The sequence below is a fragment of the Lissotriton vulgaris genome, chromosome 10 (genome assembly GCF_964263255.1).
Source record: "Lissotriton vulgaris chromosome 10, aLisVul1.2, whole genome shotgun sequence".
NCBI classification, from domain to species: domain Eukaryota; kingdom Metazoa; phylum Chordata; class Amphibia; order Caudata; family Salamandridae; genus Lissotriton; species Lissotriton vulgaris.
Genome location: NC_141698.1, coordinates 164,813,583 through 165,101,940, shown reverse-complemented (window position 1 = coordinate 165,101,940; position 288,358 = coordinate 164,813,583).

Genomic DNA, 288,358 nt, shown 5'->3' with positions numbered 1-288,358 from the left:
CTCATTGATGGCCAGCACCGACATACACTTTTAGACACACCTCCCGCCACAAGTTCTAGAATTGTGAACTTTAGAGCTGGGGAGCTACGTTCGAATCTCGGCATCAGCTCAACATCCTGTGATTCCAGGCAAATCGCTTTGTCTTCCTGTGCCTACCACAAATGAGTGTGTTCTTCTGTAATGTAAATTGTGCTCATGCCATGTTGTCGAGTTCGCTCTATATAATATTGCAAGGAAAATTAAAGGTGGGAAACTCGAGTTCACACACTACTGAACGCGCACTCTTAAGTGCATCAGCAGTGCACTGTGAATCGGAGCGTTTCATAGGCCTGTCACAGATAAGAAATGCTATCAAAACAAAATCCTACAAAACAATATACTACTGGCCGGCAGCAATTCATACCCGGACAACGTCAGGACGGGCTGCTAGTAAGGAACAAAAAAAGCAGACAAAGGTCTTCCAAAAAAATATAAATCCTCATTCCTTGTTATTAATTCACACCCATGGATATAATTTACTTTAAAAGGTCAAAATCTATATTTTTAGAACACGTGTCCTATCTTTTTAATGTTCCCCATCTTGAGAAATAAGTACTAAAATAATTTTTTTTAATAATAAAAAAATCCTGCAGTCTGTCACCACATTCTAATTTGTAATGCATTTGCCATCCTATTTTGTTGCAACCTGTTTATGACAGTCATTGTAAATGATTGTCGAAACGGCGTTTCGGCTACACATCAGTTCACATAGCCGTAATCGGGCTGGATCTCTTTTCAGTAATTATATTTCTTTAGGGTTTCTACCTACAGAAATTGCAAACGAGTACAATTAATCTACAATATATACATATTTAGCTTCAAATCACAAAGATTTTAATTGATCAGTATAAGAGACCTGTGAACTTCTTATTTTGATTTGATAAAAACGTACTATATTATTATATTACTGGTTTTGTCACATGTATAATTCTAGATGATCAGGAGTATTTAAATTGTATTTGAATGTGTCTTTCACACAGTAGCTAAGATGTCAGAAAAAAACAACATGGACGATTATTCCAAGAACACTTACCAGTTCAGAATAGGGATATGCATGCAAAATGACCTAATTTTACCATTTCCTTCCCTTTCATAGAGTTATTATAGTGGAGTTGTCAGTCTTGAGACCTATTATTTGAATATAAATCAAATAAATTAGGTTTAGCTCTCCTATTGTGCTTACTCTAAACAAATGCTAGGTTAAGGAGGGTAAATATCACTCATAGGTTTATCCGGTCTTTCCAATGCAACAATAAATCTTATTGTGCTTTGTGAGGAAATGGGTTGTTGGTTGACTGGGGTGTGAGTTCTGGTCAAGCAACAGCCACAATCCCTGGCAGGGTGAACCGCAGAAAGTCACTAAATTAACCTATGCTTCACCCTAGGTAGTTTGTCACAAAAATAAGCCAGGCATAACTTAGAGGTAATGTGTAAAGTATTCATGCAGCACACAAACAGTAATAAAGTGAAAACACAACACAAGAAAAATCGCACACTAATTTAGAAAAATAGAGCACATTTTTTTTTTTTTTTTTAATTATTTTTTATTTTGCAGTTACAAATAATCTTAACATCAGGAAGCCTTTCATTTTAGTTATCGCCCCCCCCCCCTCCCGCCCACCCCTGGGAGCCCAGCATTCCTTCGGTGCTAATTGTTCCCTGATTAATCAAAAAGTAAAAAGAATAAAAAAACAACAAAGAAAAACAACAAACATCGTGTTATGCATGTACAAGATAATGTATGAAAGTAATTATTGATAGCAGAAAAGAGGTGAAGGATTAGAGAATTAAGGAAAGAATAAGAGCCATACGAGACAAACAGCAAAGCCCCTGCACTATACAAGTACAATTCGATTTTTTAGTTAGTATTAGTCTCTGTCAAGCTGTAACGAGTAATTGAGCACATCAATATACAATCTCGGACTGAGAGTGGATAAGCACAAATTTGACATGCATCAGTACAAAAAACATTCTTTTGTTGATGTAGTGTTTCTGTTTATTGTTCCTTTGTAAGGGCCAACACGTGTTTCATCGCAGGGAACAGACTGCGAATCTTCAGGGCCTCTTGTGTGAAAGCTGGAAATGCAGTACGTGAGAGCCTCCGGTATGGGCAATTCTTGGAATCCAGTATTCAGAATTCCAAGGGGTATGGATTCAAAGTATACGCGATTCTGGTGAATCGAAATTTTGAGGTATTCGAGTAGTTACCGGGAGGAGAAATTAATAATGGTACTAATTCCCCGGCGGATACACCTAGCTGGTACCAGTCTCCCTCTTGTGATTCCCGGCGCCGTTTTCCAAAGACGGACTGGAACTTCTAAAAACCTCCCAGTTGTTTATCAAGAGCCATACGAGTTTCAAACAAATTTTACATGTAACATTCTCCTATAGATTTACTGAGCCTGATTGCCTCCGTTGCTCTGTCCAGGAGGAGAATCTTTCCCATATTTCCAACCCTATCTTCTTTTTCCTTCTTCCTTTCCTGGCATAGATTGCTTTTTCTAAGTGGAAAGTGGCAGCCAGCCTAGCCAGCCATTGCGCGTGGGAGGGTGAGTCTGTGTCTAACCAACTTGAGGAGATACATAGACTCCAAATTGCCATAGCGATAAATACCAGCCCTTCTTCTTTTATTCTTGGTGAGTCGGATTGTGTACCAAGGAGAATAATTGTGGGGTTTAAAGAGACTGGGTGTTTCACTATTTCGCTAAGTGTATTTTGTATTTTAAGTAGTGTCGGGGCTATAGTTAAACATGTCGCAAAGATGTGTACAGAGTCAGCCCCAATTTCAGAGCAGCGTGGGCATAATGTTCCTTTGCCAGTCCCCCATTTAATGATCCTACTGGGTGTCATGTATAAAAAGAAGATAGTTTTAAAGTGTTGTGCTTGCAGCTTGGCAGATATTAAAATCTGTTGTGATAATGCGAGGGAGTTGTAAAAGATACTTTCTGGTGAGTTAAGTTTGAGGTGCCATTTTGCAGCAATGGCCTCTAGGTCATCGGGGTTTGTCTATTGAGTATGTTATACAGAGAACCAATGCGGGGAGTGATAGTATTTCGAAGTGTGTTTAAAAATTCAACTTCTGAGAAGCCCGAGGTTCCTCCGACTTTATTGGAAAGAAAGGCATGGATAGACAGGTATTTAAAGGAGTCTTGGTTTCTCAGATTGAATTTGGCTTGAAGGTTTGCAAAAGGTTTGATTCCCTCGGTGGTAATCAGGTCCCCAAGTTTAACTATTCCGGCCCGATACCACTCTGAAAAGTATGATGTGTCAAAGATAGCGAAGATGGTGTCAGCATGAGCACCGCGCTGTCTGGCTGCGCACGCCAGTCACTCATGCAGATCTGATCGGCTAGCTGCCCTGCGTGAAAGATGCTCGGTAACGGTGCACGGCAACACTTTCCCCTGAGGCGAAGACAGCGACGGCCTGACTCGCGTTGTGTGGCAAAAGGGAGAGGACTACTCAGCATAACAACACCAGAGTGCGAGGGGGCAAGCACTCTTCAGGCACACTCGGAGCTTCTTTGCTTTCTCTCTTTGCCTACGCCGTTTGTATTCATCGGGGCGGAGCAGCAGCGGGAGCGAGCCCTGCAGGGTGCGCTCTTGTCTCTCCCTCGCAGACTTTAACCTGGAAAGAGGCACTCGGCGTTAACCTAATTATCCTGATATCAATCATCCTGACCTGCCGGTTCCTTGGGAGGCAGAAATCAGTGACAGGAAACAAAGAAACTTTAATCTACACGTTTTACCTTTCCCCGGTCATGAGTGTTCGAGGAGCAAGGAGGGGAATCAAGCAAAAGACTCCGGCTTTATTGAAGGACGCCCCCGCAGAAGAGGCTACCGGCAAGACAAATACAGACCAGGTCAGTGGTGCAAAGAAGAACGCTCTGGCTAAAAGTGGGGGGGTTGTTAACAAAGACTCTAACGTTAACAAAGACACCAAAGACCATAAAAATCCTATGTCTAACCAGCGTTCTGATCCTCCCCCCCCGCCAAAATATTCACTGTAGCCAAATCTCAGGCCGGATTAAAGAGTAAACAACCCGCTTCACCGCCTAAGATCTTACCACAGCCAGAGATTACTACTGACAGCGGGGGCTCCAAAAAACCCTGTCTCAATAACTTAGGTATAACAGAAAATCTGGTCACCTTTCCAAGTAATATCTCAGTACCTGCATCAGCATCCCCTGCCAGCAACCATATGCCCATTGGAAGCTCAGAGCCCAGCCTGTCTCAAACCACAGAGGCCCCCTGCTCCATTAGCCCTCACGCTCCATTGGGTGCCCCACTGTCTGTTTCATCCTCCGCCCAAGAGCAGCAGTCATTAAGTGAAGGAACTAACCACCAAGGGGCTGACACTCCTTTAGTCACCTTTGGCGCCGGCTTTAATTCTACAGGGGCTGAGTTTACTTTTCAAAATCTGTAGACTCCAGCTGGCGCCCACAGCCCCTGGACTCCAGAGGTTGGGCATGAGGACTTTTACACTGTTTCTGATAGCACTCCTAGTACATCCGGTGAGGGAGAAGAGGAGACGGACGATGACGACGAAGAGGCAGGGACCCCCAGCTTCAGCGAAGAAGAGAGCGGGGACTCGCACGTTAACCCTGATATAATCGTCCGGCCCAAGAAAATTAAGAATAAGAGCAAACGACGAAGTCAACTTAGATGGGACTACTCCGATACAAGGATGTCGTACCCTCTGGAGGAGGACAACTCAACCCAGCCGCAGTGGAACAGTCTGGGGAATCAGCAATCTAAGGCAACAGAACCAGGGGAACCATCATTGGCAGCCATACTAGCTTCCATCAAGGACTTCCCAGAAGAGGTGAGAGCCGATAGTCGGTCCGCCAAGAGCGCAGCCAAAAAACTCCAGGGAAGTTTAAGAAGGCTGAACAAGACCTGCATAGACATCTGTGACAGGGTAAGCATGGTGGAAGCACGGACAGAACATTTAGAAACTGAAGCAGTGGCTACCAAACAACTGAGTGAATCTCATTCCGCCTGCCTTACAGACATAATGGTAAAGATGGAGGAACAAGAAAATCGGCAACGAAGAAACAACCTCTGCTTACTAGGCATTCCAGAAGGGAAAGAAGGGGATGACCCCCAACAATTCATAGTTAACCTGCTATGTGAATCCTTCCCTGACCGCCCTGGGTGGGATTGGAACCGAGAGGTACAGCGAGCACACCGCTTCCCATTCTTTCAAAAGCGACAACAGAATGGCAGTAACTCGACTGGTGGCCAACCCAGAGTATTCCTGGTTTACTTTGGAAACTTTCTTTTAAGACAATTGATCTACGACCAAACCCGACCAAACTGCAAAAAAGGGGCTAACGGGATCTTGTTCTTCGCTAAACCAGACTTTTGTCATCAAACTGTGGAGCGCAGATGGCACCTGAGGCAACTTATTTCCCCTTTCCAGCAACAAGGCGCGGAAGTATATCTCATGAATCCAGCCAGACTGAAAGTTGTTCATAAAGGGTCTACCAGAGTCTTTCTATCAGAAATCAAGGCTAAAGAGTACCTTGACGAAATTAAAGCCAAAAAGGGACATAAAGACTAGATAACGCTCACAAATCTATAAATCTATCCCGTATTTGGATATGTCTTCACCCCTATCTGTCTCCTCTTCTATACATCCTGGTTACTTATATTGATTAAATGGGTTGACACATGTCCGCAAGTCACATATGCACCCACTCACTGTATTGCAATCTCACGCAGCAGCACCTTTTGCCGGTCACGGACCTAGACTCCTTCCTTTACAGGACTGACTGGCGGCTCCAGCAGCCGTGGCTTATGACTGATCACCATCACTCAGGCTCTGCCTGATTGCTCACACAAGGGGGAGGGTGGGGGGGACGGGAGGCTGGGGGGGGGGGGGGGCTCGGCAAGGACACTTAGGTGCAGAAGGGGAAAAAAAAATTTACTTTTTTTTAGGCAATACACTCACAACGACACAACCATATCTCTGAATTTAGATATCTCTTTCCAAAAGAAAAGTCAAACTTATAAAATGTTTAAAGCAAAAAAGGTACGTCCCGCAGCTCTCCAACCTTATGTTGTAAGATGGCTAGGGTAGATTATTTACGAATAATATCTATCAATGTATGTGGACTAAACGATCCGACTAAGAGACAAAAAGTGGCGCTAGGTCTACGGACACTGGGTGGGAATATCATATGTATGCAAGAAACGCATATAGAACACTCCCAAAAACATTTACTAGATACCCTAGGGTACAAACTGGTGGGCGCAACTTCACAAGGGGCTAAAACCTAGGGGGTAGGAATCATACTAGATAGAAAACTCGCCATTAACAGCCCCGCAGCAAATCCGACCCTTTAGAGAGGTGGGTTATCTCAGAGATTGTACTTCCCAATAATTCTTCTATCACTCTCTGCTCGATATATGGAAGTAACCTCGACGAACCCGGGGTTATCAATCTTGTATCTGGGGAGTTAGCACATTGGCCCACCCCGATAGTTCTCTGTGGGGATCTTAATGTCCACCTACCCAGCAATTGGGCTTCAGACTCAACACAAAAATACAAAGGCAGGAAACCCAAAGTCTTTCAAGCCCTGAACAACCTCATGCAGACCCACGGCCTAATTGATGGGTGGGCTAACAAAAATCCCACCCAACCCGGATACACGTTTTATTCAGCCCCACACAAAACCCTACCCAGACTAGACTACTTTTTTATCTCCGCTTCATTAATGAACAACTTCACAATTGACATAGCACCCCGCTTTCTATCCGACCACAATCCACTTATAGTCACGCTAAAAGGGGTATTACCACAGAAGGAACCCACAAAGTGGAGCTTTGAGAAAGCACTACTACAGGATAACAACTATGTAGTTCATATGCAGGGTTGGATCCAGGAATTCCTAGAAATCAACAACGGCACCGCCTCTCAAATGACAGTGTGGGACACTCTAAAGGCGGGGATCAGAGGCGAGACCCTGAGATTTTCTTTTCAGAAAAACTCTATGGAAAGAAAACGTATCAGCGAGCTACAGGATAAACTAAGGAACATTGAGATTAAACTAACGCAATCAATACATGCAGGATTGGACTGCCAATCTATTCAAGAGGAAGCAGTACTTGCCAAGGCAGAAATAGGCACTGTTTACATTGAAAAAATTGCAGCCAAGTGGGCTGCCACTAGGGCAAAAAGCTACGAGTGCAGTGATAGTATTGGGCACCACCTTGCTGTTAGGACAAGACAGCAGGTATCTAACAGCGAAATACACGCAATTAAACTCCCCTCTGGCGTTGAAACCACAGACCCTTCTCTTATCCGGAAGGGATTCCAGGAATATTATTCTAAACTATATACTGAGGAAATCTGCTCCGGGGGAGATACCCTAGACCGCGAAATTTCTAGTTACCTTAGTGAGTGCGAATTGAGGCAACTCAACCCCATGGATAGCGAGTCCTTAGACCGAACTCCTACCTGGGAGGAAATCCAGGAAGCTCTCACAAGGCTACCAGATGGGAAAGCCCCTGGCCCAGATGGCATCCCCACAGAATTTTTTAAAATCTTTGCTCCACAAATTAAAACAATTTTGTCGGACGTAATATCATCTATCTTCAATGGGGCTCTGCCACCGGATTCATGGGCTCAAGCCAGGATCTCTATCTTTTTAAAGAAAGACAAATCCCCTTTGGACATGAGTTCTTATAGGCCCATTACCCTCATCAATAGCGATTCCAAAATTTTTTCCAAAGTGATAGCCTCTAGGATCTCTCAAATAGTGGAATCTCTAGTATCTGACTGGCAACACGGGTTCATTCCCAAAAAAGGAACTACCGAACACGTTAGAAGAGTGATCACCTTATTTGACGCCGCACAGGTCGCTGGAGACCCAATGTCACTCATTTTACTCGACGCCGAAAAGGCATTCGATCGAGTGTCCTGGCGATATCTGTGGAAAGTTATGAGCAAGATGGGGTTCGGAAACAAAATTATTCGGGCAATACAGGCACTCTATAACAATGCAAGGGCTAGCGTCACCATAAACGGACTACTTACAGACCCTTTTACCATATCTCGAGGGACGAGACAGGGCTGTCCCTGCTCCCCCTTGCTGTTTGCTCTATACCTGGACCCCTTTATCAAACAGATAGAAAAAAACGAGAGCATATCCCCGGTATGCTATCACCAAAATTTCTGCAAAATTTTGGCATATGCCGACGATCTTGCCATCACCTCCACAGATCCCGCCAGCTCTATTCAGGCTTTAGAACTCGAGGCCCAGAAATTTGGCAAACTGGCAGGATATGCCCTCAATAAAAATAAAACACAGATTTTGGTAAACGCGAAAATTACATGGACTGATGAACGGGTGGTACCCAATGCTAAATACTTAGGGGTCCAAATCTCACCCAAATTGGAGAACATCGTAGCAGAGAATCTAATACCCCTCGCAGCCCAAACAAGGAAAGCGTTACAACAAATAGACAACTTGCATTTAACGCTAGTGGGTAGATGCAACGTTATCAAAATGACGTACTTCCCTAAACTACTGTACTTCTTCCGCAGTATACCCCTAGAATTCACCAAAAATTACCTACTTAAATTCCAACAAATTTTTACTCAATTCATCTGGGCATACGCTCAACCCAGACGCGCCCTTAAACATCTTACTTTGTCGAAAGAAAGAGATGGCTGGGCCCTTCCTAACATCATCCTCTATTACTGGGCATCAGTCGCGCAGTATAGCTCAGAGCTGGTTATGGAATCTACTCTCTCTACAGTCGGTCTGCCCTCACCCTTCCAGATCCTACTGGGGGATTAATATTGGGGATGCTTACTTCGAGAAATAACTTACGGCTACTACAACCGGGTCAAATTTAAGACCTTATTAAATTCCTTCAAAGTATTCCGTAACATCCGAAGAATATACGGGATAGGCAGATTTAATTTCTACTCACCCACACTTAACAATAATAATTTACCAGCTATCTTTGACACATCAAATAGAGCACATTTTAATACATTATTTGAAATGAAAATGTCAAAAATCCAATCAGTAGAAGCAGAGTTATGAATGTTTACAGTTCATCAAATGATTCTGCCAATGGCGACCATACTAGAGGTAAGATATTAAAAGTACTCATCCACACAATCACAAATATGCTGGATGTTAGACCTGGCATCCTTGGATTGGTGTCCCCTGACTTTTTGCCTTCAGATCTCCTATTTTTGCTGGCTTTAGGGCTCTGGGCACTTTATCACTGCCAACCAGTGCTAACTCGCATGTGTTCTCTGCTTCAAACATGGTAACATTGGCTTATCCACGAATGGCATATTTAATTTACCAATATGTCCCTGGTAAAGTACACTACGTGTGCCTAGGCCTGTAAATTAAATGCTTCTAATGTACCTGTAGCAATGTTTGTGCCACCCACTTAACTAGCTCTTTAAACATGTTTCAGGCCTGCCATGGCAGAGCCTGTGTATGCAATTTTAAACTGCCATGTCCACCTGGTAAGTTAACCATTTTGCCAGGCCCAAGCCTTCCATTTGATACATATAAGTCACCATTAAGGTAGGTCCTGAATAGCCCAAGGACAGGGTGCAGTGTATTTAAAAAGTTTAAAACTTTTTACATATCCTGATAGTGAAATCCTTTTACATTTGTTTTTCACTACTACAAGGCCTAGCTCTACCAGAAGATAACATTGCGATTACCTTATTACATTTTATAAAAGTAATTTCCAACTGGGAAGAAATGGGACTCCCAGATTTGGTGTCTCTGGAATCACAATTTAAAACTCAACTTATGAAGAAGTTAGATTTTAAAATGTAATGCTGAAAATGCCACTTATAGAAAGTTGTAACAATGCTACAAAGTCTCAACCAGTAATCATTTAGTAGACAAATACATAAAGAAAAAAATTGAATTTTAGTGAACAATTAAGAAAGGAAGGCCACAATAATTAAGAAGAAACAAGTAAATTGATCTGTATTGTAGTGATTGGTCTGTATTTAGGCAGTTATTGGAATATCATCACTAAATGACATTGTATGCAAGTGTAACCCAAACATTGGTGTACACAAACGATCTTGTGTAGAAGGTGAGCGGCACAAGTGGCATGTGAAAAAAGTAAAAATAACTGCGAAAAACAGCGCGATAAATAATAGTTTGTGGAATGGTTACAAAACAGTATATAGATAATTCTTGAAAAGTTTTAACTGTTTTTAAGAAACCAAGAGTACGCCAAAGGATGTGCTAAATGGTCGATGGTGTTTCAACCTGTAAAAGTTCAGGTCATCATCAGGACCAGGTTACAGAGAATCGGTCAGTGCAGTATAGAGGAATAAAGGGGAAAGAAAAAACGAATAGGGAAAACACAAGAACAAGAAGATGAAGCTAAGATAACATTATTGCTGCTACCTGTAGTGGTGGTAGCGGTAATCCTTGTAGACAGAGTAAAGTAGTCAATGATTGCAGTAGCTGGCATCTGGGTGAGGTCTGTGGAGGAATAAAAGTAATTAACCCCACTGTACAGTGAGGCGGAAGGACAGAGTTTGGACGGTGTCATAAGAGTCAGTCAAATATTCTAAAATTAAATCAAAGCGAAACTGGCAATTTAAAAAGGCTTACCGCGTCTAAATCGGAGTAATTGCACCAACAGAAGCATGTGTGGATGCCGGGGTCAACCAGACTGGGTTCCAGAGAGGAATCCAATGACAGGTACGGAAATTGCCAAAGCGAGGGAACTGTGCGAGACAGGACTGCATCTGGAAGTTAAAGGAGTAGATTGGGTGAGGCCACCCGGGATAAACGACTGGGGGATACAAAATAAAGTGACGGATTCATACCTTATTCCAGGAAATGCAACAATTATATTGAAGCTCCGAGAGAGGTTACTCGGTAATTCAGTAGCATATTTAAACTAAAACATAACTGTAACGTAACTTAAAAATATAAAATAGCAAATACATATTAAGACACTCTCCAACATTTTTTTTACACAGATCGCCTAAAAGAAAAATCTCCACTTGAAAACCAATACACTGTGAGAAAATACCAACTATGAAAAACCAGCTCAAATATATACGAAATTAAGTATACATAAATAATAAAAAATTATAAACTCACCCATATAGAAAACTAAAATAAACCTAACCACCTCAACCTTTACAAACTATGAACAAAGTACCCTTTAAAATGTAGCTTATGTTTTATTTTCATTCAAGAGAAAAGAAAGCACCTGCTCCACATTAAAACACTGTCACTGGAAAAGCTGCAAAACCGTGTAAAACATCTCAACAGAACATACATGTATGTATACAAATTAGAAGTACAATATTGTAATAGAAAGCCCTTTCTCCCAACAAAATGAAGACAAACTATGGACATATTTATGATCTTGGTGGAGGGGATACTCCACACAAACATGATGGACATCCCCTCCACCATATTACAATTCCATTATATCCTATGGAACTTGTAATACAGCAGATGGGATATCTATCATGTCTTTGATGGAGTATCCTATCCGTCAAGATTGAAATCAGGCCTTAGTCCCTTAATGGACTATTTCGAAGACACTTGGGTTGGCAGAATGCATCACTCTGGACACAGACGGCAATCCAGTTTCCAAATACCATGCTGGAATGTCTATTACAGCACCTTGGCACTGGAAGCCAAAACAAACAACACAATGGAAGAATGGCACAATGCCTTCCAATCCACAGTAGGCAGAACTGAACCTGCCCCATACAAATTTATAGAAGCATTACAAAAAGAGCAAAGCTACTGAGAACTACAAATGGAGCAATCTTTTAGCCAAACTGCCCCTAAACTCAGCAAACAAACCAAAATAATGTATATCACTCTACGATTTAATGTTATACTTTTCATAAAGAAAAAAGAACTACAATACTTAGAAATGATAAAAACCAAAAACATATTATAAAATAAATACCAAGCTACCAAAGTCCTTGAAAAGTTAGACAAACTCTAAATCAACATACCACATCAATTCTTTTAATAATAACTATAAGATTTTATTAGATCAGTCAAACAGCTATTTAAAATCACAATATTAATAAGGATTTATATAATAAAAATATATACCAATTATCAGAAAAAAAATTAGCTATCACCAACTAAAATAGATAAAATAAAACATGATCCATCACATAAAATATTTGCAAAATATAATTCAAACAATGCCAATTAGCAATCACATAAATTTAACATAAGCAATATAATGTCTCATTTCCCACCAAAAATAAATGAACAAATAAAAACATACTGTTCTGTAGCTGCAGTTCTCTCTCTGTCTCCGTGCAACAAAATATAGAAATCGAACCAAAATTAGATAAATGAATCCAAAAATCTCCCCCCATAAAAGCAAAAATATAACAAATCCAATTGCAATCCCTCCAAGCAATCCATAGTATCAAGGTTCCATGAAATAACAGAAATAAGTGTTTTAAAAAAGACCGCTCCAATAAAGAAATTTAAAAAATCCGCACACAAAACTCATCACATTTCCAAAAATATATATACATAACAGTTAATCATCTACATATAACTACCCACACAATTTAGCATAGCATAGTAATACATTATTAAAACAGTGTAGAATAAATCAAAACAACAAACTAATGTAAAACACGAATAACAATACATATAATACATCACAAACTCCCAAACAACACTATATCCAACTTTTAAACCTCCCTCCTACATCCCCCCTACCTTCAAAACCCTTAAAAAATCCATTAAAAAGGGCTTACCTGTTCCCAAAAACAGCAGCACCTTGCCGCGACCTGGTTCCGGGAAAATAGACTAGTAACAACACAACTAGATTACAAAGTTGAAGGCAGTAGTACAACAAAACAGATGGTTAATGAAACTAAAAAAAGACTATCTCCCCATAAAAACGAATTGGAAATATTGTAACAAAGTTGAATAAATGTTTGAACACTTAAAAGAAAATCCTAAAGATGTAAAACATATATAAAAGTTATAAATAATTATGAAAACATTGTAAAGTATAAATTAAATAATAATATAACATATAAGTAATCATCTAATACATACTAATAAAGCACATGTTAAAATGTTTAAATGTTTAAATCCCTCTGCATTGTCTTTAGGGCAGTACACGGAATGGGCCCCCGACCACTTCAAAAGAAATTCAAATGGTATATACCCACACGGTCCCTTCGTTCCTCATCTTCCAACCTGATAAGCATACCCAGGATCTGGAAAGCCACTTATGGTTGCAGAGCTTTCAGCATAGCCGCAGCTCATCTGTGGAACAAATTGCCTATCGACATCAGGAAAACAGACGAACTGATGGCTTTCCGTAAAAAGGTGAAAACATGGCTCTTCCCCAAAGTTTAATCTCACCAGAACTTTATACTACCCCCCTCCTCTGATGCACAGTATTTTCAGCAATATGTACACAGCGCCAGGATGCCCGTAGGGTTGCAGAAGCGCTCTACAAATGCTATAAATAAATAAAAATAAATAAAATAATGGTAAAAATATTTATCTATAAAAGTAAAATGTTAAAAAATTGTTAAAATTAGTTGAAGATGTATAACTTACAAATGTATGTAAATATGACTTACCTGATTTTTTTAAAATTAAAAAATACAGATTTTTTAAAATTTACTTAACTTTATATATATATATACTAGCAGCCCGTCCCGACGTTGTCCGGGTATGAATTGCTGCCGGCCAGTAGTATATTGTTTTGTAGGATTTCGTTTTGAAAGCATTTCTTATCTGTGATAGGCCTGTGAAGCGCTCCGATTCCCAGTGCACTGCTGATGCACTTAAGAGTGCGTGTTCAGTAGTGTGTGAACTCGAGTTTCCCTACTTTATTTTTCCTTGCAATATTATATAGCGCGAACTCGACAACACGGCATGAGCACAATTTACATTACAGAAGAACACATTCATTTGTGGTAGGCACGGGGGAGACAAAGCGATTTGCCTGGAATCACAGGATGTTGAGCTGATGCCGAGATTCGAACGTAGCTCCCCAGCTCTAAAGTTCGCAATTCTAGAACTTGTGGCGGGAGGTGTGTCTAAAAGTGCATGTCGGTGCTGGCCATCAATGAGAGAGACCTGTGCATTTTTCAAATGGGTGGTGAAAAAATATGAGTATGTTGCTGAAGATGTGGGCCGCCGTGCCACCAATGTACTTACCGGGGGAGGGTAAACACCCATTATTCTGCAACTTTCTTTCCGCATACCATCACTCCACATACTTTCATTACGAAAGTACCATGACTCCGCAATGCCATTATAACGCATGGCATTACATTTTATATGCTTTTACCACGCATACATTTACAACGCAATTCGTTGTAAATGCATGAATGGTAAAAGCATGTTTTTTTAAATGTTTGGATAAGGTAAGTATGGGTATAGGGGTATATGTTTTGGGGTACTGAGGTATATGTTTTGGGGTATTTGGGTATTTTAAGGGTTCAGATATAGTTTTGGGTTATGGGGTACAGGGGTAGTTTTAGGGTTTAGGGATAGGTATGGGTTTTGGGGTACAGGGGTATTTTTAGTGTTCAGGGCTTGGTTTGGGTTTTGGGGTATAGGGGTATTTTTAGGGTTCAGGGGTAGGTTTGGGTTTTGGGGTACAGTGGTATTTTTAGGGTTCAGGGCTAGGTTTGGGTTTTGGGGTACATGGGTATTTTTATGGTTCAGGGGTAGGTTTGGGTTTTGAGGTACAGGGGTATTTATAGGGTTCAGGGCTAGGTTTGGGTTTTGGGGTACAGGGTATATTTATAGGGTTAAGATGGGTTAGTGTTTAAGGGTGTTGGGGTATTTTAAGGAGTAAGGGTGGGTTATGATTATGGGGCGCAGGGGTATTTAAAGGGAGCAGGGTGGTATTAGCACACGATATGAGACGTGCCCCCAGCACACGCCCACAGCACAACGCAGACTTTGCTGGCACGGTTCTTTTACTTTTTTAATGTATATGGTGGGCGTCTGCATAGCCTATGTCCTTCTGCTGCAACTGCCCTTTCCAAAGCTGTATTGGGTGTTGTGATTGGTGCTGTGGTTCCTGAGATTACCCGCCCTGAAAGGTTTGGGCTCTCTATTATATTAGTATGGATGTATATATATATATATATATATATATATATATATATAATATATAATATAATATAACTACTATTATAAAGAGAGAACTTGCACCTTTTGGCCAGGTAAACTCGGGAACCACAGCGCCAATCCACACACCCGATACATCTTTGTAATCCTCAGGGTGTGCAGATGGACATAGGCTATATAAAGTAAAAAAATATGTTATATTTAAAAAAAATTACATTTAAAAAAAGTAGTCCCTGAGAAGAAGCGCCGGCCGTGACCTGCGTGCTGACGTCAGGACTTGCAGTCCTGCCAAGCGTCATGCATCACGTGTGACATTAGCGCATTTCAGTGTGGTGATCTGCATCACCGCACTGAAATGCTTTGTCACGCATTTTTAATCCCACTGAAACGATCTACCGTGCTGGTGCTATCGTGCCGGCTCTGCTGCTCCAGACTTGCCACCAGCAGGCCTCACAAACAGTTAAATTTGTGTGCCCCTGCCTCAGCTCTGGCTGAGTGAGTCACGAGGGTGCTGCTGGCTGCAGCGCTACGTTACATTGTGGCCTCAGCCGCCTGCCAGCCTGACGTCATACATTAATTAATTTCCGGGCAGCCCGCCGCGTGGTGCGCCAGGCTATCTTCCAGCCCACACTCTCTGCCCATTAAACAAAGGCGGACCGGATGTGACCTCACGCTGCTCTGCAGCAAGTGAGGTTGCCTGAGAAGAAGCGGCGGGGGATTTGTAGTGCAGACATGCCAATAGTAGACCCGATTCCAGTGTGCTGCCTCAGTTGCTGCTGGCTGCGCACACATTAATAATTATAGACCACTCAGCCGGCCACAGCAGACGAGGCATTTGTCGCACACTAGAGAAAAAGACAGCAATCTGGGTGATACATTGGGTTGGAGCAAAGCCGGTAGGTTGTTTCTTACCGTTTTATCTCATCTTTGGTGTTACTTGATTGCCCGTATATATGAGATTTACATAGTGTATGCACTGGCATCTATTACAGGTACTGGTAACTCGGAGACTACGAGTTACCAGTGCCACACGGTCCTAGCCAGCATTGGAAACTTAGCAAACAAAAGCGGAACTGTGGCTGAGTGCAGAGACTTACAAGTACGTTGTTTTTTTTTTGGGACTGTGAGCTTGGGCCCACAGCCACTGACGTGTGTGTTTATTTGGAAGGTTGTTCATGTCAAGGAGGGGCGCCATGGGAGTCTGTTCTTATTCATTTGAACTGTTGTGTTTCGGGTGAGCGAGCCATTTTATATTCAGTTCCAGCTGGGCCCATCTCAATTCCTCACACCAGCTATGCTTTTGTTCAGGTGTCCTCCTGGCTGCTGGATAGGTGCAGCTTAACATCCTAATGCCAGTGTCATAAAAAAAATCAGCTATTCACTTCACAAATATTTCAACTATGCTTTTTGAGTTTCCATAATCTATTTGTGACCTGAATGAGTGTCTCCTCTGTCAGCTTTACAGTGCAGCCATCCTTACTGCTCATGTCACCAGTGGCAGACTAAGTCTTTTCTTGTACGTTGCAGCAGTTAACTTTGAGTTTCTCTTTGTTCAAATGGATGTAAATTGGATATTTATATGTTTCCCATATCTTCATTGCTTGATTTTGCATGCGAAAAAGTGTCACTCATAGTCGTTGAAATGTCACTCATGATTACACTGAAATTATGAAAATGTCACACATAGCAATCTGAAACCTTGGCAGCTATGGACATGGCGCGGGGGAGGAGCGGTGGCGAGCGGCCGGTGAGGAGCAGCGGACCGGGCGGACATGGTTATTGATTAGGGCTTCATGTCGTAGTAAGTTCATCTTGCGTTACAAGTTTTAAAACGGGAAATGTCCAAAGACTGTTGGCAGGTTTGCGCTCCGTACCCGGTCCCAGGCAAGCCAAGCACTTCACGGCCTGCTGTTCGCCCGAGTTTGGTTTCGTCTCTGCTTTCCAGGGCGGGCGGAGGGGAGAGAGCGGGCGGAGGGGAGAGAGCGGGCGCTGGACGAGTGAATGGGGCTTTCAGCAGCAGAAGAGGGAGTGAAGAAATCTGCTGCTAAATGAACCCAGTTTGTTCATAATGCATAACGTCACCATCAGCTATGTCTCTGTTATTTCGGAAAAGTCAAGAAATAAACACTCTCTGTAACCTAAACACTGCATCTACAGTTAATTAACCCTGTCACTTGACATTTCTGCAGGGCCTGGAAAAATGTACATTACTATTTGTATATATATTTTTTTAAATCTCAGTAAGGTGTTTACATGTGTTGCATTGATGGGATCAAAGTTTTTCTCATTACATGTAAGAAACAACAATGGTTGGCATAGCACTCAGTGATATAATGTTATAGGAAAATGCGGAAGTAATATAGCAAAAATATAAGTAGTTGTTTTATATGGAATACAATCGATTTCTATGTTGAACCTTTTTTTGATGACAGCTATTTTAATGTGTTTTTAAAAATGTTTTATGTGATTTTATACTGCAGGTGATACTATTTGTATCACAATTTATTTTAAAAAGGACAGATATCGTTTCAATAAACATGTCTCACAGTTTGATTGGTAAAAAAAAAAAAAAGAGACATTTGAACGCATTGCATCGACCTGCAAAATAAAGCCATTGTGTCTGATGCATGCGCCAATGTTCCAGTCCAGTCCAGGCCAAGCAAAAGAAAGCAAACAGTGCTCATCTGAGCCCAGTCTCCCTTTCTGCCCTTGCAATCTCGGAGTCTGGGGGCCGCAGAGGGCAGGCCAGGGGTCGTAAGGGGCATGATGCCAACTGAATTCCAGGAACATGAGAGGTCGGGGGCTGCTGGGGGGAGCCGTTGTGTAGTGCCCCCTGCACACACACAACCCCTCACAGCATCAAACAAAAAAGTAGTCCCTTCGAAGTAGCGCCGGCAGCGACCTGCGTGCTGACGTCAGGAGCGCAGGGAGGAGCCGCGTCCAGGAACGCGAGGAGGAGCGGCAGACATGGCGCGGGGGAGGAGCGGTGGACATGGCGCGGGGGAGGAGCGGTGACGAACAGCGGAATGGCGGTGAGGACCGGCGGACAGGCGGGAGGAGCGGTAAGCGGCGAGGAGCGGCGGAGCGCTGAAATGAGGAGCGCGGGGGAGGAGCGGCGGCTGAGGTAAGGCTCCAGGCAGGCGGGGGTCAAGGCAGGCGGGGGTCGGGGCGGGCGGAGAACGGGACAGGGCGGGCGGGGGCCCAGGCTGCTTGACAATGTTGGGGCAGGCGGGGGACGGGTGGGCAGGGGACGGGACGGGGTGGGCGGGGGACCGGGCTGCTTGAAAATGTCGGGGCAGGCGGGGGGCCGGGCTGCTGCTGCACAATGTCGGAGCGGGTGGGGGTCCGGGAAGCCTGATTGCTCCCGGACAAGGTCGGGACGGGCTGCTAGTATATATATATATATATATATTATTGCTCACGCTTGGTGTCGAAGTCTTGAAAAGCACTCACACATCACCAAAGAGCTTCAAGCACAGCTCTTTATTAAACGGCAAGGAAAACATCCGCCTGCTACTTTCACAGCTTACACCACTTCTGCCGACGCGTTTCGAGTTTCATACTCTTCTTCATGGGCTGTGGTGAAAAGTAGGCACACTCCGGTCACTCCCTTTCTTAAAGAGCAACGAGGCACGCCCCCTGTTTGGCTGCTCCATGTGCGATAAGCTGGCATTTATGGGAAATGTAGTGCCGGTTTTGATAAAGGTGCAATGTCCTGCTGATACAAGGCCCCCAATGAGCCTCGGCAGATGGGCGCAGTCCTCAATTCCTATGATGGTGTGCCCCGTAGAGAAGCCAGCGAATGCGGACTTCAGGAGCCCCCAGGTTCTCGGGGTGGTGCTTTTCGGCGGCACGACCGCCGCCCATAAATTATTGCTCACGCTTGGTGTCGAAGTCTTGAAAAGCACTCACACATCACCAAAGAGCTTCAAGCACAGCTCTTTATTAAACGGCAAGGAAAACGTCCGCCTGCTACTTTCACAGCTTACACCACTTCTGCTGACGCGTTTCGAGTTTCATACTCTTCTTCATGGGCTGTGGTGAAAAGTAGGCACACTCCAGTCACTCCCTTTCTTAAAGCGCAACGAGGCATGCCGCCTGTTTGGCTGCTCCATGTGCGATAAGCTGGCATTTATGGGAAATGTAGTGCCGGTTTTGATAAAGATGCAATGTCCTGCTGATACAAGGCCCCCAATGAGCCTCGGCAGATGGGCGCAGTCCTCAATTCCTATGATGGTGTGCCCCGTAGAGAAGCCAGCGAATGCGGACTTCAGGAGCCCCCCAGGTTCTCGGGGTGGTGCTTTTCGGCGGCACGACCGCCGCCCATAAATTATTGCTCACGCTTGGTGTCGAAGTCTTGAAAAGCACTCACACATCACCAAAGAGCTTCAAGCACAGCTCTTTATTAAACGGCAAGGAAAACGTCCGCCTGCTACTTTCACAGCATACACCACTTCTGCCGACGCGTTTCGAGTTTCATACTCTTCTTCATGGGTTGTGGTGAAAAGTAGGCACACTCCGGTCACTCCCTTTCTTAAAGCGCAACGAGGCACGCCCCCTGTTTGGCTGCTCCATGTGCGATAAGCTGGCATTTATGGGAAATGTAGTGCCGTTTTTGATAAAGGTGCAATGTCCTGCTGATACAAGGCCCCCAATGAGCCTCGGCAGATGGGCGCAGTCCTCAATTCCTATGATGGTGTGCCCCGTAGAGAAGCCAGCGAATGCGGACTTCAGGAGACCCCAGGTTCTCGGGATGGTGCTTTTCGGCGGCACGACCGCCGCCCATAAATTATTGCTCACGCTTGGTGTTGAAGTCTTGAAAAGCACTCACACATCACCAAAGAGCTTCAAGCACAGCTCTTTATTAAACGACAAGGGAAACGTCCGCCTGCTACTTTCACAGCTTACACCACCTCTGCCGATGCGTTTCGAGTTTCATACTCTTCTTCATGGGCTGTGGTGAAAAGTAGGCACACTCCGGTCACTCCCTTTCTTAATAAAGAGCTGTGCTTGAAGCTCTTTGGTGATGTGTGAGTGCTTTTCAAGACTTCGACACCAAGCGTGAGCAATAATATATATATATATATATATATATATATATATATATATATATATTTATATATATATATATATATATATTTTTTTTTTTTATTTATTTATTTATTTATTCATTTTTTTACTTGAAGTATATATAATTCAAAATGTGAAACTATAGAGTAATTAAAAATTGGAAACAAGTAAAAACAGTAAAATGTCTGATATCCTTTTATTATACAAATTCTGGGGAAGGTGCTGGACACTAAAGAGGTAACATTTACTATTGCCACTCCAATGTAAGCATATTGGGGGAAGGTGTTAGACAGTTAAAGGATGACTTATACTATTCCCACTCCAATCTAACCATATTTGGGAAGGTGTTGGACTCTAAAGGGGTCACATTTACTATTACCGCGCCTATCTAAGCCAATTTGAGGAAGGTGTTGGACCCTAAACGGGTAACATTTATATACATTTCAAACATTTTTTTTTAAAGAAATGTAACTTAAAATAAAATAAAAATATTAAAACATTTACACAATTGCAAATAATGTATTTATAAAATGTATCAATTTGTTTTAACATAAAAAAATCTAAATATCCTTCCTCAAAAAAATGGCATACTTTTAAAATTTTATATTTTTTATTTAAAAACATATTTTATGCCATTACATATCCTCATTAAAATATATGTATATTTATTATGATAAAAATACATTTTAATATTCAAAATATTAATGTGCATATTTTAAAATAATTGCCTTACAATTAAAATTGCAAATATACTTTTTTAAATCTCTCCACCCTTATCTCCTGAAAACCCAATAGCCCTGTACTAAAAAAAATCACAATTAAATATATACATAACTAACAGAAGCCAGTCAGGCAAACCTTTACATTCCTTGGTACAAGCAGAAAGCAGGTCACACCTCAGTCCTCTCTTCGAGCAGATCGTCCAGCATATCTTCTGTTTCTTTGGCTAGTAGCTATATCCTGAGAGGGTTGGTGGTGGAAAGCAGTTTTATAATAAACACTAGTCAATGGATGGTGACAACTCCCAAACCAATTAATTAATTCTGACAGGCTAGCCTGCCAATTCTTTCAGAGGTTCCTGCAAACAATGCCAGTGTACCATGCTCTGAGCGTTCCAAGAGTGTGGCACTCCTGTTCAGTATCTGGAGTTCCTGAACTTCGCTCATTGAAATGAGGATCCACCCTCCTAAACCTTCACTGAATAGTACTGGAAGAAGGTTCCCCATAAACTCTGAGTAGACACACAAAGGCTGAGGAGAACCTTTGTTCAAAAGCCTTCCTCAAACAATGCCCTGTTTAGTATTATCATGTCAAAATGCCAGGCCCCAACCTGGTCATTGTAGCGTGTGTGTTCCCATCCATGACCCTCTCCCACAATCAAAGATAAGTAGCCAGAAACTACTCCTCTCAGTCTTCCTGCCAGCAGACCCAGATCTATTGTCTCTGGACAGGGAGGTATTTCTCACTCAAAGGACTAAACATTATCAGGGCAGAAGAACCCAGTAGAAGTGTTTTACGTACTGACTAAGCTTCAGACATCATACAATAGGTTTTGTATAAAGCATCTTTCACTATATTTAACAAAAATTGACCTTCTACACTGAAGTGCATTTTCAATTAAATTAAAAAGTGATTGAAGAATGTCTGTAGCATTTTCCTAGCATTGCCTGGGCAAGAGTGAACATAGGCAGGTATGTAGCCAATGTTTAAAAATACATTTTCTATGTTTCAAAATTGTTTCTTTTCATGTGTGTTTGATGCACCCCAGCAGACTACAATTGTAGATCTAAATCCGACCTTTTTTTTCATAACAGAGTATATTGGCATATTTTCAGTAATGCGTCAACCCTTATGGTGCAAATACAGACATCATCATAACGTATACTTTTAAAATAATTCAATTTTATAACTAAAACAATCCTAATGTATTAGCATATAACCTTTACATATTTAGTAGTTAGATAAGATCCATAATTTGAAAGTCTTGTCACTGCGCATACATCACTTCTGTGCATCATATGACTGAATTTCGGAGTCAATAGTGTCCGCCATCGTTACTTGCCTTTGTAAGATCAGTCCCAGGTACTCTGCCCATCTTTGCCAAATTTTAGGATGTTTTTGTGCGGACCCTCGTGCCTGGAAAACCGGGATCTCCGATCCCATACAGAAGTCCATTCCATTTCTCCAGGCTCTACAAATAGGGGGTGTTTCCAATTTCCATGATCTAGCAATGTCTCGCTTGGCGATGGTGAGGCCGAGCCAATTGAGGTATCTCTTGTGTTTGTTACCACCAAACAGGGCCGGACTGGCCGTAGAAGGTACCGGGCATTTTCCCGGTGGGCCGCCAGGGTAGGGGCCGGTTGTGGGCCCCTGGAAGCCGTTTTTGTTACTGGGGCCAATATTATCGGACCCATGTAACAAAATAGGCCAAAACAGGCCCTGGTACATGGCTCGGCCACATGCCCCTCTACCCCACTAGGGAGGCCGGCCGAGCAGTGTGCCTAGGCCAGTTTACGTTCCCAGTCCGGCCCTGCCACCAATTGTGTCTGTAATGTGTAGTAGCATGAACCTCTGGGATCTAGGTAATTCCCATCCAAGTACGTCGGCTAGGCATGTCAGTACCCTCGACCAGAACCCATCCAGTGCCATGCATGTCCAAACTGTGTGTATGAAAGAGCCTTCTTCAATGTGACATTGTAGATACATGGGGGAGCCAATCAGGCCTCTACAGTGTGTGCCTTGTATATGCCCTATGTAAATATTTAAGTTGAATGAGTCGTAATCGGGCCTGTATGGCTGCACCCCGGGGAGACTCCAGTGCCTCAGTCCAATTGTCTGTGTCCAAGGGGCCGACACCGACCTACCAAGTGTCTTTGAGTGTCTCGAGGGTTGTGACGCTGTGAGTTATGAGGTATTGATATATTTAGGATAATTTGTGTTTGCCTGATCTCCCATGAGGAGTTTGCCCTTTAACGGATTAAATTCTGAGAGTGACTCGAGTTTAACTATGTGGGGTGGTAGCATGGCATAATTGTAGATATTTGTAAAACTGGGAGTTATGCATAGAGAACTCATCTTTCAGGGCCTAGAACGATTTGAGGACCGTGCCTCGGATGATATTGCTGAGTGTAGAGATTCCCATGCCATCCCATCCCAACCACGAAACTCCTGGTGTCCAACTAGTTGGGATAGGAAGTGATTATGCCATAATGAGGTTTCGCTAATGAGACGTCCCCACTATCCCATTCGTCGAAGAGACTGCCACCAGGAAAGGACCATTGCTCTGGTAGCAGGCAACATGGAATGGAGATTCGATTCGCTATAGAGAAAGGTCGTTCATTATCCAGTGTTCTGTTGCGTATGCCGGATGATCACTGGGACCATAACGCCAGTCATTTATTACCTGGAGGTGCGATGCTGCATAATAGGCCTGCATATCTGCCGCTGCAGTACATTGATTAAAAACAAGTCTGAAGCGCTACCCGGGATGCACCTCCCCCCATAAGATTTGTCCCAATATGAGATAGGGTGTGGGTAGTTCTATATGTGATAGAGTAGCTGAGGAAGGTAAACAATCTCAAAGATGGTGGACCTCCTGTATAGAGACAAGGAGAGTCCCACCCACAGCCGCTTGTTGGATCACACCTTTCTGGTAACAGAGCCCAGAATCCGGTCCCATGAAGTTTGGGGGTTCTAGGATAGAAAACCCAGAGATACAACAATCTGTGCATTGCCAGTTTAAGATTGTCAGCCCAGTTGTTGCACCCCAAAGTGCCCCGCAGGGGCCAGATAGTGGACTTCTGCAGGTTCAGATATAAACCTGAAGTTTCCCCAAAGATCTGCATGATCTGCAGTATTCTAGGGTCAGTTTTATAGGGATCTGTGAGGAAGAAAAGTATATCAGCAGCATTCAATGCTATACGATCTGATATTTCTGCCGTCCATTCAAACCACTGAACCAAAGCATCTCTCCGGACCCACACGGCCAGTGGCTCAAAGGCCAGCGCAAAAAGAAGAGGGGATAGCGGGCAACCCTGTCGCGTTCCCCGTCCAATTGAGAAAGGGGCCGAAACGCCGTTTACGACGCAAACAGTAGTTGTCAAGTCAGTGAATAGGAGTTTGACATACGCTATAACCTGTGGGCCAACATTATAACGTGGTAGGAGTGCAAATAGATTAGTCTAACTAATAGAGTCAAAGTCTTTGTCCATATCTGCCAATAGTAGGGGTAACGGTCTATCCAGGCCATCCACTGTTGCGATTGCATTGTAGGCCCACCGAATGTTGTGACGGGTAGAACGATGGAGCCCGCCTGATATAAATGAACAATGTCTGATAGATGTGGTATTAGCCGATTCACTGCAATTTTGGCAAGGATTTTTGCTCTGATGTTTAGGAGAGATATTGGGCGATAAGAGGAGTGTTGTTCAGGTGGTCTACCCAGCTTGGGAAAAACCACAATTTCAGCAGGCCGCCAGTCTGGTGGTAGTTGCGTCGTCTTGGCCGCCTCTTGAACAACATTGAGAAGATGAGGGCCCAATTGGAATATGAATGCTTTGTAAAACTCACTAGGATATCCATTGGAACTGGGGGCATGGCTCGCCCGCAACTCGGACACAGCTGTCATTATTTCTTCAAGGGCAATGGGGGTATCTAAAGAGTCCCGTGCGTTGTCAGGGATGGTACATGGTGGTATATCATTGAGGAAACTCTCGATCAGTGAAACATGTATAACCTCTCTGGGGCGATAAAGGTCCCCAAGCAAGAGTGCAAAGATATAAGCGATTTCTATTGGATCTGTAAGGGTCCCTCCCGATATATCCCGTATGAGGGGAAGGAAAGTAGATACTGTGGTCTGGTTACATAATCAATATTATAACTTTCTAGATTTATCACCCCACTGATAGATTCAACTCTGAGATGCCAGCCAGGTATGTTTGGCTTCTTCCATTAGTTTGCTCTGGTACTGTTGTTGAGTGAGTCTTAGCTTTCTGCGAGCGGTATGAGCTTCCCCATTTTGACAGCGTCTTTCGAGCATTGTTATTTGGGCTTCTAACTGGGATATTTCATGCGTCCGGAGCTTCCGCTCCACTACAGTGTAGCTAATATCAACCCTCCTTATTGTGGGTTTCATAGCTTCCCACAGTATCTCTGAAGAGAAGGCGGTGTCAATATAAAGGGCAAAGTATTCTGCCACAGCTTTTTGCATGTGGTCTCTATATTTATGATAGTGCAGGTGCCATGGGGACATCCTCCATCTAAATGGGCATCTGTTTGGGCCAATGATAAGTGTTGTCATAAATGGGGAGTGATCAGATATATACACAACAAACAATGAGAGTAGGGTCTGAGGGCGAGTTTACCGACCAACCAGGTGCATGCCCCAAAATACAGTATTATCACAACAGAAAACACCTGGGGGTCACAAAAAGGGTGGATCACAAAAACCATGCAACACAAAAGACACCAGTAAGTAAGCTTTGATAGTGAAATGCAGGCCGGGCTAAGGCTCAAGAGCAAATGGAGAAATAGTTCCCATCAGAAGCCACACTGTACCGCCCTTTTTCTCATCATCTGGGTTCTCCTTACCCAGGAGACTGAACGGCCGGTCAGATGTTACCGTAACCGATATGTGTGAGATAAGGGAGGTATAAGGTACAAAGAGTTAAAGTGGCTACTGTAGAGGCAGTGTTGTGGTGGGAAGAGTGTTAAGTGAGGGAAAAATATAAAATTAGGTGATCGGGTGGACGAACAACATTTATTAGTGTCTCCCAATCCCTAAAGTAAGAGTGATCAGATAGCCAACCAGGCAGGATTAAGGCCTCAGCTAGTCTCTGGGTGTGGTTCCCTGAATGAATAGTCGAGCCGAGAGAAGGTGTTGTGTACAGTAGAGTAATAGGTATAGACTGTGTCGAGTGGGTGGAGCGTCCTTCATGTATCAGCCCATCCCCCCATGTGTTCAAGGAAAGCAGTTTGGGTTCTTTTGATCTCTCTGCTGCCCCGGGTGGGTGCCCTCTATCGGCAGAGACATGCATCACATTGTTCCACTCACCACCTACAATTGCGAGGCATTCCGGCAGGTGTACCCAAATGTCAAATAGGCACACTCTATCAATGTTTGCGACAGTCGTAGGGGGCATAAATACTACCTATTTCTATGTGCTCTCCATATAGTGCCTAACCAAAAACATTTGGGGAGCACTCATACACATATACTTGTTTACTGGTTCCATAATTTCAAGCAAGTCAATTCATTACCCATCAGGCTCAGAGCAGGAACTGCATATGAAGGCACAAAATTACACCTCAGCAGCACCTGAAGACATAGAAGCACAGGGTGATATTTATTAACTCAATCAAGCTTAGCAATCAGTGGCCTCTAGAGTGAGCACTTAGGGCCTTATTTAGTTCTTGGCAGACAGGTTACTCCATCACAACGGTGAAGGGTATCCCATCCACCAAAGTATAAATCCCATAATAACCTATGGGATTTATATTTCGGGGGCGGGATATCCGTCACCGTTGTGATGGAGTAACCCATCCACCGAAATCTAAATATGGCCCTTAGTGCCAGCAGGTACAATTGACAGCCTTTATATGCAAAAACCACAGTTGATGGACAGAATGGAGAACAATGTCAAACATTCACCCCAGTACAGAGTTCTGGGCCTAAATCCATCGTTTTTTTGCACTCCACACCACCCCACTTCAGACATGGCCATATGCAAATCAGCCTTGACCCTGTGCCTCATGGGAACAGTCCAGCCTGAACTGCCAAGCCATGTCTTTCCTTAGACTGGAAAAAAGCATCCTAGGACCCGTTTCTGGCTATCAGCCATCTTCAGCCAGGATAGCTTGACTCCAGTGGTGTGGAGAGCATGGGACTCACGTCTGAGCATTCCCATCCCACTCCGGGTGACAAATGCAAAAACCACAGTTGATGGACAGAATGCAGAACAATGTCATACATTCACCCCAGGGCAGAGATCTGGGCCTCAATCCATCATTTTTTTACACTCCACACCACCCCAGGTCAGACATGGCCATATGCAAATCAGCCTTGACCCTGTGCCTCATGGGAACAATCCAGCCCGAACTGCCAAGCCATGTCTTTCCTGGACTGGAATAAAGCATCCTAGGACCGGTTTCGGGCTATCAGCTGTCTTCAGCCATTTTTTTTAATCAACCCGGGTGCAGTACCAACGAAACTGACATATAAGAATAAGAAAGAGGAAAGCAAACAAAACTTCCTTAGGAGAACATAAGCGCAAAAGAGAACCTGCTCAAAAGACGGAGAAGGTAGTGCCAGGAAGAAAATACAAACCTGGATATGATTTAAATGAACAAGTCCTGAAGAAGGTGCAAGATTATTTGAGGTACCGAAACGCCGCTTCGACAGTTTGTTCCTTTTGTATAATAAATATGATTTATATGTAGACTTGTGTAACAATGCTTAAACAGCATTTTTTTTAAAAATTTGAGTTTTTTGAAAGCTGACTACCAGCAAAGTCGAATGTGCACAAGATTGGTTTTATGAAATAATGTGTTATTATTTTTAAATTATTTGAATAAATGAATGATACTTTAAATTTTTGTGTAATGTTAATGTTAATGTTATGAAGATTTGTATAGCGCGCGGCTGCCCCAGCAAAGGGGTGTCCCGGCGCTGCGAACAGACAGTTAACAGTGAGATGGAGGCTCAAAAGAGACTATTGTTGAAAGAGGTGAGTTTTAACAGCCTTTCTGAAGGCTAGGAGATCCTGTATCCCACGGATAGCTTCAGGTAGACTATTCCATAACTTGGCCGCCAGGAAGCTGAAAGAGCGGCCGCCTACTCTGGCCAGTCTGGTGCGGGGGATGATCGCAAGATGCTGCCCCTCTGACCGGAGCGATCTCCTGGGGATGTAGTCTGACAGAAGCGGGCGAAGCATTGGGGGGGAGGAGGTTTTAAGGATTTTGAAGGCGAGGCACAATGCTTTGAACTGGACCTTTTTGCCCACCGGGAGCCAATGCAGTTTCTTCAAGGTTCCAGATACCGAGGAATGGCGCGGGAGACCTACCAGAGCTCTGGCAGCCGCATTCTGAACTCTCTGCAATCTAGTGATTTCAGCTAGATTAGCCCCCAATAGAAGGGAGCTGGCATAGTCCAGTCTAGAAAGGATGGACGCTTGGACGATTACTTGACGAGTGCGGCAGTCAAAGAACTTCAGAATGGGCCTGATGTTACGTAGGACGCCAAAACACGTGGCGGCAACTTTTTTTGTATGGTGCGTGAACTTTAGAGCAGAGTCCACCCAGACTCCCAAGTTTTTGACACATTCCTTAGGCATAGGGGGTGGGCCTAGGGCATCCGGCCACCAGTTGTCACCCCAGGACGAAGTGTTTTTGCCCAAGAGGAGGATCTCCGTTTTCCCGGCGTTTAGTTGAAGAAAATTCGCCGTCATCCAGTTGGTGATGTCAGTGAGTGTCTGTTTAAAGTGATGTGCCTCCAGACCACTGTTGTCATTAAGTGCCACCACCAACTGGGTATCGTCCGCATAGGATACCAATGCAAGTCCATTTCTTCTGGCCACCTCACCCAGGGGGCGGACATAAACATTGAACAGGGTAGGGCTCAGGGAAGAGCCTTGCGGCACTCCCTGTCCAATGTTATGTTCCTCAGAGATATAAGGGGGGGTAGAGACTCTAAAAGACCTGTTAGAAAGGAAGTCTCTAAACCATCCCAGAGCTGACCCTGTGATTCCAATTTCCTCCAGTCTCGTCAAGAGGACCTCGTGTGACACCGTATCGAAGGCAGCACTAAGGTCCAACAGGACCAGTGCTGCCGTACCGCCAGTGTCAAGAATGGTACGGAGGTCCTCTGAAACACTGAGCAAGGCGGTCTCAGTGCTATGACCAGCTCTAAACCTGTGCTGGGAGTCATCCAAGATGTTATTGGTGAGGAGGAAGTCTGACAGGATGTTGTTGACGTGTGCCTCGATGATTTTGGCAGGCCAGGGAAGCAGGGAGATGGGTCTGAAGTTCTCAGGAAGCAAGGGGTCTAGAGTGGGTTTTTTTAGAATGGGAGAAACCCAGGCCTGCTTCCACTTGGAGGGAACTTTGGCGGTCAAAAGGGACTGATTGATGATTTCTAGGATGTGCTCAGTGATAGATTCGTGGGCTTCAAGAAAGGTGTCCGGTTTAAGGGGATCTGCCGGGGAGCCTGATTTAATCTTTTTGCAGATTTTTTTGAAACTCTCTTGCTCAAGCGTAGATGCGTGTATGCAATGTTTTCTTGCTATCTTGTGGTCTGATACATATTAAGTTGTAAATTTAGTAACCTAGGCAATATTTAAATCCCTCTCACTGATGCAAACGCCCCCCCATGGGAATCCAGCATCACTAATCATTTGCCAAACTCAGGAGAAGGAGTTTTTTGTTTTCATATCATTTATAAGAAAGTCACGCATTGCAGTGAAGCAAGTCACCTTGAGGCGCTGAATGACAGGAAAAGGACAGGAATATGCCAGAATATGGTGCTATGGTGCATTTCTGTCATTTTCCCTGCACTGGTGCCCTGTTGACTGCCTAGTGCCAACGCAGGCACCCTTGCACCACGGTGCAAGGGTGCCTGTGTTGCATACTGGACTGTTTTTGTGCAGTAAGGGGCTCTTTCCTGCCAAAAACAATCCTGGGAGGCATATTCCTCTTTCTATGTGTGCTACAGATTGCACCACACATAGAAAGAGGAATAAACAAGGAGACATTTAGATATTTCTCCTTGTAATGTTATGCCTTCCCTGGAAAGGTGGACAAATTTTACGCATTCCCAGGTTTACAAGTTCTTGTAAATCTGGGAATGCGTCAAAAACCATGGGAGTTGCATGGGAACACCCACGTAACACCCATGGAACGCCTACCCAGTGCAGAGTAACACAACATAGCGATTTGTGCTGCATTGCATTACTCCATATTTTTGGAGCCACTCACAGCCATGCAAAGTGGAATTACGTGCATCAAAAATCTGTCTTAGATGTTTGCTTCACACATGTTTCACGTTGCGTGGTGCAAACACGATGCAAGCCTCTGATAAATATGCTTCTTAGTGTCCATGGCTGCCTCCAAAGACATAACTAGGGCAGTAGTGGGAGAATCCCAGGTCCCTGTATGTTTAGGTATGTTGGTAGTATAGCGCAACCGAGCAGTAATGTGTTCTCCTCAGCTGTTCTGCCAATAGAAAATGGCAACTGCACCCCCACATGCAGACTCCTAAAACAGCTGCACCAAAAAATACCCCCAAAGAGGAACTACTCTGTACGTCCTTAAAGACATTTATATCACTGAATAGCTATATTGTGTATGTGTATGGCACAATGACTAAAGGGGCAGTTGGAGCCGAACCCCAATAATCACCTGAACCCCAATAATGGGTCACTCCAAAGTTTTACCAAATAATTCGGCTCCAGAGTCCCCAATTATTCTAGTGGTTAGAGACTACACCACTCATCAGAAAACCACAATTTAGCAGAGTTCCACATAATATAATATTAAACAATACAGTATATAGTACAAATCATTCAAAAACTTAAAATGGTGGACCTTGATCCGGGATACATTCAAAACTGTCTGTTCAAGAATGTTCCTACTCTCTGTTTCATGGAAAGTCACCTCAGCACCCAAATATCCACTCCATTTATCACCCCTAAATTGAAATATATGAGTTCTCCCCTTAGATTCAGCGGCAAGAATCATTTTATAGGCCAAACTCATGTTGCCCTTACAAGTCAGGGTAATGAGAAACTCAAGAAAGTTAATCTACACACAGTTAAACTGTTCCACCTTCAGCTTCTGGAGTGCATTGTAGGATAACAATTTCTGTCCTCATACCGTTGTCCTATTGTATAGAGTTCTAAATTCCTCCAGTAACTGAGGAAACTATGATAAAAGAGAAAACAGCAGGTTTGGATTATACCCCAATAATGTGTATTGGTCAAGTCAAAAAGCTTTATTTCGATAAAATTTCATTATCATGAAAGCAAGTTTAAAAGAATTAATGATTGATAAAATGGATGACATATATCCAGTTAATAGCAACAAATATAACATTTGCTAGAATAAGTATAAGAAAAAATTAAACAGAATTTTTAAGCTTTCTGGCTCGAATAGCCCAAGCCCAGAATAAAAATTTAGCTAAGGCACAGGCATAGGGTACATAGCTGTCCGAAACAAGTATCCTGATTGCCACATCATGGCTCCTGGTTCCCAGTTGTCGGCACAAATTCTTCAGCCACACCCTTCTTGGTTTGGCATATTCATTACAGACAAATAGAAAATGGGCTAATGTCTCTGGGTGGGCTAGACATGAAGTGCATAGGTCAGTTTTGTGTAGACAGGAATTCCATGTTTTGGTAAAAGTGTTCAATGGCAAGGTACCCGTTCTAAATTTAAAATACAAAGATCGGGCAAACGGTTTCCCAATTGTATCTAAGTAGGGTTCACGCCTGGGAATGTCTTTAAACTTCAAAAAATCCTCAGTGAGCCTTCCAATGGATACGCGGGAGTGCCTTTGGGAGCAAATCCAATCCCGATATAAGTTTTTAAGTACTTGCTTTGGAGGAGAGGTTCTGCTTAACCAAAAGTCCAATAGGCCCAGGTTCGACAATAAGGATTTCATGTCTGTTAGCCATTTGACTCTGGCCCAATGTGGTGACGCCATTATTTCTTCCAGTCTTCTGGCGTAGGCACTAAGTTCCTCTACTCGCCAAATACGGGCCCATAATAAAAGAGGGCGAAAATTCGCAATTTCGCCAATCTGAGTGCAGCCAAAGTCCATAAATAAGGGTAAAAGTGGGGTACTTTGAGGGAGGGACATTATTTGTCTGCAGAAGTTATTCTCGGATTTTTGAAGAGCTTTTGTAGATGCGAAGCCCCAAAGTTCAGCTCCATAAAGTGCAGAACTGACACCCTTGGCGGCATAGATCTCTAGGACTGTTCCTATTGGTTTGAACGAACTGGAACGTTGCTCCCTCAATAGGGCACCTGTGATCCTTTTATGATTCAGCAGCATCTTATCTAAATGGGGAGACCAATCCATTTTGTCTGAGATGCGTATCCCTAAATAGTCAAATACTTTCACCCTTTCCAGGGGCTCAGTGTTTAAAATAGGGGGACGCACTTGCTGTTTAGGGGGGTTAAGGACAAGGTATTTTGTTTTGTTGGTATTTATAACCAATCCCCGATCAGTACAAAAGGACTGGAAGTTATCCAAGAGTTTCTGTAGTCCCATGGGCGTTTTAGAGATTAGGAGCGTGTCATCCGCGAAGAGGAGGGTCGGTATACGAACCCCCGCCAGCGATGGTTCGTCAGATGGAAATTTGAGTAAGTGCTCAACCACCCCATTAATATACAAAGAGAAAAGGGTGGGAGCCAGAACACATCCCTGGCGGACCCCTCTCTCGACCGGAATACAGCCCGTTTTCTCCCCTCCAGAGCCCCACCTAATTTGGGCAAAGCTGTGCTGATGGAGCCTGACTAATAGGGATAGTAGATACTGTGGGAGCCCCATGTTGGCCAGGACCCTCCACAGTAAGTCCCGAGGGACAAGGTCAAAGGCAGTCTTTAAATCGATAAATGCGAGATAAAGACTGCCCTTGCCTATCACTACCACCTTATAGTAAATCATCATAAGCCTAAAGGCCTGTTCTATCGTTCCAGTGCCTGCTCTAAAACCGGCCTGGAAATCGGTAAGTATTTTATTTTCATCTACCCAGTTAAGGATCCTGAGTAGAATAACTTTACCGACAACTTTTTGGGTTACATCTAGCAGGCTGATCGGCCTATAATTGGACGGGTCATCCCTTGGGCCTTTCTTGTAAATGGGAACCACCTCTGCCCCCTTCCATGATGCGGGAATGGGGGCACCCTTACAGATGGCAAGAAGAAGGGAGTGGATTAATTTGCCCCAAGTAACACCATCAGATTTTAACAGGTCCCCCGGAATGCCATCAGGTCCTGCAGCTTTTAGTGGAGTGATGGAATTAGTAGCATATTCTACCTCCTTCTGTGTGAATTCAGGATCACTGGGTAGAAGAATATAATTAATGTACGGAGAGGATTGAACAGACCCTCTCCCATTCAAATCATTATGACAGGAATAAAGTTTGGCAAAGTGGTCCTCCCATACCTGCCCTGAAATATTGCAGGTTACGAGGTCGCTATCCGATCTGTTCCGTACCCTTATGGTGTCCCAGAAGGATTTAGAGTCTTTTTTCATACTGGCTTCCTTAAGGGTTAGCCAGTAGGCATCCTCCCACTCCCTTTTAGCTACCTGTAGGGTCTTTTTATGGTCTCTTCTAGCAATTTGGATTAGTGGAGGGGACTTCCCTTTAACTGCCTCTATTAGGCGGGATTTGGCCTTCCTGCACGTTGCCGAATACCAATCATGTTTACCTTTAGTTTTTAGTAGAGATTTTTGTTTCCCTGAAGGCAATTGGACCCAAAAAAGGTCGCCTATGATTTTTACAGCAGCTTCGAATATGGCAGTGGCCTTGTCTGCCGCTATAGTTAGATCAATTGAGCCAATTTCAGCTTGCATGCTCTTAGCCACTTCATCTATTGCAGATAGTTTATCGGTATTGAGCATTATCTTACTCCACTTTAGACGCCTGCCACAGGTGGCAACAGTAATCCCCTGTTGGCGACTTAGAGGGACTGGGAATACTTCAGTAGGCCAAGGATTTTTTAAAGATAAGGAGAGTGGATTATGGTCGCTCTCTATGGTATTGGTGATAACCATGTCATGGACATGGCTCCAGAGGCCCCTATCCAGCAGAATGTAGTCAATCCGTGTGCTTTGACCAACTCTGTTGAATGTGGGAGCACCCTGGAGGTCAGATCGAGTGCGGCCGTTTGCAGCTCTTAGGCCAAACTCCAGTGTGAGTGCATTAGGTGGATTGCACTGCGAGTCCAGCGTTTAATGGGTGGGATAGAGAGGGTGGGGATTCCCCATCTGTTATCCTCTTCTCCTAGATCTGAAACTCCTTCTAGGGGGAGTGGTTCGTATGTACAATTAAAATCCCCTGCTACTAGGATATGCCCAAGTCCACTCTGCTCTCCTAACTGAGCCTCAAGCTCCATCATTGTAGGTGAAATACACCCATTTTTTGTTCCCCTGATATACACATTATAGAGGTCAACAATCATGCTTCCCCGTAGGCCCAATAGAGAAACACTTAGAATGTCCGGTGTTCTTGGCTTCTTAGTGATTATCCTACAATTAAGGAGTACACTTATCCAAATAATAAGCCCCCCCGATGGCCGCCCCTTCCCTACCTTAGATTTTATTGCTGGTGTAAAGATAGTGACATACCCCACCCGGTGTAATGGTTCGATGGCCCATGTCTCTTGGAATATACAAATTGTATGGGCATCGACCAGGGCATTCCACTCCGGAAGACCTAATTTCCTTGAAATCCCAGCAAGGTTCCAACTAAGGATTTTTAAATTGCCATCTGCTAAGATTCCGTCTGAGGTCACAGTGCATTGGGGATTAAATGGTTCACCGCTGTCCCTAATTAGTGAGGGTGATAGCACCTCTGAGTTTATAGGGAGAGATGTGCCCAGCACTGGATCATTCGTACTGTTGTTATCACTAAGGAGGTTAGTATCTAAACCTCCCTTGGGAGAAAGTCAATCAACCTCGTCCAATACACAGTGCCTATTTGGGTGGGCAAACTGTGTATAGGAAGGGTTGAAAGATAGAGATGGGGACGGATCCTGCCATGGCTGCTGCCATTGCTGATTAGTAAGTGATGGCTGAGGAAGTTGTTGCCACTGCTGGGTAGGTTGAGAAAAAGGAGGAGGTAAGGAGTGGAGAGGTTGTTGCCACTGTGGACCAGCATGAAGCGGGACAAAAGATGGGAAGTTAGGCGGTTGCTGCCAATGGTTAGAGGCATAATGGGGGGGACGTGCAAACCCTTGATTGCTTGGCCGATGAAAGTTGGGTCTTGTCGAGTTGGGGAGGAAGTAGGATAAGGGGAGTGGTTTGATCTGGGTGGCAGGACCGCTGTTAGGTGCATTACAGATAAAGGTCGCAGCCCCCACATCTCTAAAGTTGACAGTAATTACATCCCCTGATATTGTTTTCTTACTCCTTCCCACCCAATCCCCTCTACGCACAGTAAGAATTTCCCCACTCATACTACTGGGTAGTGGTCTATGTAATTGAAGCCACTGGGCACATTTATTTCTTAACTCTACATGAGTCTCTCTAACTCCTTCCTTCAGCGGGGGGACAGCAGTCAACACCACCACAAAAGGAGAAACTTCTGGTGGCAGGCTAATAGACTTAAAACGAGTCTGCCTTGGCTTGGGGGCTTCAGAGTTATTAGTAGAGTGAGGGCCTGGGGTGTTCGTGGGTTTCCCCTTGGGGTCCGTGGCTTGGGAAGTTGTAGATTTCGATCCAGCAGCGGGTTGCTGGACCGGTGAGGGGTTGCTCACTGCTTTTGGTGATAGTTGGGGAAGGTTATTCCCTGAGTGGGGAGGATGTGACACAGATTGTTCTTTGGAAGGCTGAAGGATTTTCGCCTTGTCAATTGTAGACTTAGTAACCTTAACTGGCGGGTGGGGGTTAGGTGGTGGTTCTCTGTGCCCTTGTTTCTGGACAGGCCCAGGCTCATTGATCTTATTGGGCCATTTGGTGTTAATGAGCGATGTTAGTCTATCCAGTTTGGAGATCAAGGGTTTGATTTGGGCCACTATTGTGGTTTCAAGATCATGCTTGAGGTCCGTGACCATATTTTTGACCCAGCATGGGATGCCAGGCGTTGTTTGCGGAGTAGGTGTCACCAAATTGTGATTGCTAGCTTTGGCTTTGGTCTTCTCCTTGAGTTTAGGCTCCTTGGTTTTGGGCTTAGTTACTACTTTTGTAGGAATACAAGTAACCTTTCCCCTAGAATCACTGGGCACATAAGGGGTCGACTTGGAAGTTAGCCCATCCAGGCCTGTCTCCGCTTCTCCGGGTGTCCGACAGGCTTCTAGATCTGGGGTCGCCTCCAGATCCACGAAGGACGGGTCAGACTCTGAGCAGGTAACTGACAGGTCGACGGCACTCGGTACTGTAACAGTGCCCATAGTGGTCAGGGGCAAGGGCAAGGAGCAATTATTCGAAGCTTGCTGGGAGGGTGAATTTGCATTTACAAGGGAACCCAGGGAAGAGCGTTTGGCATGCATGAGGTCCAGGGAGACTCTTTTCTCTAGGAGTACAATGCTCTTGTCGATTGTCTCGGTTACTCGTGAGATAAAGAGGTCAATGGGGCCAGTCACTTGAGCTACCTCCGCAGCTTTTTTGGTACAGCTTCTTGTTTTATGCCGCATGGTTCGCTTTCACAATAAACAGGCTATACCAGGTGTTAGGTGTCTGTGGCTTCACGGAGGGCTGAGTAACAATCGTCCTACCTGATAGGTGGTCTCAGGGCGATGCGACAGGGTTTCAGGGCCTAGGCCGTCCTCTGCCGTCCTTGAACGGCCTTAAACGGCCCGCTCTTTGCCCGGTCTTTGCCCCGGTGGCCGCCCCGCGCGCGTCCCGCGTGCGCGTTGGGGCTGCACAAGTTTATAGGATGAGCAAGAGAGGTGGAGGGGGCGGGAAGAGGACCAGCTGCGGCCGATCAGCGCCGCGCTGCACGCTGGTCCTCGCAGTCCCGCCTCGAGGAGAAGGGTTGATTTTCACTCTCTCAAATCGCGTTGGTGCTCCTGTGCACTCCAAGGTGACTTTGGGCAATTTGGTCAGATAAAGTCTTGCCTTCGAGCGGCACCCGCGGAGCGGGGGCCGCGAGGCGTGGAGGTTTTGGCAGGCGCTGAACACAGGGATGAAAGGCGGAGCAAGAGGCAGGCAGCACTCACGATGTCCAAAAGGCAGAACCCACGCTCCTGTCACACCGCTTGGTCTTTATCGGTGGAGCGGGCGGGAAGAGGACCAGCTGCGGCCGATCAGCGCCGCGCTGCACGCTGGTCCTCGCAGTCCCGCCTCGAGGAGAAGGGTTGATTTTCACTCTCTCAAATCGCGTTGGTGCTCCTGTGCACTCCAAGGTGACTTTGGGCAATTTGGTCAGATAAAGTCTTGCCTTCGAGCGGCTCCCGCGGAGCGGGGGCCGCGAGGCGTGGAGGTTTTGGCAGGCGCTGAACACAGGGATGAAAGGCGGAGCAAGAGGCAGGCAGCACTCACGACGTCCAAAAGGCAGAACCCACGCTCCTGTCACACCGCTTGGTCTTTATCGGTGGAGCGGGCGGGAAGAGGACCAGCTGCGGCCGATCAGCGCCGCGCTGCACGCTGGTCCTCGCAGTCCCGCCTCGAGGAGAAGGGTTGATTTTCACTCTCTCAAATCGCGTTGGTGCTCCTGTGCACTCCAAGGTGACTTTGGGCAATTTGGTCAGATAAAGTCTTGCCTTCGAGCGGCACCCGCGGAGCGGGGGCCGCGAGGCGTGGAGGTTTTGGCAGGCGCTGAACACAGGGATGAAAGGCGGAGCAAGAGGCAGGCAGCACTCACGACGTCCAAAAGGCAGAACCCACGCTCCTGTCACACCGCTTGGTCTTTATTGGTGGAGGGGGCGGGAAGAGGACCAGCTGCGGCCGATCAGCGCCGCGCTGCACGCTGGTCCTCGCAGTCCCGCCTCGAGGAGAAGGGTTGATTTTCACTCTCTCAAATCGCGTTGGTGCTCCTGTGCACTCCAAGGTGACTTTGGGCAATTTGGTCAGATAAAGTCTTGCCTTCGAGCGGCTCCCGCGGAGCGGGGGCCGCGAGGCGCGGAGGTTTTGGCAGGCGCTGAACACAGGGATGAAAGGCGGAGCAAGAGGCAGGCAGCACTCACGACGTCCAAAAGGCAGAACTAAATGGCTGGTGGGCCAATGCGTCACTACCGTTACTTTATGCTGCAGGGCAGTATCTTACAATGTATGGACTACTTTGTTGTTGCCTGGTGCCTCCTCTCATGCCCGGACAGGACCAGGATGCACCTGGGCCCGCAGTACTTCTCTGTGGAGTCTGGAGTGTTCTTCGCTCCACGGACCAGGTCGAGCCGGCCTCAGCCAGAGTGTCTCAATACTGCAAGCAGTGCGCCGGCCCGCCTCTGCTCTTTCCTGGGCGTTAGCGCTTCCAGCTCAGAATTGCTCTCTTTTAAGCCAACTTTGGGGCAGTTTGTGGGTGCGGCGCTGAGAGGACGAAGCAAGAGCTAGCTGTCGTTCTGGGGCTTCTGAACCCGTAGTTGGGCGTTTGGTGCAGTCTTGCACTGAGTGCCGGGGTTAGGATCCCTCCCGCTGCTCGCACTGGTGCTGTTGGGAAGTTTGGGACTGAGTGCTGGGGACCGGAAGCACTCAGGTTATAAGGACCCATACCTTGAAATAGTTTTTATAGGAAGGTCCATATTTGATGATAGACCTATAGGGGGGTAACAGCCATCACAAAGCAACTTTTACTACGCGTTGCTACTACATCACATCATGTTACAACTCGTAGTAAAACCTACTAGGCATTCCATTACATCGCATGCGCTTTTACAATGCATGCGATGTAATGGCTATCTACGTTGTTGTGAGGAAACTGAGGCTGTTTCCTCACAATGACTACACCACTGTGAAGCAGGAAGCAGGAACCAGGAGCAGGGACGGCGACGCTGGTATCACGAGGAAAGAGGTAAGGCTGATTGGGTTAGAGGTAGTGTAGGGGTAGTGTAGGGGTGGGAGTAGTGTGGGAGAAGTGTTGGTAGTGTTGTAGTGTCGTAGTGTTTTAGGGTTTAGGGTAGTGTAGGGGTGTGAGTTGTGTGGGTAATGGTTTAGGGTAGTGTTGTAGTGTCATAGTGTTTTAGGGTTTAGGGTAGTGTAGGGGTGGGAGTAGTGTTGTGTTGTAGTGTTTGTTAGGGGTAGTCTAGGGGTGGGAGTAGTGTGGGTAGTGTTGTAGTGTCGTAGTGTTTTAGGGTTTAGGGTAGTGTAGAGGTGGGAGTAGTGTGGGTAGTGGTTTAGGGTAGTGTTGTAGTGTTGTAGTGTTTTAGGGTTTAGGGTAGTGTAGGGGTGGCTGTAGTGTTGTCGTGTTTGTATTGTGTAGTGTTTTAGGATTTAGGGTAGTGTAGTACTGTAGTGTTTTAGGGTTTAGGGTAGTGTTTTAGTGTAGTGTTTTAGGGTTTAGGGTAGTGTTGTAGTGTTTGTGTAGTTAAGTGTTTTAGGGTTAAGGGTAGTGTAGGGGTGGAAGTAGTGTGGGTAGGGGTTTAGGGTAGTGTAGTAGTGTTTGTGTAGTGTAGTGGATTAGGGTTTATTGTAGTATTGTAGCGTTTATATAGTGTAGTGTTTTAGGCATTAGGGTAGTGTAGTAGAGTAGTGTTTTTGGGTTTAGGGTAGTGTTGTAGTATTTGAGTAGTGTACTGCATTAGGGTTTAGGGTAGTGTTTGTGTAGTGTAGTGTTTTAGGGTTTTGCGTAGTGTTGTGTTTCAGTAGTGTTTTAGGGTAGGGTAGTGTTGTAGTGTTTGTGTAGTGTTGTGTTATAGGGTTTAGGGTAGTGCTGTAGTGTTTGTGTAGTGTAGTGTTTTACGATTTAGGGTAGTGTTGTAGTGTTTGTGTAGTGTAGTGTTTCAGGGTTTAGGGTAGTGTTGTAGTGTAGTGTTTTAGGGTAGTGCCGGGGGGGTTGTGCAGGGTAGTGTAGTGTTATTGCAAGGAGAGGACTGGTGGTCGGGAGGGTTGTGTAGGGGTAGGGTTGTCACTTACCTTGCAAACTTTAACCACGAGTATAGTTTTACCACGCATGCCTTTGCGTTGTAATGGCATGCGGGGTAAAGTCATACTCGTGGTAAAATTTTGCGTTGTAATGGCATGTCGTTGTCATTGACATCACGTAGTAATACCTGCGTTGTAATGTCACACGTAGTATTAGTATGCGATGTAATGACATACAACCCCGATAGGGACTTAAATGTTGCCCTTTCGAAATAAATCATATCTATAAAGCCAAAACATGGCTTAATGTCCACCCCCAAGGTAGGTAATCAAAGAAGATTGATCCCAATGGCCAAAATCCCCTACCTAATGCCATAGTAAGACAAAAGACAAAGCTGGGCAGGTAATAGACTCGTATTGCTGGTAAGGACCTTCCTTTCTATCCCAAGATAATTGAAGATAATGTATGCTGCATCGTGGTTTTTTGTAATTCCATAAAAACGTTTGCCAAAGGTCATTGATTTTATTTAAAAAAATCTTAGGAAGGTTTAGCCATATACACTGAAATAAGTACAAATTCAGAGGGAGAATGACAATTTTTATAATACTACACCTCCCAATAAGCCACAAATACAGTGTATTGCATTTGTTAAAAACCTCTATGGATTGACTGTAAACTCCGCCATAATTTAAATCAATTACCTCCTCTGGCCCCATAGTCAACTCAAACCATAGGTAAGTTGCAGAATGTATCTTCCTCTTATCAAGATCCAGCGTGGAAACATTTGAAGTAACTTGGGTCTTATCAGAGTTAAGCTTAAAAACAGAAACATAACCAAACTCTGTCACCAGTGAATCTACCGCACTCAACGCTGCAGCCAGGGAGGATGTCAGGATAGCAACATCATCAGCGTAGGCAAGAGCTTTAAGCTCTTTGTGATGCACAGGTGATGAGCTGATGGAGTCCGCAAGTTTCAAAGCCTACATATAGGGTTCATGCTACAGTGCAAAATGTTGTGGTAATAGGGGGCACCACTGCCAGGTGCCTCTAGTAATTTCAATAGGGCCAGTTGATTTTCCACCACATGAGAGCTATACAGTTAGACTCTGTTACAGTAGTGTAACCCTAGAGATAAAACCTGGGCCAAACCTTGAGGCAGTCATAATGGCCCAAAGGAACTGCCAGGAGAGTAGACCTGGTCAAATGCCTTTTCACCTTCCAACATGATCATCCCTATGGAGGCCACCACATGAGAGCCTTATAGTAAAACTCTGTTACAGTAGGGTAACCCTAGAGATACAACCTGGGCCAAACCTTAAGCCAGTCATATCGGCCTAGAGGAACTGCCAGGAGACCTGGTCAAATGCCTTTTCGCCTTCCAAAATGATCATCCCTATGAGGGCCTCTTACACAGACGCTACCTCCAAGGCGGTTATAGCAGTATTAACATGAAAAGTTGTATCACATCCCAGAATAAACTCATGTTGTGTAGGGTCAACCAGGTAAGAGAACACTGCAGATAATCCATTGGTCAATATCCTTGTGTAGATCTTCAAATCTGCATTAATCAGAGATATTGGCCATAGGCAGAGGGGAGATACTGATTGGCTGGGAGAGCAGGCTGTTTCCACTCCTACTCCCCCTGTCAGACGCCGCCAGCAGCGAGGAGCTGCCACCGAGGCTTCTCGGAGTTTGGAGTTTTTGGATATTTTTGGAGCCCTGGTGTGCTGTTTCTTCAATCCACAGATTTAAAGCAATATTGAGAAACATTTTCGCTCTGTAACATACAGAGCCTCTTATGAAATAGAAAAATCTCTTTTGAGGCACCTGAGACAGCGTGGAAGGCGGATTACAGCCAGCTGCCCGGGTTATTTATTTATTTTTTTACTCTGCCACAGGAGGGCTGCAAGAGGGGGTAAGTGGCATTTTTCTTGCTCACTTGTCTTTGTTGTCTTGGCTGAGGGTCGCTGGGAAGATCCCATTTAGCTGACGTTTAACTGTTTCACTGTTTTTGTCAAGAGTTCTGGGCAGCTTTTTCAGCAGCTATTGGTAGAGGGGCACTGCAAGAAAGACACTATGAGGAAATTGGCCAAGGGGGCAAAAGCAACAACCCCGATCGCATCACTGATTCTGGCACAAAAAGTCAAAAAGCGTGCAGCTCTAGCCACGGCGCGGATGAATCATGCAGCAGCATTCCGGCAGGACCTTCCTCCTTCATCTGAGCTTGTGGGGGAGGGGAGTGCTGATGCGGCCCAACAGGACCAATTTGAGGCAGAGATGGTTGACCTGGATTCCCCTATTAGCCCCAGTGAGATAGCTTCCTTAAGGGCGGATTTACAGGCTTCCGCCGCTTCCACCAAAGAGACTTTGACCCCCGTAAGGCAGCGGGCAAAAATCTCGGGCCAAAAAATACCCTATTTTTATCAAAGCCAAGCAAGAGGGACCTTTGATTGAGGCAAATGTAATGCAGGAGATGGAATGGGAGGATCTTTCAGTAGTAGATAACTTGCTGGTTACCGGCCCAGAATCTCTGGTCTCCAAGTCTGGTAGTCATCTCCCTCTTCCCCTAAATCCATCAGCTGAGATAGAGCCCATGCTGCTTTTATTGCTGGTGGTCGCAGATGTGTCTTTGTGGCCTCACCAGTTGTCCTTGACTCGATGGGTCCAGAGTGGTCCCAGGCAGAGGATAGGTCAAACACTATCCAGATGTTGCCCCCGCAAGGTGGTGGCTCCTTTACTATGCAATGGGACGCTAAGAGCCTCCTCAATTTAATTTTGGAAGAGATTTGTGAACTAAAGGATTCCCAATCTATTGAGATTGCTCCAATAAACGCCAGCTTGATGAAGATTGAGAAATTCATGGCGCAGGTCCCGGCACGGCTCCTTGAGGCTGAAACTCGGATCTCCCAATTAGAAGATCAAATGTCATCTCTAAATCCTAAAGTGACTACTTTCCAGTCCCAGAGAGCTTCATGGGAAATGAAGCTGGAGGAATTGGAGAACCACCCCAGATGCTCAAATCTACGAATCCTGGGCATTCCGGAGGGTTTAGAGGGACAGCTTATACTACAATGGGTTGACTCTTTCATAAAGAAAAATGTCCTTCCAGACTTCAAGGGGGATCTGACAATAATGAGAGCCCACCCGGTCCCCGTACATCTTCCTGCTAATGCAAAGTTCCCCCAGACGATTCTGGTTAACTTTGGCAATTTTAGGGTCAAGGAGCAGATCGTGTCTAGAGCAATCAGGCAAAGACAGTTTTCCTCGGCAGCCTCCGCTGCAAAAAGGCGGAAAGAATTTGTAAAAATGCTTCAATTGTTTAAAGCTCAAGGGGCACAAGCCTTGACAGCTCATCAGAGCAAGCTCAAAGTGTTAGTCAAGGGCAAATTTCATATTTTTTGTGATGTTGCAGAGGCACAGGGTTTACTAGAAGAGATTTCGGCAGAGAAACCCTAGGGGCTGGAAGCAAGTATTTGGTCGACATATTGGGTGGTATGCATTATTGGGTTAGGAATGGCTTATTCATCTCTTGAGGATTGTATTATTATATGACTTTTTACACAGGTGAAATGTTAAGGTGTCAGCATCTGGCATAGAAGTGAAATGATAGTAAAAGGCGGTTAAGAATTCAGGTTTTGTAAGGTAGGAAAGGGGAAGTGAGGGTAGGGGGAGGGCTTTATTCAGCTCCACTAGGCTCCAAGTCAGCGTGCCTGTAGAAGGGTGGGTGGGTGGGACAGGTTGTCAACCATGGGTCAGGGACGGCCATCTGCCCGGGCGACAATGGATCAAGGGCCAAGGGTTGGGTGGGGAGCATGGGGGAAAAAATGAAATCCATATTTTAGATTCATACTCATTTGTTGATGATTATGCTAATTGTTATGTAGAGCAAGAAAGATGAACCTGTCATCTCCGTTAGATCTGGGCGGGAGGCTTCTCTCAGTTTTGCCAAAAGGAATATTTTTTGATCATGGGGATATTCAGAAATTCACTCTTTTTTGCAATTGCTGATAATGAAATAGTTAAAGTAGTGTCATTCAATATCAATGGACTCAATAAGAAAGGGAAAATGTGGGCTATTGAAACTTGGATTAAAACAGAGAACCCCTCAGTTATTCTAATACAAGAAACCCACATACCAGCAGGGAAAATTTCTGAGTTTGCAATGTTCAGATCCTGGGCAGTTTATAGGGGTTACTCTTCATCCTCAGTAGCACATAGGGGGACGGTGATTTTTTCAACAAACAATTTCAGGCAGAGGTGGTTAACTCGGCAAGCGATCAAAGTGGTAGAGGGTGCTGGGTCACTTGAAACGTAGATCATCGCCCTCTGACATTTGCTAGTATATACGCCCCAGTCGAGGATAATCCCCTCCCCTATGAGGAACTTTTCCAATCTTTAATCCAAGTTCCGGGAGATTTAATCGTGGGTGGCGATTTTAATTTGTTATTGAATCCCAGGATCGATTCCTCAGCTAAATTAAAAAGTCAGTTAAAATAAAAAACCCTTAAAACTATACACAGCTATATCTCAATGCTGGATATTATTGACCCCTGGCGATCTGCATTTCCTAATGAAATTGCCTACACCTGTTTTTCCGGGAGATTCCATACTTTTTCACGCATTGACTTTTTTCTTATTTCCAGGAATTTGTTTTTTTTGAAGCAGAACATTTTTCAAAATGGATTCTCTGACCATGCATTGGTGGTTTTGGAGTTAACATTAGGTAAAAGTAGGGCAGTCAATAAAAGGTGGATGTTAAACCGTCAATATTTGCTGGAAAAGGACTGGGTATCTTCCAGTAAATCACAAATTTCAGAGTTTTTTGAGCGTAATCTTGGCTCCGCCCCATCCCATGTGGTTTGGGATTCATTCAAAGCCTTTTGCAGAAAATTCAAGAAAAAGGAAGGGTGAAAAACAGTTTATAGAGCAAAAAGTGCAAGAATCTTTTGATAGGTTTCTCTCTAATCCCTCTGTCCTGAATAAACACCAGTGGGTTCAGGCTAAGCGTAACCTGACTGAAGTACATAATGCCAAAAGCGACAGCCTTTTTCAGCAGGTTAGGCAAAAGACCTACAAAGAAAGCAATTATACCAGGAGATTTTTAGCTTGGCAGGTGAGGGAACGGGCCGCAAGCAATCAAATATTGGCTTTGAGATGCCCTACCTCAAGCACTCGTACGGAGGATTCGGAAGAAATAGGAGAGATAATGGCCCAGCATTATAGGAAGATCTATGGCCAGCAATCATCAGTTTATATCTCAGCATTGGAAGATTGCTTGCCGGAACACGAAGTACCGGGACTATCTGAGGAAGATAAAGGGTATATGATGGAGCCTTTTACAAAAGATAAGTTATGGGAGGTCATCAAAAATCTTCCAAATGGCAAAGCCTGTGGCCCAGATGGTTTACCAGGGGAATTTTTTAAAAACATTCTTTGGGGTAATTGGGGATTCTTTACTATTAGTTATAAACCCAATTTTTGAGGCTGGGCCCATCCCTTCGTCATTTCGCGAAGGAAGTGTAGTCAGTTTTAAAAAAAAGGTAAAACCAGCGAAGACCACAATTTATATCGTCCTATCATGCTCTTAAACTCTGATTGCAAAATAATCACTAAACTTTTAGCAAATCGTTTTAATGGTATTGCCTCTTATTTAATCCATCAGGATCAGAATGGTTTTATTGCTGGAAGGCAGCTTGGCATGAACACGCACTTTTTGGTGGAGGCACCTGACTATTTTGATACCCAGAAGATACCAGCCTTGGTGCTGCTTTTAGACGCCGAAAAGGCTTTTGATTTGGTGATTTGGTAGTCTTTATTTTATATCCTGGGTAAATTTGGCATCCCCTCTAAAATTACGGGGTTGGTCAAAAAGCTATATTTGAATGCCAAGGCTAATATTATTATTAATGCAGCCAGTGCCGGACAAGTAAAAGTTAAAAGAGGAACTAGACAGGGATTTCTGCTTTCCCCAGGTTTATTTGCCTTTTTTATTGAGCCGCTTGCGATAGCCATTAGGTACAACAGGGATATTTGCCCCCCACTTCCAAATCTGGATAAAATTAAATTATACGCGGACGACATCATGCTGATCATAAAACCAGAGAAGGATGTGCAGGCAGCGGCCTTCCAGATTTTTGCACGATATGAGGAATTCGGAGGGTATAAAATTAACAACAAAAGAACTGAAGTCTTACTTTGCGGTGGTGGGACATCTAGGGATTTACACCCCAATATTATCTCATGTTTGAATGCAAATCCGAAGAGGTATTTAGGGGTGTATTTCTCACCCTTAGTCTCGGATTTGTATGAGTTAAATTATATCCCACTACTTCCAAAAGTTCAAGATTTACTTACCCGTTTGCATCTTCTTCCATTATCCATTCTAGGCAGGGTGGCACTGATTAAAAGGTCAGTGCTGCCACTTTTTAACTTTCTCTTTTCAGCTATTCCTGTGTTTTAGTTAATTCCTTTTTTAAGAGACTAGAGTCCATGTTTACATAATTTCTCTGGGGCAAAAAGGTCGCCCGCATTGCACTTAGCACTTTAATTGAGGAGCGGGCAATCGGTGGGTTAGCTCTTCCCAATTTGAAGGATTATTATTACACATATTTTGCACAATGTATGTCTAGATTTAAGCAAGGTTCACATTCGGGTTTTTTTGTAAATTTTTTATAATTTTAATTCGTAAAGAGAATCAGATCCATTGCCCACTATCAATTTTCAGATCTCCTAAGTTAGTACGATATAAGTCTCTACATTGGTTTTACTTTAAACGGCAGGCTTTTTATAAAAGATATTCTATCCCAGTAATTAATAGTCCCACTCCCATAGCAGGTATTTTTTCCTCTACAGGAATTAAAGATTCATCCACCATCAGTCAAATTTGGATTAAGGCAGGGTTTTTGAAAGTCTCGGATTTCCTGCAGAATGACAGGTGGTTGAGTATCGAGGAAATATCTTGCTTAACCCATAGCAATGTTCTCCTCCTAGAGTCATATAATGCTTTAAAGAAGTTTTGTATCAGTCTGGACTTAGTCCAGATTAGCAATCAGAAAAACCTAGTCTATGACCTAGTCGAAGATATGGCTAAAAAAAAACGGGGGTTTGGAGAAAGCGTCTTGCCTCAGTTAAGGGGATGGATTTAAATCTAAAGCTATAACTAAATGGAGAAAATATGAGGAGTTTGAAATCAATGCAAATATGTGGTGTACAATAAATAAATACAATTTTAGCACGCTCAGGGGGGCCAATTGGCAATGGATGCTTTTTTTCAGTAAATGGCTACTGTATAGAACCCAAGCTTTATAGCTAAAGCCTATCCAAATCAATCAGGGCAGTGTTTTCGGTGCCACAATCATCCATCTGCCAAATTGGATACACATAATTTCACAGTGTCCCCGAGTCCAGAAATTTTGGACTGACATTTTCGACTATTTGACGTATATTAGTTAGTGGTCCCAATGCATTGCTTACAGTTCTTGGTTATGACCCAGATCTCTGCCAACCTGATAAAACAATTAAACTTCTCTATATTGGCATGGCAGTTGCCAGGTCACTTTTGCTTCAAAGGTGGCGATCAGATTTAGTACCATCTAAATATGAATGGATCTGGAAAATGGACCAGGTCAAAAAAAGCGAACAAGCATATGCCTTAAGAACGGGTGGGCTGAAGAAGTTTGACAAGATCTGGGCAGAGTTTTTTAATGGGGATGCCTAAATCGAATTTTGTATTCTTATAGGGTTTACGCTCTAAGAAGGAAAGATCTGAGAATATGTTTAAAATGGATGGGATTAGGGGGCATTTGACGATATTATAGGGCATAGGTGTTTTTAGCTATTGGATTTGATTCGCTGCTGCTGATTTAAGAGTTCGATGAACTCCTGTTTAAATGTTTATGTTATATTTTAATTCCTGCAAATCCGATGATATTGATGAATGTTGATGCATTTATGTCAACATTTGGATGTATGAATTTTAAGATGCTAATTTATGTGATATATGGATTTCAAAAAAATATATATATTTTTAAAAATCTGAGATATTGGCCGATAGGAAACACAGCATTGCAAAATGTATCTTCCTCCTATCAAGATCCAGCGTGGAAACATTTGAGGTAACTTGGGTCCTATCAGAGTTAAGCTTAAAACCAGAGACCCAACCAAACTCTGTCACCAGTGACGCTGCAGCCAGGGAGGATGTCAGGATAGCAACACCATCAGCATAGGCAAGGGCTTTAAGCTCTATGTGATGCAGATGTGATGAGCTGATGGAGTCCGCAAGTTTCAAAGCCTGTATATAGAGTTCATGATACAGTACAAAATGTTGTGGTAATAGAGGACACCACTACCAGGTGCCTTTAGTAATTTCAATAAGTCCAGTTGATTTGCCACCACATGAGAGCCTTATAGTTAAACTCTGTTAGGGTAACCCTAGATATAAAACCTGGGCCAAACCTTAAGCCAGTCATATCGGCCTAGAGGAACTGCCAGGAGACCTGGTCAAATGCCTTTTCACCTTCCAAAATGATCATCCCTATGGGGGCCTCTTCCACAGACGCTACCTCCAAGACAATTATATCAGTATTAACATGAAAAGTTGTCTCACTTCCCAGAATAAACCAATGTTGCGTAGAGTCAACCAGGTCAGATAACACTGCAGATAATCTATTGGTCAATATCCTTACGTAGATCTTCAAATCTGCATTAATCAGAGATATTGGCCGATAGGAAACACAGCACTTTTGAACCTTCCCTTTATCAGGAAGATGATTTTAGTTTCCCCCATGAATGGGGGGCCTGGCTATGAAGGACAGAGGAGTTAAAGAGATCTCGGAGGACCGGAAAAAGGTTTATAGAATTCCATAGGAATTTGATCCGGCCCAGATGCTTTTCCCTTCACCAGCTGGACAATAGCCATTTCTACTTTAACTAAAGTGACAAGCTCATCCAACCTTTCATGCTGTTGTTAATCAATTTACAATGATGGAATTTATTTATATGTTTGTTGACACCTTCTGAAGAAGCGGCACAATACTCCTTTTAAAGGCTTTGATTACATTTTCTGACCTCCTACCTTATTCTCATCTGCTCAACAATTGACTTGCCCTGTTCATTAACAATCTTATGAATAAGATTACTGCTTACTTTGTCCTTTACCCTAAAAACAAGAACACAGCCTGTCTCCTCCTTATTCTTAAAACATAGCATTTGCCTAGCCTAAAGCTTTTTAATAACCATATCCCAGGTATTTTTCTTTAAAATTGTTTGCAAGGCCAACAACTGTTCTGAGACTACTGAGTCTCCTTGACAATCTTGATCGATTATACTTAGGTCCAATCTAACCTCGATCTGGTTGAGAGAAAGCCACATTCGAGACTCTGAAATATATCAGGCTGTTGATGTTTTGAAGAAGTCAACATCTGGGCCCTACTGAAAGCCTTAAGTGCATCCCAGACAGCAATTTCAGAGGATGAGCTGACATTAGCATCTAGGTATTCTCTTAAACTATTGTTCATTACTCAGATGCATTCCTCATCCCACAGCAATTTCAGATCTAAAGTCCAATTGCATAAGGTTGAGGGCAGATGAAGCCTCTCTGAGTTAATAAACATCGACAGAGAATTATGATCCAGTATTATTTTCATGTTTAGTCGGATACTAATGTAAGATTGAAGTGAGTGACTCTGACCTCGTTGCCTGGATTATTGTGGCTGTACCCTGTTACTGCCTTATCTCCTGCTTGCCACCGTCATTCCATCACCGCTCGCCGGACCCGCTGCGCGGGTCCCGCAGCGCGCTTTCTTCAGCAGGAGTCGTCGTCAAGGAGCTATACTTCTGAAGAGGACCTTTGTGGGTAGAGTTGCTGTGGAGCAGGGCTGCGAGTGCCGAGTCAGGGACTCCATATCCCCGGAATCCCTGTGTGCCCAATTGGTTCCACCTGGGCCGCTCTCCCTGCTGGACACGCCCCCCGCTCACTGAACTAATAGTGGCTGCCTGCTCTCCCCCGTTGGGATTCTGACCTCGTTGCCTGGATTATTGTGGCTGGACCCTGTTGCTGCCTTATCTCCTGCTTGCCACCGTCATTCCATCACCGGTCGCCGGACCCGCTGCGCGGGTCCCGCAGCGCGCTTTCTTCAGCAGGAGTCGTCGTCAAGGGGCTATACTTCTGAAGAGGACCTTTGTGGGCAGAGTTGCTGTGGAGCAGGGCTGCGAGCGCCGAGTCAGGGACTCCATATCCCAGGAGTCCCTGGGTGCCCAATTGGTTCCACCTGGGCCGCTCTCCCTGCTGGACACACCCCCTGGATATCCCCATTACTATTTAAGTTAGATACTATCCCCTCTGCGCGGGAGCGTCCCGGGAATGCACTTCCATTGGAACTTAAGTCTTTATCTTCACTGCCCCTCTTTAAAAAGGCCCTGAAAACATGGTGTTTTAAGAAAGCCTACCAGTAATCAGCTCCTGGGACATGTAACTAATTTTGAGCTAGGCGCCTTGATGCCCATTGGGCTTAGTTTGCGCGTTACAAATTTGCTTTCATTTCATTTAATTTCGGGAGAAGCCTGGTACAAGGACGGGACCGTCTGTGGCCGTCAGGGGCTGTAGGAGGCTGGGCAGGGCCCGGTCCTTAACATTTATCTTTAGGGAACATCGCCCATTGCTGTTTAAAAGTTTGTTGTAATCAGGGGTGCTCAAAGTGTCTAGGATTCCTACAGATATGTCTAGCTCTCTACCTTCTAGTGTTGGGGTCTCTATTCTTGGTCCCCTTGACAAATAATTCGCAAGGGCGACCAAAGAAATAGACAAAGAACTTTTTTTAGCGGAGAGACGTGCAGAGCGCCGTCGCTCCATAGAATTACTCAAAAGAAACCACTGATTACTCCCCAAAACTCACCCACTACTCACGATCTGGGTAGCACTTGTAGGATGGAAACAGATGCTGAGTTATTTAGCACAGACCATATTCCCCTTATTTTTCAAGACCGTAGTATAACCCCTGTACAATCTGATATCATCATTGATGGTAACCTAAATTGCCCTCCTATTGATTCCAACAGTCTTATAGATTTAAACTCCCCAGTTGCTTTAAATCTTGGCTCGCAACTCCACTCAACTTTTTCCACTCACTCAATTGATATTGTTGCACTTACAGAGACACTTCCGCCAGCTACTGTTAGTGCGACTAAAGACAATTCTAAGAACCCACGGAGGGCACTTCATTCTCCTCCAAGGAAAAGAAGAAGAAAAGGCGGGGTAAAAAGAAAAGGGGAAAAATCTTTGAGTGTTACATCTCCTTTGGTAGGCCCTAAAACTAAACCATCTGGCCCACCAGTGAGGGATGTCTTAATAGGTACACAAGCACCACTAATCCCAGGAGAATTAACAATGACTGACAAAGAGTCAATAGAATTGTTTGAACGGCTTCTAAAATCCTATATGCCCCCACTCATAGAGAGAGTTAGAATCCTAGGGAAAAAAAGGATTACCTATTGTCAGCTGCTTGCCCGAGTACAAATCCTGACCCTGTGATATCCAAGGATCCGCCCCGTTTAAAACGTCAGTTAAGCACAAAAACACCGAATTTAAGGAGACTACAGAAAGAGAAAGAAAATGTAACTTCTAATAGTAAAATTGCACCCCAAATCACTACCAAGCCCTCGGCTGTACACGAACTACCTAAAGCGAAGCAAATGCCGGCCCCAAAAAAACCACCCCCTTCCACTAATGTGCCAACTATGATCCCGGGGCCAGCTAAAACCCAAAGAGCTAATTCTAACCATAGGAATACAGTGGATTTACCCCAGAGTCAGCTAACTACGTGATCCTTCTAACAGGCGTCCCAACTATTTCTAATGGAAATGTTGAATACAATGATAATCTTAAAAATAAAGTTATCTTTTGGTTGCGAAACAACAGACCCCGCCCCTCTCATTTAAACGGAGATATTATCTCCGTAAGACGATATAAATGGGTGGGTCCCAGACCGAAAGATATTGAGGGGGATGTTGTGATCGTAAACTTTAAGGACCACAGAGTAGTCACATATATTAGCGACTGGTTTCTAGGAAAAAGTGAAGGGGGAGTTTCAACCCAAAACCTGAGTTATTTTTATCCAGAGGCTTTGTTTATACCCCCTATGCACCGCAGAAATCCCAATTCTCTGAATTTGGCTTATTGCACACCACACTTTTCTGGTCCCGCCAAAAACTTAAATAACCTTTTTCCCCTTCCTATACGCCAACGCCACCCCCAGACATTTCCCTCCATCTAATATCTTTACAAATCATACTAATTGCAACGAGTATTGGAACATTCTGTTGTATAACCTATATGAACCCCTCTCGGGGCTGGACTCAAACGAATGACTTGACCTGCCACTTCTTGATACGGAGGCCACCCAAGATTGTCGGGGTATTTTTGCTACACTAGATATAGTACCCCCTTATGATGAAGAACAGAATGTAATGACATGCCAGATTGGGAATGTGAAGCCTGATCTTTTTAGAGGGAATCGAGGCATAACCCTGGAAGCAGATAAGGCTGAGGCCCAGGTTGTGATGGCATCTCAGGTTGGAAATGAGGAGTCTGGTATATATAGAGGGATTCAAGGCAGAAGCTTGGAACCTGAGATGGCTGCCTGTGGAGATGGCGAATCTATTAAAATCTATCCCCATCTTAGGAGGGATGATGCACCTCTAGAGGTTATTCTAAGCCAGATGGAGGGTGACTCTTTACCATCTAGCACGAATGCCCCCACAGGGGTGATTTTGGCTAATCACCCATTACCATTGAAACTTATTTCGTGGAATCTAGCTGGTCTACGTAGTAAGCTTCAAATCGAGGAGTGGGTGGAGCTGGTGAATAACCAGGACATCCTTATTTTTCAAGAGACCTGGGCAACTGACCCTATTTTCCACCATGGGTTTCTTAATTTTCACAAACCAGCTGGTAGGACAGGAGTGCGTAGACCGTCAGGGGGTCTATGTGTCTGGTTAAAACAGTCATTGGACTATCACATCACAGAGCTGCCCACTACAAATCTCGATATCCTTGTGATCAAGCTTTCAAACCCTGGCTCACAGGTGATAGTTATTATAAATGTCTATGTACGGGGAATTCCGGGAGGATGTAGTCCTTCTGGTATGTTTAATGATCTTGACCTTATTTTTAACCAAATTGGTAGGGAATCTTTTGTTATTCTGGCAGGTGACCTAAATTGCACCTTTGAGCCATATTTTAGAAGTGAGATGGACTTTCTGGCAGAAGAGGACAAACTTTGGAAGATTCCTTCCCTAGAATTATTACCTATTAAGAAAGGGACAGAAGCAGCACTCCACTGGTTGGGGTTCTGCCTTGAATGGGGATTGAGAGCTGTGAATGGGCGAACCCCCTCAGACAAACAAGGGAAACATACTTTTGATAACGGCCATAGGACGAGTAGGATTGACTACATTCTCATTAGGGCATAGTGCTGGTCCTCACTGGTTGATATGTTAGTGGTAGATCGCCCTGAGAGTGACCATAATCTTTTGGCACTCAGCCTAGCTCTTGATAGTAACCATCGGATGGGAGTTTCCCATAAATGTGCTACGGCTGATGTGTACTTGGAGAATGATAGAAGAAGGGTACACTGGTGTAGGGTAGTGGAGGAGCCCGCCACCCTAAGTCTAATCTCACGGAAAGTCGTGGAGGTTTCGCTTGCTATGGAGAAAACGACCGACCCTGTTGATATTTGTGGGCTACATAATATTCTTTTTAACTTTTTGAAATCACTTTTTTTCATTTCTAATAAAACTGGAAAAAAAACCCGACCATCACTGGGTCGGGGCAAATGGTATAATCGACTGTGTCGCCAAGCCCATATTGACCTACTTGTAGCACTTAAGTCGCGTGATAGTGTTGCTATACGAAAGGGTAGGCAGGAATATAAAAAGCGACAGAAAGAGGCCAAATCAGCTTGGGATGACAAATACTGGCAGGATCTCTATGAGGCGAGCTTATCCTCTAACCAATCGAGGTTCTGGCATGTTCTTAAGTGGGGGAATTCCTATGAGTCTCAACTCCCCTCTAACCATGTAGCTGAAGAAGGATGGGTTGCATTCTTTGGGGCACCGTTTAGCAATTCTGGTCCTCTAATAGTCCCCATAGCAAGTATGTGCGTGGCCCCCTTAAGAACTCCGGGCTTAGACGCCCTCTTTGATCACTTGGATGTAGAGCTGGCCCTAAGCCAGACTAAAGGGGGAAAAGCTCCCGGCATAGATTGCATTCCCTCAGATCTTTTTAAATCTGACCAAGCAGCCTGGGTCCCCTATATTCTGAAAGTTGCCAACGCTGTGGCTGATGGAGCCCCGATACCCGACTCTTGGCAGGGGGCAGAAATCCTTCCAATATTTAAGAAGGGAGATCGCTCCAGCAAACTATCGTCCAATTAGCCTTATTGACGCCATCCAAAAGATCATCTCTCGGATGGTGCTGTTTAAGATCTCAGCATGGATGGACGAAATGTCAATACTTTCACCTTTGCAGGCTGGCTTTAGGCCCGGTGTAAGTACAATAGATCAGATTCTAAGATTTTTACTAATCTATTGGAAAGTGGTGGTCTTAAGTGGAGGAGTGATCTATGCGGCCTTTGTGGACCTAAAGTCCGCCTTCGATTTGGTCCCAAGAGCCAAATTGTGGGAGGCCCCGATACAAATGGGATTGCTGAAGGACCTGTTGGACATTATCATAAGACTGCATGTAAAGAATTATGCCCAGGTTCGATGGGGTATGCAGGGCCAAGTCACCAAAAAGTTTCCAGTGACTCGGGGAGTCCGTCAAGGTTGTGTCCTTGCCCCGAACCTTTTTCTTCTATTTATCAATAGAGTTGTTGCATATTTTTCGGATACTCCGACTGATGCCCCTAGTTTGGGCAGTATGAAGGTTCCACTTCTCATCTTCGCTGATGATATGCTCATACTTTCAAAAACACAAAAGGGGCTACAACTGGCACTTAGTAAATTTGTAGAATTCTGTGATGCCAATGATTTGCAGGGCAACACAAGTAAAACCAAGTTAATGGTTTTTACTAAAAATAGATCAAGATCAGGCCAAGTTAGTCTTAATGGCATACATTTGGAACAGGTAAATGAGATGACTTACCTGGGGGTGGTTCTAGACCATATATTAAGATGGACTGCCCAGATGGATGTATTGTCATTAAAGTTTTCTCAGTTGAGTGGGACATTGGTCAAGGAGCAGAGATCCTCTCTAACTAAGAGAGTGAGCCCTGCCCTCAAAATATATAACATCAAGATTAGAATGGCCATTGTTTATGGAGCAGATCTCTGGGGCTATGTTGACCTGTCCCAACTTGAGAAAATACAAAATAAGTTTTTACGAAACTTGGTGGGTCTTCCTCAATCGACCCCTATGCTCCCTTTAATGTTGGACCTGGGTTGTTATCCAATAGAGGAATTGGCAAAACTGAGAATTATTCTACTATGGAGGAGAATTTGGGTAACCCCTGAATTGGCTATATTTGCTGTGGGAATAGAAGATCTTAGACGAATAGTGAGTAATGGTAATCTCCCTTGGTTCAAAGCTGTTAAATCTATACTGTCAGATATGGGGCTTATCCAGCTATGGTCCGACCCCAGGACTAGTGTGTTCCCTTCAAAAAAGGATCTTAAGGACCAGTTTTGGGCTGCATATAGAAACAAGTTGATTATGGAACATAGCTCGCTAAACTTTTCTGGTAGGTTTTTGAGCCATAAGGTGGACCCAGTTCTGGAAAGTTACTGGGACGCCATAACAATGAGCATTGATAGAAAACGTTCTCATCAATTTAGAATAGGATCGCTACCTTTGAGATCGTTCACTCATAAATGGAGGGGTGGGTCAGGGAATTCATGTCTATGGTGCAAAGATCAGGAGGAAACTGTGGGTCACTTCTTTTTTGTTTGTCCGGCATATGTCGCCCCACGGAAAAAATGGCTAAAACCAATTTGTCGAAAGCTTAACACTAGAGGGGCCAAAGAGGCCCTAAGGTTGTTAGGGATGGAAACATCACTCCCTGTGGTCATATCAGTAGCTACATTTTTAGGCTGGCCTTGGCTAATTAGAGTTAGATATCCACAGTGTTAGTCAGATTTTTATTGAATATCCTGAGTGAAGTCACATGTACTATGTTAACTATGTATTATGTTGGTTTTTAATGTTTTATTGTGCTGTATTTTGTGATGTCTTTTATGGTCAATTTTACCGGAATAAAGACTTATGAAAACTGAAACTGAGTGACTCACTGGGAACAAGTTAATCTGAGAAAAACACTGATGGGGTGATGAATAGAAAGTGAAACTGGCCTCCCATTTTCTACAACAATGCCAAACATCCACCAATGCGTAAGAACTCATCACTTGTTTTAGTGCGTCTCTGAGGTTTCTCCTCCACCCACACTCATTGTGTTCTGTAATCACCTCAGAGTCGAATCAACCCCTGGGCAAAGGGTCACATTAAATCCACCACATAATATTATGGGCTCAGGCCATTGGCACAGCTCAGGCACTAAATAATCAAACATAGAATGATCACCCTCATTCAGGTCATACTTTGGACAGATAGTACACTGAATGTCTCCTTTGTAAATTACTACAACCAGCCACAACCTCTATCTCAGATTTGGTTTTAGCTAAGACCCAATTAGAATCACCTACCAATAAAGCCACCTCCCTCTGAGCAGAAGTATAGCTAGAGGCAGTCAGAACCCTAAACACTAGCTATCTTAATAGGTGAGTTAGCTCATGTGACAAATGAGTTTTCTGTACACAAATAACACGCGGCTTAAAAATGTGTAGCTCCTCCTTAATAAACCTATGCTTATTTAGCATTCTCATACAGTTAATGTTTCAAGAAAGAATATGAATTTGCTGGCTCGACCTGTCACACCATCACTTATCATCATTCCTTTGGCATAACATGATACCACATGCACCATTCTTCCGCCTTTTAATGAGGTACCCACCTTCCTGCCTGACCCAACCCATTCATTCCATCTGTGCCCTATTTTTACCCCTTGTAGCCTCTCCAAAGTGTACCAAAATAATCAAAAGTCAAACCAACATAATACAAATAGTGAGTAAGGCTGAAAAAAGGAATAAAGAAAAAATAGTAGTTCTTTTAAATGATCTAGGGTCATCAGGTTCATCACTTTAAACTGAACTCCCACAGCTTTTGGAAGTGCTAAAGAGGTCTACATGCTTGACTCTGTTTTACCCAAGAGGGACGCCATTATTGCAGAAGAGTAAGAGACAGAGGACACAGGTGCAACTACAGAAGCAAACATGGGTACAAATTTAGCAGCCCCCCCCTAGAATCATTTATAACTGTGCTGCTAAGATGTTAAGCTGTCCTACCCAACCTGATTGTTTCACCCTGGTCTGTTACCAACTTTGGGCTAAGAGCATGTATGCAGTGATCAATTGTTTCCTGAGAGAGAACTGACAAGGAGCCTATACATGACCCTGGGGGATGCACATGGGGGGTACCCATGGTACCCCCCTGCATTTGTATGCAGAAATCGGCAGGCACCGCGCGGTGCCTGCCGCTTTCTGCATACAAATGCAATGTATGCATTTTTAACATTGCGGCGGGTGCAGATTGAAGCTGCACCCGCCGCAATGTTAAAGATAGAGGATGTGACCGCCACCCTGGTGGTCACATCCTAATCTGCAAGGAGGGAACGCTGCTGCCCATGCGGACGTTCCCTCCTACTCTGGGGTCGCGGACGGACTCAAGTCCGTCCGCGATCCTAATGAGCCCCTATGTGTTCTTAAGGAGCAACTCATTGGAAAGCTTCCAGCCCCACCTCTGGTGACCATCCTTGCAATTTTCAAGCAGAAGCCAAAAAGCACACTGCCAACCAATACTATAAAAACACCCTCATGCACAGGTCAACCAGTACTCGTGCAAGGGTACTCGTGCAATGGTACTCATGCAAGGTGCTTCCACTCCACATTGGTCATGACGTCTGCCAAATATGAAAATTTTAAAAAGTTAACAAAATTGAGTAGGGCAGGAGAGACGAGGTTATTCCTACTCTCTGAGACACAAACAAAGGCAAAATTTGGACCCGCTCAGAAGGGCCAACTGAGCTTGTGCTGATACCACCTAGCATTCCTGCTGCTATGAGCCTCTCCACCCTGTGCCCTTTGAATCTGACTAGGTGTGACCCACAGCGCCGCGAGGAGGAAGAGCATCTAGGACGCTAATCAACACAACCAGACACTGCCACACTCCTCTGCCATGCTAGAACTCCTAATGTGCTCAGATATTTCCTCTGCACTCCCCTCAAGCCACATTTGCTGCTATCGCAAGAAGTCACAAGTACAATTCGGGAAGGTTCGCTATCCTCCGGAGGTTAGCCTCACGCCGCCATTGTGCCCTGCCCAATTTCTTTCCCAATTGAAAAAAATGTAAACAAATTCTCATAGACCTAGCAGCAATATCTTTCCAGCAGAACTTTCAGCAGAAGAATTGAAAATGATACTTTAGGGCCATCATGGAAGCCTCATTCACAGTACACACTTTCTAACAAATGTTGTATATCTCTATAATATTGATGTTATTCACTTGGGGCCTCATTTATGAGGCTCTGCGTCACTTTTACGCCGCCGGTGCGTCACATTTTGTGACGCACCAGTGGCGTAAAAAATGCGCCTTGTTGCACCATATTTACAAAGTGATGCATCTAGTTAGATGTAGTGGTGTAGTGAGGAGAGTGAGGGCCCGAGCCACAAAAGTGAACAACTAAGACAGAAGTTTAACTTTACGACTTTCGGTATTCACATTGGGCATTTACGAGCAGTAAAGTTTGAGTTTTTTCCCAGTTAAACTTAAGTTTTGGTCTTAAGCTTACCTGAGACCAAACCTGAGACAAAAGTCTAACTTTACTACTCGTAAATGCTCTTTATGAATACCGAAAGTCTTCACATTTGTCTTTAATTTCAGTTTATCTTTGTGAATCAGGCCTGAAGGGTTTCGAACTGGCGTAGGGAGTGGCAGGAGGAAGGAAGGTCAGTGTAGGGCATAGTGATGAGTGGTCCACATGGAGGAAGGAGCACTTCCCACTGTACAAGCCCTTGGGTTGAAACGTTTCTTGATAGTAGGATTTAATTTAGATAGCCCTGAAATCACTTCATCTCCTATGTAATTTCTCTGTAACCTATGCTCCTTTCAGCAGAGGTCTACTGCAGTTCTGATTAATGCAAATGTCACTTCTAGTATTGATTAATAGCACATGCCACTTGTAGTTCTCTTTAAATCTGCCCTTCGCTGCCTTCAGGTGCATCCAGCACGTGCTAAACATCCCCATTACAGCCCAGAAATATGACCTTTCTGCTCATCTTTTAATGAGCTAGCATTGATTGGTTGTTAATATTTTATTAACGAGTGTTATTAAGCCACAGCATCTCCTCTCGGCATTGAGTTGTCTGCAAGGGCGTTTATTTTCTATCTACCTCCCTGTAATCATTTTATATAATCCACTCTGGGCTATTGTGTTTCAATCCAAACACTGTATTGATTGTTTTGTAATTTTCTCCTGCGGCTGCCTCTATACATATTTAATTTGATTTCTGTCGTATGCAGCAATTGCACTTGCGAAGAGACAGCGAGGTAGAGAAATGTGTTTTTTACGTGTGAGAGAGCGCAATTTGAATGCAAAGTATATCGTAGCCATATCTAGACGTATATGTCATAAACATAGGAATGAAACGCACATTGTAATGTTAAGTTGGCGATTATAGCATAAAAGCCAACGAATGTGATAACATGGTATAGGAAATGTAAATGTATTTACATGTTAAAATGCATTAGATTTAGAAGGCCCGTATACATGATGGGTAATGTAGAAATGCTTAGGAAATGTAGAACGTGCACAGTAGAATTCATATACGTGTGTAACTTTAAACGGAGAAACGTGGATGAATGTATAAGGAACTTACATGACGATGTAACCAAGGAGAGTGCATAAGTTATACTCTACGCAATCGTATTCTATGTAGTATATATCCGATGTGAAATGTATTCAAGTATAACTAAGTCAATTTGCTAAAGTACGAATATATAAATGTATGCCAAAGGTTATACTGTGTAGAGGGTTTCTGTAGGAATGTTGGAAGAGTTTAGGTCATTTGTGTTTATAACCTAACTGGTCAAGAGTTCGCAGGAGCATAGTCAAATGTATGTAATTTAGAGGGCTTGTAAAAGTCGTAAATAGCTTGATGTGGACGTGAGAGCCGAGAAGTCTAGCACTTGTTAGATTTAAGGTGACAATGCCGGACGGAGCTTATTGCTTGAACGTGAGGAGAGACACTTTGAATGTGGACTATGTTTTGACAAGACCATTCACAGGACCTAGCAGGGTCAAGCTAAGAGACATAGAGTTAAAGCCTTGTCTAAATTCATATGATACTCGATCTGAAAGGATCAATAAAAGTCAACGATGAGATGATGAAGATGACATCTAAGAAAAAGGTCAACTTAACGAACGACGCAAGGAGTGGACCAATGGAAGAAGCAGGAAGTTGACATCATCGGGGAAAGTCCGTGGTGGGCGTCAAGGGGCGTTCCACCCACACGGTGATTGTGTATTTTAGGGACAGCACCCCGGGGAGGAGCGCAGGGCAATTAGCATTAGGCTAAGGCGAGAGCGAAGACAAGGATAGATGCCTTGAGCAGATGTGCTGAGACATCAGAGCGCAAGGGAGCAGTAGGCCGAGGACCCTTACAGAGCGGATGGGTAGGCAGATAGGGTACTGCTTCTGAAACTTAAGATTTCCTTTAGAGGCTAAAGAGAGTTTGAACTTCTTTGGAAGTCAAACTGCTGACACCTTTTTAGGGAAGAAACTTGCGAAGTAGGGTTGTCACATAGCATAGAGTAGGGACAGATTAACTTGATGATTTTTATCTTACTGCAGATGACGCAGAAGGAACCACTTCACACCGAAGCTTAAGCGGCTGATATTGTAACTGATTTTTGTATTTTGTATACTTTGAGATTTTATCCTGAGTGGATTGTATCGCATTCAAATTAACTTTATATAAAACTCTTAAAACTTTATCAGTTGTAAGTGGTTCTTCAGAGTGGCGTCAGTTAATGGGGTTTGTCTAACCAATGCGGGGGTGGTCCTTTCCTCAATGACAGATACGAGCGGTCCAAAACAGATGAATGGGATTCTTTATTAAATTTATCATAATCATAAATTGATATCAAAATCTCATTCCCCGCACGTGTATGGTCGGAAAGAGCACTTAATTAAAACAAAACCTCTTCACCTGCTTTTGGGCATGCTACAGAAATGATATGTGCTTGTTTGTTCATTGTTACCTGTTGGGCTCCGTAGTGAATGCAGCTTCGGGGCATTCCTTGACGATTCAGTGTGTGTGATGTCATATGTCGAGCCCTTTCAATAGCTAAGCTGCTTTCGCATCGGCCCTAGTGCAAGGAATGGCATGGGTCCCTTGGAAGCTGTTTTAACTTTAAAATACAGCGATACAAAAGGGGATGATGGACGGAGCGTTTGAGCCAATCAAACACTCACCCCCAGTCAACTGATCTGGGTTTAATCCATCACCATTCTTTAGCTCACTCAGCCACCCCAGTTCAGACATGGCCATATGCAAATTAGTCTGACCCTGTGCCTCATGAGAACAGTCCAGCCCGAACTGCCAAGCCATGTCTTCCCTGGACCGGAAACGAGCATCCTGGGACCGGTTTTGGGTACATAATCCTCATCAGCCAGGCTATCTTGAATCCAGTTGCCAAGTGAGCAAGGGACTCACGTCTGAGCATACCCTGCCAACTTAGGGCGAACAAAGCGATACAAAAGGGGATGATGGACGGAGCGTTTGAGCCAATCAAGCACTCACCCCCAGTCAACTGATCTGGGTTTAATCCATCACCATTCTTTAGCTCACTCAGCCACCCCAGTTCAGACATGGCCATATGCAAATCAGTCTGACCCTGTGCCTCATGGGAACAGTCCAGCCCGAACATCAACAGTGATCTTCAGCTCCACACCAGAACCCTCCAAAGCAAAAAGGCAGCCTCCCATGCCTCCCATCCCTTCCCAAGATGGCCGACGCATTACCACCTGACCTCTATAAGAGGCGGGCCGGCCCAACCCATCAGCCTGAAACCACCAAGAACAAACATGAAGCCGATAGCCAGACAGGGAGGGAGGGATGGGAACTCACATGGCGAGGAAGACTATACTCGGAGTAATGAAGATTACCGGTAAGTAACCGGGGCATTACCTCCTCGTTAGTCTTCCTCGCCACATGACTAACAAAGTGAGCACATACCAAAGCCAAGCGGCTTCATGGAAACTCACAAGAATGGGACCCCCACGGTAGAGGATAAACCAAACAGGCGAGACGAGCAGAAGAACCACCCAAGAGAGGCAACCACAAGCCAGAAGAACCAGCCCGGGACCGAAAAAACACCGGGATGGCCGAAAACTCGGACCCCCGAGACACGAAGTGCCGCAGAAAAAAAGCACCCCCAGGGAAGACCGAAGGAGGACAGAGAAAGCACTGCACCAGACTGCACAGAGCCAAAAGCAACAGCAACAGGCCCGAGAAGAGAAGCAGCAACCCACCAAGACAGTCCAACGGACAGTCAAAAGGGAGAGGGGGGCAAGAGCCCACAAAACAGAGGGCAACCCCACCACAGCAACCAACAAAAAGCCACTGCAGCAAGAGAGACGCAGTCTGACAAATACAGCAACACTGCAAGGGAGGCCAGCACAAGGGGACCCCCGGAAAGAATGTGACCACAAAAGAAAAAAAGAGACAGGCACAAAGCAAAAAAAGGACCCAGGAAGGAGCCGGAAACAACAACGAAGTAACCGGCCACCAAGGGAACCCAACCAGCCAACCGAGAAGGGCGGAAGGCCCAGATGCCCACCCACGGAAGCCGAAAGGCGGAAGGGACCAGGCCAAGCAATCAGAAAGGAAGCGAATGGCCATCAACCGAAATCAGAGGAGCCCACCTCCGAACAGGAGGAAAAAGACAGAATGAAACACCTGGAAATTAAAACTCAACACTTGAGAGGAAGAGTATAAGACCACAACCATCAGGCCACAGGGACTCACCCGGAGGAACCCAAGTAGTAGATAAAAACACAGAGCCCGCAGGAAAAGACACGCAGCGCGGCGGGCCGAGACGGCCGCCCCAGGAACGCCCCACAGACGGAAGCGAGCCGCCAAAGTGAGCACCCAGGAGAAACAGGGCGAATCATGCCCAAGCCACGTCAACACACCCAGGGAGAGCGCAGGACCCCGCAAGGGAGAAGAGAACAGGGAGGAACACCCCACGGGCACCCTATCGCACCGCTGGAAACAAAAACCAGCAAGGGAAAACCAGAAAGCAGGGGCAGGACAAGAAACCTGTGCCCACATAGACCCTACACGGGCCAAAGAGAACATTGCTCAAGCCAACCAACTCAGCAGCGGATGCCAACGGAGATGCACTCAGGCGAGCACCACCAACCGGACACAGCCCTGGCCAGCCCACAAAGTCCGTAGACCCAGACCCCTAGAAGGAAAAAAGGACGCCAGGAAAGAGCTAAGCCGGAGGCCCGAGGAGAACCCAACCCATGCACCAAGAGGCCCGACCCACAGTACCAAAGGAGAGCAGATGAGATCAAGGGCCGACAGGGCGGTACGGGCAGAAGAAAAGAGACCCAGGCAAGGACGGCCCCAACGCGCCAAAAGGACAACAGGGGCGAACCCTGCAAACACCCCGGGGCATGAAGCAGGGGAAAAAAACATCCCAGGAGAGCAACCAGAGAACCCCACAGGGGCAAGTCCCAGAGAAGCCAAGGAATGGGCGACAGAAAACTGACCAACCGACCCAGCACCGACCGGGTACCCCCGCATGTTCCAAAGGGAGGCAAAAGGGCCCCGCACCCGGGAAGGACACAGACCCCACAGGAGAGGCCGCCCAAACCCAGGATGACCCAGGCTGCAACACACCAAGGTGCAAACCAGTCCAGAATCGGCCAAAAACCCAGAGCAGAGGAGGTTAGATGCACACAGGGTAAGAATGCCACGGGACCCAGGAAGACCAAGGACGGGAAGCACGGTCAAATGGCAAGGAGCAGTACCAAAAAGGCCGCAGCAGCCAGCCACAGAGCAGCACAGAAGACACCCGAGAGGGTAACACAGAGAGGAAGCAATGCCCGCCAGCACCCAGGAAGGGGAAACCAGAACCGAAAGACCACCCGACCCACTGGCAGACAGGGCGGGAAGGGAGCCACCGGGCAAGAAAAAAGGAACAACCACGGGAAAAGGCCAGAGACGGGAAGGCCCACAGGCCACTGAGACCAACCGAAAGGGGAGGAACCCGTCTGGACAGATAGTGAAAGCGTCGCAAAACCCAAAGGCACCCAAAGCACTCCCAGAGGAGAGCCCTCAGCCCACACCAAGGGGAACAACCCGGACAGGAATAGCCGGGGCCCCAAGAAAACAGACGAAGGGGGACAGCAACCCAAGGGAGGAGACCCACCACACAGCCATAGCAGGTCGGATCGACCCTGGGAGCCCAACAACCAACAACCGGCGGCGACCCAGCAGAGGTGAAACACAAAGTGGAAGCACAAAGAGCACGTACCACCCTACGGCCTCAATGGGCCGAATCACAGGAGGGAAGGGCACCCAGCGGAAGGGAACTCACAACATCGCCCCCAGAAGGAGGAAAAGACAGAGTGGACCCGCCAGGAGAAGAACCCGCAACCATGAGGACAAACACAGGCCCAACAGCAGATGCATGAGACCACAGCACCAACAGACCCCGCCACGGAAAAAAAGAGCCCCCAAGCAGAGACCCCAACCCTCAGGACGCTAGGGAAACACGACCGGAGGGCAATGCAAGGCCGCCAATCGCGACAGGCACAAGGGGAAGCAACCACCACGGGCTGGAAAAGAAAAAGCCAGACCTCAAAAGCAGCAGCAGAAGAACCCCCCCCCCCGCGCGCCCCCTCCCCGGAGACCACAGAAGCAGCCTAGGGAAGGACGGGCAGGGGTAGAAAGAGGCCCGGCCCCATAAGACAAACCATGGCCCATGGAAACCCCAAACCCAGAAAGGGTACCCAACAGAAAGGAACAAGGGCTCAAGAAGTAAACCACGGAGGGGAACCCATGAACAGCAGCCAAACATTCCCCCACTGAGCCACCCCCCCCACCCCCCCCCCCCACAGCACACAGGTCGGAGGAACCGTAGGACAATACCCGGAATCCACCAGGCCAGGAACACACACCCCACGGGGCAAGCAGAAGCCGCAAGAGTCACCAATAGCCCAGCGATGGCAAAACAACAGGTTGAAAACAAAAACTCGAAGGTGACAAGGTGCAGGACGCTTCAGGGAAGAGGAAGTGAGCCAGTGCCCAGAGGCACATGGAGCCGGCCAGATCCGCCGCCAACGGGGAACACGCCACAAACCCCCCGGACCCAGCCCCAGCCGCGCTGGCCGCAGTACCACACAACCTCCCCAAAAGGAAGAGCGGATGACCACTCAACAGCACCCCCACGGCAATCACAGAAAAACACACACCAGAAGGGACCCAAAACACGACAAGCCGCGCCTGCATAACAGGGAAAGCTAAGAGCCCGTGAGCCCGGTGAGCAGGAAAGACGGACAGTACAAGAGAGACCGTTCGAGTCTAAGGTTACGCCCCCCCTCCTAATCAACCAGTGAAAATATGGGGAGAAACCAGGACCCGCAACCGGGGAGGAAATGCAAGAAAACACACACAGACCCTGGGCGATGTCACCCACTCGACACTCTCCTATTGCCCAAAATACAACATATACATTTCATGTACTAGTCATTATTCATTCTAAAAGAACAAACAAATGTACCCAACAGAAACCACAACAGTGACAGCATGTCCGGTACAGCGTGCAAGCATTCACAAACGAACACCGAAATAGCACACAAGTAAATAAAAGCATACCAAATGTCGAAATCTCGCCATGGCAATGGCCGTCCCCACAATTACAGACACATATGAACCCCCGAAGTAAAGCCGGATGCGCCCGGCCCCGCTCCCCGGTCCGAGGCACCTAAACATAGAGGCTCACATGAGCAAACAGCCCGGTCCTGTCCGACAGAGGACTGGAAAGAAACATGGGAAGAAGAGGCAGGCACCCGGCCACGCAAACGAACCCCTGCCAAACTCCCGCAGGACAGACCGGAGGCAGCAAGGCACAACCCGCCGAGCTGAATCCCCAGGCAGTGTCGAGGACTGTAACCGCCCCGGCCGCAGGTGAGCCAACGAAAAGTGCCAAACTAGTTGAGCTGCCGGGGGAGAGTACGGGCGCCAGCCCCACCGGGCTGACGGTGCAGGCCGTACAAAGGCTGGGTTGCACATGGGGGCGCGGCCGTGAAAACAGCCGCACGATGCAGACCCACCCCCACAACGGGGCAGGAGAACATGCGCCCGGTACACAAAGGCAGACAGCAGAGGCAGGGACAAGGGGGCGCGGCATGCAAGGCAGAACTCCCCAGGAGATGCCTAGGCCGAAAGCGAGCGCCTCGCCACAGGAGGGGGCAAAAGCCGCCGCCGGCAGAGACGGGGCGAGGGACCTGAAGCTTAGGGAAGCCTCACATGTGACACATAAAAATGCCCACCCAGAGAAGAAGCGGACCCAAAATGGAAACCAGGAGCCTCACAGGATATGAAAGCACACCCCACCAGAGCACGCCAGCCGTCACCCACGGTGACCGCAGGGCCCAAACAACAAAGCCCGCTAAAGCAGGGCAGAAAGCAGAAATGGAGGGGGCGCAGGGCATAAGTCCCAAGATCCCACAAGCACCAGGAGCCCGCTAGAGCAGAGCCGTGAACCCAAAAGTGTTAGTGCGAGGGCCAGAAGGCGGGGGGGCCAGAGAGCGAGCCCGCTGGAGCAGGGCCTCCCCCCCCAGGGCACCAGGACCTGCTGGGGCAGGACCTCAGCCCAACTTACCTGATCAGGGTTCTGGTGTGGAGCTGAAGCTCAGTTTGTTAGTCATGTGGCAAGGAAGACTAATGAGGAGGTAATGACAGTTACGTAAGGAGGGGGGTTGACAGTGTGATTTTGTGGGAGAGAGGCGAACATGGCAGCAGGTGAAAGTAAGGAAGGCACAGATTGAAAAGATGCAAAGTTCAGTTTAATTAAAGGGTTCAGGTGCATATCAAAGGCAATTTTTGTTTTTGTTAAGGGGGAGATAATAGAGGGAAACGAGTTGGAACCAGGCAGAGTCAATGGTTTTAGCAATGACACACAGTATAGATTTTTAAGGGGCAATTAAGACAAACGTGAAAGGCGATGTTTGAAAGGGACTTAAGGTGCAATTATTCTGTTACGCATTTGTTTTTGCTGTTTAAATTATTTAATGTCTGATAAAATAATGATGTTTCTTTTATTACTATTTGTAGTTACCCCCCACAAAGGGCTTGATGTGCCCGAAATGCATTGGGTTTTGCGTCTGAACTTGTTCCTGTAATAAGGTCCTCATGGATAAACATGAACATGAGAAACCGTTGAAAATTGGCATGCTACCTTACGTATGCTATTAAAATGAGGAATCAGAGGAAAATATGATGAATGAAAGGAAAACCATAAAAAAATTGTGTACAAAGGAAGAATTGCGCAAATTACATTATGCTGTGCGATTGGAACTGGGGCAGAGAATCGTCCCTAAAATACGGTAATGAAGTACTCAGGTGCCGTCAGGGCAGGGCACCTTACCAATGAGCACGCAGCCATGTATGAATGGCGAGGACTAATATGGATGAAATCACAGACTCAAATGGTGTGCATTCCCTATCTTCAAAAAATGTAGTGCCCTAGACCGAGGCAGGAAGAGGCCACCACATCCTGTAACAGCTCAAACTGGCCCATTGTCATTCTGTATGTGGCAATCAGCCACAGATAGAATGACAATGGGCGGGGTGGGGCTGCTCTTGTGCTCAGTTGAGTGCGAGGTAGCCCCATCAGGGAGTGAAGGCTTTTGGCAGGGGAACAGTGATGTTCCCAAATGCCCAAAATTTCGGACAAAAGGCGTCTGTAAAAGGGATCGTCCTGGACAATGGACGTGAGATCCAAATTACGAACGGTCCATGAAATTTATGGACGGTTGGAAACATAGTTCTAGTTGCATGAAGGCACATACCTCAGTTTTGTCCTGCAATTAGGCCACTTCCCCCCACCTCCGTAGAGGCACAGCGGGAGGACAACTGCCTGACTATTTAACTCCCTGGCAGTCCAACCCTCTCTGGAGATAAGCAACCCTCACACCTCCAGCTCTATATGAGCTGTTAAGAGGTGCTTGTAGGTGGCGGAGAGGGAGGGGTTGCAACTTCAAGCAGGGGGCATCTATTGAGATGCAGACAGACCTGAACGGGTCAAGTCTATGCAAATTAGAGGGGCCTCGCATATTCCCCTATTGCCCAGGGCCCCAAGAATCCTAGATCCAACCCTGACACCATGCGTGAGGATTCACTGGTCCCTGAGGCCTCTGGGCCAGGGGGCCATTGCAAATGCTACACCAATGAAGGCCACCCCCAGGTCTCTTCTGTGACACATACATTGACGCGCATGCACGCACACACCTTGCAAGGATATCAGTCAACAAGCTTTGGCAGAACCAATCTTATCACACGCATTCTTATACCATTAATACAGTATCTTGTAGGCTTATTCACTATGTGGGTTGCCGCTGTATGTTTTATGATTGTCCAGCAAAAAATTTACCCACCCTTTGTTCCAGATGGGCCTCTGAGGCGTCTTGGCCTGTATGTCCTGAGAACCTCACTCAATGGGAGAATGCGTGCATTCCAACAGGAACAAGGAACTCCGGAGATCAGCTCATGAGAACGCATGTTTTCCCCAACAAATCTTTCTAGTGGTGTTAACTGTTTCATTGTTGCATATTTGTTCAGTTGGTAAAAGTTCCAATGTCTGAGTTGCAAATATTGTAATCTCAGGAATCTCTCACCGAAAAGTATGGCTTTCGTTATTAAAATGTATTTTTGTTGTTTTATCTCTCCTTGTACAAATAAATCAGAAAGTGTTCTGTAGTCCCAATGTCTCTATTGCTTAACTAGGCCCCATTAGTGTTGATGTACAGTGTGGTTTGAAGAGCATTTGTATGAAAAGAAAGGAGGTCATCCTTCCTCTAAGTGCACCTGGATACCACTCTGTTGTATGTTATTATTTGTAGTTGACGCGCATGCGAGGCACGCGCGTCAACGACGAATAATACTCTTGTTACTTGTTGTTATTTGAAATGCCCCGCGTGTGTGAAGGATGTTGTGGGTCGCGTTTGTGGTGATGTTTTGAAAGGGAATAAATGGAGGTTGGTTGCGAGTGGACGGTTTACCGGCATTCAGAGGGTGGAGAGTCTTGAGCTTGCACATGAGAATAACTTTAAATGGTCTAACAGGAGCAATGGCATTCCAAGATGATATTTTAGTTTTTGGAAAAGATGATAATGAACATGACAAAAATTTGATGGCAGTATTGAATGCTCTTTCGAACAAAGGGTTGACACTCAGTGCTGACAAATGTAAATTCAGGAAGAATGAAGTGGAATATTTGTGTCATTGCATTAGTGGAAAGGGAATCAAGCCTAAAGCATCACATTTGGAAAATATCAGCAAAGCGCCTATTCCCCAGAATAAGGATCAATTAGTAGCCTTCTTAGGATTAGTAGAATTTTACGCTAACTTCATTCCAAACTATGCTACTGTAATTGAACCATTTAGGTCTCTTTTAAAGAAAAATGCAAAATATGTATGGACAGACTCTATGACAATGACACTCAATACTGTGAAGGAAATGATTGTTAAGGCCCCTTGTCTATAACCATTTGTCATTGGGAAAAAATGTATTGTGATGGTCGATGCAAGTGATTGTGGGATGGGAATCTACGATGGATCGCACAGCGCTAGCCTCTCCTCCGGATCGCCCCTGAGCACTCTGGTATATGAAGTGCATGTAGTTTGAAGAGTTGAAACAAAAGTTCATTAGTGGTTCACCAAAGTTGGTGCAAGTAAGTACTTGTGGTTCCCAGGATCTCTAGACCCGAGGCATGGCCTGGGTTTCGGGATAGTTTCCCTCATCAGTAGAGACAGGATTTGGGGTGGATGAGAAGGCCGCCAAATAAGCGTTACAGGCCTCGATTCCTCTCCGGCGCGCAGGTGCGTCTCCGAAAGCTCGTCAGCTTATGGGCTCATGGGAGCCCTTTAACAGAAATCTACGATGGATCGCACACCGCTAGCCTCTCCTCCGGATCGCCCCTGAGCACTCTGGTATATGAAGTGCATATAGTTTGAAGAGTTGAAACAAAAGTTCATTAGGGGTTCACCAAAGTTGGTGCAAGTAAGTACTTGTGGTTCCCAGGATCTCTAGACCCGGGGAATGGCCCGGGTTTCGGGATAGTTTCCCTCATCAGTAGAGACAGGATTTGGGGTGGATGAGAAGGCCGCCAAATAACCGTTACAGGCCTCGATGCCTCTCCGGCGCGCAGGTGAGTCTCCAAAAGCTCGTCAGCTTATGGGCTCATGGGAGCCCTTTAACAGAAATCTACGATGGATCGCACACCGCTAGCCTCTCCTCCGGATCGCCCCTGAGCACTCTGGTATATGAAGTGCATGTAGTTTGAAGAGTTGAAACAAAAGTTCATTAGTGGTTCACCAAAGTTGGTGCAAGTAAGTACTTGTGGTTCCCAGGATCTCTAGACCCGGGGCATGGCCCGGGTTTCGGGATAGTTTCCCTCATCAGTAGAGACAGGATTTGGGGTGGATGAGAAGGCCGCCAAATAACCGTTACAGGCCTCGATGCCTCTCCGGCGCGCAGGTGCGTCTCCAAAAGCTCGTCAGCTTATGGGCTCACGGGAGCCGTTTAAGTACAACCAAGATGGATCGCACACCACTAGCCTCTCTTCCGGATCGCCCCTTGGCACTCTGGTACATGTAGTGCATGTAGATGGACGAGTAAAAAGTAGTTCACCACAGTTGGTGCGAGTAGTTACTCATTATCCCCAAGTTCTCTGGACCCGAGACATGGCCCGGGTTTCGGGACAGTTTCCCTCGTCAGCAGAGCAGTGTTTGGGGTGGATGAGAAGGCCGCCAAGTAACCGTCACAGGCCCTGATGCCTCTTGGGGATACTGAGTAACTACTCGCACCAACTGTGGTGAACTACTTTTTACTCGTCCATCTACATGCACTACATGTACCAGAGTGCCAAGGGGCGACCCGGAGGAGAGGCTAGTGGTGTGCGATCCATCTTGGTTGTGATTGTGGGATGGGGGCTGTCCTGATTCAAGAGGAATGGGGTAAAGAATGGATAGTTGCGTATGCATCTAGGACATTAAAAGAGTCTGAACGTCATTATTCTGTGATTGAGAGGGAGCTTTTGGCTTGTGTTTGGGGAGCTGAACACTTTAGACCATTCTTGTGGGGAGCTAAATTTATTATTAAGTCAGATCATAAGCCTTTGGTGCACATATTATCACCGGGTGGGGGACGTACGCTTTCATCTAGATTAGCTAGACTGTCTTCAAGGCTACAAAACTTTCAGTACTCTTTAGAATATATTCCTCGAAAATCTAATGTTCATGCGGATTGCATGTCAAGACTTCCTTTGTCATGTAAGGATTTCGACAATGTTGATAAGGATGAATGTGAAGTAGCTCATGTTATAGGTGATGTGAATTTAGTATTTGGTGAGGTGGTATCATGTTAAGAGGGGATAAAATGATCGCACCTGTTGGTCTTAGGAAGAAATTTTTTGATCTAGCTCATGAAGGGCATTTTGGAATATCGCTTACTAGAAGACGGTTGAAAGACAATTTTTGGTGGCCAGGGATTGATTCATATGTTGAACATCAGGTAAGGTCATGTGAATTACGTGCGAATAGCGATAAATCGGCAAAGGCTTTGTCTACTATTCCACAACCAGTGGAATTACCAGTATCGCCTTGGAATAAACTTGGTATTGACATTATTGGACCTTTTAGCATTTGACCACAGCAATATTCATTTGGAATAGTACTTATGGATTATTTTTTGAAATGGCCAGAAATGAAAATGGTCAAAGAAATTACCACTGATGTTATTATACAATTCATGGATGAGATTTGTTGTAGAGAAGGCATTCCTCATGAGGTTGTAACGAACAATGGGCCCCAATTTGCTAGCAAGCAGATGGAGAATTATTTTTCAAGATGTGGTATTTCTCATAAAAGGATTGCAGTGTTCCATCCAGAAGCGAATGGTCAGATTGAGAGATTTAACAGGGTTGTCAAGGAGGCAATTCAATAGACTGTCAAAGGGGAATTATGTTGAAACAAAGCTATCCAATCCATGTTGTTGTCATATAGAACAACTCCTAAAGCTGTTACGCTTCTATCTCCTTTTGAGCTGCTAAGAGGGCGTAAACCTAGTACACAGTTGGTACCTTGGTGGTTGAAAAACAAGGATAAAGGTTGTATTGATTTTGCTGAGGTTGATTTCAAGAAAATTCGTAGAAAAGTTGATGCATATAAAATGAAAATGAAGAATGATTTGTTAAAAAGGAAGACAAGTAGGGAGGTTTCTGTGCAAGTGGGAGATTTTGTGCGATTGAAGAAAGGAAATTTTGTACACAAGGGGTTAGCAAAATGGTCTGATCCTGTAGAAGTAATTGAAGACTTTAGGACCGCTGTAAGAGTAATGAATGGAAGTGTTTGGAACTTCACCAGAGTGTCTAAATTCAGTAATGGGAAAAATAATTCTGTTGATGATTCTTCAAACATATTCTTAGATGTTACAACTAAGAGTACAGAGGAATCTGAGACATTGACGTCCTTAAGTGAATCTTGTGATTCTACTTCATTTGATTTATTGAAAAGTTCAAGGATTCGCAGACCACCTGCTAAATTCAAGGATTTTGTACTTACTTAAAAAAGAAAAAAAAGAAAAGGAGGGAGGTGTGTTGTATGTTATTATTCGTAGTTGATGCGCACGCGAGGCATGCGCGTCAACGACGAATAATACTCTTGTTACTTGTTGTTATTTGAAATGCCGCCGCGTGTGTGAAGGATGTTGTGGGTCGCGTGTGTGGTGATGTTTTGAAAGGGAATGAATGGAGGTTGTTTGCGAGTGGACGGTTTACCGGCATTCAGAGGCTGGAGAGGCTTGAGCTTACACACGAGAATAAAGTGCTCATTTACCTGGACAAACGTGATCTGTGTATTTCTTCTTCTTTGACAAGGAATGTACTTTTCGACACACTCCTCTAGCACTGTCATAACTAGTCTTGAGAGAAATTGTTGTTATGCCAGAGTAATCAGTGTAATTTCGAAATCATGCATTACCATACCTGCCACCTTGAAGAACAATCTCACCATGCGAGGAGGGGGTGAGGCCTGAAGGGACGGGGCCTCATGCCGAGAAGTACCTACAAGGCACTTTTAAATCCCAGCCCCAAGCCCCCTCAATGCCCCCCCCCCAAAAAAAAAAAGCTTTCTGAGGCTGGTGCTGATGTCCTGGGGTGTTTTCACACACCTTAATGGATGTCAGAAGATCAAAGCCTCGGAAAACGAGGTGGACAACTACCATTTGCAGTGGTTTTCAGCTCCTTTTCCTTGCCACCGTATGATATCGGCTCCTCACCGGGAGACCGTGTGATGGGAGCTGATATAATGTGTCACACGGTGGCACCGAGTAAGATGGCAGGTATGCAAAATTACCGAAATAATGCAATTACATCAGCTTAAGTAATTAAGAGTAATTTGGTGCAAATATTGTACCACAGAAGTACAGGAACAACAAACTAAGAGAGAGGGAATGGCTTCTCCCTACTGCTGTTCATGTTATGTAAGATTTAGTGCTATTTTCTAACTGCAAAACTCATCCTTGGTCCAATTTTTGATGCAAGGGTGCATTATGCATGTTAAATGAAGAATTACATTTCTCACATAATTGTGTATAAAAAGTAAGTTTGAGGTCATTATGAGTAATTGTGCTAGAGTCATGCAAGTTATTCCCACACCTAGTCGTAACTGGAGTTGCCTAATATGCATCCACTGGGTTTCGGGATTCCAGTATCCATGGCAGGTCCCAAGCAACCTTCCAACAACTGCTCCATCCATAGTGCCCCCTGATGATGATTACATGGTGGCATGTCAAACACCTTCTTTATTTCAGGACCAGCAGTATTTCTTTGCTGAGTTATGCCTTCTATCTGCTGAAATAAATGCCATTAGCTTGCTCTGCAGAACCCTTAGTTCTACTCAAGTTCCTGGCACTGGAGGCGACTAGAAAATGTATATAAATCTGAGCAGTACATTCAATCTAATACTATTGGACCAGCCCAACTACAAGCTATAGAGGGATCAGAAATGTCCTATATGTTCTTTATATGTGCTTTGGGACTTTGGGTTCTCACTCTCATGGAGAAAAATATATCCACTTTCTCCCCTTTGTCAGAGAACGTTTGTCTCACTTTTAAAAGCATAGTTTCTGCTTTTATGGTTCAGAGGTAATTCAAGTGGCTTTAAGCGATTCAGAGCCTGTAATGGCTGATACAGATACGTTGGTTCTTATTTGCTCTTTCCAGTTCTTTCAGTTCATTACTTATCTTCTCCAGTAGACCTCCGGTGTCTTTCTGCCCAATCTGACAGCGCTTTGGCTATTTCACTGGCTGTGGCCTTCAAAGCATCCCAGTTTGTGGAAGGAAAAGTCACAGAAATGGTGAATGAAACAAATATCACATTAAAAATATAGTTTTAACTAAATATTATGTCACTCCAAAAATATTGTGGAACAAAACATAGAAAGTAAGAAAAAAGTTTTCTTAGGAATATGATGTTGTTTTAAAACATAGTGTTGTATCTAATATAGTGTATTTAATATATCTGCATTAAATATAATTTGTATTTAATTAAATATATATTAGTCAACATATTATTGAATATGCTAATATTATAAATTTCATTTTAAACCTTTTAAGGTATAGTTTGTACTTTTTATTGTGTACCTATTATTTTCATTGATTCAGTAATTTATCATTTTAATCTATTAGCGGAGTGTTAGGTTAATTGTAAATCAGATGAGAAGTTAATTAAATGTTTTGTTTTTTGGTTTGTAATGAATTGTTACTGTTTATTAAATCTCTGTTTGCTAATACTTTTGTAATTTGATCAATTGTTTATTTTCATTAAGTGTTTTTTGCGATTTTCTTATGTTGTATTTTGCATAGTTTAATTTTAAAGTATAGTTTGTAAATTTTATTGTGTAATAAACATTTCCATATATGTTTTGTAATTTATATTTTAGCAGCAGATTATTGGGTTTGTAAAAGAATATTGGCGGAAGTTAGTTACTTTTTTCAAAAAATGTATATTCCACACATTTATAGATTAGAGTGGAATAGTAAAACTAACTCTTCCAAAATCCATCACTTACTCTTATTTTGCTTACATTAGAGTAGGGAGAGTAAATCTGATACCTCCAAAATTAACACTTTCCCTAGTGTTTCTTACATCGGAGTGGGAATGGTAACTCTAGCCCCTCTAAAGTCCAACATTTTCTCTGCTTCTACTTTGGAGCATGAATAATAAATTTTATTCCTCCAAAATCCAACACTTTTCTTACTTTTGCTTTAATTGCAGTTACCTTAGTAAATCTGCCTATTTTGAAGATTAACACAGTTGCTGATGTTGATTATCTTTCACTGTTGTTATTTTGACAGCCACAGATGAGCAGATGCCTTAAAAAGCCACGTTGTCTTTGCATACTCCTGATTAGGTTGGGTTAGCGTTCTGTGAAGAGCCAGCATTAGAGGCAACACAACTACATAAACCCCACCATGTGAAGAATATACATAACTCGAGGTGTTGTACCAGACAACAGGCTTTTTTCCCTGAGGAGACCCCCAAGAGTTTGGCCCGGTTGTTACTCCCCACAACCAGCGCATTCAATCCAGTCCCAATGCGGGCATTGTAGAAACCCTTACTCTATGTTCCAAGTGTGTTGCCCAGTTGACAGTCTCTCCCCAGTAAATCTTGTCCACATTCAGGTGCCTCAGAAGCTGTGTATTGTATACCCCATCTGAGTTGCAGGTTACAGTGGAAGTCAAGGATCTACTGGAGGGTTTGAGAATTCCAGGAAACGAGGATGTGCAGCAAGATTCATGGATCCTGCAGTCAATAAAAGCCAGGGTGTGACCCAGTGCTTGTTTTTCTCCCTGTTGCTGGGGGGAAGTCTCTGCTTGGACTCTGTTTTTCACCTATGTTTCTTTTCCAGGACCGAGCTGTAGTCCTGGTTTCTGCTCAAGATTATCTTCAAAGCAGACATCAAGAGCATCTTCCCAGAAGATTTCTGTTAGTGATGCATCTTGCAATTCCTACTGCAGAGCCACCGCATAAACTTAGTTGCACTCTTGGAATTATTTGACCTCTCCCAAAAATGCCTTAAGCGGTCTCAGGATAGTGAAAACTAGGTAGAGTTAGATATTACTTGTTTGGATTAACGCAATCATGTTGTGTCCCCTGCACTTACGTACTGATATTCTGTCAAGAACTACTCAAATATGGAACTGTGAATACAAGAATAGCAAGACATGACCCAATATTTTCCAGTAAGAGAAATATAAGCTAGACTTTGCAGATAGCTGATGCTTTAATGAGAGCTGTTCAACCAATATGATCTCTGAGTTGCCAAGAGTAGTAGGATGGGTTGACATGGGGTTTATGGATATAAGCCTCTCAATTGCATTCCATTACAGAGAGGAGTCAATAGAAAAATAAAGTAAGACATTATCCAGAAGCAGTGACGGATGCAACAAAGTATAGTTGGCCAAGTATACATTAAAAAGAAGGGTGCTCATCTAAAGGCAAAGAGATTGGTGGCCTTCTGGAGTGTATGGGTGCTCCCACTGCATGATTCTGCTGGATCAGCTCTCCTTAATTAGAAGAGAGGGCCTTTGACATATGCAATTTGTCTCAGAAAGCTGGACCACTGAGAACCAATCTTGAGTCAAAGGGTAACGTTGGCCACCACTTTTAAAACAGGCAATGGGTCAGGGATACAAATAATGCCAAGAATGTACAAAAGTGCAATTTAAACAGAATAAAATTAGTCACACAATCTCAGAGCAAACTACAGCATGGATGACTGGATTGCACTAATCGCAACAACCTAAAAAGTTAATGGCAGAACAAACTTCAACTTAAAGCAAGTCACAGTAAAAAGGGTCAATTAAGGCTTTTGCATTTTGGGTGCCATACGTCATGGAGATGGACTTTGTACACGCCCAGATGGTCTTAGAAACCAGATCACTGAAACCCAATATCAAGCAAAACACTTAAATTGGATGCAACTTTCAAAACATGTGAGTGGGTGGGTGTGGCCAACTAAGATGGCCCAATGGACCAAATCCATTGAGGCTCCGCGGCGAGTACTTAGAACAATCACTAAAACAAGCGGAACAGGGCGAAATATCACCATACAAATTAGCAATCAGTGTTAATAACACTAGATGCCCCGGTGGAAAGGCAGCAAAACAACTTGCAGTGGCCTGCTGGCATGCGGAGAAACAGCATGACCACGAGCCCTAGCCGCGAAGGTACAGGCGTGATTCGTGAGAAAACAAAATGAAGCCCGAAGTAGTCGGCGGAGACAGATGCTGCCAAGCCGTCAGAGCCGCTGACAGAGATCAGAAGAAGGTAGGAGGTAGGCAGAACCGAGGGTGTGCAGCCCCCGAGGGGAGAACACACAGCGCACCATTGAGCATAGAGAAGCTCAAGGCAGTGACAGGTAGAGGCACTGGTTACCCCCGCACACCACCAATGTATCTTACCCCGGAATACAGCCAGCCGGGCTACCTGCTGAGAAAGAAAGAGAGAGACTGGCCCATCAAAGGACGTCCCAGACCCGGTGAGCGGGAGGAGTGTGCAGATGTCAGGAGTGACGATCCGCAGAGGCCTCCTGACCCCGAAATGGCGGCCTGACAGCTATGACCGGAGCAGTGGAGAAAAGAGGCCTGGTAGGCACACAAATTCAATAACGGCAAAACCCTGAAATGGCGGCCTGCCAGCTCATGGCCAGAGCAGTGGAGCAAAGAGGCCTGATAAGCACACAAATTCAATAACGGCAAAAAGCACAGAGAGGAGAGTCATGAGGGGAGAATAACTCCCACTCAGCAGGAGGGCCGGCACACCCCACAGAGCATCCAGATCGTGATTTCAACATGGCGGTAGCAATTAAACAAAGAGAGGGAAGATGGCAGGAGACCAGCGGCAGCCAGACGTGCTACGTCACACACAGTAACAGCAAGAAAGATCACACCTACCCTTCTGGGAGGGCCAGCCTGAAAAGCGGTGCAAAAGGGGGTGGTGATGGACAGAGCATCTGAATCAATCAAACGCTCACACCCAGTCAAAAGATCTGGGTTTAATCCATCACCGTTCTTTAGCCCACTCTGCCACCCCAGTTCAGACATGCCTATATGCAAATCAGTCTGACCCTGTGCCTCATGGGAACAGTCCAGCCCGAACTGCCAAGCCGTGTCTTCCCTGGACCGGAAACAAGCTTCCGAGGACCGGTTTCTGGCATTCCAGCCGTCTTTAGCCCGGCTTGCTTGAATCCAGTGGCAAAGTGAGCAAGGGTTTCACGTCTGAGCATACCCTGCCACACCTATGGCCGCCAAAAGTGGTACAAAAGGGGGTGGTGATGGACAGAGCATCTGAATCAATTAAACGCTCACACCCAGTCAAAAGATCTGGGTTTAATCCATCACCTTTCTTTATCCCACTCTGCCACCCCAGTTCAGACATGGCTATATGCAAATCAGTCAGACCCTGTGCCTCATGGGAACAGTCCAGCCCGAACTGCCAAGCCATGTCTTCCCTGAACCGGAAACAAGCTTCCGAGGACCGGTTTCTGGCATTCCAGCCGGCTTCAGCCCGGCTTGCTTGAATCCAGTGGCAAAGTAGGCAAGGGACTCACGTCTGAGCATACCCTGCCACACTTATGGAGGCCAAAAGCGGTACAAAAGGGGGTGGTGGTGGAAGCTTGTTTCCAGTCCAGGGAAGACATGGAGCAGCAGTTTGGGCTGGACTGTTCCCATGAGGCACAGGGTCAGACTGATTTGCATATAGCCATGTCTGAACTGGGGTGGCAGAGTGGGCTAAAGAACGGTGATGGATTAAACCCAGATCTATCGACTGGGTGTGAGTGTTTGATTGATTCAGATGCTCCGTCCATCACTACCCCCTTTTGTACAAAGAAAGGTAACAGCAATTAGGAGAAAGTTAAATGTGATTCACAACAGCAGGGCTGAACTCACTCTTTTAAGGCTAAAGCGCACAACATATGAGAAGGGGCACAAGGTGGGCACGCACTTGGCTAAGCAACTATGATTCAAAAGGGAAAAGGAATATATTGGAGACATTATGCTGACAGGGGGAGGCAGAACGTCAAAAGAGCAGGAAAAGGTCTAGGCCTTTGGCCATTTTTATAAAACACTATAACATGCGAATAGCTATGATGCGGAAGCTCAAATTCAATACTTGGGGGAGGTAGACCTCCCGAGGGTTTCAGAAGGACAACACGCAGTACTGAGGGGACCAATTGATGCTCACGAGGTCTGCAGGTCCATAGTCAGACTTAACCCGCATAAATCTTCATGGGCCGATAGGCTGACATCCCACTTCAATAAAAACTTTGGGATAGAAATAATACTGCAACTGGTGAGCCTATACAACTCATTTTCAGACTCTGGGACAGTGAACCCATTGATGGGGGAGACCACCATCTTTGTACTGCCCAAGCGAGGGAAGGGCTTACACCTATGCAGTTCTTGCCGCCCGACAAAATGTATGGCGATTTAAACAGTCTGCCATGGTTTAAAAAATATGGGATCTTACTGCAGGGTTCTAGTTTGAGTCACAGGTGAACTTCAGTTCATGATTCGGTAAGCATATTAGTTGATATTGGCACAATGGTTTGTTTCCTCAGTTGGGTTCAAGGGGTTCACTTACATAGATTCATTTTTGTTTTCGCAAGACAAACACATTTTGTTTACGTGTTTATTTAGCAGGTAGTTACTTACTTTGTTCTGAACTGAGATGTTTGTTCTCACGCACATTTCTGGGTGGCCATGCATGAGGTTGATTTTTGAAAAGAGGGTATCTTGTGTCATGAATATCTGGTGGGGGGTAATGTGACACTGTCCGGATGTAGTGTTCTAGTTACCCCTGAGGAAGGGAACCAACCCGAAATGCATTGGATAAAAATTAACAATGCTGTGCAATGAGGAATGTTGAACTTTCTTGTGCTGCTGGACAGGCGCCATTGAAAATAATGGGATGAAGAACTGAAGCAATATGGCAACTTTGAATTAACCTTATGAAATACATTGATAATAAGAGGATTAAAATGATAAACTGGTAGAAGACTATTGATTCATTTTACAAATATGGTCGTGCATCTTGCTTGGGGACCTGACAAGGCTCTATTTCTTTTACATTCGGAAATTTGACATTTTCATACATTAGCCATTTGGTGCCTTCTGCCTGTCTCTGAATACACATCTGGGGTTGATGATAGATGGGCTTTCTGTATTTCCTCTAGATAGCAACACACAAAGGAAGCCTAGGTGTGACTGATGGGCCATCCACATCCTGATGGAGGATGGGAGGAAGGGGCTGACACTTACACCTGACTAGGCTGTTTCCTTCCCCACAGAAAGGGCTCTGCTTACTCCCCTTAGTGAATCTGGAGCCGGGGCAGGAGGGGCAGGGAACCTGTGCAATTCAAAGACCTCTCTTTGAAGTCTCCCCCACTTCAAAGGCACAATTGGATATAAGTACAGGACCTCAGACACCACCAGTTCAGTACAATTCTGGACCTGTGGATATGACGCCAGGAAGAAGGACTGCTGTGCTGCTACAAGGACTGCCACTCTGCCACTCTGCTGGACTGCTACTCTGCTGGACCTCTGCTTTGCTGTGCTGACCTGCTGCCTGCTACTCTTTTGCCTGGGATTGGAAAGAACTTAACCTGCATCTCTCCAACCCAGAACCAAAGTGACTCAAAGGGCTTGTCTATTTCCCTCCTGTTATGAAGTCTCAGGGACATCAACTTCCAACCACCTTGCTACAGCATCTGGACTCTGCCACCTGTGAGTCTTGCCCTGCCAGGTGATACCAATCAAGTCCTGGATCCTTGGAAGTGGGTATAAAGTGCTGCTCCAGCCAAAATCTATGTATCAACACAGTTTGGCTGCTCGGAACCTGTGCATCTCCATCGATGCCAATGACATTAACGCTGCTGCAAGGATCAGGTGACCCAGTCTAGCGCGACCAGAAAGCCCCAGTTGGCACATCATGCTTTTAAGCGATACATCTCAGTATATTCTTTAAAAATTCATAACTCTGGTTCTACTTATTGGATTTTATTGTTTTGTTCTTGTTTTATTAATTAAATTAAGCTCCATATTTCTAACCAGGTGTGGTACATTTTGGTGTAGTGTTTTCACTGCTCTACTGCTGGAGGTGTCGCACAATAATTCATACATTGCCTCTTAAGTTAAGCCTGACTACTCTGTGCCAAGCTACCAGGAAGTGAGCACAGGTTAATTTAGGATGTGTTTTTGACTTACCCTGACTAGGACTGTGCTTCCTGCTTGGCCAGGGTGCATACCTCTGTCAACCAGAAACCCAATTTCTAACCGTAAGCCAATTTGTAAGGTACACCTATATTGTACCTGCTTCCTATTAAGTTCTTGGGTTTCTTGTCAGAGCTTTCCTCTACAATCTATGATTAAGACAAAAGCTTCCTGAAAGAGTAATACTCACTGCCACTATCAGAAAAGTTGATAGCTTGGCATGAGCTATAATCATCTCTTTAGCTGAAAATCTAAAGTTGTAATGGGCCCCTAGAGTGCACTAAAGATAAGGAAATCAGGGTCTATCTTCATCAACCCCTCTAAATTTTAGATTTTGAATGGAAATGTTGTCTTTTCTGGATCTGTTTTTCAGGGCTTCACGTGTTTCCATCAGAAATATTGTCTATGTTTCCAACTGGCAAACATATCTGGAGCCCTTTTGTGGTAAGCGATGCCTTGCTTTGGAGTAATCGCTATTGCATTGTGCCCTGCTAGGGAGGACACCTCTTCCACTTTGTGTCATGTTCTGAAGTCAACATCTGAAATATTGAATTCATTCCTACTGGCTCCCTTTAGCATATTGTTCCTGTTATGGAAATATAATATTCCAAAATGTAAGGTGATGCCACCACAGTACAGAGTCCATATAATTGTCTAGACATTATAACATTGTGTCCCTTTATGCATGCCTCATCTGGAGTATTCTGTTTAGTTTTTGATGTTCCACCTAGAATGTGGATAAAAAATTTATAGACCACATCTGGTGCATTGCGTCCAGTTTTTCAGCTTTTGTGAAAAAGAGCAAAGAAGCAAGCAGGATTCACTGACAGGACTTAAAACCATATGTTCTGAGGGGGCGAGGGGGGTCTCAGAGCTGTGGGGGGTTCAGTAAGAGTCCAGAACCACTAAACCTAGGGAAAAGCTCTGGCTTCAGAGGTTCAGGTCTAGAACTGTAGATACCGTTCTTCAATTCTCAGGCAATCGAACATACATTTTTCAAAGTCACACCCAGGGAAGTCTTCTTATTTTCATCTCTTTCAGGAAGTTCACTGCTGAAAGTGGGTCAATTAGGGGAATTTGAAGTTTGGTATTGGCAATCACCCCAGAGCAAACTAAAAGGTGGGCAAATTCACCCAATTCCCTCTGGCCACATACTTATGTCTCTGTCAGTGTCCCTGTTACTGCAAGAAAGCAAAATGTCAGCACTCATTCTCTTTTTCTTACTTGCCGTTCCCACTAAATGCCTCTCAAGGCTGGTCCAGTTACTCCCACTAGTTACTAACAGCAAACCTTCACCTGACCGACCAGGACCTAACTGCCCTTCTTTTCCTGATTTGTCAGCTCTGCTAGCCTGTGTAATTCCTGTCTTCATAAAGAAACCTAGTGGAAATAGTTGTCATGACTTGCCACAGGTGCTCACCCTCACTCCCAACCACTTATGGTCCTGAGCATCATTGGCCACACCTTCCATCCCTTGACTAGGACAGTGTCATACAGGATGTCATCTAACCTGAGTAAGTGGAGTCCTGCCGTCCAGTATTGCTGTTGTCATAATTGTGCTGCCCAACTCTTACAAAAACAACAATTGATGAACAGAATGCAGAACAGTGTCATACATTTACTCCAGTACAAAGATCTGGGCCTAAATCCATCATACTTTTGCTCTCCATGCCATTCCAGTTTGAACCCAGCCATATGCAAATCAGTCGTGACCCTGCGCCCAATGGGAACAGGCCAGCCCGAACTGCCAGGCCAGGCCCTCCCTGGACTGGAAACAAGCATCCTAGGACTGGTTTCGTGGTTTCACTCCTCATCAGCCAGGATAGCTTAAGTCCAGTGGCATGGAGAGCACAGGACCCACGTGAGTCAGAACTATTTATTTTTTGCAACTGTTGGAGGTCCATCTGCTGCATTCTTTATTTCTTGTAACAGCTATAGGCCATCACATAATTGATCTAGAGTGCGATTAGATTGGCCCAATTATTTCCATTCAATCTAAGGCATCTCTAACCCTGGCTAATGCAACTATGTTTCTTGAATTATGTCTCGAATTGCACTTACCTTGGGCTGCAAATCATTTATTCTCTTTCAGCACTTGTTCCATTCACTGTGCTTTTAGCTCTCTGTCAGCATTTGCTCCATTCACAATGCATTTACATGGTGTCTAACTATATCCAAGTGCTTTGTTGTTGGAGAGCCACCATGTCACTGCCAGGAATTGTTGGACGTGAGCACTGTTCCTGATTCACATATATGTGAAACCATTCACGTGTCATTTCCCGTCCTTTGTTTTGGTTTTGTAAGAACAAATTCTATGCGCCTTAACCCATATCCTTGTGTACTTAGAAATAACAAAATTCTCCCCTGTACAAGGTGTCTGATTCAACACAAACATGTATAATCTAGGTATTATTCTAAGTGTAACAATGTCTCACAATTTCAACAAACAATAGAGCCTTCATAATTAGCAAGGCCACACTTTACCAGGATTCAGGAGCGAGCTCTTGCAAAGATCTTCTGAAAAGCAGGAACATGTGCCTTTATGAGATAGCAGACAACTGTTAACTGGAAATCACCCTCTTCTTCCTCCATGATTCTTGTGCACAACACCACACTGCCACCCACATTGCTGCCAGTATAATAGAATAAAGAGTGGAGCACTTGGGGTGAGGCTCCTACTTATAGGGCAGCCCATGAAGCGCCCCCTTGATGCACATCCTGTGAGATTTTGGCTGAAATTGCATCTAATAGGTTTTGTGGTTAGCGCCACTGCACCAAAACTGAGGGGGATATGTACAAGGAAGTGGTGGAGCATGTTGTTAGCCTCCTTGGTTTAAGAACGACTCACTCCGCCACTTCTGAAATGCAAGGCTGCACCATATTTACAAGAATGTGGTGCAGCCTTGCGTTTCCCCCTGCGATGGCGCTAAGTTTAGCAACTTAGCACCAACACAGGAACCCTTATAACAGAGTGCAAGTGTGTCTGTGTGCAAGGGAGGATTGGTTATATGTTGGAAGGTGACCCTTCCTGCACATAAACAATCCTAAAATGCAATTCTGTCACTTTCATGTGTGCTGCTTCATAAAGTAAAAGTGACGTTGTGGTGGCTATATGGGCTTGTACATAGCCCCTGAGTTCCTATTATCATGTGCTCAATGTACACTTATGCTCTCTGATCAATGGCACCAGCAGCTGGACCAATGGGCATGCCCACAGGATTTCATTGCCTCGCCATAGGAGGGCCAGGGTGGTCCAGAGAGGCAATCACAACAAGATTTAGAATGGGCTAAGTCATTACCAGTGGTTTAGTTTCCATCATTAGGTTTGCGAAAGTTAAAACCCCCATCTATTAACATGGAACTCAAAAGAACTAAACTTAGAATGAAGGGAAATGTGATAAAAAAGAAAATTGCCTCTTGGAGAAAAAAGTATTGTCATACTTTTTTCTGATGCGAAGCAGACATGGGTCCAATGGATTGAGGGTGTGGGCAATGCCAGATGTCAATTCTAGACACTTTTCATCACTAGTCATCAGAGAAAAGAAAAAAATCTGAAAATATATGCCCCGCTAGGAAAAAGGGATGTCCTGCAGCTGAAGCACATTGAGCCATTTTGCTGATTTCGTGGAGATTAAACAGGCTAAATGGATGCTGCTGAGGAAGAAAACATGTATTCTCAGATGGGTCACATCACAGATGCAAAAGCTTATGATATAATGCCTACACAAACAGGTTATTTGAAAATGGGTTAAATCAAATCTTCAGTATGAGAAGGTTGAATTTTTCTTACCTTGGTCATCCATGCCGTTCAATGGTTTTTCAAATTTAGACACATTTTCTTGGTGGTAATATTATGGGTAGGTGATGCTTAGCTTAACCGCATCGCTGCTGCGGTGATTTTTGCGCTGTGCTGCAAATTGCCATTTTGCTTGTTCCATGATGAGCTCAGCTCGTCATCAGCACACGACACCCGTGGGTGATGACGAGCTGAGCTCGTCATCAGCATCGAAAGGGTTAAACAAGATTGGTTTCAGCAAACAAAGGCCAGATTTACCAATTCCTCATGCAGCAGGTTGCAGCAGCAGCAAATACTGCCCTGCATGGGAAGGAGAGAGCAGGAGATCGCCAAATTTATTAAAATATGGCACGCTCCTCCCCTCTCCCTAGCGCTGGCGCTAAAATTAGCTGCCATGCACCACCGAGAAACCTTGCCACCATAGTACAAGGGTGTCTCCATGAATCAAGCATAGGTTTTGCACTGGAGGGATACCCTTCCAGTACAAAATACTATGCTTAGACTAATTTTAAACACTTTCCCACTTTGTATGTGTGCTGTATAGTGCAGCATACTGGGAGCAACTCTTCTATTCCAAGGTTTGTGCTACGCTGAGTGAGCCCACCATGACATTAAACAGGAAACAACTTAGACCCTCCTGCATACCCAACTCCAACACTCTTAAATGTATTAATAATGCACTTTCGCGAATCTAACCTAAAATAACTTTTTCTACTGTGGGATATCACAGGAGAGAGACTTTTTTTTATGCGTGCCAATTCACAGGCTTCCCTTACTTTGCAAAATTCCATACATCTTTTTGTTGAAAATACTGTGCTTTTCTTTTGATTGTCTCTCTAATTCAAAGTGAAAACCACCCACGCCTCCCACTCCTCCAGAGGTAGAAAGCCTGCCCTGGTTCCTGTGAGCATATTAGCTTTTCACTGGACTGGTTGGGGTGAGAAGTTCTACAGAGACCTTCTTAAGAAGGTCCACTAACATTTGGCTACCTTCTTCTCATCTAAAGTCAAACTGAGACAAGGCATTTTAAATGTGAAAATATTGAACTAAACTGGTAATATTAATGTTTGGTAATGTATGTAATTGAGAAGCATGCTCTTACATAAGTAATATCAGAATAGTCCTAAAAAATATAGTCTGCCACCTGAGAGGTCTGAAAAAACATTTTAACTTAGGAGCTAATATTTGGGCCCAGCTTCAGCACCGTTAGAAGTTCCTCGGCTCGTCCGCCTTCTCTTTCTTTCTGCTCCTTTGCTTCTCCCTCTCACTGCCTGCTCTCTCTTCCGTGTATCCACTCTCTCTTTGCCCTTTGACCTCCTGTTTTTGCCTGTTTTCGAGACTCCTTTCTATTTTTCTCACCACACTTACCCTTTTGCCTTCTTGTGCATGGCTTTCTCTCTTGTTCTGCACTGTCATTCCCACTTTTCTGCATTTTCAAGCCTCTCTTTATCATCTTTTGTGTATTTCTGCTGCTTTCTATTGCCTTTTTCCCACTTTCTCTCATTTATCCGTTGATGCCTCTTGAACTCTTCACATTCACTCTTTGCCACTTGTTTAACACTCTCTAACTACTTTACTCATTCCTTCTTTCTGGTCTTCAGTTACATTTTGTTGCTTTTTTGCTCTCTTTCCTTGAAGATTCTATGAAACTTTCCCCCCAACTTAGGCCTTTTACGTCCTCTCCTCCTTCCTGATCATTTGCTCTCTTTTGTACCCTTTCATCCCTGTGACAGTCTTTCCAACCTCCTCTTCTGCATCACACTCCTCTCATGCTTCCCGACACCTGCTAACCACCTCCCTGATAATCCTTCCCCCTCCCCTACCACCCATGCTTAACAGTGGCCACAACGAGGACATGCAGTGGACGTGTGCAGTGGGCTGGCCACTGGTGTGCCAAACATGCATCAAAGCGATACCAAAGGGGATGATGGACGGAGCGTTTTAGCAAATCAAACACTCACCCCCAGTCAACTGATCTGGGTTCAATATATCATCATTCTTTAGCTCACTCCACCACCCTAGTTCAGACATGGCCATATGCAAATCAGTCTGACCATGTGCCTCATGGGAACAGTCCAGCCCGAACTGCCAAGCCATGTCTTCCTTGGACCGGAAACAAGCATCCTGGGACCGGTTTCTGGTTCTTAACCCTCATCAGCCAGGCTATCTTGAATCCAGCGGCAAAGTCAGCAAGGGACCCACGTCTGGGCATACCCTGCCAACTTAGGGTGAACAAAGCAATACCAAAGGGGATAATGGACATAGCTTTTGAGCAAATCAAACACTCACCCCCAGTCAACTGATCTGGGTTCAATATATCATCATTCTTTAGCTCACTCCACCATCCCAGTTCAGACATGGCCATATGCAAATCAGTCTGACCCTGTGCCTCATGGGAACAGTCCAGCCCGAACTGCCAAGCCATGTCTTTCCTGCACCATAAACAAGCATCCTAGGACCAGTTTCCAGTTCATAACCCTCATCAGCCAGGCTATCTTGAATCCAGTGGCAAAGTGAGCAAGGGCCCCACCTCTGGGCATACCCTGCCAACTTAGGGCGAACAAAGCGATAACAAAGGGGATAATGGACAGAGCGTTTGAGCAAATCAAACACTCACCCCCAGTCAACTGATCTGGGTTTAATCCATCATCATTCTTTAGCTCACTCCACCACCCTAGTTCAGACATGGCCATATGCAAAACAGTCTGACCATGTGCCTCATGGGAACAGTCCAGCCCGAACTGCCAAGCCATGTCTTCAATGGACCGGAAACAAGCATCCTGGGACCGGTTTCTGGTTCTTAACCCTCATCAGCCAGGCTATCTTGAATCCAGTGGCAAAGTGAGCAAGGGACTCAAGTCTGGGCATACCCTCCCAACTTAGGGCGAACAAAGCGATACCAAAGGGGATGATGGACGGAGCGTTTGAGCAAATCAAACACTCACCCCCACTGAACTGATCTGGGTTTAATCTATCATCATTCTTAAGATCACTCCACCACCCCAGTTCAGACATGGCCATATGCAAATCATTCTGACCCTGTGCCTCATGGGAACAGTCCAGTCCGAACTGCCAAGCAATGTCTTCCCTGGACCGGAAACAAGCATCCTGGGACCGGTTTCAGGTTCATAACCCTCATCAGCCAGGCTATCTTGAATCCAGCGGCAAAGTGAGCAAGGACCCACGTCTGGTCATACCCTGCCAACTTACGGCGAACAAAGCAATACCAAAGGGGATGATGGACGGAGCGTTTGAGCAAATCAAACACTCACCCCCAGTCAACTGATCTGGGTTTAATCCATCATCATTCTTTAGCTCACTACCACCCCAGTTCAGACATGGCCATATGCAAATCAGTCTGACCCTTTGCCTCATGGGAACAGTCCAGCCGGAATTGCCAAGCCATATCTTCCCTGGACCGGAAACAAGCATCCTGGGTCCGGTTTTGGGTTCATAACCCTCATCAGGCAGGTTATCTTGAATCCAGTGGCAAAGTGAGCAAGGGACCCACGTCTGGGCATACCCTGCCAACTTAGGGTGAACAAAGCTACCAAAGGGGATAATGGACGGAGCGTTTGAGCAAATCATACACTCACCCCCAGTCAACTGATCTGGGTTTAATCTATCATCATTCTTTAGCTCACTCCACCAGTTCAGACATGGCCATATGCAAATCAGTCTGACCCTGTGCCTCATGGGAACAGTCCAGCCCGAACTGCCAAGCCATGTCTTCCCTGGACGGAAACAAGCATCCTGGGACCAGTTTCCAGTTCATAACCCTCATCAGCCAGGCTATCTTGAATCCACTGGCAAAGTGCGCAAGGGCCCCACGTCTGGGCATACCCTGCCAACTTTTGGGCGAACAAAGCAATACCAAAGGGGATGATGGACGGAGCGTTTGAGCAAATCAAACACGCACCCCCAGTCAACTGATCTGGGTTTAATCCATCATCATTCTTTAGCTCACTCCACCACCCCAGTTCAGACATGGCCATATGCAAATCAGTCTGACCCTGTGCCTCATGGGAACAGTCCAGCCTGAACTGCCAAGCCATATCTTCCCTGGACCGGAAACAAGCATCCTGGGTCCGGTTTCGGGTTCATAACCCTCATCAGCCAGGTTATCTTGAATCCAGTGGCAAAGTGAGCAAAGGACCCACGTCTGGGCATACCCTGCCAACTTAGGGCGAACAAAGCTAACAAAGGGGATGATGGACGGAGCGTTTGAGCAAATCAAACACTCACTCCCAGTCAACTGATCTGGGTTTAATCTATCATCATTCTTTTGCTCACTCCACCATCCCAGTTCAGACATGGCCATATGCAAATCAGTCTGACCCTGTGCCTCATGGGAACAGTCCAGCCCGAACTGCCAAGCCATGTCTTCCCTGGACGGAAACAAGCATCCTGGGACCAGTTTCCAGTTCATAACCCTCATCAGCCAGGCTATCTTGAATCCAGTGGCAAAGTGAGCAAGGGCCCCACGTCTGGGCATACCCTGCCAACTTAGGGCGAACAAAGCAATACCAAAGGGGACGATGGACAGAGCGTTTGAGAAAATCAAACACTCACCTCCAGTCAACTGATCTGGGTTTAATCCATCATCATTCTTTAGCTCACTCCACCACCCTAGTTCAGACATGGCCATATGCAAAACAGTCTGACCATGTGCCTCATGGGAACAGTCCAGCCCGAACTGCCAAGCCATGTCTTCCGTGGACCGGAAACAAGCATCCTGGGACCGGTTTCCGGTTCTTAACCCTCATCAGCCAGGCTATCTTGAATCCAGTGGCAAAGTGAGCAAGGGCCCCACGTCTGGGCATTTCCTCCCAACTAAGGGCGAACAAAGCAATACCAAAGGGGATGATGGACGGAGCGTTTGAGCAAATCAATAAGCATGGGCTGAAAATTCGTTCCGCTCACGGAATTTGCGAATGTCGCGAAATCGCAGTAAAATCCGCGAATCAGCGGGGACACATTTTCAGCCAAGCACTTACAGGGTTACAGCAGCAGGTGCAAAAGTTGAAGCTAATTTTTGTAACCTTTTACAAAAGGGTTACAAAGAAATTAACTTCAACTTGGGCACCTGCTGCTGTAAGCCTGTAAGTGCTTCCTGGCGCCTCGTTGCCTACTTGCAACTATTCTCTGACCCTGCTCTGACCCTTGAAGCAGGGCCAGAGAATAGTTACAAGTAGGCAATGAGGCGCCTGTCACAAAAGTTAAACCTCAACAGGAAGCACTGACAGATATAAAAACAAGCATTTGCAATGCAATAGGTCTCGCATTAGGAAAGTTTGAGCTATTGGTCTTGTAAATGACAATTTTTTTTATTTATGTGTTGGTTTTAAAAATAGCTAAATTAGTAGCTTTGTCATTTACAATGCCAAGAGTTATAACTTTCGCAAATGTGACACCTATAGCATTTGGTAATGCAATATGTTTTGTATTTACTTGACTTAGCTGTATTGATATTATAAATTACAATGGCTTTTAATTTTTTAAAATAATTAATACTTAAATAAAAGTGATTTTAATTTATAATCGCAATAGCTTAAACTTTTGTAAATAACTTTTGTGAAGATTATGTTCAGTGCATTTTATTGTGACGAAAATCCAAGAACAGAAGTGAAATATTAACATCTTTTTGTGACATTTGTAATAAAGTTTGAAACATTGAGAGAACATATTTGAACCAGTTGTTGTTAATTGGTTGCGCAGATTGATGCTGGAGTGGCGCTGAGTGGTGCTGTGGTGGTGCTGAAAGGTGCTGTGGTGATGCTGAGTGGTGCTGTGGTGGTTCTGAGTGATACTGAGATGGTGCTGAGTAATGCTGGGGTAGTGCTGAGTGGTGCTGTGGTGGTGCTGAGTGAGGCTGTGGTGGTGCTGAGTGATGCTGTGGTGGTGCTGAGTGGTGCAGTGGTGGTGCTGAGTGATAATTTGGTGGTGCTGAGTGCTGCTGTGGTGGTGCTGAGTGATGCTGTGGTGGCGCTGAGTGGTGCTGTGGTGATGCTGATTGGTGCTGTGGTGGTGCTGAGTGATGCTGTGGTGGTGCTGAGTGATGCTGTGGTGGTGCTGAGTGGTGCTGTGGTGGTGCTGATCGATAATGTGGTGGTGCTGAGTGATGCTGTGGTGGTGCTGAGTGATGCTGTGGTGGCACTCAGTGGTGCTGTGGTGGTGCTGAGTGGTGCTGTGGTGATGCTGAGTGATGCTATGGTGGTGCTGAGTGATGCTGAGTGATACTGGGATGGTGATGAGTGATGCTGTGGTGGTGCTGAGTGATGCTGTGGTGGTGCTGAATGGTCCTGTGGTGGTGCTGAGTGATAATGTGATGGTGCTGAGTGATGCTGTGGTGGTGCTGAGTGATGCTGTGGTGTTGCTGAGTGGTGCTGTGGTGGTGCTGATTGGTGCTGTGGTGGTGCTGAGTGATGCTGTGGTGGTGCTGAGTGATGCTGTGGTGGTGCTGAGTGGTGCTGTGGTGGTGCTGAGTGATGCTGTGGTGGTGCTGAGTGATGCTGTGGTGGTGCTGAGTGATGCTGTGGTGGTGCTGAGTGATGCTGAGGTAGCTCTGAGTGATGATGTGGTGATGCAGAGGGCAGAAAGGCACAAAACACAGTCTAACTAAGGGCAGAAGGGCAGAAGGGCAGAAGGGCAGAAAAACGAGTCTAACAGAGGGCAGAAGGGCACAAAAAGACAGTCTAACAGAGGACAGAAGGGCAGAAAAACAAGGGAAAAACGAGTCTAACAGAGGTCAGAAGGGCACAAAAACGAGTCTAACAGGGCAGAAAGGCACAAAAATGAGTCTAACAGAGGGCAGAAGGGCACAAAAAACGAGTCTAACAGAGGGCAGAAGGGCACAAAAGCAAGGGAATAACAGAGGGCAGAAGGGCACAAAAACGAGTCTAACAGAGGGCAGAAGGGCAGAAAAACAAGGGAAAAATGAGTCTAACAGAGGGCAGAAGGGCACAAAAAACGAGTCTAACAGGGGGCAGAAGGGCAGAAAAACAAGGGAAAAATGAGTCTAACAGAGGGCAGAAGGGCAGAAAAACAAGGGAAAAACGAGTCTAACAGAGGGCAGAAGGGCACAAAAAACGAGTCTAACAGGGGGCAGAATAATTCCCGCCCTGCGTGTTTGTCCACGAAGATGCCACCTTTTTGTGCAATACCTCTACTCAACTGGAGTACTTTCTACTATCTAATCAGGAAGTGCTCCCTTGTTGGCTAAATGTATAGGGGCAGATTTACAATAACTGGCGCATCCCCAGGGATGCAGCAGTTATTGTGCGCCGCAGCTCCGACACCCATGGTGCGCCGCATTTACAATGCGGCGCACCATGTGGCAAAAACAGCACAGATGCGTCACGCATCTGTGCCGTAAAAGCAGCGCATTGCTGGAGCTGCGTCGCGCTTACGCCGCAGCTCCAGAAATGCTCTGGGGGGCCCTATCTCCCCAATGCTTCATCAAGCCTTGCGCCTGCTTCAAGCAGGCGCAGCGTTTTTTGTCGCAGCATTGGCCTAAAAGTGACTGAGTGAAATCTTGAAGATTTCACTCAGCCACTTTTAGGAGGCTTTCCTGCGCAGGAACGCCCTCCCCTGCGCCGGAACGCCTCCTGATGGCGCAGGGCTTTACAACATGACGCATCTCTCAGATGAGGCACGTTGTTAATACCCAGCACCATGGCGCAACTTTTGTGCTGCTGCTGCGTCACAAAAGGTCTCGGTAGAGGGTGGCAGTGGTGAACCAGTGGGTGGCAGTGAAGAACCAAAGGGTGACAGTGAGGAACCAGAGGGTGGCAGGGGTGAACCAGAGGGTGGCAGTGATGAACCAGATGGTGGCAGGGGTGAACCAGAGGGTGGCAGTGGTGAACCAGAGGGTGGCATGGGTGAACCAGAGGGTGGCAGTGGTGAACCAGAGAGTGGCAGTGGTGAACCAGAGGGTGGCAGTGATGAACCAGAGGGGGACAGTGGTTAACCAGAGGGTGGCAGTGGTGAACCAGAGGTGCTGTGATGAACCAGAGGGTGGCAGTCGTGAACCAGAGGGTGGCAGTGGTGAACCAGAGGGTGACAGTTCTGAACCAGAGGGTGGCAGGGGTGAACCAGAGGATGGCAGGGGTGAGCCAGAGGGTGGCAGTGGTGAACCAGAGGGTGACAGTGCTGAACTAGAGGGTGGCAGTGCTGAACCAGAGGGTGGCAGGGGTGAACCAGAGGGTGGCAGTGATGAACCAGATGGTGGCAGGGGTGAACCAGAGGGTGGCAGTGGTGAACCAGAGGGTGGCATGGGTTAACCGGAGGGTGGCAGTGGTGAACCAGAGAGTGGCAGTGGTGAACCAGAGGGTGGCAGTGATGAACCAGAGGGGGACAGTGGTTAACCAGAGGGTGGCAGTGGTGAACCAGAGGTTCTGTGATGAACCAGAGGGTGGCAGATGTGAACCAGAGGATGGCAGGGGTGAACCAGAGGGTGGCAGTGGTGAACCAGAGGGTGGCAGTGCTGAACCAGAGGGTGACAGTGGTTAACCAGAGGGTGGCATTGGTGAACCAGAGGTGCTGTGATGAACCAGAGGGTGGCAGTCGTGAACCAGAGGGTGGCAGTGGTGAACCAGAGGGTGACAGTGCTGAACCAGAGGGTGGCAGGGGTGAACCAGAGAGTGGCAGTGCTGAACCAAAGGGTGGCAATGGTGAACCAGAGGGTGGCAGGGGTGAACCAGAGGGTGGCAGTGGTGAACCAGAGGGTGGCAGTGATGAACCAGAGGGTGGCAGTGGTGAACCAGAGGGTGCTGTGCCCATACACGACCGCATGGGTAACTTCGCCATGCAAGCGGCCCGCGAACACGCAAAAAGCCCCAGGGTGGCGGTCATATCCTAATCGCATAGGAGGGGACTCCGCAGCCCATGCGGACGTCCCCTCCTCCTCAGTGATCGCGGATGGACGCAAGTCCGTCCGCGATCATAATCGGCCCCTTAGTGTGTTATAAAATCACTATTACAAGTATACAGTTATCCATATAGTGACTCGTACAATCACTAAGTCTTAGGCACACTTAATTAGATATAACTGTCACATACACTGCCTTTTTTTTTCAAGTTTAATGGAGATGTACCATTGAAAGAAATATTTCATCACCACCACACCCATAAACATATACACTCACTGAAACAACTCGTATAACATGTAGTCTTAACCTCATATACCTACTGAATGAACTATTCACACATTTTTTGCAATCACACACCCCCCACAAAACCACATAGAAATTCATTTACCCATATAAATACTCAGTTAAGAAACCAATAACAAATATAGTCTTTAACATAGCAATTAAGATAAAAGCAATAAAGAATTTCACACAGTTTAGTAAGTACACATTATATATAGTGAGACTCTACAAATTAGTCAAGGAAACAATGTCACTGTTACTAAATCCACCATCCACAAATTTATATTTATATATCCACTCATTCTTCAATGCAAAGTATTGTATTTATAATACATATTTAAATATCAAAGCAAACCACATTCACTGGATGATGTCATCAGTGATGTCACTGACCAAGCCATGAATTATGTAATATGTGACAATCATCAGCAGTGGATTGCGGGCGCACGAATTATACTGAGTACAACTAAATATAACGGGGGAAGTTCAATGGTTTTGTATGAGTAAAATGTCCAACTAACTATAATATATATATATTTATATATACGTGCCCGGACGTGCGCGGGCCTTCGCGTGCGCGAGCTGCATGCTGATTGGCTGCCAATGTCTGTCAACACTTCAAAACAGAAATTGTTGGCAGCCATCTTGTGCCTCGGTAGACTGAGGCACAAGAAAGCAGAAAAACAAACGTGTAGAACTCAAAAAGGGGGCAAGGTAGTAGCACCCTGACCCCCTAGGCTTCCTGCGCCAAAGCCTTTTCGCCGCTGCTCATCCTGTCCTTGACCATGAAAGCTTTGTCAAGAGAACATTTTACTTCCACACGAACGACTTTCAAAGAAAATATTTTCCTTTTTCAAATGCTGCTGTGCAAGGCCCATCTTTGACAAGACTTCAGGCTTCCATTTTAGAAATAGGCCACAGGCCTCTTTTAGCATGACTCTAGTATGCAAGGAAACACAAGACATGAATTAATTCAAGAAATTATAATTATTCTGTTACCCACCCCTCTTTGCTAAAGTTAACCCATTAGTCTATGGTACCTAGCTTTGCATACAAAAGACAAACATAACACAGTCACATAAAATGACATGACATAAACAAAAGCACATTAAAAAGAATGCACATGCTATTATTTGAAACAGCTGCAATTAATATTGGACAAAACGAAAGACAAGGTAAATGTATTATTTATAACAAAATGACAAACATGTCAAGAGCACATATAATTAGACCCGCGTGTTCGTGTAGGTGCACATTACTCTAGGATGAATCAGTATAAAAAAAACATGCAACACTCATTAGTATTATTAAAAATTATGGGAGTTTATATCTGCGTGCTAAAACTAAACTTATCTTTAAAGTCTGCTTCATCAACTCCCTCATCTGGTGATTTTAAAATCACCAAATATAAACCCAAAATTTAACTTTTTAGAAATGTCATATAATGATCTCTCTTCGTGTTAGTAATTCTAAACTCCTGTTTCATCAGTCTGTTTTCAAAATGTGTGCCACGATCACTTTCAATAGTTACTGGAAATCCATATCTAGGTATGATCTCCCTTAAAAGCAATTTAGCCACAGTAATTGAATCATTGTGACGTGTTGGGAACGCTTCCACCCATCTTGAGAACAGACAGACAATAACAAGGACGTATCTTAACTTGTTATGTGGTGGCATGTCAATGAAATCCATTTGCAATCTGGTAAAAGGACCACCCTCCCGTCCTATGGTTCCCATGCTTACAACTGTTTTTCTGTTTTGATTGATTTGATGGCAGATCAAACAACGCTGGCAAAGTGACTCTGCAATAACCCTAAATTTTGGATTATACCAAGTCTCCCTGAACTGTCTGATCATTGTGTCTCTTCCTAAGTGACCTGGACCATGGTACATCCGTGCCATGTCAGCAATCATGCAACTGGGCATAACAGGTCTGCCATCTTTTTAAACCCAAATTTTATCTTCCTCTTGCTGTCTGCAACCTTCTTTGAGCCATGTGTTTTTCTCCTCATCATTTGCCTCATCTTGTAAGTCTTTCACTCCCGGCCATGTTTCAACTACAGATATTAGCATGAGAGAGTTCATTATATGGTCATTATTCTTTCACCGATTAAGTGAAAGATTATTTTTCGCACAGTAACGTGCAGTTTCATCTGCAAAGGCATTTCCTTTAGTTATGTAATCTTGTCCTTTTTTGTGCGCTCCGCATTTGACAACAGCTATTTTCTCTGGTAACTGAATGCCATCAATCAGTTTTTTGATCAATTTTGCATTTCTGATTGGAGTTTCCGCAGAGGTCAAATAACCTCTTTGAGACCAAAGCTGACCATAGTCATGGACTACGCCATATCCATACTGACTTTCAGTCACTATGGTAACTTTCTTCCCTGCTGCTTCCTCACAGGCACACATTAAAGCAACTAATTCTGCCACTTGTGCTGAACGAATTCCTTTAAGAGTTGAACCCTCAACTATTTCAGAAAACTGTGCAGACTGAATATGCTGCTTTCAGAATGCCTTCATCTGTTCTTAAACAGGAGCCATCAATAAAGTAAACAATGTCTGACTCTGGTAAAGGCACATCTTTAATGTCTTTTCTGGGTTTAGTACAGTATTCTAAAACATCCAAACACTCATGATCAACATCATCAGCTTCATTGTCGATTTCAGAAACCACAGTATCTGGTAAAAGTGTAGCTGGATTGAGATTAACACACCTTGCAATGGATACATTATCTGATCCCAGAATAACTTTTTCATATTTGGTCAACCTGTTACTCAACAGGTGCTGTGTTTTACTTCTAGTAAGAAGTGTCTCAACTGAATGAGGTACATACACTTTTACAGGAAATCCCATTATGATCCCCTCACTTTGTTCAAGGCTTACACTTGTTGCAGCCACTGCTTTTAAGCAACCTGTGAATGCTTTTGCAACAGGATCAAGAACAGCTGAAAAGTAAGCTATAGGTTTTCTCAGTTTTCCATGTTTCTGAATGAGAACTGATAATGCACAACCTTCCCTTTCACTACAGTGCAGCTCAAATTCCTTGTCGTAGTCAGGCATCCCTAATGCTGGTGCTTCACAGAGACTCTTCTTTAGCTCCTCAAAAGCCTCTAATTCTGTTTTTGTCAAAACAAACGGGTCTTTTATGTCTGCTTTTGTTAATCTTTGCAAAGGTTTTGCAATTACTGAAAACCCACAAATCCATTGGCGACAATAACCAACCATTCCTAGAAACATTCTGATCTGTCTCTGTGTTGTCGGTGGTTGTATTGCTCGAATCATTTTTATTCTTTCAATTGTCACTTGTCTGATTCCCTTTGCAATCCTGTGACCAAGGTATTTAACCTCTTGTTTGCAAAACTGTAGTTTTGCAGGTGACACTTTATGTCCTTCATCTGCCAACCGATTCAAAAGTGTAATCGTGTCAGTTACACAATTTTCTCTTGTTTTCCCTGCAATAAGGAGGTCATCTATATACTGGACCAATGTTGACTGTCCAGGTAATTTTAAATCTTCCAGGGATTTCTTTAACAACTGATTAAAGATAGATGGACTCTCAGTATACCCTTGAGGGATCCAACACCATGCTAATAAGCGATCCTGGAATCTGAACGCAAAAATCTGTTGGCTATCTGGATGCAATGGAACCGTAAAGAAGGCATTACAAAGGTCAATGACCGTGTACCATTCTGCATCATGCGGAATCTGATATAAGATTACCGCTGGGTTTGGTACAATTGGACAGCAAGTAACGACTATCTTATTAACCTTTCTCAGGTCCTGAACTATTCTGTACGTTCTGTTTGGCTTTTTAATTCCCATAATCGGTGAATTACATGGACTGCTTTTAATTTCTCTCAAAACACCTTGCGTAATGAATTTTTCAATCACAGGAATGACACCCTCAATAGTTTCAGGTTTCATTTTGTACTGGGGAATGTTTGTAAAGTCAATTTCCTGTCTCACAGTACTTTTTACTGGGTCCACATGTTTCATTAAATCCATTTCATCACCAGTTAGATCCCAAATTTTCAGATTCACTGTCTCTTTCAATTCTTCAGGTAAGTTATTTTTATCAAAAGCAGGGTACATTTTATTTTCTTCATCAACCAATAGCAGTGTCAATTTATACTGACCATCTTCTTCTAAAGTTTGAAGCTCAATACCTTCCGGTGAGCAATAGATTTTGCAATTCATCTTGCATAACAGATCACGTCCTAAAAGATTAACAGGACTGCTGTTACAGACAATAAATCTGTGTTTGTCTTTGTAATTTCCAATTTCTACATCAACTGGCTTTGTCAGGTTTGTTTTAATCTGTTGATTAGCTACGCCAACTACCTGGATGGTTTCACCCGAGAGAGGAAGATTTTCAATTTCCACTGATCTAACAGTAGAACGGGTAGCACCAGTGTCCACAAGAAAAGTGATATCTTTGTCATTCACTTTACCATTTACAAATGGACCTGACTGATCTACCTCAAGAGTGGCTCCAAGCACACACTCTTCCTCCTCTCTCAGGCACCGTCATGAGAAATACTCTGAATCACTGGTCTCATTTTCTTATAGCCAAAATTGCTGAGAGACATTTGACACATTTACTTTTTGTGATCTTTTTACCTTTTCAGCTCCGCAGAAACCCGTCTCTGGACTGTATCTCTGTGTATTCATGCAATTTGGCAAGGGTGGCTGTGGAATTTGGTTCTGCTGAATCAATTGGTTCTGCTGATTCGCTAACTGTCGCTGTAGTTGCTGCTGCTGACTTATTTCATTTAACTTGTCGCTGTAGCTGTTGCTGCTGATTTACCTCACTCTGCATCTGTGGATTTAACGATGAATTTTTTAAATTTCTGGGCAGATTTTTACACTCCCGCTTCCAGTGTCCAATTTCGCCGCAATTAAAACAAGGTAGCTTTTGTTTTAGCTCTTCAACATTTATGTTAAATTTAGGCTTATTCGTAAAGTTCCCTCCTTTGAATCTTTCTGGATTCTGCTGAAATTTTTTATTTTCTAAGGTTGCTATCTGCTGTTAAGCTACCTTCACTTGTGCCCACATTGCCTTTTCCTTGAGTTTCTTTTGTTTTGCATCTAACTCATCACTGCAATATGTTGCCTTTCTCAGAATGTCATCAACTGAAAGTGATTGCCAACCAACAATTCCGTTTTTAATCATATCCCCAAACTCAGGTCCTAGGCCATAAACAAACCTGTAAATGAAGTGGCTCATGTCACTTTCACTTAATTTTTCATAGCCACTGTATTGTTTAAAAACCAGGAGTAATCTCTCATAAAAGGAATGAACCGATTCTTTTGGTTCTTGGTTTATCCTGTCTATTTTAACCCAATCTACTTCTTTTGGAGGAATCTTGTTTTTCAGCCAGACAATTACTTTGTCAAAGAAATCCATGACAATGTCTGAAGGAGCACCTGTTATTTTATGTCGAGCTGGTTCTTCTTTGGGCCAACTGACAGAAAATGTTACATTCTGTCCAAAGATCTGACGGGACAACAATGTCAAAGAAACCATCAAGATCACTCCACAGAACCTTTGAGACTTTAATGAACCTGTCAACCTGACGGTACCATTCCACCGGCTTTTCACTCAGCCGTGGAAAATCATTCGTAAAGAGAAGAATATCCTGTCTTGTCCATGGGACGTGAACATAACCCCCACCAGCTATTTCCCTCATAGGAAATTCACCAAAAACTTCTCCTCTTTCTCTCCTTTCTTCTTCTCTTTTCTTTGTCCATTTAACTCTCCGTTTACTTAAATCACCTAATCTTTTTAGATACACAATTAATTATTTTACATGGGTTATTCTGCCTGTAGTATTTAGGTTCTCAATATCTTTCTCTGTAAAATCCACTCTATAATATTTTTGCAATTGTTTTTGATGACTCAAATCTATTTCTAATTCAGCAGCCACTTCTTTAAACTGTTCATATTTATTCTTAGTTTTCCACAGAATGCTCTTACAAATGAACAATAATTCATCATCCTGATATTGCTTCAAACAGTCAGTACCAATCGTGCCATTAATTAATTCTTCTAAATCTGCTTTTAATCTTGCAACATCAAAGTTGTTTAGACTCTGGAACTTGTTGAGGAATTTGTGTCAAATCTGTTTTATTCATGGAACCAGAATCTGATTCTGCAGCTGATGGTGTGACATTTGACAAACTTTGATTTAAATGTTAAATTTGGCATCGTTTTATCTTTGTGAATTTCTGTTAACTCAGAATAAAAATTTTCAGCCACCTTTTGTATTTCTGCATTTAAAGGATTTGTTACAACAGAATGTTTATTTCCACTCTGATCAAAAACTGGTACAACAGGGCCAATTGTAACTGGGACTGTCGCTGCTTCCATGCCTTTTGTTAACTGATTCTCCCTTTGCTTTTAAATACTCCAAAATATTTGGTATATTACCAGGCAACTCTGTCTTTTTATCAATTTTCAGGAAATTATTTCTCGAATTCAAACTTTCTCTTGGGGTAGTTGTTCTGCTACCTGTTCTCGCTCTTTCAGGTAATCTCATAAATCTGGGTGAATCTTCAATCTCTCTAGGTGCACTAGGAGAAATATCTGGAAGACTCCTTGGGGTAGAATGTGAACAACCTGGCTGATAAGGTGGAGGACTATTTAACATATCCTCTAAAACTGCATCATCTAATTCTTGATCAAGATGACGTTTTCTGAGAATTCTTTTGACCTGATTGTCCTACAACCATTTCTAAAACCGGATACAATCCTTCATACATGTCTCGTTTTCTCCATGTCTCGTTTTATCTTGGTGGGTTTCCCTATCGATGCCTCTTGGTTTTCCCCAATTTTCTCGCTCAAGTTCCATCATTTCAACTTCCCATTCAACTAAAACTTCAAATTGAGTGGGTCTGGGTCTTGGTGAAAGAGCCATCATTTTATCTCTCAAGTTTCTTAAAACTTTAACATTAAACGATCCATCTTCTGGCCAGGCTAAAACACCATCATCTTTGGTATAAAGCATCCAATTTTCAAACCAGAGAACAGTATGATAACCATATTCTCCTTCCATGTATGCTGCGGGTGTCTTATACTTATGAAGTAATTTTTCACCACGCGCTTCAATTTTCTTGTCGGGATTGAATACATTTTTCATTTTCTGAAACCATGAAGGCTTTTTTTCTTCTTTATACCAATAACTCATGTTTTTAAACTATTCCGTACAATTTAGAAAAGATCGTAAATATTTTTCTGTTGTTCCGCTACTCTAGCCAATCCGTGCGTGAAACTCACCAACAAGCCAATCAGGTTAAGCCACGTTACTACCTTGCTCAACCAATGAGAATCCTGTTTTCAGAAATGACCAATCAGCTAACAGCTCGTCATGATCACGTGAACCAATCAGCGCGCTCACTGTGACGTATGTCGACCAATCACAGCGCGAACCCTGTGACGTATACTGCCGCTGCAGCAAAGCTGCACGTATCAGTGTCACTCCGTAAACTCACCCCTCCTTTACAAAATATTTTCACAGCGCCATTTTAAAACAATCCTTTTTAATGGATTTCTGTTAATAACTACAGAAAAACAAGCCATTTGTCCGTTTCGCTAAACAAAGTGATAGTTTTACCAGACATTCAAGAATTCACTCTCGTGAAATAGATGACGCTATTTTCACAAAACAGTTTTGCAACTTTTAAACGGAAAACCCTACTCATGCATACATGAAATCTTCAGCAGGACTCTAATCAACCAATAGAAATCGAGAAACGCCAGTAAGAATAGACAACGTTACCTCACCCTTCACACAAGCTCGGAAAAATCCTACTACTCTTTTCGCAACTAGTTTTAAAACGGGCCCTTTGTCCCTAGACTCAGAGCTACGATTTCACAGGCAAACCTCACTATTCATGCAACCTATCATACCTAAAAATCCCTAAACTTGTGTTGTACGTCGACAACACTTAGTGATATTTCAGTACCACTAATTTGAAACAGAACAAATTAACAGTGTAACTTCACCTGTCACACTACTCTGCCGGCATTTAAGATTTCTCTCACTGCTGGAAAAACCTTTTGACAACATATAACAACTAGACAAAACTTAACATGTGTTAAACATGTATCCTATGTAATTACCATGTAACATGTCAGTTACCATAGTAACCATCCTCTGCTACCAAAGATTTGAACCAGCGGGCCAAAGGAAATTCTGTCTCAAATGATCACTCTACACCATAATACTCACCATTATTCATATATCCAACACTAGGCCCATAAATGACTGAGACATGAATTGACTAACTGGATCTTATGACTTAATTAATCTGAAACATTTTATAGACATATTATTATGTCAAAATCATAGGCAATGGATTAACTATTGGTAACTCAAAGAAACAAACAAGACCAGCTTGTCATTTCAGAATCTATTTTATTAACTTTATTTAAAGACAAAATGCATTTTAAAGATTAAATCTCTTTTATTAGCAATTTTTAATGAAGCAAATTATTTATTAGAAAGGCACATTTGGCTGTCAGCTCAAAACAACATCAGCATGAGAAATCAAACATTAGGTAGCTTCCCTAGACCCTATTCCCTAACTTTAACTAAAAAAACCTAACGGGAAAAAGTAAAGTTCCAAATGAATCTTACGTGAAACGAAAGTCCAACAGCATCTCTGGAGCACAGGAACGAGCCAGCAGTGCTCTTTCCAAGGGGCCATTTTTTATACCTTTTTCCTATCTAAAACTAACTAAAAGAATACAAATATCTGAGCGACACGAAACGTGATTGGTCAAGAAATGTCATCCGATGAAGTCATTTGCCTTTTGCATAGTGAAAATCACGCTTCCTCAAGAGCGGCATTGTTCATAGACTAGGAGTGTCACAGGCTCTTCCGTGACTGGCAACATTAGGTAAAATTATCCATTTGCTTCCTGCGCCAAAGCCTTTTTGCCGCTGCTCATCCTGTCCTTAACCATGAAAGCTTTGTCAAGAGAACATTTTACTTCCACACAGCCTTGCTTTTACGAACGGCTTTCAAAGAAAATATTTTCCTTTTTCAAATGCTGCTGTGCAAGGCCCATCTTTGACAGGACTTCAGGCTTCCATTTTAGAAATAGGCCACAGGCCTCTTTTAGCATGACTCTAGTATGCAAGGAAACACAAGGCAAGAATTAATTCAAGAAATGATAATTATTCTGTTACCCACCCCCCTTTGCTAAAGTTAACCCATTAGTCTATGTTACCTAGCTTTGCATACAAAAGACAAACATAACACAGTCACATAAATGACACGACATAAACAAAAGCACATTAAAAAGAATGCACATGCTATTATTTGAAAGAGCTGCAAATAATATTGGACAAAACGAAAGACAAGGTAAATGTATTATTTATAACAAAATGACAAACATGTCAAGAGCACATATAATTAGACCCGCGTGTTCGTGTAGGTGCACATTACTCTAGGTTGAATCAGTATACAAAAACATGCAACACTCATTAGTATTATTAAAAATTATGGGAGTTTAAATCTGCGTGCTAAAACTAAACTTATCTTTAAAGCCCGCTTCATCAACTGCGTAGTGATAAAGAAGTGTGGGGGGCACCCAATCCCCCCCACACTGCCCCGGGGACTACCGACCTCCGGGGCAAAGCAACACAGCCCCCTGGTGCATACTGGAGGCTTCTGGTGGGCTAGTTGGCCCCCAGGTGCCCCCAGTATGCAAGGGGAATTAGTTCCCCCTCTTCAAACATGCACGGGGCTGCGTTGCAGAGAGGTGTAAAAAAGGGTGTGGCCTCATTACACCTCTCTGCAATGCAGCCCCCTGGCGCATACTGCAGGTTCAAGGTGGGCTAGTTGGCCCCCAGGGACCCCCAGTATGCAAGGGAAATTATTTCCCCCTCTGCAAACATGCCCGGGGGCTGCATTGCAGAGAGGTGTAAAAAGGGGCGTGGCTTCATTACACCTCTCTGCAATGCAGTCCCCTGGCGCATACTGGAGATTCCTGGTGGGCTTTCAGGTCTTATATAGTTAGGAATTAGCATTAAAAAAACCTTTGAAATTCACTGAAAAAAACATAGGTTTCAGGCCTTATATAGTTAGGAATTAGAATTTAAAAAACCTTGCAAATTCACTGAAAAACCATAGGTTTCAGACTTTATATAGTTAGGAATTAGCTTTTAAAAAACCTTTGAAATTCACTGAAAAAACCATAGGTTTCAGGCCTTATATAGTTAGGAATTAGCATTTAAAAAACCCTTTAAAATTCACTCAAAAAACTATATGTTTTAGGGGTGTTATAGTTATCTGGACATTTCACTCATACAAAACCATTAAAATTGCTCCTATACTATATTTTGCGCACCCGCAATCCACTGCTGATGATGTCACATATTACATCATTCATGACATGGTCAGTGACATCACTGATGACATTTCAAATGACATCACTGATGACATCACTGAAGACATCATCCACGTCACAATCACATACACCTTGAATGAATGAATGAATGAATGAATGAATGAATGAATGAAGCAGTACTTGTATAGCGCTATCTACCCGGAGGCCTCGTAGCGCTAGTGACAGAAATTCAGTTAGCAAGGGCTCAGGGCAGGTCAACAGAATGTAGTATACAAGTGTGTTTTTAAAGTTTTCCTAAAGGAGAGATGGTTTAAAGTTTCCCGCAGAGGCAGAGGGAGGGTGTTCCATAGCCTTGCCGCAGTGTGTGAGAAGGAGCGGCCACCCCATCGAGCCTTCTTGACTCTGATGGGAGTGGCCAACTGAGAGGAGCTGGACCGAAGAGAACGAGATGGAGCATAGGGAGTGACCAGGGACTGAAGAATTGCAGGGCCGGTGCGATGGAAGGCCTTGTGTAAAATACACATGGCCTTAAATTGTATTCTTCCAGCTATAGGAAGCCAGTGAAGTTCCCTCAAAGCATTCCTCGCTGACTGCCAACGGGGAAGGTTGTAGAGTAGACGGGCTGCACTGTTTTGGGCGACTTGGAGCCTGTGGATGGTATAGGCAGGAGCTCCCATATAGAGGACATTCCCGTAATCCAGGCGAGATAGTATAAGGGCCTGGATCAGGATCCTCCTTGCCTGAAATGGGAGCAGAGGGAGCACCCTCCGTAGCATCCTCATCAACCCAAAACAGGTAGCCGCAGTCTTCGTAGCTTGTACCGAAAAGTTCAGGTCGGTATCAAGCCAAATCCCTAGGCTTTTTATTTGAGGTTTGGGCGTGGGGGGTGGGCCTAAACATGGAGGCCAGGAGGATGCAAAACCCGAGGGAGAGGAATTGCCCAGCAAGATGACGTCTGTCTTCTCCCCGTTGAGTTTTAAACATGAGGATTGCATCCATCTGGAGACCGCCTCCAGACAGGAGCCTAAGGTGCTGGACGATCCCTCCTGGTGGTCTAAGGAGACCACCAGTTGGGTATCGTCTGCGTAGGTGACAATACGCACACCAAAGGGATGGACTATCCTGTCTAGGGGCTCCATGTAGACATTAAACAGAGTGGGGCTCAGGGAGGAGCCCTGAGGAGCCCCACATCTGAGAGGGTGTTTAGGGGATGTCACCTCGCCCTCGAAGACCTGAAAGAAGCGGTCAGCCAGGAAGGATGTCAGCCATTCTAAGGCTGCGCCCGACACACCCATGTCCGCCAGGCGTTGTAAAAGCGTGACATGGTTGACTGTGTCGAACGCAGCACTTAGATCTAATAAGATAATGGCGACCTTTCCACCCTGGTCCAACACAGTTCTAGCTTCCTCCGTTACCGCTAGGAGAGCGGTTTCGGTTCCATGTCGAGGGCGGAACCCTGTTTGGGAGGCACGCAGGAGCCCATTTGATTCCAAATGGCTCATCAAGATGTTGTTCACGTGCCTCTCCAATAGTTTACTCAGCCAAGGGAGCAAAGAGATAGGGCGATAGTTCGCCAGGTTGTCCTGGTCCAGGTTGGGCTTCTTCAACAGAGCCCTCACCATTGCGCACTTCCATGACGGGGGTACAGATTTTGTGGTGATGGAGGTGTTGAGGACGTCCAGTATGACCGGGCGGATTATGTCCACTACCTTCAGAAGGGTCTGGGGGGATGCTGAGTCACTGGGTGAACCAGAGGTAATTTGAGAAGTAAGTCTGTCCAGAGTAGGCATATCTAAAAGAGGAATGGTATTTAGCTGGCAAGGAGTAGCAGTGGACAGGAAAGTAGGGGAAGAGGGGTCCGGGGTGCTATCGACTTCTCCAAAAGAACAGTATATAGTCTGAATCTTTTGGGAGAAAAAGTTCGCCAGGTTGATACAGCGATCCTGGGCACCCTCCACGGAGGGACATTCAGTAGGGGGAGAGGTAAGGGTTTTAACGATTTTGAAGATTTCCCTTGGGGCATTAGCGGCATCCTCGATTTTGCTGCCGTAATAAGAGGCTTGTGCTGTTTTTTGCTCCCGTTTATAGAGCCTGATGGCCGCTCTATAACTAGTTTTCTTGTCTTGGGAGTAATCTTGTCTCCAGGCTCTTTCATATTTCCGACAGAGTTGTTTCCTCGATTTAAGGTTAGGAGTGAACCAAGGAGCAGGTCTCAGTCTTTTAGTGACATTGGTAACTCGCACAGGGAGGACCATGTCCAGAGAGGAAGAGATCCAGCTATCGAAATTATTGGCAGCGATATCGGCATTCGGGGCTTTTCTCGGGGGGTCTCTGGCCAGTGCAGTTTCCCATTCAGAGAGGGGGAGTGAAGACCACTTCCTACCCCGCTGTTTAGCAAGATGACAAGTGGGGATGGGAGAATATGTATGCCAGATAAAAGGAACCAAAAAGTGGTCGGTCCATGGTAACGGAATCGGGGTTAGCACTGTAAGATCGTCGCTGTTGCTATAAATGTGATCCAGAAGATGGCCTCTATTGTGGGTTATATGAAATCCTTTTTGATGAAGATCCAGTGCTGAAAGGTTAGAGCGGAGCGTATTGGCTGCTGTATTGTGAGGGTCATCAAGATGCAGATTAAGGTCCCCCAGTAGAGTGAAGTTGGGTGAAGACAGCACAATGCTAGCAGCAAGATCGGTTATTTGAGCGATGGAGTTTTTTAAAGCACCTGGAGGGCGATAGGCTAATATTCCTGAAAAGGTGGTAGTAGGGGAGAATTCTACCGAAAAATGAACACTTTCGCAGGTAGGTGAGGTGGTAGGGGTAATACGGCATTTATAATTGTCTCGATAGACAATAGCCAGTCCCCCGCCCCTCCCAGTCTGACGGTCCAGCCTCTTGAGCGTAAAGCCCTGGGGAATGGCCCACCCAATCGCTGGATCGTTGTCTAAGTGAAGCCAAGTTTCCGTTAGGAAAAGTGCGTGGGGGTTGAGCTCTTCAATCATTGTATGTAATTCCGTGTGGTGTTTACATACGGACCTGCAATTTAGGAGATACAATCTCCATTCCAGAGCTGGAGAAGGGTGTGGGATACCTATATTTAGGATAGAGGGATTCCAATTACAGTTCCTACAGAGATAATTGATATCAGACGGATGAAACAAATGGGCACAGTGAGAGCGTAAGGGAGGGCGTAAGGCAAGCAATGAGGGGACATCATAAGTGTAGTAAAATCTTTCATCACTCTTTGTAAAATACAGAGTATCATATTTGAATCCATTGTCACAGCAATACAAGTATCTAAAAACCCACTCAGTGATTTATAGATGTATACACACATCTAATCACTTACCTGTAGATTCACTCATACATGCTGTCAATGAACAATAGAACACTATCAAAAATACTTATACACCTATATCGACATTACACACCAGCACACATCCTATTCACATATGAAGTCATCCTACTCACTTATGCAAACAATCATACTTACATATTTACTTAGCTACACACTTATACAAACACAACTTCATCTATTCATTTAGATAGTAAGTCATACTTAGTGAATTATAAAATCATTATTACAAGTATACAGTTATCCATACAGTCACTCACACAATCATTGAGCCTTATGTATACTTATTTATATACAACAACTGACACATACACTGCCTTTTATTTTTCTAGTTTGTTGGAAATGTACCATTGAGAAATATATTTGCTCATCACCACACCCATAAAAATATTCACTCACCCAAACAACTGTTAGAACATATACTTTTAACTTCATATATCTAGTGAATCAAGTATTCACACATCTTTGGGCAGTCACAAACCCCCCACCGAACCACACAGACATTCACTCTCCCATACAAATACTCAGTTAACTAATCAATAACTAATATAGACTTTCACATAGCTAGCTACCAACTGGAGAACCAGTTTACACAACAACTGACAAAGTGATACAGATATTCACACAGTTTAGTCACTATCCACTATATTTAGTGAGACACTATAAATTGGTCAAGTAAACAGTCAATGACACTGCTACTAAATCCTCCATCCAAATATTTATTATTATATATCCACTCATTCTTCAATGCAAATTGCTGTATATATAATGCATATTTAAATAACGAAGCAAACCACATTCACTGGATAATGTCATCAGTGATGTCATTTGAGATGTCATCAGTGATGTCACTGACCATGTCATGAATGATGTAATATGTGACATCATCAGCAGTGGATTGCGGGTGCGCGAAATATAGTTAGTACAACTAACTATATAGGAGCAATTTCAATGGTTTTGTATGAGTGAAATGTCCAGCTAACTATAACACCCCTAAAACGTATAGTTTTTTGAGTGAATTTTAAAGGTTTTTTAAATGCTAATTCCTAACTATATACGGCCTGAAACCTATGGTTTTTTTCAGTGAATATATATATATATATATATATATATATATATATATATATATATATATATATATATATATATATATATTACCTACTGGCGGTCGCCAGTAGGTATATATAGTTAGGATTTTTTTCCTATGGGATTTTTGAAAATTCTATGTCTAATAACTTTGGCGTTTGTGGACGGAATTGGCTGAAATTTTCAGGAAAATGGCACATCTTGTTTCTGAGCAGCCCCTGAAAATTTGGGGGGGTTCGTCAAGGGGGGGCTGAGAAAAAAGGGGGTCCCAAAACACGTTTTTAACATTGAGTTTTCCATAGGGCGGTTGGCCTCACTTTTAGCTCGAACGGCTGAATGGATTTGCACGAAATTTGGCAAAATTGTAGGGACTGTTAGCCCGATGTGCCTTTACTAGGTCTCAATATATGTGCTCCAGTGGATTTTTAGAAATTAACGTTTTAAAAAACAGATATATCTGTGACAGCGTCCCGGGTAGCGCTCCGGTTCGCGTACTTTTCGCGTAACGGAACTTTGCAAAGCGAAGCTGATTGGCTCTCCGGTGTCTGTCAACATTCTAAACAGTCCGGAGCGGCCGCCATCTTGTCTCTCGGTAGGATCGAGAGACAAGAGGAGGCCAAAACGAAGGGGGAAATGACCATAAGGGGGCATAGTAGATCCTCCCTGACCCGTTTTTTTTGCGTGGGGTGCGCCCGGTACGCGCACCGGAAAGCGGTCCGGGGAGCGTACTATAAGGAAACAAGAAGGATAGACTTTTTAAATATTGTATGTTTATTGATTGTTCGTTTTTTTTTTTTATTTAAGTAGCAAAATGTAGGTACCAATGCAGTAACATAAAAAAGTTGCACAGTATACTATAAGTCTGACTTTACATTATAATCAATTTGGTACTAGTTTATGAATTACATATAAAAATGATTAAAGACTCGAACAATTTTTGATTATTAAATATAAATTTATTCTTCTGATTCTTTTTCAAAATTTAATAGACTGTCTAACATTTGACTGTCCGAAATGTCCTCTTGTTGAGTGAACATAACTTCCCACATTTTATCGTCCTCATAATGAAGTAACAAATCCACAGATTCTACACATTGTAGAAGTTCTTGGTCTCGTGATTCATCCATGAATTCCAAGTCAATGCTTTCAATTATTTCCTCATTTTTTATCTCTAGGGCAATTTCAAAGGAAACGTTCTATTCTCCTTCCATTTTTGTGCTGAAATTTGCATAAAAATAAATATATCAGTAGAGATAGGGCAATGTTGGGTTTAAGTTCAGACAGGTACTTGTGAGTTTATAACAGAGAAGTTATCTATGGGCTCTGTATGGTTTCAGGCGTGAAGTAGTACTATTAAAAAGTGCTTGCGAAAAAGCCTAAGTAAATTCATAATTATAACACAGAAACGTAAATCAATCCATAATTATAATAAACAAGCCTTTCTCAATGTCTAACTCTTACAGAGGGATAGTATATAACTATCTGAAAATGTTTTCCAAATTAATTTAAATTGTATAACATAGTTCTCCGGTCAAGTTTTTAAAATAACATCTTACCTTTTAAAAACAAGTTTAAGTTGTCAGTGAAAATGTGCTTGCAATGTACTTCAGGAAGTAGTAGTCAAAATGGCTGTGTTTTTCTCTCTTTCTTTATATATATTCAGGTAATAATCAATCAAATGTTAGGTAAAAAAAGTAGAAAATGAAAGTAACATTTTAATTGGTTGTCAATTCCAACACTTCAGATGTGTTTTGTGAAGTAATTTACCTCAGGGAATTTAGAGAGGTCTACATGCTAAATGGCTAAATGGAATTCCAACCAAATTTGTGAAAATGGTAGGGATTGGTATGTAGTATGAGCTAATGTATATTTGGTGAAAGTGTCTCCAATGGTTTTTCTGTAAATTACTTTCCCACCTTTTTTAAGCAAACGCTTCTCAGTGCGTGCCCCGGTACACGAACCTGCAGCGATACGGGAGTCCTCCATTTTGTGTTTCGGTAGAATTGAGATACAAGATGGAGGGTAAATAATGTTCAGAATGGGTAGAAGGGGGCACGGTAGACGTATCCTGACCCCCTAGGTTTTCTGAGGGTGGCTGAGGAGTCCCATATGTGCGAGAAAAAAGATTTTTTTTTTAAATTTTTCGTGCGGTTAGCTGCCGGTACGGGAACCGGGTAGCGAACCGGGAAGCGAACATAAGTGAAAATTAGTGAAAAAAGGTACATTCGAAATTTTTAAAGAGTAATTAAAGTTAAGGTAGCTCTGAAAAGAACTTTTGGGTTCTGTGTAAGTTCTAGGTACTTATAAGTAGGTACCAATACACAGTCTTAAATTTTGTATGAAAACTCTGTTCGATCATCTGAGAAGTGCACGCCATCTCCTCTGTAGATATCTTGCATGTAGTAACGCAAGTTATTGTTGTAGATGCAGCCCATTCCATGGTCTCTCATGTAAGCTGAAACAGACTTATTTACATGCTTCCTCGATTTCTCAATTTGTGGATAAAATTGATTGGACCACTTCCATTTCTGTCTTTGGCATATTTTGGAATATACCAAGGCAGTTTGAGGAAAAAGTGCCATCAATTGCTCAAAGGTGTCCTTTAATAAGCATTTCCAGACCTACCCCAGAGAAGGAAAAAATGGTGTCTGCTTCTTTAAACAAATATTTCACTTGCCCGATGATTCAGGGAGAATAATTTGCTTACTTGATGTGTATAAAAATGTTTCTTGAAGTCATTTAGGTTTCTTGATATGTACTGCTAGAGTTTTATAGCCAGCATGGGGCATATTTACAAGGCCTTTGAGCCACTTTCAAGTTATTTTTCCCATGTTAAAAGTGATGCAAAAGTGGTGCAAGGGCCTTGTAAATACGCCCTCATGTGTGTTAGGGCATTTTAAGTAAATTCTCCATGAATGGGAGAGAATAATTTGCTTACTTGATGTGTTTAAAAACGTTTATTGAAGTCATTTAGTTTTCTTGATATATACTGCTAGAAATTCATAGTCAGCATGGGGCATATTTACAAAGCCTTTGAGCCATTTTAAGTCAAAAAACACATTTTTAAAACACATCAAGTAAGTACATTATTCTCCTAGATTCATGGGAAAGTAGAAACAGATCCTTTGAGCACTCCCTGAGCACATAGTAATATAAAAATGTTGTACTCTTTACCATTAGTCTGACTTTTTTTTATAATTACTCTACTATTATATCTTAAATTTTGAAAAAAATGAATAATGTCTTAAACAATTTTTAATTTATAAATAAAATGTTATTGATATTAATTTTAAAAATCTATGGAAATTTCAAGTAGTACTTCATCTGAAATTTCATGATCTTTATTTTCATAAATTGTCTCTTGTTTATCAAAATTGTCCATAAATTCCAACAGTTGTTCGTCTACTGTCTCATTAAAAAAAATCGTCATTATTGTCCTGTATTTCAGGTTGTACTTTGGGTTCCTGTGCTTCTTTATCCATAATTGCTGTTAAGGTAGAATAAAAAGAGAAATACAAATAGAGTTTAAGTAAGAAACTTCAACATTTTTATTTTTAACTTAACGTGTACAACATAGTTCTGAGTTTTTAAGAGTGAATTTATGTTTGGGCAGTGTATTCTACAAGGCAGGAAGTAGAAATATAAAGTACTGCATGTGATCAAGTCTAACTCAATCTATGACTACAACAGAGAAGCCTTACTCAATCTATAACTGTAACTGAGGGACAGTAAATATCTAACAGGAAACTTTTTTATAAAAATAACTTTAGGTGCACAACATATTTCTCCTTCAAAACTATTAACTTACCTTTGGAAAAGTGTCTTAGGTTTCTCAGGAAATGCTCTGTAAATGTGCCTCAGGAAGTTCCAGTCAAAATGGCTGTCTTTCCCTCTTATTTTTCATATATATTCATGTACCAAACCAATCAAATGTCAGCACATAAAAATACAACTTGAAAGTAATGTTATCATTGGTTGAAAATGTCAACTCTTTCTAATGTGTTTTTGCCATGTAATTTACCTCAGGTTATTTAGACAGGGCTACAACTTGAATGGCTCTATGGAATTCCATCAAATTTTGGAAAATGGTAGGGACTGGTATGTAGTAGGGACTATTCCAAATTTGGTGAAAGTGTCTGTAGTATTTTTTCTGCAAATTACTTTCCCACCTTTTTTTATTGAGCGCTTACCGGTGCGCTCCCCGGTACGCGAACCAGCAGGGTTACGGGAGTCCTCCATTTTGTGTATCGGTAGAATTGATACATAAGATGGAGGACAAACAATGTACGGAATGGGTAGAAGGGGGCACGGTAGACAGTTTATGACCCTCTAGGTTTTCTGAGGGGGGATTAGGACGCTGATATATGGAAAAATATAAGAATTACATTTTTGAAAATTTCGCGGGGGAAGCGCCCGGTACGCTCACCGGTAAGCGAACCGGGGAGCGTACTTTGGTGAAGAAAAAAAAATTGAAAAAGATAAACGTTTTGAATGATCAGAGGTAGGGTAGCTCTGAAAAGAGCTATTGTGTTCTGTGGCTAATTTAGGTACCTACAAGTAGGTTCCAATGCACACTTTTAAATAAAGGACGAATATTCTATTCCCTTCATCAGAGAACTGCTCACCATCTCTTCTGTAGATGTGTTGAATGTTGGAACGCAAGTTATTGTTGTATATTAAACCCATTCCATAGTCTCTCATGTAAGCAGAAACAGATTTATTCACATGTTTCTGTGCTTCCTCAAATTGTGGAAAAAATTGATTGGACCACTTACATTTTTGTCTTTGACGTATATTGGAATATACCAAGGCAGTTTGGGGAAAAAGTGTCATTTAAAAGAAGAATACATTTTACAGCTTTTGATATTTGCTATTAAAAATCCATTGAAATTCACTGAAAAAACCATAGGTTATAGACCATATATAGTTAGGAATTAGCATTTACAAAACCTTGAAAATTCACTGAAAAAACCATAGGTTATAGACCATATATAGTTAGGGATTCGCATTTACAAAACCTTATTTTACTCGCACAAAACCATTGAAATTCCCATATATATGCGATGGAGGCAAGATGGCCGCGGGTGGGTTGTGGTGAGTAGTCGCACCAGAGCCTCTCTCCCATCTGGACTGAATAGTAGGAGCTAGCTGAGCGCTAGGATGATAGCGCTAGTCCTCCCCGGGTAACTCCTAAAACAGCATTCTTGACTCTGCTCGAATCTACATGGGATGTGATGCTGGAGAACATTTTTTTACAAAGAGCGGCACAGACAAATATCAGCCACTTCAGCTACTTCAGAGACCTTGGAGACTTAGTGACAGGTGAACTTGGCGGGTTGTCAAGAAGATTAACGCGGAAACTGAGAGCTTTTACAAACAACCTAGTCAAGCATGCGGCAATCATTGCAGTGCTAGGATTTAAGGACTGGAGCAGTTTGATTCCTGCCAAAATGCCGCCAAGACCAGCAAAGACCGACAAAAAGAAAGTAAAAGAAAATACTGAAACGAACAATCTGGCTGCATCAGAGACACCCGCCATGCTGAAATCACAGCTTCCAGCAAAGAACCCAGGCGCGATAAAGAAGGTGACGGAGCCTCCCGTTAAAAAGAAAGCAGATTTAAAAGGGAAACCACTGGGCGATGAGCGCATCAAAGCGATTGAAAAGGCAGCGATCCTCAAAAGTAAAAACAAAGGGACCCCTCTTAGGCAGCCCACCCTACCTGAATCGTTCACCCGCCCAGGCAGCTCAGATGGCGGAACAATTAGCAGGAGCCCAGGAATCCCCGGCGTTACAGGACAAGAGCCTGATCACGAAGTTAGTCAAAAGAGCGTCCTAGAGGACGCAGCGGCAGCGACAGAAGCAGGTACTGGGGCTCGGAACGTGAGGGACGCCGAGTCAGCAGTTGCCAAGCAACCAGCAACACTGCCTTCTTCGAAGCACGAGCAGGACGCCAGCAGAAGCAAACAAGAGGTAACAGCTGGGAATGCGGGACAGAGGGCTGGGACGTGCGCTGAAAAGGGTCGGGCAAAGGAGATGCCTCAGAGGGGGTTGCTTGAAGTCAAGAATAATGAGTCTAATGAAATTGATAAGGAAGTGCAAAAAGAGGCAGGAGGGGCAGGAGGCCCGAGTGTGCAAGAGAATGCTGATGACATGATGCAGGCGATTATGCAGGTGGAGGCAGAACTAATGGCTAAATCCCCTAATCCCACATGGGGAAGCACAGTTAGCTTGGTGGCAGAAAAGCCAGTTCTCGGCCACCCCACAGAGAAGGAAGATGTATGCTCATTGGAGGGGGACCGTTTTTTTTCAGTGGATGAGGATTCTGACTCCGTTCAACAGGAGGGAGAAATTTCAGATTTAGAAGAGGAAGAAGAGGCGGAGAAGGAGGAGGATAAAGATGAAGAGGAGGATGATTCATGGGTGGCTTCTACCTCTTCGGAAACTGATATTGATAAGGATTCTACACTAAAGAAGAAACAGACAAGGCGACATAGGCACGAAAGGTCACCCACAAGGGGGGCTGAGAGGAAGCTGGACTGGGATTACTCGGCAACATCGCAGACATACCAAGAGGAGCCAGAATCAGGTCTGAATCAGGATGAGGCACTAGGAAGAGTATTCAATATGCTGAAGCAAATACAGTCAGAAGCGAGATCTACAAGTCGGAAAACAAGGCAAGACTTCAGGAAAATCCAAACGACGCTTAGAAAAACAAACAAACTTTATGAAGGTCTGGCGGGGAGAGTTTCCGAGGTCGAGGAGAGAACTGGCAAGATGGAGGATGACTTTCGCAGCTTTAGCGAATTTAAATCACAACAGGAAAAGAAGGCGGATGATATCCTCTGGAAGATGGAGGATTTTGAAAATCGCCAAAGGCGCAATAATGTTCGCATTTTGGGAGTGGCGGAAGGGCTTGAAGGGCAAGATCCCAGGGGGTTTGTGGTCAAATTACTAAAGGGGGCGTTCCCTGAGTCCCAGTGGCAGTGGGAGGCAGAGGTGCAGAGGGCGCATAGATTCCCCTTTGTCCAGCGGAAGGCATACGGAGCTGAAGGAGGGTCGAAAGCACCACTCCCCCGAGCAATATTAGTGTACGTTGGAAACTTTTTACTCCGGGAGGAACTTATCCAGAAAGTCAGGCCAGACAGTAAAAGAACTGTGGAGGGTGTTACATTTTTTACTAGACCTGATTTCTGCCACGTGACAGTAGAGAGGAGGTGGAAGCTCAGAAGTATGATCTCGGAGTTTCAGGCTTTAGGATCAGAAGCATATTTGTTATTCCCAGCCAAGTTGAAAGTGGTCACAAAGGGCAAGGTCAGGATGTTTACTTTGGAAGTGAAAGCACAGGAGTTTATTCAGGATTTGGAGAGGGCAAAGAAAGAGGGTCACTGAGGGATAAAGGTACCTTTTTGAAGAGAGGGGGGGCACACTGGAGAAGATGGGGGAGGGGTGCGACTAACACAACCAGGAAGCGTCCACATATAGGTCAGTATTGACCTATTTGCCTGTAGGGGGGGGAAGGGTGGGTAACTCAGGGGAGGGGGAAAGGAAAAAGCAGCTGAAATGTATGGTTTTGATATGGCAGTTAGCACACATTGATTACATATTTTGTTTGTTGTTTATAGTTTTGAGTACAGAGGGAGGGAGGAAGAATGGAAGGGGGGGAGACAGTCGAAAGAGACAGCTGGGCTAGGAAGAGAGGGCCTTTTTTTCAATACAAAATGTCATGTAAGATTGTCTCCTTAAATGTATGTGGGCTGAATGATCCAAGGAAGAGGGCGAATGTAGCAGCGTATATAAGAACTTTACAAGTGGATCTAGTATGTTTTCAAGAAACGCATATAGAGGAAAAGCAGATTTATCTAATGAACCAATTGGGTTTTGATGTACTTGCAGCCAGTAGGCAAGGAGCTAGGACAAGAGGAGTCGTTATCCTGGGGAGAAGAAGAGAAGTGGCAGTTAAAAGAAAGAAAGAGGACCGTTGGGGGAGATGGGTTATGGCGGAATTATTTGTTAAAGGGCTCAATGTAACATTAGTAAACATATATGGTTCCACTGAGGATGACCCAGAGATATGGGAGTTTTTAGATATAGAATTAGCACAGTGGCCCGAACCAGTAATCTGTTGTGGTGATTTTAATATGCATGACCCTACAAGTTCATTTATGAGTACAGGCGCAGTCTATAATGGTAGAAAGAGAAAAGTAAACAGGACTATTACCAATATGGTTAAAAATAATCTTCTGGCAGATCCCTGGATAATGCAGCACCCATTGGTTGATGGTAGCACTTTTTTTTCGGCACCTCATCAGGTGTTGGTGAGATTAGATTATTTCTTAGTCTCTAGGTCCATGGTCTTGGAGACAAAGATTGAGAAGCAACCAAGAACTATTTCTGAACATAGTCCGTTAATACTGACAGTTAAGGTCCCGCAAGTACAGAGTAAGAGGTCCACATGGACGTTTGAGAGGAGTCTGCTCCAAGACCTTGAGTATAGGAAACATATGGAAGGGTGGATTAGGTTCTTCTGGGAGATTAATCATGGAACCGCCTCAGTAGGGCAAACCTGGGATTGTTTTAAACAGGTGTCAGAGGAGAAACACTGAGTTATGTGATGACCAGACGTAAGAAAGAGAGGTTAAGGAATGAAGCTATTCGTCAAAAGCTGATTATCGAAGAAGAAAAACTAGTTGATGCAGTAAGATATAAATCCAGCTTGGAAAATATATTATTAACACTAGTAGCACTGAAGGTAGACGCAATAGAAAGTCTCTCGAAAAGGTCTGCTGAAAAATATCTGGCTAAGAAAGAAGAGTTATATGAGTGCAGTGAGAAGGTGGGCCACATACTTGCGGTTAAAGTTAGACAGCAGAGGGCAGATGCAGAGATAAAGGAGATATTAGATCCGATGGGTGTCATTGTCACAGGCTCAAATGAGATAAGGGATGTCTTTAGAGGCTTTTATGAAAAACTGTATACACAGGGCGACACAGAGGGAATAGTGGAAGTTAGGAATTATCTTAGAGATGTGTGCTCACCCTCTGTCACAAAAGAAGAAGGAGAAATGTTAGACTCTACCCTAGGTCTGGAGGAATTTATCGATGCATTAAACAGCTTACCATCAGGAAAGGCAACCGGACCAGATCAAATTCCGGTTGAATTTTATAAAGTATTTCGTGATTCTCTGTTGATCTATATGTTTGAGGTTATGGTATATGTACAGCAAGGGGGGCCATCACCAGACTCATGGCGTGGGGCGGATGTAATTGTTATTGCTAAAAAAGGGAAGCCCGTAACCCTTCCTGGATCCTATAGAACCATCACATTGATGAACTCAGACAGCAAGGTATATTCTAAGATGCTGGCAAAGAGATTAGCAGGTTGTATTGAACACTTGGTGAGCCCATCACAGCATGGTTTTATACCCGGGAAGGGTACTACTCAGCACATTAGGACATTGATCACTATGTTTGATGCGGCAGAAGTCACAGGTGACCCTATTTCAGCACTGTTTTTAGACGCCGAGAAGGCTTTTGATAGGGTCGCCTGGGAATATCTATGGGAAGTTATGAAGCGGTGTGGTATTGGTCCAGGTTACATACGAGCTATGCAAGCTCTATACAGAGACCCGGTGGTTAAAATCAGAGTAAATAGAGGGCACTCGGATCTAGTACATATACAGCGGGGGACTCGCCAGGGCTGCCTGTCTTCTCCACTGTTGTTTGCCCTGTACATAGAGCCATTACTACGTAAACTAGAGGGAAACCGTGTTATTCATCCTATGTCATTAAATGGTTGCACTGTGAAAATTCTGGCCTATGTTGACGACGTGGCTATATTGACTCCAAATCCGGATATAGCCATGGTTGGAGTAGAGGCAGAAGCGCAGGAGTTTGGGCTGATCTCAGGATATAGCCTAAATAAAACTAAAACCCAGATTATTGTGAATAGGTTTGCATCAAGTTTAGATAGCAGGGTGGTCAATAATGCAATATACTTAGGGATTGACATATCTGCAAAATTGGAGGAATTAGTTGAGCGCAATATGGAACCATTGCTTGCGAAGGTTAAAAAGGACCTGGAAAGGATAAACAATCTACACCTCTCTTTGGTCGGATGCACAAATGTGTTGAAAATGATGGTCCTGCCCAAATTTTTGTATTTATTCAGGTCAATACCCTTGATTTTCGAGAACAAATGGTTCAATAGGTTGGAGAGTGTGGCTAATAGATTTATCTGGGCACGAGGAAAAACTCGTAGGGCTTATAAATGTATCACCTTGCCAAGGGATAGAGGGGGGTGGGGTGCACCAGACTTTAGATTATACCATCTGGCTGCTGCTCTCCAGTATATGCAGGGAATAATTGGAGGAGGTGGGGGGTCATCAAAGACCATAAATATGTCAAACGAAGCTTATACAATGGTACTAGGACAAAATACTGTTAATGGTTTCCTGTATTTTACGGATCTGGGTTATCGCAGAAGGCAGACATACAAGACTCTCAGGGCGGCACTTAAAATCTGGAGCATTTTCTTGAAAAAGACCGGTATGGGTAGATTTAATAGGTACACCAAAGTCTATAAAAATAAATCCTTCCCTGAAGAGATTTTTGCTGATTCAGTAATGGCGGATTGGGAGGGTAAAGGGATACAGCAAATCGGGGATTTAGTAAATTCAGAGGGTGTCATACAATTTGAGGAATTGATTAAAAAACATAACATAAACAGAAGGGACTTCTTTAGGTATCTCCAGATTAGGAGTTTTCTTAGGAATAAACAAGGAGGGCCATTGGGCTTTCACCCAACCGAACTGATGGAAGGGCTAACTACGGGGGAGGAATACTCCATCAGGCTAATATACGCTGCACTGGCAAAAAATAGACCTGATGATCTAGATAAGCATAGGGCTAAATGGGGGGAAAGGATAGAGGCTACCCCTGAATCATTCAACGAATCACTGGAACTAGGCCGGTCTATGCTATGTTCTGCCCCTTTGCAATCCCAACACTACAAAACACTATTTTCGCTATATTATACTCCAGCCAGGATCGCGAAGTGGGGGGGCACCGAGGGTACTACATGCCCCAGATGTAACTCTACTGAGGCAGATATTGTCCACATGTTCGCTACATGTCCACAATTATATACATTAATTAAGGATGTGGAATTTTTTTTAATCAATTCATTAAAGATAAGGATAACCTTCACTGTAGGCGTAATTATGTTGGGAGTGGACGCAGGAAATGTGCAAATGGACCCAGGCGATGCAATGTTTGTGTTTATGGCAGCGGTTGTCTTTAGATTAATGCTAGCCAGAGTATGGTTAGATAAGACTCCCCCGACCTTGCAAATTTGGCTATCTAATCTTATTGCTATACATAATCTAGAGAAATACATATATGCTAGGAAGGGTAGGATAGGGAGAGCTCGAGGTATTAAGATATGGGGACCTTTGGAGAAATGGAGAACAGGAATAGGATGATTCATTTTGTTGTTGACTTATGATTGTGTTTCTTGTATAATATGATATATGTCGTCTTGGCCCCCCCCCCTTTTGGTGGTTAAACAGTTTAGATTTAAAACTTGTTTTGTTATATTGTGAAACGAACAAATGTAGGAGGAAAATGTTGTATTCTTTTTTGAAATGTGTGCTTATTGAAATGTAAAATAAAATATATTAAAAAAAAAAAAAAAAAGAAATTCCCATATATAGTTAGTTGCACTAACTATATATCGCGCACCCGCAATCCACTGCTGATGATGTCACATATTACATCATTCATGACATGGTCAGTGACATCACTGATGACATCACTGATGACATCTCAAATGACATCACTGATGACATCTCATTTGACATCACTGATTACATCACTGATGACATCACTCATGTGATAATACGATGAACCTCTTCAGACTCTAATATAACCTTACATACACTCAGTGTAAACAGACACTCACAGACTGTCACTCATCCATGGAGTTACGCACACACCTAGTCAGTCATGCAAAGAATCAATCACACCTCCATTTCCTCAACTATACAGTTATACACAACTTACTTATTCAAACATATTCTAACACATATTTACTCTCTTATACAATCCCTGATACAAGCTCACAATGATCCATACAGCCACTCACACATTCACTGGCTCTTATCCACAGTTATTTATATATGTCAACTCTCATATGTACTGTGTTTACATATGTACTTACTTGCACATGTAGCACTGAGATATCCATTCACTCACCAACACACCCATGCACAGTCAACCTCCCATATAGCTGTTTCCACATGCACTCTTGAACTCATACACCTAGTGAATCAACTGCTTACACATCTATGCACAGAGTCACACACCTCCCAGCCACCCCCACACACACACTCACTCTCCCATACAAATACTTGGGAAACCAATGAATAACCCATATAGTTACTCATATAGCTACTGATCAACACATGCAGCAGCTTACACAACAACAGACATACTGATGCACACATTCAGACAGTTTAGTCACTAACCCATGAATTTAGTAAGACACATTTAATCACTCACTCATACAGTCAGTCACGCACCTACTAAATCCTTCATCCAGACACTTATACATCCACTCATTCTTCAATATGTAAAACATATTTAAACTTTACAGAAACACTGTCACTGGATGATGTCATCAGTGATGTCATCAGTGATGTCAAATGAGATGTCATCAGTGATGTCATTTGAGATGTCATCAGTGATGTCACTGACCATGTCATGAATGATGTAATATGTGATATCATCAGCAGTGGATTGCGGGTGTGCGATATATAGTTAGTGCAACTAACTATATATGGGAATTTCAATGGTTTTGTGCGAGTAAAATAAGGTTTTGTAAATGCTAATCCCTAACTATATATGGTCTATAACCTATGGTTTTTTTCAGTGAATTTTCAAGGTTTTGTAATTGCTAATTCCTAACTATATATATATATATATATATATATATATATATATATATATATATATATATATATATATATATATATATATATATATATATATATATATATATATATATATATATATATATATATATATATAAAATAAAAAACTAAAGGCTACGGTGATGCTATAGTTAGGTGAGTATTTCAGTGCCAACATTAACTTTTTGAACTCAAAAGATCACAGAAATTAACCAGTTATAGTTAGCAGAGCCAACTATAAGTTGCACACCCGCCATGCACTACTCATGACATCACATATTACATCACTCATGACAGGTTCGATTACATAATTTATGACATCACTGTTGACATTTCAAATATATCATCCAATGAATGTGTTAGTTTGTATTACAGTTAACATAATAGTGGGTAACTACCATATTACCTCTCAACCTTATTGTGTCCAGTTAATGGGTGTAAGTTCTTTCAAAATGCATGTGCTCCTAACGCATCTTAGGTGTATAGAGGTATTGAAAACATTATAAATCTTTGCATTGAAGAAAAACTCTATGTGCAGATGACAGTTGCCAACTTGTGTCCACTAAGTTCCACACACGTTTTTTGGTCCTAGTATTAGGTCTGAGCTCCTTCATGGTCAGTCTGAACTTGTGACTTTTAACCAGTGCCGCACGACCAGATAACCGTGAGCAGCGCTTTCTTCTTCATGGTGCTATTTTTACTACTAAACTTAAAATTTTAAATATCTGGTTCTACTGATCAGATTTTATTTGTTTTGGTGTCATATTATTAATTGAAATTCACTCTGCCCACTTGAGAAATCTGCACTGGCTCCCCGTCAGCAAGAGGATCACGTTCAGACTCCTCACCCACGCACACAAAGCGCTCCACGACATGGGCCTCGAATACCTCAACAACCGCCTCTCGTTCTACACTCCTACCCGCCAGCTCCGCTCCGCCAGCCTCGCCATTGCAACAGTCCCACGGATCCACAGAGCCACCACCGGAGGAAGATCGTTCTCCTACCAGGCCGCCAAGACATGGAACTCCCTCCCCGCAAACACCTACGACTGACCCAGGACCATCTCACCTTCAAGAAACTCCTCAAGACCTGACTATTCGAGCAGTAGCCCCTCCCCCCCCCTTCAGCGCCTTGAGACCCTCACGGGTGAGAAGCGCGCTCTATAAATGGACTGATTGATTGATTGATTGACTCTACTTTATTCAATTGGTTTAGGATTTTTCTTGCATTGTGTTTTTACTCTATTATTGTTGTGTACGACATATACTTTACATATATCTAACTGCCTTTGTGCCGAGGTACCAGAGGTTTAGCAAAGGTTAATTTTGTGACTTTTGTGGTTCACCCTAACAAGAATGTTGGTTGTTGTTTTAGTGGGGTTTTCACCCCTCTCAACCAAAAACCCAGTTTCTTATACCATCACTACCCAGCACTAGCATATTTATCTAGGGCTTAAAACCAAGCAAAATTGATATACCTGTGAAAATGAATCTGCAGATTTAAGTTGAAGTCATGCCCTCCCTGTGATCTAGCCTGCTGAAAAGTATAATTCGTCAGAATGTTGCCATTGTTAACAAAAGACATTGAAGGTCATCAGCTTTGGTCATAATTCTACAGTATACTAATATTGAAGAGGCGGTGCTGTACACCGGTGTGACCTCAAGTAGTTGAACAAGGCACTGCAACCTGCCTACAGAAAGGTCATATGTTTGACTCCAGTGACATCCTGCTTCAAGAAAAAATATTTCTGGCTACAGAGACCTCTATAATAACCTAACCCAATGCAATCTGCTACAGAAAAGATGTGTCTCCGACCTGAGTAAACTATAGACACAAGGTACTGCTGCATGCTATAGAAAAGGATTACTGTCTGACTCTGGATATCTTTAGCAACACCCTAGGATACTGTAAGTAAAGATGTGTTCCTGTCTCCTGGGTCCCTATTGTAACGATCTAAGGTATTGCAGCCCACTTAAAAAGGGATTTGTATCTGACTCTAAGGACATTGTTTTGATAGGATGAGTTGTATCTTTTGATTGCTTACATCCTAGAATTTCTTTTTTCTTTTATACATTGTTGTATATTTTTACTTGTATCAGATGGATGGGATATATGATGTTACAACGCGGACTTTTACTCCGCATACTGTTACAACGCGGTTTTTACAACGCGGATACTGTAACAACGCATGTATTTACAACGCATTTTTTTACAACGCAGGTACCTTTACAACGCATACCATTACAACGTAAGTATAGGTAAGTATATGTTAATATTAATAATATAATAGTAACTTAATTTTAAAAATATAATTTAATGTAATTTTAAATAATTTAATTTCCGTTTATTATTTTAAATTTAAATTAATATTACTTTATTTTTACCATGTACCCCTGTACCCCAGAAACTGAAAACTGACCCTAAACCCCAAAAATAAATTAAAGTAATTTTATGAAATATAATTTAAATTAATTATTGAAAATTTAAAAAAATATAACATTATTTCTGAAAACTGACCCTGAACCCTAAAAATACCCCTTTACCCAAAAACTAAAAACTGACCCTGAACCCTAAAAATACCCCTTTACCCAAAAACTAAAAACTGACCCTGAACCCTAAAAATACCCCTTTACCCAAAAACTGAAAACTGACCCTGAACCCTAAAAATACCCCTTTACCCAAAAACTGAAAACTGACCCTGAACCCTAAAAATACCCCTTTACCCAAAAACTGAAAACTGACCCTGAACCCTAAAAATACCCCTTTACCCAAAAACTGAAAACTGACCCTGAACCCTAAAAATACCCCTTTACCCAAGAACTGAAAACTGACCCTGAACCCTAAAAATACCCCTTTACCCAAAAACTAAAAACTGACCCTGAACCCTAAAAATACCCCTTTACCCAAAAACTGAAAACTGACCCAGAACCCTAAAAATACCCCTTTACCCAAAAACTGAAAACTGACCCTGAACCCTAAAAATACCCCTTTACCCAAAAACTGAAAACTGACCCTGAACCCTAAAAATACCCCTTTACCCAAAAACTGAAAACTGACCCTGAACCCTAAAAATACCCCTTTACCCAAAAACTGAAAACTGACCCTGAACCCTAAAAATACCCCTTTACCCAAAAACTGAAAACTGACCCTGAACCCTAAAAATACCCCTTTACCCAAAAACTGAAAACTGACCCTGAACCCTAAAAATACCCCTTTACCCAAAAACCCTAAACTGACCCTAACCCCTAAAAATACCCCTTTACCCCAAACATATAACATTTAAAAAATAACTATATACTTACCAATACTTACGTTGTAATGGTATGCGTTGTAAAGGTACCTGCGTTGTAAAAAAATGCGTTGTAAAAACATGAGTTGTAACAGTATCCGCGTTGTAATGGATGCGTTGTAACAGTAGTGCGTTGTAAAAAATGCGTTGTAACAGGTGCACACCGATGGATGCATACATGAATTTGATCCTCCTCACTTCCTCAGGCCCTGTGATCTGCTTTTTCCCTCTCTGTGTCTTCCCCGACTTCCCATTTCTACATACATGCAAGTGTCTGTAATAGACAAAAATGTTAAGGAGACCTCTTCCAGAGCATACAGGAATGCATTTACTTTAGCATATTTTTAGAACACAGAAACCAAACTAAAATTGTTAAACTTGTGAAATTACATATCCAAATGAATGATGCTGCCACCTTCTCTGTATATGGTATGCAGAAAAAAAGCACAGTCAACTTTTTGCCAGCGTCAACAGAAGACATTCAAAGACATCGGCATCTGCTCTGTTCATAATTCTCTGTTTTCCTGTTATTGAATGGACAGAGATGGACACCCGTGGAACTCAAATATTTGCATAAGGAACTGCTGACTTATTACAAGAAGTAAATATGTCTGATTCCAGGGACCTCTAGTAACAGCCGATTGGACTGCATCTGAGTGTGGAACATATTACTTTTGAACACCAGGGACTTCTATTAATGATCTGAAGTACTGCAGTCTGCTTTAGAGAAGATGTGTGTGAGAAATTGGGTTACTGGTTAAGGGGGGGGGGGACAACAGAAATCCAAACAGCAGAACTTGAGATATACCATTTCAGAAAATTAGGTGAAAATACCAACAAAAAGCCCAAAGCAACAACTGTGGATACTGAGTCAAGCTGGACCAGGTCAAATTCACAAGTTCAGACCAACTGCAATGGAGCATGGGCCTACTACAGGGACCCAGTTAGGCCTGTTGAACAAGAGTAACTTAAGCCCTAGTGTGTAGCGTTGTGAGGTCCAGTGTCGAGTATACATTGCGCAGATGAGGAGATGTGCCGTTCCGAGGAGCTGGGAAGCTGCCATGCAAGATCTAAGTCATTATTCAGGATTCTGTCAAGGAGGCCTTATGATGTGAAGTCTGGCATTGAGGACGCGTCACGCAGTCGAGGTTGAGGAACTGTAAGGCTGTGAAGCAAGAACCTGCATTGTCTTTGAGGCTGCCGTTGACAAGGGATTTGTGATGTGAGAACCTGCGTTGGGGAAGCTTTGAACATTGGTGGATTAGATGCAGGCTGCAAGGTCAATGCATAGTCCTTGCACTAGGAGAATCCTTGCATCAGATACGATGCATCGGTTCAGTTCGGGGTTGTGCTACATGGTAGAAGAGATACATCGGTTCTGCTGCATCCATAGATTTGCTAGCAAAGCACTTTCAGGCCCACTTCCAAGAGGTGGCCTCACTTGGAAGGGTAGGAATCACAGATGACAGAGTGGAGGTGCTAGGTTCACGTTTGTTGGAGCCTTTCGTCCCTGAGGCTTTAGTCTGGAATCCAGCCAACTAGACCTTGGAGTCACTCTGGAGTCCTGGGCACAACCGATGCTTGCCCAGTCCCTCTCACCAAATTAAGCGGGCAGCAGGGCAGCAATGGGAGAAACTTCTAGATGGTTCCTTTTAAGAGCAGAGGGTTTCTGCCTTTCCTGTCCTGGCTCCAGACTAACTGCAGGGGATATGCAGCCATTCGTGTGTAGGCAGGACACAACCTATTCAAGTTTAAGTAGGACGGTGCCCAGCTCCGCCCTCCCATCCTACCAGTGATGGCCCACCTATAAACACTTGAACTCCCTTTTATATGTGGATATCTAGGTGGAATACACAAAGCCCAACTATCAGCTACACCTTTCTTGAGACTCAGAGGTAGATAAATAAGGCAGAACATTGTCAGCTTTCAAAAAGTGGCTTTTCAAACTTCACCATAAGAGAGAATGTATCATTACAATTCCAAAGACACCAAGCTTTAACTGGTCACCTGTCCTATTTGGAAGCTATCACATATTAAATGTAATAAGTTATCTCCGCTTTTATCCTATTGGAGAGCTAGGCCTCGGGGGGCGTGGCTAGCAGCCGATGAAGACGGTCGCAGCCTAACGAGGCTCCCGACCCTCTGCCCATAATCCGCAGATTATCCTGTTCTGGACCCGGGATCCCCGTGGAAATCGGGTCGATCCCGGAGACGACACCCAGGTCTGTCCCGGTTGGAGTGGCATACCGCAGGGACACTCACAAAGGACGCTGCGGAGCGAAGGTCTCCCGAGCCATCCGAGCGCAAGATGGCGGCTGCCTGACTTGCGAATGCTGGAGGACGGCCGCGGGTCTGCCCCTGAGGTCTTGCTGCCCGTGAAAGGAGAACAGCGCAGCATCGGACTGCCGAGAAGAAGGCTGCAGCTGCCCGGTGTACCGGCGGACCCTGAGGCCGGTGTGAGGCCCGGTCGCGAGCGGAGCTTCGGCGAGGCTCCGCCCCATCTGCGAGGCAAGTAATCTAGACCCCGGCTTTGAGGCCCGTGACCTCGGTGGATGCTGCCCGATCCCTGGCCCTGGCGGATTGCCCAAGAAGACCGCTCCACGGCGGGACTGGTCCTTAGGGGACGCTTCAGTGAGTCCGAGCGGGGAGCCAGCCCCGGCGCAGCCGGGCCCCGCCCGGGAGGCCTGCTCTGGAACCGGATATCGGGGCCGATGATTCAGGTCCCTGGGCCCGTCTGAGCTGTGGTGCTACCTCTGGAAGAGGGTCCGGAAGAGGTTCGGATCCGGCCGCCGCACCAACGCACTAGACCCGGGCGACATTGGGTCAGAGAACTCCTGTGCGCTGGGGACTACATCCCTTCCCTTGGGAGAGCCCGCCTGAGACCGCTTGGGACCGCCTGCGCCCCGACCTCGAGCTATGGGGGAGGCCCACCTGAAACTGCCTGCGCCCCAACCTTGAGGGCTGGGAGAGACCAGCTGAGACCTCCTGAGACCGCTGCGGCCCAACCTCGAGCTCTGGGCGAGACCCACCTGGGACTACCTGCACCCCGACCTTGAGGGCTGGGAGAGACCACTTGAGCCCGCCTGCCCCACTCCTGTACTCTGGAGAAGCGCCCCCCGCCTGCAAGACACTGAGAGTTTGGGGAGCCGGTAGGGGCTTGGCTGCTCGTTTTTCCGGGTGAAGGCGGCTCCGACCCGCCACTGCTGCACAGTGCGGACGGCCTGAGGAGGAGCTGAGTGGGGGAGAGAAGCCGGGGCTCGCCACACGGACCCCGGGGTGGACGCCTAGCTCTCGGGGAGGTAGGGGAGCCCTGTGTGACCCCGGAGCGATATCCCCACGACTGGTGTCCGACCTGATCCCCACGGACCTCTCCTGAGGGGTCGTTACACCGCTGGACGTCCGGCCGGTGGGGGAGCCGCCGAGGGGCCACCGGCCTGCCTGTTGCCGGGGTCATCGTCACCACCCGACCGGCCTTGGGGGCCCGGACCCGTACTGAAGGTGAAAGATGGGGAAACCTAAAGGACCCAGAGGAGATGGGGGCCCATCCACGGAAACGCCAGACGACTCCTCACGACCTCCCACGGAGCTCCAACAGATGCAAGACCGGATACTGGACGCCATTGCTGCCACGAAGGAGGCACTGCATCAGGATATTGGTCAGGTGGCGACGATGTTGGGGCTTCTGCGGGCGGACCATGCGAAGCTGGCGGACAGGGTCAAGGAAGCAGAAGACGCCCTAAAAGATGTTGTACCGGCACATAAATCGATGGAGGGACGGCTCACGGACGCGATGGAGCGGATACAAGCCCTGGAGAGGAGAGCAGAGGATGCTGAAAACCGCAGTCGGCGGAATAACGTGCGCCTGGTGGGCCTTCCAGAAAAAAAAGAGGGCTTGGACATGGTGGGCTACCTGACCGACTGGCTAAAGACTGTGGTTGCCCCAGAGGGCCTGTCTCCCTTCTTCACCCTGGAGCGGGCGCACCGCGTGCCTTCCCGACCCCCACGTGAGGGCCTGCCGCCGCGCCCGGTGGTCATCAAACTGCTCCACTACAAGGACAGGGACTGGCTCCTACAGCGGGCCAGGGATGCTGGCCCATTTCAAGTGGATAACAGCAGGGTTACATTATTCCCGGACTACACATTTGAGACCCAAAGACAGCGTGCCTCCTTCCTCTCTATCAAAAAGGAACTGCGTACAGAGGGGCTGCAGTACTCGCTGCTGTTCCCGGCCAAGCTCCGAGTGATTGTGGATGAGAAGGCGCTGTTTTTTGAAACATCGGCAGAGGCGTGGACCTGGTGGGACACCTACAAAGCAGGAACGGATGGGGCCCGGTTTAGGGCTGAGGAGGAGCGCCAGAACCACTCAATCAGACGATCACGTAGGCTCCGTGGCCGCAACCGGGGCTCCAGAAGGCCGACAACCTTGCAAACGGAGGACGAACGGAGGGCGGCGCTGCAGGCGGTGAAAGAGGTGTCGGGAACGGCACCGGCCCACTCGACGAGGGACTCAGCCTCGGAGGCCCTGGCCACGGGCTCGGATACTGACTTATCGGGATTGGAAGGCGCCAGGGGCCCGAAGGTCACGCCACAAACTTCTGGGGAGATCATCGAGGCCTGACAGCTGTCCGTGATCACGGAGGGACGTGATTCTGAAGGCGACGCCTCTACGAACACTGGGACAGACCACTGTGAGACTTTTCTTTTATGAGTCGCATTGAGTACTGTGGGGCGGGGGGGCATGGGGACGGGGTTTGAAAGGTTCAGTAGCCAGTTCACGTACCACAGGGCCCATAAGGCCTCCGTGGTGTTTCATACGGACTACCAAGTTTAGTGGGCACGTTCGTTCACCGGTTTGGATGGGAGCGACTACTTTGCGATTGGGTCCTGTTCTGGGGGTGGGGGGGCCTGGAGTAGTTGGGGTGACTCGAGGTGGGGTTTGGGATGGGGGGAAGGGTGGGGGGGCGTTGGGGATGGGAGGTGGTGGGTTGGTGTCTGGTGTTTGGATGCGAACTGTTATTGGACTGAATCGGATAAGTTGGGGCGATGGCTAATATGGGTTCGCTGACATGTGTGTCCTGGAATGTGCGGGGACTGAACTCAATGACGAGGAGGCACAAGATACATTCCCACCTTGTTCATAGAGGAGTTCACATTGCCTTCTTGCAAGAGACCCATTTAACTAAAAAAGAGGGGGTCGCACTGCAGAGGAGGTGGAGGGGTCACCTGTTCCACACCACATACTCGGCGTTTGCCAGGGGGACACTAATTTGGATCCGGGCGGGGGTTCCCTTCCAGGTCACTAGGCACACTGTGGACCCAGACGGGAGATATGTGGCGGTTGAGGGTTTGCTCAGGGGTCGCCAGATTGTTCTTTGTAGCGCCTATGCGCCGAACGTAGAGCAGGCTTCATACTTCACCAGGCTATCCAGGCTGTTAGCCTCTTATTTAACTGGGCCAGTGCTGATGGGGGGGACTTCAACTCTATAGAGGACACTACCTTGGACAGATCGCACCCACCACTGCAAGCATCTCCGGTACACAGACTAGCGAGGCACAGATCTACCTGGCAGGGGAGGTGGGACCTGACGGACGCATGGCGCGCACAGCACCCGACTGAGAGGGATTATTCCTTCTACTCGGGCATACACGACCTCCATGTCCGCATAGACGCTTTCCTGTGCTCCCACTCGGTAATTCCGTCGGTTGCCCGGACTGAGTACCTGGCACGCGCGATATCGGACCACAACCCCTTACTCCTCACGCTGGCTTGGATGAACGAAGTCTCACCGATCCCGACGTGGCGGCTTCGCCCAGACACGTTGGATGACCCACCGTTCAGCGGAGCGTTGGAAGGAAGGATCTCCCAATACTTTGCAGAGAATGAGGGGACTGCCTCCTCCAGGGCTGCGGAGTGGGATGCGCTCAAGGTTGTGGTGAGGGGGCACTGTATAGGGAAATTTGCGGGTGCACGGCGGACGCTGGTGGATGACCTGGACAGGGCTGAGCGAGCCCTGAGGGTGGTAGAGAAACAGCGACCCAATCGCCCCGATTTGCAGGACAGGGTATGCGCCGCGCGGGAGGCAGTGGCAGTAGAGGTGGAGCGCCTTCGTAGTTTTGATTATAAGACGTACCTAACTAAGGCGCTCGCTGAGGGGGATAAGACTGGGACACTCCTGGCCTGGTTGGCTAATCCCAGCAGGGGCGCTACTCCGATACTGTCTCTGGCGAGTGCGGATGGCACTACATACAACACCCAGCCAGACATATTGCGTTGTTTTAGGGCGTATTACGAACGGCTGTATGGGAGGGACCCGGTGGATCGAGCCGAGATGGTGGAAGCCTTGCTATCCGAGGTCCAATTGCCACGCCTCGAGCAAGAACAGGCAGAAGCCCTCGGGGGCCCGATTGATTTGGCGGAAATTAGAGGGGCCATAAAAAGAATGGCGCGCAATAAAACACCGGGTGTAGATGGGCTACCAGTTGAATTTTATGGTAAATATATAGATATCCTAGCCCCACGACTCCAAATCATATACAACGAAGCGAAAGAGAAAGGGGAGTTGCCCGCTCGATGCGCGAGGCGATCATGATTCCCCTACTAAAACCGCGTAGGGACAGTTCTGATCCGGCGTCGTACCGACCATTGTCGATGCTGACGACAGATTATAAAATATTGAGTACTATACTAGCCGCTAGGCTAGTGGCCCACATGCAGGACCTGATCCACAAGGACCAGTCGGGCTTCATACCCACCAGAAACACGTCACACAATATTCGCAGGTTGCTGAGGCTCGTGGCGGACCCCCTGCCGCTCGCCAGAGCCCCTATGGTCATGGCGATCGACATAGAGAAGGCCTTCGACAGCCTGGATTGGTGCTACCTGTACAGGGTGATGCACAGTTTTGGCATCGGTGAGGGCTATGTGCGATGGACGAAGGTGCTCTATTCGTCGGTTGGAGCTAGGGTACGGGTGGGGGCGCTGATATCAGATCCCTATGAAGTGCATAGGGGTACTAGACAGGGGTGTGCGCTCTCCCCCCTGTTATTTGCCCTCGCGATGGAACCATTAGCAGCACTGGCTAGGAGAGGTGACTATTACCGGGGGCTGGAGGTTGGCGGGACCCACCACTACATATCGTTATACGCGGACGACCTCCTGCTGTTCTTGGACAATGCCGAGGAAGCAGTGGAGGGGGCGGAGAGTCTTCTAGCGCGATTCGGGGAGGTCTCGGGCCTAAGAGTGAATTGGGCAAAGACATGCCTCTTCCCTCTTCGGAGGGCAGAGCGGTGCCCCTGGACCCGTCCCAGGCTCCGCTGGGAGCCGGACTGTCTCCCCTATTTAGGGGTGCATATCTACCATGAGCCCGCAGACCTGCTGGAAGGCAACGTAGGCCGCTGTATCCGCACGTTGCAAGGTAACATGACCTTTTGGGCCACTCTTCCTTTGTCCATGACGGGCCGGGTATCTCTGCTTAAAATGATTGCCCTGCCACGATTGTTATACTTCTTTAGGACTCTTCCTGTGTGGATACCGGGAAGCGTCTTTCGGCGCCTGAAGTCCCAAGTGGTGTCCTTCCTGTGGGGCGCTGGCAGGCGGAGGATAGCCTTGGCGACCCTGACCCGCCCAAAGAATGAGGGCGAACTCGCGGTCCCTGATTTCGAGCTCTATTATTTAGCTGCCCAGCTGCAGTTTTTCACGCAGGAGGTGGCAAGGGTATACCGGGGCCGGAACAAGAGAGGGACATTGGCACCCCCCGCCACGTACTGGCGTACATCACCTTACAACAGAAACTTGCACTCAGAGGACTATCCCAGGAGGAACGGACGCTGAGGCTCTGCTGGAATCGCATGCAGAGGCGGGCCGGTCCTGGCCATCCATGTGCGCCTGAAATCCCGCTGGGTATGCTCACAGCGTTTCCATATGGCGGCGACTGGTCGACCCTCCAAGGTTGGGAGGAGGCTGGCCTGCAGATGGTGGGGGACCTTTACACTGATGGGGTGCTCACGCCATACCAGACCTTGCAGGAGCAATACGGCCTCCCGAGGGGAGACTATCTACTGCATGCGGCCGTGGTACGAGTGATCGAGGCGCACTGGGGGGAGGGGCTGCTTGAGCCCCCAACGTCGCCAGCATGCCAATACACGATGATGGCTGCAGGGACGGTCAAGGCAGTCACATGTCTGCACTCCAGACTACTCGAGGATAATTTGCAGCCTCTAGCGCGTCTAAAAGCCCAATGGGAGACGGACCTGCAGAGGGAGATCCCGGACACGACGTGGGCTCAATTGGTTCAGAGAGCCAGGAAGAGCACCAGAAACGCCCGCTTCCAATTAATACACCTCTACATTCTCCATAGAGCCTACCTTACCCCGCATAAAATAGCACGATACTTTGGCGCAGTGGACGCAGCATGCCCCAGATGTGCGCTATTAGGCGCGGACTTACTGCACATGCTGTGGGGCTGTCCGCACCTACAGGACTACTGGAGGGAAGTGGGCGACACATTGAACGAGGTCACGGACAGGGATCTGCATTTCGATGGTGCGACTACACTCCTGCACTGGTTTCCACACACACGTAAAAATAAACTGACGGGCAAATTCATAGACATGGGCCTACTTATCGCCAAGAGGGAACTCACCAGGGGATGGAAGGCGAGGACTGCGTCAACACACAGGAAATGGCTGGCCGAGTTTCCGAAATGGGCGGCAGCGGAGAGCACAATTAGATACCAACTATCACGACGGGGGTCGGACGAGAAAGCTCAGGAATCGGCCATGGCATGGGAAATCCTAGTCCAGGCGCTCCGGGACAGTGCAGTGGAGAGTGAGGAGGAGGGGGAGGCAACAGACCCAGGGGTTCAGGGGGAGGCGGTGCCGCTCCTAGCGCCTACCATGGACACACGCACTCAATGATTCACTCCAAACCCCGTAGCTTACCAACACACATCAGTATACTGCTACCGGACACAGGCACTGGACACCACAGAACACCAGAGGGGAGGGGGGAGGGACACACGTTGGGGGAAGGGGATGTAGCATCCAAATGATACCAGGAAGTACTGTACGCACTGATTGGATGCTGGAGGGGGGGACTTGTTGATAAAAGTTAAAAGCAGATAGCGGTTGACCACTGGACATGCCGACCTTTAGTAAGGAGGGGGAAGCACTGATCGTGATAGTCGCCACCCGGCCTCAGGGATGCGGGTTGTGTGGCTGTGTATGTCCTACCTCGAAGAAATGTGAGTATCAGATGTCCCGCGTTAAATATACTTACGGATGTACTGTAATGCTTGCATTGGTATCTGCAATAAAAATTGTTTTACAAAAAAAAAAAATTGGAGAGCTAGGCCTTGCAGTAGTGAAGACAAATTCGAGAGTTTTGCACTACCAGGATGTGTAAATCCTAACAGTGCATGTCCTACTTTTTAAATACACTGCACTCTGCCCTCTGGGCTGTCCAGGGTCTACCATAGGGATGACATATGTATTTAGAAGGAAGGTTTGGGCCTGGCAAAAGGTTCATTTTGCTAGATTAAAATGGTAATTTAAAATTGTAGACACATGCACTAATGGCAACCCTGAGACATGTTTGAAGGGACTACTTAAGTAGTTGGCACACTCAATGCTGGAGGCCCACTAGCAGCATTTATTTTACAGGCCTTTTGCACACGTAGTGCCACTTTACTAGGAACTCACAAGTAAATTAACTATGTCAATTGGGTATACGTCTATTCTATTATATTTTAAGGTGAGAGTATAAGCACTTTTGCACTGATTAACAATGGTAAAGTGTGCAGACTCCTAAAACCAGCAACAAATAAGTAGGAAAGACAGGAGGATGAAAGGCAAAGGTTTAGGGGAGAACCACACCAAGGATGCCAGGTCTAACAATGTGTTTCTGACTCCAGATGTCTCTAGTATCTACTTCAGTTACAGAAGCCTACTACAAAAAAGATGTGTTTCTAACTTTAGGGACCTCTAGTTCTGATGTAAGTGCAGCCTGCTAACGAAAGGGATTTGTGTCCGACTCCAGCTATCGTGTTTTGACAGGATAAATTGTATTCTACTGCTGATGTTAGGGAATTCTTTTTCTTTTTGCACATTGCTGTACCATTCTTCACTTAGTGAAAGCAGTGAATGCAATTGTTCCGCCTCACTTTTGCTCTCCAACTTTCACTCCATTCCACACTGTGCCTGATATTAGCTAAGAACATTATTGTGAATACAAGCCTAAGGCACCACATCTTGCTTCTGTTTAGGATGTATGTCATATTCCTGGGAGATTGCTTGAGGAAACACTTTTTTTCTGACTTGGGGACTTCTTGTAATTACTTAAAGTTCTGCCCCCTGATTACAGTCAGGACATATGTTGCCTCCAGAGACCCCTAGGAATAGACTAAGTACTGCAACCTCCTTCTGATATCATGCTTTGCTGACACTTTTCCCACTGGATAACAATAAGACTTACTGCAGACTGTGAGACGTTGGCCTGGTATATGCTGTCCACTAATTAAAGTGGGCCCCTTGCACCAGTCCAAACGACCCTTATGATGTATGAGGTCAAATATAACCTTTAGAAAGCAATCCTAGTGGTAGCTGTGGAGAGCAGCCTTCAGGCTTAATCTTGAAGGAATGTGAAGCAACTTGTTTGTTTTTTTAACAACAAATTGTATTTGGTTATTCATTTCAAAGTTGGGCAACAGCCCTACAAGGACCTGTATGAGAAAAAGGAATGACATTGCTGAAGTTCTTACATTTTTATCATTTTCCAACACATACCAAACATCCAGGTGGTACAACTTAAACAAACTGCAGACAGTACTAGATCTCAAGATATGAGTATATGATATATTAACATAGTGATCCATGATCATAGTGTAGTGTAGTTCCTATATTCACAATAGGCTCTGCGCATTGGAATAATATATCCTATAGATTAGACGTAGGACTGAGGTCGACTAGGTCTCTATCGAATATAATAAATTTAATAGTGAGTGCCAGCTAGCCAGAGGTCACTAGAAACTTTCTCGAATTCACAAGGGATTAGTTTCTGACAACCTCATAAACATGACAACTTTGTTTCCCAAGAATAAGAAATATATCTCTAGAGTCGTGGAAACAATAGTTATGTATTTCACTCAGTCAATTGTGCATGCTTCATTTCTACAGAGTTGCAGAGAAATAGAGAGACTGGCGTTTTCAATGAAAGGGTTTATTGAACAGTCTTCTTTCTCATGCAAGAGAAGTGAAAGGCTATAATGATTATGCAGACTGCAAAGTATAATGCGTACAGCAAGAACAATATTATAAAATAATACTGTAAGAGCATTGTATGATTTCTATGCCATATAAAAATACATACATAAATACATAGACTAAAATACTCAACTGGTTCTTCTAAAATACCTACCCCAATGTACCTAATCTAGGTCAAGTACGAGGGAAGAAGTAAGTTTTGTGTAGCATAGGTTTTTAGTTTTTGCCAAGAATCTATCCAAGATTTCTCCTAGGTTCTAATCAGCTCCATACCTTGGTTAGAATGAAGGAGGTCTGGTATTTCAGTCTCGGGACTCGATTTCCCAACACCCCACAAGGGGAGCTTGGAAACACTGGAGCTGGATTCTCAGCAGGATAAGAGACAGCTTCTTGATTAGCGTGTCAGCTGGAGGGTTGGCTTCCTTTGGCACTTGCTGTAGTGAGCTGCGTTGGGCAAGTAGATAGTCGAACTGCTCCGAACCACCGTGTCTTGCTAGAGCAAGTGAAGGTATATTTATACCTTGAAGGTGTCTAGGAATGCCATAGTTTGACGTAAAGTCGGACATAATAACGTCAGGAAAGGACCCCTATGGAATAGCTGTTCTTTGCAAAGTACAAGAGTTCTTGGACAAATCAATATTCGAGCAAGGGAAAGTTCCCTAACTGCTTAAGCTGATTTTCCAAGAAATCGTTGTGACATTTGGTATGGGTGGAAGTAGCCATGTCTGTATTTGGTCTGTATGGGCTATGTCTAAATAAGAGCTTGATTTCTATGCCTATATTAGGGCAATATGAATTTTACCTATGTAAGGGCATAAATCCGGAAAATTTACTCAGAACCTAAAACGCCACACAACAACCACTCCACTTTATTGTGTATGACATTACTAAGTTCTAAACACATAAAACATATCAAAAACACGATGTGTTAAAACCCCACCCAAAATACATAATAAATGCATTGGAATTTGTTGTACACAAAAAGAGCATTTGTGCTGTATGCATTTAAAAGCAACGTTTCATTCAAAGCATATAGTATGACATTTGAAATGCTATCCGAATGAATTACGAAAATATAATTATGAAATGGCTCTTAAAAACAGAAGAAAAAGTCGGGACCATTTCATCTCAGATTAAATAAACTGTTTCGAATGTGGACAAGGTCAAATATTGTCTCTTGGAAGTTTTCAAAGAATTCTAGTTCTCTATGTATAGTTCTACTTTAAGCAGATTACTTTGTCCCAAAAAAAAGTGAAATATAAATGTTTTGGAAAAACAAAAGTTTGATCATAGACAAAATAGAGTTCCAAAGTTAGATCTTTGTTTTGAAAAATTGAAGGTCGAATTCAGAGCCTCTCAGAATACTGTAGGCCAACTTCAAAGTGAGTGCCATTGTTTGGAGAAAACAAAACATCAAATCTTCTAAGTCTGTAAAGAATAAGCAGATTAACCGCACATAGATGTGAATCATCTCCGTCAGCGTTGGTCGCATTAGCAATGTTCGAAGTAGATGGTACCTGTGCACCTGTGAGATCTCAACGAATGCCGTCATCAGGATTGGTAACTGCTGGGGACAACACAGTGCATGAGCAGTTACTGGTCCAAGCAAAATATCAACTTCCGTTGGCAGAACTGATGGGAGTGTCAGACAGATGTCTAGCACACATTCTTCTCCACATAGCAGGCATTGCAGAACAGGTAAGATGCAATCTTGCCAAATTGGTCTGAATGATAGAAACCATGTGGTATTCAAATCTCTTAAACAAGTTAACCCCAAAATTTGGATTATGCGCTTACGACACTTCATCGCCAGAAGAGTGTTTTCTAAGGTGATCTTGGTGTCGATGGTGAGTTGGCTTGCCATATCGGATCAGAAGGAGTAAAAATAGTATCCCTGCTATGAGTCCCAAAATGAGAGGCAGTCCGCCAAACACAAAGTGCAAGAAGATTGGAAATATGCCTGGGACGGCTTCAAAAGGTGCTAACAGTCCCGAAAAAACTGTCTTAAATACATGTACAATACCACTTGCATCAGGCATGTTTAAGATACGACCTAACATTTCTGAGAAATGTATACAGCAATTTGTGGTTAAAAGGGCATGTATCTCTGCAGAAGTCCTTGCAACTTGCAGATCATGGGCTTCTTTGGGCGAGTTCAGTGGCAGAGTTTTTTGTAAAAGAATGGCTTTCATTCTGCTTAAAATATCAATTCTTATAGATGAGATATTCAGTGAAGGCCATAACGGCGACTCCCCGTCTGTCTTAATTTTAGGAAACAATACTTGCATACAGCAAGTGACCCTGGCTGACCAAGTTATGAGATAGGGGATTCCTGGCAACATGCCACAGAATCTGTGATCATTCAACTTAATATAACTTCTATTAGAAAGTTGCCTAAAAATTGGATCAATCACCGCAGCTGGTGAACCTTGCAGGTGGGAGGATAAGTTGTTCGAGGAAGCATTGCAGGCCCCGTGTAAATTAATACCCTGACACAGGAGAGAACCGCTTAGTGCATTTTCACAATTTGTACCACTAAGAAACACTTCTTTCCCCCCACTCCAACATTTGTGTGTATAAGGTAAATCCCAGGATGTCTTCATGTATTCTTTACCCAACCTTTCATACACGCCTGCTGGTATGTTTTGAAAATGGAAAATTGTAACAGGCAGAGTGATTGTACCGTGTATTATCCATTCTGTTGCTGGTTTCTCAGAAACAGTTAATGGCAATCTTTCCAGTTTTTCAATGCTCAGCACCGAATAGTCTTCTCCCCTCTGTGCCAGTGTGATTTGTTTATCTGTAAGGTTAAATTCAGAAAACAATGATGTGGTGTTGATTAGACGCCAAGGCACATAGCCTGAACGAAAGTTTTGTAACGTCCAGCCCAATAGCATTATAGAACGCAATTATGGCTGACCATGGTGTAACATGACCAAGTCCTGTTCCATTATATCTATGGCAGAGGATAGTATGATGTCCAAAGAATATATTCTGGATGACAGAGTCGTTAATCCATTGTCAACTACAGAGAGAGATTTCTCTAAGTCAATACGATCAATTTCTCGTATTCGCTCTGCAGTCTCTGCTTGCGTAATCTTCCATGCTTCATTATAAGCAGCATAGATACTGGCGTATATAAAACATTTATGACGTGGTTTAGTAGGTCCTTGTAAAAAGTCCCTCAGATCACCGCCATCTTTAAGTAAAGATAGGTGTTGTTTTATTTCTTTCAGTGTAGATTTGTGTAGCCACTCAAGGCACTGGTTCCCTACACTGTAGGATGTTACTATCCCTGGATGTTTTCTATGGACATATCTCGGATCTGGCCTAGTGAATGTCAACCCCTGTGTTTTATTCAGGAATCTATCTTGACAGTTGTTTGTGTCTGTGGGCCAGATTAACCATTTTTTTCAATTAGGATCTGTTCTGTTTTGAAGAAAAATAGTATGGACGTCGACCACCCCCTCTGTAGTGTTTTTTATTATCAGATGTAGGTGTAGGTATGGACGGTTTATTTAAATCTTTTATCTTAGCTAATCCAAGACAAGATGTCTGTTGAACAGTGTCATTTAAAAACATTATTTGCTCTGGGATGATGCAGGCTCTGAATAAGGCTTCTAGGGCCAGATGTAGGTAAATCATATTTACCGACTCTGAAATACCGAATTTTACCGATTCGGTAAATATGAAGGGGGGAAATGTAGGTATTTCCAGATGTGGAAATACCGAATCGTTTGAATTCGGTATTTACCGATTCGGTAATTACCGAATCGGTATTCCCTATTGATTCCTATGTGCTGTGAAGCCCATAGGAATGAATGGGAAATACCGATTCGGTAATTACCGAATCAGTAAATACCGACTTTTGCAAGGGTGCAGGGGGTGTCACTTTGACACCCTATGGCACCCAAAAATAGGCATGTGCGCCATGTGGCACACACACATGCCCTAAGGGCATGTCTGTCTGTCACATGGCTAGGTGTGCATGCACACCTGAATTCGGTATTTTAACACCCAATTGGATTGGGTGTTAAAATACCGAATTTGTAGGGCCTTTGGGACTCAGAAGAGTCCCACCTACATCTGAGATTTACAGAATCGGTAAAAATACCGATTCGGTATTTTACAGAATCGGTAAATTTACCGATTCGGTAAATTTATCGATTCTGTAAAATAATGCCCCTACATACCATTTCTGATATACCGGTCGGTAACGGCCGAAAATACCGATTTTCGGCCGTTACCGACCGACCTACATCTGGCCCCTAATCCCTGCACCTGCCAGTCTTTTGTGCCCCAGACAGATTTTGTCTCAATGTTGTCTTTCCAAAAGTCCAAACCTGTAGACAGCTGAGCATAAAAGGTCGCAGAATAAATTTGCTTTGTATTTGTCAACATACTTTTCATTCCTCTCCAATTGACATTTTTAAAGTAAAATGTTCCTGGATTTGAGACATTAAAACCTGAAAAGTATGGAAATTTGTCATAAAATGTTTTTGAGCTACCCTTTGGTGGCGTTGGTCAATGTTCCCATTGATTATACGTTAATACATTTCTGGGATTTGCAGATTTGTGCAAGAAATGATGACCATAGTGATTATAACAGTACATTTGTTCATAATCTGATGAATCTTCTAAGTATTCATGATTAGTAAATTTGGCAGACATTTCTATGTCTGACATCATATTATTAACAGTCTCAAAGTCCCAATCATCAGAAAAGGTGCTATATGAAACAAAGTCACTCAAGGAAACCTTGAATTGGTGTGGAATATTCAACAGCTCTGCAGGACCAAGGATGTCATAATCAGTTCTGTCCCAAGCTATACCACCAGGTATAGGAACGGCTGTGATGTTTACTGATGACAAGTCTCTTTGTTCACGATGGGATGATTTGTGTGGTTTGAGTAGTAAGTTGATGTTCTTACTTGCTGTGTCCTTTTTAGCATATCTTCCATTTATCAGCATTCCCACGGTAAATACAAGAGTCAACCAAAGGAGAAGAAAAAGTATACCAAACACAATCCAAAGTTCAATCCATGGTGAAACCAGATAAGTCTTTTCCAGTTGATGAAAAGGTTCTGTTGCTTGTTCTTTACAAGGTCTTTTTACTGGCGTTGTTTCAGGTTCGCTGGGATCCTTAGAAAACGTATCAATGTTAATGAAATAGCCACAGGCAGTTCTGTCAATTGTAGGGATTGCATCAGAATGTGTTGAAATCGCTGGAACCACTTGATCACTGATGCAAAAACAACAGTTGAATTTAGGCCCAGATCTCTGTACTGGGGTGAATGTATGACATTGTTCTGCATTCTGTCCATCAACTGTTGTTTTTGCATTTGTTACCCTGAGTGGGATGGGTATGTTCAGACGTGAGTCCCAGGCTCTCCATACCACTGGAGTCAAGCTATCATGGCTGAAGACGGCTGATAGCCAGAAACCGGTCCTAGGATGCTTGATTCCGGTCCAGGAAAGACATGGCTTGGCAGTTCGGGCTGGACTGTTCCCATGAGGCACAGGGTCAAGGCTGATTTGCATATGGCCATGTCTGAACTGGGGTGGTGTGGAGTGCAAAAAAACGATGGATTTAGGCTCAGATCTCTGTACTGGGGTGAATGTATGACATTGTTCTGCATTCTGTCCATCAACTGTTGTTTTTGCATTTGTTACCACTTGATCACTGGTCATATTTGTATAGTCAGATGCTATTTCATTGTAAACAGGCGTTTCATGACAAACTGTTATTTGGGTCTTAGGAGGTACAAGTTCCATTGCTTTGTTGCATAGTCCTTCATTTCGCACTGCAGATTCTTCAAAGGTGATAAGTCTCGCAGTTTTTACCTCTTGGATAGGAGCCAGATTCGGGTGTCTGCTAGATCTTTGGAGTACTCTTGGCCTACTACTTATGATCGGCCACATGATGTGGTTTTACCAGGTCGATGGACACAAACCTGTTCTCCCTTTTACCAGCAAGGGGCGGCAGTATTACTGTTCTTGATCCGTGGATTGCTTGGACAGGTACTGGTTGTCTGTAAGAAGGCCCAAATTCCTTCTTGTCTGCGATCCTTTCTCTGACTAGATCCCCAATCTTTGGAATCCAGGCAGGCCTTGCTGGGACGGGTGGTTTCTCTTCAGTGGTCGTTGGCTTCAGTAACACGTTACTTTGGCTTTTTCTTATTTCATTTCAGTCCTACAAAACAGCCAAACGATCTTTGATATCAAATGATTTTTGTTCTATCACTGAAATGTGACGATCGAGGTCCTGAAAAATCATCCTAGTTCCAAAAAGGATTTCATATGGAGTGATTCCCCCTAGAGAACTTCTTGGCAGATTGTTAAGACTATGTTGGACACTTATTAGATGTTTGACCCACCAGTCACCCGATCCTAATGCCCTAGCTGTTATAGATTGCTTTATGTCCCGGTTTTTTCTCTCCACTACCGAATTTTCCTCAGGATGGAATGGACTAGAATACCGCAATTGTGAATAACAAGGACCCCCTGGGTAGTAACAATCTATTGAGTTCCTATGTTTGTCTTATTATTGATATGATTAATTGTATGCTTTGGTTAACATATCCTTTTATTTTATGTATTATGAATTTTATGTCAATTTGTTATGACTATTGTATGTAATTTTGACAAAGCTATTTTAATACCCGTCATATTGGTTTGACCCCCTGTCATTTCTAATATGATTTTTAAATATACAAAATAAAAATATACTTTTTATACAACTTCTCTAATTCTCCCCCACTGTTCCTTCTTGATAACTGGCCTGTCTTATCTGTACACTCATATACCTAGACGTCCTAGGATTTTTTCACATATATCTAGAATACCGCAATGCAATGCACAGATTGGCCATGGCCTCCTTGTAAGCTTTTGAGCTAAACGCAGGAACCTGGTCAGAATGCAGCGTGCCAACTGTGTATGTGCCGATAAAGACTTGCAAATCTTTTATAACAGTTCGAGCATCAGCCGAGCGCTGAAGCCACATCCAAATGAATCTTGAGCATGAATCCACTGCGACCATGATGTATTTATAGTTACCATCCCTCTGTAAGGGACCGCAGTGGTCCAGGTAAACGCAAGCTAATGGTTTATCTGAAATTAACTGGGGCGTCTGTGCAGGACGTGTCACTGTCGAATCTTTCATCTTTTGGCATATTTCACATTCCAAAACATAGTTTCTGGTCTGTTTTCTCATGCACGGCCACCAGTAAGTCTTAATAATGACACTGTGGTGGAAACACCTGCATGTGCCGAAGCAAACCCTTCATGTGCTGCTAAAATTAGTCCTAATCTATATTCCATGTTTGGAATTACGCTATCCCCCACTCCAGGGATTCGAACAAACGGACCATTATTTGCATCAGTTATGTATGAGTATTTGAGTGGAAAGCCTTTTGGTAATGTTTTACTACTGTCTTTGCTTGAAGCATTGACAGCTTGCATTATTTTGCTGTCTATTTTCGTTTTTGAACGAGTGATTGCAGCTACAGAAGCCGTTTGCACAGCTGCTTTCGCGGCTTCATCAGCCAATTAATTCCCTGCAATGCGAACGCCATCACGTTGATGACTCAGTGTATGTACCACGTGAGTCTTTTGTAGTTCTTGTTGTAACTGAACTACTTGTTCCCAAAGCAATTTATGCTTGATTGTGCCACCTTTTGCATCTTTGAAATTGTTTTGAATCCAGTTCCGCAAGTATTCATTGTAAGTTTGAACGCAATAATAGGAATCGCACACTATGAGTGTGGGGAATTTACGATCAGTATTTTCAAGCGCCATCTTGAATACTTGTACTTCAGCTCGCTGAGCTGTACAATCTCCTAGAGATTGTGTTTTAGTGACCATAGGTCGGAATTTGCCATCTCGTCAGCGACCTTTAAGGATCGCGCACTCAGCACTATAAGCTTGTTTACACCCAATTCCGGGTTGCGCTGATCCGTCTGTATAAATTATACATTCATACTGTTCTAGAGGCAGAATTTCAGTAGGCAGAGGACATTCTTGTTCGTATTGTAGAAATTCTTGTGTTTTCAAATAGGGGTCAAAAACGTATTTAACGTCTGTTGCAGCAAGAGAATTTACCCGTTGTATCCATCTTGGATGTAAAGCCTTTGCATTCGGAATGCTCGCTTTTGTCACTGCCTCTAAGGCAGGTACAGGAGTAATGACCATTATGCGCTTACCCTGTGAGAGGGCTCTCTCTTTTTCTACTGCAATTTGAACCGTTGTCAGAATTTTTTCTGTAGAGGTGAATTTAATTTCTGCTTATGTGTACAAGTGTGATTTATAAGCTATGGGTACTTTTTCTCCTTTATTAAAGGTTAAGTACGTGAATCCACATCTTTCTGAAAGATTCGGATCACTAGGTTGCGTACGTTTACTCGTGTTTGTAAATGTGTTGTTGCTAACATGTCTGTTTGCACTGAACGCAAAATGTCAGTGTGTTTTTGAGTCTAATTAACTGTTTTGAAATCAGGTTTGATTAATCAGTAGAGAGGTTTAACCCTTTCTGCTTAATTTAGAATGTAAGTTCTTCCAAAATTTAGGAAACATAGAATTGACTGTACGTTTTTCAGCATTTTTGGAGGTTGGAGCAGCGCACATTTCTCTAGAAAGTTTGCTGCCAGGTTTTTGCCTTAACTTGATAACTCGTATCCTAGGAAAAGGACGTTGAGGTGGGCAATTCTTGATTTCTTGAAATTGAATTTATACCCTTCAGAGGTAAAGACAAGTATTATGGTGTTCACCCCACTCATGTGCTTATCCAAATCATCGTCTGTTAGATAGATATCCTCAACATATGATAATGCCTCATCATCATAGGTTTGTAGTAACTCTGTTACTCTGGTTGAAAATAACCCTGGACTATTCTTGAATCCCTGGGGGACACAACAGAATTGACGCTGTGCCCCCAAAATTGAGAAAGCGGTCAAATACCTACTTTCTGGTGCAATGTTTTGACAGAAGAAACCGTTAGAAATATCTAATGTGGTTTTATATTTCTTACGCACAATGTTATTCATTAGTGATGTACTGTGTGCATTTTGTACTGCAAAGGTTTTGCAACAAGAGTTTAGATGTATGTAATCCAAAACTAGACAATATGTATTGTCTGGTTTGGAGATAGGAAACAAAGGATTGTTCATGGACGAGGTGCATGTTTCAATCACCCTTTGGTATTCAAGTTGATCTAATATCTACCTGACTTGTTTTTTAGCTCCTTGCTTAACTGGATACTGCCTTTGCGCAGTTGGTTGATTTTTTAACTGGATTTTATGGTGAGGAGAATCCTCATCCCATCCTACATGATTTTTATATAATGCAGGAGCGTGGGCCACTGTCCATTTCCTGGCATAGGTATAGCTTAAATGAATTGGAATATGATAGGAGAAGGCTGGCATAATGATATATTCGCCATGTGGGCACTCCCTGACAAACTCAGGTGGCCAGTCTTGTTCAGCTAGAAGGATGTCATAACCCTGAGAGAGCTTCTCCCAAAAGAGTACTCTTATTTTTCTAGTTATGTCCCCCTCCATCCGGAGTGTTACTTCATATAACTTATGTGGGACACTAACCCTGGTATCTGCAGTTTCAACTTGGATGTAATCATTCAAGTCCACTGTCTCCAGATGATCCTTCAAGATCTTGCGAGCTATGGTGACTTCTGCTGCACTGTCCAACATTGTTTGAGCCCACTCACCGTTCCTGAGTTGTGTCCTCAAGATCCTCGGCATGTCTGATTTTTAGACCTGCTACCTTCTTTTTGGTGAATTGAGTTTTCTTATTTTCTGGAACGTGTTGATCGTCTTTGGACTTCATGCATTTTTCCTTTTGTTCTGACCGTCCTCTTCTTTCGGATTTCTGTGATGAAGTCTGAAAGGTACGAGAGGAACGTGTATCAGTATCTTGATATCTGTCAGATTTTCTCAAATTATCCCTATTCCTGAGGTTATACCTCCTTTCAGAGGGCTCCTTTTGAGGAAACCTACCTCTGGATTGAGAACGATTCTCTTTAGAAGTTTGTTTAGTGTTCTCCCACTTTTTCTTCGGAAGAGTAAGACTGTTTTTAATAAAGACCTTTTCAGGACTTTCAGTCAGTTGCGGTTTCACTGGATTACCACCCAAACTGTCTCTACCTAGTTCTTCATAGGATTTTTCAATTATTCTGGCTAGTTCTTGTGGTTGCTCAGTTACATCAAACTCTCTTAACTTTTGGCGGATCGCCAGGATGCTGCTTCACCTTTAGTATTAGCTAATATTATTGTTGATACCTGTTTGAAATCTTTCAATAGTTTCATACCCAGATTTAAAGCAGGCTCTGCCCCATATTCATTTTGAATCTGTTTCTGGACGTCAGGTATTACCGCCATGGACGGAACACCGTGTGTTTTGGTGTAGATTGCAGCAAAGACTGTACCCCAAGTGTCGCAGTCCTCCAGGTGTGGTGCGATCCCCATTGGTAAACAGATTGTTAAAATTCTGTGTTTCTCATGAGGGGTAGTATCAGGAAATACTGCCTCTATTCGAGTAATGTTTTGAGCTATCCAGAATGGAATTTGTTCCCGTTTTGCGGGTAATTTACCAAAGACAGATTGTATAGTCTGTTGTGTAATTTTATTTGTGTTCCCCTGGTAAGGGGTGTGTTGTGGAATCCTTATAGGAGGTTGGACTGTTAGAGTCTGCATGACATATTGAACCAATTGTCTATGGATTTTGATTAATTGTTTTAGTTGAATTAATAGTTCCGCATCTGTCATACGTTCAATGGCAGGATGTGGTGTATAGCTTGCTAATACCGGCCATGTTGCTTCTGGTCTACCTAGTGGACCCAGCCTGGTAATGTGATTTTGATGTTGTAGGGCACCTTTAAACCAGAGCGCATGCTCTTGGTAAGTTAGTGGAATATCATCATCCTCGAAAGGAAAGTATTCCGTTGGATGTTCCTCTTCTTTGTAGAAGTAAAACACATGTGATACTGGATTCGCTTCAGGGAAGATAATCCATGAATAGAATACCTCTGTCTGACGATATTCATGTGTCTCTATCACAGAAATTACCCTACCACCTCTTGATGGTAGGCCATTTGTTATAAGTTTTATAGTGATGGCTTTCCTTAAATTTTCCGGGATGATTATAGCATCCGCGTCGGTCTCTTGGAAACCTGTAATGTCATAGCCTGTTACGGCATTATCAATCAATCAATCAACAGAATTTGTATAGCGCGCTACTCACCCGTAGGGTCTCAAGGCGCTGGGGGGGGGGAGGGGGTTGCTACTGCTAGAACAGCCAGTTCTTGAGTTGTTTCCTGAAGGAGAGATGGTCCAGGGTCAGCCGTAGGTGAGTGGGGAGGGAGTTCCATGTCTTGACTGCCAGGTAGGAGAAGGATCTTCCTCCGATGGTGGATTTGCGGATTTGTGGGACGGAGGCGAGGGCGAGGCTGGCGGATCGGAGCTGGCTGGTGGGTGTGTAGAATGTGAGGCGGCTGTTGAGGTACTTCGGGCCCGTGTCGTGGAGAGCCTTGTGTGCATGGGTGAGGAGTCTGAACGTGATCCTCTTGCTGATGGGGAGCCAGTGCAGGTCTTTCAGGTGGGCAGAGATGCGGCTGTGGCGAGGGATGTCCAAGATGAGTCGTGCTGAGGCGTTCTGAATGCGCTGGAGTCTTTTCTAGAGTTTGACTGTGGTTCCAGCGTAGAGGGTGTTCCCGTAGTCCAGACGGCTGGTGATGAGGGTCTGGGGCACCGTCTTCCTGGTTTCGGTGGGGATCCATCGGAAGATCTTTCGGAGCATGCGCAGGGTGTTGAAGCAGGATGACGAGACGGCGTTGACTTGCTTGGTCATCGTGAGGGAGGAGTCCAGGATGAAGCCCAGGTTGCGTGTGTGGTCCGTTGGCTTGGGTGCGGTGCCCAGGGCCACCAGGAGTCGTCCCAGGCAGAGGGAGATGGTCCGAGGATGAGGACTTCCGTCTTGTCCGAGTTCAGCTTCAGACGGCTGATCTTCATCCATTCCGAGACGTCTTTCATTCCTTCCTGGAGGTTGGCTTTCGCGGTGGCGGGGTCGTTGGTGAGGGAGAGGATCAGCTGGGTGTCGTCGGCGTAGGAGATGATGTTGAGGTTGTGTTGACGTGCGATGGCTGCAAGAGGGCTCATGTAGACTTTGAAGAGGGTGGGGCTGAGTGAGGATCCTTGCGGAATGCCGCAGATGACTTCGGTGGCCGCGGATCGGAAGGGGGGAGGCGGACTCTCTGGGTTCTTCTGTCGAGGAACGAGGTGATCCACTCCAGGGCCGCTCCTTGGATTCCGGTGTTGCTGAGGTGCTGTATCAGGGTGTGGTGGCATACGGTGTCGAAGGCTGCTGAGAGGTCCAGGAGGATGAGGGCAGCAGTTTCCCCATTGTCGAGCAGGGACCTGATGTCGTCGGTGGCTGCGATGAGGGCGGTCTCGGTGCTGTGGTTTGCTCGGAAACCGGACTGTGAGGGGTCGAGGGATCCGTTGGTCTCGAGGAAGGGGGAGAGTTGTCTGTTGACGGTCTTCTCAATGACTTTGGCTGGGAAGGGGAGGAGCGAGATGGGGCGGAAGTTCTTCAGGTCCGTGGGGTCCGCGGTGGGTTTCTTCAGGAGGGCGCTCAGCTGAACTCTCCGGGAAGGTGGCAGATGCGAAGGAGCTGATGATGATGTTCCGGAGTTGGGGTGCGATGATGGAGTCGGCTTTGTTGAAGATGTGGTGTGGGCAGGGGTCGGTAGGGGAGCCGGAGTGGATGGTGTTCATCAGGCGGGTGGTGTCTTCGGTGCTGACAGGGGTCCAGGTGCAAAGGGTGGTGGTGGGGGGCACTGGTTTGGTGGTTGGGTGCGTGGTCATCGCGCCGAAGCTGTTGTGTATGTCGGCGATCTTGCGGTGGAAGAACGAGGCGAGTGAGTCGCAGAGGTCTTGCGAGGGTGTGATGTCGTTGTTGCAGGCGCTGGAGTTGGAGAGCTCTCTAACAATGCTGAAGAGTTCCTTGCTGTTGTGGGTGTTGTTGTCCAGTCATTCTTTGAATGTTGTCTTCTTGGTGGTGCGGATCAGCTGGTGGTGTTTGCGGGTGGCGTTCTTGAGGGCGGTCATGTGTTCTGCTGTTTGGTCGTGGCGCCAGGCTTTCTCGAGGGTGCAGCAGTTTTTCTTGGAGTTTTTGAGGTCGTTGGTAAACCACGTGGCTTTCCTGCTGCCGGGTCTGCTGGGAGGGTTCTTCAGTGGTGCGAGTTCGTCGGCGCAGTTGGTGAGCCACTGAGTGAGGTTGCGGGCTGCTTTGTTGGAGTCCGTCGTGTTGGTGGGAGGGTTCCGGCTGAGGGCGGTGGTGAGCTGGTCGGCGGTGATCTTGCTCCAGCTTCTGCAGGGAACCTTTTGTGGGTGGTGGTGGGTCGTGGTTCTCCTGAAGTTGAAGTGAACGCAGCTGTGGTCTGTCCAGTGTAGTCCGGTTGAGTGGCTGAAGGAGATGTGCTTGCTGGAGGAGAAGTTGGGGTTGAGCGTGTGGCCGGCGTAGTGGGTGGGGGTGTTCACCAGTTGCTTGAGTCCGAGGTTGGCGAGGTTGTCCAGCAGGGTGGCGGTGTTGCAGTCCTTGTTCTCCAGGTGGAAGTTGAGGTCCCCTAGGAGGATGTAGTCTGTGGAGGTGAGGGCGTGCGGACTGACAAAGTCTGCGATGGCTTCTCTGAATTGTGTGCGTGGTCCCGGGGGTCTGTAGATGAGGGTGGTCATGGGGTCGGTGTGAATCTGGAAGTGAAGGTGCTCGGCGTCGGTGAGGGTGTCGTCGGAGTTGGTCGTGATGCGGATGGTGTTTCTGTGGACGATGGCGATGCCTCCTCCGGTTTGGTTGACGCGGTCCCTCTGGGTGATCTTGTAGCCCTCCGGGATGGCTATGGCAATGTCGGGGGCTGAGGAGGCGTTCATCCATGTTTCTGTGAGGAAGGCGACGTCTGGTGATGTTATGTCGAGGAGGTTCCAGAGTTCGACGACATGCCTGTGGACGGAGCAGGTGTTGAGCAGGATGCACTTGAGGTGGTTGTTGCTGGAGCTTGGCTTGGCGGGTGCAGTGCAGGTTCGGAGGCAGGTGAATTTGCAGGCTTGGCAGGTGAAGGGTCCGTGGGCGCGTTTCGGGGTGGCTCGGTAGCAGGCGGGGTTCCGGTTGGCGTTCAGTGCGTGGAGGGTGGCGGCGTCGTAGGTTCGTCGGGTGCGTTGGCATCGTTGAGGGCCAGGGGTCCTGGCGCTGGGCGCGGTCCAGGCGCGGACAGCCGCAGACGGGCTTGCCTTTGGCGCGCCTTTGGCGCACAATCGGCGCGCCCGCTGCATGTGACCGCTGCACGTACGCACGGTCCCCGCCATAAATGGCGAAGAGGGTGGGAGGAGCAGCTGGGAGGCGGGAGCGGGGTGGCGCAGGGAAGGGGGTGAGGGTACAGAAGGGAAAAGGGGGGTGGGCCGCAGGGGAGCAGCGGCAGGGAGCGGGGAGGCGTCTGAGGTGGGAAAGCGGTCCCGAGGGAACAGTTACAGGGCACAAAAGAACGCAAAAACAGGCAGTTACAGGGCACAAAAGAACGCAAAAAACAGGCAAGATGCATGCAGGGTACACAAAAAAGACGAGACCTATGCCACGGGGGCAGCGGCGAACACGTGGAGGCAGGCAGGGAGGCCGGGCGCACTCAGGGGGAGCCGCGCGGAGAGTGGAGCGACCGTCTCAGACCAAGGTCCAGGTCAGGTCCTGTCTGTAGCTCCACCCTTCTCGGTGTCGCAATCTGGCATTTTGTTGACTGAAAGTTTGCAGAGCAAGTTTCAACGAAACAAAGATAAGGTGCACAATATTTTGGAACACTGTATCAAAAAGATAATACATAAGAGTTTTTTCGTCCTCCTCAGCTATGGCGGATATTTTATCCTTTTACCCACTCCAGCCGTCTATTGGAGTATTTTACGGGAAAAAAGGGGTCTCTGAGAAAAGCACGACTGAGTTACTTTAGTATCTAGCGTTTAATTAGTGCCTTACCAAACGTTGGGCACCATGTAGAGCAGTTCCTATATTCCCAATAGGCTCTGCACATTGGAATATTATATCCTATAGAGTAGACGTAGGACTGAGGTCGACTAGGTCTCTATCAAATATATTAAACTTAATAGTGAGTGCCAGCTAGCTCAGAGGTCACTAGAAACTTTCTCGAATTCACAAGAAGGGATTAGTTTCTGACAACCGCATAAACATGACAACTTTGTTTCCCAAGAATAAGAAATATATCTCTAGAGTCGTGGAAACAATAGATAAGTATTTCACTCAGTGAATGGTGCATGCTTCATTTCTACAGAGGTGCAGAGAAATAGAGAGACTGGCGTTTTCAATAAAAGGGTTCATTGAACAATCTTCTTTCTCATACAAGAGAAGTGAATGGCTATAATCATTATTCTGACTGCAAAGTATAATGCGTACAGCGAGAACAATATTATAAAATAATACTGTAAGAGCATTGTATGGTTTCTGAGCCATACAAAAATACTTACATAAATACATAGACTAAAATACTCAACTGGTGCTTCTAAAATACGCCTACCCCATTGTACCTAACCTAGGTCTAGTACGAGGGAAGAAGTAAGTTGTGTGTAGCATAGGTTTTTAGTTTTTTGCCAAGAATCTATCCAAGATTTCTCCTAGGTTCTAATCAGCTCCATACCTTGGTTAGAATGAAGGAGGTCTGGTATCTCAGTCTCGGGACTCGATTTCCCAACACCCCGCAAGGGGAGCTTGGAAACACTGGAGCTGGATTCTTGGCAGGAGAAGAGACAGCTTCTTGATCAGTGCGTCAGCTGGAGGGTTGGCTTCCTTTGGCACTTGCAGTAGCGAGCTGCGTCGGGCAAGTAGATAGACGAACTGCCCAGAACCACCGTGTCTTGCTAGAGCAAGTGAAGGTATATTTATACCTTGAAGGTGTCTAGGAATGCCATAGTTTGACGTAAAGTCTGGCATAATAACATCAGGAAAGAACCCCTGAGGAATAGCTGTTCTTTGCAAAGTACATGAGTTCTTGGACAAATCAATATTCGAGCAAGGGGAAGTTCACTAACTGCTTAAGCCGATTTTCCAAGAAATCGTTGTAATGTTTGGTACGGGTGGAAGTAGCCATGCCGGTATTTGGTCTGCATGGGCTATGTCTAAGTAAGGGCTTGATTTCTATGCCTATATTAGGTCAATATGAATTGTATCTTTGTAAGGGCATGAATTGCGAAAATTCCCTCGGAACCTAAAATGCCACACAACAATAGAGTGTGTGATAGTCCGGTCGATGAGCATTGGGAATATGGGGTCATTTATAAGGGGTCTGTGGGTGGCAGGGGGTAGTATTCCACGATATGTCACCCATCGGGTCCAAATTTTCCTATGAAGCAGCTTGATTTACCAGAATATCACCTCCTGAATTACTAAATTAACGAGAACCACACAGTAGTTATATAAAAATATGTATTGAATAAAACACGCTCTACTATCCTCTACAAGATGATAGAACACAAAGCACACAATACGAGATCAATAGAACAGTTGTAAGTAGCGCAATACACAGTGGGCTCCGGGGGGAGAACAAACCATATACTAAAATAGTGGTGTAACAATCATGACTTGACTAGAGACTTGACTAGAGACAGTGCCTAGTGCACGTAGAATCATTTCAGAAAAGGGGGTTTTTAGCTCACTGCACCATCCCAGCTCAGAACCTGGCTACATGCAAATTAGTCTGTTCCTGTCCCAGTGCATGATGGGAACAGGGCAAACCAAACTACCAAGCCAATTCTTATACTGGGAAGGAAACAAGCTTCCGGGGACCGGATTCTGGCATTTCAGCCGGCTGCGGCCCGGCTTGCTTGGTAGTTTAGTCTGCCCTGTTCCCATGATGCACTGGGCCAGGGACATACTGATTTGCATATAGCCAGGTTCTGAACTGGGATGGTGCAGTGAGATAAATAACGGTGATGGATCAAGCCCTGATCTTTGGACTGGGTAAGAGTGGTCTGCTTAATTCAGACACTCTGTTCATCACCACCCCCTTTTCTGAATCGTTTTTGGCCACTATAGGTGTGGCAGGGTATACTCAGACATGAGTCCCTTTCTCACTGCACCATCAGGATTCAAGCAAGCCGGGCCGAAGACGGCTGAAATGCCAGAAACCGGTCCCCGGTAGCTTGTCTCCTTTCTGGTGAAGAATTGGCTTGGTAGTTTAGTCTGCCCTGTTCCCATGATGCACTGGGCCAGGGACAGACTCATTTGCATATAGCCAGGTTCTGAACTGGGATGGTGCAGTGAGATAAATAACGGTGATGGATCAAGCCCTGATCTTTGGACTGGATAAGAGTGGTCTGCTTAATTCAGACACTCTGTTCATCACCACCCCCTTTTCTGAATCGTTTTTGGCCACTATAGGTGTGGCAGGGTATACTCAGACATGAGTCACTTTCTCACTGCACCATCAGGATTCAAGCAAGCCGGACCGAAGACGGCTGAAATGCCAGAAACCGGTCCCCGGTAGCTTGTCTCCTTTCTGGTGAAGAATTGGTTTGGTAGTTTAGTCTGCCCTGTTCCCATGGTGCACTGGGCCAGGGACAGACTGATTTGCATATAGCCAGGTTCTGAACTGGGATGGTGCAGTGAGATAAATAACGGTGATGGATCAAGCCCTGATCTTTGGACTGGGTAAGAGTGGTCTGCTTAATTCAGACACTCTGTTCATCACCACCCCCTTTTCTGAATCGTTTTTGGCCACTATAGGTGTGGCAGGGTATACTCAGACATGAGTCCCTTTCTCACTACACCATCAGGATTCAAGCAAGCCGGGCCGAAGACGGCTGAAATGCCAGAAACCGGTCCCCGGTAGCTTGTCTCCTTTCTGGTGAAGAATTGGCTTGGTAGTTTAGTCTGCCCTGTTCCCATGATGCACTGGGCCAGGGACAGACTGATTTGCATATAGCAAGGTTCTGAACTGGGATGGTGCAGTGAGATAAATAACGGTGATGGATCAAGCCCTGATCTTTGGACTGGGTAAGAGTGGTCTGCTTAATTCAGACACTCTGTTCATCACCACCCCCTTTTCTGAATCGTTTTTGGCCACTATAGGTGTGGCAGGGTATACTCAGACATGAGTCACTTTCTCACTGCACCATCAGGATTCAAGCAAGCCGGACCGAAGACGGCTGAAATGCCAGAAACCGGTCCCCGGTAGCTTGTCTCCTTTCTGGTGAAGAATTGGTTTGGTAGTTTAGTCTGCCCTGTTCCCATGATGCACTGGGCCAGGGACAGACTGATTTGCATATAGCCAGGTTCTGAACTGGGATGGTGCAGTGAGATAAATAACGGTGATGGATCAAGCCCTGATCTTTGGACTGGGTAAGAGTGGTCTGCTTAATTCAGACACTCTGTTCATCACCACCCCCTTTTCTGAATCGTTTTTGGCCACTATAGGTGTGGCAGGGTATACTCAGACATGAGTCCCTTTCTCACTGCACCATCAGGATTCAAGCAAGCCGGGCCGAAGATGGCTGAAATGCCAGAAACCGGTCCCCGGTAGCTTGTCTCCTTTCTGGTGAACAATTGGCTTGGTAGTTTAGTCTGCCCTGTTCCCATGATGCACTGGGCCAGGGACAGACTGATTTGCATATAGCCAGGTTCTGAACTGGGATGGTGCAGTGAGATAAATAACGGTGATGGATCAAGCCCTGATCTTTGGACTGGGTAAGAGTGGTCTGCTTAATTCAGACACTCTGTTCATCACCACCCCCTTTTCTGAATCGTTTTTGGCCACTATAGGTGTGGCAGGGTATACTCAGACATGAGTCCCTTTCTCACTACACCATCAGGATTCAAGCAAGCCAGGCCGAAGACGGCTGAAATGCCAGAAACCGGTCCCCGGTAGCTTGTCTCCTTTCTGGTGAAGAATTGGCTTGGTAGTTTAGTCTGCCCTGTTCCCATGATGCACTGGGCCAGGGACAGACTGATTTGCATATAGCAAGGTTCTGAACTGGGATGGTGCAGTGAGATAAATAACGGTGATGGATCAAGCCCTGATCTTTGGACTGGGTAAGAGTGGTCTGCTTAATTCAGACACTCTGTTCATCACCACCCCCTTTTCTGAATCGTTTTTGGCCACTATAGGTGTGGCAGGGTATACTCAGACATGAGTCACTTTCTCACTGCACCATCAGGATTCAAGCAAGCCGGACCGAAGACGGCTGAAATGCCAGAAACCGGTCCCCGGTAGCTTGTCTCCTTTCTGGTGAAGAATTGGTTTGGTAGTTTAGTCTGCCCTGTTCCCATGATGCACTGGGCCAGGGACAGACTGATTTGCATATAGCAAGGTTCTGAACTGGGATGGTGCAGTGAGATAAATAACGGTGATGGATCAAGCCCTGATCTTTGGACTGGGTAAGAGTGGTCTGCTTAATTCAGACACTCTGTTCATCACCACCCCCTTTTCTGAATCGTTTTTGGCCACTATAGGTGTGGCAGGGTATACTCAGACATGAGTCACTTTCTCACGGCACCGTCAGGATTCAAGCAAGCCGGGCCGAAGCCGGCTGAAATGCCAGAAACCGGTCCCCGGTAGCTTGTCTCCTTTCTGGTGAAGAATTGGTTTGGTAGTTTAGTCTGCCCTGTTCCCATGATGCACTGGGCCAGGGACAGACTGATTTGCATATAGCCAGGTTCTGAACTGGGATGGTGCAGTGAGATAAATAACGGTGATGGATCAAGCCCTGATCTTTGGACTGGGTAAGAGTGGTCTGCTTAATTCAGACACTCTGTTCATCACCACCCCCTTTTCTGAATCGTAGAATCGTTTGGACCCCAAGGAACCACCCAAGGTGATGACACAGGGAGCCTACGGAGGACAGGTGCAGTGAGAAAACACGACTGCGTGCACCGTACAACACTATGGGAAAGACGTGGTTGCAAAGTTAAAGTTTAAGAACCCTTCTGGGAGGACTGCGAGCAAACCCTTTGGAACTTAAGAGGTTAGAAAGCCACCCCACCCGTGGATACTGTAGTATTCGAGATACCTATACCAGGGGAGCCGGTGCACAGGTCTGAAGTGGTGTCGGAAACCTCTGTCATTTACAATGGAAGGTTGTGAAGAAATACTGCTGCTGTGAAGGTGAAAAGGGTCCGGTAGAATCTAAGCCTGGATTCTAGGAGGAACAAACCTGAAAGCAGAGGGGACAGAATCTGGGTCACTTCAGAGTGACCAGGGGCTCGGTAGACAAATGCCCACCAATGTCGGGTGCTTCAGGTGAGAAGAAGGGATGCTTGACTCTGAAGCCATGATGACCAGGAGATGTCGAGGACAACCAGGAGCCAGATGTGAGCAGTCCCACAAAGGATGTCGAGTGCTGAGGGGCCAGTGTCCAAGTTTAGTAACAATGGGGTAACCCAGTATCCCTCAGAACCTGGGCAGTCATATACAAAAATACAATTGGTTCTGTCGGGTAAGTATTCCTTCAAGCAATTTGAACCAATCAAGAGATTATCCATAGAAAGACCAACCAATCATAATAAACACAAACATAGAACCATGTGAGGTATTGCTAAGAGCTTTTATAAATTGCATCATTCATAAATACCCAATTTACATTTGCAAGGCTGTCAAAAGACACATAGTGAAATGTAGCATGTGACAAGGTGACATTTGGTGCTCAGTGGTTTAGTGATGGTGCATAATATATACATATAAATGCGAATATTTCAGGTAAGTCTGCGGACTGAATAAATGAGTCTCATCGCAGAATCCTTCAACTGGTCCAAGAATTAGTATGTCTACGTTTCAACCCAGAGTCTGTACTACTGCGAAGTCAGTGCGGGTCTTCATCAGAACTGGGACAATGAAAGGACAGCCTAGGAAGGCCCAGGCGGGCTCAGAGCAACACTGCACAAAATAAGTAGAATATTGCTGCATTTATCACATGTAGCACACTGACGATGACACTTGTACAAAAATGAAGGGCCGATTATGAGTTTGGCGGGCCGTGAACTGTCAAGCTCACAGTGGTGTAGTGATGGTAGTGCGGCTACTGCCACACAAGCGATCCGACCGCCATGGCACCACTGCCAATGCCGGGGATCTGTGAGCCCTCAGGGTGGCATGGTGGTCTGGGGCAACAAAATGCTGATGTAAAGAAAAGCCTGTTGCACACTAAATTATAAAAGGACAGAAGTTCGGTGTCTCAATGGACACTTTAAAGTTCAAGTTTCCGCCGTCAGAGAAAACACCAATGTCTGTGAGATTCGGATCCTCTTTTATTGTGTTTAAATGGCCAGCCGACACGTGTTTCGTCGCAATGGAATACAGTAATTCCGCGACTCCTCAGGGCTGGGGAGGATACAAGATAAAACAGATGGAGTGCATGACAGTAACATAATGTACAAGATAATTACTTTGGTGAACTCATTCTGTGAAAGTTCCAGGAAAAATGTGAAGGTCGTGAAAATGAGCAAACAAACTATAGTGGATGAACACGACACCGTATCCACATGCCCGTGTAGGTAGAGAAAGGTAGAAAGGCAAGCAGGACTGTGGATCGATAGTGAATTCGAAAGTGACATGGTATAACATTGGTTTAAATTTAGTGAAACGTCGTGTTTAAGTGATGCAAAAGGAAAAAGGTGGAAAATGGTGAAGACGTGTTTGGTAACAAGATCATTCTTGAGAAGGGGCGAAAAGGAAATAATAAAGGAGTTGAGGATGTTCGTGGATTTTATTACTAGTTCTGTTCAGCATCCTTTAGTATAAAGGAGGGCGTGCGTTCTACCTGAAATTAATGGGTGGCGGACCGCAGGTCTATATAATTACCAAAAAAGAAGAAAAAACAGGGGGGAGGCGGAAAAGGAGAGTGGGACACGATTTAAGAATCATTTCTGAATATTCAATATTAAGTAGAGTTAAGTGAGTGGTAGTTATCAGAAATTCGATAAGGTGAGTTTAGTTATTACAAGAAATCTCACCGCTTTGCCGGTGATAATTCCGACCCGGCCCCGCTCGAGACCAGATGGGTCCAAATCGTCGTCGATACAGTTCTAGGATTGTTCATGCCCATTGAGAATAAGGAGATGCAGAAAAAATACATAGAGATAGAGAATTAAGGGACTGTAACAGATTGAATACAATTTGTTATGTATGACTGATCGGATTTACCCTATCTAAGAATAGTCGATCAGCATCTCACCTTTAAAAACGAGTGTTTGTGCGGTGATATTCTTCTGCGGTGAGTTGTTTCGAATGGTATTGGCGTCCACTTTTCAAATCACGGGGAGTGCGGAAGCTCCCGAACGTTAGATGCCCTAAATGCGTAGGTGTAGTGACAGAGAGAGGGAATAAAAAGGGGGAAAAAGAAAGAGACGAGAGCATAAGATCAGACGCTCTCAATTGTCATTGTGATGCAAATAAGTATTCAACGGTTTGATCGGCATGACTCTCATAACTCTCTACTAGGTACAGCTTAAAAACGGTTCTGCCAATTATTATGTTGCAGTGTAAACCTAAGTTGTATCTAAATATATATAAATATATCGGATCTTCTCTTACCCGGTGTATGGGGAAGCCGACAGGACGAGTGTTCCTGTAGAATGGTTCCGGGTGCGGACACAAGTTCAGTGACCCGGAAGTGACTAAATAGGACGAAAATGTCCCGGATTGATGTGACTAGAGAGTCCATCATACCAGCGATGTGTGTAGATATCCTAACCATTATGGCGGATACCATTATGGGAGTATTGACAGTGAGGAAAGTTTAAGAAAAAGGAGAAGAAAACCCGTTATAGAAGAATACCGTTTCATGCACAGAGAGTAGGTTCACGTGTTGCGCGTGATGCACATAACATGCAGAGAGCAAAAGGTTCATGCTTCAGATCTGCAATATTAGACACACCCGTTATCAATTTAGCTCAATTTACAAGTTGTATCTCAAATCACAGTTTCTATGTATATAACAATTATTTCCAATCATTTTAGGTGTGAGTTGTAAACAATTCAGCAATACATTTTCTTGAAATGGCATCTTGATAGCATATTGTCGGTCACATTATGAGGATGCTTTACCATTGTACAGATCATTTAGGTAGTAAGCAAACATTACCTCATAAATGTCATTCTTATGAAGCCACTCTTGGTGGTTGTACAAACATTACCTCATGTATGTCTCATTAAGAGCACATTTTTTACGAAAGGGTGGAAATTGGTTTCAGTTTCAAAATTGGAGTTTAAACTGAAAGATTATTTACCGATAGTTCTTTTCAGAAAAATTTGCAATCACAAAGGATGACAATTGTGAATTAGGACATTTGGCATCCAGTTACATATACAATCTAGCCAAGGGTGCACGGATACAGTTGCATTGTTTACATTCCTGAGGGAAAAAAAGGAGATGTGTTGTATCAATCCCCTAAGAAGTATTGCATCTCCTGGTCAAAATTTAGTCCATGTTCCACCGTACGAAGGCGGAGAATCCACATCGCTTCCAGGCTTCTTAGCATCAATTCTCTGTTCCCGCCCCGTATCCCCGGAGGTACAGTGTCAATCCCAAAGAAAGAGATTTGTTTATCCATACTTTGATCATAACATGCAGCCGCATGTAGTGCTACCGGATATTTGGGATCCTGTTTGTGGATTGCTCTTATGTGCTCTGCTATTCTTTCCTTGAGTGGGCGGATAGTGCTGCCCACGTAGAATTTCTTACAGACACACTAAATGACATAGACTACAAAACGTGTTGTGCAATTGATATTAGTTCTGATAATATATCTTTCACCTTTAGTGTCACTAAAGTCAAGTGTCTTGTGCTTAGCCCAATGGCACATGGAACAAAAACCACATTTAAAGAAACCTATGTTGCATGTCGTCAACCAGGTATTTGTTGTGGGGCCTCGGGGAATAGTGGGACTGAGTCTATTTTTGAGGGTCCTACCCCGCCTGAAAGCGATTTGTGGGTGTTCTCCTATGTGTTCTTGGATGGCCTTATCTGCTCTAAGAATGTTTCAGTGTTTAGCAAAACTTCTACGGATTGATTGGTGTTGACTATTAAAGTCAGTTATCATTCGAATTACTGAAGAGTTGTTCTTTCTGTCTGCTTGTTTCTTAAGTGTGTCAACTCTTTTGATTTTCTTGACCCTGTTGGTTGCTCTGTTAAGTAGATCGTCTGTATAGCCTCTTTTTTTTAAATGCACCCGCATTTCCCTCAGATTTTCATTAAAGTCTATGTCATCACTACAATTTCTGCGGGCTCTTAAAAATTCACCATATGGAATAGTGTTGATTTGATGGGGTGGATGAGCACTGCTAGCGTGTAAGATCGCATTACAGGCAGTACTTTTTCTAAAAAGTCTGCTGTGTAGGTTATCATTTAGTACATAGATTTCCAAGTCTAGGAATTCTACTCTGTCTCTGCTGGATTCAATGGTGAAACTCATATCCCAGGTGTTGTGGTTTAAATGCTTATGAAATTCCATCAAATGTTCCTGAGTGCCAGACCAAATTAAAAGACAATCATCTATGTATCTTCCCCAAAATACAATAGAATCAACAAAATTTGCACCTTTGGATCCCCAAATTAGGTCCTTTTCCAGTGCGCCCATAAACAAATTGGCAAAGGAAGGGGAAAATTTAGAACCCATGGCGACACCTTTCGTTTGCCTGTACCATGAGTTATTAAACATGAAGACATTGTTCTTCAAAATGAGTTCCATCATGGAAACCAGCATGTTTGTGTGTTGCCACATGGTGGCTGGTCGGTTCTGTAGCATTTTTGTTACTACTTCCATTCCTAGTTCCGGTTTGATACTGGTATACAGTGCTACCACATCCATGGTTACATGAATGTTGCCTGTTTGCCACTGTAGATCAGAAAGTATACTTAATATATGTTTTGTGTCTTGTATAAACGATGGTAAGTTCCGTACCAGGGGCCCTAAGAATAGATCTACGCACTCTGCCAGTCTCTCTGTTGGTCCGCCTATACCCAATATAATGGGCCTGCCAGGAGGGAAGGGAAGGTGTTTGTGTACCTTAGGCAAGGTGTAAAGCCAAGGGTAAGATGGTTTGAATACCTTCAAGTAAAGGTATTCATCTTCATTGATCAGACCATCTTCTTTCCAGGTTGCCAGAAATGTATTAATGACAGTGGTGAGAGATGCTATGGGGTTGTGATCAAGGCACTCATTGCATGTAGTGTCTTGTAGTTGACCTAAGATTTCATCTTGGTAATCTTTCTTGTCTATGATCACAACATTACTCCCCTTATCTGCTTCCCTGATGATGATGTCATGGTCTTTGATAAGGGTGTTTAGTGCTGTTGTTAAATTGTCTTTGTACCTAAAAGTTTGTAAGTCTCTTTTGTTATCTAGTTTTTCTATGTCTTCCAGTACTCGTTTATGGAAATTGTCAATAGAGTTGCCCCCTGGTAAGGTAGGGATCCATTTGGATTTGAACTTCAGCCCACTTACGATGCTGAAGTCCGATTCAATGTTGAGTTCCTCTAATAACCTTTCCATATCATATGGAGTTTGTTCTTGATTTGTTAAAGAGAGTAGGAGTTGTGTGGCTTGTATGTCATTGATAGTTCAGACACTAGGTTCAAACTGAGTTCGGATATTTGTAGATGCTTTATTAGACATATTGCAATTTGAGAAATGCTTCTTCAGTTTTAGACTACGTATAAACTTGAACAAATCAATCTTTAGTCAACAAATGTCAGTATTAGCGAAGGGGTTAAAATTCAGACCTTTGCTCAGAAGGGAGATTATATTGGGGGTCAAAGTTTTAGATGATAAGTTGATGACCTGTACTTCCCCCTCTTGCGTATCTGTTATTTCTGGATGTTCCCTGATCTGAGTTTCCTTCTGTAATCTTCTGCGCTTCCCCCTCCTGCCCCTGTGGGTTTTGGATCTTGGATGCGATTGCCCCTTCTGATTCGTATCTATTCTGTTAGTGTCGTCCTCACTGATACTAACTGTGCTTAGTGATGTGTTGCTCGAAGATATCGAGCTGGCTTCGGACTCATTAGGTTTACCTTTTCCTTTCTGTGAGGGTTTATGTATCATGTAATCATATTTCTTGGCGTATGTGAATATCTTACCCTCAGTATAGTCAGACTCATCTCTCTTTAACTGTCTGGCTTTACGGTTTTTTATCTCATTTTGATGTTTAAGTAGGATTTTATCCAATATCGTGTAGTTTTTGACAGTAGATTCAGGAAGATTCAAGTCTTTTATCTCCTGTTCTAGAATGGCAATTTCAGCTTGAAATTTGGTGACCTTACAATCGGAGCTCTCAATGAGAATGTCCATGAGGATGTTGGAATTGTTAGTCAGTGCTTCTTCCCATTTACCTAAGAGATCAGTGTCTAGATCATCGTAAGTGGGGAAGATGTGTGCCCTTAGGCCTCTGGGTATGCGTCTTAATCTTGCGTATTGTTTCAAAGTGGTGCAGTCCCACCACTTTGAATTTTCTTGCTTCTTAAGTTTTTCTAGCCTTTTGAATTTGTCCCTTAGACCTTCTTTTTTGGTGACACTAGGGGTTCCACTAGTTGTTGCTCTATGCGTGGACATACCCTTTGCGAGGTTGTCAAAAAGTCCCTCTGCAGCTTTGTCTCTATTCATACTTCAAAGGAAAGGATGGGAATGCCTATCCCTAATATTGTTTGATGCGCGGCGGCTGCCCCCCTCTTTTAGCTAAAGAATTCAATTCAGAACAGGGTTTTTAGAATGAGGGAAAAACTGGGCGCACTGTTATTGGTTAAAGCGCAAAAAGGTGTTTATGCGCATATTTAAAAACAATAGGTGCAGACAGGTGAGGGGAGAAGCCATATAACCCCTCCAAAAGTGTGTGTTGAGAACCACACGCTATACCAAGGTAAATAAAAGCCTGTTGCACACTAAATTATAAAAGTACAGAAGTTCGGTGTCTCAAAATGCTGATGTAGCCACTGCGGCATGGCCGAGCATATTACAACTTTCCAAACCTCCACACTTTTCATGACGGTGAGCCTGCCATGAAAGGTGCGGTGTCAGGAAAGTAATGGGGCCCTACAGGGTCCCCTATTGCCCCTGTGCATTGGGTGCACGCAGGGTGCACATGTTCTTCCCCCTATGTGCATGTACCTCTGTGCATTCCAGTCCGTGCAGGAATGGGCTCTGGCACTCCCTCGGCCCTGCAGTTCTAAGGCTCACATATGGGCCCTAGAACTGCACCACTGCAAGCTCACCAAAGCACCGTCTGCCAGACCACGGGGAAACGCATAAACTGGCAGGTAGGTGGCAGTCAACTTTGACATTGTGGGAGCAGGCGGTGGCATGGCAGCCCCCTCACTCATCGCCAAAGTTGTAATTAGGCCCTAACTGCCAAAGGCCCATAGGAATGAATGGGGAGTTATTCCTTATTTGCGATTAGCAATTTGCTAATCGCAAATAAGGATGCGATTTCAAGGGTGCTAGGGGTGTCCAAAGGACACCCTGTAGCACCCCTGAAATGTAATCTGCATTGGTGTTGCGCACACACATGTCCAAAGGACATGTGTGTGTGCAACATGCAACTTAGAAAAATGCATTTAAAAGCATTTTTCTAAGTTTTCGCTATTTACCACGAGGTTTGACCTCGCGGTAAATAGCGGCCCGAAATTGCGAATTCGCAATTTATAAATGGTTAATGAATTGCATTTAAGGAATCTCAAATAGGGATTCCTTAAATGTAATTCTTCGCAATTTAGCGAAATCGCATTTACCGATTTTTGCATTTGGGATGATGAATCCCAAATGCAAAAATTGCCCTCGCAAAGGGCCATATTCTCAGAATCTGGCCCTTTGCGAGCGCAATTAAGCTTCATGAATCTGGCTGTAAGTCTTAGCACAATGAAAAGCACCGTTTAGCACTACAGTACTAAGGTCATACAGCAGCGTATGGCATAACATTTTTACTGGATAGCACCGAATTGCAGGGATTTGTGTTGTGTTGTTCCTAACTCGTTACACCCACTTTGTCTGAGTGACTACGGACTTGGACCATGAATCAAAACCATTCAGTTCTGCAATCGCACCAACTTTTGGTCCAAAAATACTTCTGCGTTAAAAAAAATTGGAGCAATGCTTCTTTTTGAACTTGTCTGGGTCACGTCGCGTTCCTTAGCAACAGAGAAATGCCCATCCTAAAGCGTCCTAAATATTGGCCTACTTATTTTTGTCTCAAAAACACTTTTTCCTTGCGTTTTTTAAATCTGCCAAGATGAAAATAGATTTGTATACAATTCTGATCCGAGATCATTTGAATTTAGTTTAACCTAGTAGAGTGATAAACATTATATAAGCAGTTCAGCCGACAATGTCCATTATTTAGTAGACTTTTAAAAATATAGCGATAATTTTCGCTATTGCTTGGCTAGAGACAAAAATTTACCGCTAAGCTGCGGCGATTTTTACCGCAAATTACCAAGGTTTATTGCAAATGCGATAAAAATCGCCGCAATGCATGAATATCGCTGAAAAGTCAGCGATATTCATGCATTACCGAGCTAATGCTCTTAGCCATGTTATCCACCTCCCATTGGATAACATGGCTAAGAACTGCTCAGGGCAGGTGTTAGCTTTTGGAGATATTCGCCCTTAGCGCGAATATCTCCAAAAGTTGGTAATAGGAGATAGCGATGTTAGCGACTGTTTTCAGTCGCTAACATCTTGGCACGCCCACTTTGCATATCATTAGTGATATATATCACTGACATGCAAAGCGGGGCCCAGGATGGTCGCTATCTCCTACTAGCTGTCGCTAACTGGTGTTAGCGACAGCTAGGTAATAGGGAGATAATTTTATCTCCGCTTTCTTGGCTTTTAAAGCCAAAAAAGCGGAGATAAACCCCCTTGGTAATATGCCCCACAATTCTTCATTTGAATGCCAGTTTTATCTATTTTTTACTGAGTTTAGGTTCACACCAGGAAAACACTGCACAGGAAATCTCTGGCTCGCACAGCGGTCTCTGAATAGACTGTTCTCAGCCTGCTGGAACCCCATGGATGCAGGCAAATCAATGGGGTACTGCAAACATTTGATGGCATGTTCTATAAATTCTAATTAAAAATACATATGTGTTTCCCGAGAGGAAGCAGGCGGCCTCCATTTCATTTATTTCATCGCTGACCCTCAGGTTCACACTTCCAAAGGCATTTTCACTCCGATTCCCGGCTCATATAATTAATACTGCAGCAGGCTTAATGGGAAATTCGAGGCCCGGCTCGCCTTGACGAAACCCACGAGGTTCGCACCCCCGTGTGTTCCTCAAAAACAGCTTGTTGCAGCAGAGATGTTGAGAGCAAAGGTCTGCCGCAGCTTGCCATTGCAATTACAAAAAAAAAAAAGTGTTAAAAAAAAAAGTGTTGGGGTTTCCTTCCTCTCGACAAAATCATATGTTTGAAGGGAATTAAATGGAAAAAAAGTAATTGCTTTCACACCTTCAAGCGCGGAGACATTTCCTGCCACCGAGGAAACGCAAACAAGATGGCTGTCACCCGGAATGAATTTTTTATAGACTTTGGATGGGAAGCCCTGAAAAGTGATGTGTGAACATGAGTTGAGGGATTGTTATTGTAGTGTCATGCAGGGCTATCCATACAGGAAGCAACATAAAGCTTGAACCTGGTGGCATCGTTTTAAAAGAAATGCACGTTTTGTCTGGGCTTCTTAACTTCACATGTTTCTGAAGTGCTGCGTTCTCCTCTTTCTCTCTGAAAGGATTTATATTTCGCTTTTCAGTGCATGAAGGTTAATTGACGGCGTTCCAGCCACACTGCTGTCTCCTTTTCTGTGTAGATCCTCTGTGCACTGAGGTAAACCAGATGATCCCTTTTAATTTGTGTAGGCGGGAGCTTAGCTTCTACAGGTGATGCAGCAGCAGGGCTCAGAGCCTTGTGAATGACCCATTTAACTCTAACAATTGCTGTATTTATTAGCCCAACCGCAGTCAAAGGGGCAATTATTCTTGAGTGTACCAAAACGTGTGGCCTCCATGCCATGCTACTGTGTACACAATGCCTCTTGATGCAATTCAACCAGAGGCAGGTGGCAATTATTGACAAATTGCTACTGTGGTACAACTTGGGAAGAGTAAATCCTCAGCAAAATTCCCATTTATTTTCTAGAAAGACTGGCGTGTGGATGTCTGTGCGCCGTTGGCCTTTGCGCATTTGACTTCCTGCAAAAACGTGTATTAGTTCACCTTGTTTTAGTTTAAGAGAACATGCCGTTTCTGGGGTGTAAAGCTTTGGGAGTATGGGCTGGGATGCCCGCCACCCCTCTCAACACCACTTCCCCATAGGAGGAGACATACACAGATTTTAACTTTTGGAAGGCGGGGGGGCCTCACGACCCCACCGGCCGTATTTATTAAAATATGAAACAAAATTTAAAACTTTAAATTAAAACGTTTCATGAATCATGTACAAATTCGACTTTAATGACATCTTGATGAAGACAGGTTTTCCAGGCTAACCTTAACAAATCTCTAATACAAAGGTTTCCTAGCCGAGTCTAGCATCCTGATAAATACATTACATTTTTGAATTTGTACAACCTAACATTAACCCCTTCGAGGCTAATGACGAGCTGGGCTCGTCATGGCGCTTACCTGCCGTGCGCGGATGACAAGGCCAGCTCGTCATGAAATAATGGCATACAATCATCTGCAGCGCAGGACGGGAAAACGCCTAGCAGCCATGGGGTTAAGGGCCAACGGCAAGGTCTTAACCGGTGTCAGATCCCTACCACCAAGTTCCCGCCCTCACGGTGTGAGTGGCGCATGCGCAGAGGACTTTTACCCTCGCAGCCAACTGTAACTTCCCTTGTCGTGGGGGCCCCCTTTCACTCGACGCCATCTTAAGGTTGTCTGAGTTCGTGTGCGAGGTATCCGTAAGAAGGACAGCGTGGACTCCCCCCTTCCCCACACTCTCTTCCGCCGGAGCGGATATCCGGCCCCCGGGAAATTCGTGGGAGGGGCATATAGCCATCTCCCCCTGGGAGGGGCCTATGGCCGTCTCCCCCTGGGCAACCCATCCGTAGTGGGTGCCGCTCCCCGTGGGAGGGGCCAATGGCCGCCTCCCCCCGGGTGCTCCCATCCATAATGGGTGGCGCCCCCCCTAGGGACCTTGAAATCACTGCTCACCGATCATGACCTTACCGCCACAGGCCAGATAGTTGACCGACTATCTGGCCCCCCCACACCTCCTACAGGTCATGTCTCCTCAAACCCACTAGCCAAGCTACGAAGTCTCCTATCAGTAAGTCATTCCCAGCCCTGGACAGATGTACCCCATCATTCACATAACAGTGATCGCCCCTGATACACCCATGCAAAATGCTTTGGAGATGAGCTGAGCGAAACAGTTTCTCTATTTTGTTGTTGACCCTCTTTACCGAGTGGTTCAACGCTGTCATAGACAAACCCCCCCGCCATATTCTCCTGGGAAAAATGTGGGACCAGGCTATCGTACATCCCGGGAGTCTTTTGGCTAACCAGCTAACTACCGACAGTATGCACTCAACTAACACCCGTCTTCCCAGTCTCACCAAGTCATTGCCCCCTATGTGCACTATGACTACAGATGGCGGTGACCTGTGCCGCCCTAAGAGTTCCTCCACAAAATCTTGCAATCGGTCAATACAGAGGCCGCCCTTCCCATGGAAGGTCACTCTGAACCCATATTCCTCAGATGTGTGGATCGCATCACCTGCTTTGAATATGTCCCCGGCACGCCTCACGTATGAGTGGCCCACGACCCAGACCACTTGCTCTCCATTCGGTGATCCTTTCCCGCCGGTCAGCTGATGCTGGGCCGATCCCAATTTTCGCCCCGCGTCACAGGCTCGCGAAACTGTAATCCAAACAAAAGACAACAAGCGTGAGTGCATTTTTATCAGCCTTTACAACATGTGCAGTCGCACATATCTCTTGAAACAATTCGAGGACCAACGGCCTAATTGTTTCACCTCGTCCGCCTGCAGACGCGGAGCCGTAGCCTCTGTAGCGGCCCCTATTCTGAATGAATGGGTCCCAAAATCACACGGGTTCAAGCCCGCTGCGGCAATCGTAATTGCCAGCACCCTCTGAAATTGAAATCTCGTCAAAGGGGTGCCGTCCATATGTCTAAGCAAGGCCCCCCCCATGTTGTCGACCTTTGTTTCAGGTAGGCCTCTACATGCCTCACTGGACAACCGGGATTCCCTAGAGCGTGCTGCAACACCACACTATTCCCCAGGGCCTCCTGGTCTGTTTTTGACCTGGCTATCGAGATCAGCAGAGAATCCCCCCTTACTTGGATATGATCCCTGCGTAGACCTCTTTCCACATCTTTCTTATTCCCTGCCACAAGTTCACTCACCCGCAGGGCCCCATAGAATGCCAATGTGAAAGCTGCTCGGATTAGTATTACCTCGCTGGGCGAGGAGCATGTCTCGTCCAGTTTCGCCAGTAAGGTGGTCAATTTATCAAACCCAATCGGGTGCCTGTTATCCTGTCTGCGACCCTCCAGGCGCCGCCAGCCGCGAAGAGCCTTCCTGACTAAGAAGGAGTTTGTCGGGTCCCTTATCCCGTGGAGCTGTGCCATAAATGATACGGCTCAGAAAAGGGGGTGGTGATGAACAGAGTGTCTGAATTAAGCAGACCACTCTTACCCAGTCCAAAGATCAGGGCTTGATCCATCACCGTTATTTATCTCACTGCCCCATCCCAGCTCAGAACCTGGCTATATGCAAATCAGTCTGTCCCTGGCCCAGTGCATCATGGGAACAGGGCAGACTAAACTACCAAGCCAATTCTTCACCAGAAAGGAGACAAGCTACCGGGGACCGGTTTCTGGCATTTCAGCCGTCTTTGGCCCGGCTTGCTTGAATCCTGATGGAGCAGTGAGAAAGGGACTCATGTCAGTTTCGCCAGTAAGGTGGTCAATTTATCAAACCCAATCGGGTGCCTGTTATCCTGTCTGCGACCCTCCAGGCGCCGCCAGCCGCGAAGAGCCTTCCTGACTAAGAAGGAGTTTGTCGGGTCCCTTATCCCGTGGAGCAGTGCAATAAATGATACGGCGGCCTTATACCTATTGGCGGTTGCCGCCGACCGGCCTTCCTTATGAAGCGCCACCAAAAATTGGAGCAAGGACTCCTACTGCCCCCATCTATGCTCCCCTACCGGCCCCAGAAAGGCGCAGTATGAATGGAACGCCCCTTCATAAGCTTTCCTCGTCCTGGGCGCTAAACTGTCTGCCACGAGGTTTTGTAGTCCGGGGCACCGATCTGCCATAGTGCTTCGGGGAAAGGTGCCGCCATTAGCTCCGCTGAGGGTAGACAATCCCTGAAAGCCTGCATTTTTGAACGAGAGAGCGCATCAGCTGCATTATTCAGTACACCCGGCACATGTTTTGCCCTGAACTGTACGTTCAACCTCATGCATTGCAATACAATCTCTTTCAACAGTCGTAAGATCCATTTGCAGCGTGCTGCCTGCTGATAAATGGACTCGCTTGCTTCCGTTCCCGCCCAACTTAGGTTGGGCCTCCCCCCCAGAGCTCGCCCGAAAGGGCTGTGACTGCCTCTGAGGGAATACCCCTGAGCCGCTTGCGCTGGCCCCTGAAGCACTCGCCGGACCTGGCAAGAGCTGCGCATGCCAGGACACTGTATCCAAACAATCCCATGTCAAGGCTGCATTAAATTCCTTCGCTTTCCTAAAGGCAATATCATAGCCTTTCCATTCATCACCCCCATACTTCGCATGGAAACTCGTTATTCTACTCTGATAACATGCCAAATCAGTCAACACCTCTGGTGTTCATTCTCCAATAATCGCTACAAAGATGGAAAAGGCCCTGATCCAGTTCATCATCGTCTCATGGACCCTGAATTCCGCCATCTTGGCCCGCCATACACTGGGGTGCCACAAATCTTTCTGGGTCTTTGCATACTCCAATTCACGATGACCAGTCAACAGTGAAAACATATTTATATACTTGTGTGCCCATACCATCTCTTTTGTAGCCATGGGAACATGTTGAGCTAAACTTTCCCGCCTTGAGGGTATTGCACCCTCCCCCACCATCGGTAGTGATCCCTTCCCAGCTTCTGCCGCGCTTCCAGCCGGATCCTTTGTTTTCTCCTGGTTGTCCGCCGCAACCACCTTCGCAACCTGCGGGGAAACAGAAGGTACATTCGCCGTCCCGGCATCCCTTGCCTGCCGCAACTGCCCAATAATTATTCTGGCTTCTTCGGCCGGGTCTCCCGCAGCCGCTGATCCCCCTGCACCCTTCTTTAGCCATGGCAATATCGCTGCTAACTGAAGTGCTAATTCCGGGGGCATCTGGTCATCCCCCAGTGGCGTGATAACCATGGGAATAGGCAACCCCCCATCCGGTCCTGGTACCGGGCTGGCCGCTGGCACGGCGGGAATCGGTGGAGTTACTACTGGAACTGGGGCCTCACCGGGACCCGCCTTCCCCTTCCTCTTCTTTCCCTTATCCCCTGGGGTGACGTTCGGCAATGCCGGTCCTATGACCTTTTTAGGCCGCCCGAGGGGGTATTCTGGGCCTCCACCTGTTTCCTGATGGCCGCTAGGCCTCGATCTAGCCGGTCAACTTTACCCAACTTTCAGTCCATCACCGCCACTTGGTTCACCAACGTGCGCAGCATCCTTTCCATCTCGGAGCTCTTTCCGGGTTTCTTGCCAGGCATGTCTTCGATCGATCCGTCCGACCTGATTTGCAAAGGTGACTCGTTCTCCAAACACGCCTTGATAACTGAAAGAGAAAGACAAAGATTACAAGTTCTCAAAAAAGTGCAGCTTGTTCCCTTGAGGCCTCAGGAGCGACGAGTGGTGCAGCCTTCAGAGCACAGGAACAAGAGGAAGCTTCGTTGGATTCCCGCACTATTTATCCAGCTGCGGGAGGGCGGGGCCCCGCCTCAAGCACGCCCATCAGTGCGCGGACTTCCGGGCGGGTGTTTAGGACAACCCCTTTGGGGCGGGAAGGAGCGTGTTCCGGCCACGCCGCTTCCGGCATACCAGCCGGGACACTCCCCCCGCCCACAATGGTTTCCCGGGGGATCGGGGCACCCATCTATACGTTCGGGGGGGACTGAGTGGTCTCCCCTTTCCATTCACCCTAGCAGTAGCTTTGTTGCTAAACCCCCTTCCCTCACTTCTAAACTTGCTAGGTTTTATTGCGCTGCTCGACATCTTTAAATCCCTCTCATGTTCTTTTTCCTGGTTCATGCTTCCTAGTTTGCAGTTAGCTTATATGCTCCTTGCGTACCAACTCCTCTCCCCCTATTATTTTTATATTTTAATTAGCAGTCATCACGTTGGCAGAGTTCAAATTGTTTTCAATTTGGCTTTTCTTCACTGACATTCCTCCCTGCTCTGGTCTCATCACATTCTACCCCATATGATGTGTCCGGCCTTTGAACCCCTCATTTTCTGCCCATACCCTCTGGTTGTCCACCATGTTCTGTCAGGGGTCATAATTTCCCCTCTGGCTAAATGCAGAACCTCACATATGAAAAATGTGCATGCCAAGGACTTCGGGGCCAGCAGTGGCGGCACCTCCTCTTGAGTTTTCAGTTGAAGGGGCAGGGTTGGACTCCCCACGTCACAGGGAGTAGGAGTGGTGGCTGCACCTTAAGTGCGCAGGACGGTTTGACCAGCCCAAGATGATAGTTTGGCCAGCTCAAGAGGGCCGGCCGAACTATCATCTTGGGCTGGTCAAACTGTCCATGAGCACTTTGCATGTTCTCCAACCAGGCTGCATTACAGCCTGGTTGGAGAACATGCCCAGGCTCCCATTCCCTGTCTAAGCTCCGAACCACGGCTCTCAGACCAATCACAACGTTGCATTGCAGCATTGTGATTGGCTGGGATGCTTGCTTTCTGGTTCCTGTGTGAAGGAGAGGTGGCGGCTGGCGACCTGCACAACCCACAGGTGAGTTTCTTTTTTCTTTTCTTTTTCTTTACCCCCACCACCCCACTGCCCCCACCACCATTCCCTACCAGCCACCATTGGGGGCCAGATATACTAAGGGGATTTGCAGCGACTTCAGAACTGCAAAATCACTGGGTTTGCGACTGCAAAATCCCTATTTGTTATGAGGGTGTAAAATGGGTCTTGCAGACCACACTGAATCTTAATTTGGAATGGGCAACAAAGGGGGATCCTTCCAAATAGAGATTCGGTACCTAATGCATCAGTGATTTGCAACTGCAATCCCAGTAGTAAACCATTGACCAGTCACTGACCCCTCAAAGTAGTCAATAACAAATACACAAAGAGGAAGGGTTCCCCCCGGAACCTTTGGGAATCAGGTTGGCAGCCTCATGGGGAGTAAGTAGTGGTCCAGGGGACTTTCCCAATTCCAAAACTTATTTAAGACTTTTATTTTTTGCAAGCAGCTATTGTTATTTAAAGTATATTGGGCTGTTTAAAGCAAGTTTTCTGTTTGGCAATGCAAACACAGGAATGGTGGTCTTCTATTCCATGCAGTTCATCATCAATCCCTATTTTTACAAACAATCACAGGGGTTGCTAGCTGTGACCTACTTAATACATTTTAGCTAGGCGGGTCATTCTGTGACCCACTTTGAATGGGGATTTTGAAAACGGACCTACTAGTGCATAGGTGAGTTTGCATTCCATTAGCAAAAGGTAGGTGTGCTGTTTGCAACCACTTAAAGTGAATAGAATCTTTGTTCACCTGGCTCTCTTTTAAAAGGGTATCAGTACTACTGAGGAAGAGGTACCACACATTCTTTAAACCACTTGATGACACTATTAGAAGTGTAATTACAAGAACTTTATCCAAGGTAGCATGACATTCTCCATTGGTGAAAAGCAATTAATAGATCTCGAGGCTGGTTATAAACAATGATTGAGCAGTATCAGAGATGCTGAGCTTCTAAAAACTGGAAAAAAGTTGAAGGAGTACTTACTTCCATACGTTTGATTGATTAATTGAAAGGCGTCTGAAAAAGTTGCATGTGTAGAAAGAGGAGAAACAATAAAGCATTTCTCCTCGTTGTGCCACTCCTATGCCTCCCCTGGGGAGGTATAGGATGCTGACGTATTCCCAGCTTTACAAGAACTTGTAAATCTGGGAATGTGTCAGGTTCCATGGATGTCGCGTGGGAACACCCATAGCAACACCCATGGAATGCCCCTTTCATCAAGAGGAATGCGTGAAAGGGATCCTTATTTACAAGGCCATCAAAAGTCATGCAGGGTGACTTTACGTGGCCTTGTAAATATAGGCAAGCCCACTGCGCTGCTGGTGCATCAAAATAAGAGATGCCTTGGTGGCTCAATGGGCTTGTAAATGATATCCAAGGGTTGGAAGAGGCTTGAGCTTCTTTACCAATACCAATGGTGGATGAAGCGATCAATAAAGAGAATAATCTTGGGCTATTTAATTATTTAAAGGTATGAAGCAGCACAACCTAGGTGTGATGTTGTTCAATAGCCTTGCATAAATGGAGTATTCATCCCAGGCAGTTTGCATCTGCTGGTCCATGTGAGTGGTCACAAAATATCTGTCACTGTAGGGTCACCGTTAGTAGATGTGGAGCTAGAACGGTAAATCTATACTTCTTTTTGCGGGCCTTTATCAACAAAATGTTGGACTCGATCTGTGTGCAAGTGTTTTATATGTTCACCGCAAGACAAAACCCTTATCCTGATTTTGCAACAATATAAGAGTCAATATCATTGGTGAAGCCTCCATTGATGTACTATGCTAGCTTTCCTTTGTCTTTTTATCTCTTTCTGGTTCCTGTCCATGAGATCTGGATTATAAGTTAGGGAGTTTAGAAAACACTGCTTAATAGCCGCCGGTTTTGTAATAAATTTAATGTAAGACTTTGAAAGAGTTATCTTGAATCATGGACGAACTGATGCAAATAATCCATATCATATTGCCGATTGAGAGACAAAATCTGTCCTTTTCAACATCTTGTGTTCCTTTACACCTGAGGTTGATTACTTTAGATCTGCAGCCCAATGAACACTGTCGTAGTCACCAAGGGCGTATATTCTACTTCATATTAAATTTAGGAGTTGTCAAAGTTAAGGGCACCCATTGGTGCAGATTATTCACAACATATTTCAGAAGGAGTTACATGTTGCACAAAAGTATTTCTTTATGTGAGGCAAAAAGTTAAAATAGAAAATATTGGATGAATGACCATTTCCTAACCCTAGAAGTACTTAATGTATGCACATGCTTTCTTCATATTACATGTTTTTAGTTAATATTTTTAATGATGCAAAGAACCTGAAGCACCGTCCCTCTATACTCCAAAATGGAAAACAGCCTCCAAAGCAAATTGATTATCAATGGTTCAGCACCAAAATTTGTAGTTGTGTCAAGTAATAGGCATTTAAAATTTTGCATAAGTTTTCACTCTGTTCATAACAGCAATGTTCCTGGTGCATCAGCGCTCAGCATGTAATTAATGCATATTGGAAGAGTTTCTTTGTTCTGTCCTTCTTTCTTTATTTTCCTATTATTAACAGTATGCCAATGAATGAAAAACACAGTAGCCAATGCGTTTCATCCAACACAGACTTCTTCAGGGCTACAAGAAATATATAAAACGAATAGGCACATTTTTACATCTTCTACAAACAATAAAAACAATTCACATTCATAGAGTTAAAACACTTCAAACATTTTGGAAGATATTGTAATGTTGGAGCAAACTTCAAGAAAAAGAACATTTTAAACTCCAAGGCACATGTGAACAATAACAAATTATAGCGTCTATCTTTATGGCAGTTTGATTACATGTTCCACATTTTTCTTGTTATTCCAACTCCAAAAATCACAGATTACAATTAGTCTCTTTGATTTTACGCTTGTACAAAAAAGCTCTGGACATAATGTTATAAAATACCTAGTTGTCATTTTATTTTAAATTCATGCTCAAGAACCAAATATATTTCATTAATGGTTGTGGACCAATATTGAGGTAAAACTATTGTTTATTTTAATTCTGAAAATTATGATTTGAGAAGTATACAGTTGGGCATACCTCTGATTTATGAATGTAAATCACCATTTCCTTCGTGTATGCTGGAAATAGAGCGGTCCAAGCTTTTTCAAATCAGATAGTGTAAGAATTCTGTAACAACCAAATGAATATTATAGGGAGCACATCTACCAACTATGAATTAATTAGATACAAGAGAGAAGATCGCAAAACATTAAGGACACCATATTTTGAAGTTTTGAATATGCGCAATTTCCTTGCACTGATCCCTGATACAATTTTAATGCTATACGTTTAACTAAAATAAAGAATAGTTTAAAATTGTAACTTCAAAGTAACATTTGTACGCTCTAATATTAAACTTACAGAATACGTTTGTCCCACTGGGGAAATTTGCTTGTGTCGTCTGCTTCAGATAGTGAAACAGAACTCAATTAAGTGAGCCATTATATAGTTTGTCCCAATATGATGCCCCTGAGAGCATGTATCAAGCTAGATGATGTCACTTGACGGTGCATTGCGGATGTACATTGTCAGAGTCATCTTTACATGGTGTAATATACTATTAGAAATCTGGTTATAATCACATGCCCTTATTAGAATTACTCATTTGAAATGTTACCAGACATTTTAACTGACATTTTAAAAGCATGTATTATGTTACATGTAAAAGTGTGCAGGATAAAGAAAAAATATTCAAGACATTTTTAATGAAAAGGTGCCCATCGTACCAGTAAAATACGATTGTCTTCGATGAGATTACGATGTCTTACTGAACTGTCATACATTTTTCTAAAACACATTTTTAACAAATGTGAAATTCAAGCATGGAGGAAGCATGATCAAATCTATCCTAAAGATAGTCTTGTTTAAGTAAAAGATGATATGGGCACCATTTTGAAATGGGTACCCGCATATCTAATACTACGTATGCAGACGGAATAGTGATGTTCAGCTTTAGTGGCCAAAGGCAATTTTTTTAAAATTTCATGTTTGTACTTGGAAGTTGAATGTTGAATGTTAATAACAGCATCAGTGCAGCCCAAACATACATTGGTATAAGGCCAACATATGAAGAACGAACATAATGTGACCACCATCTTAGAAAGGTTATGGTCACAATTTAGTTGTAAAGTAAAGCAGGGTATCTTTCAATCTAATTGGAGATCACATCACCGTGTACAAAGGAGTCAAATATGAACACTTGAATATCACAGACTTTAAATGCTGCACTTGTATGCCCTATGGTACTGCTTTCTTTGTGCATCATTTGTACCATGTAGAACATGTCAACTACATGGTGAATGAGGACAGATCATAATATTTCAGCACACTGATCACTGTTGGAGGCTAAAAGGGACAAGTATGCTAGAATATTTTATTTTTAACGCATTTTATGGCCATTTTTATTACTAGAATGGGTAATGTGACGATATATAGGGGCTCATTAGGATGACGGACGGTCTTTGTCCGCCCGCCATCCTGTCGGAATTCAGGACCGCCCGCCATAAGGGCAGGGGTCCCATGAGGGGTATTAGGATGTGCCTGTGAGAAGTTGGCCCGATATGCAACGTTCGCTATTCTAGCGACCGCTATGCATCGTTCCAACGACCCTTATGGTGTTTGGTTGTAAGTCAACCTATAGACCAGCTATCCTAGTAGCGTGGATACGAGCAGTCTAAGGCTAAAGACTCGAGAGGGCGCGTTAAGCCAGCTGTTTACCACACATGTACCCCTTGAACACCCAGTGAAAGGACACCACACAAGTGTTATGAAAATAAACAGTATATTTATTAAGAATCACAACAGCCCTGTACTCTTTATGAGGACAGGGTACTAAGCACAAACCAAATCTCTTAGGAAAATACTTCAAGTGCACAATTAAAACAAGTGTCCGAGGACACGGAAAGTTTAAGGTCTCGGGCGGACCCGATAAGGCAAGTCGGAAGCGAGGGACTCGGGACCCTAGAGTAAAGAGGCTATGCAGGCACCGAAATGCCGAGTTACCTAGCCACGAGGGCTGCGGCTGCACAAGTCTTACAGGCGTCGGGGTCTTCGCTGACGAGCCAGGAGCCGAAAGAAAAGGAGTTGCTGGCCGGCGACCAGTGATGAATAGTTCGTAGAGATCCAAGCCTGGATCGGAGATTGATGGAACCTGAAAGCAGAGGGGACCAAGTTCGTACTACTAGCCAGTAGTCAGAGGGTACCAGGAAGGCACCGGTTGGCCGTCACCTCGACCAGGTGAGTGGGCGACGCTAGGCTCTGCAGTCTCACGGACCAGGAGGCGTTGTCGGCGACCACGGTGGAGGTGCGAGCTGTCCCACGAAGGATGATGCTGTCGGCGTCGCTGGGCCCAGGATGGGGCAACAAGCCTTGGCAGATCTCAGGGCCACGTGGTGGGCCTAAGATGGCGTCTTGAGTGGAGCAGGAGGGTCCGGGGTGCTTCTCGAAAAGATGGAAGCAAGGGCCAGTCTGGAGCAACCAGACCAGCAGTGATGTTTGTCGGTCGTCGTCAAGGAAGGACACAAGCCAGCGGCTAGTGACCAGACAACGTGCTGAGCAGCGAGCAAAAGGGCCCCCCGCAGATCGTGGAGATGCTGGGAGGCTGCGCTTCGGTGCTGGAGCGGCTCAGGGTCGGGGCTTCTCGGACCCCAGAGCACTCACCAGAGAGTTACCTCGATGGTCGTGCTGGTTTTAAGAGCGTGCAGGTTCTGATGATGGCCGGTCCCTCGAGGTCTCGTCGCACCCACAGATCACAGCTGAGCTGATGACGTGGGTAGAGGTCAGAGGTGCCAGGGAAGCCGGTTCTCGTCGAGCTGGGCCGTCGGATTCCTTGAGGAAGGACTTACAGCAAACCGCAGAGTTCTTTAGATGGTGCCCGCTGATGCAGGGTGACTACTCCTTAGTCACAAGGGAGAAATCTTGAGAAGAGTCTTGAGTGTCCTTTCGTAGAAAGTAGTTCTTGATTCAAAGATGATCTAATTTGGAAGGGTCCCCGCTCCGACCTTTATTCTAAAGAAAGGGGTGGGTACATGACTAGGTCCTGCCCTAAGGGTGGGACCAGGAAGGGGGGTAGTTACACCCCTCTCCCCTGCCGGACTTTCCCCAGGCCAGGGCTGTCGCCCCTGGAACTGGTTCTAACCGGCAGATGCGTAGTGAGCACCGGGGTGCCACTCCGCAGTCATCTTCTCGCAAAAGCCCTACCTACCCAGAATACACAAACCCTGTCTGGGACGGTGCGAACACCGCCCTCGACAGGAAACCCTTTGTCCAAGCGCTCCTCGCTGGAAGGACTCCCAGCAGCAGGAGGTCAGACTCGTGTCTGTGGTGGCAGCATCCATTTTGTGGAGCTGAGGCTTTCGTTAACTTTAACCGGGGTTCACAGTTACGTACATGTCGTGTCCCTCTAGAAGGGCGGAATGCTAACCTCGTCGCCAGGGTTGGTGAGAGGGCAGCACCCCGATTCGTATGACACCTTACTCGACATGTCTTGATGACGCGACACCGAAGTTACCGATGTGGTACGCGTTATCATGGAACAGCCATTGGGTCTTTTCCCCGCAAGCTGCAACCGGCTCGGCTCGGGCCAGAACACAGTTCGCACGAGCCCACACACTCTGCCTTCAGGATTGTCAAGGCCTGCCATAGGAGTGACTGATAGGAACTCGGGTGTCCATTGTATGGTTAGATATAGAGCTACTATACCTAAAGCAAAGGGTGATTACACGACTTCGCCCCAGCTGTCATGCAGCCAGTTGTGTCAAATTTAGGAGGCCAGCCAGGGGTGGCATAATACATGCTGCAGCCCCTGGCGGCCCTGGGTACACCTATGCCCTGAGTTACAGGGTCTGATAAGGTGGCCCAGTACCAATTGGTAAATGCACCTAGGGTACATATCGTAATTTAGAAAGAGAACAGCCAGGCTGTGGGTCTGATTGGCAGGCCCACAGCCAGAGAAAGTCGTAAACCAGTGAAACAAAAGCAAAAAATCTGGGTGATCATCGGATTGCAGACCCTACTCTCCTACATGACCCCCCCTCAAACGTCGGAACAATTAGCTAACCTTGACCAGGTGAGTCTTCTTGTTCTAAGTGGAAATATCTGGAGAGCCCATCGGCATTGCCATGATCAGTACCAGGTCTATGTTCCACTGTAAAGTCCATCCCCTGTAGGGAAATGGACCACCTAAGCAGTTTGGGGTTTTCACCCTTCATCTGATTTAGCCACAAGAGGGGCTTATGGTCGGTCTGAATCTTGAAGTGAGTGCCAAACAAGTATGGCCTCAGCTTCTTCAGGGCCCAAACCACAGCAAAGGCCTCCCTCTCAATAGCTGACCAATTCTTCTCTCTAGGGGTCAGCCTTCTGCTTATAAAAGCAATGGGCTGGTCTTGACCATCAAAATTCAGTTGAGAAAGAACAGCTCCCACACCCAACTCAGAAGCATCTGTTTGGACAATGAATGGTTTGGAGTAGTCCGGACTCTTGAGGATAGGCGCCGTGCACATGGCCTGCTTTAGGTCATCGAATGCTTTTTGACAGCTCGCTGTCCACTGAACCTTTTTTGGCATTTTCTTACTTGTCAGTTCATTTAATGGTGTCACGATGGAACCATAGTTCCTGACAAACTTCCTATAGTAACCAGTCAGGCCCAAGAAAGCTCGAACCTGAGTCTGGGTGGTTGGAGGAGCCCAGTCCCTGATTGACTGTATCTTGCTCTCCAGTGGCTGAACCTGGCCTCCACCTACAAGGTGGCCCAGGTATACAACCTGTGTCTGCCCTATCTGGCACTTGGTGGCCTTGATAGTGAGGCCTGCTGCTTGCAGAGCCTCCAACGCTTTCCGCAGGTGGACCAGGTGATCCTCCCAGGTGGAGCTAAAGACAGCAATATCGTCTAGATACGCCGCACAGAAGTCATCCAGCCCAGTAAGGACTTGATTCACCAACCGTTGGAAGGTGGCAGGTGCATTTTTCAGACCAAAGGGCATCACCACGAACTGATAATGCCCACCAGGGGTTGAAAATGCGGTTTTAGGCTTGGCGTCCTCAGCTAACCTGATTTGCCAGTACCCAGCTGTCAGGTCAAACGTACTTAAGTAGTTGGCCGAAGCCAATCTATCGATAAGCTCGTCTGCCCTCGGTATTGGGTGGGCGTCAGTCTTAGTGACTGCATTGAGACCCCTGTAGTCTACGCAAAACCTCATCTCTCTCTTACCACCCTGGGTGTGAGGTTTCGGCACTAGAACTACGGGACTAGCCCAAGGGCTATCCGAGGGTTCAATGACTCCCAGCTCCAACATTTTCTGCACTTCACTTTTGATGCAGTCTCTAACGTGATCAGGCTGCCTGTAGATTTTACTCTTGACGGGCAAGCTGTCACCAGTGTCAACCTCATGGGTGCACCAATCGGTCTGACTGGGTGTTAGAGAAAACAGATGTCGGAACGACTGAAGAACCTGTTTACAGTCGCTCTGTTGATGTTCGGAGAGGCTGCCACAAAAGACAACACCATCTACCGAGCCATCGTCAGGATTCTGAGTGAGCAGGTCGGGGAGAGGGTCACTTTCCTCTTCCTGTCCCTCATCTAGGGCCATGAGCAAACTCATGTCCTTCCTGTCGACATATGCTTTTAGCCTGTTGACATGAAGCACCCTGTGGGGGCTCCGGGGAGTTCCCAGGTCGACCAGGTAGGTGACCTCTCCCTTTTTCTCCAGGATGGTGTGGGGCCCGGACCATTTGTCCTTGAGTGCTGCTGGGGCCACTGGCTCCAACACCCACACCTTCTGTCCGGGCTGATAAACAGTCAAGACAGCCTTTTGGTCATGCCAAGCTTTTTGGAGTTCTTGGCTGGCCTTAAGGTTTTGAGATGCCTTTTCCATGTATTCAGCCATCCGCGAGCGGAGGCCAAGCACATAGTCCACTATGTTGGCTGCAGGCTTTTTGAGAGGTCTCTCCCATCCTTCCTTCACCAAACACAGGGGTCCTCTTACAGGATGCCCGTACAAAAGTTCAAAAGGGCTGTAGCCAACCCCCTTCTGTGGGACTTCTCTGTAGGCGAACAAGAGGCAGGGGATCAGGACGTCCCATCTACGCCGAAGCTTTTCCGGTAGTCCATGAATCATCCCTTTTAGGGTCCTGTTGAATCTCTCAACAAGCCCATTGCATTGTGGATGATAGGGTGTAGTGAACTTGTAGTTGACACCACATTCCTTCCACATAGCAGTTAAGTAGCTCGACATAAAGTTTGCACCTCTGTCGGAGACGACCTCCTTAGGGAAGCCCACTCTGGAGAACACTCCAACTAGGGCTCTTGCCACAACAGGAGCTGTAGTGGTCCTAAGGGGAATAGCTTCAGGATACCTGGTGGCATGATCCACTACCACCAGTATAAACTTGTGCCCTGATGCTGTTGGTGGTTCCATGGGACCGACGATGTCGATCCCCACCCGTTCAAAGGGCACCCCCACCACAGGCATTGGTATAAGGGGGGCCTTTGTCGTGCCACCTGACTTACCACTGGCTTGGCAAGTGACACAGGAGCGGCAAAACTCCTTGGTATCTTCGTTCATGTGAGGCCAGTGAAAGTGTGAGACAAGCCTGTCCCACGTTTTCGTCTGGCCTAAGTGACCTGCTAAGGGAATCTCGTGGGCCAAGGTAAGTAGGAAACCACGCTGAGACAAGGGTACGACCAGCCTCCTGGTCATGCCAGGCTTGGGGTCTCTTGACTCAGTGTACAGGAGTCCATCTTCCCAGTATACCTTGTGGGTACCTGTGGCGTTCCCAGCAGCCTCAGCAGCAGCCTGCTGTCTGAGGGGTTCAAGAGAAGGGCAGTCTAACTGGTCCTTCCCCAGGTCCTCCCTTGAGGGTCCCCCTGAGCCCAAGAATTCGACTTGATCAAGTTCGAACTCCCTAGGCTCAGTTTCCCTCAATTCCTGTAGGTCAGCCTCCTCTGAGACTTGATCCACGACCTGGGGCAAGGGGGAAATCGCAGCCTTAACCCTACCGCTCTTTTTCTTGGGAGGTGTCTGGTCCGTTGTTCCAGGATCCAGCACCTGTTCAGTGGGGCATTTCCTGACCTGTGACCTAGTCACAGCGAACACATGTGCTGGCAAACCTAACATTTCCATGTGAGTCCGGTGCTCCACTTCTGACCATTGTGATGACTCCAAATCATTGCCCAACAAACAATCCACTGGGAGGTCTGGACTAACTACAACCTTCTTTTGGCCAGTTACCCCTCCCCAGGAGAAAGCTACAATTGCCATACTGTGATTGGTAGTGACATTGCTTGCATTGGTCACCAGGAATTCTGTACCTGGCATGATCTGTCCAGGGTCCACAAAGTTAGGCGTCACCATGGTGACGCTGGCACAAGTGTCCCTATATGCCTGAGCCATCTTTCCATTTATGAAAGGCGTCTGTCGGTATTTGCCCAAAGTATTGGGGCTTACGTCAGGGGACACGTCCACGTCCCCTGTACTGACAAGGACAGCCTGAGTGAGTGTGCCAACTAAGTTGTCACGCCCCTCAGAACCCAGGGTTAACCCTACTAAACCCTTGGGAGGCGCACTACCACTGCTGACTGTACTAGGGGGCACAGGTGCCTTAGGGGCTGCAGTGGCAGGAGTCTGCCCTCCTCCTTTCTTGGTGCACTCACTAAACCAGTGAGATTTACTTTTACAGTACTGGCACCATCTTTTGGATTGGCCTTCTTTCTTCTTTTGGGGAGCCTGACCCCCACCCTCTTTGGGTTGTTGGGGACCTGTTGAAGACTTCTGGTCATTTTGTTCCCCCTTAGAATCTTTACCCTTCTGGTCTGCTTTCTTCTGACCACCTTGATTCTGGCCCTGGTTCTGTTTAACTCTCGTACGAACCCATCTGTCTGCCTTCTTTCCCAATTCTTGGGGAGAGGTCAGATCCGAGTCGACAAGATGCTGATGCAACAACTGGTTCTGACAATTGTTTAAAATTTGTTCTCTCATCATCAAATTATACAATCCTTTGTAATCAGTAACCTTACTGCCCAGCAACCAGCCCTCAAAAGCCTTAGTGGCACAATCGACAAAATCCGACCAATCTTGAGCCTGCGTTTTCTGGGTATCCCTGAACAGCACCCTGTACTGCTCAGTGGTTAGGCCGAACCCTTCAACGAGTGTATTCTTCAAGACTTGGTAATTGTTAGCGTCCTCTACCCTTGTGGTGAGGAGCTTGTCTCTTCCTTTTCCTTCAAAGGAGAGCCACAAGATAGCTGCCCACTGACTCTGGGGAACACCCTGCACAGTGCAGGCCCTCTCCAAAGCAGTAATCCATTTGTGGATGTCGTCCCCTTGTTTAAAGGGGGGCACTATCTTCCCAAGGTGTTTCGTATCGAAACTCTTTTCCCTATTACTAGGTACATTGCTGCCACCAGTGGGGACTACCCCACTTAACTGTTGCTCTCTAGCAAAGGCAAGCTTTTCTTTGGCCAGGGCAAGTTCTTCCCTTTCGATCCTCAGATTAGCTGCCCTTTCCTTAGCTTCGTACACTCTCCTCTGAGGGGACGTCATCCCTCTTTGAGAAGAGTTGTGAGAGCCATTGGTTTGAAGGGATCTGCCAGAGCCTCTTGACAGAGATCTGGCTCGTCCGTTCCCAATGTTAAGCGGACCTGTCAGTAGCGCCGGGGGTCCCCCAGTACCACTATCATGTTTGCTTAAGTTGGACCGTGTTAGTCTGACGACTTCTACCTGTCCCTTATCTGCCTCGTCCCCAGAGAGATCCTCATCCTCATCCTCCTCCCCATCTTCGTTCTCAGTTGCGAGGTGGATGAGGTCAGGATCGTCTCGGGTTCCCTCGAGGGGAGGCATGTCTCCTTCTGGATTAGAAGAGCTACGAAGTTTCTCAGCTCTTCTGGCATCATAAGTCTCCAAGAGACCAATCAGAAAGGACGTTGTGGGGTTAGACCCCTGCTGAATATTCCTGGAGTGACACAGCCGTCTTAACTCCTTGAAGCTCAGCACAGTATATCCTGAAGGGATGACCTGTGGAGGGTCAACTGACACAAGGGGAGACCCAGAGTCTCCTCCTTTGTCCGGCATACTGTTTCTAGTGTGGTGTAAGTGATGCACCTACCTACACTATGTGTTTACCTACTGTTCCCTTGCTAAGAGTTGTAGCCAAGGTGTGCTAAGCCTTGAGGAGCTACAACAGCTGGTTCAGTAGAACTCAGAGTATTCTAAGCTTTTAGTTATATGTACTAACAGTACTTGTGCGATCTTTCAACAAGATATTCTTAGGATACGTGTGGTAAAACAACAGCAAGCTCAAATCCCAACCGCTGCTCACCAATGTGAGAAGTTGGCCCGATATGCAACGTTCGCTATTCTAGCGACCGCTATGCATCGTTCCAACGACCCTTATGGTGTTTGGTTGTAAGTCAACCTATAGACCAGCTATCCTAGTAGCGTGGATACGAGCAGTCTAAGGCTAAAGACTCAAGAGGGCGCGTTAAGCCAGCTGTTTACCACACATGTACCCCTTGAACACCCAGTGAAAGGACACCACACAAGTGTTATGAAAATAAACAGTATATTTATTAAGAATCACAACAGCCCTGTACTCTTTATGAGGACAGGGTACTAAGCACAAACCAAATCTCTTAGGAAAATACTTCAAGTGCACAATTAAAACAAGTGTCCGAGGACACGGAAAGTTTAAGGTCTCGGGCGGACCCGATAAGGCAAGTCGGAAGCGAGGGACTCGGGACCCTAGAGTAAAGAGGCTATGCAGGCACCGAAATGCCGAGTTACCTAGCCACGAGGGCTGCGGCTGCACAAGTCTTACAGGCATCGGGGTCTTCGCTGACGAGCCAGGAGCCGGAAGAAAAGGAGTTGCTGGCCGGCGACCAGTGATGAATAGTTCGTAGAGATCCAAGCCTGGATCGGAGATTGATGGAACCTGAAAGCAGAGGGGACCAAGTTCGTACTACTAGCCAGTAGTCAGAGGGTACCAGGAAGGCACCGGTTGGCCGTCACCTCGACCAGGTGAGTGGGCGACGCTAGGCTCTGCAGTCTCACGGACCAGGAGGCGTTGTCGGCGACCACGGTGGAGGTGCGAGCTGTCCCACGAAGGATGATGCTGCCGGCGTCGCTGGGCCCAGGATGGGGCAACAAGCCTTGGCAGATCTCAGGGCCACGTGGTGGGCCTAAGATGGCGTCTTGAGTGGACCAGGAGGGTCCGGGGTGCTTCTCGAAAAGATGGAAGCAAGGGCCAGTCTGGAGCAACCAGACCAGCAGTGATGTTTGTCGGTCGTCGTCAAGGAAGGACACAAGCCAGCGGCTAGTGACCAGACAACGTGCTGAGCAGTGAGCAAAAGGGCCCCCCGCAGATCGTGGAGATGCTGGGAGGCTGCGCTTCGGTGCTGGAGCGGCTCAGGGTCGGGGCTTCTCGGACCCCAGAGCACTCACCAGAGAGTTACCTCGATGGTCGTGCTGGTTTTAAGAGCGTGCAGGTTCTGATGATGGCCGGTCCCTCGAGGTCTCGTCGCACCCACAGATCACAGCTGAGCTGATGACGTGGGTAGAGGTCAGAGGTGCCAGGGAAGCCGGTTCTCGTCGAGCTGGGCCGTCGGATTCCTTGAGGAAGGACTTACAGCAAACCGCAGAGTTCTTTAGATGGTGCCCGCTGATGCAGGGTGACTACTCCTTAGTCACAAGGGAGAAATCTTGAGAAGAGTCTTGAGTGTCCTTTCGTAGAAAGTAGTTCTTGATTCAAAGATGATCTAATTTGGAAGGGTCCCCGCTCCGACCTTTATTCTAAAGAAAGGGGTGGGTACATGACTAGGTCCTGCCCTAAGGGTGGGACCAGGAAGGGGGGTAGTTACACCCCTCTCCCCTGCCGGACTTTCCCCAGGCCAGGGCTGTCGCCCCTGGAACTGGTTCTAACCGGCAGATGCGTAGTGAGCACCGGGGTGCCACTCCGCAGTCATCTTCTCGCAAAAGCCCTACCTACCCAGAATACACAAACCCTGTCTGGGACGGTGCAAACACCGCCCTCGACAGGAAACCCTTTGTCCAAGCGCTCCTCGCTGGAAGGACTCCCAGCAGCAGGAGGTCAGACTCGTGTCTGTGGTGGCAGCATCCATTTTGTGGAGCTGAGGCTTTCGTTAACTTTAACCGGGGTTCACAGTTACGTACATGTCGTGTCCCTCTAGAAGGGCGGAATGCTAACCTCGTCGCCAGGGTTGGTGAGAGGGCAGCACCCCGATTCGTATGACACCTTACTCGACATGTCTTGATGACGCGACACCGAAGTTACCGATGTGGTACGCGTTATCATGGAACAGCCATTGGGTCTTTTCCCCGCAAGCTGCAACCGGCTCGGCTCGGGCCAGAACACAGTTCGCACGAGCCCACGCACTCTGCCTTCAGGATTGTCAAGGCCTGCCATAGGAGTGACTGATAGGAACTCGGGTGTCCATTGTATGGTTAGATATAGAGCTACTATACCTAAAGCAAAGGGTGATTACACGACTTCGCCCCAGCTGTCATGCAGCCAGTTGTGTCAAATTTAGGAGGCCAGCCAGGGGTGGCATAATACATGCTGCAGCCCCTGGCGGCCCTGGGTACACCTATGCCCTGAGTTACAGGGTCTGATAAGGTGGCCCAGTACCAATTGGTAAATGCACCTAGGGTACATATCGTAATTTAGAAAGAGAACAGCCAGGCTGTGGGTCTGATTGGCAGGCCCACAGCCAGAGAAAGTCGTAAACCAGTGAAACAAAAGCAAAAAATCTGGGTGATCATCGGATTGCAGACCCTACTCTCCTACAGTGCCCACCACAGTGGCGGGCACATCCTGCATTTTTACCATTGTAGCGGGCGGTGCTCTCTGAATGCCTCCTGAATGAAGACCGCATGCCTTTCCGTGAATGCATCGCCGCCGCGGAAAGGCACCTACAGATGCCCATCATAATATGGCTGCTGGTGTCTGATAGATACCGCCACCATATTATCCCTTTTCCGCCCCGGCCGCAAGGCGACCGGGGCGGAAAAGCGGCGGACGGTCTTACCGTCCGCCGAGGTTCCCCAGCCATACTAATATGGCGGGGGGGAAATGATTGTTGGATGTCGGGCAGATTGCCCCCGCCAGGCTGGCGGTGGCTACCGCCAGCCTGGCGGGGGCAATCTGCCCGACATCATAATGGGCCCCATAGTATTTGGAATGGCACAACCATTTCACTTCAGAAGAGAATTAGTATTCTATTATTGATGGGTGCACTCAAGAGCTGAATATTCCTGACAGTTGCAACCTTTCCTTTTGGGTGAATAACAACATGTCAATGACCCAATGTAACATATATATATATATATACACATAGACACACACACCATTAGGACATTTCTTACATTTAAGATTAGCATGCAGGTACTCATAGACATTATGTCATGCTTTAATTCTGATAAAAATCTCTGTGAAAACAGTTTCTGTGAAATAGAAGTGGCAGACGCAGGGGCCTAAAACGGTGGAGGCAATCCTTCAGGGGGCCACCTAATTCTACTTGAGTGCTCCTTTCAGTGTTATGAGGAGATCAGTTGAGACAGATACAAAATGTCAATCAGAAACTATCATGATCGACTACTAAATTGGAATCAAATGGGACTTCTGGATGATGATGAATTAAACTTTTTGAAAATGGACAATCCACAGATTCCATCTTTATACCTTTTACCAAAAATCCATAAAGACCCCACTAATCCACCTGGGCCACCGATAGTCTCCTCTAATGGGGAGCTACTTGAAAATACGTCAATTTTCTCGATTTATTTCTTGCACAATATGTTGTCAATATGAGGTCTTACTGTAAGGATAGTTCAGATTTCTTGAGACGGATTCATGATGTACAATGGGAAGAGAGTTACTCTATGATAGCATTTGATGGATCCTCTCTTTACACATGTATAGACAGAAAAGAGGGGCGGCAGCCTGTATGTATTTTTTGCGCAGCAGACATATTTCACTCTGGGGACACAACAAAATGCTTGAGGAGATGATACTATACTGTTTAGAACAGAATATTTTTCTCTTTGAAAAAACATTGCATCGTCAAAAGTCAGGTACCGCTATGGGTATATGTTTCACCCCCAGCCTAGCAAATGTATTCCTAGGCTGGTGGGAGGAACAAATAGTATGGACACAGAGTAATGAAATATATACTGATCATATACCTATCTGGATCAGGTATATCGATGATCTGTTTCTAATTTGATGGAACTCAGTCTTTAGCAACAGAATTTATTCAAAAGTTGCGTGTCAATGATTTGAATTTAAAGTTTACCCATAAGATCAGCTGTAATCAATGTGAATTTCTGGATGTGAATGTTCAAATTATGGAAGGTAAAATGACAACTAGTCTCTTCAGAAAAGACACGTCAGGGAACACTGTTCTACATGCTGCAAGCAATCACACTACTCCATTAGTTTACAGCATCCCCTATGGGGAAATGCTGCGGGCACGCTGCAATTGCAGCACTACTGAAGGTTTTATTATGGAACAAACAAAAATGGGAAAAAGGTTTCAATAAAGTGGCTATAGCGATAAAGTACTGCAGAGAGCCAAAAATAAAGTGAAAGACAAAACACAAAAGCATTTGGTTTTTAATCAGTCACAAAAATCAGATGTGATATCGAAGGTGAATCCCAATGAAGCACCCAAAATGATTACAAAATACAGCATGGGGGCAAATGGATTAATCCTTTCTGTGCTCATGACGGCCCTCGACCGTCATGAGTCCCAGCGGGCGTTTGCGCACGACGGCCGGGGGCCGTCCGAGCCACACCCGCTATTGGAATGTTGAGCACACTGGCGGAGGTCGCGCTGCAGCCAAGGTGTTAAGAAAAGCGATGAAAGCCCACTGGAGCCTCGCATTGGCAGATCCAGGTATAGGGCAATATGTAGGTAAATCACCTAAATTTGCATATAGACGCCCAAGATCTCTTAAAGATCGTCTGGTTTATAGTTACCCACAGGAGGAGACCAAAACCCAGTGGCTAATACCAGCTAAGGGGTTTACCATATGTGGGTCATGCAAAGCTTGCAAAAAGAGTAAAAGTCACAGAACATACAATCTCAGATTCAGGACTAACAAAACTATCATGAAGTCTATTACCTGCACCAGTGATTTTGTTGTCTGCGTGGTGGAGTGTCCTTGTGGCCTCCGGTACGTTGGTATTAGGAAATTACAACTGAAAGTAAGAATTCTACAACTTTTTCGTGCAGTATCTAACCTTGACTTTAATCATCTCGTACGAGGCATTTTGCTGATATACACTAAATTGATAACAATCTCCTGCAATTCTATGGAATTGACAGGATATTACCACAAAAAAAGAGGAGACAGGAAGAAAGATTCTCAGTTTCTTGGAATCCAGATATATCATTGACCTTCTTACTAAAACTCCCAATGGATTAAATAGTGGGGAGGAATTGGCTACCCATATAGGATGATGATATATATCCACAAGTAATTATTAGCCACAGTGTTTTCTCTTTTGATAGTTTTTAATATAATCCCAATACAACTCTTTATAAAATTAGGACTAATGTTACCCACTCTTGCTTTTTATTCCTTTGGTTCTTAAAAATGGTATTTGCTGTAGCACAATAGGCATATTACGATCCTTTGGCATAGTTATAACATTTATGTAATTAAAAATAATTAATCTAGAGGGGTCCATCAGTTACTAGTAGTATCCACGGATAGATTTTGTTAATTTTCTCATTCATGGGTTATGGATTGGGGCACTGATATGTGGCATTTCCTTAAATTGAGGTAGTTGTGGGTGAGAGCTACAGCAGCCATTAGAATATGAGTACATTACTCAGGATTGAGAGACCCAGCAAACTAACCTTTTGGCTTACCACTTGGAATGATTATTGTTAGCAATATGAGTGCATTACTCGATATAGGGCTAATATGGTACCAAGCAAGTCATGGGTTCCGTCTGAGGTAACTCATGTCATTATCCCATTTATTTGTATGCGATAACGTGCTGCAGCTCTGATTAATCCCGCAGGGTTTGGCAGGGTAGGATCTACTGTTACTAACAAAAAAAGGTTTGAAGCATAGGGTCCTAGGGAACTTTTAAAGACCTGCTAAGGATTATATCCCCAATAATATCAGACAAAAAACAATGTAAAATCCTTGAGTCTATTGTGAACAGAAGTGAAGAAATTGTGTGGTGAACCACTACTGAAAACATACTGAAGAAACTACTGAAAAAAACACCAACTATAGCGCACAGACCTAGCTGTGGGCAATACCCTTTACCGAACGAAATCCTTCACTCACCAAAGGGGACATGCTTCATCATATGGGATTCTCCTCTCAAAGGAAACACCTAGTTCCTTTGAGGTCTATAGCCCCCTCTCTGAGAGGGAGGAGCTTAGGGATGTTTTAGGCACCTACTCTTACAGGATATTCTAAATCCACATATGATGAGAAACAGTGTGAGCGAGGGCACAGCGCAAAGAAAATGTACCCTATGAGGAAAGTGAATCTAAAACTACCTAGTGAGCGCAAAAAGTATTATTTATTCCGATGCACCCACTGCCAGCATTAAAAACAGTGCACCAGATGTATGGATTTAAACCGCATTTGTATGGTGGAAAGTGATGGTCAACATGTTTCAGCCGGAATGCCCCTCTGTCGGGCAAGGCTTTTGTCAGGACCTATATTGATGCTGTTGCTTATGTGCTCAAGTAAATAAACAAAAAAGGATACAAGAATCAGACTTATTCATAGTTTGTCTGCTTCGTAAGTCTTCCTTACCTAATGGGAATAGAACCAGAATCAGTTGTTAACAACATCTAAGAGAATGCTATAACTGGTGGCTTTAATAGTTATTATGTGAGAGTGAAAAAACAAGGGAAAACAATCTTAACCGCTACTGCTGCGTAAGGGACTCCACCTCGACCTGGCGACAGCTCAGGAAGAGGAACCGCTCTGGAAAGGAAACGGTGCATGTGTCATTCACACAACATGTGCTACCCAAAGTCTAATGGTGGTATAACCAATTTAAGGAGCTGGGGTAGACATAAGATATGGAGCAGAATTAAAAACAGGGGGAACCTGATGGGGGACACAGGACCACTCTGGAGTCTAGCGATTATAAAATCTTATAGGTAGGACCCGCTTGACAGGATCAACTACCTCAACCCACAAAGTTTGGCCTCACTATCTGTAGAATTACTAGAGAAACACCTTAAAGTGAGGAGAATATCAACAAAATATACATCATGTCTGAGAGATGTAATCATTTAGAAAAGACCATAGGGAACACAGACCACTTGGTCCTCTTGTTTTTGTTAAAATGCCCATGGAAAAGGGAGGGAAGCAAAAGAGCAGACTAGCGTTCATACAGTGTGAGAGCAACATAAGGAAGCTCAGATAGAAAAGGCAAAGGCAAATAAGTAAATAAAGAGCAGGGCCCCGCCGTGACACTCACCTCTCCGTCGGTACTATGCGCCTGATTGAGCCTGTAACCAGAGGTGAGCATCTATGGTGACCCTGCTCTCGTTTGTAGTGCAAACACCAATTAAATGGATATCGCGATCTGACCAGTTTTTAGGCGCATGCGCGGCCGAATAGCATTTCCACATCGGTGCATGCACGGCAGATCTCAAGGGGATGTTTTTCCTGCACCTGTGGCTCATTTACTTGGTGTTTGCACTACAAAAGAGAGCAGGGTCACCATAGACGCTCACCTCCTCAAATTTGTCTCGCTGCGCTCCGCTCCTGAAAGTTTGGGGGGGATTCGTCAAGCGGGGGCCGAGATAAAAGGGGGTCCCAAAACGTGTTTTCCCCATGTTAATTTCCATAGGGTGGTTGGACTCACTTTTAGCCCGAACGGCTGAATGGATTTCCACCAAACTTGGCAAAATTGTAGGGACTGGTAGCCCGATGTGCCTTTGCTATGTCTCAAGATATGTGCTCCAGTGGATTTTGAGTAATTTAGGTTCAAAAAAATATATATATCTATAAGCGCGCCCCGGTACGCGCACCGGGACGCGCTCCAGCGTGCTACGCGAGTTCGCGAGCGGAAAGCTGATTGGCTCTCGGGTGTCTGTCAATATTCCAAACAGTCCGGAGCGGCCGCCATCTTGTGTCTCGGTAGGATCGAGACACAAGAGGTGGCAAAAACAAAGGGGGAAATGACCAAAAGGGGGCAGGGTAGACCCCCCCTGACCCCCTAGGTTTGATGTGGGGGCCATAAAAGGGTATCGCGGGGCAAAAAAAAATATTTCTTTTTTCAATTTGCGCGGGGGGAGCGCCCGGTACACGCACCGGGGAGTGTACCGGGGAGCGTACCATAGGGAAAAAAATGACAGATTTTTAAAAAAAATTAGCATTTTTTTATAAATTGGAGGTAGTTCTAAAAAGAACTGTTTTTTTATTCTTTTTGTTGTTTTATATTTTTTTATTGTTTTTTTTTAACATTTTGTACTTTTTTTGGCTTTCATGAACAATTTCATATTTTTTTGGGAATTTTTATGGGGACAAACAAAAAACAGGGAATTGTAAATGGCTCAACTGGAGCAAAAAAAATCAGGAAAAAATTAAGGTTTCTTTGGGCACTTGTGGTTGTCAGCAGCACAGTTGATGAGTTTAAAACTTGGCTCACCATAGCAAATTGTACGCCATAGGTGTGAAACCATAGGTTTCACACCAGTTATAGTTAGCTGGAAATTTTACTGACATAAAACCATTGAAATTCCAACGTTATAGTTAGTTGGACTCACTATAACTTGCGCGCCTGCAATGCACTGCTGAGGACGTCACATATTACATCACTCATGACATGGTCAGTGACATCACTTATGATATCACTGATGACACCATCCTTGTGACAGAGTGACAGACCTCCTTTCAGTGTAATGTAACCCTTGAAACACATATTCAAAAATAGAAACTAACATTTTCAAAAAAATGGAGATACCCATACCAGTTACAACAACCAATTCAGTAATTCCTCCATCTATATACACTTCCACTCATTCACCAACAGTTCTATATAGTCACTCATACATATACTCACTCATCATATGTAGTGATACACCTATACATCCTGTTGCACACCGACAGTCATCCAAAACTTACTCACACACATACTCACACATGCAAATAAACTATTAAACATCCATTTATTTGCATATACAACTATACACACACTACCACCTTACTTCTAAGGAAACTTACACATACTTACTCTCTTAAACAAACACTTATAGAAACACATACTTATTTAAACAGGAACTCTTACAATCTCTCACTCTCACATATACTCACTTATATACATCAATACTCACATATACTAGATTAAAACATATGTCGTTACTGATAAAGACACTAGTGAGACAGTCATTCACTCCCTAACACACACATATACACACTTATCCACCCTTACAATCCTACACATATGCTGTCTTCAAAACACATACAAACAGTGAGTCAGTCATTGATGCATCTATGTGCTAAGTAATACCCCCACCAAACCATACAGACACTCATACTGATACTAAAAAAAAATCTAATAACCCATATACACACACATGTAGGTACTCACCAACCCATGCAGCCACTTATACACAAAGTGAAACACTGATACATATATTTAAATATTTAAACATTACTCGCTAATATATGTATTCACTATGATACACTTAATAAGCCAGTTAACCAATCAATTTGTTTTTTAAAACATCCATTTAGACACTTACTTAAACATTTATTCTTCCATCGACCTTTACATATACATATATAAAACATATTTATTTTTCAGAAAGACACACATTCACTGGATGGTGTCATCAGTGATGTCATAAGTGATGTCACTGACCATGTCCTGAGTGATGTAATATGTGACGTCATCAGCAGTGCATTGCAGGCGCGCAAGTAATAGTGAGTGCAACTAACTATAACATGGGAATTTCAATGGTTTTATGTCAGTAAAATTTCCAGCTAACTATAACTGGTGTGAAACCTATGTTTTTTTCAGTGAATATATATATATATATATATATATATATACACACACACACACACACACACCATTAGGACATTTCTTGCTTTTATGATTAGCATGCAGTTACTAATGGAGATTATGTCATGCTAAATTTCTGATAAAAAATCTCAGTGAAAACAGTTTCTATGAAATGGAAGTGGCAGATGCAGGGCCTAAAGCAGGCCCCTGCGGTGCAGGTGGGCCAACCCTTCAGAGGGCCACCTGATTCTACATGAGTGCTCTTTCTGCTCAAGGCTAATGAATGCACCTTTGGGCTGAGGGAGAGGTATGGCATACCTTTCACAAGGAGAACCTACCTCACAATGCCGTTTGTGATCCTACCAGGGGTTTATAGGATGCTTGCCCAAATAAAGACCTGTTTGACTAAGTAGGCTTTGTTGGTGATAATTGGAACAGTAAGTATGGAGGAGACTGCAAAGCAATGGCACTGCCTCCATGAATCAATGAAAAACAGTGATCGAAGTGCATTAACAAAGTATGGGAACTATGATGCTGCCTGCAAGGGGTTGGGGTGAGTGAACATGTGGGTGAGGCCAAAAAACGAAATATTCTGTAACTTTTTTTGGTCTTCCACCTTCGGTAACTACAAGCAAAATAACTCACAGCTTAAGAGAAAATTAAATACATGTTTTGTTACCCAATGGGAAATGCATTATCATTCATTATGAAATATCTATTAGTTAATGCACTGCACCAGAGAGCCACCGAATTGAATCCTGGTTGGTATAGTCGAGAATAGTGACTTGTTTACAATTAGTGCTACAAGGGCCTAGTCTGAGACAGAAAGCACTGTGAACATAAAAGTCATTATTTTAAACTTGCATTACACATAGTATAAAATAGGGTGCTACAGAATGCACAAAAAGGATTAAGCTAAAAAGTGTTTCCAAAATATGGATTTGCAGGCTGTATATAGCGCTGTTTTTGCATATGTCTTTACACACTTCACAGCTTAGCTGGTAGCTCCCTTACAACACCCCTCAAAATGATTAAATGTGTGTCATCAGGAAGCAATTTGTTCTGGTAACTGTCTTTTAAAAGCACACACTTCACATCTTAGTTAGTGGCTCATTTACAATACCTCTTAAAAAGAATAAATGTGTGTCATCAGGAAGCTTTAGGTGACTCCATTAATTTAAGCCAATACTGGCTTCCAGACACCCTCTACATTTGCAGATTGACCAGTTGCACAAATTTACATTTCTTTCAAGCAAGCAGGCACCCTGACAAGAAGGCTTGTTTAGCTGTCTGCTCCTCCTTCGGTTTTACAAAACAGGAGACTCTCTGACTCACACCTCAGCTGAAGCATTAGGGCCTAGATGTATCAAGCATTTTGCGATTCGTTAAGGCCGAAATTCTGCGAATTTCGGCCTTAACGAATCGCAAACTGACATTTTGCATCTTTTGAGATGTATGTGAAATTAGCAAAATAAGGAATCGCAAAAAATTGCGATTCCTTATTTTGCTTAAGCATTTAAGGAATCGCAATTTTGCGATTCCTTAAATGCCATGTATGAAGCTTTTTTTTTTTGCGAATTCAGGTTAAGGAATCGCAAATTAACACGAACTTGAGGTTCGTGTTAATTTGCGAAATCCTTTAAAAAACCAAAATGTGGCAATTTTGAGTGTGGCATGTGACACACATACATGCCCATAGGGCATGTATGTGCGCCATATGCACACACATGTAAGTTTCAGGGGTGCAGCAGGGTGTCCATGAGACACCCCTGCACCCTTGCAATAATTCTCAAATTGCGATTAGCAAATAGCGAAATCGCAATTTGAGAATTTTTTCCAAATCATTCCTATGGGCCTCCTGGCCCATAGGAATGAATGGGAAATTATTCCTAATTTGCGAATTCGCAACGTGCGAATTCGCAAATTAGGAATTATAAGGAATCGCAAAAAAAAAGCGATTTTAAACATACATCCCATTTTGCTAATTCTTAATAGCGATTCGGTAAAAATCGCTATTAAGAATTCGCAAATGAGAACGATGATACATCTAGGCCTACATCTCTAGGAATTAACCATCCCTGGAAGGTTGTCTTTTGACAAAAATAAGGGGAGCTGTTTTTCTAAAATTAAAAAGTATGGGGGCTTTGTGCCCCTCAGACACCCCCTCCCCCTACATTGCCTACTGATGCAAACAGGGGCAATGGCAAAAACATGTGTATTTGGCTTGCATGCAAAATGTTGGTTTGATTTTCCCATCAGTTTCTGAAGGCTGACTACAATTCACAGCTTTCCATTTAGTATAATGATTCGGGAGCCTGGCAGAAAACCACACCACGTCTTCAGATCACTGCATGTTTTAATCAAGCAATTCCTCAAAGCTTTTGACCTGTGAGCATTTCAACAGCGTGGGGATTTGGTATGAATAATTTAGAACAGCATCTTTTTAATCTTGTCTTTGTTAATGTATTTCCAGCAAGGTATAACAAGCTTTTCAGAAGAAAAGTCAAATTCACTCATGTTCGTTTCTCAGAAGGAATTTCTTGTCTCATCTTTACCATTTACAGGCCATGCATAGGAAAAGCAAAATTAAAAAAAAAAGTGCTTGGTCAAAGAGGTGGCAATATCGGTGATCATTTATCAAGCGCAATTTGTCAGTTCATTAGGGGCATATTTGCAGGGATGTGTGTTACTCAGGAATCTTCAGTGGGTGTGAAATTTCCCAACAATAACTGAGGTGCAACCAACTAAATCAGAAGGCAAGCAGTAATCACATGGTATTTGAAGAGGTGTCACCCCTAGGTTACAAGCTCCAGTGCTAATAAAATAACCCGTGAGCCTGAGTGTCTGCTTCACTGATATATCTGCAACCTGGAGGAGGGAGGGCGGGGGGGGTGTGACATGTTTGAAAGTAGGCTAACCTGGTGAGTTAATGCACCTGCTGTAGAAGTGGGTGGGACTCTTGTCCCGTTTTCAGCCCCTCTATTGTAATTGCTTGAAGGTCAGATGACGCCACTTTTAGTTCTCTGATTTTAAGTTTGCAAGCGTGACTTACAAAAATGGATAGGCCCCCAGACGGGCGTCCAAAGATGGTCCTTTTGGTCGCTGATATGAAGTATTCATAGAAGCCGCCAATTGGGGTGGTTGTCCTCGCCCAGGTCTCCTGAAAACACAATATGTCCCCCTTTGCATAACATGTAGCCTAACTATATATTCACTCTAAAATATCAGAGGTTTTAGGGATGTTATAGTTAGGAAATAGAATTTTTAAAAAACGTAGAAATTCACTGAAAAAGCAAAGGTTACAGGTATGTTATAGTTAGTATGGGTGAGTGAATGACTGTTTGAGGGAGTGATTGGTTAAGTGAGTTGGTGTCTGAGTGGCTATATGGAAGGGTGAGTGTTGGTGGGACTGGCTGTATTGGTGAGTGAGTGGCTGTGTTAGTGGTTATATGGCTGTGGGAATGAGTATGGAAGTAGTTGTGTGGGTGTTTGAGTGAGTGCATGAGTGAGTGGTTGTATGGGTGAGTGACTGGTTGTACAATCAGACTCTGAGTGAGTGAATGGGAGTGTCAGTGGCTCTATGGATCAGTGAGTGGTTGTGTAAGTACTGTAAATGGGTATGTGAGTTGCTGTGTGGGTGTGTGAATAAGCATATGCAAGGTTGTATATGGTGTGAGTGGGTGTGTGAGTGGTTCTGTGAATTATGTCATCAGTGACATCATTTGAGATGTTATTAGTGATGTCATGAGTGATGCCCCTTATCATGTCATGAGTGATGCTATATGTGAGGTCATAAGCAGTGCATTGCGTGGCATAAGTGACAGTTAGCACAAGTAACTATAATTGCTGAATTTTACTGCTTTTGTTAGAGTGAAATCTGAGCCTAACTAGAATGTCCCTGTACCGTTGGTTTGTTCAGTAAATTTGTAAGTTTTTTTTATTCTGTTTCCTCACTATAAAATCCCTGAAACTTTTGGTTTTTTCAGGTCCTAAGGTTTTTTTGTATTCTATTTCCTAATTATAATGGCACTGTGACCTTTATTTCTTTCAGTGAATTATTACGTTTTTAAAAAAATTCTATTTCCTAACTATAACGTTTCTGTAACCTTTGTTTTTTTAAGAGAATTTGTACGTTTTTTTTAACTGTGAGCACTAACCTTTGACACTAAGGGCCTCATTAGGATGACATACAGACTTCAGTACATCTGCCATCCATTCGGAATGGGGACCGCCGGCCTATAAGGCGGTGGTCCTACACGCAGAATTACAATGCGACCACCACCACAGCGGTCGCAATGTCTATTCATTATATTGACCGGCGGCCTACGTTTGGAACAGTCGCTTCAGATCCAAACTCTGTATGCGAAAGCCGGAAGAGCAAGCACGAAGAAAGAAATAATCCACGGAACCTAAGAAAAGAAAATAAGATAAAGCCAAGACATCGACCCAAGATACACCAAGAACCCAGAAAAGAGACAACAGTACTCCGCAAAATGGATTGAGAAAACCAATGGTGATGTCCTACAACCAAAATACAGCCCTGATGAAGACCGCACAACAAAAGTTGATCTTGTCCTAACGATAAGACGGTCGAAACGCGTTAGCATTACTTAGTGGATTGGAGACCTTTATGCTCTACAACTACTTATATATATATAAGAGGAAAAAAGACTTTCTTCCGGAAGAGCATAATTGTTGATAGTAATTTTCTCCTACACTATTTAGAACTACTGATTCAATCTAAATCCGAGGGACATATATCTCTACCCCAGATTTAGCACTTGTTAAAGTATATATAGTAGGATGATTGGAAATGATTTGATTGCACTAATCAAATGAAATGTACAGTTTAACTTATTTGACCGCACTGTAATTGAATACATGTTTTGTGTAAAGTTATATGTTTTGTGATACAAACACGTTTTTTGTGGTAATAACCTTATATAATTTGTTGTGTATAAGAGGAGAGCTTTTGAAAAAAATGTTGATACCAATATATATAAAAAATACAAAGCAAAACTAAATGAGTGATAACGCAGAGTCAATAAAAGGGACTTCTGTGACACGATTGACTTTTCATTCATGGTGTCAGAGGTACTACTGTTGTGAAATATATTCATTATATTGCGGCAGGTGCTGCTGTCTGAGGAGCCCACAGTAGTACAATGAAAAGACATGTTACATATCCCTGCACTACGTTGCAGGCACATGCGGTGCCTGGCACATGGTGCTGGGATATGTAGGGGAAATATGAACTGTAATGGGGTGACCCTGTGTCTCTCAAAACCTGGGCATTAACACAAAGAACTACAAGCAGTTCTGTCGGATGAACAATTTCTTAGCATTCCACAGTTAATATGTACCAAGAAACAAACCAAGAGTAATATTGTCTGATTTCAACAAGTAGTATATTATTCTGTTGTTTTCTTTTTTTATATATGTAAGGCTGTCACATAAACCTTTTCATCAATGAAAAGCAAGTGTGTGACTTTTTAGTGAATAAGTGAAAGTAAGTGACAAGGTGATAATGTGCGTACAATATATACAGTGTGGAGATTGTAAAAAATATAAAATGTATGGATCAATTGACATCCGGCCCTATTGAAACTAATTTCAAGAGCCCTAATCTGAGTCTTATTTCAACTTTGGGGTGAGGAGACTGTAGGAAATGGATTGTTGGGAGGCGTTGACGTTTCGACCCAGGGACGTGCGCTACTAAGCCAATGTCACAGCGGGTCTTATTCAGGACAGTCAGGTGGATACGTACAGCCTATATTGTGCACAAACATTCATAAATAAGTACATGTGTTTCAAAGAAGGGGAAAAAAGGAAATTTACTAAGCGGTTGGTTGAAGCGACCTACTAATTTCGGTGGTGTTGATTGCCAATTATCGGATTGAAAACGGTGTTGGTGACAGCACCCCTGCGACGACGTCAACCTACGCCGTCGTCTAAGGAACAGGTGCCGATTATTGTGGGATACAAAGTTTTAAACGTTGCCTAAAGCCCAGCACCACAACCCACTTGGGAGGACAGTATGAACATTGGCAAGCGAGACAAGGCAGATCACTGGAGAAAGTACGAGACAATGCAATTACCATGATGCCGCAGGGGAGGCTACGTCCAATGGGCGGGGTAAGTGATGATTTAATGGCGTGCTCAAGATTGCCTTGCTGTAGCTGCCTGAACCCGTGGCCTTTGATAAAGTGTTGCTGAACACGAAACGCATCAGGCTAAAGCTTGAAGATGTATGGTGATGTTCGGCGGCTGGTTCCGTTTTTACCCCTCAATAAAGAAGGATGGCAGATTACCTTAACTGTTGTGGGCGTCTCCTTAGCAAGGCAACTTTGCGTTTGTATATATATATAATGAACCTGGCAGCGACATTTCATCCCTAACAAGCGCATCTAGTGTAGACTCTTTACCGTCTTGTTCTTCCAACTTTGATTTAAACTCAATAGGACTGGAAACACTCAACCTCCAGCAAGAAATGGATTTTGTTGTGGAGGAGATGCTTCAAACCCTGAGGTCATGGCAACCCAACTCGCAAACAGGCAAAGGAGGAACCAACGCCGGAAAGCATGACGGCGCAAACGGAAACAGCGCCGATGCACAACAACAAAAGAAGAAGAAAACATGGGGGAAACGCCAATAATCGATAACACGATTATAAATCTTTCCAATGTTACCTTAAATAAGGCAGAAGAACAACTATTATCATTGGGATTGAACTATTCACCTGTTCAGAGTTTCAATTATACCATGACCAGGGTAGATTTATTTTGTTTCATAAGGAAACTAAAATTGAAAAAACATTTTGCCTTGAAATCCGCCAAAGATCTTAACAAAACGGATAATTTAGGTGAAGAAAATGTGCCTAGCGACATCAACCAACTATGTGCTGCTGACACACACACCTTTCTGGACGCAAACGACTTACTTGACTCTCCCAACAATTCAGAAATGGATCCTGATGAGGCCACACAAAGTCGTTTAAGAAAAATATCCATTTCTCAAAAGGGCGCTGGCTTGAGTCCATTTCGGAGCAAATCTAAATACATCCCGCTAATGCCCAAAGATGCAATAGACATTTTCCACGACTGCGCTACCAACGACATCAGAAAGCTTTATTCAAAAGTTAACAACAAACACAGAAAAAAGGAGATACATACCAAACGCGCTTATGATAAGTTGATGAAAAAAATGGGGGATAATCATGAAATCGTGATCAAGAAATCGGACAAAGGGGGCAATGAAGTAATTTGGCCCAAACAGGACTACATCAGTGAGGCCAAACACCAACTTGACGACCCCCTGTGCTATGTTAAAGACTCACACAAAGAATATGAGAACGCCAAGTGTAAATTACACAAGATGTTGGGCCACTGGAAAAGAGAGGGCTTTATTTCATCAGAGGAATACAAATTTATGTGTATCAACTTTCCTGTCCTGCCATCTCTTTACCTTATCCCAAAGGTACACAAAGCTGTGCAACCGGTACCTGGCAGACCAATTGTGTCTGCTATTGGTAGTGTGGGAGAAAAAGTTGAGGAATATATTGATTTTTTTCTCCAAGAGTTTGTAAAACAACTCCCAAGCTTCATACGTGACACTAGTGATTTTATAAGTAAAATTGCAACTATTGAATGGGATAATGACATGAGGCTCATCTCATTAGATGTAGAGGCGCTTTATACAAGTATTGATCACGAACAAGGACTTTCAGCAGTAAAACATTACCTTTCCAAGCGATTGATCACATATTACGAACATAATAAGGTCATTTTGTGTCTCATGGAATGGTGCCTCCACAATTATTTTTTCTCTTTTGGTAAAGAGATTTTCAGACAGCCTAGAGGGGTGGCGATGGGGGCCTGCTTCTCTCCCAGCTATGCGTGCTTGCACGTTGGCTGGTGGGAGGAGCAGGTCCTCAATGTGCGCCACAAAGCCTGGATGGATGGCCATGTGAGCTGTTTCTTGAGGTACATAGACGATATTTTTATAGCTTGGAGAGGTACCAAAGAGGAAGCCCTTTTATTTACTCAAGAGATAAACAATAACCCCCTTAACCTCAACTTTACTGCGCATATTGACAAAAACAAAATCCAATTTTTAGATGTTGAGGTGTACGTTACAAACCGCACACTTAATACCACTCTTCACAGAAAACCTACTGCGGGCAACGCCACACTGCACGCAACTAGCATGCACCCTAGACATACCATCTCAGGAATTCCCTATGGCGAGATTTTAAGGCTGAAGAGGATTTGTAGTTCTCCTTCTGATTACGAAACATGTTTAGGAGAACTTATGGTTAAAGGCGAGGGGATATTCAGATACCATCCTGAAGACAGCCATTGAAAAATCTTTATCTCGGTCCAGAGAAAGTCTCTTTCCGATGATAACTCCTGTGGCAGAAACCCCCATTGTAACAGAGCCTCAAGTTGAATGCCCACTCATGATCACTTCATACTGTAGAGAGGATAGGAAAATTAAGTCTATAATCAATAAAAACTGGCCCATAGTCCTTAGTGACCATGTACTCAATGCCAGATTGCCTGCTTCCCCTACTGTTACCTTCAGACGCGCCAAAACTATGGGTAATTCCCTGGATAGAGCAGCCCCTGAGCTCAAAACTAAAATACCTTGGTTACGTCCCGCTCGGGGTTTTTTCAGATGCTCAAACTGCCGTGCTTGCAAATTTGGCACCACTATCTCGCATTATTCCACTCCCTTCAGCACTATTGCCAAACCGATTTTGGGTAAATTCTCATGTAAAACAGACCATGCTGTTTACGTCCTGACATGCACCTGTGGGCTTAGATATGTTGGCAGCACTAAGCTCCAGGTGCATGTCCGGATATTGCAGCATTTACGGGCAATATTACATAGTGACCCGGCCTATCGGTTCGCCCGTCATTTCAAAAGGGTCCACAACAATGACCTGACGTGCCTCAGTTACTAGGTGATTGGAGCAGTCCCATTTCATAAAAGAGGGGGTGATCGTGAACTTCAGCTTAGAAAATTGGAGACCAAATACATTTTAGAGCTCGATAGCCATTGGCCGAACGGGCTCAACAATATCGAAGAAATGCATCACTTCCTGTAGTATATTACTTTATACATTTAGATACTCCAGAGTTTGTCTATTGGCCGATCAGATTCTCCACCTTGGGTGCCTTTTCTCCTAGTTAGGTTCCCTATTAGGAGAAACCAGATCTAGACACCAGTGGAGCTGTTAGCGTGATTAGTGAGCCTTTGGTGGTAGGAATATGTGATTACAAGAGATAAAGATCTTAATGTGAAATCTTCTCTGTAATGTACACTTCTATTTCTCTATGTTTATATCATAGTTTTGTATATATCATTGTATTTAAGTTTTTAACTTATTTCCCTTGATGTTTACATATGGACTGTTTATACTGGAATATTACGAAATCTCTTCTACTTTTTCTATAGAATTTTAGATTAGTTTGTAGTGTGTCATGGTATGTACTTATTTATGGGGTATGGTATTATTTATATATATGCCCATTTTTAACTTTTTGATACTTTTTTACCATTTGCAATTTTAGAGAACCAATATTTTAGTTATACAGTCATTTATAAACTCAGGGACCTAAGAAGTAATGAATGTATGAGATTCGATGGTATCTCCGTTCTGATGGTAATGCGGCTCATTTTTGCACTTTGCACTTTTTGACTCTTACATTTGCACTTTTTTACACTTTTTGCACTTTACCTTTCGCTGCTTATGCATAGATTTGCACATGTTGAAAGAAATGCTACAAATAACCTGATGATGTAATTATTCCACATTATTTGCTCAGAGGATCATGACTATTGTATTTATACTGTTAGTATATATTTTGCTAGATTAAAGAAATCCAGATCTTTGATGACTGGCAAATATTAGCCTCCGAACATGTTTTACTATTGAATGGAATCTGTGGCTTCTTTTAATTGCATGGATTCAACCGGTAATAATTTTTTCATGTGCAATGTTAAAGAAAGACTTGCAGCGATAGTATGTTTACACTGTTTGTTGCACATGTGACACTGGAGGTCACCACTAGGGGGTGGTGATATTCTTCAACAAAAGTATATAAAAAAGCATTTAAACTCTGACTATGTTGCAGCGTGAACAAGGGCACCTTTGCCCGAAACACGTCGCTGGTTCTGTGGGATTTGTTAAATAAATAACATCTTGCTGACTTTTGCTGGTCCGTCCCTCATTTTGCTGGCGTGAAAACGGTGTCTGCGAGCGCAGAGCGTGCTGAGGAGAAGCCTTGTTTATATATATATATATATAGCATCAGCACGAGGAAACAATACAAGTTTGCTCGTGACAAACAAGATTATGAGACTGGGAGAATTTTTACATTTGCTCGCATGTTTGACAATGTTAAGAGGCAAGCGATGGCACCTAAGGCAACAGTGCAAGCCACGAGTAACAATCAGTTTGTGGATTTGTCGGAACCAGAAATGAGTTCTGTCACTAGTGGTAGTGACTCTGAAGATAATGTAGCAGGGGGATCCAACTTGGGTCCGGTACCTACTAAATACACTCCTTCGGAGGAACTGGGTTTTATGGTCGAGGACAGATTCAAAACTTTGTGACCACAAACCCGGCAACAACGAAAAATTAAACGAGCAGCAGCAAACAAAAAACGCGGCGCAAGGAGAAAATGTAGGCGCCAAAGGGCCCTTAAACGTTAGGATGTACAATTTCAATTTAAAGTTGTAGGATGTTAGATCGGCTAGGAGAACATTTGTATTAGAGAATATGTTAAGGTTAGCCAAACATCGCAAATGTGGAAATGAAATTGTACATTTAATATGAAACTGTTATTTTAACGTTTTTAATTTTGTTTCATATTTTTAATAAATACGGCCGGGAGGGTCACTCCCTCCCGTCTTCCAAAAAGTACAGAACGTTTCCAGTTTCCCATCATTGGGGATTGTGTTGAGAGGGGGTGGCGGGTATCTCGGCCATATGGAAAGGGGCGACCATTCGGTCCCCCCGAACGTATGGCAGAGTACCACGATCCCCCCGGGAAGCCATCTTGGGCGGGAGGCGAGTCTCGGCTGGTATGCCCGAAGCGGCGTAGCCGGGGCGTGCCTTTTCCCGCCCTGGAGTGGGCTGGCCTAGACACTCACGCGGCCGGCCACGCCCCTCGGGGCAGGCAGGGGCGGGTTTACTCCCGCCCTGAAGATGGATAAAAGGAGCAGCAAGCCAAGAAAGCATCCTCTTGTTCCTGTGCTCTGAAGCTGCACCTCCTCGCTGCACGTGAGCTCGAGACGGAACGAAGAGCCAATTTTGACCCACCCACCAGCCCCTGAGGACAGCAAGTGGTTTTGATAAAGTTTGATGTGGTAACGCTAATTTTTTGCAGGTTGTGATAAGTATCGTGATAACTTTGAATATGCAATATAGAATGGTCTTATTGTAGTATGTGATGCAAATAAAGTGATGATGCACTAGTGTTGATCAGTAAGCATGCCTTGTATTAAATCGTAATTGTTACTGTTTTTTAGTAATTTAGTCATTTAGTAATTTAGTTAGAATTGTCGTATTTATTCTGGTAGGCGGTAAGGTCATGATCGGTGAGCAGTAATTGGAAGATCCCTAGGGGTGGGCGTCACCCATTACGGATGGGAGCGCTCGAGGGAGGTGGCCATTGGCCCCTCAACGGGGGGCGGTCCCGTCTAAGGATGGGCCGCCGAAAGGTAAGGAAAGGCGGTCAAGGCCCCTTCCTTGGTAGGAGGGACTACAGCCCCCTCCTTGGGAATTTCCTGGGGCCAGGTCATCTGCGACGGCAGATGTGGTAAGTTGTGTGGTGTTTGGGAGGGGGTCTACGCTACCTTCTAGATACCTCACACGAGTCCTCGGACGGCCTTTAAATGGCGTCGAGTTTATTGGGGCCCCCGTCAAAGTCAAGGGAAATTGGTAAATGCACTTGAGGTATGCCTCTGTGCGGTCGCCCCTCACAAGTGAGGGGGATATGTCTGGTTTAGGGATCTTGACACCGGTTATGACCTTGCCGTTGGCCCTTAAACGTTAGGATGTACAATTTCAATTTAAAGTTGTAGGATGTTAGATCGGCTAGGAGAACCTTTGTATTAGAGAATATGTTAAGGTTAGCCAAACATCGCAAATGTGGAAATGAAATTGTACATTTAATATGAAACTGTTATTTTAACGTTTTTAATTTTGTTTCATATTTTTAATAAATACGGCCGGGAGGGTCACTCCCTCCCGTCTTCCAAAAAGTACAGAACGTTTCCAGTTTCCCATCATTGGGGATTGTGTTGAGAGGGGGTGGCGGGTATCTCGGCCATATGAGCAGTGGAGAACAAGTAACGGACACAAGTGAGTGTAACACTGTTATCAACTTATCTAATGTAGTGCTGGACAAAGCTAAATTGCAACTCTTATCCCTAGGTTTGTCGTATTGTCCCAAAAATTCTTTTAATTATGTACAAACCCGGGTAGATGTGTTTAAATTTATACGAAAATTTAAACTAAAGAAGCACTTCAAATTGTCTAATGCACATTCTAAGGCCTCTGACATAGGTAATGAGACTCAACCTTCCAGGGTATTTTCAATTTCTGACACTAAAGCTTTGGTTGTCGCACAAGAACTAGCATTGGAAGAGGATTTTGTCCCAGGGGCGACTCAGCAAAATCTGAGAAATGCGGGCATTGCCACTAACCTTCCTTGCGCTACAAAGTTTAAACCACCTTCAACATTTTGTCCCATAATGCCTAAAGACAATATAGATGCATTTGGGGACATGGTGGTGGAAGAATTAAAGAAACTGCAACATAACACCTCTCGTAAAAACAAACGTATGAGATATATGGAAAAACAATATATTAAACTCATGAAGAAATTGAGGAGTGATTCCAATCTCATAATAAACAAAGCGGACAAAGGAGGCAACACTGTCATCTGGCCTCGGGACCTTTACATGGCTGAAGCGGAACGACATTTAAGCAATGTATCTTGCTACAGGAAGAGTAATTTCATTGACATCTTGCGCCTCAAGGAAAAAGTGTACAAAGACCTTAATGAATGGAGGCGTGAGGGGTTGTTGAGTAAACAAGAGCTTGCATTTCTGAAATATGAGTTCCCTATAACCCCTTTCTTTTACTTAATACCAAAGATTCACAAGCAAACCACTCCAGTGCCCGGCCGACCTATCATTTCGGCCCAGGGAAGTTTGTTAGAATCTGTCTCACGCTACGTGGATCATTTCCTTCATGAATTTGTGGAATCATTACCTTCTTATATCAAGGACACCGGACATTTTTAGTCCAAAATCAATGATGTTGTATGGGACAATGAGTCAATTCTGATAGCTCTAGATATAGACTCTCTCTATACTAGTATAGCACATCATGATGGACTGAATGCTGTCAAATATTTTCTGAGCAAACGAGATATTGCCTTTAGTCAACATAGCAATATGCTTTTGAAAATGTTGGATCTTTGTTTAAATAACAATTACTTCCTATACAACAGGGAAGTATACCAGCAGTTAAGAGGAGTGGCCATGGGGGCATGTTTTTACCCCACCTATGCGTGTCTTCATGTAGGGTGGTGGGAGGAGCATGTCCTCATGGGGTCACTTGCCTCTAAGTTTCCCAACAAAATAGCACATTTCTGGCGCTTCATAGATGATATTTGTATGGTGTGGAGGGGGTCTGTGGAATCAGCTACTGAGTTTGTTAGAGCAATTAATGAGAACCAACTTAATCTCAAATTCACGTCACAGATCAGTAAAGAAATGATCCAATTCTTGGACGTTGAGATCTATGTCCAGAATGGGAAACTCCAGACTAGACTTCATAGAAAGCCCACAGCGGGCAATTCCATTTTGCACGCTGGTAGTGCGCACCCGGGTCACCTCGTGAAAAGTATCCCCTATGGGGAATTCCTGCGTATTCGCAGGATTTGCAGTTCGGAGGTTGACTTGGAAAAGTGCCAAACAGAAGCATTCAAAAGATTCATTGCTAGAGGCTATCAAACTAAAGCTCTCAGGGAAGCTTTGAATAAAGCAAATGAGCTAAACCGAGAAGAATATCTAAACTCTACCACAGCAATCAGAATGAGACAAGAATCTGTATCTGAGGTCCCTGAGAGGATTAGCATGATCACTACTTACAACAGTGAGGAGAGAAAATTGAGAGGCATTCTTAGAAAACACTGGCCCTTGCTAAAGACGGATATCACTGTAGCCCCCTTATTGCCAGAGGAACCTATAATAACGTTTAGAAGGGCACCGTCTATGCGGGATGCCCTGGTAAGATCTAGCCCAGAGGTGATTCCTAAAAAAGAGGGGTTATTTGAGAAGTCAGGTTTCTACAAGTGCATCTCATGCAGAGCCTGTAAATTTGGTGTTTCCACCAAGGAATACAAGTCTGCATTTGATCTTTCTCCGATTACCATAAAGGGGCATTACACTTGCCGGTCGGAGTTTGTAGTTTATGTGCTCCAATGTACTTGTGGGCTCAAGTACGTTGGTAGCACTAAGCTACAGGCCTTTAATCGAATACTCCAGCATCTCAGGGCCATTGTCAATTCCGATGATAAATATCCAGTGGCACGGCATTTTGGCTTGGTCCATCAGAGAAATGTGAATCATTTAAGCTATTTCATTATTGATGGAGTCCCTAAAAGTATCAGAGGTGGGAATAAGGAGAAATCCCTCAGACAGTTAGAAAGTAAGTACATTCTGCTGTTAGATACGAGAATTCCGAATGGATTAAATACGGGAGAGGACCTTCATTGTTTTTTATAAAATCCAGGCAATATATTTCTAGTTATATTCAGTCCCCCGAATCCAGCCACTTGCTAGATTTGTCTCAGACAGTACTATCCATATATTTTGAAATCTAAGCTAAGTGGTTTTCATTGTCCACTGTATCTATCCTATGAACAAGTTCACCATTGTACACCATCACTGACTGGAGGCATTTCCCCCGTTATAAGATCATCCCTAGTTCCATATCATTGATTGATTAATATTTGTGTCACTTGTTGGTATGATTGATCCGTCTAGGTTTGTAATTTCCAAAAATTATCATGCAGTATCCTTTGGGAAATTTTTAAGGCACTATGTCCTAATTTTTGTTTTCTCGATAAGAGAAGAAAAAAACGCTTGATTTATGTAAATATATGATTGTGGGATACTAATTTGCTTATCACTGTGGTCACATTATGTATAATGGATTTTGGGTAGCTTCTAATATGAACCCATATACATGTAAACCTCCTAATAGGGTATAACATGGTGGGGCTAGAACTTTCCCTCACATTTTTCCCGACTTAATTTTCTTGCAAAAAATTGGTCAGCCACATATGAGGTACTTTTTGGGTCAGAGATCTGACTCTTGAATTGGCCTCAATTGCACTTGAGCACTTCATTTAAACTTTGCACTAGGGTTTGGCACTTTTGGGTCTATATCAATTTACACAGTTATATGAGTGGGCTAATTTGATAATGAATTCTATGTTGGCACTATCATCCGGTGTTTGTAAAATTCCGACATCGAATTATTTACATCTGTTATTGTATGAAAACGGACATAAATAAGAACAGTAACATGTAAATATTGTACAGGTAAAGGTCAAAGATTGCGTTGTAAATTTGTATAATAATTGGGGGATTGTATATATGTACACTTAGGTCATTTTCTAATTGTATATACTCATTTTTTACCTATGTAAATATGGTCTGTTTTCGAATGTGGATGAATTACATTTCAGTGCTTTTTTCAGTTTCTATCATTATGTATGCCCAGCCTTCGGTGTTGATTGGTCACCCTTTATAAGCATTCTCATTGGTTTTGTATGTCATGTGATCAAGGTCACATTGCAGTGACCGAAACGCGTCATGCTGGCGAGTTCGTGTGAATAAACCACTTGAATTTCACCTTTGCGCTGTGGAGTGGTCTGTACCTGTGGGTTTCGTTGATGCAGAGTGGATCTTGGTCCTTTTTCTGATACAGCGGAGCAGGACTGTGAAACGTATTTCATTTGGAAGGTATTGGATCGTTACCTTCTTTACGGACCCTCCTTTCATCTGGGCTGTTCGGTTTTGCAGTCCAAAAGCGGAAGCACCCTTTCAATTGACCCGGAAGGAGTATACTGAGCGGATAGCCCCTCATCTGGCAGTCAGAAACCCAGCGTGCCGGAAGACCGGGAGCCGCCGTTCGTGAGTCCCCCGTGGGTCGGAGGACACCGAGGAGACGCCGCCCGTGGAGCTCTGCGGTAAGCCAGCGTACTGGGATTGTTATGCTGATTCAAATAGCATTTTGCCATTAGACGGGAGAAAGGAAACGCGCAAGAAGAACGATTTCCGGTTGCACGCAAGCTTTGGGCAGCCGGTCTTCTTAAGTATAAAGGTTATTCACTCGCACAAATGACCACGCCGGCAGAAGCCTTACGAAACCGGGAGGCTCTAGCTGACGCCATGTTCGAAAATCTACCCACCCCGAACAAACTGAATGAACCTGTGACACAAAAAAATGAAAGCATTGATCTGAAAAGCAAATTAAAAAGTTGGAAAAACTGCTTAGAACGGAGACCACTAAATGGTGGGAAAAAAGGTCCTTACAAAAATATCAGGAAGTGGGTCGTGTCCCCAGAGGGTTGAGGATCCTAATTGCACCATCATTTGAAAATCCCAACCCTCTGATGTTGAAGGAATGGGCAACAGGAAATCTTGATGCTTCAATGAATATGGTCAGCCTGTTGATTAAGTATGCTGAAATTGACCGCAATAAAATTTTGCAGGAAATAGACAAATTGAATAAAGAACTGGAAACTGAAAAAGATCAGGAGCTCATTAAAAAAACAAGAGAAGAAATTGATGTTAGACTTGCCAAACACCAGGAAACCATCAGCACAAGGAAACAATACAAGTTTGCTCGTGACAAACAAGATTATGAGACTGGGAGAATTTTTACATTTGCTCGCAAGTTTGACAATGTTAAGAGGCAAGCGATGGCACCTAAGGCAACAGTGCAAGCCACGAGTAACAATCAGTTTGTGGATTTGTCGGAACCAGAAATGAGTTCTGTCACTAGTGGTAGTGACTCTGAAGATAATGTAGCAGGGGGATCCAACTTGGGTCCGGTACCTACTAAATACACTCCTTCAGAGGAACTGGGTTTTATGGTCGAGGACAGATTCAAACCTTTGCGACCACAAACCCGGCAACAACGAAAAATAAACGAGCAGCAGCAAACAAAAAACGCGGCGCAAGGAGAAAATGTAGGCGCCAAAGGGAAACCCAAGAGAGGGAGAGGAAAAGGAAAGAAATGGTAGAATCTCCTTCTTCACTCCAACCCATTGCATCAACAACTGTTCTGAATAAAGTAGTATCATGTAATTTGAGCAGTGGTGAACAAGTAACGGACACAAGTGAGTGTAATACTGTTATCAACTTATCTAATGTAGTGCTGGACAAAGCTAAATTGCAACTCTTATCCCTAGGTTTGTCGTATTGTCCCAAAAATTCTTTTAATTATGTACAAACCCGGGTAGATGTGTTTAAATTTATACGAAAATTAAAACTAAAGAAGCACTTCAAATTATCTAATGCACATTCTAAGGCCTCTGACATAGTTAATGAGACTCAACCTTCCAGGGTATTTTCAATTTCTGACACTAAAGCTTTGGTTGTCGCACAAGAACTAGCATTGGAAGAGGATTTTGTCCCAGGGGCGACTGAGCAAAATCTGAGAAATGCGGGCATTGCCACTAACCTTCCTTGCGCTACAAAGTTTAAACCACCTTCAACATTTTGTCCCATAATGCCTAAAGACAATATAGATGCATTTGGGGACATGGTGGTGGAAGAATTGAAGAAACTGCAACATAACACCACTCGTAAAAACAAACGTATGAGATATATGGAAAAACAATATAATAAACTCATGAAGAAATTGAGGAGTGATTCCAATCTCATAATAAACAAAGCGGACAAAGGAGGCAACACTGTCATCTGGCCTCGGGACCTTTACATGGCTGAAGCGGAACGACATTTAAGCAATGTATCCTGCTACAGGAAGAGTAATTTCATTGACATCTTGCGACTCAAGGAAAAAGTGTACAAAGACCTTAATGAATGGAGGCGTGAGGGGTTGTTGAGTAAACAAGAGCTTGCATTTCTGAAAAATGAGTTCGCTATAACCCGTTTCTTTTACTTAATACCAAAGATTCACAAGCAAACCACTCCAGTGCCCGGCCAACCTATCATTTCGGCCCAGGGAAGTTTGTTAGAATCTGTCTCATGCTACGTGGATCATTTCCTTCATGAATTTGTGGAATCATTACCTCCTTATATCAAGGACACCGGATATTTTTGGTCCAAAATCAATGATGTTGTATGGGACAATGAGTCAATTCTGATAGCTCTAGATATAGACTCTCTCTATACTAGTATAGCACATCATGATGGACTGAATGCTGTCAAATATTTTCTGAGCAAACGAGATATTGCCTTTAGTCAACATAGCAATATGCTTTTGAAAATGTTGGATCTTTGTTTAAATAACAATTACTTCCTATACAACAGGGAAGTATACCAGCAGTTAAGAGGAGTGGCCATGGGGGCATGTTTTTACCCCACCTATGCGTGTCTTCATGTAGGGTGGTGGGAGGAGCATGTCCTCATGGGGTCACTTGCCTCTAAGTTTCCCAACAAAATAGCACATTTCTGGCGCTTCATAGATGATATTTGTATGGTGTGGAGGGGGTCTGTGGAATCAGCTACTGAGTTTGTTAGAGCAATTACTGAGAACCAACTTAATCTCAAATTCACGTCACAGATCAGTAAAGAAATGATCCAATTCTTGGACGTTGAGATCTATGTCCAGAATGGGAAACTCCAGACTAGACTTCATAGAAAGCCCACAGCGGGCAATTCCATTTTGCACGCTGGTAGTGCGCACCCGGGTCACCTCGTGAAAAGTATCCCCTATGGGGAATTCCTGCGTATTCGCAGGATTTGCAGTTCGGAGGTTGACTTGGAAAAGTGCCAAACAGAAGCATTCAAAAGATTCATTGCTAGAGGCTATCAAACTAAAGCTCTCAGGGAAGCTTTGAATAAAGCAAATGAGCTAAACCGAGAAGAATATCTAAACTCTACCACAGCAATCAGAATGAGACAAGAATCTGTATCTGAGGTCCCTGAGAGGATTAGCATGATCACTACTTACAACAGTGAGGAGAGAAAATTGAGAGGCATTCTTAGAAAACACTGGCCCTTGCTAAAGACGGATATCACTGTAGCCCCCTTATTGCCAGAGGAACCTATAATAACGTTTAGAAGGGCACCGTCTATGCGGGATGCCCTGGTAAGATCTAGCCCAGAGGTGATTCCTAAAAAAGAGGGGTTATTTGAGAAGTCAGGTTTCTACAGGTGCATCTCATGCAGAGCCTGTAAATTTGGTGTTTCCACCAAGGAATACAAGTCTGCATTTGATCTTTCTCCGATTACCATAAAGGGGCATTACACTTGCCGGTCGGAGTTTGTAGTTTATGTGCTCCAATGTACTTGTGGGCTCAAGTACGTTGGTAGCACTAAGCTACAGGCCTTTAATCGAATACTCCAGCATCTCAGGGCCATTGTCAATTCCGATGATAAATATCCAGTGGCTCGGCATTTTGGCTTGGTCCATCAGAGAAATGTGAATCATTTAAGCTATTTCATTATTGATGGAGTCCCTAAAAGTATCAGAGGTGGAAATAGGGAGAAATCCCTCAGACAGTTAGAAAGTAAGTACATTCTGCTGTTAGATACGAGAATTCCGAATGGATTAAATACGGGAGAGGACCTTCATTGTTTTTTATAAAATCCAGGCAATATATTTCTAGTTATATTCAGTCCCCCGAATCCAGCCACTTGCTAGATTTGTCTCAGACAGTACTATCCATATATTTTGAAATCTAAGCTAAGTGGTTTTCATTGTCCAGTGTATCTATCCTATGAACAAGTTCACCATTGTACACCATCACTGACTGGAGGCATTTCCCCCGTTATAAGATCATCCCCAGTTCCATATCATTGATTGATTAATATTTGTGTCACTTATTGGTATGATTGATCCATCTAGGTTTGTAATTTCAAAAAATTATCATGCAGTATCCTTTGGGAAATTATTAAGGCACTATGTCCTAATTTTTGTTTCCTCGATAAGAGAAGAAAAAAACGCTTGATTTATGTAAATATATGATTGTGGGATACTAATTTGCTTATCACTGTGGTCACATTATGTATAATGGATTTTGGGTAGCTTCTAATATGAACCCATATACATGTAAACCTCCTAATAGGGTATAACATGGTGGGGCTAGAACTTTCCCTCACATTTTTCCCGACTTAATTTTCTTGCAAAAAATTGGTCAGCCACATATGAGGTACTTTTTGGGTCAGAGATCTGACTCTTGAATTGGCCTCAATTGCACTTGAGCACTTTTTTTAATCTTTGCACTAGGGTTTGGCACTTTTGGGTCTATATCAATTTACACAGTTATATGAGTGGGCTAATTTGATAATGAATTCTATGTTGGCACTATCATCCGGTGTTTGTAAAATTCCGACATCGAATTATTTACATCTGTTATTGTATGAAAACGGACATAAATAAGAACAGTAACATGTAAATATTGTACAGGTAAAGGTCAAAGATTGCGTTGTAAATTTGTATAATAATTGGGGGATTGTATATATGTACACTTAGGTCATTTTCTAATTGTATATACTCATTTTTTACCTATGTAAATATGGTCTGTTTTCGAATGTGGATGAATTACATTTCAGTGCTTTTTCAGTTTCTATCATTATGTATGCCCAGCCTTCTGTGTTGATTGGTCACCCTTTATAAGCATTCTCATTGGTTTTGTATGTCATGTGATCAAGGTCACCTTGCAGTGACCGAAACGCGTCATGCTGGCGAGTTCGTGTGAATAAACCACTTGAATTTCACCTTTGCGCTGTGGAGTGGTCTGTACCTGTGGGTTTCGTTGATGCAGAGTGGATCTTGGTCCTTTTTCTGATACAGCGGAGCAGGACTGTGAAACGTATTTCATTTGGAAGGTATTGGATCGTTACCTTCTTTACGGACCCTCCTTTCATCTAGGCTGTTCGGTTTTGCGGTCCAAAAGCGGAAGCACCCTTTCAATTGACCCGGAAGGAGTATACTGAGCCGATAGCCCCTCGTCTGGCAGTCAGAAACCCAGCGTGCCGGAAGACCAGGAGCCGCCGTTCGTGAGTCCCCCGTGGGTCGGAGGACACCGAGGAGACGCCGCCGGCGGAGCTCTGCGGTAAGCCAGCATACTGGGATTGTTATGCTGATTCAAATAGCATTTTGCCATTAGACGGGAGAAAGGAAACGCGCAAGAAGAACGATTTCCGGTTGCACGCAAGCTTTGGGCAGCCGGTCTTCTTAAGTATAAAGGTTATTCACTCGCACAAATGACCACGCCGGCAGAAGCCTTACGAAACCGGGAGGCTCTAGCTGACGCCATGTTCAAAAATCTACCCACCCCGAACAAACTGAATGAACCTGTGACACAAAAAAATGAAAGCATTGATCTGAAAAGCAAATTAAAAAGTTGGAAAAACTGCTTAGAACGGAGACCACTAAATGGTGGGAAAAAAGGTCCTTACAAAAATATCAGGAAGTGGGTCGTGTCCCCAGAGGGTTGAGGATCCTAATTGCACCATCATTTGAAAATCCCAACCCTCTGATGTTGAAGGAATGGGCAACAGGAAACCTTGATGCTTCAATGAATATGGTCAGCCTGTTGATTAAGTATGCTGAAATTGACCGCAATTAAATTTTGCAGGAAATAGACAAATTGAATAAAGAACTGGAAACTGAAAAAGATCAGGAGCTCGTTAAAAAAACAAGAGAAGAAATTGATGTTAGACTTGCCAAACACCAGGAAACCATCAGCACGAGGAAGCAATACAACTTTGCTCGTGACAAACAAGATTATGAGACTGGGAGAATTTTTACATTTGCTCGCAAGTTTGACAATGTTAAGAGGCAAGCGATGGCACCTAAGGCAACAGTGCAAGCCACGAGTAACAATCAGTTTGTGGATTTGTCGGAACCAGAAATGAGTTCTGTCACTAGTGGTAGTGACTCTGAAGATAATGTAGCAGGGGGATCCAACTTGGGTCCGGTACCTACTAAATACACTCCTTCAGAGGAACTGGGTTTTATGGTCGAGGACAGATTCAAAACTTTGCGACCACAAACCCGGCAACAACGAAAAATAAACGAGCAGCAGCAAACAAAAAACACGGCGCAAGGAGAAAATGTAGGCGCCAAAGGGAAACCCAAGAGAGGGAGAGGAAAAGGAAAGAAATGGTAGAATCTCCTTCTTCCCTCCAACCCATTGCATCAACAACTGTTCTGAATAAAGAAGTATCATGTAATTTGAGCAGTGGAGAACAAGTAACGGACACAAGTGAGTGTAACACTGTTATCAACTTATCTAATGTAGTGCTGGACAAAGCTAAATTGCAACTCTTATCCCTAGGTTTGTCGTATTGTCCCAAAAATTCTTTTAATTATGTACAAACCCGGGTAGATGTGTTTAAATTTATACGAAAATTAAAACTAAAGAAGCACTTCAAATTGTCTAATGCACATTCTAAGGCCTCTGACATAGTTAATGAGACTCAACCTTCCAGGGTATTTTCAATTTCTGACACTAAAGCTTTGGTTGTCGCACAAGAACTAACATTGGAAGAGGATTTTGTCCCAGGGGCGACTCAGCAAAATCTGAGAAATGCGGGCATTGCCACTAACCTTCCTTGCGCTACAAAGTTTAAACCACCTTCAACATTTTGTCCCATAATGCCTAAAGACAATATAGATGCATTTGGGGACATGGTGGTGGAAGAATTAAAGAAACTGCAACATAACACCTCTCGTAAAAACAAACGTATGAGATATATGGAAAAACAATATAATAAACTCATGAAGAAATTGAGGAGTGATTCCAATCTCATAATAAACAAAGCGGACAAAGGAGGCAACACTGTCATCTGGCCTCGGGACCTTTACATGGCTGAAGCGGAACGACATTTAAGCAATGTATCCTGCTACAGGAAGAGTAATTTCATTGACATCTTGCGCCTCAAGGAAAAAGTGTACAAAGACCTTAATGAATGGAGGCGTGAGGGGTTGTTGAGTAAACAAGAGCTTGCATTTCTGAAAAATGAGTTCCCTATAACCCCTTTCTTTTACTTAATACCAAAGATTCACAAGCCAACCACTCCAGTGCCCGGCCAACCTATCATTTCGGCCCAGGGAAGTTTGTTAGAATCTGTCTCACGCTACGTGGATCATTTCCTTCATGAATTTGTGGAATCATTACCTTCTTATATCAAGGACACCGGACATTTTTGGTCCAAAATCAATGATGTTGTATGGGACAATGAGTCAATTCTGATAGCTCTAGATATAGACTCTCTCTATACTAGTATAGCACATCATGATGGACTGAATGCTGTCAAATATTTTCTGAGCAAACGAGATATTGCCTTTAGTCAACATAGCAATATGCTTTTGAAAATGTTGGATCTTTGTTTAAATAACAATTACTTCCTATACAACAGGGAAGTATACCAGCAGTTAAGAGGAGTGGCCATGGGGGCATGTTTTTACCCCACCTATGCGTGTCTTCATGTAGGGTGGTGGGAGGAGCATGTCCTCATGGGGTCACTTGGCTCTAAGTTTCCCAACAAAATAGCACATTTCTGGCGCTTCATAGATGATATTTGTATGGTGTGGAGGGGGTCTGTGGAATCAGCTACTGAGTTTGTTAGAGCAATTAATGAGAACCAACTTAATCTCAAATTCACGTCACAGATCAGTAAAGAAATGATCCAATTCTTGGACGTTGAGATCTATATCCAGAATGGGATACTCCAGACTAGACTTCATAGAAAGCCCACAGCGGGCAATTCCATTTTGCACGCTGGTAGTGCGCACCCGGGTCACCTCGTGAAAAGTATCCCCTATGGGGAATTCCTGCGTATTCGCAGGATTTGCAGTTCGGAGGTTGACTTGGAAAAGTGCCAAACAGAAGCATTCAAAAGATTCATTGCTAGAGGCTATCAAACTAAAGCTCTCAGGGAAGCTTTGAATAAAGCAAATGAGCTAAACCGAGAAGAATATCTAAACTCTACCACAGCAATCAGAATGAGACAAGAATCTGTATCTGAGGTCCCTGAGAGGATTAGCATGATCACTACTTACAACAGTGAGGAGAGAAAATTGAGAGGCATTCTTAGAAAACACTGGCCCTTGCTAAAGACGGATATCACTGTAGCCCCCTTATTGCCAGAGGAACCTATAATAACGTTTAGAAGGGCACCGTCTATGCGGGATGCCCTGGTAAGATCTAGCCCAGAGGTGATTCCTAAAAAAGAGGGGTTATTTGAGAAGTCAGGTTTCTACAGGTGCATCTCATGCAGAGTCTGTAAATTTGGTGTTTCCACCAAGGAATACAAGTCTGCATTTGATCTTTCTCCGATTACCATAAAGGGGCATTACACTTGCCGGTCGGAGTTTGTAGTTTATGTGCTCCAATGTACTTGTGGGCTCAAGTACGTTGGTAGCACTAAGCTACAGCCCTTTAATCAAATACTCCAGCATCTCAGGGCCATTGTCAATTCCGATGATAAATATCCAGTGGCTCGGCATTTTGGCTTGGTCCATCAGAGAAATGTGAATCATTTAAGCTAATCATTATTGATGGAGTCCCTAAAAGTATCAGAGGTGGAAATAGGGAGAAATCCCTCAGACAGTTAGAAAGTAAGTACATTCTGCTGTTAGATACGAGAATTCCGAATGGATTAAATATGGGAGAGGACCTTCATTGTTTTTTATAAAATCCAGGCAATATATTTCTAGTTATATTCAGTCCCCCGAATCCAGCCACTTGCTAGATTTGTCTCAGACAGTACTATCCATATATTTTGAAATCTAAGCTAAGTGGTTTTCATTGTCCATTGTATCTATCCTATGAACAAGTTCACCATTGTACACCATCACTGACTGGAGGCATTTCCCCCGTTATAAGATCATCCCCAGTTCCATATCATTGATTGATTAATATTTGTGTCACTTATTGGTATGATTGATCCGTCTAGGTTTGTAATTTCAAAAAATTATCATGCAGTATCCTTTGGGAAATTATTAAGGCACTATGTCCTAATTTTTGTTTTCTCGATAAGAGAAGAAAAAAACGCTTGATTTATGTAAATATATGATTGTGGGATACTAATTTGCTTATCACTGTGGTCACATTATGTATAATGGATTTTGGGTAGCTTCTAATATGAACCCATATACATGTAAACCTCCTAATAGGGTATAACTTCGGTGGGGCTAGAACTTTCCCTCACATTTTTCCCGACTTAATTTTCTTGCAAAAAATTGGTCAGCCACATATGAGGTACTTTTTGGGTCAGAGATCTGACTCCTGAATTGGCCTCAATTGCACTTGAGCACTTTATTTAATCTTTGCACTAGGGTTTGGCACTTTTGGGTCTATATCAATTTACACAGTTATATGAGTGGGCTAATTTGATAATGAATTCTATGTTGGCACTATCATCCGGTGTTTATAAAATTCCGACATCGAATTATTTACATCTGTTATTGTATGAAAACGGACATAAATAAGAACAGTAACATGTAAATATTGTACAGGTAAAGGTCAAAGATTGCGTTGTAAATTTGTATAATAATTGGGGGATTGTATATATGTACACTTAGGTCATTTTCTAATTGTATATACTCATTTTTTACCTATGTAAATATGGTCTGTTTTCGAATGTGGATGAATTACATTTCAGTGCTTTTTCAGTTTCTATCATTATGTATGCCCAGCCTTCTGTGTTGATTGGTCACCCTTTATAAGCATTCTCATTGGTTTTGTATGTCATGTGATCAAGGTCACCTTGCAGTGACCGAAACGCGTCATGCTGGCGAGTTCGTGTGAATAAACCACTTGAATTTCACCTTTGCGCTGTGGAGTGGTCTGTACCTGTGGGTTTCGTTGATGCAGAGTGGATCTTGGTCCTTTTTCTGATACAGCGGAGCAGGACTGTGAAACGTATATATATATATATATATATATATATATATATATATATATATATATATATATATCTTCTCTTCTCCTTGCCTCAGAAGATTGTCACCGCCTCCTGAACAACGGGTGTCTCGCCTGGACAAAAGACCTCCGATGCCGGGTCTTTGAATATTGCTAGCATACGAGTAGAAACCACACGTTTGGCGAGACTTTGTACCAGACAAAATTAATTTATTGTCAGCCCTCGGACGCGTTTCGCCTGACCAGGCCTGCTGGTCAGGTGAAACGCGTCCGAGGTCCATCTGGAAACAAGAAAGGCACTCACAGAGCTTACTGCAAATAGGGTTTATTTTTCAAACTAGGTGGACGCAAACATGAAAAAGACGCGTTTCGCCTATAGCTTAGTCTAGTATTTCATAAAGGCCGCCATTAAAACTTTCACTTTTAAACCATTGGTTGTTACACAAGTCACATGATGTTAGTGTGTCAACAAAATCAAGGAGGGACTACGGCGTATCTTATTTGGCCGCCATCTTATCACTGTAAAAAACCAGCCTGAACAACATTTAACAGTTCAACAGGTATACATTACTAATGTTATTTCTAGTAATTACTAGATAATATTATCGGCAAAGTTTGAAAAACTATAATTCAGCCATGTATCGGCTTAGCCCTCCTATTTGAGACAACAATACTTTTACAATTCACATGACAATAATAGTTCAAAAACATGTAGCGCAGAGATTCTGTTTCTTAATCTCCTAAATGGACCAACATCTCTTCACACATGTTGAGTCCATTCGGAGTTTTTGTTCCCAAATCAATTATTTACCTAGATTCCAGTCTTCTGAGCTTCCTGACTCTATCTCCACCCCTGACTTATGCTGGTACACAATCTAGACCAAAAGATCCCTGTTGCTGTTATGCTTCTCTGCAAAATGTCTTGCTACCGGGTAAGTTACATCACCATTGGCAATTGCCCTCATGTGCTCTAATATTCTCAATTTCACAGAGTTGATTGTACTGCCTATGTAGCAGAGGCCACACGGGCATTGTAAACAATACACAACGTAATTAGTCTGACATGTAAGATATTTAGAGATAGGTCTCGGTCTAGATATTCCAGCTACTTGATAAGTCAATGTTCTTTTGCTGTTTATGCACGCCTTGCATTTGCTGCAGGGATAAAAGCCCCTTAGCTCCCTTAGGGTCCCAGATTTCTTACTCTTTGCATGCAAATGACTCTGTACCAATTCATCTTTTATGGATCGTGCCCTCCTGAAAGTGATGAGAGGAGCAGGTGGAATATTGCCTCCAATCACACTGTCAGTGTTTAGGATATGCCAATTGCGCTTCAATAGAGTTCTTAAAACATTGGCATTGTCAGAAAAGGTAGTAATCATTCTGAAACTGTTGTCACTCTCCTTAGACTTTTCTCGTTTTTTCTGATTAGTCAGGATATTTTTCCTAGCTAATTTTCTCCATTATAACCTCTTTTGAGGAATCTATCAATACTTTCACTTGCAGCCCTCTCAAAGTCCTCCTCTGTTGTACTGTTCCGCTTCATTCTGAGCAATTTCCCATAAGGGATGCTCCTCACCAGTCCTGGTGGATGATTGTTAGAGGCATGGAGGGTTGAATTACCCGCTGTGGGTTTGCGAAAGAGAGACACATGTATGGAATTATTTACTACCCTGATCTGGAGATCTAAGTAATTAACCGTGTCTGTGCTGATGTCACCAGTGAATTCCAAATTGATCACATTCTTATTCATGCATCTAATAAAGTTGGATGCCTCCTCACTTGATCCATCCCACACAATGCATAAATCGTTGATATACCCATACCAGGCAATGACCTTATCCATTTGCATCTCACCTGGCGACCTGGACATCTGCTCCTCCCACCAGCCTACGAACAAGTTCGCATAGCTGGGGGCAAAGCAGGTGCCCATCGCCGTGCCAGATACCTGGTGGTAGTAATTGTTATTAAACAAAATTTTTTTGTTTTTTAAACAAAATTCTGTGAATTGTAACAACATTTGATTATGTTCAGCAAATTTCATCGGTTTCTTTTGCAAAAAATGTGACACTGCCTCCAAACCATGTTCATGTTGTATCACTGTATATAGACTGGTAATATCTAATACTATCATCTTATATGTAGGTTGCCATACAAGTGTCTCAATCCGCATCATAAAGTCTTGTGAGTCTCTTACATAGGCCGGTAAACTTTTCACCAAAGGAGAGAGAAATGAGTCTATAAAAGTTGAGAGATTTTCAGTAAGACTCCCTTTAGAAGAAACAATTGGCCTCCCAGGCGGGGCTTCCCTGTTTTTGTGTATCTTAGGGATATGATAAAAAGTTTGCGCTACTGGGTTCAAACATCTGAGGAATAAGTACTCATTCATATCTAGCATTGATTTATCCAACCATGTTTTAATCATCACATGGTATCTTTCAATGCTGTCCAGATAAATCTCCTTCGAAACTTTTTGATAGCAGTTGGGGTCTGACAGCTGTCTTAAAGCTTCCATTTTGTAATTAATTCTGGTTTGTAACACAATATTACCGCCTTTGTCGGACGGTTTACAGATTAGAGTTTCATCACTACTAATAGTTTTTAATGCCTCACTTTGGTCTTTTGTGGGGTTAGATGTTGTTCTTTTGAGTTGTGTCCTTAACTTCAATAAGTCTTTATTAACAGCTTCTGTAAAAACATCTATAGCATCATGAGGCATTTGGGGTAGGAATTGCGACGGGTTTAAAATTGCTTTGGTGCTTATCTTGACTTAAACCTAATCGTCACGTTCTTTCAACTACATCCCTTGCAATGTTGCCTGATGAATTTATGTTGTGATCTGTTTGTAATTCATGCATTAATTCCAATGCTGCCAGATCCTCACCAGCTAAAGCATCAGTAACTAGCGTTGTCGTTGATTGTTTCTTGGATATTTGAGAAGATGGTTTCATTTTAAAGAACTTGTAAAGTTTGAACTTCCTTGTTAGTTTGAAAAGGTCGATTTTAGTTTGTGTGTATTCCATCATATTAGAGGGGCAAAAAGTTAACCCAAGTTTTAATACTTCCTCCTCAGCTTGTGTTAGGGTTCTTGTTGTTAAATTGATAATCGTTAAATGATCTAATTCCACTTTTTGCCGCGATTGTTGCGTGTAGATCTGCTTGGAACTTTTGTTTTTCCGCTTGTACCTGCCCCTCCTTTTTTTTCTTGTTCGTCCTCCGGTGGCCGGCTTCCCTCCCCCCTGCAACCATGTCTGCCTCATGATTTGAAATTCCTCCTGAAAAGGAGTTCTCTTTGCTCTTCTTGGGACGCCTTCATCTGCTGAGGAATCATTCGGAGTGATTTCAGATTCTGAGGTTTCTACTCGTGCTTGCGCTGGCTCGGAAGCTTGGGCTCGGAATGCTTTGCGTGTTCCCTCAAATTTCTTTGCAAATGTTAGCACTCTGCCCTGTGCATAATCACGCTCATCGTGTTCAAACTTTTCTTGTTTCCTCGTTCTTATTTTCGCTTCATACTTTACCAGTCTTTTTTTCATTTGTTCTTTCAGTTCCTCATTCTTCTTTTGTCTGATTCCAGGTCAATTTCAGCTTCCAATTTTTCAATTTCTTGTAGAGCTTTCTCGCGGTTGCTCCACGTGAATTTGATCAAAATAAACAGCATTCCTTTGCTCGATTCAGCGGTGTGTGCCGCCCACTTATCGAGTAATTTCGGGTCTGGATTTTCATAGGCTGGAATCGTGTAGATTCGTAAACCCCTTGGTACGCGATCTTCATCAATATAACTTTGCAGGGAGGTGGCTTCCCACCATTTCCTCAATTCACGTTCGTACAATCTTTCAAGAGCTGGGAATTTAGCTGTGAGGTTACTTGTAGTGGGTGGTGTTCTTGCCCCCTCTTGCGTGTTGTCTGGTAAAGATTTATTTTTAAACATTCCCAGCGCTGCTTCTTGGCGTTCATTAACATTCAACATGTTTGCGTCCTTATTAATCCCTCTGCAGTGCCCCTCGTTCTGTCACTTTAACAAAGGTCAGTGCGAGTTGAATTTTGATGGGAGAAAACACTCGCTTACCGTCTGTGCTTGCTACAGCTGACGTCTCACCGACTCCAATGCTGAGCTGACGCGTAGCCGTCACTGTTCCTTCTCTCGACCGTGCAGCCGTGCTTTTAATTATCGCTCCGTTTGCACCTCCTCATGGCGCACTTGAAGATCGGGTGCCTCAAACGCGGCGGTGCAGCCACAAACATATCCCGCTCATTTGTCACTGTCTGGAAACAAGAAAGACACTCACAGGGCTTACTGCAAATAGGGTTTATTTTTCAAAGTCCGTGGACGCAAACATGAAAAAGACGCGTTTCGCCTATGGCTTAGTCTAGTATTTCATAAAAGCCACCATTAAAACTTTCACTTTTAAACCATTGGTTGTTACACAAGTCACATGATGTTAGTGTGTCAACAAAATCAAGGAGGGACTACGGCGTATCTTATTTGGCCGCCATCTTATCACTGTAAAAAACCAGCCTGAACAACGTTTAACAGTTCAACAGGTATACATTACTAATGTTATTTCTAGTAATTACTAGATAACATTATCAAGTAACAGTTATCATGCCGTGTATCAGCAAAGGCTGTATTATAGTTTTTCAAACTTTGCCGATACACGTGATTAACTGAAATTTCCATTTTAGGAGCCTTAATGCAAGTATATAAATATAAACTGAGCATGCGTCAGATTCCTTCGCCTCCCCAGAGGAGGTGTAAGGAAGGCGCAACGAGGGCAAATACCTTTACTTCTCCTCATTTTTCCTTTTTCTATGTGTGCTTCATGCAGCAGCACACATAGAAAGCAGGAAGGCTTGCTGCACTGTGCATCAAAATATTGTAATAGAGGTCCTAAGTATTATGATACCAGATACCCCAGATACCCCATTCAGCAGCACACATAGAAAGCAGGAAGGCTTGCTGCACTGTTCATCAAAATATTGTAATAGAGGTCCCAAGTATTATGATACCAGATACCCCAGATGAGTTTTTTTTACCTTGGGCAAACCCTATTATCATTTACTAGCTGCCCGTCCCGACGTTTCCCGGGTATAAAAAAGATTTACCTGAAGGACGGCAAACCTTACCGAACGCTACCCCACCGCTTTACAATGCAGCAGGCATCTTAGAATGCACATGGAAAGGGGCGACCACTCGGTCCCCCCGAACGTATGGTAGGGTGCCCTGATCCCCCCGGGAAACCATTTTGGGCGGGAGGCGTGTCTCGGCTGGTATGCCCGAAGCGGCGTAGCCGGGGCGCGCCTTTTTCCTGCCCAAGAGGGGTTGTCCTCGACACCTACACCGTTGGCCACGCCCAGTAGGCAGACCAGAGGAGGGTACACGCCCTCCCGAAGAAGAATAAAAGGAGCAACAATCCAAAGAAGCATCCTCTTGTTCCTGTGCTTGGAAGCTGCACCTCCTCGTTGCACGTGAGCCCTCGACGGAACAAGGAGCCAATTTTGAGAACTTGTTATTTTTGTGCTTCTCTTTCAGCGATTCCAAATCTTTGGATCCAGGACCTCGTCGAGCAGCAAGGTTCGAATATCCGACAACGATGCCTGGCAAGAAGGTCGGAAAGAAGGCTGGAACCGAACAGATGCTTCGCATGCTGATGAAGGACATGGCGAGCATGAAAAAACAGATGGCGGCAATGAACAATACGGGCAGGCCGAAGAAAGTCATCGGGCCAGCATTGCCGGGAGTAGTCCCCGCTGGGAGAGGTAAAAGGGCCAGAAATAGGGCGGCAGGGGGGGATGCCCTAGTTCCCGAGTCACCCCCGGCGAGCCCGGTCAGTCCAGTGGAGGCCCCGGTTCCGATCCCGGACGCGGGACAACCGATCCCTGTTGTAGTTACACCCATTAACGAGGGGGATATGCCTCCGGAGTTGGCCGCCCAGTTAGCCGCATGGCTCGGCAAAAATACCGAGGGTGCTACGGCACCAGGAGACACGGCCGAAGAGGCCAGGTTACTAATGAAGCAGTTGCGGCAGTCAAGAGATGCTGCGAAGGCGAATCTCCCTCTTGTTTCCCCTCAGGTTCCCTCGGAACGACCGGCGTCTGGCGTTGGAACAACAGCAGGACCAGCTACCGATTCGGGTAAGCAGCCGTTGCCAATGGCAGGGGAGGGATCGTTACCCTCAAGAAGGGAAAGGGTGGTCCAACATATTCCACTGGCCACAAAAGAATTGATCTGGGCTGATAAATATGTGAATATGTTTTCTCTCTTGACCGACCATTACGAGGTAGAGCATGTTAAAAGTCAGAAAGATTTGTTGCACCCGAGTGTATGGCGAGCCAAAATGGCGGGATTCAGGGTGGATGAGACGATCGCTAATTGGGCCAGGGCATTTGCAATGTTTACTGCGATCATGGGGGAACGTAGGCCCGAGGTATTGACTGAACTGGCTTGCTACCAGACACGTATAATGGATTTCTATGAAACGTATGAAGGCAATCAATGGTTGGGTTATGATAATAAGTTTCGTAATGCCAAGGAGCACGACTCATCTCTGACGTGGGATTGTTTTGACTCCATCTCTTGGCAGAAGCAGCTCATGCCGGGCACAACGAAGTCGTCTTCGCTTGGCGGGAATGGGACGGAGCCCTCCCGCCATTATTCGGCGGCGCCCTTTCGAGCGGCCACCAATAGTGACCAACAACCAAGGAGTAGTGGGAACGCGGGTAGAAAAGGGGTCTGTTGGAGCTTTAACAGAGGCAAGTGCACGAGGCCACAAGGGACATGTAAGTTCAGGCATGAGTGTGCGGGGTGCGGACAATCTTCACACCCTGAGAGTTCGTGCAGAGCCAAGAATGGTGATACAGGGGGTAGAGGAGGGGCCAAACACGTCTAATATCGACCAAGGGGCACCACTACCTACCCCCGTAGACATCATGGCAATGATCCCTTGGCTGAATGAATACCCTGATCATGTCTCCGCTGGGGTGTTGCGAGACGGTTTCTCGTATGGCTTCCACATTCCGGCGGGGGATTTTCGGGGGGAATCACAGTGTAAAAACCAACTGTTGGTTCAGCAGAATACGGCGGTGGTGCAAGCTAAGATTGCAAAGGAGGTTGCCCGTGGCCGGGTTGCTGGCCCATATGGGCACCCGCCAGTCACTAACTTTGTTTGTTCACCGTTGGGAGTAGTCCCCAAGAAGGACCCAGGTGAGTTTAGGTTAATTCATAACTTGTCGGCTCCTAGGGGTCTTTCGGTGAACGATGCGATTGACCCAGGAGTTTGTTCGGTGCGGTACGCATCCTTCGATGAGGCCGTCGCCATGTTGAATCGCCTGGGGCCCGGAGCGCTGATGGCTAAATCATATATTGAATCAGCGTTCCGGTTGCTCCCGGTACACCCTCAGGATCAGCGTCTGTTAGGTTTTGTATTTCAAGGACGTTACTACATGGATAAATGTCTGCCAATGGGTTGCTCCATCTCTTGTGCTTATTTTGAGAAATTCAGTTGTTTTTTGCAATGGGCGTTCACCAGAGCTACGGGCTATACACAGGTTATGCATTACCTAGATGATTTTTTGTTCTTGGGGACAGCCGGTGACACGGAATGTGCACAGGCTTTACTGGAATTTTGCAATCTCATGAAACGATTCGGCGTGCCATTGGCACCAGGGAAGACAGTGGGGCCATCTACTTCACTCGAGTTTCTTGGAATTGAGCTCGATTCAGTGGAGGGATGCTTCCGTTTGCCCAGGGAAAAAGTAATGAAATTTAGGGCCTCTCTAGAATTGTGCATCAGCAAAGAAAAAGTGACTCTCCATCAGTTGCAACGAGCAGTGGGCCAGCTTAACTTTGCCCTGAGAGTGATACCAATGGCTCGCCCCTTTTCCCGCTCTATTGCACAAGCCATGGTCGGTCTCAAGGAAGGGCACCACCGCACAAGACTGTCTGCAGAGGTTCGCCAGGAAATGCGCATATGGTTGGCATTCCTGGCGGATTTCAACGGTCGCGTCGTGTGGAACAAGCCACCAGCTTCCTCCGAGGAGCTGGGTTTATGGACCGACTCGGCGGGGAGTGTGGGATTTGGCGCCATCTTCGGTAATCGATGGTCGGCGCAAACATGGCCGACGTGGTGGCACGACAGTGGGCTCACAGGTAACATTGGGTTTCTTGAGCTGTTCCCCATTTTTGTGGCCTTGAAGACATGGCCAGATGGTTTTCGTGATCGCACAGTGGTGTTTTGGTCTGACAACATGACCGTGGTTGAATGTATCAATAATCAGGCAGCACGCTGCAAGTGGATTTTGAGATTGCTGAAGGAAATTGTTCTACTGTGTATGAGACTAAACGTCCAGTTTAGGGCAAGACACGTGCCGGGTGTACTGAACCAGGCGGCTGATGCACTCTCTCGTTCCCACATGCAGGCCTTCAGGGGTTATCTACCTTCTGCGGACTTGGTGGCGGCACCATTTCCCGAACCTCTCTGGTTACTCGGTGCCCCGGATTACAGGACCTCGTGGGAGCAAGTCTAGCACCCAGGACAAGGAAGGCATACGAAGGAGCGTTCCGTTCCTATTGGTCATTTTTGGGTCCAGCTAGGGGGGATCATTGGGGGCAGGAGGAGTATGTCCTGAAGTTTCTGGTGTCACTCCACCAGGCTGGCCGATCAGCGGCAACGGCCAATAGGCACCGGGCCGCCATTACCTTCATGGCGCAGGCGCATGGCATCAAGGACCCCACATCGTCCTTTCTGGTAAAGAAGGCACTGCGTGGGTGGCAACGCCTCGAGGGTCGTAGAATGGACGAGAGGCGCCCGATTGGGCTGGAAAGGTTGTCCCTGTTAATGTCCGTACTCCCTGCGACATGTTCATCCCAGTCACAAACAGTGCTGTTCCGGGCCGCTTTTGCATTAGCATTCCATGGGGCTATGCGGGTAAGCGAGCTGGTAGCGAAGAATAAGCAGGACACCGGGGGAGGTCTGTGTCGAGAACACATTCTGATCAAGGGTGATTCAATGGTAGTCACAATTGCCAGGTCCAAAACCGATCAGGGAGCTATCGGGGACAGTATTCTTGTCCAGCGCATTCAGGGGTCCCCCATGTGCCCAGTGAAATGCGTGGAGGAATATTTAGCGCAAAGGGCGGTATCATGGGGGGGAAGCTTGCTGAGACACACCGACGCCACCCCACTGACTAGGTTTCAGTTTCAGCGGGTGTTAACAATGGCAATCGCGGCAGCGGGCTTGAACCTGAGCGATTTTGGGACCCATTCCTTCCGGATAGGGGCTGCTACAGAGGCTACAGCCAGGGGTCTGAGTGTTGAAAAAGTGAAACAATTGGGACATTGGTCCTCGAACTGTTATAAAAAGTATGTGCGGTTGCACATGTTGTGAAGCCAATGTCATGCACTCACGCTTCTTGTTTTCTGTTTGGTTTACAGTTTCGCGAGCAGGCTTTGCGGGGCGGACTGTGCAATTGACCCGACACCTGGGGACCAGCGGTCAAAGATCACCGGCTGAGGGAAGAGTGGTGTGGGTCGTTGGCCACTCATACGTGAGGCGTGCCGGGGACGTATTCAAAGCAGGTGACATGATTCACGTGGCTGGGGAATACGGGTACAGGGTGACCTTCCACGGAAGGGGCGGGTTCTGTATTGACCAATTTCAATGTTTTATTGAGGGACTGTTAGGGCGGACAAGGTCACCGCCGTCTGTAATCATAGTACACCTGGGAGGCAATGATTTGGTGACCATTGGTCGACGAGTACTACTCGAGCGAATGCTATCCACTGTTAGTTGGTTGGCGAGAAGGGTTCCGGGGTGCACGATAGCATGGTCACACATGATTCCCAGGAAGGTGTGGCGGGGGGCCCTCTCTGTGACAGCTTTGAATCATTCAGTAAAGAAAGTTAATAACAAACTTAGTAGGTTGTTTCGCTCAGGACAGTTGCATTGTATTCCACATGGGTGTATTCGGGGGGACCACATGTATCTCGAGGATGGGGTCCATTTGTCCCGGGAGGGGAATGTCTTACTCATGGGAGACTTCATAGCTTGGTTAAGGGGTTTGTGATTCCATGACCTTTAGTAGGAGTTTGTGGGGGGTCCGGATAGCGGGTCAACTATCCGGCCTGTGGCGGTAAGGTCATGATCGGTGAGCAGTAATTGGAAGATCCCTAGAGGTGGGGCGCCACCCATTATGGATGGGAGCGCCCGGGGGGAGGCGGCCATTGGCCCCTCACACGGGGAGGCGGCACCCTCTAAGTATGGGGTCGCCTAAAGGGAAGGCGGTCATAGGCCCCTCCCAGGGGAGGAGGCGGCTACGGGCCCCTCCTACGAATTTCCCGGGGCCAGGACATCCGCGACGGCGGATGTGGTAAGCAGTGTGGGGTGGGAGGGGGGTCTACGCTACCTTCTAGACACCTCACACGAGTCCTCGAACGACCACTAAGATGGCGTCGAGTTAATAAGGGGCCCCCGCTAAGACAAGGGAAATTGGAAGTTGGCACAGAGGTACAGTCCTCTGTGCGCCCGCCCCTCACAAGTGAGGGGGGAGTTCTGGTATTAGGGATCTGACACCGGTTACGACCTTGCCGTTTGCCCGTAATCTTAGGATGTACAATTTTTATTTAGAGAGTATGCATTTGCAGGATGTTTAGACTCGACTAGGAGAACCTTTGTATTAGAGATTTGTTAAGGTTAGCCAATAAACATCGTAATGTATAAATGAAAATTGTACATGATATGAAACTGTTATTTTAATGTTTTAATTTTGTTTCCTATTTTTAATAAATACGGCCGGGAGGGTAACTCCCTCCCGCCTTCCAAAAGTTCAAGAACGGTGTCCGTCTTCCCATCCTTGGGGATTGTGTGTTGGGAGGGGGTGACAGGCATCCCGGCCATATGGAAAGGGGCGACCACTCTGTCCCCCCGAACGTATGGTAGGGTGCCCTGATCCCCCCGGGAAACCATTTTGGGCGGGAGGCGTGTCTCGGCTGGTATGCCCGAAGCAGCGTAGCCGGGACGCGCCTTTTTCCCGCCCAAGAGGGGTTGTCCTAGACACCTACACCGTTAGCCACGCCCAGTAGGCAGACCGGAGGAGGGTACACGCCCTCCCGAAGAAGAATAAAAGGAGCAACAATCCAAAGAAGCATCCTCTTGTTCCTGTGCTTGGAAGCTGCACCTCCTGGTTGCACGTGAGCCCTCGACGGAACAAGGAGCCAATTTTGACCCACCCACCAGCCCCTTATGGCAACGATTAGTATTGCAATTAAGTTGATTTGCGGTGATAATATCTCTTTTTTCCAGGGTTTTATGTGTAATAAAGTTTGGATTGTTTTTTAAGGCAATAAAATGATCTGCTTCATAGCATGTTTTCTCACTCAAATTAAGCGGAGTATCACAGTCTAGTTTAAAGATGTGTTACATGTGTAGATAAAGGTTTATATTGAGAATGTCCAGTTTAACCGCTTTTTCCGCTCTCCATTAGGTTCAAAAACGTCGTATTTATTTTGGTCGGGCGGTAAGGTCATGATCGGTGAGCAGTAATTGGAAGATCCCTAGAGGTGGGGCGCCACCCATTATGGATGGGAGCGCCCGGGGGGAGGCGGCCATTGGCCCCTCACACGCGGAGGCGGCACCCTCTAAGTATGGGGTCGCCTAAAGGGAAGGCGGTCATAGGCCCCTCCCAGGGGAGGAGGCGGCTACGGGCCCCTCCTACGAATTTCCCGGGGCCAGGACATCCGCGACGGCGGATGTGGTAAGCAGTGTGGGGTGGGAGGGGGGTCTACGCTACCTTCTAGACACCTCACACGAGTCCTCGGACGACCACTAAGATGGCGTCGAGTTAATAAGGGGCCCCCGCTAAGATGAGGGAAATTGGAAGTTGGCACAGAGGTACAGTCCTCTGTGCGCCCGCCCCTCACAAGTGAGGGGGGAGTTCTGGTATTAGGGATCTGACACCGGTTACGACCTTGCCGTTGGCCCGTAATGTTAGGATGTACAATTTTTATTTAGAGAGTATGCATTTGCAGGATGTTTAGACTCGGCTAGGAGAACCTTTGTATTAGAGATTTGTTAAGGTTAGCCAATAAACATCGTAATGTATAAATGAAAATTGTACATGATATGAAACTGTTATTTTAATGTTTTAATTTTGTTTCATATTTTTAATAAATACGGCCGGGAGGGTAACTCCCTCCCGCCTTCCAAAAGTTCAAGAACGGTGTCCGTCTTCCAATCCTTGGGGATTGTGTGTTGGGAGGGGGTGACAGGCATCCCAGCCATATGCCCACTCACAACAACGCTGAAGGGCACGCACACCTCACGACGTGCACAAACGCTAATCTCATCACATCTCATCTCGTTGTAATGGTAGTGCGTTGTAAAAGTTTCGTTGTAAAGGTTGTTCACCATGGCCAGCACCGACATACACTTTTAGACACACCTCCCGCCACAAGTTCTAGAATTGCGAACTTTAGAGCTGGGGAGCTAGGTTCGAATCTCGGCATCAGCTCAACATCCTGTGATTCCAGGCAAATCGCTTTGTCTCCCCGTGCCTACCACAAATTAATGTGTTCTTCTGTAATGTAAATTGTGCTCATGCCATGTCGTCGAGTTTGCGCTATATAATATTGCAAGGAAAAATAAAGTAGGGAAACTCAAGTTCACACACTACTGAACATGCACTCTTAAGTGCATTAGCAGTGCTCTGTGAATCAGAGCGTTTCACTGGCCTGTCACAGATAAGTAATGCTATCAAAACGAAATCCTACAAAACAATATACTACTGTCCGGCAGAAATTTATATCCGGAAAACGTTGGGACGGCTGCTAGTATATATATATATGGTCTCAACACCGGCTTAACAATGCTCCATTCTCAGGAACAGTAAGAAACACATGAAACCGGCACTGATGAGGCCAAAAGGATGGCTGAAACGCGTCTGCCAAAGCGTTTCGTGACTTCACTCACCTTGCACTTTTAAAGGAATAAAAGCCTGGTTGTCCCCGGAGCTGTGTCGCGCTTTTTTCCTATGGTGGGAGAGAGCATTGGACTTTGTGTTTAGCCGGCAAGCAGGCGCTGGCGAACGACACACCCTCTCGTTCTGGTGCACCGCGTTACCCCTGCAACACTTCTTGGACTTTGTATGAAATGCAAAACGCGGCGCTCCCCCTACAGTTCTGAGGCAATTGGGACTAAAGGGGAGAGAGTAGGCAACACTGTTTGCCTGATAAGGGGACAACGACGAGGCTGAACCTTTTCAGGTAATTTCCACTGTTCGTGGGAAACAGAATCCAATGGAAATTGGGGCATCACTTGATGTTAAGAGAACCTATCACCGTATATGGCCTCTAAATTCGGACTCCCGTGACCAGCATGCACCTGCAAGATCTAACAGCGCAAAAGTAGTTGAAACCTTTAGGAAGAGGAGGAGCAAGTGACCACCTGACTGGGAGTGGTCTCAACACCGGCTTAACAATGCTCCATTCTCAGGAACAGTGAGAAACACATGAAACCGGCACTGATGAGGCCAAAAGGATGGCTGAAACGCATCTGCCAAAGCGTTTCGTGACTTCACTCACCTTGCACTTTTAAAGGAATAAAAGCCTGGTTGTCCCCGGAGCTGTGTCGCGCTTTTTTCCTATGGTGGGAGAGAGCATTGGACTTTATATATATATATATATATATATATATATATATATATATATATATATATATATGTATATATATATATACACACAGAGCGGAATATATTAGCGGCGGTCCTGCCGCTGGGTAGCATCACCCCGAAGAAACGGGGGCGACGAGACCCTCTATCCAAGGAGTCTCACATGTGGAGCTGCGCGATGGATGAGGACAGGAGTGATGTTTGGGGGCTCATGTTAGAGCCTTTGGAACGAGCAGTAATTTGAAAGTGCATCCATCCAGGATAATATGGACTACATCTCCCACAAGCACTTGCTTGGTTTCATAAAGGGAGATGGTAGACATCGTGCACTTTACTGCTGGCCCCTGATGAGGAAAATAATTTCCGAAACGCGTCGGGCCTATTACAAGCACGCAACTGCCCATACCAACTAACGCCTTGGGGAAGGCGCACACAGGCTCGAGTGCTACCTGTTTTTTGGACAACCCCACGGAGCGGAATATATTAGCGGCGGTCCTGCCGCTGGGTAGCATCACCCCGAAGAAACGGGGGCCACGAGACCCTCTATCCAAGGAGTCTCACATGTGGAGCTGCGCGATGGATGAGGACAGGAGTGATGTTTGGGGGCTCATGTTAGAGCCTTTGGAACGAGCAGTAATTTGAAAGTGCATCCATCCAGGATAATATGGACTACATCTCCCACAAGCACTTGCTTGGTTTCATAAAGGGAGATGGTAGACGTCGTGCACTTTACTGCTGGCCCCTGATGAGGAAAATAATTTCCGAAACGCGTCGGGCCTGTTACAAGCACACAACTGCCCATACCAACTAACGCCTTGGGGAAGGCGCACGCAGGCTCGAGTGCTACCCGTTTTTTGACAACCCCACGGAGCGGAATATATTAGCGGCGGTCCTGCCGCTGGGTAGCATCACCCCGAAGAAACGGGGGCCACGAGACCCTCTATCCAAGGTGTCTCACATGTGGAGCTGCGCGATGGATGAGGACAGGAGTGATGTTTGGGGGCTCATGTTAGAGCCTTTGGAACGAGCAGTAATTTGAAAGTGCATCCATCCAGGATAATATGGACTACATCTCCCACAAGCACTTGCTTGGTTTCATAAAGGGAGATGGTAGACGTCGTGCAGTTTACTGTTGGCCCCTGATGAGGAAAATACTTTCCGAAACGCGTCGGGCCTATTACAAGCACGCAACTGCCCATACCAACTAACGCCTTGGGGAAGGCGCACGCAGGCTCGAGTGCTACCCGTTTTTTGGACAACCCCACGGAGCGGAATATATTAGCGGCGGTCCTGCCGCTGGGTAGCATCACCCCGAAGAAACGGGGGCCACGAGACCCTCTATCCAAGGAGTCTCACATGTGGAGCTGCGCGATGGATGAGGACAGGAGTGATGTTTGGGGGCTCATGTTAGAGCCTTTAGAACGAGCAGTAATTTGAAAGTGCATCCATCCAGGATAATATGGACTACATCTCCCACAAGCACTTGCTTGGTTTCATAAAGGGAGATGGTAGACGTTGTGCACCTTACTGCTGGCCCCTGATGAGGAAAATAATTTCCGAAACGCGTCGGGCCTATTACAAGCACGCAACTGCCCATACCAACTAACGCCTTGGGGAAGGCGCACGCAGGCTCGAGTGCTACCCGTTTTTTGGACAACCCCACGGAGCGGAATATATATATATATATATATTTATTCTGGTGCGGTTCTTTTACCTTTTAAATGTACATGGTGGGCGTCTGCATAGCCTATGTCTTTCTGCTGCAACTGCCCTTTCCAACGCTGTATTGGGTGTTGTGATTGGTGCTGTGGTTCCTGAGATTACCTGCCGCAAAGGTTTGGGCTCTCTCTTTATTATATTAGTATTGATAAGTCTATGGTAAATGGATTCAAGTTACAAATTTTATTTCTCTATATTACAGATAGCATTAAGTAGTGTAGTTGAAACTTGAAATTCTCAGTGCTCGATTTGCGAAACCCTGCAAGTTAAAGTCCAAAATGTCCTCTTATTGGATTCCTTATACATTGGGAGTAGATTTCTGACATTTATGGTATTCGTAAAGAATCCCAGTAGTAAACTTCAAAACTTACACCCGTCATAGTGTCGTAATTTGACAATGGCCGGATTAGCGCTTAGCTTTGCTACACGTCATTTCCCTTAAATTGGCTTTACTCGGAAACACCATTTTGAATGTTACGGCGGCCATTTTAGGGAATGAGCGGCCTCGTGGTCAGCATGCCCTTTAGTCCTTTGTCCGTGCCGCTGACCACTCGAGTTTGCCCAGCAACAGGCTATTTTTAGTAACGGTCAAGCCTGTGCATGCGCAGTTCCAACTGACCAGTCACCCCTCAGGAATGTGCCGCCAAACTGACCAGTGGAGTTGTAACCCCTCCCATGAGTTGGCTGTGTTCCAAAAATGACCATATATGTACATAAACTCTGTAAACCATGTACCGCCTATCTTTTTATTACCTGTTTAATGTATAAAAGGAGGACTTACACCAATGTTCGGTGTGATACTTCTTGCATTGCCGAAGGGTGCTGTAGGAATGTACCACCACCCCATGGGGTCTTAATAAACTTGTCTTTTGTACTTTTCAGTTTCCGTGCCAACAGTTCTTATGGTGTAAGTGGGTATTTCTGCGGAGCATGTAGGCCTGGGGAACCCAATACCACAAATTGGCGACCACGAAGGGACTCATCGGCGACTCGGATGCCCGAAGGAGAGGTCGTAACGAAGGATTGGAAACTCGCCATGGACGCGTACGCTGTCACTGAGTGACCCGAGTCTTGGCACCCACGGTGTTTTCTTCCTTTCCTTCTGATCTGACCTTCCAGGTGGCGCCGGTCTCCGACTGAGATCCTGCTCGTTTGTGTTGCTGTGCAGTGCCTGTTTGGCTGATTCGATCAAAGACCTTGGCAGTTGGAATCTGGACATTTGAGATTTGGGTAAGATTTGTGATCGGTAAGGTAGTCTACGGACGCTTGCTGAAGTTCTATGATTGTGTCTATAATTTGAGTTAGCTAACATTTTGACTTTGTGAATTTTGAATCATATGTGTAGTGCACTTCACATAGGCAGGCATGTAGAGATGTTTCTCTAATTTTGTTTGTACTCTGAGCGGCACATTTGTGTGAAATACTGTAAGTGCCATTTTTTTCGGTATCACGCTTTCGTGGTACTCTTTGAACATGCCTGTTTTAAGCACACTCCGAGGGATGTGCTGTCTTGGAAATGGTACCACGATTAGGTTAACAGAATCTCAGCCGGCTCCTCCAGAGGGAACTCCCAACCGTGAGATGTATGTCAAATTCGGCCTTCCCCCTATACTGTACAGTAAAGTATGGCATAAATATACCAGAACCGATCCCGAGTTGCAATGGCCACTACATGGGTCGTTTGATTTGCGAAAGGTTCAGTTTGTGGAGCAATGTTTGTTTCAGCGCAGGTCTAGACAGGATATGTTTGATTGTGTGCGAATGTGGGAGAAAGCGGTGCGTGAGCGTATGAAGCGTGAGGTTGCCTTGGCGGACAAAGAGCAGCGCAGGGCTGCTCGAGATAAGGCTTTACAGCTTAAGGAAAAGGAGGCGCAGGAAAAGAAAGAGAGGGAGGCACGGGAACGTAATTTGCAAACGACCGGTCAATTTTCTATTTGTCGTCCGTTTTATCCTGTCCTTAATAATGAAATTGATGATTTTTCATTACTAGATCGTTCTCCGCCTCCGTATGTCCACCCTACGGCTCCGTCCGAGGATTCCGGTGATGAAGGTCGGGATAAGTCGGATGGAAAGGATGGATCGAGTGTCAGGTTAACTGCGGAAAGAGCCGCGGACTTGCGTAGCCTTGCTAGGAAATTAAATCTGAACCATATAACTATAGCAACGGTTTTAGCTGAAAAGAAAATGTGGTCAGAACGAGAATTACTGTGTTTTATAAATACTTTGGCACATGAAGTTGTTACTCGTTTTCGTAAATATTCGGAGACTTTGGAACCCAAAGCTGTGTCAGTTTATTGTGAGAATCTGGATAAAGGTTTATTTGTTCTTTCAGATGTTGATGACCTTTTCAAACAACTGCTCCAGCTACGGGATGAGGCGTCCAGACTGCGGGAAGAAAGGGAAAAAGCTAAAGGGTCCGTGCCGGGGTCGACGGAGCAGTCCAAAGAGTGTTCTCTCCGGGGCTCAGATAAGAATTCTAAAGTGCATGTTATGCCTATGCGTGAAGCTGCATCTTTGTATGTTCCTCCGAAGGGGGATGGTACAGATGACGATAAAACGTCGAAGGATGCGAAGGGGTACTTTATATATAATTGGGTGTATACGCCTTGGAATAGAGCAGATGTTATGGCATTAAAGAACTCCTTGCCCGATCTTCGTAAAAATCCAGCCGCATTCTATGAAGGGGTGGAGGGGGCCATTTCCTCTTGTGTTATGACTCTTGTTGATATAGACCTTTTCTTTGTATTAATATTCCCCCTGATATGTGGAGGTCGATTCGTAAATCTAATGATCAAACGACATTCGGGGCAACTTGGAAGGACTTAGAACAGGCTGACTTAGATAGGGAACCTGCATGCAAACCGTGTGTTCTGATTTTAGATCTCCCGGCGGCTATTCTGACTAAATTAAAAACACTGGTGCCTCCTAAAAAAATTGATTGGACTATGTTGGCTTCATGTAAACAGAAGCCAGATGAATCGGTATCTGATTTCTTTACACGATTCGAAGAAGCGTTTCATGATTACAGTGGGCAATCATTAACAGACGATACGGGTAGGCATCTGTTTGTCGATATGTATGTGGCTAATCTCCTACCGGAGATTGCGAAGCAATTGAAAACGAGTGAAAGTTCCTGGACCACGGCGACCCCTGCGTCTTTGTTAACTATGGCTCAGTATTATGAGCGGCAGGAATTAGAGGCTAAATAAAGTGCGGATAAGAAAGCGAAAAAGTTGAAAACGAAGGTGATGTTAGCACAGGTTCGTGGTACTCAGTCTAGAGGGAATGATAGAGGCAGGCGAGGAGGGAGCAATGCGTCGTACGGTCGTACCGATATTGCTGAGGACCAATGTGCATATTGTAAAGAGTTTGGGCATTTGGCTGAAGATTGTCCGGTGCTTCGCGAGCAACGTAGTCAGCGTGGTCGAGGAGGTGGAAGGTCGAGGAATAGTTATTCAGGAGCGAGAGGTAGCGGAAGTGATCATGGTAGGTTTGAAGCGAGGGGCCGTGGTCAGGATGAACAAAACGTTTTTGATAGATGGAATCAGTATCAGATATCGGAGGGTGAGAATGTGGAACACCAGGATTATGTGCATGCCTAGGATTGCGTAGGATGGGGTGTGGAATCGGTTGAAGTGCCAGTAGATCAAAGAGGTCCATATGTATCAGCGGACATTTTGGGTTCTACTGATCAGTTTTTAGTTGACACAGGAGCTACTCGTAGTGCTTTGTCTAAAAACCTGGTTCCAAGGGCTCCCCTGTCTGGCGATACAATAACATGTATAGGGTTCGATGGCACACCCTCTCCTAGCCCATTATCACAGCCTCTTGCACTTTGTATTGCTAAATTTTTCAGTTTTTTCCCGTTTTTGTTGTCACCTCACACTCCTGATAACATAATGGGTATTGATTTGCTTAAATATTTTCGAGCAACGATACGCTGCGCTCCAGAAGGAGTGCGGGTTATTTTGAATGACAATTACCCAGACTCACACAGATTTTTTTCAATAAAAGACATTGAAGCATTAGCCTCTCTCCCGCATACGTTATGGGCAACCTCGGATACGGATGTGGGACAGATGCTTATTCCACCCATTCAAATTACTGTCAAGGAGGGAGTCTCCTTGCCACGTGTCCCGCAATATAAGATCTCTAAGGAAGGTGAAATTGCTCTGACGCACATTGTTCAGGATTTGATTATTGCAGGAGTAGTGGAGGAAGTTCCTTACAATGTTTGTAACAGCCCTATTCTTCCGATCCTTAAGAAAGATACTGACGACAAGGTTTATCGATTTATTATTGATTTGAGAGAAATTAACAAAATTGTCATTCCCCAATACCCAGTGGTGTCTGATATCACGACATTGCTTACATTGGTCCCTCCAACGGCGACGATTTTTTCTGTCGTTGATCTCAAAAATGCGTTCTTTTCTATTCCCATCCATCCTGACAGCAGATATTTATTTGGCTTTACGTTAAATAATAAATCGTATAGATTGTGTCGTGTTCCTCAAGGTTACACAGAGAGCCCTAGCATCTATAGCCAAGCTTTAAAAAGACAGCTTGATTCTTTTGAACTGCAATCCGGAGTAGCCCTTATACAGTATGTTGATGACCTCCTGTTGGCTGCAGACACTTATGCACAATGTGAGGAAAGTACACTTGCCTTGCTGTCCTTTTTAGCTCAGAACAACCATAAAGTTTCTAAGAAAAAGCTACAATTCTGTAGACCCAAGGTGACCTACCTCGGTCATCTTTTGTCTAAGGAGGGGCGTGCATTAACATCAGATCGAATTCAAGCGATTTTAGATATGCCAGTCCCCCGCACTCAGAGAGATGTACGCGCCTTCATAGGATTAACGTCCTTTTGTAGACAGTGGATCATGGGGTTTTCGCACATTATAAAACCTTTGTTAGCGTTGCTGTCCAAAACTACACCAATGCCCCTTGAATGGACAGATGAATGTCAGAATGCTTTTGAACAGTTGAGACAGGCCCTTTGCTCTGCACCCGTGTTAGGTACGCCAGATTACACAAAGATTTTCACATTGTACGTGCACGAGAAAGATGGGTGCGCATTATCAGTGTTAGTGCAGGCACACGGGGACAAGCAGAGGCCATGTGCATACTTCTCAGCTGTTCTTGACCCTGTAGCACGAGGGTTACCTGGGTGTTTTCGAGCAGTTGCAGCAACAGCGGTAGCTATACGACAGAGTGAGGGAATAGTTCTGTCGCACAAATTGTTGGTGCTAGTTCCGCATGCAGTAGATGCCCTTTTAAATCAAACAAAGACTCAGGATCTTACGAGCGCACAACTTACAGGATATGAGCTCACACTCCTGGCGCCACACATTACACTGAAAAGATGTGCTACCCTGAACCCTGCCACTTTATTGCCCTATCCGGTTGAGGAGGGCCAGGAAGAAAAACACCATGATTGTGTTTTCCTGACCGAGGAACAGACAAAGGGTCGTGTCGATTTACAGGATATGCCACTTCCAGATGTGGATGGGGAACTGTGGGTTGATGGATCGTGTTTGAGGCTGCCATATGGCACGACTTCTGCAGCATATGCGATCACGACACTTAAGACGGTGGTAGAAACAGCACGAATACCTCAGAAATCAGCCCAAGCAGCGGAGCTGATAGCTTTGACAAGAGTCTGCGAATTGAGTGCTGGCCTATGTGTGAACATCTACACAGACAGCCGGTACGCCTTCGGAGTAGCGCATGACTTCGGCCTACTCTGGAGAGAGCGTGGGTTTTTGACTTCTCATGGAGTACACATTATGCACGGAGAACTAGTGCGTGATCTCCTGAATGCATTGCTCTGTCCGAAGAAAGTGGCGATAATTAAATGCAGTGCACATAAAAAGGTCACTGACAAAGTGGGACAAGGCAATGCTTTTGCAGACAGTATAGCAAGACAAACAGAAATGTCACGAAATGACTCCCCCATGTATGTAGCGAAGTCACAGGCCGAGCGATGGCATGATGCTCGAGCGGAAATACTAGATATCCAGAAATCAGCATCGGACGCAGAACTCGCAACCTGGGCAGCAGAGGGGGTGCTGGATGATGAGGGTTGTTGGAGGAGCAAGGACATCGAGCGATGGAAATTGCCTGCAGCGTATTTACAAGCAATGGTCCAGATGACACATGGGTTGGCACATGTTGGAGCTCTGGCAATTACTCGATTGTTAACACGAGTTTGGGAGCATCCTGAGATTGCCAACACTGCTAAGAGAGTAGTGCAGACCTGTCTGATATGTTTACAGCACAATCCTGCAAAAGGGACACATACTCCTTCCACCTTCCGCACCATTCGAGGTACTTCAAATGGATTACATCCAGCTTGAGCGTTGCAATAACCTTAAGTATGTCCTAGTGGTGGTGTGTGCTTTTAGCAAATGGGTTGAGGCCTTCCCCACGAAAGATAATACGGCTTTGACAACGGCTAAGGTTTTGCTCAAGGAGTACTTCCCTCGCTACGGCATTTGCAAATTTTTGTGGAGCGATAATGGTCCTCATTTTGTTGGGAAAATCGTGGAGTACGTGCTAAAGGGACTGGGGATTCAGCAGAAGTTTCACGCTGTGTTCCACCCTCAGTCAGCAGGTCTTGTTGAGCGGTACAATGCCACATTGAAGTTGAAACTGGCTAAGATTGTGGCGTCCACGTCATTGAAGTGGCCGGATGCCTTGCCGCTAGCATTACTCTCTCTTAGATCAGTGCCCCATTCTTGAACTGGCCTCACACCGTATGAAGTGGTGTTTGGAAGGCCTATGAATATCTGGGGAGTTCCTAAACCACGATTGTTGCATGATGTGCCTTGCATAATGATGAACGATTATTTGGCACGATTAACAAATGATTTGCTTTCTATTCATCAACAGGTTCGAGAAGCGCTCCCCGACAATTCCATCGGAGAGGCTCATAATCTCCGTCCTGGGGATTATGTGATGGTGAAGTCGTTTGAGAGGGCGAACAGCTTGGAATCGAGGTGGCGTGGCCCCGAGCAGGTCCTCTTGGCAACTCGAACGGCTGTGCGAGTGACCAACAGAAAGCGGTGGGTGCATTCAACTCACTGCCGTCGCGTCTCTCCGGACCTGGTGAATCCTACCGTGTTTTCCGACTACAAAGAGATTTTGGATAAAGAAAAGAGCCCAGCTGTGACGTCAGCCGAAGTTGAGGGAGCCTTCCCGGACCACGCTGTTTCTGGACGACAGCACTACAATCTGCGGCCAAGATAAGAAGAAGAGTTTTTTTTGTTGCGAGACTGTTTGGTTACCGCTCTGGGGTTTGTGAAACGGAAACCGGGAAGCTCAAGGGGGGGGGGGTCAGTTCTGCCAAGAGTAGCGACACCCGTCTTGACCCCGGAGAAGAAAACAGCGGCTACCTCGGAGCTCAGCACCATATTTTTTCTTTTTTTTAGAGATATACATTTGAGACATTGTGAACTCTTTGAACTATGGCGTCTTCTGCATCACGAGACAAAAGAATACTTGGTGCCATCTTGTTCGTACTGACAATTGTGGTGATAGCAGTGATAGCCTGGGTAGTAGAACTTGTGGTGCCTGCACGTGAACATTTGCTGCCGACTACCCCGGCCCCATCTGAACATTTTCACTTCACCTTGCCCTACCACGAAGAACGGCACCGACAGATTTACCTGAACAATAGCTTCATTCAGATTCTGCACCATACTCATAATATGACGAACACATCTAATTGTTGGGTATGTGGGATGTTGCCTGGTCATCAGAAGAAAGGGGGCACCCCGTTCATCCCACTCCCGTTTTCTCATAATGGATCCTGTAATGCCTGGTATACTCTTTTATTCACTCTATGATGGCCAACAAAAGGGGGGGTGCTTTTCCGTTTGAATAAGATATGTTATCACGACAGGGATGGTTATCCACGAGCTGAGGGTACTCGGTTTGAATGGGAAGAGTACCGCCCCGATAATGCATCTGCATCCCGAAGTTATAGCAATCAAAGGAACGTTAATATGTCTAGTTCACATGTCATTAATGTCATAAATACCAAGGCTGATCTCTGTATACGTAATAAAGGTACAATCCCGGTTGGAAAAAGTGAATGTAACACCACACTTACATTTGACAGTCCGAATGGCATATCATTTGTGGCATCTCGAAATACATACTTTATCTGTGGTAATAAAGGCTATCATAAGCTTCCCTTAGGATGGTTAGGTACATGCTATGTATCTTTTGTATTACCCCCTGTATTCATTGCTCCACCAATGTATCATAATGACTACGTGCTCTATTACGATTTTGTGTTAAATCGAGTTAAACGTACTGTGGTCTTGGATGATATTGACCAGACCGATACTGCTTTACAACAATATGTAGACTTTAATTTGGGATTGTTTTCCTTTGTGGGGGCTGCTTTGAACAGTCGGAAAATACGACGACTGACTCGTGTTGTTGAGGCTGTAGCTAATGACACTGCTATTGCACTAGGGAATATAACGGAAGAACTTCAAATTTCTAGAATTGTTACGCTTCAGAATCGCATGGTTCTTGATGTGGTTCTAGCTGATCAAGGGGGGGCATGTAGAATCATCGGAAGTAGTTGCTGCGTTTACGTGCCAGATAATTCGCCATCTGTTTATGATGCAATCTCAAAGCTTCACAAAATTGCTGCTGAGATACACCCGGACAATGGCACGTGGACTCTATCAGGGTGGTTCTGGTCAATGTTGAGTACCTGGGGCTGGAAGCTATTGACAATTCTATGTGTTGTAGTGGGGATCTTATTCTTCCTATGTTTATGTATACAATGTGGCCCTGCATTATGCTCTATGTGTTTATCAGCCTGTATTCCATCTAGACGAGCTCTTGCTCGAAAGGAATTGATGCTTCATAAAGAAGTAGCTCAAATAATGTTAATTGACATCGAAGATGAGTATCCTGATTACGTCCACTATGAGGTAGCTTCAGCTAAACGCTAAAAGGGTCGTCTGTCGTAATTTGACAATGGCCGGGTTAGCGCTTAGCTTTGCTACACGTTATTTCCCTTAAATTGGCTTTACTCGGAAACGCCATTTTGAATGTTACGGCGGCCATTTTAGGGAATGAGCGGCCTCGTGGTCAGCATGCCCTTTAGTCCTTTGTCCATGCCGCTGACCACTCGAGTTTGCCCAGCAACAGGCTATTTTTAGTAACGGTCAAGCCTGTGCATGCGCAGTTCCAACTGACCAGTCACCCCTCAGGAATGTGCCGCCAAACTGACCAGTGGAGTTGTAACCCCTCCCATGAGTTGGCTGTGTTCCAAAAATGACCATATATGTACATAAACTCTGTAAACCATGTACCGCCTATCTTTTTATTACCTGTTTAATGTATAAAAGGAGGACTTACACCAATGTTCGGTGTGATACTTCTTGCATTGCCGAAGGGTGCTGTAGGAATGTACCACCACCCCATGGGGTCTTAATAAACTTGTCTTTTGTACTTTTCAGTTTCCGTGCCAACAGTTCTTATGGTTAAGTGGGTATTTCTGCGGAGCATGTAGGCCTGGGGAACCCAATACCACAATAGATTTGTTCGCTTACTCAAGTTTATAGAATTTCCTTTATATTTTTTCCATAGAAGAGAATCTTCATGGACAAATAATGCAAAACTAATTATATACAGAGAAAACAGTTCTCCTTGTAGAGGAGGTCGTCCCTCCACCTACATAAAGCACTTAGGGCCCGATTTATATATTGGTGGAGAGGGTACGCCGTCGCATTGGCGATGAAGTCCCTCCCGCCAATATGGTGGTCCATCCACCACATTTAATTGTGGACTGACCTTAAGTTTGGCCACAGCAGAAACTACTCTGTCTCTGCCATGGCAAAACTTCTCCAACGGCCATGGGGAGTAAGGACATTCAGAGAAATAGTTACATTTTTACCTAACCAATTTAGATGGGTTGACATGTAGTCATTTTTTACTGTTCCTTACTGCCAGGTTAAACCTGGTGGTAAGGAACAGTAAAACCATTCCAATGCTTCCCACACCACTGTTGTAAGGAGAGCATTACTGTTTTTTTATTCTCAAAGAGAAAATCCCTTTTCTGGGTTTTCTTTTTGAAAAGAAAAAAAACATTTACTATTTTCTGCATGGAGCCAGCCCTGCAGCAAACACTAAAACGCACTGACTCTGATGATGGTTCCTCCCAATGGCTGTTTAAATGACTGGTAGCTTAGCGGTCATTTATAAATCTAGTGGGAGGAGTGTTCTTAGCCTGGAGGACGCAAATTTCTCTGCCAGGACAATGGAGAATACTCCATCCATCAGTGATTATATATCTGGCCCTTAGTTATTCCGTTACCCATCCTCCCTAGAGATGGAATCTGTTCCTGACTTTTACAGCATGGGCTTGTCTATCTGAGGATGGGAAGCTACATGCAGGAGGTAAGTGAATGTCTTCAAACATACGTGCACATGGCTGGGTGATCAGTAACTTTTGTTTGGTGACCCATCCTGAAACTTCCCTAGTTACATACTTAAAGGAAAATTTATGATTGGGGAAAACCTGCAATACAGATGTCCAACATTATAAGTGGAAATTCTAATTCTAAAATTCCTGGGCAGGTTTCACTTTCTTCATACAATGTTGGAAACAGCCTTTGTGGTCCAGACCTAATTTAAATTGTGGCTGTGCAACCCACATCATGTGTGCGCATCCCTTATCTAGTTTACCAGGTAGTACCCATTGCACCCATAATTTCAGTGATAGGTAAACCATGCAACATATATCTTTTGGCATGCAGAGGTAGGTTTGCCTTTAGGACTTAGGCTACCTTCATTCTATTCACATAGTAAATGTGCACTGTATGTGACTATACCCCTTCACTGTTATCTTTTTAGGTCAAGCCTAGAGTCAGCGCACAAGCACTGCTCTGCGAGACTTGTTGTACTGGAGTTTGGAATAGAAGCCCGCCCACTCTTCGCTCATATTTGTCATTGGCTTGTGTCCCTGTCCTTCGAAAATGCTGGCTTCTGATTCAAAAATAGGCTTGTTAGCACCACCTTGTCTTCATTTGTAACCCCCCATGGTGATTGGCCCTTTTACTTGGCTTGTTACACAGTGTGCGTTATAAGTAAGGGAGCACTATTTTGTTTGTTGCTAACTAATGGGAACAATGGCAGCTGCTTTTTGTTGTATTTGCAGCTCGCAAACACAGGATAATGGCAGCCGCTTTCGAATGGGGCGCTATGCTGCTCTAACTTTAAAAGTGGCTGCCCCCTACCACCATAGTATAATGGCATCACTTTAAAAAAAAATTCTTTTAATAAGAACGTGGCATCTGATTCAGGGACACCACGCTTTCTTTTACCTTTTTTTGTTTTATATAAACGTGCCATTCTGAGCGCAGCCCCTGTTTTAGGGAGACCACGCTCATTTTCATTTTTTTTTAAACTTTACTGGTGAGCATGGCGCCTGCTTCAGGAACCGAACTCTGTTGTTGTTTTTTTTACTTTACTGTTGAGCGTGACGCCCTTCAGGGACACCACGCTCTGTTTCTTTTCTTTTTTCTTAAATGTTATGTGAGCATGGCACCCACTTCAGGGACAAAACGCTCTGTATTTTTTTGTGGTTTTTTTTCACTTTAATGGTGAGCACGGTGCCCGCTTAACGGACACTGCGCTCGGTGATACAATAGGTCAGAGTTCTTCAATCTGTGGGGATGTATGAAGTTACAACGCATACTTTTACAACGCCTACCTTTACAACGCATTTTTTACACTGCAACAACCATTACAACGCATACCATTACAACGCATACCATTACAACGAATACTTTGAAACTACCTTTACAACGCATTCCACTACAATGCATACTACATTTACAATGCATACCATTACAACGCATAACATTACATTGCATGTAAGGTAAGTATTGGATAGTGTAGGGGTAAAAATTACTATTCTAACTCCAGGGGGTGCAACAGTAGGGTAAGTGTTGGATAGTGTAGGGGTTAAAATTACTATTCTAACTCCAGGGGGGGTAACAGTAGGGTAAGTGTTGGATAGTGTAGGGGTAAACATTACTATTCTAACTCCAGGGGGTGCAACAGTAGGGTAAGTGTTGGATAGTGTAAGGGTACTATGTGTTGTAATGCTATCCGTTGTAATGGTATGCGTTGTAATGACTGCATTGTAATTGCATGCGTTGTAGTGGTGTGCGTTGTAGTGTCATGCGTTGTAATGGTTGCGTCATAAATGCATGCGTTGTAATGGATGTTGGGTTGTAAAAGTTTTGTTGTAATGGTAGTGCGTTGTAAAAGTTGCGTTGTAAAGGTTGTTTCCCATCTGTGGGGCGCCCCCCCTGGGGGGAGCGTGACACCATCTCAGGGGGGGCGAGCACTCCACCCTAAAACCTGATCTTTGTCTCACTGTCACACCTTGTAAGTCTGCTCCAGTAACAGAGGTTTGGAGGAGGGAGGGTTAATTGAAGAGGCACTATGTGGCCGTGCTTTTGTTATGTTAAAGGGCAGACACATTAACGGTCCAAGGAGGGGGTTAATTAGTATAGCTGGAAATGCTTCAGCTGCAGTGGGAGGCAAGGAGTCTCTCTCCTCCACTAAAACTGAAAGCAAACAAACAGACAGTCCTGTTCTTTGCGTTCTGTTTCAGAGGAGGCTCCTCGCCTCCCACTGCAGCTGAAGCATTTCAGATCTACGAATTATGACAGTGCTTAATTTGTAGAATAAATAAGTGCTAGTACTAAAGATTTCTCAGAAGAATGGTCGAGGTGGTGAATACTAAGGCTGCGTTGTGTTGATTTCACTGCATGCCTCTCGCGTTCACCGCCAGAACTCCCTACCTCTTTACCTCACCCTTTCACATTCATTTTCCTCCTGTTTAAAAGGTCGGGCATGGCCATAGATGGTTAAGATATTGGCCACAGAGCTCGGTCATCTGTTGCGTGAACTTGTGGCTCAAAAGGGTGTTTAAGAAGCTCTCTTGGTTAATCATGTGCAAAGACTTTCAGCACTTCTACTGAGGTGCTAGTCTGACCTGTCAATTAGTTTCTTATGTTGCAGTAGTTTAACAAAACTCACATGCCTTTATGTAAAATTCTTAAACCATGAAGGCTTTGGGTACATAGACCAGTATTATGCAGAACGGCACCCCTGTGAGATGAATAGGAGTCACGAGGGAGACTTTACAGGTAAGTAATAACTTATGTACAACTATGCTTATGTCCCTATCCTGTGGGACTGAAATACCTTTTAGATACCTGTGCCATCATTAAGTGCAACTTAAGATGTTTGCAGCAAGGTAAATTAGCAAGTCATAGATTTTTTTGTGTTTCCGTGAAACTTCAACTATATAAATTGATCCTGGATCTAAAAAGCTAGATACACTACTGCACCAAACAATTAAAATACCTACATAAGACCAGTTCAACTACCACCAACTCATCACGGTGAACAGTAAAGTTTCCAGAATCAACATATTGGAAATTAAGTTGAAACACAGTAGAAGACTGGGAGGGGAAAAAAAACAAGCATTGGCATAGCCAGTAGATCTCGCCTTTAGGACCTTATAAGTGTTTAGCCATGCAACAGTTGATGTTGTTGCAACAAGGATATTGTGCTGCATAAATAAAAACTTACAAGGTCCCAAAAGCGAGACCTTTTGGCAATGCCAATGCTTGTTGTATTTTCTCTCTTACTTGGGATCAAATTATGTTAAGAAAAAATAAGTGTTGGTGGGTACTACCGGCAAATACTGGCTTGAAGTAAAGACTGCAATACTTTAAATGGGACAGAACTGGTAAGTCACTATAAAACCTTATATATTCAAGTGCGAAGTGCCTGCCCTGTTCAAACGCAAGCAATAGTTTTAATGAACCGATTTACAATATATCAGGCAGTGTTCAGCAGAAATACATTACTCTATGTGGGAACAGATACTTCAAAACATAACTACTTTTAGTGGCACAGAACTGACAGCAGCAATATATGAAACGAAGAGTATGTCACTTCCCAGCAGACCAGCAACTCTTCTTTCTTGTACTTTTGGGGGGCTATTCATAAGCACCTGGTGTGTGCTTCTATCCTCATCAGTTTTTAACCCACACCAGTGCTTATTCATGTATAAATTAGTAGCGTTAATCAGGTGTCAAGTGTGAGGATTGCTGATGATGGCGAGCATGAGAGAGAACGGGAAAGAGCAACTAAGTGGGATAAAACAGAAAAGAGAGGAACGAACTACAAGGCAGAGTGTGATAGAGATCAAATGAAGGTGAGAATTAAACAGAGAGATGGGTCTGTTTTCCTATGCAGCATGAAATGACAAAACCTGCTGTAGCCACCGCTATGTAAAAGCGAAATACCAACAATGCACTCTCTAATTTCATGCCCTGAAGGTACTGAAACCCTCCGCTGCCGTCAATAACTTGCTAAGTTACTTCAAGTGTCTGGTAATGCACCTTGCATTCAGACAAGTCATTCCTCATTCTTGCCCTTCACTTTCACGCTCACCCTGCACTCACAGTGATCACATTGCACTCACACTAATCCCCATGCACGTACACCATTCACCTGCTCACCCTGCACTCACAGTGATCGCTCTGCACTCACAATGCACTAGCGCTGTTCAGCCTGTACCTCATCCTGCAGTCATACAAGCACACTACTCAACCTGCACTCAGGTGGTACTTCACTCAACTGTCCCCCTCACTGCTGAATCTGCAGTCTCACTCAAATAAGCACTAACCTTCCATTCATTCGTCCCACTCTGCACTTACATCCGCACCCAAATTCATATGATCACCACACGCACCCCGCAGTCACTCCTCATACCCTACTCTCAAACTGTTGCATGGCTCACCTTGCACTCACATGGGCCCTTCTGCCACCCACATAGCGCAGAGGTTTAAAAAAGGTTGAACATTATTTGCCGGATATGGCCCGGGATATGCGCGTGGCGGTCGATTATGTAGTGTACCAGATTCCAGAAATTTTTGTCAGGTGTTGGGGGGGCCCAACATCTAGAAAAATTCAGCTGGGGGGCTCAAATTCCAAAAGTTTGAGACCTCTGCAATAGGTCTCGCTTTTGTCGAAGTTTGACCTATTGATATTGTAAATGAAAATGCCTTTTAATATTATAAAAGGCATTGCCATTTACAATGCCAATAGCTCAAAATCTCGCAATTGCAAGACCTATTGCATTGTAAATGTTTGTTTTAAATTAGGTTTAAGTTTATTGAGTAAAGCAAATAGCAGTAATAAGGATGATATCATCATTGATGGTATCAGTGATGTTATCAATTATGGCATTTGAAATTTCATCAGTGATGTCATCAATGATGTCATTTAACATGTCATGAGGTCCCTGGGGCCAAGATAGGCTTGGGAGAGGGTCACAAGGCCTCCCTTTCTTTCCCTTTTAAACAAAAATGGGCTTTGCGGATGGGGTCTCTAGTCTTCATACGTCTCATGGAGTGGGGCCACCTGACACCCTCCCATTGAAAACACATAGAAGGGGACTCCAGGGACTAATGAGGCTTGGGATTTGGCCCCCTTCCCCTTTAAAAAAAAGCCTAGGTATGTGGTCCCCAGGGCTTAATAAGGCTCAGGGAGGTGAATCGCATGGCCCCTCCCCTTTTCAAAATCCTAAGACCCTGGTGGATGGGGTCCGTAGGCCCTAATTGGCTTAATAAAGCTTTGAGAGTTGGGCCATGTGCCCCCCTCCCTTTTATAGACATAAGGGCCTGTGGGGGTTTTGCCGCAGAGTCTGACCGCAAGCCAGGCCCTGGCCATGCAGGCTGGGGTTTGACATTACATATGGTAATAAAATATTCCTTGACGTTTAAAAAAAGCTAGAAATTCCCTGATAAAAATAAGGTTAAAGTAACAATATAGTTAGGGTGATAAAAAGATCTTTTTTTTTTTTTAACTTAGATATTCACTGAAAAAACTAAAGGTTAAAGTAACGTTATAGTTACGTGACTATGTCAGTGACAACATTAGCATTTTGAACTAAAAAAAACCCAGAAACTCACCAGTTCTAGTTAGCACCGCTAATTATAACTTGTGCCCCTGCCATGCACTGCTTGAGACCTCACATTTTACAACACTTATGACATTTTTGGTGACCTGATTTGTGACATCACTGATGACATCGAGGTGCCGCTCTGCCCTTTATTTTATCCAGCCTTCCCTTGCTGTCTCGTAAAACTATTTTTGAGTTGATTTTGTTGCAGTTCGAGTAGATCATCTTGCGACTGCCCTCACTCATAAAATCTCACCGGAACTCCTCCTAGCAACCAGGAATCGCAATAGGGGATGCCAAATTTTGCTTGTGCTCACCAACTCGCATTCTGAAACCTTGCGTTGTTCGTGTTGTCTTTGCGTTGCTCTGCCATGCTGTGACTGGGAGATTTTGGCAGAACTCTGAATCATGAGGGTAGCGCAGAGTCCCCAAAATTCTCCACTTTCCCTCACGAAATAAAAATTCTGCCCTGGCCTAGTCATTATGAGAATGACAGTTAGAAAGCAGGATTTATTTGTAATAGCCAATATGCAGCAATTAAAGCTACAATTTTTAGCGCAATAGACGGGCCTTGTTCTAATATTAAGCACTAGTTTTTTAAACATCCATCAAGTCACCCTTAGTCTGTCTTTCCTACAATAATAGAGATGCAGACTGACTGGATACTAGATTGCATGTAAAAATTAGCTGAAATCTGTAATAAATTAATTGAGGCAGATTTACAAGGCACTTGCGCCACATGACGCAACGGCGGCGTAAACGTGGTGCATCCCTATGACCCATTTACAACGTGATGCATCTAGGCAGATGCGTCCCGTTGTAAAGCCCTGCGCCACATGTGGGCGTTCCGGCGCAGGGTGAGCGTTCCGAAGCAGGTGCGCCTCGCAAAAGTGCCTGCATGAAATCTACAAGATTTCAAGCAGGCACTTGGGCGACGCTGCTACGTCAATTCCTTACGCCTGCTTGAAGCAGGCGTTAGGACTGATGCAGCACGTTAAGTATAGGGCACAACCGGGCATTGCTGGAGTCGCGTTGCGCTTGCGACGCGACTCCAGTGATGCACAGCCCTTACGTCATGAGATGCGTCACGCATCTGCCTACCCTTGCGCCACAGCGCGCCGCATTGTAAATGCGGCGCATCCGCCATGACGCAAGGGTAGTTTTATGTGACGCATTTGTTCTGGCGCATCCCTGCTGATTTGCAGAGATGCGCCAGAACTCATAAATATGCCCAAAAGTTGTTACGAACAGAGGGCCTCAAAATATATTTGACCCGTGGCCCCAAAAAACTTAATTTCGCACTGTTTGTTGTATTTGCCTTGGAGAACAGTCTTTTTGCTCCTGGGATCGAAATTAAGAGTTATTATCACAACTTTGAAGTTTTCCCCTATTATCAACTCTGCCACAAACTATGTGAAGATATGGCAAAACATTCAGAATTTGTTGTGTATATTAACATTTTTGCATTTTATGCCTCACATTCCTGTTGAAAACTCGGAGTTATAAGTATTTCCCACATGTGGGAAATAACTCAATCTGTGGTAATGGTATTTAGCATAAACTGTTAATACCCAACCTTATTCCGACAGACTTGTAATGAGGGCCTAAATGTCCAGCAATAGAATTTCTTTCCCCTTTCTGGTCCAGCAACTTCAACTCACCTAGCCTTCCATAAAATTCTGAAAACCGAGCTTTTCTGCATACGTCCTAACGTTTTTTTATAGTTAGTCTGTCATTTCACAGCACCAGGAAGCCGTAATCAATATTTGGGCTCTTTAACCACATCAGCTGCATTTCCCACTTATTGTACTAGCTTGGGCAATGTTACAAGAGGTATTTTGAAGTTGCTTTCAGGCGATAGTTTGGGCATTAAATATAAGTACATAGCAAATATATATATATATATATATATATATATATTTTGACTGAAAAAACCATAGGTTTCACACCAGTTATAGTTAGCTGGAAATTTTACTGACATAAAACCATTATAATTCCCACGTAATAGTTAGTTGGACTCACTATAACTTGCGCGCCTGCAATGCACTGCTGAGGACGTCACATATTACATCACTCATGACATGGTCAGTGACATCACTCATGACATCACTGATGACACCTTTCAGTGAATGTGTGTCTTTCTGAAAAATAAATATGTTTTATATATGTATATGTAAAGGTCGATGGAAAAATAAATGTTGAAATAAGTGTCTTAATGTATGTTTTTTATATGTGTGTGTTAGTGAGTGAATGACTGTCTCACTAGTGTCTTTATCAGTAACTACATATGTTTTAATCTAGTATATGTGAGTATTGATGTATATAAGTGAGTATTTGTGAGAGTGAGAGATTGAAACAGTTCCTGTTTAAATAAGTATGTGTTTCTATAAGTGATTGTTTAAGAGAGTAAGTATGTGTAAGTTTCTTTAGAAGTAAGGTGGTAGTGTGTGTGTAGTTGTATATGCAAATAAATGGATGTTCATTAGTTTATTTGCATGTGTGAGCATGTGTGTGAGTAACTTTTGGACTGACTGTCGGTGTGTAAAAGGATGTATAGGTGTTTCACTACATATGATGAGTGAGTATATGTATGAGTGACTGTATAGAACTGTTGGTGAATGAGTGGATGTGTATATAGATGGTGGTATTACTGAATTGGTTGTTGTAACTGGTTTGGGTATCTCTATTTTTTTGAAATGTTGTTTCTATTTTTGAATATGTGTTTCAAGGGTTACATTACACTGAAAGGAGGTCTGTCACTGTGTCACAAGGATGGTGTCATCAGTGATGTCATGAGTGATGTCACTGACCATGTCATAAGTGATGTAATATGTGACGTCATCAGCAGTGCATTGCAGGCGCGCAAGGTATAGTGAGTCCAACTAACTATAACGTGGGAATTTCAATGGTTTTATGTCAGTAAAATTTCCAGCTAACTATAACTGGTGTGAAACCTATGGTTTTTTCAGTGAATTTAATAGGTTTTTTTAAATGTTAATTCCTAACTATAACTGGTGTGAAACCTATGGTTTTTTCAGTGAATTTCATAGGTTTTTTTAAATGCTAATTCCTAACTATATATAGGACCTCAAACCTATAAAATGTAATATGTTTTATAATGAATCCTATATTGTATATTTATATAATACTATTTTATTATTTTTGTTTATTTTTTTTTAGTTTTTTGCCCTGGTGCGCTCCCGGGGCGCGTACCCGGGAGCGCCCCGGTCAGCGCAATTTTGCTGCGCGCCAGGGGCGCGTACCGGGGAGCGCCCCGTTAGCGCTATTGGCGCGAACGAAAACATCATCATGATGTATCGCGTAGCCGCGTCCGCGTGATACGCACGGCAAAAGCGTGCCAGGAAACACCCACGCGCATACGAACGCGCTACGTAAGCGCCCCGGGGTGCGCCTCGGGGCTCGTAGCGTAAGCGCGTCGGGTCATGTGACCTGAAAATAACACTTTTCATTGGTTCATAACAGTTTTGGTTTCATAATGATGAAACCCCTGGTCTTGTGACCTGAAAATAACAATTTTCATTGGTTCAGAACATTTTTTTTTTCCAAATGATGCAAGCCCCCAACTTTTTTTCCTCATTCTCACTTTGTACTTTGAGTGAGGAAGACCTCTTTCCAGAGCTATTTCTACCTATTTCTACTCAGAAATGGCTACAGTAGCAGCAGCAGCTGGATCATCTACCCCACCACCCACCACCACCACATGGACCACCAGAACATCTCATTGGTGGTCAAGAAGAGGAGGTGGAGGAGGAAGAGGAGGAAGGGACAAGGCAGTTCCTGCAAGAACACACTCCACCATACAAACCTAAGGAGCACTTCGTATGGGAGTTTTTTAAAATCCCAACTGGTTTAAAAAAAGTAAACGCTGCCAAGGTGACCTGTCTCATCTGTGGTGCTGTGCTATCCAGGGGGAACCCTACAAAAAAATATTCCTTTGGGAATCATACAATGATTCGGCATATGCAGCGTTTGCACCCTATTAACTTTTCAGCAGCAGAGGTGAGAGAACTCTGCAAAAACATACCCCAATAATCTGGCGCAACCTCAACAACCAAAGAACCCACTCCATCGGTTCCAGAAGCAAGTCAGTTGATTTCAAGTATCCAACCAAAGTTTGGGGGATACAAAATTGTACATTGTGGGAAATTAATCACTTATGGTGAGCAGAGCATTACACTCAATTTAATTTTAATTTAGCTTTATTCGATTTTGTTGTACAAATCATAAAAGCGTACAGTATTAAAAACATACAATTAAAACAACCTTAACAAGGGCCGCAAAATATTGACGAAGTTAAAAGTGAGATTTTAAAAGATTGTTCAAGAGAAAGGATCCCGGTCCTCAAATGTGGATACCTCATTCATAGTGAAAACAACTTTACACAATATTTAGGCAGTTATATATTCTGGCAATCTTGCCATTACATAGATATCGCCCTCCCCATGGGCTGCTAATAAAAGCCTCTGTAGCGTAGCATATCGAGAAGGTTAGTTGCAGGGGGGTTGCTATTGATCGTTCTCCAAACAGATTTGTCGATAGCATGGGTGTAGCCTGCTCCTGGTCTAAGTGTGGGATAATGAGGGTAAAAGTCATAAAGGTCCCCAGTATGTATCGGGCCGTCTTCTTCTTACCGGTACCAACATTGGAGGAATGAAACAATGCTTCTGTTGCAGAATTTCACTAAGACCAGATCCCCGACGATATCCTTTCGAAGGGGACCTAACCAGCCCACCCTTCTAACAGTTAGTATTCTGCCATTAAGTTCAGCAGGCAGAGGTCTATTCCTAGATAACCAGTGGATAACTTTGTTCTGTAACTCATGTTGGGTTTCAGTTTTCCCCTGTGTGATTGGTGGCACTCCTGATAGAACATAGACAAACGGAGCAGCATCTGGTGGTAAGTGAATATGAGGTGCTATATTTGACCCTGAACTGACGATGTTGCGCTGTGGAAATACACGATTTGGCAGAGGATGAGGGTCCTTTGGATCTAGTATATTGGGAGCTGTGGCCTGAGTCTGAGCATTGGTGCTTAGTGCAGTTGGTTTAGGGGTTCCAGAAACAGCAGATGAAGGGGATTGCCTGGTATATTCCTGATTTTTTATGGGGGCCAGGTTTGTGTTGATCGTGGTCTCTAATTCCATAAGTCTATCCTCCAGAAGGTCTATTTTTGCCATCAATGGTGAAATGGCGGAGTTAATTAGCTGTTCAATAATGGTCAGTAAGGACGACTGTGAGGGCGGTGCTGAGAGATCTAACCCTCCCACAGTTTCACCCAGATCTGGAGTTGGAGGGGAAGTAATCACAGACAGCAAGGAGTTAAAAGACAATTTGGGATGTTTAGGTTGATTCCCATTTTGTTTGTCTGTCTCACACTTCCTTTTACCAGGTGGGGGCCGTGCTGTTACAGTGCTCTGGGCGTCTGCTGGGTTAATTTGGTGTCGTTCGTACAGACTGTTATTCAACGTTTGTGAGCCAATTGGGGTGCTGATGTGTTCAGGGCAGCTTGCCGCTGAAGTTTACTTAGTTCCACACAGGCTGTTTAGTTCGTCTAGCCCTGTTAAGCTAATCCCATAGTCAATGACAGATACGCGTGAATGATTTGTAGTTATGCACTCGGGTGACTGTATAGGTTCATTTACCCCAGAATTTAAGGGAGATTGCTGAGTGGGCTTAATTCCTTGTAAGTCTTGTGTCCCTTTTGGCGAGCCCCTATATGGGATAGCTTTATTGAATGCCCCCTTTCGTGTCATCGTGATTACAGGAGAATGATCAATCAGTTAATAGTATTGCTCAAACGGATGACAAAAAGTACCTTGTATGTAAGATAAATAGTAGGTAAGAGTTAGTAGGTGAAAGTTTTTACCCTCTTTCTGGTGAAGGCAAGGGGGGTGGTCCGTCCCGTCCTTCTCGGTCCTCTGAGGGCCACAGAGGGCCCGCCCTTTGCCCGGGCTTAGCCCGGCACTGATCCGCGCGCTGTCCCGCGCTGCGGGAGTAGAAAGTAGCTATGTCTTCCCGTGTGTGGGTGGGTGGGGCTCCTCGCAGCTGCAGGCACGCACGGACTCCTGGTCTCCCGAGTCCCGTGCGGCGAGCTGTTGGGCAGAAGATGTCCCCCTCGGGAGTGATGGGCAGGTTCCTCCTCCTAGCGCCCCTCCAGGGACAGCAGCAGCTGCTCCGGTTATGAGAGGCACAACATGCGTAGCGGGACCCGCGCCAGCGGGTCCGGCAAGGAGTTTTGAAGCCCCGGTGTGTGGGTGGGCAGGGCTCCTCGCAGCTGCAGGCACGCACGGACTCCTGGTCTCCCGAGTCCCGTGCGGCGAGCTGTTGGGCAGAAGAAGTCCCCTTCGGGAGTGATGGGGAGGTTCCTCCTCCTAGCACCCCTCCAGGGACAGCAGCAGCTGCTCCGGTTATGAGAGGCACTACATGCGTAGCGGGACCCGCCCAGCGGGTCCGGCAAGGAGTTTTGAAGCCCCGGTGTGCGGGTGGGTGGGGCTCCTCGCAGCTGCAGGCACGCACCGACTCCTGGTCTCCCGAGTCCCGTGCGGCGAGCTGTTGGGCAGAAGACGTCCCCCTCGGGAGTGATGGTCAGGTTCCTCCTCGGTTATGAGAGGCACAACATGCGTAGCGGGAGCATTACACTTATCATGCTTGCTGGTGATAACCACAAATGCACAAAGAAGCCTTAATTTTTTCCTGTTTTTTTTTGCTCCAGTTGAGCCGTTTCCAAATCCCTGTTTTTTGGTTTTCCCTATAAAAAATACAAAAAAATATATAAAACTGTTCATAAAAGCCAAAAAAAAGTAAAAAATGTTCAAAAAAACAATAAAAAAATATAAAACAACAAAAAGAATAAAAAAAACAGTTCTTTTCAGAACTACCTCTAATTTATATAAAAATGCTACATTTTTTAATAACTGTCTTTCTTTTTTTCTTCAGGGTACGCTCCCCGGTGCGCGTACCGGGTGCTCCCCCCGCGCAAATCGAAAGAAAAAAAAATCATTTTGCCCCGCGGGGCCCTTTTATAACCCCCACATCAAACCTAGGGGGTCAGGGCGGTCTACTCTGCCCCCTTATGGTCATTTCCCCCTTTGTTTTTGCCACCTCTTGTGTCTCGATTTTACCGAGACACAAGATGGCGGCCGCTCCGGACTGTTTACAGACACCCGAGAGCCAATCAGCTTTCCATGCGCAAGTCACGTGGCGCGCCCGGTGCGCTCCCCGGTGCGCGTACCGGGGCGCTCCCATAGATATATATATTTTTTGGAACCTAAATTGCTCAAAAACCACTGGAGCACATATCTTGAGATATAGCAAAGGCACATCGGGCTACCAGTCCCTACAATTTTGCCAAGTTTGGTGGAAATCCATTCAGCCGTTCGGGCTAAAAGTGAGGTTGACCGCCCTATGGAAATTAACATGGGGAAAACACGTTTTGGGACCCCCCCTTTATCTCGGCCCCCGCTTGACGAATCCCCCCCAAACTTTCAAGGAAGGACCGGAGCTCCGCGAGACAAATTTGAGGATATTTTCAGGCAGATTCGTCCACCGGCGCCAAAGTTATTCACAATAGAATTTTGAGATTTTGCATTGAAAAAAATCCTAACTATAACTACCTACAGGCGACCGCCATTAGGTAATATATATATATATATATATATATATATATATATATATATATATATATATATATATATATATATATATATATATATATATATATATATATATATATATATGTATGTGTATATATATATATATATATATATATATATATATATATATATATATACATATATATATATATATACATATATATATATGTATATATATATGTATGTATATATATATATATATATATATATATATATATATATATATATATATATATATATATATATATATATATATATATATATATGTATAAACCTTGCTAAATTTTTTAAAATGCTAGCACCCAGCAAAATCCTTTGGCCAGTTTACAATCTGAGATAATTGCTGTAGGCATAAAATAGCCATACTCGTTTGATTTGTTAATTCCCAGACTCATTTCGCTTCTCTGACAGGACTGTTCGGAGAAATGTCTAACTGGCTTCGCAAGGTGGACACATTTCAAGGTTAACTACACAGCAGCAAATTGAAATGAAACAAAAAGAAATTGCCCACATGCTATTTGCTAAGCCAGCCAGCGGAACTAAACGGCCATGTTACAGATATCATGTTTGTCCTAGGGGTGGAATACATCAATTCTCACGCACGCTTGTGGTAGCTAGACAACAGGAAAAACAGAGTGTAATTTGGCCTAAAGCCTAGATGACACTCTGATATGAGACTATCTGTTAAGGTATTTATAATTTATAATTTGCGAATTGAGATATATAGTAAACCACAGGAACAGAAAAGGCTACGAGCAAGAACTGAGATTCAGAAATGACTAGCATCAACTAGTGATGCAACCAGGCCTTTAAGTGAGCAGGGTCTCACAGGGTCTGAGCACCGGCAGTTTGTGTAAAGGAGGGCTCGAAACGGGTCTCCATGAGGCTCTGTTTTGTGCCCTGGCACACGTGGTTCGGTTTTCGGGACTGCAGTGACAGCAGGCACATTGATGTGCACGTGCTCACACTGTCCCCTCTCACTAGTGGTGAAGTTACGGCATGACGTCATGCCAGGTGAGCGTTGTGGGGGAAGGGAAATCCTTTAAAGAGAGTCATTTTCTCTCTGGATTTCCCTTCTCTTTTTGAAACTCAGGAGCAGAAACATTGTCCTGGTGTCCCCAGGGCTTTAAGTGGAAGCTTTTTCAATATTATCTACAAGCCATAGTTGCTGCTTATTTATCTTATCCAACTAACAACCACTGACAAATCCAATAGTCCTGACTTGTAGGTATGATGTTACTTGTTGCACCATATATCTGGATGGAATTACAGATATAGCCAAATACAAGTTGGGCTGCACACTAGGCTAAACTCAGATTTTTAGCTTACGGGTTTTTAAGCCACGCCCTTAATTACATTGGCCACGCCCCTTTGAGAGACCCCCCAGTTTTTTCATCCTACTTAAAGCCCTGGATGCAACATAAAATACACATATGGGAAGGTACTTTGTAATGCTTGAGGAAAATCGAGTGAGCCAATGAACAAAAACATCTTGCATAAGTATTATTAATTTAAGAAGATTTGACAGTTGCACCTTCTAATTTTGATAAACTGCTTCAGAAACTGCCAAGACGAAATAGGAGTTTGTGCCGAATTTTTGTTGACGGCGAGCATTTCACCACCAAACAATGAAGCACCTAATTAAACAAGGCTGCAGTTGTAGGTGGCAAAATGTTCATCAGCAGGGTGGGTAGGGAGCGAGGGCAAGGTGGGTACCTCCAACCTCCCCCTAAGGAAAAGAAAAGAAAACGGCAGTGCAATCGAGAGTGAGTCAGTGCGAAATGTCCATAAATCACTTTGTTTGTCCTTTGCACATATGCATTTTGATAAGGAGGCCGGTGACAGGATGTCCAAGAGATGATATTGACTAGACCTAAGCTATATAAGGACACAGTTGAGTTACATGACCTGCCAACTAAACTTGGTGAATTGGAATAAGTAGGTTCCTTAGGGTTTTGTATGGGATATCATTGGATGGCACACACCTTTTTACCAGCCTCATTGGCCACAGAAAAGAGGAGACTGGGCACGTGACATCTCTTCTGAACTTACTGAATGGAACATGGTTGGATCCTATGCATACTGTTTGGGCTCATTTCAAGTTCATTTGGAGTTACATTTAGGTCACAAATACATTGTGGTTCGCTAATTAACTGTTAGGTGAAAAGTCAATTATTTCACAAAAATAACATATACTTCACAGTTACTTCATGAGTATGGCAGAGAACATGTTTCACCCAAAACAAAACACTAATACAATTATTCTACAAGCATGGGGTTGTGTATTTTATTTTTTTGCTTGTTTTTATTTGTTATGTTTTAACAATTTGTATCAGAATTGTTATATATGTAGAGGCTGTCTGGTTTTAGGTTTAAACCTATAATAACTGATAAAACCTCACCGAAAGGTAAATAGCCCTCACCAGTGTAAACATATAAACACTGAACAAACACCTGCACAACCACAAACTTAACGCCATTCAAAGAAAGGAAAAGTAGAGTAAAAGAGTTATTTTTTTCTTCCTGAAAGGGCCAATACAATATAACTTTGTTATACAAGCTAGCAGCAAGAAAGACTGGACTAACATTACTCTGCTTGAGTTTTGTTGTTTAGGGATGTAACAAAAATATTGTTTCTTTTTCCTTTTTGCTTTTTTCATTTTTGTGGTCTTTGGTCCAAAGATGCAGGGTTAAGAAGCATGGTTTAGGACATGTTTAATTATTTTATAAACTGTAGAGACTCAGGAAATATCAAAATTAGATGTGATATTTTGGCTATGTTTGATTTTTTCACTGATGGGTAAAATGGCTGGTTTCATAAGAATCTTTCCCAATATGTGCCATCACATTTACCCACAGAACATGGGTAAAAACCCTTGATACATCAGCCCCCAGTTTCTAGTGAGTTAGTATTGATAGTAGGTGAATTGCCAACACCTCAGGCTTTAAACATTCACTGCAAGGTTTAGTGACAATTATATGTGAATAGAGTGCTAAACCAAGCATCTGGGATAGTTGTGAAAACATGACCCCAGTCACTTGGACTATTGCTACAAAACGTTTCTTTCCAAGTTCGACAAAGATTGGAGTGATATTGATTGCATTTGCAGTGATTCAGTTACGTAGATGAAAAAAGTTGTGTGATGACCTGTCAAAATCAATACCTGAGCTGAAGTGCTTACCTGTAAGAGACCCTTGCCACTTGTTAGATGGTATGCTGAAAGCATCTCTACAATCTTTAGAGTTAATAAAGAATGCTATTGACTTTTTAGTCCATTTTGATACACTGTTTTCTTATGCGCAGGAACTAAAACGCAAATATTTACCATTTGGTGCTTTGTGTGGCATCAAAGAAAGAGTCATCCCAACTGTGTCGCTTAGCTGATGGTTCTCAGTCCAAGGGGCTGTGAATGCTATATTATCCATGTGGTTACATAATTTTTGCTGAGTGATAATTCCAAAGGCAAGAAATGTGAGGATCTTTGTTCGCATATTGATAGTACAATTTACTGCATTCTTGGATTTTAAAGGAAAACATGACTGCTGTCGTGGACATAATTAAAAAAAACTAGAGTCTGAAAACACCCTTCTCTGCCAATAGTTCAGCATAATTGGTGTATATGTGAAACATCTCCTTGAGAGTAGTTCTGGGCAGTAAATTATGTTCCGCTCGTGGAAAGTGTGTAATTTTGTGTTCTGCAGATAGAACGCGGAATTGGCAAAAATTCAGCGATCTGCGGCTTCATGGAATTTTTCACTTGTTAACGCTTTCAAAATGTGTGTTCGCGAGATATTTCTCCCGTATCCGTTTATTGATTTTTGGTTTATATTGTCACTTTGGACATTAGTTTTGAATGAGTCTTCTGGAGCAAATTGCTTATCTGAGAATATATTTTATGATACTGAATGATCTCTAGAAAGTACATTTGACCACTACAGACATAATTGTAAGAGTATTAGTATCCCTATTATTTCTATTGCCATAGAACGATGCTCATTGCAAATGCAAGCAAAGCAAATTTCATGACCATGGACCAGAAGGCACCATTGGTACAAACATTCACTGTAGAGGCTGCTGCAGAGTTTAAACCTTTGATTTATTAGGCATTAGGCTTTACAACAAACTTTTAATGAGCCTAGTAAAGAGACAAAACAGCATGCACTATGCATTTTGGCGTAGGGCAGCGCAGCAAGGCACCTTGCTGCGCTGCCCAATGTCAAAGTGAAAGGGCAGGAATACACCCCATTTATGCTATGCAGTGCATTCCTGTCTTTTCTGCATGAGCTGGCACCATTTTGGCAGCCTGGCGCCATGGAAGGCACCCTTGCACCATGATGCAAGGGTGCCTCCATTGCAGGCAGGATTGTTTTTGTGCAGAAAGGTGCCCCCAAGTTTTCCTTTTTTTATGCATCTGTCAGAATGCAGCACACATAGAAAGAGGAAAAAACAAGGAGAAATATTTCTCCTTGTTACATCTCAGCTTAAGAGGTATACAGATTTGACGCTTTCCCAGGCTTACATCACTTTGCAAATCTGGGGCAGCATCTAATTCCATGGGTGTTGCATGAGGAAACCTATTGCAATGCCCATGATACACCTCTCAGGCGCAGAGTAAGGCTACGCAGCGATTTGCATTGCGTCACCTTACTCATGATTTCTGAGGCCACTCAAACCCACGCAGGGTGGCTTTGCGTAGCTTCATAAATCTTTACGAGAGCCCTGTGTCATGCATCTACCACTTTACATGGTGCAAAAGTGACACATGGCCCTCATAATTAAGTCCCTATGACTCAACATGAGAGCGGTCCTCCGCTATAAACACAGTACTGTGGGGCATCCAAATCTTGAAAGTAGTCAAGATGAAAGCAGGTATGGCAGCAACCTATAGTTTAACTATGTTGGATTGCCAGAAAATACACAGACTGTGAATATAGTACGTTGCTTCCTCAGTAATGCTCTACTTCTGTGCCGGGCACCTCACTAACGGCCTTCAGGCTGGAACCTGGGTTAAACCCCATAAAAGATGTGATCCGCCTCTGCTCAGTTCTGCTGTTGACTAAGCTACATGTGAACTCTCACTGTAAGTTGGACTTAAAGTATCTCCTTGATGTTGTGGCCATGGTAGAATTTGCAAACAGCAGCTGGTTAAGGCATGTAGAAAACAATCCTTATAATGATAGGCTGTGACGAACACTTGGAGAAGCCAAGTATACTAAATGTAAAAAGTTCCTCCTTTACCAAAGTGAACTATTGGCAGACAAAAGTAATGAAATCTGTTAATAGTGCCAGAGAAGGTTCCCTGCTACCAGACTATTTGACTCGTTCCCCCGCCATGCAAAGTTGTTGGTATCAATTATATACGTGGGGCCAGGCCCTCCATCCAACCACCCACAGGCGCCCATCCCCCTTTCTTTAAATGTATAAAATAGAAAATTCAGGACTATTGGGTTTATCAGGAGGTGATCTCATCAACATATATAAGGCAGATCCATTGACTTACCAAAAAGTCACCAATAATTACAATATTAGGTACCGTTTATAAATACCCACAATGGTAAGCTCTCTTGTGGTCATGAATTCAATGACCCAGGAGACTTACTATTATTTTGTTTTTCTGTTGCTGGGGTTCAGCTTCATTCCCTGCAGCTCCCAACAACATTTAAAAAAATGCTTGGGGGTGCCCTTGACTCTTCTAGGGGCACCCCCAGGAATACAAAATATAATTAAAGAGCCCTTGCAGGGCATCACAGGGAGCTCCTTGCCTGGAGTAGTGAATAATAAATAAGCATCACCTGCAGCTCATATATTATTCCTTTTTATCTGTTTTTTTTTGGGAGGTCTCACCGGGCACCCACACTTTATTTACACTTTGGGGCACAGGGGAGCCCCAGGGTCCCTACCTGCACCCCAAACCAGCATCCATCCTGGGTGATGATGGGAACCGACTATTGTTACTTTTAAAGTGGGTGCCCTGGTGCCACATGGGGCACCCACACCTCTTTTTTTAAGTTTAGGGGCTGTGGACAGCAGCCTCTATGGACTCCACAGCCATCACCCATCCTGGGAGCCGGCTCTGTTGCTTTAGTCCCACCTGGGCAGGAGCAGCTTTTTGTTTGCTCCCACCTGATGTGAGCAGAGCTGCTTTCCCTGGCCAGGAGAGCACAGGTAGGGAATTAGATAACCACCCTCCTCATAAATAAAGATATTGGCCCCGGTGTCTGCAGTTCCAGGGGCCTTAAAATGGCTTGGGGAGGTGGGACTCCAAGTCCTCTCCCCCAAATAAATTGTTGTGCCGAACCCTTGGGCCCTGGCAAACTTGGGAGCTTATATTTCGAAAGGGTTGGAGACCACCCTTTTTTATTTTATGACAAGACCGCAGAGCCACTGATCTGCAATAAAATTAAAAAAGATAATTATGTTTTCGTCACCAGAAGGGATCCCTCTGGGAACCCCCACCACGTCAGGGCATTGAATATCCCTACCCTGCCCGTATATGTTTTTTTTAAATTCTTTTTGCAGGACAGGGAGCTGAGTCCCAGTGGCCTAAAATGACTGCTGCAAAATCTTTGCTGATTTTGTAGCAGGTAATCAGATCTTATTTTTAGATCTGTTGGATCCGCAGATCCTCTGAACCTCAATATATACATACATTTTTTACTCGATTTTCTCAAAAACTACTGAACTCCCAAAAAGCACTTTTTCTGGGTAAAGATTTAGCTTTCTGAAAAATGTTGTGTCATTAAGTTCTCCCGTTTTGTGCGGTTCAATGTTGGAGTTTCCTATGGAAAATTGCATGGGGAAAATGCCTTTTGGAGCCCCACTTTTCCTCAACCCTCCACTTGATGGATCACCTTGAAACTTTTCAGCAAGAATTTGAGGTGGATGGGACTTTTTTGGGGAAGTTTTGTGAAAAATCCTCAAGCTGCACCAAAGTTAGCAAAAAAATAAAAAATCAATTCCCTATAGAAACATGGTCCTAATTACAACTACCCAGTGGTGTACTATACTGTTATACTTGTATAATATAGCCATGAACATCTCCTATGTCACCTGCACACTCTAGATATCCTCTTGTCCCACATATATACTGCCATTCTGCTTCCTTACATATGTGTTATAGGCCACCATTTGCCCAAAAGTGCCCTCTAGGAAGACATCTGCACATAATGATCATAGTTCCACATACCGTTCACCTGGTCTTAACTAATAGAGCTTCTGTCTCACGCTCCGTCTCTCAATGTCCCAGCATGCACTCCCATTGTATCTTCTATTATTTCTTTTTATCACATCTGTGATCATCAGTGATACGTTTTTCCTTATTCACAGCTGTCACTGATCTATCATAGTGGATTTTGTTCAATGTACTTGACCAGAACAAGTCAGCACCCTTTTGATTCAGCAGCACAATGTTCAGGATTCTAAGCTCAAATTTAAAAATTCCTTCACATGCACACTCACCCTGGGTTCCCCTACCCTCAAGCTATCAATTTCTCAAAGATATAGTGAAAGTACAAAAGGCTTTGGTAGGTGTTTAAGAAGACCGCGGATAGTGCCATATTTAGAAGTAACAGATACCAGTAGTCAAAGTGGGTAGTGCCAGTTGTAGAATTAAAATCTTTGGGTCCTGGCACTTATCTTTTTTACAAATCAAGCTTGGTACATTGGCATCCATTCCTTAGACATTGGCTTCTGTTGGACGGATCTTCTGTATGCTACAAGAGGTGACAATACAAATGGCTAGGAAGGGACATTGGGGTCTGTTGACTCTGTGAGTTCTTGAGCAAGATTTGCTCTTAAATGCAGACTTGGCAAGTTTTTAAAAATATTTACAGAATGATAGAAGCACTATCAATAAAACACTTACAACCACCCACAACAAAAAAGCTCTTGTCGAAGGACAATTTAAATATCTGTAGGAAAGTCATCCTTTTTTCCCTGATCACCCTCCAGTGTTGGACTGATGCTGGTGGTTACTGTCTCCAAGAGTGCCCTGGGCTCTGCTAACCAGACCCAGACCCATTGCTCTATCCTCTAAAGCTATATGTTGATAGGTATAATTCTAATTTGTAAGATCTGCCTACCTTTAAAAGTACATAGTATATGGTAGGACATGTAGGTTTAGGGACCCCAGTGGCCCTATAGCACATAGACATGCACTCCTGTGAATGTCTGATGTCATGTCAAAGCCAAGCCTGTCTTGCAGGCAGGTTTAAAAATAAAACCAGGTCCAGATTCGACTTTAGAATTAGAAGCACTTCAAAAGTTCAAAACTACCTTTTTATTACTTATGTGTCAGTCCTAAGCTCTGCCCAGGTGCCTCAAGCTTAGGGTGCATAGTCATAAAAATCAGGGATAATATAAATAATGTTTTATATGCCCTGGTAGGGGAAACACAGCCAACGTTGTTTTCCCAATTGTAGTGCTGCTAGCACCATAGGCTAACATGGGGAGGTCTTTCATAAATGTAATGAAGTCTAACTTTAGATTGGAGCTTGCTAGCAATATCATTCAAAGTGTCAAAATGATGCTAGTTACCTTAAGCCCAACAACTTGCTATGGTTGGATTTAGCACAGCTATTACAGGAAAGTAGTTTGAGAACTTACTATCCTGACATTACCTAAAGCAGCCCTGTAGCAGCCTCCTCTGATTGGTCAACCTTTGACAGCCTGAGCCAAGCTGATCCCTGAGGGGTGTGAAGAAGCCTGGGTGCAAAAATACAGCCATTTGGTAGGAGGAGATCTCCTTCATGGAGAAGCCAGAGATAGAGAAAGGGGACTGAGTAGATAAGCAAACTTCAAAAGCAGGAACCGCTACAGAAAATAGTTGTCTCAGGACCCAAACCACCCTCACTTCTTTGCTCTCTAGCCGGATGAGAGCTACCCTAATGGGTTTGGGAGTGGGGCTAGAAGGGGAGTGTAGTCATTGTATAGCCACACACCTGACTTGGGGTGCACAAACACACACTCCAAGGATAGATGTTCTCCATTTAGATTTTTGGGAAAATGTTGCATTCTGGGCTAGAAATTTTCCGTACTTCACAGGTTGTAGGCATACAAGAGGGGGTTAGCTTAGTTCCTATTGGTTAGGAAATGGCCCAGACATGAAGGATATAAAAGGCAGCTCTGTAGAGCTCGCACCAAAGAGAGAACTGCACTCTGAAAGACGTCACCTGCTGCACTCACAATGCTCCACAAGAAAGGACTGTGCCTGAATCTAAAAGGAAAGCAACAGGTACACAGAGCTGTAGAAGTCACCTGCAAATCCAAAGAGAGAACACCTCAGCTGACCAACTGTAACCTGGACTTGTCCTGGACTGCGCAAGTGTATTGTGGAAGATTGAGTCCTAGCCTCAAGTGGCAACCCAGAGTCTCTGAATCCTTGGCCGGTGCTAGAAGACACTTATCTCCTCAAAGTAATCAAGGAACAGCTGACAGTCTCATTAGAACTTATGCGAGACAACGGAAAATCTTGCATAACCTTGCACTCAGCCGCCAGCTTCAAATGAACGAACGTGAGTTGACATGAAGCCTCTCTGCACAGCTTCAACAAAAATGATGGAAGCTGACGCGAAGCTCGCAAAGCCTCACTGCACAGCTTGATTGGAACCAACGCACCTCGACACAGCTCAGTGCAGGACCTTGCATTGCAGCTCTCACAGCTCCTCAAAACTGATCCCAGATGACGCGAAGCACTGCAAAGCAATGCCATGCAGACCACCACAAACGTCATAAGGTACAACACTCAGCGGGCCTACTTTGGTCCTGTGCCCAGCCAGTGTTTCATCATGGTCAGCCTGAACTTGTGACTTTGTCCCAGTCCATCGCAACTACATATCCAGAGTTGGCGCTTTGCACCTTTTGGCGCTATTGTTGCCTAAATCCCTACGTTGGATTTTTGATGTTTGTTGCATTTTGATGAAAAAATATTGCCTATTTGTATAAATTGGTGTTAGATTTTTATTGTGTTCTGTCTTTTACTTATTTACTGATTTGGTGTTATTCAGTTCTTTACACATGCCACTCTCCTAAATTAAGCCAGGCTGCTTGTTTGCCAAGCTATCAAGGGTTGACCAAGGATTAATTTACTGTGTCTTGACTGGACCTATAAGTGTTTGTGGTTTTATTACTAGCTGAAGGTACCCTCACCTACTAATACTAATCACCTTTCCTACAATATCCATAATGGACATCAGCTGTGCAGAGCCTTCTCTCAGGAGCTGGAAACATTAGAAACTCACAAAACATTAGAAACCACAGCCAAATTACAGAAAAAACTCCAATGCATCCAAAATGCATCAGCCAGACTCATATTGGACATCCCTCGCCAAGCTCACATTACCGGCCACCTGAAAGACCTCCACTGGCTTCCCGTGAACAAGAGAATAACGTTCCGTCTCCTCACCCATGCTGACAAGGCTCTCTACAAACTAGGACCCGAATGCCTCAACACACGACTGTCCTTCTGCACACCCACCCGCCAACTAAGATCCTCCAATCAAGCGCTCGCCGCAGTTCCGTGCATCCACAGATCTACCATGGGAGGAAGATCCTTCTCCTACCTGGCGGCCAAGACTGGAATTCTCTCCCCACTCACCTCCGCCTCACACAGAACCACATTTCCTTCAGAAAGGAACTTAAAACCTGGCTATTCGATAAATAATGCACCCCCTCCCACAAGCGCCTTGAGACCCTCTGGGTGAGTAGTGCGCTATACAAATTCCTGAACTTGAACTTGAACTCTGTGCAAGGGTTTCCAGCTTACCTGGTGCTCACCATGCTTTATCATATCAGTTCCTCAGCAGAAGAACGTGTGAACATAGCTCAGATTATGTGACACACAGTGGCACCGTGTGAATAGGCATATCTGTACATGATCTGTTAATTGCATCCCCTTTCCAAGGCACATGTGTGCTCAGTCACACACACATGCTCATGGAGGAGGGTCAGAGAGAGTATTCAGTTGTCAACACTGTAGAAATTGATGCTGCCACAGATTGTAATATACATACACAAGGTATTTCCATAATGCATCTCTCATGAAATATTTACTGGGGATCTGTTCCTCTTTTGAATATATTAGGATATCAGTGCCGGTGTACTGCTGTATCTCCTCTGAATGATTGTGCTTCTGTAAAGAGAGCAGTGCTATCACAGCCAGTCTAAATATCAATTCCTCACTGTCACCTCTTGTCACATTAAGGGCACCATTGCTAATGAGCTCTGTCTATGTCTGCTCCTCCTGCATGGATAAATACAAATAACAATATATCTGGATGCTCTCTGGGCACTGGGACCTTATCACATATCTTTTAAGCAAATTCCAATAATACAGAAGTTTTGTTCATAAAGTCAGCGCGTTCTGACAGAGTCCTTTTCACTGTGGCTGGCAGTCTAATCACACATCTGATTGAATGCAAGACACCGACGGGAACATTGTATTCCAAGATCTTACCAGAGATAGAGGCCGGTGCAGTCTTCTTAATAATATATTTATTAAACCATCTGGGCATTTAATCTATATCAAAATGATTTAAAGTCAGAAATGGTAAATGCATGAAATCAGTGAAATCTGTGTCTCAGTCATATGATACTGGTGGTAGAAATCTGGAAAGCCCAAAGTGATCTAACAGCATTGTCTGCTGTGAGGTGAATTGTCCAAACAGTAACCAGCGCCATAATATAGACACTGCAGCCCTTTTGGTACTACACCAACCCCAACAACAAGGTGATGGGTGGAATGCTTGAATACATCTCAGACAATGGTAGTCACTTGGGGCTGCATGGCAGTCCATCATTTTTCTCCTACCATGCCACTGTAGACAAGGGCCAGCCCTATGCAAAATCAGTGCTGACCATGCTCCTCTTGGGAACAGTCCACTCAGTTCAATTAACTTTATTCGATGCAAAAGAATCCTAAACGTTTACAAGAAATTCATACCTTCATTTTAAAATACAAGATATTTTAAAATACAGAAAGTTTTAGCAGGCAATACACAACAATTAGCACCAAGATAGATAAAAACAATAAAAGTATTCATAATTCATATTGTTTCCTGATTAAAAGAGCAATTCTAATAAAACTGAGCACAGAGCTACAAATAGTGGCAGTTGATAATGACCTCAAATATTCTAATCATTCATGGTGGGTACAGGGGAGAAAATCCTGTAAAATTGGTTTAATGAAGCGTGCTCTTGGGTCTTTGTAAAGTGAACAAAAAAGCATAACGTTCCGTGTGCTCTGTTGCGCTGCTTTATTACATGGGCGAGGGGGAAGTCTCTCACACCATCCCCCCTGTTTCGTAAAAGCCACACAGCAGTGCAGTGCATTTAAACAAAATCGCTTCATTAAAAAAACGCCAATGAACCTGACTGGTAAAAGACAAGTAGAATTGTTGTTGTTTCAAAACTACATATTCAACTGTATTACTATTCTGTCTAGACAAACTTAAAACAGTATGATATGCATTCTTAATGACCATCTCCATATTAAGTTGGATAGACCCCGGGTTTTCATACAAATTACCAAGGCCTATCTTATAAAAAGTTTCTTTGACATAGCGTAGCCATGGAACCGCCATTGCATTGTCAAGGTTCATGCAGTGTCTTAAAATGCCTCTTGGAAATAACAGATCTTCTAAAGTCCAAATGTTCCCCCCATAAAAGCAATGGGGAAACATGGATTCTGTCACTCACATATTCTATACCCACCTCCGAATGGCAGAATAATGTTGGAGAACTGTTGGGGATAGATAAGAGGCGTTTAAAAAATTTATTCTCCAATTTATGAATCTGGGCACTTTTATGATATCCCCACACACCTGCCCCATAGGTGGCTACTGACAAACATTTGGATTTGTACAGTATTTTCATTCCAGCTATCGGCTTATGGACAAGTTTACTGGCAAATCGGAAAAGCCCCTCTATGGTATTATTAGTTTGTTGCAATCTAGATGTAATGATATTATCCGTTCAACTTTTTATTAAAAAGATTCCCCAAATAAGTAACATTTGATACTTTGTCAATAGCTGTCATTGACCATATAATTACGTGTTTTAGTTTTATTTGGGCCACATACCATGATGAAAGATTTTTTAAAACTAACCTTAAGATCCAATCCTGACATGAACTCATTAAATGCATTCAAACATTTTTCCAAGCTGTTTGCTATTAGAGCCATCAGCACTGTGTCGACCGCATAGGACAATAAGTGTACCTTTTTCCCCATCTATTATTGGAAAGTCCAATCTTTGTTGTAATAAAAAATGTTCCAGACCATTCGTATATATTAAGAATAAGAATGGAGCCAATATACAGCCCTGGCGTACGCCCTCCGTTGAGGCAATTGGCGTGGTCTTTTCACCACTTGGGCCATACCGGATGACTACAGAGGTAGCTGCATGCAATCTACGCAGCAGGGTGACAAGCGGTTCCTCCAATCCTATAGTGTCCATTAATGCCCACAGCTTATATCGGCACACTGTGTCGAAGGCACTAGACAAGTCCATGAAGGCCAGATTGATCCAAACACCCCTGGCCCTCATGTACTTGCCCATAGTCATAGACAGGTTGAGGCACTGCTCCTTTGTTCCTCTTTCCGAAGCCATATTGGGTGTTCACAATAATACCCGAAGTATTGGCCCATGACTCCAAACGTGCAAGGATTACCCTCCCCAACAGCTTACAAGACACATCTATTAGGGAAATCGGCCAATAACATTTGGGGTAATTTCTGTTTCCCTTTTTAAAAATTGTCCACCACTGCTTCTTTCCATGTAGATGGAATGCGACCCACAATTACAGCTTTAAAAACATTAAGGGCCAAATGTAGGAAGGCAAATACCGGCCGGTAACGGCCCATTTCGGCCGTTACCGACCGGTATTTGGAGTTTGGGATGTAGGGGCATGTCAAGATACAGATTCGGTAATTTTACCAAATCGGTAATTTCACCGATTCTGTAAAATACTGATTATGTAAAATTACTGAATCTGTATCTTGACATGTAGGTAGCACTGTAATCAGTGCTACAGGGGTTTAAGAATTAGTTATTTACCACCAACTAGAAGTTGGTGGTAAAAAATGAAAACGCTTTAAAAAGCATTTTTTTTGCTTTTAATACAGTACCATGTTGCAGACATACATGCCCTAAGGGCATGTATGTCTGCAACATGTGCACCCATGCGCAATTGAGGGGTGCAACAGGGTGTCAAAGTGACTCCCTGCCACCCTTCTATGTTTCCCCCAATTACCGAATCGGTATTTACCCATTCGGTAATTGACATTCATTCCTATGGGCCTCCGATTCGGTAATTACCGAATCATACCGATTCGGTAATTAAATCAGTAAAATTACCTTCATCCTGATTGCCAGTTATTAAATCCGGAATCAGTAAACTGGGGTTACCTACATAGGACCCTTAGTAACAAAGGTGCCCAAATGTGTGTGTTGTTCTATATCTTTTGCAAGCAAAATTTCCTTCTTTACTTAATGCTTGCTTTTTTTTGTAAAGTGTGCTCTTTTTATGATTTATTTAAAGTATCTCCATCCAGTGTTTAGCTTTGTTGGTTTCAGCACCATGGAAGTCAATTCACCAAAATGCCAGGGGGGTGGATTTGACATCACATGCCCTTTAAACTCTGATGATATCACAGGGTTTATTCTTTGTCCTGCCCCTTTCCCCTGAATATCTCCTTTGACTTACTGAGGGTCTGGGAATGGAGAAGCAATGCAAACCACAGACAGTAAATTGTACTTTGGAGGCCTTGTTTACCTCCTATTTGTGCTACTGCTCTCCTGAGAGAAGGGTAGACATGACAGTGATAGGAAGAACAAGAGAGCAAGATAGTGGTAGCACGTGCTACTTCTCGCTGCCCCCAATTGATGTCTGCGTTATGAGTTGAGAGCCAAGTAAACTCATATAGTTTGAACAAATGCCTTCTTACTATAAGATTCACATGTTAACCACTTTTCAAAACTAGGAATGATAATCTACTGTGAAACATATTTCATTATTACGAGTAGAATATTTAAAGTTATCGTTTATAGTTTAAGGGGAAGGTGGCACACCCAACATGACTTACATTGAGGGCCTCAGTCATCTCTAGGTATGAATATAACCACATAATTTTCATATGAAGATAGGTTTGCATTGACTCCTGTATCCGGGTAATCCTAGTGGCAAAAAATATTACAATTCAAAATGTAAATATCGGTCTCCATCTGGGGAAAACCCATAGAGGCAAACTGGAAATAGAAACGGGGTACTGAACATAAAAGTAATAACAGTTAGTTGTTCTAACTCATATGAGTGAACACCTCAACTATAGCTAGTTAGAAACTTAGCCCCTCATATTTGAAGCAATTATATGGTCGGTAAGGTTCCGAATCTTAAAATCAGAGCCTTTCTGACTGCAAAATGCAATTTTTATACTTGTTTTCCTGGCAGGGATGTGGATCCACTGTCTACGGTTTCAGAACGGGTAATGTAATTTTCTGGCTGCAGCTCAGACACAGCTTTTGTGCAAGGTTATAGTACTCACATCAGGTAGCAATGGTCCTGACATCAGGTAGCAATGGTCCTGGCATCAAGCAGGAATATCCAAAACAATGGTAAAAGAAGTTTGGGACTTCTGCTCCAGACTGTAATCTTCTTTCCTGAAGTAGTCATCAGGTGCAGACAAAAGGGCAAGCCTTGCTTACAACCCACCTCCCCTTTCACAACAGAAACTGCTGACCTATCCCTTACTTCTACCATCTACCAAATGTTTTGCTCAAAAGGCACTAACCACCAAGCCTTTGCTAACAAGGGTATCATCAGATTTCTATGGTAGCCTTTTCTTCATTCTCCATCACTTCAGTTTCTGTATCTTCAACCTCCAGCCACAAGAATACAGTCAATACACTTCCACTGGATGGAGAAGCTTTATCTACTCTATCATGTGCTCTACTAAACCAGGGGACACCCAAAATGCATCCCACTGGTTCCAGCACTCAAACGGTTACCACACAAGGGGTTTTTCTACTACATATTTGCTACACATTGCCCACACATACATGCAGTCAACACTCACATGGACTGTCAGCGCAAGAGTCTGGGAATCACACTAAAGCAGAAGTTTATGCAAGTAAGATCAGCAGACCGCACTCTTCTTTGACACAGAAAAAAAGGTCTGGCCAACAAGACTAATAAGTCACATAGCATGCTACTCTGCCATCACCACTTCATCTGATGAACCTAGAGCATAGACTGTAGTCACATTTCCTTTATGAGGGAATGTGTGATGTGCCCCTTCAGGTTTTAAAACAGGTTGTCAACCTTGCATTTCTATGTACGGGCCTGGGTCTAACGGTACATGCTAGTTTATTATGGTTGAAAGGTCAAAAAACAGTAGGACACCAGTTTTACAAGCAGTCAGGCACTCAGGGTGGGGGGGGGATCAATATACCATGCATAGAAAATTTCCCTTCCAACATTGACTAAACGTCTTTATTGAACAGTGCAATTCTATGCCTTTGCAAAGTCTAGTTCACACTCATAGCACCCATTCAAATTATATTCACCAACAAGCATCCCAATTTCATAACTACATCACAAACTCTTCTATACCTCTTTTTACAACATTCATCCAAACTCTCTTATAGTCTCTCTGCCAAGAGTTCCTATCCCCATGACACTGCCTGCTGGTTCTTCAATCTTCTTTCTGGACATCAGACAATGTTGCAAATGCTAATATCACCTCTTCTTCAGGTCACTTCTAAGAGATTCTCTGCCAAGCCTCAGCCCATCCTATTATTATGCCAGCCCCCTCCCCTTCAGATGGCCATTAAACCTCCCACTAATTGAGCACATGCTCCAACCACCTCCATCCACTGGCTACCATCAGTTCTTACACCACCTCAATGAGCTTCCGCAATAATACCTCTAGCAGTTCTAAGACCCTTCAAACCACACCGAATGGCCTCTTCCAGAACCCCCACTAATGTCCCTCAGATTTTTACCCTGTATGCCTTTCACCTGCTCCGATTGACACAAAGTGACTTTGACCTCATTTAATCACCCTCAAAGCCCACTATCAACACTAGCAGCCCCCCGAGGGTCGTAGCCAAGCGTCGGCAAAGATGGACGCACTCTAAAGAAGCTCTGCAGCTCTTCTACCTCTGCCACCCATTAATCAGAGAAAATGATCCGACCCTTGCACTGAAATGGACAGCCATTAGCTAAGAGCACCCAGAGCAGCGTCTGTAAGCTTAATCACAATCGAAATAGAGGAGTAACATCGAGTGGAGCTGGGGCCTGGTCCCCGACGGAAGCCGTACCCTCGCATATTGGATGGAGCCTTGAGCAGTCCAACCGAGCAGCACTGACGTTTCGCGGTGAGGTACGCTGGCCAGCACGCACAATACTGCAGGACCCCTAAGCGAAACAACCTCACCAATATTGGCGGCCCACAATAAGTTGAAAGGGGAGGAGGGAGCCATGTACAGGAGAAGACCGGTGTTGGTGCCAACTGGAGCTCACCACGAGAGCAGCCGAACACGTTGACGGTAGCCGTGCACCACCCTGAGGTGCTGAGCTCGCCAGGTCAGCCCGACGAGGACACTAGTGTCATGAGTAATCTGTCCCCGCTCCATAGGTTAAGGTAGGAGAGGGGACCGAACTTGAAGTGGTAGCCGTGAGGAGGGCGGGCCGCTCCCCCACAACAGGAAGGCAACATTTCTGTGAGCAGGTGGTACCCCGACATGCTCCTGTCCAGATTTGCTGCACAGTTTCTGTGCCCCCTTCCAAGTGTTGGAATGCAGTAGAGCCCACAATGACTGTGTGCACCGAACAGGAAAGGAAAACAGTGACAAAAAAACCCTGAATACGTAGGGGCAGATTTACAAGGCCCTTGCGCCACTTTTGCGTCACTTTCCCCATGTAAAAAATGACGCAAAGTGGCGCAAGGGCCTTGTAAATAAGGCCTGTAGTATCTACGAAGCCCCCCTTCCTCAGCGAGTTCTTATGGGAGACACAGGGGACAAGCCGGGAGTGTGATTAGTGGTGGTGCAGTGGCCATGGACTGCCTAGATGTACCCTTGTCATCTGCGACCTGGTTTGGATTTGGAATGGAGAAAAGTAGAAGAGCAGTGATTGTTAGCCAAATGAGTCCCTGCAGAGACCCGCAGCAAAGCACGGTTGAGGCAAAAGCCCAGGGAGCCCCCCTACAAAACATACCACCTTGCCCGAGTGGCACCAATGACGGGATCTTGAGCAGGGTGACCAAACATCAAGGTGCTCCAAAGCGTGGGGGTTCAACTGGCTTGGTAGTAGATAAGAAGCAAGGAGGAACCTGTCATAATCTTTGCACTCCCGAAAACAACCCCCCCAAGACAACCCTGTAAGGCCATGCGGAGTAGGCAGGAGCAAAGCCTCACAGGCACGCAACAGGCAGTATCCCTGGGGTGAGGGGCAACTCAGAAGGGAAAGACACCCCCCCACAGTTGGAAGGGAGAGCAATGTCGAGGAGCAAAGGTGTAAAGACCACTCACCAGCCAAAGCTTTTGAGATGTGCCATGTCGAAGACCACAGACATAGATGGTGCAGCCAAGGCCTAGACGAAGACTGGGTGAAGACAAGACACAGAAGATCCCACCCTAAAAGACATTATGGATGCCATCACAGGCATGCAAACTGCTCTTGAAAGTTGAAAGGACTCAATAACAACTGAGGTCACACTTATCAGGGCCAACCTCCAAAAGATGAGGGAAAAAGTAAAAGTAATGGAAGGAGTAACAACCAATCTTGACAAAAACTCCAAAACGATGCAGCAACAGATCTAGCAACTCCAGGCAGTTATTAAAGTGATGGAGAGTAAACTGGATGACTATCAGGGAAGGTCACACAGCACAAATGTGGGGATTATAGGAGTGCCGGAGCGAATGGAGGGCCCTCACCCAGAATTCTTTGTCGAAAAACGAATGACTAAATCTCTCCAGCCCAAAAACCTGTCCAATTTCTTTTCGGTCGAGAGGACTCACCGGATTCCAGGGGGCAGGCCGAAACCAGGGCCGCCTCAGGCCTCTGTTCGCTTAACTCTTTAATTTTAGGGATCAAGACACTGTCCTCCAGACAGCCCGCGCCGCTCCTCCCATTAAGCTTGAAAACAATGCAGTGACTTTCTTCCCTGACTTCACTATAAGTGTTAAGAAGCAAGACACTCCTTCCAGGGAGTCAAAAGCAGGCTCAGACACAAGGGTCTTAAATATTCAATTTTGTTCCTGGCACGATTGGGGCTAGAAGCAGAAGAGAGAGAAGACATGGTTCTTGGAAACGCCAGAATCAGCACAGGAGTGGCTTCACTGATGGAGGCCAGCCAGAGGAGCCAGACACCACCACAGAAGGGAGACATCCCCCAAACAGCGATCTGACTCGGAGGCCCACCCAAAGCAACTAATAGAATAAAATCGTCCTAGGTTTTGAAATACAGTGTGGCCGTGGACACTATCGAGCTGTAGGACCAGACCTTAAGAGACCGAACCAACGCACATGGAGAGGCGGCCTTCTGATCTGTCACAGCTAAGTGACTTTCCTTATCAAAATTATTGTAAATGCATGGATATCCTAGCCCTTAAAGGGGTAACGGGGTGGGTAACGGTATAGAGGTTACACCTCCCCACCACCTTTAGCATAGTTCTTCAATGGGGCAGCAAGCACTCTGCATAGTTGGAGACGGGAAGCTCTAAGCCCAGATTGCAGGGAAGAAGGGTGGGGGGCAAGGGTGTTTGTTAAGTTTCACACACAGTTTAGTTGACATTAACTCACAACAGCAGAGGGAATTAAGTAATTTCTTAACACTTTGCAGTAAAAAGCATGTGCCGTCCCGTTTTGGAGTATTGTCTGCATCGTACATGTATAGTACAGTGATAGCAAGACCTCCCGCACAGAGACAGGAATCAACCTATAGCAGTAATGGGGCCATTCACAATACAGGGAATTAAGCTACTGTCCTGGAACGTGAACTGTCTGGGTAACAAACTAAGAGGGGTATAGTGCTTCAATACCTGAAAAAACACTCTCCTTACATGGTCCTTTTGCAAGAGACACACTTGATGGGGAACGCATGCGGGACACTAATGTTAATGTTCGGCCTTCCCACCACCCCGTAACTGACGTGAATCTGCCGAGGTTGTCTGTCCATGTGCGGTGAATCGCTAAAGGGAAGGTTTTTGAATCATTATCCCTACTCCCCTGGATCCGAGCTAAATGCTGAGTGCGCTGCAAGTTTATATACCCAGTTGACTATATAAACTTGCAGTGCACTCAGCATTTAGCTCTGAATGCTGGGAAGACTGTATTTCCCTTTATGCCGATGATATTCTGTTATATCTGGCATCACCGGGAACCTCTTTAAATAGAGTGCTACATATCTTTGCCAATTTTGGGAAATACTCAGGCTGTAGCATAAACTGGTCCAAATCAGTCATCTATGTGCTCAGAGGCAAGTTCCCTCCCCTATCCGGGGGTTACACTATAGAGGAGGCAGTCGAGGGATTCAGAAACCTGGGTGTATATATATATCACTAAGGACCCGGCTTTGTATTACGAGCTTAACCTTTTACCCCCGTTACATAAACTCAGAAGCGATGTTAAACACTGGAAGACACTGCCATTGTCATTACTGGGCCGCGCTGCACTTTTTAAAAAATGATGTCCTTATTGCGCTTTTTATATGTCTTGCATAACTCACTGGACCCAGTAAGAACTGAATATTTTGAAGACATTCAAAGTGAACAGTGAGAACTCCTGTGGGAAGGTAAACCACCACGTATATCGATCCAAAAGCTGACTAGGAGGTGGTATGATGGGGAGGAGGACTCCCGGATGTCAAAAGGTATTATTCGGTGGCACAACTAGCAGTTATTAACCAAGGCATATACACACCCCAGGGTGACCTGTGATATCAAATGGACAGATTGCTTCTCCCGGAGGGGAACTTTGCAAGAATATTCTACTTCAAACATAATAAATTGCAATTAACAGGTCCAACTGCACACGCCGTCCAGACATGGCACACCATCAATAAGAGTTTGGGATGGGCTGGAAGAGTCACACAGGGCATTCCTCTCTGGAACACAGAAATATTTGACAATCTAAGAAACGCTAAGGGCTTTGCTCGATGGGATATGATTGGCATATCCAAGGTAGGTGATTTGTGGAAAATGAGTGACGTAATTCCCTTCACACAGATACAAACAGAATTTGAAATGGCCAACACAGAGTACTTTAGGTACCTGCAGATACAACACGCATTACAAGATGACCTTCCAAGAGGGGAATTGCCTCCAGAGTCCTCTCCACTTGAAGACAGAATCGTGGACAAATACAAATAAGTCAATTTCTCTGACATACAAGAAGCTAATCAATAACATCCCTGACCCCCTCCTCCAGCTCCGCACACGCTGGGAGCAGAACCTTGCACATATGGAGGATGAGGAATGGCTGGAGGCTTTGGCCTCCCCCAGATAAATCGCTATATCCTCTAGATTGAGAACACTGCAATTAAAAATACTGCAAAGAACCTACTTAACTGGTCCAGCGCTGGTGAGAATGGGCTACAGAGATGACTCCGAGTGCAGGAGAAGGTATGGTCAAGAGGGTACATTCACCCATGTTGTCTGGGAGTGCACACACATTAAAAAATATTGGTCGGAACTGATACGGTGTATGGTGTAAGTGATGAGGACTAAAATAAAACACAAAATAGCGGTATGGCTATTGAATGTCTGGGGACCGACTGACCTAAATAGTAAAGAACGAACATGGGTAATGCTGGAAACAACAGTCCCCAAGTGAGACCTTGCCAGGTTGTGGGCGTCTCAGGAAACACAGACGATTGCTGCATGGAAGAGGGACATGGACTGGTGAATGTTAATGGAAAAGACAATATACCAAATCGAAGGGGGGTCCCAATAAATGGTCACACAAATGGGGAAAATGGAAGTAATATAGGAGGGGTATCTGCGAGGCTCCGCATACGGAGCGGAGTCCAGACATACACCATAGTGAGTAACAAAGGTCAGAAACAATATGAATAGATTAATTGCATGGGTTCTGTTCCAGTTTAAGCATGTTCTGATATAGACAAACTTCATAAAGCTCATGTTTATAATGTGTTTGTAAAGTGTGGAAGCTGTCATCAATAAAAAGATTTATAAAATAAAAACACTAGCAGCCCTAATATCTGTCTGACCATGACCACTAACTCTCAGAGCCTGAAGGCTGATGTCACTTACTCTTTGAACCCCCTTGTTGGTCCATGCCCCTGGCTCTCTGAGTCCCTTTGCTACTCCACACTGGCACTCATAAATCTATAGAAACTCCCATATGCCAATTCAAAAATCTCATCTACACCACAACCTTTCAGCTGGCCCGCAAACCTTCAGGCGCCATTTTTTTGCCAGTAGCGAGAGCCTCTAAACCAGTGCAAAGACCACCATCATTTTATTTTAATGAACTCCTTCTGGCCCTTTGAGGCCCTCAGTTAAAACTCTGTAATCATCTTTTAGGACCACCCTTTGCTGGCCCTCGCATTCCCTTGGTTAGCATGTGAACGTCTTTGCACATCTTGACATTAAGGTCATCCTTTAGTCCTTGTGGCTCTCGAGCACTCAGTTTTCCATGACCCCAGTCTTGCTGCCTATGATCAGTCGGTTCATACCTTTGCCAGCTCTCACAGACTAATGAACTCATCTGTTGCTGCTAATCAATGATCACAGAACCCCTATTATGGCTCACACAACCTCACTATCATCTTCATAATACCTTGTTTGGCTCTCTGAACTTTTTCCATTGGCCCTTAGCGTCACATACATACCTCTACAATCTTTCAATGTGCTCTCAGATTTTTGAAGACCACTCGTCTGGTGCTGTAAATGCCACTGCTTGCCTTGTTCTCAGTGCTGAGACAGGTGCCAATCACAGCTCTTTTTTAATCAGAGCCTATTTGTAGGCCATCTAAGCACATTTTTACGCAATCTCCCTAACACAGCCTTTCTATGTTCCTGAGCTTCCCTTTGCTGATTGCCAAAACCCTCTGACCCCTTTTGTTAGCCATTACCATTTTTGCTGACTTTAGTCCTCTGAGTTTCTCAAACCCTTTCTGCTAACCTTCCCAGACCACAGTCCTTTTCATCTATCTATCTTTAGGTCCCTCTTCTAGGGTTCTGCAGCTTCTGATCCGCAGTCACACCATTGAGCCAGCATAATATAGCATCTACCATCACTCAGAGCTCAAAGTGTAACAGTGATGGCTTTTTATTCACTTTGCATGCTCTGATTGATTCAGCAAATATTCATGATCAGTTTTTGAAGTGGGCTGAAAAAATGTGGGTTTCTAGGGGATTAAAAAATACGACGCATGAATAAGAAGTGTTTACATGAGGGACATCCTAATACATGTGGCTAGAAATCACACAGGTCTCCTACTACTCTGTTCTTCCTCTTTCTCCTTGCGGTCCTTCTATTCCATTTGATATTGTCCTCCTCCTGGTCCTGGTCTAAGTCCTCCTTTTCTGGGCTGTTTTTGTCCTACTGATCACCCTCTTGACCCCGGCCTGCCTGCCCTGATTACCCTGTTATTGATTTCCTGAATCTAGTGCTTATGGCTCTAGTGCTTCCTGGTCCTGCTCCTTCTTTGCATTTCCTAGTCCTCCCCTTTCCTCGTATTAACCCTTCCCGGGCCCCTGGGGTAATGGTCACATTTGTGCAGGTCTTACAGAGCCTCGTCACCTTCAACCGATGGGTCTGCAGGATCCTTCTCCACTTGATATCTATGTACTGGTCCTCCTGGGTATGGTATTCCTAGCATGGGTCTTCCTCATACTACCCGCCCTGGTCTCTGCCCACTTGGTCCACCATGTACGGCATCTACTGGTCCTTGCCCTCCTCATTAGGTCCTCTTGGGCTGGGCTTGATCATCTTGGTCCTAGTCTGGTTGCCTTAAACCTCCTTGCTCTGGCTGCCCTCATAACTCTTTTCACCCTGGTCCTGGTAGCTCAAGGACTTTTCTTTTAGCTACACTTGGCACTTAAGGTCGTGGTCTCCTTGGTTCCGTGCAGAACAAAATGGGGTGGTGATGGACGGAGCATCTGAACCAATCAAACACTCACACCCAGTTAACAGATCTGGGTTTAATCCATCACCGTTCTTTAGCCCACTCTACCACCCCAGTTCAGACATGGCCATATGCAAATCAGTCTGACCCTGTGCCTCATGGGAACAGTCCGGCCCGAACTGCCCAGCCATGCCTTCCCTGGACTGGATTCAAGCTTCCTAGGACCGGTTTCTGGCATTACAGCCGTCTTCAGCCAGGATTGCTTGAATCCAGTGGCAAAGTGAGCAAGGGGCGCACGTCTGAGCATACCCTGCCAACTTATGGCGAACAAAGCGGTACAAAAGGGGATGGTGATGGACGGAGCATCTGATCCAATGAAACACTCACACCCGGACAACAGATCTGGATTTAATCCATCACCGTTCTTTAGCCCACTCTGCCACCCCAGTTCAGACATGGCCATATTCAAATCAGTCTGACCCTGTGCCTCACGGGAACAGTCCAGCCCGAACTGCCAAGCCATGCCTTCCCTGGACTGGAAACAAGCTTCCTAAGAACGGTTTCTGGCATTTCAGCTGTCTTGAGGTAGGCTTGCTTGAATCCAGTGGCACAGTGAGCAAGGGGCTCACGTCTGAGCATACCCTGCCAACATATGGCGAACAAAGCGGTACAAAAGGGGGTGGTGATGGATGGAGCATCTGAACCAATGAAACACTCACACCCAGTCAACAGATCTGGGTTTAATCCATCACCGTTCTTTAGCCCACTCTGCCACCCCAGTTCAGACATGGCCATATGCAAATCAGTCTGACCCTGTGCCTCATGGGAACAGTCCAGCCCGAACTGCCAAGCCATGCCTTCCCTGGACCGGATTCAAGCTTCCTAGGACCGGTTTCTGGCATTACAGCCGTCTTCAGCCAGGCTTGCTTAAATCCAGTGGCAAAGTGAGCAAGGGACTCACGTCTGAGCATACCCTGCCAACTTATGACAAACAAAGGGGTACAAAAGGGGGTGGTGATTGACGGTCAACAGATCTGTTGACTGGGTGTGAGTGTTTGATTGGTTCAGATGCTCCGTCCATCACCACCCCCTTTTGTACCTCCTTGGTTCCTTGGTTCTTTTCCACGATCCTCCTAGGCATGTTCCTGTTTATCGAAATCCTTCTAGTCCAACTAATCTAGTCCACCTATTCCTCCTCCAATGTGTCTGGGATTCTAAAGCCCCATTTCCAGCCACTCCTAATCGGACTAGTTCTCCTGGTCTTCCTCCATCTGGACATGATACTCCTGGCCCTGGTCCTCCAAGTGCCCTTGCTTCATGTCATCCTGGTTCTATATATCCTTTCAGCCATGATGCTCCTTGTTCTGTTCTGCCAAATGGCTTGGTTATCCTGGTTTCTGTTGTCCTGGGCCCCCTTGCGGAGGTCCTGCTTTTTCGTCTGACTCTGGCCTTCCTTGTCCTGGTGTACTATGTTTTGATCCCCTGGGCTTCTGTTCTTTGCTTTTTTTGGAACCCTTGGTTGCGGTCTCATTGGTCCTCCTTGCCCTGGTCTTCTTAGCTCTTGTGCGTTAGGCTTTTGGTGCATAGGCATATTCACCTGACCCTCTATATCCTGTTCTCTTACTTTAGCTCTCCCTGATTCTGATGTGCCTAGCCCTGGGATCCTATTTCTAATTCTCTGAGACCAAATTCTCTTCCTATGTTATGCCCTCAAGACTCCATCCTCCTGCTCATAGTCCTCTTTGATTGTGTCTTTGTCCTACTGACCCTGGTCATTTTGGTCCAGGTCCTCTTGGCAATCCAGGGCCAGTACCCTTGGTATTCCTGGTCCTCCTTATCTTCTACACCCTGGTCCTTGTATCCCCTTACCCTGGTCTTTCTGCTCCACATGGTGCTCTGGATCCTGGTACAGAGATCCTGGCCATCTTAGAATTCCTAGGTCTGTTTCCTGTCGCCTTGTTCCTGATCCGTCTAGACTTACTTTTTCTGTTCCTGACCACCTGGCCCTGGTCCTTGATACTGATCAGCTCATCTTCCTTGCTTAATCAGGACCCCTGGCCCTACTTGCCATATTCCTCATGCTTCCAGTCTATCTAATCCTCATGCATCTGGTCCTTACCCACCTGTCCCTGGTAATCCTTCTCATGGCCCTTTATAATTCTGTACCAACTGGCCATGTTCCTTTGTGGTCTGGTCCTCCTCTGCACCATGATCTCCATCCTTCTGGCCATCCTGTTCCTTGCCCCACAGGCTTGTTCTTCTATCTGTGGTCATGGTAGTCTGATCTCCTCTGTCCTGATCCCAATTTTCCTCTGTTTCCTAGACCTTCTGGAAGGTCTAGTTGCCTGGGTCCATGGTCTCACTCCCAGGTCCTCCTAGCCACGATATTCCAATTTTTGGTTTTCATAGTCCTTGCCTTTTTGTAAATCTGTGCCCACTGGATCTTATCTTCTTGGTCCTGGTACTTGTAGTTTGGGTTCACATGGCCTTAGTTCTTCTGGACCGGATCTTCCTAGCCATCCTAGTTCTGGCCTCCTTGGTCATGGTTATTCTTGTCCTTCTGGTTCTTGTCCCGTTGTGATGGTCAACTAATAATTCTTTTTTTCTGGCCATCTTTGCCCTTCCAGGTTTCTCTAGTCTTAGCCCCATATGGTCCAGATCTTTTCTGGTCTTCATGGCCCTTGCTACCATGTTCTGGTTCTCCTCACCTCTACCTCCTAGGCCTGGGACTAAAAATCCTGGCCCAACTGGCTCCCCTGATCCATCTGGCTTCTGACATCTTGGTCATCTTAGTCCTTGACCCCTTGGTTTGGTTTGTCCTAGTTCTCCTGGCTTTGTTCTTGTCCTCTTGTCCCTCCTTATAATGCCTTTGTACTGCAACTCTTGTTCCTGCTTCCCCTTGTTTGGGTTGTTGTCAGCCTGGTACATTTGGTTCTGGTCCACCTGGTGACTTTTATACAGTCTTCTTGGTCTTCCTGACTCTGGTTGGCCTTGTTACATCTGATCCTCCTCACACTGGTCCTGCTAACAAAGATGATTGTGCTCCTCTTTTTGGTACTCTAGAACCTGGATTCTTACATACTGATCACAATGGCTTTCTTAGCATTGTTTCTGGCACTCATAGTCACTAGTCATCATAGACCACCTAGTCCCCATTGCTCTGGTCCTTCTTGGGCCCTTGGTCTGTGTCCTCATGGTCACCCTAGCACTGCTCCTACTTATCCTGCTCTCCTCCTCTTCAGCCCCTAGTGCCAATTGTCCTCCCAGGCCTGATGCTTATAGTCCTCCCCATTCTGGTCTTAATCCTCCCAACCCTGGTTCTCATAGTCCTCGTGCTCCTTGTCCTCATTTTTCTCCTATTATGTGTCCTGTTCCACTACTGATTATTATGAGCTTTCCTAGTTCTGATGGTCTAGGACCCCCTGCTGATGCTAGAGTTAGAACTTTCTGGTCACTCTGGGCCCGATTCACTGAATGAACTTAAGACTAAATCCTAAACGTACTACTATTTGGTATTCACAGGATGCACTTACTACTTTCGGGATTCACAGAATGAACTTACTACTTTCGGTATTCACAGAATAAATTTAAGACTACTAACTTTACATCCGCACGCGGGCCGGAAATTCCAGCCCGGAGGCGGAGTTTCCGGCTTAGAGGCAGGGCTCGTGGCCCGGAGGCGGAGCTTGCAGCTTGGAGGCGGAGCTTCCGGCTCAGAGGTGGGGATTTAGCCATGGCTGAAATCTCCACCTCTGGGCTGCAAGCTCCGCCTCCAGGCCGGAAGCTCCACCTCCGGGTCACAAGCTCCGCCCCCAAGCCAGAAGCTCCGCCTCCATTCTGCAGCACACATAGAAGGAAAAAGCATCTTGTGATTATTTTGTGCAGGAAGGTTTTTTTTCCTGTAAAAAAAATAATCATCCCGGCAACGCAGACACCCTTATAACAAGTTGCAAAGGTGTCTGCGTTGGTGCATTGTGTGCCAGTGCAGGGGAAAGGTCTGAAATGCACCGTATCTGCTAGATATGGCACATTCCTTTCCTTTTCTTTTGCCATAGGGCAGCGCAGCAGCAAGGCCTGCTGCGCTGCCCTACAGCAAAAAAAAAACATAAATGAGACCCTGAGC